This window comes from Hyperolius riggenbachi, chromosome 3 (assembly GCF_040937935.1).
Source record: "Hyperolius riggenbachi isolate aHypRig1 chromosome 3, aHypRig1.pri, whole genome shotgun sequence".
NCBI lineage: Eukaryota > Metazoa > Chordata > Amphibia > Anura > Hyperoliidae > Hyperolius > Hyperolius riggenbachi.
In genome coordinates, this window is record NC_090648.1 from 512,303,913 (window position 1) to 512,592,270 (window position 288,358).

At 46.6% G+C, this 288,358-nt stretch overlaps 5 protein-coding genes across 5 annotated transcripts in view; 3 read left to right on the forward strand and 2 right to left on the reverse strand.

The window, feature by feature from the left end:
* The first annotated feature begins 38,977 nt into the window (after positions 1-38,977).
* Positions 38,978-50,382, forward strand: LOC137564482 (ganglioside GM2 activator-like). Its single transcript, XM_068278390.1, has 4 exons — positions 38,978-39,315; positions 42,555-42,710; positions 45,049-45,231; positions 48,382-50,382. The coding sequence occupies exons 1-4, from the start codon at positions 39,217-39,219 to the stop codon at positions 48,550-48,552; spliced, it is 609 nt and encodes a 202-aa protein (XP_068134491.1). The 5' UTR covers positions 38,978-39,216; the 3' UTR covers positions 48,553-50,382.
* An 8,143-nt stretch (positions 50,383-58,525) lies between these two features.
* Positions 58,526-78,943, forward strand: LOC137564481 (ganglioside GM2 activator-like). The gene is made up of 4 exons (XM_068278389.1): positions 58,526-58,999; positions 61,036-61,188; positions 75,260-75,442; positions 77,260-78,943. The coding sequence occupies exons 1-4, from the start codon at positions 58,889-58,891 to the stop codon at positions 77,428-77,430; spliced, it is 618 nt and encodes a 205-aa protein (XP_068134490.1). The 5' UTR covers positions 58,526-58,888; the 3' UTR covers positions 77,431-78,943.
* A 16,931-nt stretch (positions 78,944-95,874) lies between these two features.
* LOC137564483 (proton-coupled amino acid transporter 1-like) lies at positions 95,875-227,222 on the forward strand. Its single transcript, XM_068278391.1, has 11 exons — positions 95,875-95,975; positions 122,919-123,057; positions 129,224-129,314; positions 138,637-138,725; positions 149,808-149,903; positions 153,553-153,637; positions 162,917-163,135; positions 166,048-166,146; positions 201,952-202,118; positions 203,512-203,681; positions 221,792-227,222. Exons 2-11 carry the CDS (start codon positions 122,924-122,926, stop codon positions 222,064-222,066), a joined length of 1,425 nt encoding a protein of 474 aa, XP_068134492.1. The 5' UTR covers positions 95,875-95,975; positions 122,919-122,923; the 3' UTR covers positions 222,067-227,222.
* A 28,574-nt stretch (positions 227,223-255,796) lies between these two features.
* LOC137562440 (melatonin receptor type 1A-like) lies at positions 255,797-274,197 on the reverse strand. Its single transcript, XM_068273785.1, has 2 exons — positions 274,026-274,197; positions 255,797-256,569 (listed from the first exon to the last, which is right to left on the reverse strand). Exons 1-2 carry the CDS (start codon positions 274,195-274,197, stop codon positions 255,797-255,799), a joined length of 945 nt encoding a protein of 314 aa, XP_068129886.1.
* Positions 274,198-286,750: 12,553 nt separating this feature from the next.
* FAT2 (FAT atypical cadherin 2) overlaps positions 286,751-288,358 on the reverse strand; it is a 208,769-nt gene continuing 207,161 nt past the window's right edge. The window contains exon 24 of the mRNA XM_068278392.1: positions 286,751-288,358. This exon is cut by the window's right edge and continues 1,647 nt beyond it. The gene's annotated coding sequence lies outside the window, so the exon portion shown is untranslated.

Here is a 288,358-nt window from a genome sequence, read left to right on the forward strand (position 1 = left end):
GGAGGGGGGGAGTGGGGGTCCCGCTCAGGGCCGTTTTGTGGGGCTGGAGGGGTCGCAGCATAAGGGGAATGCCATGGCCACACATCCCCACCTCAGGCTCTCCCCTCCGGCATCAATCAGTGTCTGTGCAGGTGGCGGGCAGCGGGCAGGAACTCATACATTCCTGCGTTCCACTGCAAACGTTCCTCGCTCTAGTGTCTGGCGCTACTTCCTGTACAACTAATAAGGTCGCTTGTTTTCTTTTTTTCATAATTTGCAATTATAAATGATTTAGTCAGTGTTTGCCTATTGTAACATCTTTCCTCTCCCTGATTTACATTCTGAAATGTATCACTGGAGGTGACATCTCTAGTCCTGCCAGGTGATCTGTACGGAATGTTTCTTTCTGAGAATGCCGAAGTCAGCAAAAATAATGCCTGGTCTCCCAGAATGCTCTGGGGTGGTGAATTCCGCATAGCTAAACAGCCTAGGCTAAGCATCACTGGGAGGGCGGGCCTACATACCAATATACAGCAGTGTATATATATATATATGAAGTGTTTCTGATGCTGAAACCACGAAAATTACCATAAAAGTGGGTGTCCTGAATAATGTACTGCATTCTGCTATATGTCACTGCAGGGCCTCCTTACTGCATTCTGCTATATGTCACTGCAGGGCCTCTTTACTGCATCCTGCTATATGTCACTACAGGGCCTCTTTACTGCATTCTACTATATGTCACTACAGGACCTCTTTACTGCATTCTGCTATATGTCACTACAGGGCCTCTTTACTGCATTCTGCTATATGTCACTGCAGGGCCTCCTTACTGCATTCTGCTATATGTCACTGCAGGGCCTCTTTACTGCATCCTGCTATATGTCACTGCAGGGCCTCCTTACTGCATTCTGCTATATGTCACTGCAGGGCCTCTTTACTGCATTCTGCTATATGTCACTACAGGGCCTCTTTACTGCATTCTGCTATATGTCACTACAGGGCCTCTTTACTGCATTCTGCTATATGTCACTACAAGGCCTCTTTACTGCACTCTGCTATATGTCACTACAGGGCCTCTTTACTGCATTCTGCTATATGTCACTACAGGGCCTCTTTACTGCATTCTGCTATATGTCACTACAGGGCCTCTTTACTGCATTCTGCTATATGTCACTATAGGGCCTCTTTACTGCATTCTGCTATATGTCACTACAGGGCCTCTTTTCTGCATTCTGCTATATGTCACTACACGGCCTTTTTTCTGCATTCTGCTATATGTCACTACAGGGCCTCCTTACTGCATTCTGCTATATGTCACTAAAGGGCCTCTTTTCTGCATTCTGCTATATGTCACTAAAGGGCCTCTTTTCTGCATTCTGCTATATGTCACTACAGGGCCTCTTTACTGCATTCTGCTATATGTCACTACAGGGCCTCTTTTCTGCATTCTGCTATATGTAACTACAGGGCCTCTTTTCTGCATTCTGCTATATGTCACTACAGGGCCTCTTTACTGCATTCTGCTATATGTCACTAAAGGGCCTCTTTTCTGCATTCTGCTATATGTCACTACAGGGCCTCTTTACTGCATTCTGCTATATGTCACTACAGGGCCTCTTTACTGCATTCTACTATATGTGACTACAGGGCCTCTTTACTGCATTCTGCTATATGTCACTACGGGCCTCTTTACTGCATTATACTTTGTGTCACTACAGCACCTCTTTACTGCATTCTGATATATGTCACTACAGGGCCTCTTTACTGCATTCTACTATATGCCACTACAGGGCCTCTTTACTGCATTCTACTATTGTCACTACAGGGCCTCTTTACTGCATTCTGCTATATGTCACTACAGTTCCTCTTTACTGCATTCTGCTATATGTCACTACAGGGCCTCTTTACTGCATTCTACTATATGTGACTACAGGGCCTCTTTACTGCATTCTGCTATATGTCACTACGGGCCTCTTTACTGCATTATACTTTGTGTCACTACAGGACCTCTTTACTGCATTCTGCTATATGTCACTACAGGGCCTCTTTACTGCATTCTACTATATGCCACTACAGGGCCTCTTTACTGCATTCTACTATTGTCACTACAGGGCCTCTTTACTGCATTCTGCTATATGTCACTACAGGGCCTCTTTACTGCATTCTGCTATATGTCACTACAGGGCCTCTTTACTGCATTCTACTATATGTCATTACAGGGCCTCTTTACTGCATTCTGCTATATGTCACTACAGGGCCTCTTTACTGCATTCTGCTATATGTCACTACAGGGCCTCTTTACTGCATTCTGCTATATGTCACTACAGGGCCTCTTTACTGCATTCTGCTATATGTCACTACAGGGCCTCTTTACTGCATTCTGCTATATGTCACTACAGGGCCTCTTTACTGCATTATACTATATGTCACTACAGGGCCTCTTTACTGCATTCTACTATATGTCATTACAGGGCCTCTTTACTGCACTCTGCTATATGTCCCTACAGGGCCTTGTTACTGCATTCTGCTACATGTCACTACAGGACCTCTTTACTGCATTCTACTATATGCCACTACAGGGCCTCTTTACTGCATTCTACTATATGCCACTACAGGGCCTCTTTACTGCATTCTACTATTGTCACTACAGGGCCTCTTTACTGCATTCTGCTATATGTCACTACAGGGCCTCTTTACTGCATTCTGCTATATGTCACTACAGGGCCTCTTTACTGCATTCTACTATATGTGACTACAGGGCCTCTTTACTGCATTCTGCTATATGTCACTACGGGCCTCTTTACTGCATTATACTTTGTGTCACTACAGGACCTCTTTACTGCATTCTGCTATATGTCACTACAGGGCCTCTTTACTGCATTCTACTATATGCCACTACAGGGCCTCTTTACTGCATTCTACTATTGTCACTACAGGGCCTCTTTACTGCATTCTGCTATATGTCACTACAGGGCCTCTTTACTGCATTCTGCTATATGTCACTACAGGGCCTCTTTACTGCATTCTACTATATGTCATTACAGGGCCTCTTTACTGCATTCTGCTATATGTCACTACAGGGCCTCTTTACTGCATTCTGCTATATGTCACTACAGGGCCTCTTTACTGCATTCTGCTATATGTCACTACAGGGCCTCTTTACTGCATTCTGCTATATGTCACTACAGGGCCTCTTTACTGCATTCTGCTATATGTCACTACAGGGCCTCTTTACTGCATTATACTATATGTCACTACAGGGCCTCTTTACTGCATTCTACTATATGTCATTACAGGGCCTCTTTACTGCACTCTGCTATATGTCCCTACAGGGCCTTGTTACTGCATTCTGCTACATGTCACTACAGGACCTCTTTACTGCATTCTACTATATGCCACTACAGGGCCTCTTTACTGCATTCTACTATATGCCACTACAGGGCCTCTTTACTGCATTCTACTATTGTCACTACAGGGCCTCTTTACTGCATTCTGCTATATGTCACTACAGGGCCTCTTTACTGCATTCTGCTATATGTCACTACAGGGCCTCTTTACTGCATTCTACTATATGTGACTACAGGGCCTCTTTACTGCATTCTGCTATATGTCACTACGGGCCTCTTTACTGCATTATACTTTGTGTCACTACAGGACCTCTTTACTGCATTCTGCTATATGTCACTACAGGGCCTCTTTACTGCATTCTACTATATGCCACTACAGGGCCTCTTTACTGCATTCTACTATTGTCACTACAGGGCCTCTTTACTGCATTCTGCTATATGTCACTACAGGGCCTCTTTACTGCATTCTGCTATATGTCACTACGGGGCCTCTTTACTGCATTCTACTATATGTCATTACAGGGCCTCTTTACTGCATTCTGCTATATGTCACTACAGGGCCTCTTTACTGCATTCTGCTATATGTCACTACAGGGCCTCTTTACTGCATTCTGCTATATGTCACTACAGGGCCTCTTTACTGCATTCTGCTATATGTCACTACAGGGCCTCTTTACTGCATTCTGCTATATGTCACTACAGGGCCTCTTTACTGCATTCTGCTATATGTCACTACTGGGCCTCTTTACTGCATTCTACTATATGTCACTACAGGGCCTCTTTACTGCATTCTGCTATATGCCACTACAGGGCCTCTTTACTGCATTATGCTATATGTCACTACAGGGCCTCTTTACTGCATTCTACTATATGTCATTACAGGGCCTCTTTACTGCATTATACTATATGTCACTACAGGGCCTCTTTACTGCATTCTACTATATGTCATTACAGGGCCTCTTTACTGCACTCTGCTACATGTCACTACAGGGCCTCTTTACTGCATTCTGCTATATGTCACTACAGGGCCTCTTTACTGCATTCTGCTATATGCCACTACAGGGCCTCTTTACTGCATTCTGCTATATATCACTACAGGGCCTCTTTTCTGCATTCTGCTATATGTCACTACAGGGCCTCTTTACTGCATTCTGCTATATGTCACTACAGGGCCTCTTTACTGCATTCTGCTATATGTCACTACAGGGCCTCTTTACTGCATTCTGCTATATGTCACTACAGGGCCTCTTTACTGCATTCTGCTATATGTCACTACAGGGCCTCTTTACTGCATTCTGCTATATGCCACTACAGGGCCTCTTTACTGCATTCTGCTATATATCACTACAGGGCCTCTTTTCTGCATTCTGCTATATGTCACTACAGGGCCTCTTTACTGCATTCTGCTATATGTCACTACAGGGCCTCTTTACTGCATTCTGCTATATGTCACTACAGGGCCTCTTTACTGCATTCTGCTATATGCCACTACAGGGCCTCTTTACTGCATTATGCTATATGTCACTACAGGGCCTCTTTACTGCATTCTACTATATGTCATTACAGGGCCTCTTTACTGCATTATACTATATGTCACTACAGGGCCTCTTTACTGCATTCTACTATATGTCATTACAGGGCCTCTTTACTGCACTCTGCTACATGTCACTACAGGGCCTCTTTACTGCATTCTGCTATATGTCACTACAGGGCCTCTTTACTGCATTCTGCTATATGCCACTACAGGGCCTCTTTACTGCATTCTGCTATATATCACTACAGGGCCTCTTTTCTGCATTCTGCTATATGTCACTACAGGGCCTCTTTACTGCATTCTGCTACATGTCACTACAGGGCCTCTTTACTGCATTCTACTATATGTCACTACAGGGCCTCTTTACTGCATTCTGCTATATATCACTACAGGGCCTCTTTACTGCATTCTGCTATATATCACTACAGGGCCTCTTTACTGCATTCTGCTATATGCCACTACAGGACCTCTTTACTGCATTCTACTATATGCCACTACAGGGCCTCTTTACTGCATTCTACTATATGTCACTACAGGGCCTCTTTACTGCATTCTGCTATATGTCACTACAGGGCCTCTTTACTGCATTCTGCTATATGTCACTACAGGGCCTCTTTACTGCATTCTGCTATATGTCACTACAGGGCCTCTTTACTGCATTCTACTATATGTCACTACAGGGCCTCTTTACTGCATTCTGCTATATGTCACTACAGGGCCTCTTTACTGCATTCTGCTATATGTCACTACAGGGCCTCTTTACTGCATTCTGCTATATGTCACTACGGGGCCTCTTTACTGCATTCTGCTATATGTCACTACAGGGCCTCTTTACTGCATTCTACTATATGTCACTACAGGGCCTCTTTACTGCATTCTGCTATATGTCACTACAGGGCCTCTTTACTGCATTCTACTATATGTCACTACAGGGCCTCTTTACTGCATTCTGCTATATGTCACTACAGGGCCTCTTTACTGCATTCTGCTATATGTCACTACAGGGCCTCTTTACTGCATTCTGCTATATGTCACTACGGGGCCTCTTTACTGCATTCTGCTATATGTCACTACAGGGCCTCTTTACTGCATTCTGCTATATGTCACTACAGGGCCTCTTTAATATAATGTGAATTGCTGCAACCCTTTTCCCATTTATTTTCTTCTGTAAAGGTAAACATAGTGCCAGGGCCGGTTCTAGTAACAGTGGGGCCCCAGGGCAAAATTAGCCCAGGGGCCCCCCAACAGACACCCATGACCAACAAGCGGCATTAGGGGCCCTTTGTTCCAGTCATATTTCCCTCCTGGGTCCCTGAGCTGGCTGCTGACCCGCCCAACTTATCTGAGCACCCTGTTGCCACTGCAGAGTCTATGGCAGTGTAGTGTAGAGTGACCAGATTTTTGTGGGTCCAACCTGGGACGGGGAGGGGGGCGAAAAGTGGGGAGGACTGAGGAGCGTGCAGTGGCGAAGACCGGGGGAGGGGGGAAGGCGCGAAAAATGGGCGTGGCCATGACATTGTGTGGGCGGAGCTAACGTAATGATGTAACAGCGAGGCATAAGAAAGCAGTGTTTACGCCATGATGTGGACAAACGAGACTTTGCATCATGGGTGTGCAGAAACTGTGTGATGCTAATAGTATACCGTAACCACAAAGCAGCAAACATAGCCATCTATGACCATGCAGTAACAGTTACCCCGGACACCAGAAAATAAACGCAATAGGCAACATGTCAGCACAAAATAACCGCAATGCGGGCAACATGTCAGTATAAAATAAATGCAATGCGGGCAAACATGTCAGTATAAAATAAATGCAATGCGGGCAAACATGTCAGTACAAAATAAACACAATGCGGGCAAACATGTTAGTACAAAATAAACGCAATGCGGGGAAACATGTCAGTACAAAATAAACGCAATGCGGGCAACATGTCAGTACAAAATTAACGCAATGCGGGCAAACATTTCACTAGACAATAAACGCAATGTGGGCAAACATTTCACCAGACAATAAACGCAATGCGGACAAACATTTCACCAGACAATAAACGCAATGCGGGCAAACATGTCACCAGACAATAAACGAAATGCGGGCTAACATGTCAGTACAATATAAACGCAATGCGGGCAACATGTCAGTACAAAATAAACGCAATGCGGGCAACATGTCAGTACAAAATAAACGCAATGCGGGCAACATGTCAGTACAAAATAAACGCAATGCGGGCAAACATTTCACCAGACAAGAAACGCAATGCGAGCAAACATTTCACCAGAAAAGAAACGCAATGCGGGCAAACATGTCACCAGAAAAGAAACGCAATGCGGGCAAACATTTCACTAGACAATAAACGCAATGTGGGCAAACATTTCACCAGACAATAAACGCAATGCGGACAAACATTTCACCAGACAATAAACGCAATGCGGGCAAACATGTCACCAGACAATAAACGAAATGCGGGCTAACATGTCAGTACAATATAAACGCAATGCGGGCAACATGTCAGTACAAAATAAACGCAATGCGGGCAACATGTCAGTACAAAATAAACGCAATGCGGGCAACATGTCAGTACAAAATAAACGCAATGCGGGCAACATGTCAGTACAAAATAAACGCAATGCGGGCAAACATTTCACCAGACAAGAAACGCAATGCGAGCAAACATTTCACCAGAAAAGAAACGCAATGCGGGCAAACATGTCACCAGAAAAGAAACGCAATGCGGGTAAACATTTCACCAGACAAGAAACGCAATGCAGGCAAACATTTCACCAGAAAAGAAACGCAATGCGGGTAAACATTTCACCAGAAAAGAAACGCAATGCGGGCAAACATTTCACCAGAAAAGAAACGCACTGCGGGCAAACATTTCACCAGAAAAGAAACGCACTGCGGGCAAACATTTCACCAGAAAAGAAACGTAATGCAGGCAAACATTTCACCAGACAAGAAACGCACTGCGGGCAAACATTTCACCAGACAAGAAACGCACTGTGGGCAAACATTTCACCAGAAAAAAAACGCACTGCGGGCAAACATTTCACCAGACAAGAAACGTAATGTGGGCAAACCTTTCACCAGACAAGAAACACAATGCGGGCAAAGTTCATCTGGAAAACAAGCATTTACTCACCTGGCAGAAGTCTCCTCTGGCGCGCTGCTCCGTGCCGGGACCGCCCTGTTCCTCCTGCTCTGGTCTCCCGTGCTGACAGGGCTACGGCAAGATGGCGCCCGAAGCCCTGTACTGGAGACACAAATAGTCTCCAGTACAGGGCTTCGGCAGCCATCTTGCCGTAGCCCTGCTCGCCTGCCGGTGTCGGAACAGACACCGGAAGAGGAGGCTGGAGCGGGGCTGCGGGCAATGAACTGGCACAGCGTCTATAGACGCCGCTGCCAGTTCATGAGATAGAGTGGCCAGAGTCCCGAGGCCGGGACGTCCTGCTGCTGAAAGCGGGACGTTTCCCGGGACCTCATTAAGCCTGGGACAGCGGACCCCGAATCCGGGACGTGTCCCGGGCAATCCGGGACGTCTGGTCACTCAGTGTCTCACATGTCCACCAGTACAGGTGAGATGCTGCTCTGCCAAAGACTATGCAGAGGCCCCAGGGAGCAACAGATAAGATGGGGGGGGGGGACACCATGGGGGCCCCTACAGGTTCTGGGGCCCTGGGGCAATTGCCCCTTTTCCCTCTATGGTAGCGCCGGCCCTGCATAGTGCATTTTTCCTGAATTTCCGTTTGAGATTCTGTGTGCACTTGGCATGTAAACCACTTCAAAGCTCACGAACGCCACCTAGTGTTCATGATTGGAATGGCTCCAGAGAGGAGGACAGTTGACTTGGTGGAATGTGACCGGTAATAGAATGTCACAGAATACACAGATCTGAGCATTCCCGTAGAGTGACCGGGCGCTCAGCATAATGCTGGACAAACAGCTCTTCTTCACGCGTACGTAAATTTGGGCGCCATGGAAAATCGGGTGCAGGAACAATGCAGATGTAGATTATCCATAACCTTACTGATACTCTACTATCTAAAGTGTTCATTTTTGTTAGTAAATATTGTAATTGCTGCCGACATTTTACTATAAGTAAACCTAACCCTACTCTCACACAGATTCCTCCCCCTGATGCCTAAGCCTAACCCCTCCTGGTGGTGCCTAACCCTAAGACCCCTCCACCCCCCAGGGGGTTCCTAACCTTACACCTAAACCTAACACCCCATCCCTCCCCCCCCCCCCCCCCCAGCTGCACAAAAAAACATCAAAAAAATAAATACCGGGGTGCCTGGCGCCCAAATTTCTATTGGCGCCAACTTATATTTTTAATTAAAGGGGTTCTTTAACCTTTAAAAAAAAGTTTCACTTACCTGGGGCTTCTACCTGCCCCCTGCAGATGTCCTCAAGGATCCTCATGTCCCCGGAGGCCAGAGCCAGTCACTTTTCCTTTCTTCGTCTAACTAGACGAACGCCACTATGGCAGCACGGCCTTGTTCTCCCTCCCGCTCGCGTCGCCGGGAGCTTCCTGCGCAGGCACAGTGGTGTTCGTCTGGTTAGATGACGGAAGGGAGAATAACCCGCTCCGGGGGACATGAGGATCGTTGAGGACCCTGGCAAGCCCGTTGATAAGGCCTTGTTGTGCCCGCGCACTAGCATGGAGCTGAATGGGCTCACACAAACACAAGCCAGAACTGATGATGAACGCGCAGTGCTATGAATGCCCTTCTTGTCCTGAGCTGTGCATGGTCACCCAGCAGTGCTCTATACCTGGAGCTGGTGGACCAGCTTTCCTGCCTCTGACTACATCTCTAGTGGTGATTTACCCTGTACTGGGGTTACCATAGTGACCAGTAGGGATGGTCATAAATGCAGATTTCCGATTCTGCAGAAATTCCTATTTCCGCCAATGCCAATTACTGATTCTGCGGATTTCCAATTGGTTCCTGATTTCTGAGTTGTGCTTTTTTGGGTTTTGATTGGTCCAATGCTTCCAAGTTCTCTGATTGGGCTAAAATTACTGCGTTATGGTAACGCCTAATAAATCAGATTTCCGAGTTTGGATTTTCGATTTCCGAGAAGGGGTGTTTTTTTAGTCATTTTTTGCATTCTCTGATTGGCCAAATACTTCTGAGTTGTCTCTGCATTCTCAATGCTTCTGAGTTCTGTGATTGGGGTAAAATTACAGAATTTCGGTGATGCGGTATTTTGTGCAGAAATCCAATTTCCGTTTTCTAATTTCTAAGTTCAGATCGGAAATGCGGAGATTTCAGTTCTGCGAAATCCGAATGTGCGCCCCTAGTGATCAGGAATTAGATTGGCGCTCCCTAGGGCTGTTTCTTGGGCAGTGCGGGCGCAGACCGGCAAGTAGAAGAAGGGGGGGCGCAGGCAGAAGGACATAACCGCTAGAGAGCTGGTGATGTGTGGTGCAGCCAAATGGAAGAACAAAGATTACCAGCGCGATCACCTTCCCTGACTCCTCCTGGGCTGCCTGCGTCAGACATCAAGTCATCATCACGTCACCACCGCGTGATGACACCTGATGTCCTGTAGCGGTACTGCAGGCTGTCACCACCGCGTGATGACACTTGGTGTCCTGTAGCGGTACTGCAGGCTGTCACCGCCGTGTGATGACACCTGGTGTCCTGTAGTGGTACTGCAGGCTGTTACCACTGCGTGATGACACCTGATGTCCTGTAGCAGTACTGCAGGCTGTCACCATGGCGTGATGACACCTGATGTCCTGTAGCGGTACTGCAGGCTGTCACCACCGCGTGATGACACCTGATGTCCTGTAGCGGTACTGCGGGCTGTCACCACCGCATGATGACACCTGATGTCCTGCAGCGGTACTGCAGGCTGTCACCACCGCGTGATGACACCTGATGTCCTGTAGCGGTACTGCAGGCTGTCACCACCGCGTGATGACACCTGATGTCCTGTAGCGGTACTGCAGGCTGTCACCTCCGCGTGATGACACCTGGTGTCCTGTAGCGGTACTGCAGGCTGTCACCACCGCGTGATGACACCTGATGTCCTGTAGCGGTACTGCAGGCTGTCACCACCGCGTGATGACACCTGATGTCCTGTAGCGGTATTGCAGGCTGTCACCACCGCGTGATGACACCTGGTGTCCTGTATCAGTACTGCAGGCTGTCACCACCGCATGATGACACCTGATGTCCTGTAGCGGTACTGCAGGCTGTCACCACCGCATGATGACACCTGATGTCCTGTAGCGGTACTGCAGGCTGTCACCACCGCGTGATGACACCTGGTGTCCTGTAGCGGTACTGCAGGCTGTCACCACAGTATGATGACACCTGATGTCCTGTAGCGGTACTGCAGGCTGTCACCACCGCATGGTGACACCTGATGTCCTGTAGCGGTACTGCAGGCTGTCACCACTGCGTGATGACACCTGATGTCCTGTAGCGGTACTGCAGGCTGTCACCACCGCTTGATGACACCTGGTGTCCTGTAGCGGTACTGCAGGCTGTCACCACCACGTGATGACACCTGATGTCCTGTAGCGGTACTGCAGGCTGTCACCAACGCATGATGACACCTGATGTCCTGTAGCGGTACTGCGGGCTGTCACCACCGCGTGATGACCCCTGATGTCCTGTAGTGGTACTGCAGGCTGTCACCACCACGTGATGACACCTGATGTCCTGTAGCGGTTCTGCAGGCTTTCACCACCACGTGATGACACCTGGTGTCCTGTAGCAGTACTGCAGGCTGTCACCACCGCGTGATGACACCTGGTGTCCTGTAGCAGTACTGCAGGCTGTCACCCCCTGCGTGATGACACCTGCTGTCCTGTAGCGGTACTGCACCACCATGTGATGACACCTGATGTCCTGTAGCGGTACTGCAGGCTGTCACCAACGCGTGATGACACCTGGTGTCCTGTAGCAGTACTGCAGGCTGTCACCACTGTGTGATGACACCTGATGTCCTGTAGCGGTACTGCAGGCTGTCACCACCGCGTGATGACACCTGGTGTCCTGTAGTGGTACTGCAGACTGTCACCACCGCGTGATGACACCTGATGTCCTGTAGTGGTACTGCAGGCTGTCACCACCACGTGATGACACCTGATGTCCTGTAGCGGTTCCGCAGGCTTTCACCACAGCGTGATGACACCTGATGTCCTGTAGCGGTACTGCAGACTGTCACCACCGCGTGATGACACCTGATGTCCTGTAGCGGTACTGCAGGCTGTCACCACCGCGTGATGACACCTGATGTCCTGCAGCGGTACTGCAGGCTGTCACCACCGCGTGATGACACCTGATGTCCTGTAGTGGTACTGCAGGCTGTCACCACCGTGTGATGACACCTGATGTCCTATAGTGGTACTGCAGGCTGTCACCACCGCGTGATGACACCTGATGTGCTGTAGCGGTACTGCAGACTGTCACCACCACGTGATGACACCTGATGTCCTGTAGCGGTACTGCAGGCTGTCACCACCACGTGATGACACCTGGTGTCCTGTAGCGGTACTGCAGACTGTCACCACCGCGTGATGACACCTGATGTCCTGTAGCGGTACTGCAGACTGTCACCACCGCGTGATGACACCTGATGTGCTGTAGTGGTACTGCAGACTGTCACCACCGCGTGATGACACCTGATGTCCTGTAGCGGTACTGCAGGCTGTCACCACCACGTGATGACACCTGATGTCCTGTAGCGGTACTGCAGGCTGTCACCACTGAGTGATGACACCTGATGTCCTGTAGCGGTACTGCAGGCTGTCACCACCGCGTGATGACACCTGGTGTCCTGTAGCGGTACTGCAGGCTGTCACCACCACGTGATGACACCTGATGTCCTGTAGCGGTACTGTGGGCTGTCACCAACGCATGATGACACCTGATGTCCTGTAGCGGTACTGCGGGCTGTCACCACCGCGTGATGACCCCTGATGTCCTGTAGTGGTACTGCAGGCTGTCACCACCACGTGATGACACCTGATGTCCTGTAGCGGTTCTGCAGGCTTTCACCACCACGTGATGACACCTGGTGTCCTGTAGCAGTACTGCAGGCTGTCACCACCGCGTGATGACACCTGGTGTCCTGTAGCAGTACTGCAGGCTGTCACCCCCTGCGTGATGACACCTGATGTCCTGTAGCGGTACTGCACCACCATGTGATGACACCTGATGGCCTGTAGCGGTACTGCAGGCTGTCACCGCCGTGTGATGACACCTGTTGTCCTGTAGTGGTACTGCAGGCTGTCACCGCCGCGTGATGACACCTGGTGTCCTGTAGCAGTACTGCAGGCTGTCACCCCCTGCGTGATGACACCTGATGTCCTGTAGCGGTACTGCACCACCATGTGATGACACCTGATGTCCTGTAGCGGTACTGCAGGCTGTCACCGCCGTGTGATGACACCTGTTGTCCTGTAGTGGTACTGCAGGCTGTCACCGCCGCGTGATGACACCTGATGTCCTGTAGCGGTACTGCAGGCTGTCACCACCGCGTGATGACACCTGGTGTCCTGTAGCGGTACTGCAGACTGTCACCACCGCGTGATGACACCTGATGTCCTGTAGTGGTACTGCAGGCTGTCACCACCACGTGATGACACCTGATGTCCTGTAGCGGTTCCGCAGGCTTTCACCACAGCGTGATGACACCTGATGTCCTGTAGCGGTACTGCAGACTGTCACCACCGCGTGATGACACCTGATGTCCTGTAGCGGTACTGCAGGCTGTCACAACCGCGTGATGACACCTGATGTCCTGCAGCGGTACTGCAGGCTGTCACCACCGCGTGATGACACCTGATGTCCTGTAGCGGTACTGCAGGCTGTCACCACCGTGTGATGACACCTGATGTCCTGTAGTGGTACTGCAGGTTGTCACCACCGCGTGATGACACCTGATGTGCTGTAGCGGTACTGCAGGCTGTCACCAGTGGTGCTCAGCAGAGCTCGAATATTCGAGTAGCTCGAATATTCGAGCTCTTATTCAGCTATTCGAGCTCGGTATTCGAGCTCCGAATAGCTGGAGCTATTCGAATGGGCTATTCGAGTGAACTCGAATAGCCCATTCACTATTCGCGCTATTCGAGCTAACAGCGCTATTCGAGCTCGAATACCGAGCTCGAATAGCGTCATAGCCCAGATTGATGTCCTTAGAGCCAATCAGAGGGCTCCCAGGCCCTCTGACGGCAGCCAATCACAGAGGGGGACCCTGGCCAGCCCCTACCCTATAAATAGCGGCCGCCATGTTCCGTTTCTCCGTCCTTGCCTGACTTTGCACAGAGAGAGATCTGCTCCTTTGTGCGTTGGCTTAGCAAGAGCTTTATTGTGGTCAATCACGTAGCGTTTTTGCTCACATACACCTCCTATATACACCTATATTGTTGTTAGTTAGATAGACATTGTATTTTAGTTAGTAGCTTTTGTGTTACATAGAGAGAGACAGCTGCTGCAGGCTTACAGCTTTAGGCCTCAGGGCCTGCCTGTGTGGGCAGCTGTTCTCTCCTGTCCTCTGTTTATTTCTCATCTATACCAGTATTTCTGCTGTCCTTTACTACTGATTGATTGTATTTTGTATTGTAGTTATATACTGTAACTGTACTAGGACACTCACTGTCACTGTTCATAGGCTAGCTCCTGCGTGTGCGTGCACTCACTGTCTGTGTACACACACTCTATTTCCTTGTGATTACTACTGATTATTGTAACTGCTAGTTGTACTTCCTGACTGTTACTACTTACTTACTGTAGTAGGGACACTCACTCAGTCACTGTTCATAGGCTAGCTCCTGCGCGTGTTTGCGCGTGCGTGCACTCACTGTCTGTAGTGTACACACACTCTATTTCCTTGTGATTACTACTGATTATTGTAACTGCTAGTTGTACTTCCTGACTGTTACTACTTACTTACTGTACTAGGGACACTCACTCAGTCACTGTTCATAGGCTAGCTCCTGCGCGTGTTTGCGCGTGCGTGCACTCACTGTCTGTAGTGTACACACACTCTATTTCCTTGTGATTACTACTGATTTTTGTAACTGCTAGTTGTACTTCCTGACTGTTACTACTTACTTACTGTACTAGACACTCACTCAGTCACTGTTCATAGGCTAGCTCCTGCGCGTGTTTGCGCGTGCGTGCACTCACTGTCTGTAGTGTACACACACTCTATTTCCTTGTGATTACTACTTATTATTGTAACTTCTAGTTGTACTTCCTGACTGTTACTACTTACTTACTGTACTAGGGACACTCACTCAGTCTCTGTTCATAGGCTAAGGCTAGCTCCTGCGCGTGTTTGCGCGTGCGTGCACTCACTGTCTGTAGTGTACACACACTCTATTTCCTTGTGATTACTACTGATTATTGTAACTGCTAGTTGTACTTCCTGACTGTTACTACTTACTTACTGTACTACACACTCACTCAGTCACTGTTCATAGGCTAGCTCCTGCGCGTGTTTGCGCGTGCGTGCACTCACTGTCTGTAGTGTACACACACTCTATTTCCTTGTGATTACTACTGATTATTGTAACTGCTAGTTGTACTTCCTGACTGTTACTACTTACTTACTGTACTAGGGACACTCACTCAGTCTCTGTTCATAGGCTAGCTCCTGCGCGTGTTTGCGCGTGCGTGCACTCACTGTCTGTAGTGTACACACACTCTATTTCCTTGTGATTACTACTGATTATTGTAACTGCTAGTTGTACTTCCTGACTGTTACTACTTACTTACTGTACTAGACACTCACTCAGTCACTGTTCATAGGCTAGCTCCTGCGCGTGTGTGCGCGTGCGTGCACTCACTGTCTGTAGTGTACACACACTCTATTTCCTTGTGATTACTACTGATTATTGTAACTGCTAGTTGTACTTCCTGACTGTTACTACTTACTTACTGTACTAGACACTCACTCAGTCACTGTTCATAGGCTAGCTCCTGCGCGTGTTTGCGCGTGCGTGCACTCACTGTCTGTAGTGTACACACACTCTATTTCCTTGTGATTACTACTGATTATTGTAACTGCTAGTTGTACTTCCTGACTGTTACTACTTACTTACTGTACTAGACACTCACTCAGTCACTGTTCATAGGCTAGCTCCTGCGCGTGTTTGCGCGTGCGTGCACTCACTGTCTGTAGTGTACACACACTGTATTTCCTTGTGATTACTACTGATTATTGTAACTGCTAGTTGTACTTCCTGACTGTTACTACTTACTTACTGTACTAGGGACACTCACTCAGTCACTGTTCATAGGCTAGCTCCTGCGCGTGTTTGCGCGTGCGTGCACTCACTGTCTGTAGTGTACACACACTGTATTTCCTTGTGATTACTACTGATTATTGTAACTGCTAGTTGTACTTCCTGACTGTTACTACTTACTTACTGTACTAGACACTCACTCAGTCACCTCGCCCACCAACCCACTCCATTAAAGTACCCCACTTTTCACCCGCCCTTTTAAAAAACTTTTGTGTTTACGCCCAAAACATCGAAGATGTCTGGAAGTGGCAGCCAGCGCGGTTTGGGCAAGGGGAAGGGCAGCAAGGGAATCAGGAGGAGAGGGAGCAGCAATGTGGCAAGCCGCGGGCGCGGCCGCGCCACCATGCACAGTTCCGCAGCAGCAGCAGCAGCAGCGTCAGTGGCTAACATTCCTCCTATAGCCACTGGCCGTGGACGCCTTGGGCGCCGCCCAGCAGGAGCATCTGCAACTCACGCTGCAGAGACACAGCAGCAGCAGCGTGTAGCACCTGCTCCGATTTTCCTCCAGCCGGGTCGGAAACGTCCCATTGAGGAAAAGGATGCAGACACTGTGGTGCAACTGATGACGGAGGATGAGCAGCCCGCCATCAGCTCTGCATCCGAGGCCTCCACCCTCACCACCACCACCACCACCCCTGTTCGCAGCAGCCGCCCAGCAGGGCCTGGGGAGGAGGCCAGTTCACCGTCAGTCGCCGACCTGTCACTCAGCAGTCTTTTTACCCCAGGCACCATCAGGGTATTGTCTGCTGTTGTTGGCGATTTTGAGGAGGAGATGCTGATGGGCACTTTGGGGGAGGAGGGATTGGACAGCAAGACTGTGGCGACAGTCAAGCAGCCCATCCATGCATCAGGAGAGGAGTTTGGGGGGTCATCATCCCAGCAGGACATGTTTCAGGAGGGGGAGGATGATGATGACATGGTGACAGACAGAGACTGGGTACCACCAGCTCCAGGGGATGTCGTCATCAGCAGCTCTGAGGAGGAGGAGGATGCGCTTGTGGGCCTTGCAAGGAGGCGCATCATTGCAAGCATTGGCAGCAGTAGGCAGGTCCCATAGCCTGCTGGTGTCTCAGGCTCAGCAGCAGCAGCATCTGCCAGTACCACCACCAGCCGCACCCAAGCCCCCCCCCCAACCACCACAGGGAGACAGGCAGCAGCGGTTCCATGCCGTAGGGGGTTGTTTTTGTCACCAATCTGGCGATTTTTTACCATGACCACAGTGTACAGCAAGTACGCCACTTGCAACCACTGTCAGCGGAAGTTGAGCAGAGGTGCAGACCCCTTAAAGTTCAGCACCAGCTCGCTCATCAACCACCTTGCTGCGAAACATTTCCACCAGCATGAGGAGTTCCAGAGGCTGAAGGCATCTGGTGCTGGCAGTGGCACCACACCCATCACTGCACAGCCTTCAGCAGCAGCAGCAGCAGCAACAGCAGCCACCCGCCCTCCTGCTCCTCCAGCAGCACCAGCAGGAGTGTGGAAACGCACTGCTCCTCCCCCCTCTGCAACTCCTGCCGCCGACACTGAGGCCTGTTCTGGCAGCCAGTCCTCAGTGGCCTCCTCTGCTGTGTCTGCTGATTCCCATGCCAGCAAAAAGCTTTTGTGTTACATAGAGAGAGACAGCTGCTGCAGGCTTACAGCTTTAGGCCTCAGGGCCTGCCTGTGTGGGCAGCTGTTCTCTCCTGTCCTCTGTTTATTTCTCATCTATACCAGTATTTCTGCTGTCCTTTACTACTGATTGATTGTATTTTGTATTGTAGTTATATACTGTAACTGTACTAGGACACTCACTGTCACTGTTCATAGGCTAGCTCCTGCGTGTGCGTGCACTCACTGTCTGTGTACACACACACTATTTCCTTGTAATTACTACTGATTATTGTAACTGCTAGTTGTACTTCCTGACTGTTACTACTTACTTACTGTAGTAGGGACACTCACTCAGTCACTGTTCATAGGCTAGCTCCTGCGCGTGTTTGCGCGTGCGTGCACTCACTGTCTGTAGTGTGCACACACTCTATTTCCTTGTGATTACTACTGATTATTGTAACTGCTAGTTGTACTTCCTGACTGTTACTACTTACTTACTGTACTAGGGACACTCACTCAGTCACTGTTCATAGGCTAGCTCCTGCGCGTGTTTGCGCGTGCGTGCACTCACTGTCTGTAGTGTACACACACTCTATTTCCTTGTGATTACTACTGATTATTGTAACTGCTAGTTGTACTTCCTGACTGTTACTACTTACTTACTGTACTAGACACTCACTCAGTCACTGTTCATAGGCTAGCTCCTGCGCGTGTTTGCGCGTGCGTGCACTCACTGTCTGTAGTGTACACACACTCTATTTCCTTGTGATTACTACTTATTATTGTAACTTCTAGTTGTACTTCCTGACTGTTACTACTTACTTACTGTACTAGGGACACTCACTCAGTCTCTGTTCATAGGCTAGCTCCTGCGTGTGTTTGCGCGTGCGTGCACTCACTGTCTGTAGTGTACACACACTCTATTTCCTTGTGATTACTACTGATTATTGTAACTGCTAGTTGTACTTCCTGACTGTTACTACTTACTTACTGTACTACACACTCACTCAGTCACTGTTCATAGGCTAGCTCCTGCACGTGTTTGCGCGTGCGTGCACTCACTGTCTGTAGTGTACACACACTCTATTTCCTTGTGATTACTACTGATTATTGTAACTGCTAGTTGTACTTCCTGACTGTTACTACTTACTTACTGTAGTAGGGACACTCACTCAGTCACTGTTCATAGGCTAGCTCCTGCGCGTGTTTGCGCGTGCGTGCACTCACTGTCTGTAGTGTACACACACTCTATTTCCTTGTGATTACTACTGATTATTGTAACTGCTAGTTGTACTTCCTGACTGTTACTACTTACTTACTGTACTAGACACTCACTCAGTCACTGTTCATAGGCTAGCTCCTGCGCGTGTTTGCGCGTGCGTGCACTTACTGTCTGTAGTGTACACACACTCTATTTCCTTGTGATTACTACTGATTATTGTAACTGCTAGTTGTACTTCCTGACTGTTACTACTTACTTACTGTACTAGGGACACTCACTCAGTCACTGTTCATAGGCTAGCTCCTGCGCGTGTTTGCGCGTGCGTGCACTCACTGTCTGTAGTGTACACACACTCTATTTCCTTGTGATTACTACTTATTATTGTAACTTCTAGTTGTACTTCCTGACTGTTACTACTTACTTACTGTACTAGGGACACTCACTCAGTCTCTGTTCATAGGCTAGCTCCTGCGCGTGTTTGCGCGTGCGTGCACTCACTGTCTGTAGTGTACACACACTCTATTTCCTTGTGATTACTACTGATTATTGTAACTGCTAGTTGTACTTCCTGACTGTTACTACTTACTTACTGTACTAGACACTCACTCAGTCACTGTTCATAGGCTAGCTCCTGCGCGTGTTTGCGCGTGCGTGCACTCACTGTCTGTAGTGTACACACACTCTATTTCCTTGTGATTACTACTGATTATTGTAACTGCTAGTTGTACTTCCTGACTGTTACTACTTACTTACTGTACTAGGGACACTCACTCACTCTCTGTTCATAGGCCAGCTCCTGCGCGTGTTTGCGCGTGCGTGCACTCACTGTCTGTAGTGCACACACACTCTATTTCCTTGTGATTACTACTGATTATTGTAACTGCTAGTTGTACTTCCTGACTGTTACTACTTACTTACTGTACTAGACACTCACTCAGTCACCTCGCCCACCAACCCACTCCATTAAAGTACCCCACTTTTCACCCGCCCTTTTAAAAAACGTTTGTGTTTACGCCCAAAACATCGAAGATGTCTGGAAGTGGCAGCCAGCGCGGTTTGGGCAAGGGGAAGGGCAGCAAGGGAATCAGGAGGAGAGGGAGCAGCATTGTGGCAAGCCGCGGGCGCGGCCGCGCCACCATGCACAGTTCCGCAGCAGCAGCAGCAGCGTCAGTGGCTAACATTCCTCCTATAGCCACTGGCCGTGGACGCCTTGGGCGCCGCCCAGCAGGAGCATCTGCAACTCACGCTGCAGAGACACAGCAGCAGCAGCGTGTAGCACCTGCTTCGATTTTCCTCCAGCCGGGTCGGAAACGTCCCATTGAGGAAAAGGATGCAGACACTGTGGTGCAACTGATGACGGAGGATGAGCAGCCCGCCATCAGCTCTGCATCCGAGGCCTCCACCCTCACCACCACCACCACCACCCCTGTTCGCAGCAGCCGCCCAGCAGGGCCTGGGGAGGAGGCCAGTTCACCGTCAGTCGCCGACCTGTCACTCAGCAGTCTTTTTACCCCAGGCACCATCAGGGTATTGTCTGCTGTTGTTGGCGATTTTGAGGAGGAGATGCTGATGGGCACTTTGGGGGAGGAGGGATTGGACAGCAAGACTGTGGCGACAGTCAAACAGCCCATCCATGCATCAGGAGAGGAGTTTGGGGGGTCATCATCCCAGCAGGACATGTTTCAGGAGGGGGAGGATGATGATGACATGGTGACAGACAGAGACTGGGTGCCACCAGCTCCAGGGGATGTCGTCATCAGCAGCTCTGAGGAGGAGGAGGATGCGCTTGTGGGCCTTGCAAGGAGGCGCATCATTGCAAGCATTGGCAGCAGTAGGCAGGTCCCATAGCCTGCTGGTGTCTCAGGCTCAGCAGCAGCAGCAGCAGCATCTGCCAGTACCACCACCAGCCGCACCCAAGCCCCCCCCCCAACCACCACAGGGAGACAGGCAGCAGCGGTTCCATGCCGTAGGGGGTTGTTTTTGTCACCAATCTGGCGATTTTTCACCATAACCACAGTGTACAGCAAGTACGCCACTTGCAACCACTGTCAGCGGAAGTTGAGCAGAGGTGCAGACCCCTTAAAGTTCAGCACCAGCTCGCTCATCAACCACCTTGCTGCGAAACATTTCCACCAGCATGAGGAGTTCCAGAGGCTGAAGGCATCTGGTGCTGGCAGTGGCACCACACCCATCACTGCACAGCCTTCAGCAGCAGCAGCAGCAGCAGCAACAGCAGCCACCCGCCCTCCTGCTCCTCCAGCAGCACCAGCAGGAGTGTGGAAACGCACTGCTCCTCCCCCCTCTGCAACTCCTGCCGCCGACACTGAGGCCTGTTCTGGCAGCCAGTCCTCAGTGGCCTCCTCTGCTGTGTCTGCTGATTCCCATGCCAGCAAAAGGCCACGCCAGAGCCTTTTGAGCGAGTCCTTCCAGGGGGTGGTTAGGGCTCTGCCTCCCAGCAGCCGTCGCGTGCGGCAGCTGAACGGCTTGCTGGCACGGGCCATGTGCTCCCAACTCCTGCCGTACACGCTCGTGCAGGAGGGGAACGACATGCGTGCGCTGCTTGCTTGTGCAGCCCCAGACTGGCAGCTCCCCAGCAGACACTTCTTCGCCCGCAAGGCCATTCCTGCACTGCACCGCTTTGTGATGGCCAATGTGGAGCGAGGGCTGGAGCACGCGGTTGGTGAAAGGGTCCACGTCACCATGGACTCCTGGAGCAGCCGCTTCGGGACAGGCCGCTACCTGTCCTTCACTGTCCACTGGGTCAGCTTGGTGGAAGGGGGTGAGGATGGGAGAGCAGCAGCGGGCACAGCAGCAGCAGCAACACAGTGGGTGGTGCCACCCCGCAGGGTCAGGGGAACTGCAGCAGGTTCCTCCGATCCTCTGCCATCCTCCGGCACACCTGGCCAAACCCCCCGCCTCAGCAGCAGCGTGAAGGCTCGCCACTGCCAAGCGCTGCTGCAGTTGGTCAGCCTTGGGAAGACCAAGCTGACGGCAACCCATGTGTTGGCCAAACTCCAGGAGCAGGAGAGGATTTGGCTGACCCCCAGAGGCCTCAGAGTCGGAGAGGTGGTGGCCGACAATGGGGCCAATCTGGTTGCCGCAATAGACAGGGGAAACCTGACCCACATCCCCTGTCTTGCCCACGTGCTGAACCTGGTGGTGCAGAAGTTCTTGCGCACCTACCAGGGGATGGGCAAACTGCTGGAAACGGCAAGGAACGTTGTGCGTCACTTCCGGCGCTCGGCTGCAGCCTGTGCGAGCCTGGAAGACGTGCAAAAGGAGCTGGAGCTGCCACGCCATTGGCTGATCCTTGACGTTCCGACTCGCTGGAACTCCACCCTGGCGATGTTGGAGCGTCTGGTTGAACAGAAGCACGCTGTCAACCAGTACCTTGCCCTGGCCACTGTTTCCGCCGCTCAGAGAAGGGACAAGACCAGCAACATCCCGTCCATCGTCCCCGATGATGACTGGAGGCACATGCAGCAGGTGTGCTTAGTGCTGGCTCCCTTTCTGCAGGCCACTAACATGGTGAGCAGGGACCATGCTATGGTCTGCGAGTGGGTGCCCCTGGTTTGTCTGCTGAACAGGGCCCTCGATGCTTTGCTGGAACAGGGAGCGGCAGCCTTGGACCAGCAGGAGCAGCAAGCAGCTGCACAGTCCACCTCTGAGGGGGAGGAGGAGGAGGACTTGGTGGAGGTCCCTGACCTTGCTGCTGATGAGGGGGATCAGCACAGCGCAGCTGAGTTGGTGCGGGGGTGGAGAGAAGATGAGGCTGAGGAGGCAGAGGAGGAGGATGAGGACAGCACTGCCATCGATGTGCCAGCACACGTGGCCCGCCTCTTCCCAATGGCAGCGCACATGCTGACGTGCCTGCGCAAGGACCCCAGGGTGATCCAGATGAAGCAGAGGGAGGACATCTGGATCAGCATGATGTTGGACCCACGCCTCAAGGGGAAGTTGAGCCAGTTCCTGCCGCCTGCAGGAGGAGACCCAGCGCAACAAATAAGGAGCTTGCAGCAGGCCCTTGTTGAGCGCTTGGAGGAAGCCTTCCTCCAGCCTTCCACCCCCACTGTCCAGCCAGCACAGAGGCAGCAGCAGGTGCCTGCATCCAGCAGCAAGCGCCCCACAGACCTGCTGTCTCTCAGCAACGAGCTCTACAGGACTGTAGAGGCTCCGGCAGCAGTGACTAGAGAGGAGGTGCATGCAGCAGCATCCTCCTCCGGTCACAGCCAGCGCCTGACCCACATGGTGGCTGACTACATGGGGTCCTACAGCGGGCTTGACAGCGATGCCCCTGTTGATCCCATGGAGTATTGGGTCAAGCGCCTGGAGATCTGGAGCGAGCTGGCGCAGTACGCCCTGGAAGTGCTGTCCTGTCCCCCTTCCAGCGTGCTGTCCGAGCGCTGCTTCAGTGCAGCTGGTGGCGTGGTCACCGAGAAACGCTCACGTCTGTCTCACAAGTCTGTGGACAGACTGACGTTTCTCAAGATGAACCAGGCGTGGGTGGAAGGCGAGTTCCTGGCCCCTGTTGTCGGCGAGAGGGGGACATGAACTGGCTGCCGGAACTTAGAACCATCGTTAATGTGCCTTACCACCCTTTACCACCTCCTGGCTCCTGCTCACTAAGCCAGCCTGGTTCACTTTGACTATTACGTCGCCTGCAGCCACACATTTTACACCTACAGTGGGCTGCTGTGTACTGCCCTTCTGCTGTCTGTCTGTGTTTCCCACTGCCAGGGTACACAGAATTACCTTCTGCTGCCACTCTGCCACCAGCTATTACGTCAAACAATAGCTGCTCACATAATTACTCCTCCATTCCTCCTGCTGCTGCTGCTGTCTGTCTGTGTTTCCCACTGCCAGGGTACACAGATTTACCTTCTGCTGCCACTCTGCTACCAGCTATTACGTCAAAAAATAGCTATATCTGTGTAATTGGTTGTAAAACCAAAACTACAAAACCATAAAAAAAAAAAATAGGTTTAATTTTTCAGAGGTGCCCGGGTTGAAAACTGTGTTGTCCCAGTTGTGTATTGGACACGATGTGGGCTGCACGACCGCTGTCTGGGACCTCCTGTTGTGTTTATTTACAGCCCTGGTATCACCGCTAGGTACCAGGGCTATTATGTCACGCTGCCTGCCTGCTGCCACACTCACACTACTCCTCCATTCCTCCTGCTGCTGCTGTCTGTCTGTGTTTCCCACTGCCAGGGTACACAGAATTACATTCTGCTGCCACTCTGCCACCAGCTATTACGTCAAACAATAGCTGCTCACATTACTCCTCCATTCCTCCTGCTGCTGCTGCTGTCGGTCTGTGTTTCCCACTGCCAGGGTACACAGAATTACATTCTGCTGCCACTCTGCCACCAGCTATTACGTCAAACAATAGCTATATATCTGTGTAATTTGTTTTACAAACAAAACCAAAAAACCATAAAAAAAAGGTTTAATTTTTCAGAGGTGCCCGGGTTGAAAACTGTGTTGTCCCAGTTGTGTATTGGACACGATGTGGGCTGCACGACCACTGTCTGGGACCTCCTGTTGTGTTTATTTACAGCCCTGGTATCACCGCTAGGTACCAGGGCTATTATGTCACGCTGCCTGCCTGCTGCCACACTCACACTACTCCTCCATTCCTCCTGCTGCTGCTGTCTGTCTGTGTTTCCCACTGCCAGGGTACACAGAATTACCTTCTGCTGCCACTCTGCCACCAGCTATTACGTCAAACAATAGCTGCTCACATAATTACTCCTCCATTCCTCCTGCTGCTGCTGCTGTCTGTCTGTGTTTCCCACTGCCAGGGTACACAGATTTACCTTCTGCTGCCACTCTGCTACCAGCTATTACGTCAAAAAATAGCTATATCTGTGTAATTGGTTGTAAAACCAAAACTACAAAACTATAAAAAAAAAAAATAGGTTTAATTTTTCAGAGGTGCCTAGGTTGAAAACTGTGTTGTCCCAGTTGTGTATTGGACACGATGTGGGCTGCACGACCGCTGTCTGGGACCTCCTGTTGTGTTTATTTACAGCCCTGGTATCACCGCTAGGTACCAGGGCTATTATGTCACGCTGCCTGCCTGCTGCCACACTTACACTACTCCTCCATTCCTCCTGCTGCTGCTGTCTGTCTGTGTTTCCCACTGCCAGGGTACACAGAATTACCTTCTGCTGCCACTCTGCCACCAGCTATTACGTCAAACAATAGCTGCTCACATAATTACTCCTCCATTCCTCCTGCTGCTGCTGCTGTCGGTCTGTGTTTCCCACTGCCAGGGTACACAGATTTACCTTCTGCTGCCACTCTGCTACCAGCTATTACGTCAAAAAATAGCTATATCTGTGTAATTGGTTGTAAAACCAAAACTACAAAACCATAAAAAAAAAAAATAGGTTTAATTTTTCAGAGGTGCCCGGGTTGAAAACTGTGTTGTCCCAGTTGTGTATTGGACACGATGTGGGCTGCACGACCGCTGTCTGGGACCTCCTGCCTGCTGTGTTTATTTACAGCCCTGGTATCACCGCTAGGTACCAGGGCTATTATGTCACGCTTCCTACCTGCTGCCACACTCACACTACTCCTCCATTCCTCCTGCTGATGCTGCTGTCTGTCTGTGTTTCCCACTGCCAGGGTACACAGAATTACATTCTGCTGCCACTCTGCCACCAGCTATTACGTCAAACAATAGCTGCTCACATTACTCCTCCATTCCTCCTGCTGCTGCTGCTGTCGGTCTGTGTTTCCCACTGCCAGGGTACACAGAATTACATTCTGCTGCCACTCTGCCACCAGCTATTAAGTCAAACAATAGCTATATATCTGTGTAATTTGTTTTACAAACAAAACCAAAAAACCATAAAAAAAAAAAGGTTTAATTTTTCAGAGGTGCCCGGGTTGAAAACTGTGTTGTCCCAGTTGTGTATTGGACACGATGTGGGCTGCACGACCGCTGTCTGGGACCTCCTGCCTGCTGTGTTTATTTACAGCCCTGGTATCACCGCTAGGTACCAGGGCTATTATGTCACGCTGCCTGCCTCATTGACTGCCTGCTGCCACACACTCATCCTCCTCCCCCTGCTGCTGAATTTACCTCCTGCTGTCTGTGTGTTTCCACTGCCAGGGAGCACATACAATGGCGCTTCCAACATGCGTGCGCCACCAGCTATTTGTTACGCTCAAAAATAGCTGCATTTCTTTAAAAAAAAATATAAAAGAGAAATAAGTGAAGAAGAAGAAGACGATATAGAAAAAGAAGGAGAAGAAGAAGAAGAAGAAGAAGAAGAAGAAGAAGAAGAAGAAGAAGGAGAAGAAGAAGAAGATGAAGAAGAAGAAGATGAAGAAGAAGAAGATGAAGAAGAAGAAGATGAAGAAGATGAAGAAGATGAAGAAGATGAAGAAGATGAAGAAGAAGATGAAGATGAAGAAGATGAAGAAGATGAAGATGAAGAAGATGAAGAAGATGAAGATGAAGAAGATGAAGAAGAAGAAGATGAAGATGAAGATGAAGAAGAAGAAGATGAAGAAGAAGATGATGATGAAGAAGAAGATGAAGAAGGTGAAGAAGAAGAAGAAGACAATATAGAAGAAGAAGAAGAAGATATAGAAGAAGATATAGAAGAAGAAGATATAGAAGAAGATATAGAAGAAGAAGATATAGAAGAAGAAGAAGAAGAAGATATAGAAGATAAAGAAGAAGAAGAAGAAGAAGAAGAAGAAGTATATACAGTACTGAACAAAATTCTGGACACAACTTCTCTTTCCACCTTTTTTTTTTTAAAGGAACATCCCCACATAATCACTTGCTGTTGTTACTTGGAAAAAAAGATGTTTCTTGCATCATTCACCCTCAAAACAAGTGTTGGAAGCTATTTAAGGCCCATTCGAATAGTCAGCTCGAATAATGAGCTCGAATACCGACTCGAATAGTGAGCTCGAAGTCCGAGGTCGAATCGAATAGTAAAAAATATTCGACTCGAATATTCGACTGAATTCGAATAATTTACTATTCGAATTCGACCAAACTCGAATAATAAAAAGGGGTATCCGAGCACCACTGGCTGTCACCACCACGTGATGACACCTGGTGTCCTGTAGCGGTACTGCAGACTGTCACCACCGCATGATGACACCTGATGTCCTGTAGCGGTACTGCAGACTGTCACCACCGCGTGATGATACCTGATGTCCTGTAGCAGTACTGCAGGCTGTCACCCCCCGTGTGATGACACCTGGTGTCCTGTAGCGGTACTGCAGGCTGTCACCGCCGCGTGATGACACCTGATGTCCTGTAGCGGTACTGCAGGCTGTCACCACCGCGTGATGACACCTGATGTCCTGTAGCAGTACTGCAGGCTGTCACCCCCCGTGTGATGACACCTGATGTCCTGTAGCGGTACTGCAGGCTGTCAGTGCGCGGTATCCATGGAGGAGTCGGCTTTCCGGGCTCTCTTCCCCTCTGTGTTCTCCTGGTCCCTGCTTCCTCCTGGATGAGCGGCTGGTCACTAGTAAGTGGGCAGATCTACTTGTGACCTGTGGCTGTGTGACTGTCCCTAAAGAGTAAGGGCTCCCGAGTCCACGGGGGTGGGGGGAAGGGGGTGCAATTTTTACACTCTTGCCCTGGGTGCAATTTAGCCTAGAAACTGCCCTGGCGCTCCCAAGTAGACAGACTCATTCTGCAAGGTGAATCTGATGAAAGATATCTATAAGAATGTCGCCCAGCATTCCTCCAGGTAGGCAGATGCTGCATGAGGCCTTGTAGGGATGGAGATTTGCAGATCTTTTCTCCTGGTTTGTGTTGTGAATACAAGGCAAGCCTCCACCATTTGGCTGGGCCCGATTGGCCTGCTGCCTTTATTGCATATGGGGAGGGGGAAGAAAAACTTTTTTTCTTTTTTCTTTCTTAGTTTTTTTTTCTTTTCTATACTCGTATGTATTATTTTTGTGTGTGTATTTTTTAGAGTGTATGAGTTGTCAGCACCCTGTTCTATAGTGTAGATTTATGTATGGTGATTATTAGGGAGTAATAGCTTGCTGGTTAGTCTGTACCTCTCGGTGTTTCAAGTCCTACCCCATAGAGCACATTAATCCATACCATGCACTGATGAGGATCAACCAATCTGAAACAGTCTGTATGCATGTTGGATTATTATGGCTCTGTGCAAATTAACAAGCTGACACATTATTGCATTCCAGCGGTTCTGGAGGTGTGGTTAACTTACAGGGACACCAAAGGATGATTTGCATATTCAGCAGTGTTGCATTGTGGGAGACATCATATACTCACTCCAATCTGAATAATCGCAAATACTGTCTGTTTTATGAAGACAAATCTCTGTTTTGCATAACTTAGTAACAGAATCATGCTGACATATGAACTCACCAGAGGTGGTCAGTGGGAAAGGGGGTGGAAATTTTTGAGATATTTTTGTAGCAGTTTAGAAGTGTATTGTTGTATTGATTGTAAATGTGTCTATCACAGCTGTGTCTATTTACTGTGGACAAACTTTTTCTGTTTCAATATTTGTATTAAAAATTTTCATTAAAGAGAAGTTTTAACAAGCAAGATTGCAGTTTTAGTGCAAATCATCAAACAGAGAGATACGAAGGGTAATAACAAAGGGAACAAGTATAATTACAGTAGGGGGTTGGGTAGTCTTGCCATTAGCTTCATACATATTATTGCATTGCGTTGTAGCATCAGACGAATCCAGAATTAAGTACCACTGATATCTCAGGATGCCTATTAGCTCTTGATGGGCCAGAGCCTAGTTTATATTTGTAAAAAAGTAAGACTGGCCCATAAATAAAGAAAAGTCAAGGAAATGAGAAGGGGCAGGGAAAAAGAAAGAAGAAAGGAAGAAAAGAAGGAAAAAATAAGAAAGTCCGATCATCCATTGGGGCCTATAGTCAGTCTTCAACAGTTATCTGTTCAGGGTAAACCAATAAACAATCTCCAGGGATCCCATATTTTAGAAAACTGTTTGACCTTGTCTTCGAGCTGAATAGCCATCCGCTCTTGAATCAAAAAGGCTGTTACCCTATTTTTAACTTCTTCAAAAGACACAAATTGTGTCCTCCTGGCTTTAGCAATCGTCTGAGAGGCTGCTACAAAGATAAAGTGAGCTAGAATGTTCTGAGTTTTAGTAAGAGAATCTACTTTATGATGCAATAAAGCTGACCAGAGATCCCTGGAGATTGTTTTACCAAAAAATGAAGATAGGAGCCTGAAGACCCTGCCCCAGAATCTAGATAACATGGGGCATGACCAAAAAGTGTGTAACATGTCTCCTTTAGCCCCACATCCCCGGAAACACTTATCTGAGTTTGGTGTGGCTAAGTGTGAGAACCAGGTGGGAACCCAGTACCACCTGAATAGGACCTTAGATGCCGATTCAGCCATCATTAGGTTGAGAGTTTAGGAACAGTAGCCCATACTTTACCCCATTCCTCTTTAGTTTAGTTTTCAAATCAGATTCCCATCTTGTCACATAATTATAACGGAAGATTGGGATGGGTCATTAAGTAGAGCATACCTGTATAGTTCGGATATTATACCTTTTGAAAAAGGATTTTTGGCACAGAGGAGTTCAAAACCAGTAAGAGGAAGAAGGAATTGTGTTTGAGCTGGAAAGAGGGTCTGCAACCAATGTCTCAATTGTCTCAAATGTACTGAAACCATTCTCCAGGGGAGATTTGATATTTTGCTTGGAGATCTTCCCACGTTAAGATCCCCACTCCTCCTACTAAAGATTGTACTTGTTCTAGGCCTTTATCTCTCCACCATTTAAAAGCTAAGTGGGTTTTCATACCCTGGGGAAAATTTGGGATTATTTATAAATGGTTATATGTTTTGCTAATGACATCATTTTGTACAAAATAAAGAATGTAAAAACATAAAAACAAACATATATTATTTTAATCAAGGAATTTGTAAACGTATAAACACAAAAGTTGCTACTGTATTTTACAGACAGCTAAGAAAACATTTTATCTGGGACAGGGGCTTTAACCAATCCTGAAGCAAAAATAAACACCAGATAATGAATTGTATGTGTAGCATGGATAACAAATAGAACATTAGTAGCAAAGAAGAGAGTCTCATATTGTTTCCAGTACAGGAAGAGTTAAGCAATTTCAGTTGTTAGCTATGCAAAAGAGCTTCTCTGAGCTATTCCAACTAACGTGGGTTGAATACAGTGCTGTTTTACTGAGGCACTTAAAGTGAACCAGAGACGAAGCACCCTCATGTATTTTACCATATATGTCAGTGGGGACATTAGAGAAAACACCTACCCTGCTCTCTGTTTCATCCTTCACTGCTCAGCCTGCTTCTAATCAGCCCTGATAAAATCCCTGACTGAGTATTCAGTCTGGCTTTGCTCAGGAATAATTATAGCTGAGTCATTATAGCAGAGCCAGAAGGGGGCAGGCTTGGGCTTGAAAAGACATCAGAGAAGACAGACTCAGCTATAATGATTCCGGGACAAAGCCAGACTGAATGCTCAGTGGGGGATTTTATCTGGGCTGATAAGAAGCAGGCTGAGCAGTGAAGGATGAAACAGAGAGCAGGGTAGGTGTTGTCTCTAATGTTCCCACTGATATATATGGTAAAATACATGAGGGTGCTTCGTCTCTGGTTCACGTTAAACAGCCAAGAAACAGTGAGAGACAGCTTGAGATAAGGTTTTACTGCAGGAAAGCTCAAAGGATCATTATTTCTGCTTTGTTTTATAGCTTAAAAGACAGACTGTGGTTTTCAATATGCAACTGTGACACAATGATGCAATGTTATAAAAAAAAGCAGTGTAACTGAAAATACAAAATATGAGACTCTTTTCTTTGCTACTAATGTTCCATTCATTATCCACTCTACACATACAATTCATGATATCATACGTTTTTTCGTTTAAGGTTTGCTTTAATTCTCTATAAAATACATAGCTCCCAGCTTCCCATGTATGGAATTAGCTGAGAAGTGCTTTATTCCCTCATTATGTTGGCCGGCATGTACGGTGACTTGACTTTGTCCTCTGTGTAATGAGTATTGGAAAGTAATCCCGGTTCTCTTATCATCTCTACAGACCTGGTTTATTTTGCTTGGATCTGTCTCCGCGTTTAATAGTTTGTTTACCTTGAATAGAGATTATGCGTGTGAGTTTTCGCCAGAGGTTCAGAACTTTCTGTTGTCTTTAAGCTATGCTAATATTTTGGTATAAAAGTTTCCAGCAGATGGAAAATGTTAAATGTGAAGTGTGCAGATCTGGGGAATGCACAATGGAAATGTCCTTCTTCTGAATACGTGTTCACAGGGCCGGCTTTAGACTTTTTGCTGCCTGAGGCAAACCTGTCGCCCCCCCAATAGGTAGCCTGGAGAGGGTAGCAGCCAGGAAGGGGTAGCAGCAGACACTGGGGGTCAGACGCTTGTCCTTCAGGAAGTGACGCGGCAGGCGGTGGAACGCAACTAAGGAAGTAGGTACTTCCTTCCCCGCTTTCTGCTAGCTGATTCAAATTTAACTAAGATAGCTGGATGGGGGGGGGGGGGGGTAAGGCGGACAGGTGAGGCCCAGGTGAGAGGGGGTGTCTGACTCTCCTCCCCATGACTGTGCCCACTGCTAACCCTTCCTGGCTGCTACCACCTCCAGCTTGGCGGCACCCCCACCCACGGCCAGGCAGGCAGCACCCCCCACTTCCGCCACCCTGCCTCATGGGTGGCCCGGGGTTGCATGTTCAGTACACCAGCGGCAGCTGTAATGCCATTGCTTCTTGGCTTTCTGTCTCTGTAGTGGAGAGTTTAGTTGCCCAGATTCAGTGGCGATGAGCACAAACTTTGCACAGATGTAATTTTGCATCGAAATTCACAATTACATTGCAAAATGGTAATGAAAAAATAATTCATAAATTCATAATTCATTTTGTCTGTAATTGTATTCATTCCTAATTTTGCGTACATTTTTGTGTAATTTTTGAGTAATTCTGTGCCGACTTTAGCGGTTAATACCAAAGCCCCCCCATACATGATATTGCCGCCTAAATTGATACATATGTTAAGGAGAATAGTGGGTATAAGTAAAAAATTTTTTTTAAATTTTTCAAAAAGACCTTGTAGTGTTTGAGAAAGTCAATTTTAGAAATTCAAAGAAAGGTGTTTTTTAACCATAATTTTTCTGAGTTTAAAAACCATTTTTCTTTGCATTTTTAAAATCAATTTTCTTAAAAAACCTACAAGGTAATTTGCCGCAAACGTTAACGAATCGGCGAACCGACATAGACTTCAATGGGCAGGCAAATTCTAAAACCTAGAGGGAGTGTTTCTGGCATCAAAAGTGAGGGAAAAGTTGTTTCAAGGGGCCTAACACCTGGACTGTGGCATGCCGGAGGGGGATCCATGCCAAAAGTCCCACCAAAAAGTACCGAGTTGACCCAGAGTCAGGCCCAGTGCACACCGAGCGGTTTTTGGAGCGATCCGCCGGCCGCATCCGCCTCTAAAAACGCTTGTCTAATGTATTGCAATGGGATGGTGCACACCGGCGGTTTGCGTTTTTTGTCAAGCCGCAAACGCGCCTCCTGCTGCGCGTTTGCGGTTTTCGGAAGCGTTTCGTCCTCAATGTAAAGTATAGGAAAAACGCAAACCGCTCTGAAAAACGCTAGTTCAGAGCGGTTTGCCAGGCATTTTTGTTACAGTAGCTGTTCAGTAACAGCTTTTACTGTAACAATATGTGTAATCTGCTACACAAAAACGCATGCAAAACCGCTAGGTGTGTTTAGAAAACCTCTCTAAACATACCTAGAATCGCTCTGAAATCAGCTCCCAAAACCGCTAGCGTATTGCGGATCTGCTAGCGGTTTTGGTGTGCACTGGGCCTCAGGCCTGGAACACACCAGAGGAGTTTTTCTGAGCGTTTTGAGTTTTTAAATCTGCTGCTAATGTTATCCTATGTGTCTGTGCACACTGGAGCAATGAGGTTTTGTAAAAAACCCCATAGCATTACATTGGGAAGAGCTTTTGAAACCTCTAAAAGCTCTTCCCAATGTAATGCTATGGGGTTTTTTACAAAACCTCATTGCTCCAGTGTGCACAGACACATAGGATAACATTAGCAGCAGATTTAAAAACTCAAAACGCTCAGAAAAACTCCTCTGGTGTGTTTCAGGCCTTAATCTCTAAAGGGCAGAAATCACATTACATTTCTAAATTTATGGAATAAAGTGCTTTAAAACATCCGGCCTTTGTACACGGCGATAAGGTAGTGTAAGGGTTAGACTGTAAAGGTTAGACTGTCAGACGAAATGCCGCGTTTAACGCACCGCAAAGAGCTTTACTGATAACGTCAGGTGAGCGAATTATTGTTTTACTAGTTGACACCTGCAGGACGTAAATGTTAGTTCTCTCAGCATCAATCTTTGTGTAGTGGTGTGTAGCAGTCGCCGTGCTTGTGCGCACATTCGTGGGTGTGCAGGTGATTGCAGTTTTCCAGCCTTTATGATCGGGTTGAGGTAGTCCAGTGATGTTGTGGAGTCCCCATATCAGAGGAGGATGAGGATGATCCGGCAAGGTTCCTAGCAGAAGCGGCAGAAGATGGGGTGTGCTGCTGTGCAAGCCTGTCAACTACTTCTGTGGCATTTTGTGAGTTGAAGGTGCGTGGCCTCTGAAAACTGGGCAATATACTAGGGCCACAGGAAATCACAGCTGCACGGCCCCTACGACCCCGGCAGTGTGGCCTGTCATTTTTTTTTAAATATTACAATAAAAAAAAACCTCTGCCAGGGAGGAACTGATTGTCACTTCCTACTGGGGCTGCCTTGAAGAAGCGACGTTTATCAGCGAATCGTGGCGGTGTTCACGCTGGTGGCCCACTCTCCTCTCTCATCTCCCTACTGGTAAGCGCGCACTTACACTTGTTTGGCGGTTTTACCGCCCTGATTATTTAATTGCAGTGCTATCCTTCTCCTCCTTTGCTTGTGCGCTTTCTTATTTCCGGCAGTATCCGGTCCTTCACTCCTCCGGGCACTTTCATTCCTATTCTCTCCAGCGTGCACGGTCACTTGTTCCTTAGATCTCGCTCACTTACACATCCTTGTACCTCCAGCAATTGCCACTTATTTATTTTCTGCACCCCAGGGTAGGAGTTGTGTGTGTGATTTGGATGTATTATCTGCAATACTGTATGAGATATATTTGAAGAGACTCTGTAACAAAATGTTCAGCCTTATTCTGGCCTATAAATTCCTATACCTGTTCTAATGTGGTCTGGATTACTGCAGCCTTTTCTAGTTGCACTGTCTCTGTAATATATCTAATCTTCTTTTCTTTGTCAAGCTTTGTCGACCTAGGGAGGAATGTGTTGCCTCTGCTGTGATAGGGAGAAGTTATGCACGCCTCCTCCATTGAGAACAGCCTCATAATGCGACACTGCTGTAGCGATTTGCCAATCGCTGGCGATGGTTAAACTGAGCGCAGGCGCTCACAGTGTGAACTATCTCTAAGACTTGGACGCTGATGAACCATGAAATAATCTGCTGCTGTTATATTTCCCTGCCTCGGTGCTTAGCTGTAACTGCCACGCAGACAGTCTAGTGCTTCCGACGTTACCTCAGACTTGCTAGAAGGCAGAAATACGCCACACAGCGAGTTTACCATCCCATGACCTTCATCTGACTACCCTGATACCAGGATTGAGTTACACTGCCCTGGGCCTCTCTTGCCTCTGCCTCGGTGCTTAGCTGTAACTGCCACACAGACAGTCTAGTGCTCTGACGTTACATCAGACTTGCTAGAAGGCAAAAATACTTCACACAGCGAGTTTACCATCCTATGCCCTTCATCTGACTGTCCAGATACCAGGATTGAGTTACACTCGCCTGGGCCTCTTGCCCATCGATATAAGACAGCCAAGATAAATCTATAGCACCCAGCAGGGCAAGAGAGACCAGCATGTAATCCTGCTGCACGCTGCGCGACCTTCACAAGGCCTAAACACTCATGTTACATAAGATGTGTGGCAAATGGTTTTTCCAGCTTTAGAACTTGGCCAGAGTGCAATCAAGGCCAGGGGCGTAACCAGGACCTGGCGGGGGCCCTGAAAAACTGAGACAGCCGCAGAACAGGATCATCCACCGGGCAACCTAGGCAGATGCCTGAGGCCTAGAGGGTGTCAAGGGGTCCACCTGCTACCTTCTTTGACCTCTCTTCACTTCAGCTTGTCAAAAGGATCACAAGAGGGCCCCAAATCTACTACCTTGCCTAGGCCCCCCCAGTGATCAGGCTATTTTCTACAAATTAGGCCACTGTTGCTTTAACCCCCGTGGCGGTATGAAAAATTCAAAGAACGGGATTTCCTGGAGGGCTTCCCCCGTCGCCATGGCGACGGGTCGGAATGACGTCACCGACGTCAGCGACGTCGGGACGTCATTGGGAGACCCGATCCACCCCTTGGCACTGCCTGGCACTGATTGGCCAGGCAGCGCTCGGGGTCTGGGGGGGGGGGGGGGCGCGCGCCGCACCGGATAGCGGCGATCGGGCGCGCGGCGGCGGCGATCGGGGTGCTGGCGCAGCTAGCAAAGTGCTAGCTGCATCCAGCAAAAAAAAAATTAAGTAAATCGGCCCAGCAGGGCCTGAGCGGCACCCTCCGGCGGCTTACCCCGTGTCACACACGGGGTTACCGCTAATGAGGTTAAGGGCTAACTGCAGGGCTGTACAACTCAGCACACAAGTGACTTCCCCCCCCCCCCCCTTTTCTGCCCACTAACACTGACTTTCTGTTGGTGGGCTGTGATCCCCACCGCCATGTTTATTTTTTTTTATTTATGTTTATTTTTTAAATAAATTGCATAATTTTTAATTTTTGGAGCAGGCCCTCCCTCCCCCACCAGAGGATCGCTCTGTCCCCCCCAGGGGGGACAGCCGTGTCACATGGTTGTCCCCAGTACAGCGCTGCCATAGATCACAGCGCTGTACAGTGTAAGTAGATGGAGGTTAGCCTTCTAACAGTCTCTGAGCGGCGATCGCCACTGGGAGACGGATGACAGAGCGGAGCTCCATCATTCAGGCGGAGATGTGCGCGCATCAGCATACGCGATCTCCTGCAAAACCCCACCCCAGGACTTCACCCCAATGGCGGCTCCCGTCTCTGCAGGTCATGTGATGTGCTTCCGGAGCTGCAAGGAGTTACACTGTACGTCATGTGTAACTCCTTGTGGCTCCCGTCTCTGCAGGTCATGTGATGTGCTTCCGGAGCTGCAAGGAGTTACACTGTACGTCACGTGTAACTCCTTGCGGCTCCCGTCTCTGCAGGTCATGTGATGTGTCTCTGCAGGTCATGTGACGTGCTTCCGGAGCTGCAAGGAGTTACACTGTACGTCACGTGTAACTCCTTGCGGCTCCCGTCTCTGCAGGTCATGTGATGTGTCTCTGCAGGTCATGTGACGTGCTTCAGGTGCTGCAAGGAGTTACACTGTACGTCACGTGTAACTCCTTGCGGCTCCCGTCTCTGCAGGTCATGTGATGTGTCTCTGCAGGTCATGTGATGTGCTTCCGGAGCTGCAAGGAGTTACATTGTATAGCATGGCAAAAGAGGAATGACGAGGACCTGTCAATCGCTTTGCTGACAGGTAGTATAATATAATGCTGCTTCTGCTGCAATGCTCTGCCTACGGGCCCCCTTAGTCCGCGGGGGATATTGTTACGCCCCTGATAAAGGCATCTTTGACAGTTTACTTAAGTAGACCCCAATGTGGATGGAGTAGTAAGCAGTAGCACTCATGTATAAGGGACAGAAAAGTGGTGGTGTACAAAGACCTGCGCCCCCAGCTACCTAGCTTGGCACAAACGTTGTGGCTCTGTCATGCAATTGTGGTGTGTTTTGCTTTTGCGATTTGTTCTGGAAAACAAAAATGAGTGGGGTAATTGCCAAATCATGGGACAAATTCCATTTCAGCATTGGTCATTTTGGCGCAGGGTAGAGCCAAAAACTGGCTCACCCTGCTCCTGCACAAACTCCGGGCCGTGCTAATTACCCCCCCCCCGCTTTGTAGCTACGCTGGGGGGAGACACATAGTTCAGGGCTACTGCTGGCAGCCAAATTTATCCTTTTTTTTTTACTAACTTTTGAAGCAGTGGCTGGGCACTCTGGGCACCCGACTCAGGCGTGCAGCACTGCGTCAAATTCAGCCGAATTTGATTGCGCTCGAGAGAAAATTGCACCCTAAGCGGATCGCACTGATGGGAACAGTCGCAACGGCTTCCATTAATTTATCTGCGCCCAGCGCAAAATGCCAGCAGTGGAAAAGGGTTCTTTACTGAAACATGTTAAACAATACAGCTGTGTACTGCGACAGACAAACTGTCATTTCTCAAGCTGTGCAGCCTCAATACTGCATTTTAAAGCACAGTAACTCCCTATATATTTGAAAGAACTAGCATATTCCTTGTAGCATTGGACCTACATAGTTACAATGACATATTGAGATTCTGTATGTTTGATATTGTCACCGACTGATCCACTGACAGCACCATATATCATCTGTCTGTGACATGCGCTATGTTTACTTGTGAAAAGGAAACGATTTCTCATGTAAAAGGGGGTATCAGCCTTCCCTCTCCAAAGGCAGAGCTGGAACAAGATCCTCCAGGACCCAAGTCTGAGACACCAAAGTGCACCCCTTAGACTAAGAGCCCCCCCCTCTTAATCTCTAGTTATCTCTCTTGCAGTCACTGCCATGCATTCCCTTTTCTTATTTCTTTCTGCTTCAAACACAATAGGGGAATGATAGCTGAGTGAGTTGTGCGCCCCTCATACACTGCGCCCTGAGGCTGGAGCCTCTCTTGCCTCTGCCTCGGCCCAGCTCTGTGTCCCCCCTACACTGCGCCCTGAGGCTGGAGCCTCTCTTGCCTCTGCCTCGGCTGGGTCCTGCTGCTGTAAGTATCTGGGTTTAATTTTTTGAGGGGTTTACATTTACTTTATTGCTCTATGGGCTTAGATCAGGGGTCTCAAACTCGCAGCCCGCGGGCCATTTGCGGCCCTCGATACAGTATTTTCTGGCCCTTGCCGGGAAAACCTTCCTTATACTTCGCCTCTGTGCTCCCATATAATCCGCCGCATCCGCATCCCCGCCGCATCCATCTCACTGAAGTGAACTATTTTGCCTATTTAAATTTAACTTACAGTTCGCTTCAGTGGTCCAATACGAATGATCCGCCGCGTCCCCGCCTCTAAACGAGGGCTGCAGAGCCCCCAAATCGCCCGGGGGGCAATCCGCCGACATTTCCTGGAAGGGGCAGAGCCCCTCCTGACGTCAATCGCCGCCTCTGCCCGCCCCTCTCTGTGAAGGAAGAGTGCGAGGGGTGGGCAGAGGCGGCGATGCGCCGCGATTGACGTCAGGAGGGGAAGAGCTGAAGCTGAAAGCTCTGCCCCTTCCAGGAAATGCCGGCGGATTGCCGCCCGGGCGATTTGGGGGCTCTGCAGCCCTCGTTTAGAGGCGGGGACGCGGTGGATCACTCGTATGGGACCACTGAAGCGAACTGTAAGTTAAATTTAAATAGGAAAAAAAGATCGCTTCAGTGAGAATGTGATTTTGAATAAAAATCAATGCAAGGGGTGTCATGTTCAGAAGAACTGTTGATGATCTTCACTCAATGTTCTATTCATGTTCTGGACACTTCATGTTCATAAGAAATAATTAAAACTGTTAATATGTTCATAAGAAATAATTAAAACTGTTAATAATGACATTTGAGCACTTTTTTTTGTGAAATCCCTTATGCGGCCCAGCCTCATCCTGACTTTGCTTCCTGCGGCCCCCAGGTAAATTGAGTTTGAGACCCCTGGCTTAGATAGTCATCTTTACAAGTTAGTCAGAAGTGAATGAGTGGTAAATATTGCTCTGGTCCTGAAATGGTTATTTAAAATGCGAGTTGAGAGGCGGATTTACTGAAATACAGCAATATGTGCATTTCCATTTTGCACCAGCAGAGGGCAGCCTAGTCCTCCATAGGCGCAGTATATACAGGTGGATGCTGCAGCTGCAGGAAAGAGATGTCATTGGTCGGTCACACTGGCAGCCGGGCAGGCTGGGATGATAATATCATTTGTATAGTGTGATTGCATTCTTTATTTTTATATTTTGGCTTCCATCCTATCAGTGGTTGTTTACCTGCTGCTGATCAGCCCTGGCATTCATCCCTGCCTGTTTATATATATAGGGAGCAGGAGAGGCAGATGGGTGAAGCCTTTCTGTAGGTTGTAAGCTGAGTCTCCTCTGAGCATCCACCATGGCCAGGCTCTCTCTGTGTTTCCTGCTCGCCTTTGTGGCTATGGCCCATTTCACTGCGGCCTTCTCTGTGGCCTGGAGACCCTGGGAGTTCTCTACGGTGAGTGCTGACATATGGGGGAGGGGGGGGGGGGTTACATGACAGATCTAGTATGAATTACCGCCTTGGTGTGCTTTAAGACCACACTAACACAAAACGCAATCGCCTAGCGTTTGTGATTATGATTTTGCATTGCGATTTTGCCATGATTGCACCTTGAATTTTCGCTTTTCAGTGAGTGAGAATCGCATCACGATTGTCAGGAAAATGTTACATGCATCGTATTTACAATTAGTGCAAAGGCCCCGTTCACACTAGGAAATTGAATCGCACAACGCAATCACAATCTCCTAATGTTTGAGATCACGATTTTGCATTGCGATGTTCCACAATTTTGCTGATTGATTGCGCTTTGTGATTCTCATGTGTTTGCGAAAGGTGCAAATCGCAATCACTACGCAAGTGTTGCATTGTGAGTAACCCTATAGGATTTCTTGTGTCACAGTGCTTTGCTGATCGCCGGCGATCAGCGAGGGGCGCAAAATGCGGCTGGAAAGCACACGAGTGTAAATGAGGCCTGACTCACAGCAAGACGGTAGATAAAAGCGCAATCGCCCACAGCAACCTCTAGCGTTTCTTTTTCCTATAAGTTAAAGTGAAACTGTACTGTAACCAAAATAACATCATGAATAAAAATGGCTGATTTTTTTTTTTTTTTTTTACAATATTCATTTATAAATTATACTTTCTGAAATGTAGAGCAGGCGGCAACATCTGTAGTACTGGCAGGTGGTCTCTGCGGAATGTTTGTTTAAAGGGGAACTGAAGTAAGAGGTATACGGAGGCTGCCATATTTATTTCCTTTTAATCGATACCAGTTGCCTGGCAGCCCTGCTGGTCTATTTCTCTGCAGTAGTATCTGAATAACACCAGAAACAAGCATGCAGCTAGTCTTGTCAGATCTGACTTTAAAGTCTGGAACACCTGATCTGCTGCATGCTTGTTCAGGGGCTATGGCTAATAGTATTAGAGGCAGAGGATCAGCAGGGCTGCCAGGCAACTGGTATTGCTTAATAGGAAATAAATATGGCAGCCTCCGTATACCTCTTACTTCAGTTCCCCTTTAATGAGAGTTCAAAAGCCAGTACAAAAGCTTAGCTGGTCTCCAAGAATTTGTATGTTTTTTGACTATGGACTCTGTAATGTGCTGCAGAAGATGTCAGTGCTATATAAATACATAATAATAATATGGTAGGACATTAGGCTATGACTATGGTAGGATTAGATTGTGAGCTCCTCTGAGGACAGTCAGTGACATGACTATGTACTCTGTAATGTGCTGCAGAAGATGTCAGTGCTATATAAATACATAATAATAATATGGTAGGACATTACACTATGACTATGATAGGATTAGAGTGTGAGCTCCTCTGAGGGCAGTTAGTGACATGACTATGTACTCTGTAATGTGCTGCAGAAGATGTCAGTGCTATATAAATACATAATAATAATATGGTAGGACATGAGACTATGACTATGGTAGGATTAGATTGTGAGCTCCTCTGAGGACAGTCAGTGACATGACCATGTACTCGGTACAGTGCTGCAGGAGATGTCAGTGCTATATAAATACATAATAATAATAAGGCAGGACATTAGGACTATGACTATGTTAGGGATTAGAGTGTGAGCTCCTCTGAGGACAGTCAGTGACATGACTATGTACTCTGTAATGTGCTGCAGAAGATGTCAGTGCTATAAAAATACATAATAATAATATGGTAGGACATTAGACTATGACTATGGTAGGATTAGATTGAGAGCTCCTCTGAGGACAGTCAGTGACATGACTATGTACTCTGTAATGTGCTGCAGAAGATGTCAGTGCTATATAAATACATAATAATAATAATATGGGAGGACATTAGACTATGACTAAGGTAGGATTAGAGTGTGAGCTCCTCTGAGGACAGTCAGTGACATGACTATATACTCTGTAATGTACTGCAGAAGATGTCAGTGCTATATAAATACATAATAATAATATGGTAGGACATTAGACTATGACTATGGTAGGATTAGATTGTGAGCCCCTCTGAGGACAGTCAGTGACATGACTATGTACTCTGTACAGTGCTGCAGAAGATGTTAGTGCTATATAAATACATAATAATAATATGGTAGGACATTAGACTATGACTATGGTAGGATTAGATTGTGAGCTCCTCTGAGGACAGTCAGTGACATGACGATGTACTCTGTAATGTGCTGCAGAAGATGTCAGTGCTATATAAATACATAATAATAATATGGTAGGACATTAGACTATGACTATGGTAGGATTAGAGTGTGAGCTCCTCTGAGGACAGTCAGTGACATGACTATGTACTCTGTAATGTGCTGCAGAAGATGTCAGTGCTATATAAATACATAATAATAATATGGTAGGACATTAGCCTATGACTATGGTAGGATTAGAGTGTGAGCTCCTCTGAGGACAGTCAGTGACATGACTATGTACTCTGTAATGTGCTGCAGAAGATGTCAGTGCTATATAAATACATAATAATAATATGGTAGGACATTACACTATGACTATGGTAGGATTAGAGTGTGAGCTCCTCTGAGGACAGTCAGTGACATGACTATGTACTCTGTAATGTGCTGCAGAAGATGTCAGTGCTATATAAATACATAATAATAATAATAATATGGTAGGACATTAGACTATGACTATGGTAGGATTATAGAGTGAGCTCCCCTGAGGACAGTCAGTGACATGACTATGTACTCTGTAATGTGCTGCAGAAGATGTTAGTGCTATATAAATACATAATAATAATATGGTAGGACATTAGACTATGACTATGGTAGGATTAGAGTGTGAGCTCCTCTGAGGACAGTCAGTGACATGACTATGTACTCTGTAATGTGCTGCAGAAGATGTCAGTGCTATATAAATACATAATAATAATAATATGGTAGGACATTAGACTATGACTATGGTAGGATTAGATTGTGAGCTCCTCTGAGGACAGTCAGTGACATGACTATGTACTCTGTAATGTGCTGCAGAAGATGTCAGTGCTATATAAATACATAATAATAATATGGGAGGACATTAGACTATGACTATGACAGGATTAGAGTGTGAGCTCCTCTGAGGACAGTCAGTGACATGACTATGTACAGCAGAGTCCCCCTCTTGCTGATTTCCTCTATGTGTCCTCCATACATGAGCCCCTGTGTATTGCTTATCATTGGATTATATGTTATTGATTCTTCCTCTCTTATTACAGCAACTGAAAAGCATCACCTGGGAGAACTGCGATTCCGGCAAACTTCCCGGTACAATCAAGAGTCTGTCCATCACCCCCGACCCCGTGACCATGCCGGGAGACGTGACCGTGTCTGTGGTGCTGAACACCGAGGTCCCTCTGAGCGCGCCCCTGCAGGTGAGACACCTTTTGCCACTCGCATTACCGCTGATCGGAAATCTGTCTAAAGGTGGCCATACACGATACAATCAGAACCCTTGATCCTTGAAATTGGGCCCCCTACCCCCCCCCCCCCCCCACACACCCTCGTTTCCCGGTCAGAGCCCCTTTCTTTCTAAGAACAGCTTTCCTTCTCCCGTACATGTGTTATGGCTGCCTGTGTTTTTGGCTCAGGATATTGCTGAAGTTACTTTTTTGAAAATATCTCTTCTTATTCCCTCTCTGTCCTCTTTTCACTAAGCTACGTGTCCCCTACATACATAAGTTAAGTAGCCATGTTCCCCAGATAACAGAATAAATTTGATATGAGGTCCGAGTGACCGGAGTAGGCATGGCAGTGCAGCACAGGGACAAGCATGGCGCCCATGGTATGAGCCATGCCAGTACCCCTCTAGATACGTCTCTGTCTCTGGTTCACTTTAATGGAGCAGAGTGTTCTGTACACACAGACAGGCATCCGGTATAACAAGGTAGAACTCTTTACTGAAGTAAAAAGGCAGAGATAAAGCATACACCACTATCAGGAAATGCAGCTTACATAGAACAGAGAGAAACACGGAATGAAGACAGGAAATCACAATACCATAGAGATCATCATCACATTTTACAGACAGTGACATCTTGTGTTGTTGTACTGTACTGCAGTTTAGGTAGAAATCTCGTTGATACCGTCCACGGACGGTTGCGGGGCCGCAGACGCAGACGTGAAGAAAATGTGATCGCACTCGATTCTCTGCATCGATAGCGGTTCAGATCAATAGAGTCTGGATTGGTTGTGTAGGGGCTACCTGTAGCAACCTGGAGTTTCTCTTCCTCCCAGCTGTCACGGAACGGCCGGAAGGAACGTCGGCGAATCTGGCCGATTCGCCGTCGACTTTCCGATGTCTTGGTCGGATTTGCCAGTCATTACAGCAAGCAGAACTGACAGTCCTGTTTTTTTTTTAAACTACAACTTTTTTTTCTCCCCTGCCTAACTTAACTGCAGGATGGCTGTTTTGATATGCTAATGAGCAGGAACAAACCCTAGCTTTCAGGAAGCTAATCCCAGCACGGGGCTATTCAAAACCTGCTTTCCCCCCAGACTGGCCGGAGCCATATAGACAGAATAAGAAAGCATGGAGTTTAGGATTTTGAGCATGTTTAAGCAATACCGTTCAGGTGAGAAATGTGAAAGTTATATCATTCTGCTGGTCCGGATCTTGTAAGTATTTTGATATTAAATTGGGGCCACTGGCATAACCAAAACTCGGGGGATTCCACTGTTTTTTAACTGGGCATGCAAACATGCCCAAGTTTGGTATCATATGAACTGGCCTAGTCTGAGAAATATGAATATGTGATGGTCATGTGTGTGCGGAAAGCGTAAGCCGAGATATGACAGATGTCATATTTGGTGAGCTCCCCTCCAGGGAGCTCACCGCCCCTGTCCAACACCTGGGCTGTACTTGAGGCTCCACCCAAAGAGGGGCATTGTTCAAAAGTGGTTGCGATGGACTCCTCCCGCAGTCCTCCACATTCCATCTGTATGAGAGCTGTCTGGTGCTAGCCAGAGGACACATGGCTAGCGGCCATCTTGATCGGCCATCTTGTCTGAACTGAAACAAAGGACATTTTCCATTTTGCTTGGATTTTAAATTGAGCTGAAACAAAGGACTTTACCAAGGAACTTTGATTCTTCCCACTAAAGGACATCTTTCCAGGAACTAAGTATTTTTTATCTCTTTCTTTTATTTTTCATACTGACTATTAATGTTTCAATAATTGTTGATTTTAATAATTGTCTGTATATATTAATTATTTATATTGCTGTGAATAAAAGACTTTATCAAAGTCATTCACTGTTCCGCTACCCTGCTTATCAGCACACACAGAAATGATCCCGGGTCTCTGAAGAGACGCTACTACTATTGTTTATATCTAGACAGAATAGAGTGTGTTTAACCGTTTTTATTCGCAGGACTAGTCAGTCAGTCGGGTCCACTGGCCCATACCAGTGGTGGTGGCAGTAATACCCAGAAATCGTGTGTAAGTTGTATTTCCGTAACCTCACAGGCTCCCTTCTGGTCGGGCTGCTGCCCAAGTTCCGTCGATTTCCGTGCATCGAGTGCGACCACAGCTTGCATGATTGGTGTGCTGAAACCGATTGGAAGGCAGTTTGCGGTCTGACCACAAGGGCTCCTGTGACACCCCCCCCCCCCCCCCCCCATAGTGCTGATCCTGAAAACCCACCCTAAGCAGTACACAAACATCATGAAGCACTGTAACTGTAACACTGCTTTGTCTTTCTGAAACCCAGATCAAGATCACCGCAGAGAAGGAGCTGTTTGGCGAGTGGCTCGCCGTGCCTTGTATCGATAAGTTCGGCAGCTGTACCTACAATGACGTCTGCGATCTGCTGGACGCTTTCTTCAAACCTGGACAGCAATGCCCCGGACCCCTGAAAGCCTACGGCCTGCCCTGCCACTGTCCTTTCAGAGCTGTGAGTCACTCAGATCAATATATCTCTATATCTAATCAGATGCCAATTATACTGAGTTGAGGCAAATGTTATGCAATTTTTATTCAAATTTGTGCAGCAAGGAAAATGACTCAATTGCAGCATTTCGGTATTATAAGCATCTGGTTGACAGCCCAGAGTAAAATTAGCCATAAATTAGTTTTCTCCTATGTTGCTGTCACTTACAGTAGGAAATCTGACAGAAGTGACAGGTTTTGGACTAGTCCATCTCTTCATGGGGGATTCTCAGCAAGGCTTTTATTCTTTTTAAAAATATTCCCTAAAAAGGATTTAAACAATGATGCTGGCACAGTTTTTGGCAGTTGGACAGAGCAAGGGCCCGTTTCCGCTAGCAGTCTCTAGCGCTTGCGCTAAACGCTAGCGATCGCAATTTAGCAAGTCCCAATCTTTTTTCTGCGATTGCGATTTTGCTATGCAATGTTTTGCATAGCAAAATTGCGGTAAAAATCGTTTCACAGCGCGATTGCGCTTTGGTAGAAATTGAATTGCGGTAGTGGAAAATACCTACCTCGATTCCTATGTTATTTAGCAAACCCTCGCGATTTAAAAATTGCTAGCAATTTGCGATTTTGCGATTCAGCATCGCAATCGCCGCAAGTGGAAAAGGGCCCCAGCTGCCATTCACTAAGTGCTTTTGAAAATAAATAAATCCCTGAGAATCCCCCATGAAGAGATGGACTAGTCGCTTCTGTCAGATTTCTACTACCTACTGTAAGTGATAGCAACGAAGAAGAAAAGTAATTTATGCATTTTACTCAGGAAAAAACATACTTCTTATTTGTATATGTTTGCACATATTTAAAATTTTATAATTTTTCACCATAGTGCCTCTTTAATTAAACACATTTTCAGTAAATAAAATATATATATTTACATAGATTTATACTTGAGTCTTGAAAGAGGGAAAAATGAGGAGGAAAGAGGGACTGGGCTCCCAAAGAGGGACTTTCACTCTGAAGCAGGGACACTTGGAAGTTATGGCCACCATCAGAACATACAGTATACAAAATGTGGGAGTTTCCTGCAAAGTAGACTTCGGATCTCCTCTGATGGGCCCTTCACCAGAGGCCCAGTACTGATGTTCCACGTGTATCCCCATGCGGGCAGCCCTGGGTGGGACAAAACAACACAGGACATCTGAGGGTAAACAACCAGAAATATGACGGAAGGATGTTTGTTACAGAGGCATGCGACTTTTTATCTTATCTTAAGTTATAGGTTCTTATTTTATGGCTCATTTTAGCCATATGTTTTCTTGATAGTGGGATGTTGACTGACTTATAATCGTTTTACAGTATTTAGATGACATCATCACGTTTGTTCCTCGTTCCCTGAAGCTGTTTGCTGCAGTTAATATGTGGTTACGTGTGATCGCTGCCAAGAGCCACCGCAGAGCATTCGTTTTGTTTTATATAGGGTGTTGTTTTATGTTAATTCAGCTGTGATTAATAGCCACAGAGATAAGTAAGCTGCGGTGTAATGCTTTTATGACAGAGTAAAGCAAAATGACAGTCTGGGCATCACTTGAAATAGAAACGTGTTTCCTTATTCTGTATTTCCCATACAGTTATCCTACTATCTTTAGTACCAGAGTTATGTCATCTGTGTAAAAATCACAAGTCCCCCAGCTCATAGCGCAGCACTGCAGGGAGAAGCCATTTCATAAATATATTATATTCAGTACGTTTAAGAGGCCCTGTAGTGACATACAATACTGTAGAATGCAGTCCATTTATCAGCATACCCACTTTTATGGTCATTTTTCTGGTTTCAGCATCAGAATCTATATATTACTGTATATTGGCATGTAGACCCACCCTCCCAATGATGTCACAGGCTAGGCTGATTAGCTATGTGGAATTCACAGCTATTAAATGATACTTTATTTAGTTTTATAACACTTGATTATTGATAGTTGTCCTTTGAAGAACGTTATAAAGCCTCGTAGCCATGAGCCGATATTTGCGCTGATGTTTCCCGATGTCAGGGAACATCGTTTACCATAATCATATTAAATCATGTTGTCCCCCTGCGGTGATTGCGTGTCGTTATGCGACGGACGCGGCAGATCGGTTCTTTCAAGATTCCCGATGACTCCGCGTAAAGTACCATGATTGCTGACTCCCCGTTTGCTCCCGTCAAGTAGTTGCGTGACGTCAGAAGCAGGAAGGGGGGAGAGCGCTGGACCAATCGGGTGGTGAGTACATAGCTGAAGTTTACAAACTGTAGAAGTCTTGACAGATTCACTTTGAAAGTGTAAAATCACCTGTGTCTACTGATCTCCAGGGAGCAGCTAAGAAGTAATCTGCCTGTCCTCCCTGTGAGGTGCTGATTTATATCTCTGTACAGCGCTGTGAGGTAGACCAGGAGGCCTCCAACAGAGAATCATGGAATAATGTCCATGACGCTGAACCTGTTGCTCACCTGTCTACCTCACAGCATCAGGACAACAGATGGAAGAGTAGGTGGCACAGATGGAGTTAAAGACTACCCCCCCTGCACCCAGATTTGCTAATTGCCACCTCACAGGTAGGAAGTAGGATTGACTCCTCCTGTGGCTGGAATATAATGTTTTCGAAGACGGAACATTTCCATTCTCAGATTTCCCCAAATTTTTGCTGCATGTTAATAAAGTTTACATGTGTGTAATTTATTATGTATGACCGGGGCGTAACTACCTTGTGCCAGGCCCACACCGCAGAGATCTTTCGGCTGCCCCCCCCCCCCCCCCCCAAATCACAGTATTTGGCAACCCTCCCTCACGGAGGACCCGCTCCTGTACAAAATGCAGAGCAGCAGAGAGTACCTCCTTCCGGGAGCGGGACAGGTCCTCTTCAGTGCAGCCAAGCATCCTAGTGCTCCAGCCTCTGCCTGTCTTTAGACGCAAGCCGCATAGTGATTGGCTGTATGGCGCTTTTGCACTGAAGAGGGGTCAAGAGGACCTGATCCACCGCCGGTAGGAGGTAATGTATAACGCTCTGCATTATGTACATAAGACGTCCCACCCTAGGCTCCACCTCCTCCCCACCCATGAGGGCAAGGTTCACGCCCCTGTCTATGACCAATCAAAGTATCCTCATTAAATCTTCTTTTTGTATTTCTGTCTTCCAGGGATCCTACACTCTCCCCAGCACCGAGTTCACTCTCCCCAACCTGTCCCTTCCCTCATGGCTGGAAGAGGGCAACTACAGGGTCTCCGGAGTCCTCACCCACAACAATGAGGAAATCGGGTGCGCCAAGTTCTCTTTCTCCCTGGCCACTACCTCCTCCTGGTGGTGGTAAGAGGAACTTCTGCTGAAGAACACACCTCTGATCCCTCCTTTAATTTGATGACCCTTTTATCTCACCTTTGACAATAAAAGACTTCCTCCTTTCAGATGTGTGTGGACAGGAGAACCGGACTGGTCTTACTGATTCATTAAACTGTTTAACGCTTTCTACATCATTTAATGACGGTTATTTATAGTAGAGAGGTCCAGATGAACACCAGTCATAGATTAATAATAAATGTGTACAGTGGACCATAAATGTATTATTACGGTAGCTTTATTCTTTCAATGAACACAATGATTTTACCCAGCATTCCAAGCTCACGCCAACACGGGCGCCCAGGACATACAATGCCTGCTCCTTGCAAAGGTTGTTGTACCTTCCGCTAATGAATAATGAAATGACACTTAAAACCAAAGGCCTGGCAGAAACACAAAAACATAGAAGATAGTAGAGTATATATCAGAGCAGGATCATCTATAAGGCAACCTAGGCAACTTCCTTGGGCCTAGTGGCCTTCAAGGGACCCAGCCACCACTTTTTTTTACTATCCTCCCTGCCTCAGCTTACCAAAAAGACTAGCGGAAGCATAGGTTAGCACCTTGCCTTGGGCCCCATTTCATTTTGATCCTTTTCTGATATGAGTATAAGAAGAGTAGTGGGTTGTTCCTCACGACCCAGAGCTCAGTAACTCCGCCAACAGACTATTGCTGGGACTGACAGCATGCAATAGCTCTAAAGCCCCACCCTATTCCCAGCATGAAGCAGATGCAGGTCTTGCGTTTTGGCTGCATACACAGATTTGTTTCCTAGATACCATTATTTGAATGGACGAAACACAGAAACTGTGATCAGATTATTATTCAAGCAATATAGACATGGGGCTGCCTTGCTACAGCTGAAGCGTATTGTAATAGTAATAGGAAGTTGTCAATGTACAATAGGATGTTTTTGTTATTCTGGCATGGACTCAGGCTTTAAAGCAAATTTGAAGTAATTTAAAACGTTAAAATAAATCATTTGATAGTTAAAGAAATAAGTGCTGCTCTTACTGCTGCTTGTTGTCTTCAGGGCCCTTCCTGTTCTCGAACACAGTGAATCCAGCGCAGGAGACTCGGGCGCACAGGGAGGAACTTCGGCGCTGTCAGAAGACAGAGCTGAAGTTACTTTTAAAACACAATAATTCGTCCGGCAGCAATTGCTGGAAGCCAAATTATTTCATTCCCCTCCATCCATGGCGGCCTGGAGGGGGAATAGTAATTAACACAGCTGGGACTTGTGCAGCAGCAGGACCATTCATGTATCGGCCGTATCCTGCGCCCCAGTATCCCGTGCCGATTCCTCTCGTACGCCCTTTTCTGGCCTCATTTTTATTCAAGGTGTCACGGACGTTCACTGGGGCTGTGAAGAGGCGCATTTGAACTAAGCATGCGCAGTGGGAGGAGACCCTTGTTCCCGGCTTCTCTCCTTTGTACACAAGCGCTTCCTTTCCTGGGCTTGCGTGTTTTGGGGCTTACACATGCCCAGTGTCTATGTGATCGTGCGTGGCTTTGGGTGCTTTGGGCCAACAGTATTCAGTCAGATACTAAAATAGAGCAAAATGTGAAATAGGAGGAACTCTGAAGGCAACGGCAAGCATTAAATGGTTTACTGCCAAGCACTTTTTCCCAATATTTATTTTGAATTGACTTCAGTTGTACCTTAAATGTCAGCTTAAGGTATTACGGTGCGTCAGGATCTCTGTAGCTCTAAAGCCCTCCTTAATTTTGATTTATGACTTTGATCGAATGTGCCTGAAAACAATTAGCTGCTGTATGGCAATCAATAAACTTCAGATCAGTTGTGGACAGTCTGTCATTGTAAAGCATGAATGGGAGCGGTGACAGCTTGTTGCTCGGCTTGTGTGATTTTGTGATGGTCAGAGTACAACAAAACTCAGAAAAGCAAATCTCTGTCATTTATCAACCCACTTTTGCAGAATTCTCCTGAGAGCATGGTCCATCTACAGTCCTACACTGTAACTACAAGTCACGGCCCTCCAGCAAAACATTGATGCCCCCCCCCAATGTTACCACCCCTTCCCTTGCCTCCCCCTGGTGACCCTCACAGCCTGGAGGCCCATCTCACAAGGGTCATAAAACAAGAGTGGCCATTGTGATCTTTACACCCGTAATTTGTACACAAAACACCTGATCTGAAGTATAGTCCCCTGTATCGGAGGAAGGGAAGGTTAGTAGTTGGTCTGCCCCCCTCTAGTTACACCCCGGTCCCTAGGGTTTGACGGTCAGGGTCAGGTGGATTGGAAGTTCTATAAAGACAGTTTGATCTGGCCATACATTATGAGATCTGGCAATGATGCCCTCTCCATGAAGTGTAACTCTAGCCTTAGGACAACCACTATTATTCCACGGATCTTGATGAGTGTTTGGCAATGCATGGCAGGTTAGTACAATATATGGAGAATCCAGTGGCCAGTGCGGGACCCTTGGTGATGAATGTAAGAAGCAGACAGAGCTGGAAACATGGGAGCATAGTTCCATCACCTTTGGAGTGCCTACAGACATCCAATGATCACTGTCCATCCTGGCAGGTTAGAAAATGCTCATCTGTCTAAACGAGCAATGCGTAACAAAATCCTATTTATGTTTATTCCTGTCTCTTTCCGCATGGGAAAGATCTGAATCTTGTCAGGATAGTAAGTTAGGAAGGTCCTCCAAGGTGGAGATGCATACAGCAGTACAAACCTGAAGTTGTCTACAAAGAATCTACACTACTTGGCCTAAAATAAATCTTCTGCTTCATGGTGGGCCTTAATCTGAACATAATGAAACTGCCAACCAGAGTGTCCTCCCCAGCTGATCTGGGATCCTAAAGGGGTGCAAAGATTGGGAAACCAAAATTGGGAAGAGTCTGTTTAAGGCTTTGGCTGGGTTCTTCTGTCTAGGGATTTGGCTGGGTTCTTCTGTCTAGGGCTTTGGCTGGGTTCTTCTGTCTAGGGATTTGGCTGGGTTCTTCTGTCTAGGGATTTGGCTGGGTTCTTCTGTCTAGGGATTTGGATGGGTTATTCTGTCTAGGGCTTTGGATGGGTTATTCTGTCTAAGGCTTTGTCTGGGTTCTTCTGTCTAGGGATTTGGCTGGGTTCTTCTGTCTAGGGCTTTGGCTGGGTTCTTCTGTCTAGGGCTTTGGCTGGGTTATTCTGTCTAAGGCTTTGGCTGGGTACTTCTGTCTAAGGCTTTGGCTGGGGTTTTCTGTCTTGAGCTTTGTCTGGGTTCTTCTGTCTAGGGCTTTGGCTGGGTACTTCTGTCTAGGGCTTTGGCTGGGTTCTTCTGTCTAGGGCTTTGGCTGGGTTCTTCTGTCTAGGGATTTGGATGGGTTATTCTGTCTAAGGCTTTGGCTGGGTTTTTCTGTCTAGGGCTTTGGCTGGGTTCTTCTGTCTAGGGCTTTGGGTGGGTTCTTCTGTCTAGGGATTTGGCTGGGTACTTCTGTCTAGGGATTTGGCTGGGTTCTTCTGTCTAGGGCTTTGGCTGGGTTCTTCTGTCTAGGGCTTTGGGTGGGTTCTTCTGTCTAGGGATTTGGCTGGGTACTTCTGTCTAGGGATTTGGCTGGGTTCTTCTGTCTAAGGCTTTGGCTGGGTTCTTCTGTCTAGGGCTTTGCCCGGGTTCTTCTGTCTAGGGAATTGGCTGGGTTCTTCTGTCTAGGGCTTTGGCTGGGTTCTTCTGTCTAGGGCTTTGGATGGGTTATTCTGTCTAAGGCTTTGACTGGGTTCTTCTGTCTAGGGCTTTGGCTGGGTTCTTCTGTCTAGGAATTTGACTGGGTTCTTCTGTCTAGGGCTTTGGCTGGGTTCTTCTGTCTAAGGCTTTGGCTGGGTTCTTCTGTCTAGGGCTTTGGCTGGGTTCTTCTGTCTAGGGCTTTGGCTGGATTCTTCTGTCTAGGGCTTTGGCTGGGTTCTTCTGTCTAGGGATTTGGCTGGGTTCTTCTGTCTAAGGCTTTGGCTGGGTTCTTCTGTCTAAGGCTTTGGGCTGGGTTCTTCTGTCTAGGGCTTTGGCTGGGTTCTTCTGTCTAGGGCTTTGGGTGGGTTCTTCTGTCTAGGGATTTGGCTGGGTTCTTCTGTCTAAGGCTTTGGCTGGGTTCTTCTGTCTAGGGCTTTGGCTGGGTTCTTCTGTCTAAGGCTTTGGCTGGGTTCTTCTGTCTAGGGCTTTGGCTGGGTTCTTCTGTCTAGGGCTTTGGCTGGGTTCTTCTGTCTAGGGATTTGGCTGGGTTCTTCTGTCTAAGGCTTTGGGCTGGGTTCTTCTGTCTAAGGCTTTGGCTGGGTTCTTCTGTCTAGGGATTTGGCTGGGTTCTTCTGTCTAAGGCTTTGGGCTGGGTTCTTCTGTCTAGGGCTTTGGCTGGGTTCTTCTGTCTATTGCTTTGGCTGGGTTCTTCTGTCTAGGGCTTTGACTGGGTTCTTCTGTCTAGGGCTTTGGCTGGGTTCTTCTGTCTAGGGCTTTGACTGGGTTCTTCTGTCTAGGGCTTTACCCGGGTTCTTCTGTCTAAGGCTTTGGCTGGGTTCTTCTGTCTAGGGCTTTGGCTGGGTTCTTCTGTCTAGGGCTTTGGCTGGGTTCTTCTGTCTAGGGATTTGGCTGGGTTCTTCTGTCTAGGGCTTTGGCTGGGTTCTTCTGTCTAGGGCTTTGACTGGGTTCTTCTGTCTAGGGCTTTACCCGGGTTCTTCTGTCTAGGGCTTTGGCTAGGTTCTTCTGTCTAGGGCTTTGGCTGGGTTCTTCTGTCTAGGGCTTTGGCTGGGTTCTTCTGTCTAGGGCTTTGGCTGGGTTCTTCTGTCTAGGGCTTTGGCTGGGTTCTTCTGTCTAGGGCTTTGGCTGGGTTCTTCTGTCTAGAACTTTGGCTGGGTTCTTCTGTCTAGGGCTTTGACTGGGTTCTTCTGTCTAGGGATTTGGCTGGGTTCTTCTGTCTAGGGATTTGGCTGGGTTCTTCTGTCTAGGGCTTTGGCTGGGTTTTTCTGTCTAGGGCTTTGGCTGGGTTCTTCTGTCTAGAACTTTGGCTAGGTTCTTCTGTCTAGGGCTTTGACTAGGTCCACACTATACTACACCACAGCCATGTCCTGGAGGCTCATAGTGGATCCAATGGACAATCCACGGTGACCATGCCAGTTTTTACCACTGTATTAGTGGAAACCTCATGCAGGACATAACTTTGTGTTCTGACACCTCAGCACAAACAATGGATCATGGGCCAACGCACGTGTCCATGTTACAGAGAATCTTAGTTGACCTACCACTCAATACGTCCTCATTCTTTTCGTGGCCATTAGCGTCAAAACCGACACAAAGGAAATGTTTTTGTTGATGGAACTCCTCACCAACCTACCATAGTCCCACATGCCACTTAGCATATCCTTCAATTCAGCACCTGTAGGTGAAACATACTGTTGTCTGTTCCGTAATCATGGAGGCCGAATATATGAAACTAGACTTATTAACAGGATTCACAAGCTCTCTACGTAAAACTGTAGCTTTTCTCCATTTCTCCAGCCAGGCAGAAAACTGGAACAAACTATCCACAACAGTCTAGATAATGTAATGCAGGGACACAAATAAAACAGTGCCATCTACAAGACAGATGTATGAAAACCACATATAAATGTGTTGTATGCATTGGTTCCCAGTCTGTGGTGTGCCCGCCCCTGAGGAACTTCTGATGGGTTCATGTCTGCTTGTCACATTAGTTCATTATAACAAGTTTTGAGGTTTAAAATATAATATAGCATATCTAAAGAAAACTGGAAAGCCAAGTTTGATTATTAGTAAATATTTGTAAGATTGTACAGGGCCGTGCTGAGGCAGAGGCAAGAGAGGCTCCAGCCTCAGGGCGCAGTGTAGCAAGGAATGCAGGGCCGGGCCGAGGTGGAGGCGAGAGAGGCTCCAGCCTCAGGGCACAGTGTAGGAGGGGGCACAGGGCCGGGCAAGGCAGAGGCAAGAGAGGCTCCAGCCTCAGGGTGCAGTGTAGGAGGGGGTGCAAGGCCGAGGCAGAGGTGACAGAGGCTCCACCCTCAGGTCGCAGTGTAGGAGGGGGCAGGGCTGGGCCGAGGCAGAGGCGATAGAGGCTCCAGCCTCAGGGCACAGTGCCTGGCTTGAACCTGACTACGCTTCTGTATTGGATTACCTGTTATTGACCTGGCTTGAACCTGACTACGCTTCTGTATTGGATTACCTGTTACCGACCCGGCTTGAACCTAACCATGCTTCTGTATTGGATACTCTGTTACCGACCCGGCTTGTTGAAAGCTATTCGCATGAATGCTGCCTACATTGACCCTGGCCTGATTGACCTTGCAACCTACATAAGCCAAACTGCAGAAGTTATTTAACTGCAAAACAGTGAATGGATTTAATGTAACACTGTCAAGGTTAGGGTTAGGCACCACTGGGGGGGTCTTAGGGTTAGGCACCACCAGGGAGTACTTCGGGTTAGACACCACCAGGGGTTGCTTAGGGTTAGGCACCATCAGGGGGGTCTTAGGGTTAGGCACCATCAGGGGGGGTCTTAGGGTTAGGCACCACCAGGGGGGTGCTTAGGGTTAGGCACCTCCAGGGAGGTGGTTAGGGATAGGCACCACCAGGGGGGTGCTTAGGGTTAGGCACCACCAAGGGGGTGGTTAGGGTTAGGCACCACCAGGGGGATCTTAGGGTTAGGCACCACCAGGGGGGTCTTAGGCCTAGGCACCACCAGGGGGGTGGTTATGGTTAGGCACCAAAAGGGGGCTAGTTAGGAGGGGGGGGCGGAGGTGGCGGCGCGCAAAGCCACAAATGGGGGGCTGTGCCGAAACATGGGTGTGGCCATGACATTCTATGGGCAGAGCTAACGTAATAATCTAACAGCGAGGCATAAGAAAGCAGTGTTTACGCCATGATGTGGGGGCACCTATACCCTGCTACCCTATACTGGGGCACCTATACCTGGCTACCTATACTGGGGCACCTATACCTGGCTACCTATACTGGGGGCACTTATGTATGGCTACCTATACATGGGCACCTATGCCTGGTTACCTATACTGGGGGCACCTATACCTGGCTATCTATACCGCGGGAACCTATACCTAGATACCTCTACTTGGGACAGCTATAACTGGCTATTTATACTGAGGGCTAAATACCACATCGCAGACAACGTTCACGAGTCTGGGGGGGGGGGGTGTCAGACGCACAATTTCTATACTATCGGCCTGGGTACAATTTAGCCTAGAAGCTGCCCTGGTCCTGGCGGTGCTGATTACTATTCCCCCTTCGGGCCGCTATTGACTCAGGGGAAATACGTAATTCGGCTTCCAGTTGTTGCTGGCTGGCGAATGGCGCTGTTTTTATAGTCATTTGGGCTCTGTTTTATATATAGCCATTATTGACATTATGACCTACGGTGGGGACTTTTTTTCCTCTCTCGTCTCTATACACCAGCGGTTCTGTACGAGAGCCAGCCGGGGTTCAGGGGCAAGAAGAGGTAATTTTCATATTCATGAGTGATGCATCATGGGAAACCACAGTTGCTCACTTAAAGTACCCCGGAACTGAGAAGGGGTTTGATTAATAAAGGTGCCGTTTGGTGAATGGTGGTGCTCAGTTCCCGGCAGACGCGCTCTCAGTACGCGTTCTCAGTACGCGCCCCGCCGCTGTAAACAATAACCACGTGTGCAAATGGCGTGTCAGCAGCTCTGCTGACACGCTGTCTGTGGATTGGTCACTTTGGATTCCTTTAGTTCTGATTGGTTAAGTGCAAGTATAAATGAAAGGTGAGCGCCCTCAGTTATCGCCCGTGATAGCCTATGCTGGGCTTGTTGCTGAGATTGCGCTCACACCAAGTGCTTGTCTTGCTGAGGACTTTTGCCTGTCTCTTGACTAAGCTTCTTCTACATTGGATTACCTGTTACCGACCCAGCTTGAACCTGACTACGCTTCTGTATTGGATTACCTGTTACCAACCCGGCTTGAACCTGACTACGCTTCTGTATTGGATTACCTGTTACCGACCCGGCTTGAACCTAACCATGCTTCTGTATTGAATACTCTGTTACTGACCCGGCTTGTTGAAAGCTATTCGCATGAATGCTGCCTGCATTGACCCTGGCCTGATTGACCTTGCAACCTACATAAGCCAAACTGCAGAAGTTATTTAACTGCAAAACAGTGAATGGATTTAATGTAACACTGTCAAGGTTAGGGTTAGGCACTACCAGGGGAGATTTAGGGTTAGGCACCACCAGGGAGGTCTTAGGGTTAGACACCACCAGGGGTTGCTTAGGGTTAGGCACCTCCAGGGGGGTGGTTAGGGTTAGGCACCACCAGGGAGGTCTTAGGGTTAGGCACCACCAGGGGGGTGCTTAGGGTTAGGCACCACCAGGGGGGTGCTTAGGGTTAGGCACCTCCAGGGGGGTGGTTAGGGTTAGACACCACCAAGGGGTGCTTAGGGTTAGGCACCTCCAGGGGGGTGGTTAGGGTTAGGCACCTCCAGGGGGGTGGTTAGGGTTAGGCACCACCAAGGGGGTGCTTAGGGTTAGGCACCACCAGGGGGGTGCTTAGGGTTAGGCACCACCAGGGGGGTGGTTAGGGATAGGCACCTCCAGGGGGGTGGTTAGGGATAGGCACCTCCAGGGGGGTGGTTAGGGATAGGCACCACCAGGGGGGTGGTTAGGGTTAGGCACCACCAGGGGGGTGGTTCGGGTTAGGCACCACCAGGGGGGTCTTAGGGTTAGGCACCACCAGGGGGGTCTTAGGGTTAGGCACCACCAGGGGGATCTTAGGGTTAGGCACCACCAGGGGGGTGGTTATGGTTAGGCACCAAAATGGGGGTAGTTAGGAGGGGGGGGCGGAGGTGGCGGCGCGCAAAGCCACAAATGGGGGGCTGTGCCGAAAAATGGGAGTGGCCATTACATTCTATGGGCGCATTGCGGGCTACATTTCAGCACAAAATAAACGCATTGCGGGCAACATTTCAGCACAAAATAAACGCATTGCGGGCAACATGTCGGCACAAAATAAACGCATTGCGGGCAACATTTCATCACAAAATAAACGCATTGCGGGCAACATTTCAGCACAAAATAAACTCAATGGGGGCAAACATGTCAACACAAAATAAACGCAATGTGGGCACATTTCACCTGGAAAAAAAAGCATTTACTCACCTGCCAGAAGTTCCCTCATGCAGCCGGCCTCTGGTGTGTGTGCAGCTCCCCCGGACGATCCTCCTCCTGCAGTCTCCCGCGCCGACAGGCAGAGCAGGGCTACGGAAAGATGGCGTCCGGAGGCGGAGCCCTGTACTGGAGACACAAATAGTCTCCAGTACAGGGCTCCGCCTCCGGACGCCATCTTCCCGTAGCCCTGCTCTGCCTGTGCCTGCCGGAGGACAATGCAGGTTGCTGGAGCGGGGCTGCGGGGAATGAACTAGCACAGCGTCTATGAGACACTGCGGCTAGTTCATGTACGGTGACCAGAGACCCGAGGCCGGGACGTCCCGCTGCAGAAAGCGGGACGTTTCCCGGGACCTCATGCAGCCTGGGACAGCGCCCCCCGAAGGCGGGATGCGTCCCGGGTAAAGCGGGACATATGGTCACCGTACCTTAGGGTTAGAGATAGGTACAGAGAGGGTTCTGTATGTTAACGCTAAATAACGATAAGGCTTTAACGCTAAATAACAATAAGGCTTTAACGTTAAATAGCGATAATTGACAAACGGATTAGCGGCAACACCGTGCGCCATTATTCGCAGGCGCCATTTTCAGATGGATCTGACCAGGTAAGCCTGACAGGTACAAGAGTATTTTAAAGCTGAATTAACTCTAATACCTTCAATTTAAGAAGGCAAAATTATATTCAAAGTTCTTACACTGTTTTGCAGTACATCTACATTATTCTGATTTTCCACCAGCAGAGGGCAGCATAGCACCTCTTTCTTCTGTTGTCAGTCCCACAATCCTCCTGGCTAATGTGACAACACTGGCTCTTCTCTTCTGCACCAGTGTCATGTGACTGGCTTCAGCTGCAGGGCAGGGATGAGGCATTACTATTCATGCAGAACTGTGTGACTTCCTGCTCTGCTGCTGTGGCTGCTGCTCCTGTGACCTCTGCAGTGTTTGGTATAGAGGTGTCCTGGCTCTCTATAGACCAATCTCCATCCTCTGCTCTGTTCCTGTGTCTGATGCAGAGACTGCTGCTTCTGTGACTGCTGCAGGGAAGTCCAGGCTCTTTATAGACCCATCTCCATCCTCTGTGCTGTCTCTGTGACTGCTGCTCCTGTCGCTGCTGCTCCTGTGACTGCAGACCGATCTCCATCCTCTGCGCTGACTCCCTGACCGCACGCCATGCTGCAGATGTGGTCGTACGCCTTCCTGGCATGCCTCACCCTGGGGCACGTCAGCCTGGGGACCGCTACAGGAGTCGTCATCAACCGGGCGCCAGTGAGGGTCCTCGGGGTAAGACACAGCGCTATTCCAGCCAGGGGTTCTGGGTAATAACCATAGATATGGGGAGGAGCAGCCAGCAGTGTGTTGGGGTCACTCTGGCATGAGTTCAGTGACCTGCAATAGACCCAGAGAGCTGCTTCTCTCTCCTGTCTCTCTCTTCTCTCCCCCCAACAATTTCTGTATTTATCCCCCCCCCCCCCCTTCTCTCCCTCCTGCTCCTCTCTGTGTCTCTCTACCCTCCTGCCCCCCCCCCCCCCCTCCATCCTGTATTTGTGTCTATTTGTCTATTTTACCCCCCCCCCCCCCCCCCCCTTCTGTCTCCACTACCCCCCTATCTCTCTCTCCTCATCCCCCTTTCTCTCCCCCCCCCCCCCCCCTTCTCTCTCCAGCAGATTTGATCAAAGTGATATGAGAATTATAACTACTGATTGAGATGCTGTATTAACGTTTACTAACAAATGCATGTATGGCAGGATCAGCCTTTCAGAGTCACGTCCTTCCACAGATCACCTGAATTGAACTGGTTTGATTTGACGAATTGTTTGTCTTATGAAGGCTTTTAAAGGTGCTTCAACATCAGACGATTTTATGGGCAGAACGACCAAGAGACCGATCTCTCTGATTGAATCTGCTGCCGGCCCATACACCACAGGCTGATTGCTGATCAATTTCAGCATGAAATCTGTCGGGAATCGGCCTTGTGTCGCTGCATCTGCCCCCAGCGCTGTCCCCTGTCGGTATCTGCCGCTGGCCCCGGGCTCTGTCCTCATACACGCATCCCACGGATACGCCGGCAACCACGTGGGGCGCATGTATGTGGACAGAGTTAGCAGCGTACACTGATAGGTAAAGTATACTGCACAGGGCACCAGCGGGCACATTTCACACAGGGGGGGGGGGGGGGGCAGCGATGGGGGTTCTGCTGCATTTTTCACTCATCTCGATATTGCACGGGTATGCGGTGGTAACAGATATCGCTGTGCATCTGATTGAGCATGTCAGCCCTACATCTTATAGCATGTCCAATCGATACATGCAACCAATTTCGGCCCATAATAAGGTGCATCATTAATCGGGCATGCACTGGGCGGCAGCGATTTTACAATCGAATCGGATGGTCGATCAGCCAGCGAGTTGCCTGATGTATGTCCACCATAACTGCAGTCACACAATGATTTCTGGCCAAGGGAGCGAGACCAAGGAGGCGTGCAGTAATCCCTAACTGGCTCAGTTGAGGACTTTACCGGGCTGAATGTGGTAGACCAACACCGAGGGAGCCTACATACCTCATGGGGCTGGAGGAAGGTGAGTATAAATCCTTTTATTTATTTATCTCAGGTACACAATAGAGGAAACCCAAAGTCAATAAAAAAGCGCCTCATTGTCACTTTTATCACCAGACATGGTCAGTGTGATGTCAGTAAGTCTGTCTTGCATGCATATTGTATGTAGCTCCGCTTTATACTTCCTGCTGATTGTTATTTATGGCAATTATAAGCTGCAAACAATTTGTAAGCAAACTGGAGTTATCACCATCTCAGTGTCCATCGCTAATAATGAGCGGTCTGATGTACGTCTGATCCAAGATGGCCGACTATCGGTATGTCGAACCTGCAGTCATCGTTTGTCAGCAGACTTATTGCTCCTTCACAAACTCCTTCAATAAGTCTTCATCCACTACCAACCACCTCTCAGTGGGAGTCCCCCAAGGCTCGGTCCGTGGCCCCCTACTGTTCTCCCTATACACAACCTCCATTGGCAATCTCCTCTATGGGTTTTAACATCACCCAGCCCTATGCACGCCTCCAGGACTTCTCAAGAGCTGCTCCAACACTGTCTGTAACCTTAACTAATGTCCAGTGCTGTGTAATATGTTAGCGCTTTATAAATACAATAAATAAATAGACTGTGGATTACATTAATCTGTTTTTTCTAAACAGGCGTCAGATCTCATCAGGCTATTTGTATTTCGGAACTGTATTTTCTAATGATTACTCCAGATGCGATTTGTCTGATATCTTCTCTCTGCTCCCCCCGCTGTACAGGTGAATGGTTTCTCCTGGAGTAACTGTGGCGCGGAAACGCTGCCTGGCAAAATCCAGGCACTCACTATTCTTCCCGACCCCCTGGTGATACCGGGAGAAATGACAACGTCTGTCATCCTCAACACCACCGTTGGCCTGACCTCCCCTGTCAAAGTAAGTACTTCATAACCCAGCAGTGGACTGCAGTAGGTGCTCACGTTCGAGACAGGAATTTTGTGTTGACCTGAGGAAGCAGGCCAAGACATGTGAAACGCGTTGTCTACAGTGCAGGAATAGATATTGCTTTTTTCATTAAATAATGGTTTGTCCTTCTGAGAAGGTAATAAATGACGCTTCTCATATATACAACTTCTAGCAGTATTGTAACGATTGGTGTCAGCACGCAGAGAGAATCTGATTATTGGCGATCTGCAGTATCACCAAGAATGCAGATATATACCCGATTATTGATGATCTGCAGTATCACCGATAATCAGATATATTGCTAACCTCTGGACACCTATGTATGTGAGAGTGTTTGGTGTAACAGTAACAACTCTGAGTAAAGACCACCAGAGGAGCTGGCGGCCTATACTCCTGAGGAATTCACCCCTGACGGTGCGTGATATTCCTGTAGCCTGTGGACCCCTGGGCGAGGGACCAAGGCTGGGTTGCAGGAAGCCCTGCTGCTAATATGCAAGGTTTTGCCCTGAACTGGGCTAAAGTAACACAGTAATAGCACAATCCTAGTCTGGGGTGTGAGGTCCGTAGTCACAACACCTTGGAACTAGTCTGGAGCATAACATAAATGATAATACAATTCCCTAGTCTTGGGTGTGAGTTCCGTGATCATCAACACCCTGGAACTAGTCTGGAATATAACACAAAGACAATACAGTTCCCTAGTCTTGGGTGTGAGTTCCGTGATCATCAACACCCTGGAACTATGCTAGAGAATACACAGAAGATACATAGTATTCCTAGTCTGGGGTGTGAGGGCCTTGATCTCAACACCCTGGAACTGGTCTAACAAATAATACAATTCAATTAGTACTTTAACCAGCCTGGCGGTATGGACGAGCTCAGCTCGTCCATCACCGCCGGAGGCTGCCGCTCAGGCCCTGCTGGGCCGATTTTCATCAAATAAAGTGCAGCACACGCAGCCGGCACTTTGCCAGCCGCGTGTGCTGCCTGATCGCGAGCAGCGGCGAAAGAGGGTCCCCCCAGCCACCTGAGCCCAGCGTAGCCGGAACAAAAAGTTCCGGCCAGCGCTAAGGGCTGGATCGGAGGCGGCTGACGTCAGGACGTCGGCTGACGTCCATGACGTCACTCCGCTCGTCGCTATGGCGACGATCTAAGCAAAACAAGGAAGGCCGCTCATTGCGGCCTTCCTTGTTTATTCTGGGCGCCGGAGGCGATCGGAAGAACGCCTCCGGAGCGCCCTCTAGTGGGCTTTCATGCAGCCAACTTTCAGTTGGCTGCATGAAATAGTTTTTTTTTTATTTAAAAAAAACCCTCCCGCAGCTGCCCTGGCGATCTTAATAGAACGCCAGGGTGGTTAAGCTATCAACAGAATCTGGCTAAGTGTGAATTCCCAGGTCTACCTAGTTCAAACACTCTGTAAGGATCTGACTATGGTCTGAGTGCCTTCACGCAAGTGTTAGCAATGGCAGACAACCAGCAACTGACAAGCAAGCAGAATATATAGTTGCTGAACTCTGCCGCCCCGCCCGAGCCATTCAGCCAATCATGAGTCCTGCAGGAATCAGCTGATCTTCCGGATCAGCTGACACTTCCCCTGCTGGTATAACGGTCCTGAGTTCAGGCGCGCGCGCGTAGCTCTCCATCTGCCTATGTGCACTAACAGACCCAGCCACACCAAGCGCACGCCGCTGCATGCAAACCGCCGCGTTGGACGCGGAAACAGCCGCTTCGCTGTCAGAACATGCGGCGGCCTTTCCGCATTCCACCATACTACCAGACGCGTGTCTATGCGTGCAAACCGCCGCGCTGGACGCGGAGTCAGCCGCCTTGCTCTTGGCACATGCGGTGGCTTTTCCGCGTTTTCTCACAAGTATCTTATCATCAAGGGCGCCTCCACCAGTGGTTTTTAGCATAGTCCATTCCCCACAGGGTTTCATAATCAAAAGGACTTTTAGTCTTCAGAACTAATCCAGGAGAGCGACCGACCAGCGTCTGTGACAGATCAGGGACCCTGAGCGGGGCCGGCTATATTCCCACAGGCTCAGACGATGGCTCTGTAACAGTTGCGGAATTATCTCCGTGGTCAGCACACAGCATGTACGCTGACACTGTGGAAACCCTCCACAAGCGCTTGGATAAGGGAACCCAGCTTTGGTGCAAATGCACCTGTAGAGAGAAATTCCAACCAGCAGATGGAGCTGTGGAGTACAGAGGAACACGGTCTCTGTACAACCACAGATGCCAGATGGAGATTGCACAAAGTGAAGCAATACAGGGCAAGATAGCCTCTCAAGAGAGAGTGAGCACAAAGACAGAATGTATGTATGTCCACCAATCTTGTCGCCACCTAGTGACGGTTGACATACAACAGCGAAGACCAAAGTGAGAAAGCAATCGCAAGAATGGCGATTGCTAACAGAGATACAAGACGGAGTAAAGACAGACCATAGAATGAATAAAGACAGAACCAATTAGCAAACTGCAATCCAACACGAAGGAACTGACAGGACTAGCTAAACACGGTCACCACACGTTAAGCGCAATAGCGACAAAGCGTGTTCAAGGCACGGTTGCCGCACGTTAAGTGCAACAGCGACAAAGCGTACCAACCCTAACTAACTATTGAACACAGAACAAAAAGACAAACAGATGGCGAGAACGCTTTGCTAATCGGTTGCCTAACACCAGACAACAGCAAGCGTTCACACCAGACAAAAGCTCTGGCCCACACTCCAGGAACATAGGTCAGAAGGATCTACCGCCTCTACCGCTAAGGCGAATGCAATCCAAACAGACAGACAGATGGAGCAACCAGTAGCAACCGCTGCTCTGGCTTACACTCCAAGACAGAGTACAGAAGGATCCACCGCCTCTACCGCTAGGGCGAATGTGATCTAGACAGACAGAGCGATTCACTATCAGCCGCCGTTGGAGAAAGTGCAATCGCAACAGATAAGACAAGACAGGACTAGGCGATACAGGTAATAAACAACCTGACTGCCCTAGAAGGAATGCTAAGTGGACTCCCAAGGAAAAACTACTCTAAGGGCCCTTTTCCACTAGCAATCGCAATCACAAATCACAAACGCCAGTGATTGCGATTGCGATTTTTCATTAATTCTGTTATGCGATTGCGATTTGTGATTTTCATTTGCATTGCATTATCATTGTAAAAATCGCTCCAGCAAGCGATTGCGATTTGCGATTAGCGATTTCCAAATCGAATCACTGTAGTGGAAAATACTTCTCGTGATTTCTATGATAAAGTAACAACTCTAGCGATTTAAAAATCACTAGCGATTTGCGATTTTGCGATTCAGCAATCACAATCGCTCTAGTGGAAAAGGGCCCTAAGACAATATTTAGCAAACAATAGCAAAGGGGCTGAAACTCAAGGTAAGTCCAGCAGAACCAAACCTTTATGACCAGCAGGGAATTCTGGGAGGAAATGGCATTTATACTGCAAGCCTTCAAGAGAGGCAGAGCTATCAATAACCAAATGAGTGAATGCAAATCCCTCACCAGAACAGCAAGTCTGAAACTTGCAGAGTAAAAACAGGTCTCCTTTCCAGGGACCTGCAGCATACAGACCTGAAAAATGGTCAAACAGCTGCTTGCCTGTGCAGACAGCAGAACAGATCATTACAGGCTCCCTACTGTTCCCCCTATACACATCCTCCATTGGCGAGGTTATCTCCTCCATGCGTTTTAACATCATCCAGTCCCATGCACGCCTCCAGGACTTCTCAAGAGCTGCATCAACACTATGGAACACCATTGTTCTCCAGGTGTCTCTCATTTACAGACACTTGGAGGTTACGGGTAGCCATAGTTGGAGGTTTTTTCCAGTATTATTATCATCTCTCTGACCATCTGTGGTAACTGCACTGGATAATTAGCGGTTGGGTGAAGTTTACCGATCTCTTAAGCTAAGTACTCACCTTGCAATGCAGGGAGATGGATCCAGCGACGTCTCAATGACGTCGAGCGCACCGCCGATCCATCTTCTGGCCAGCGGGTATTCGCAACGTTACACGACGGTTGTGACAAGACTTTAAGCAATCATAGTACTTTGTGTGGGAGACATCGGGGATCTTAATGATCCGATCGACCGTGATGGTTGTTATTGCCGTGTGACGCTAAGCAACATTTGTGTGATCGAGCGCCTGTAACCACGTTGTGAAATCGCATAAACAACCACTCGTCGCTCAAAAAATATCACCGGTTGTTGGAAAAATCGCAAAGTGGGTAGGGCCTTTAGCTGGTTATGCCACGTGCCTGCAGACAAGACTATTGTACCCTCATCCAATCATGCTCTGTGCTGCTGGGAACATTATTATTGTTTAGTATTTATATAGCGCCGACATCTTCCGCAGCGCTGTACAGAGTATATTGTCTTTCATTTGTCTGTCCCTCAGAGGGGCTCACAATCTAATCCCTCCCATAGTCCTATGTCTATGGATATATCATGTAGTGTATGTATCATAGTCTAGGGACAATTTAAGGGGAAGCCAATTCACTTATCTGTATGTTTTTGGGATGTGGGAGGAAAACATAGTGCCCATAGGAAACCCACACAGACACGGGGAGAGCATACAAACTCCTTGCAGATAGTGCCCTGGCTGAGATTTGAGCTGGGAATTCAGCGCTGCAAGGCGAGAGCGCTAACCACTACGCCACAGTGCTGCCCAATGCTAATTATGTGTCCTTGTTTTCCACTCCTGTCTCGGGTAGAGTTAGAGGAACGACCTTAAAAAATAAGAAATGCAGTAAAACCTGTTCATAGGTTCTGTTTACGTACAAACATGTCAGCTGATCGCTGCTGGCCGGGAATGTTACCAGCCGGTTACTGCTGGGGGGCGGAGTATTTATCACCAGGTGATCCATCTATCAGCTATATGAGCCATATCGCATTTGTCTTCTGAAATGTACCCCCCACTGGGTGTGCGATTCAGACACCACTGCAGCCAGAAAGATCAGCAGGATGCCAGGCAATTGGCATTGTTTAAAGGGAACCGGTATAAAAAAGTGCCCCAAATGGATACTCACCTCAATAGAGGTATACATAGCTCCCAACTGTCCCTCTTTTTCGGAAGGACAGTCCCTCTTTGGGAACCCAATCCCCCTGTCCATCTTTCTTCCTCACGTGTCCCTCTTTCAGGACTGATGTACAGAATTGTGTGTATATATGTATTTTTCTACTGAAAAAAATGACCACTATAGCAAAAATCATAAAATGTAAAATACATGTAAAAACATAAATAAGTTGTATGTTTCTTCCAGAGTAAAATGAGCCATAAATTAATTTTCTCCTATGTTGCTGTCTGACAGAACCAACAGATTTTGAACTAGTCCATATCTTCATGGGGCATTCTCAGCAAGGCTCTTATTCTTTATAAAGGCATTCCCTGAAAAGGATTTATACAATGATGCTGGCCAGCCTCACTGCTTGCTGCACGCTTTTTTTGGCAGTTGGACAGAGCAACTGCCATTAGCCAAGGGCTTTTGAAACTAAAAAAAAAAAAAATCACGAGAATCCCCCATGAGGAGATGGGCTAGTCCAAAACCTGTCAGTTCTGTCAGATTTCTACTACCCACTGTAAGTAACTGCAGCATAGGAGAAAACTAATTTATGGCTCATTTTACTGAAAAGAAACACACTTCTTATTTGTATGTGTTTACATGCATTTTAAATTTTAAGATTTTCACGATAGTGGTTCTTTAACTGACGCTAAACTTTATTCCCATCAGTTAAATTTATATTTTTCTTATTTTGAAATTTAAAAATTATGAAAAACTAATGATGATAGAAAGGACCAGCGTGGGTTGAATGATAAAACTACATCTTTTGATTCCGAATTCTTTGTGATAAGCATGGTGAGGGGTGTGGCAGGGGCGCGGTTAGTGGTGTGGCAGGGGTGTGGCTTAAAGTGTCCCACTTTCTTATCCCAACAAGTTGGGAGGTAAGCAGGGCCGGCCCTAGACTTTTTGCCGCCTGAGGCAAATTTTGAAAAAATTATTGCTGCCGAGCTGGAGGGGTAGCGGGCAGGACGGGGGTATTGGGCCTAGCGGCTGGGAGGGGGGTCGGACCCCCCCTCCCTCGCCTGGGTCCCCCGATCTGCGCTCCCCTCCAGCCTTAAATGCGCCGCCCACTGTATTGTAAGTGGATGGCCGTGGCGTTGCAGGAAGTGACATCAGTGGAGCGCACGCTGGATCGAGCAAGGAAGAGGTGAGTCCTCCCCGCCCGTGCCTCTTACGCATAGCGGCTGCTTCTGATCTATTTAAGGCTGGAGGGGAGCGCAGATCGGGGGACCCAGGCGAGGGAGGGGGGTTCCGACCCCCCTCCCCGCCGCTAGGCCCAATACCCCCGTCCTGCCCGCTACCCCTCCAGCTCGGCGGCCGGCTCCCCGCACCCACCGACGGGCAGATGCCGCCCCTAGAAATGTGCCGCCTGAGGCAAAAGTTTCACCCCGCCTCATGAGCGGGCCGGCCCTGGAGGTAAGTCTTCCCCTCCTCCACCGGGCCATTCCAGCGTTGTGTCCTGCCAAAAAACATTGACAAGCCCTTGTCAATGGCTTTTTCTGCCTATCCAGATCAGTAGTACTGCACAGGTGCAGTGCGCCTAAGTTCCCGGGGGTCACAGCATCCAGGAAGGGAGTGGCTTCCGAGGTCTTAACGTCTTGACAAAAATTAGAGTCATGGATTTGCTTTAAAGCAGTAGAAAAAAACACACATATAAGTAGATAAATATTTGATCTACTTACATAACACATGTATTGTACTGTCCACGTTTTGATTTCAGTGAATGTTATTTAGTAAATGACGAGAATTCTGTTCCTGGTGGGGGCCATGTCTTTTGCCCACAGTTTAGGCTAAATCCTGATGTCATTTCTGCCCTTTACTTTTTTTCTTTTCTCCTCCTATCGCTGAGTCACCTCAGCCTTGCTTGTAAACACAAGTGAGCAAGGGATCGTGTTTAGGTACACACCATAGAATTTTCTGTTCGATTTTCTCTTAGAGTTACCTGCCAGATAGCTTTTTCCCATGTTATAGGTAAATCTAACAGAAGAATCTAACAGAAAATTGTATGGTGTGTACCTAGCATCAGATAAGCAGCTAGGCAGGGAAATAAATGGAAGAGAAGGAATATATTCTAGATAAAAAGAACCCCCAGCATGCAATGCTTTGGCACTGACTACTAAAGGGCCAGTGTTCCTTAAGTATATGATAACTCCAAACCATAACAGCAGAAAAAGTTTTGCAAGTTTTGAATGCAGGATTAGCATCTTTATCACGTAATACACTCAGACCAGTTGCTGCTGAAATTTGATTTTTATGGTGACAATACCGCTTTAAGAGGAGATGGAAGATGATTAGTGCACGGTTATTCTCCCAGCCGTGGTGAAATGAGGAAGAGGAATGGAGAATGGGCATATAAGCGTTTCCTGGTGTGTGGTTTCCCCTCGGTGCTAGTGGGTGATTCTGTTATAGTGCATTTCCTGTATCAGTCACATGTCATCTGCGCGGTCTCTAAGGGCCAGTTTCCACACAGCGCCGGCCTGCGTCTTGCGAGACGTGTTGGAGGCACAGCCGTGATGCGAGACACATCTGTATTCGTGCCGTGCGCGGCTTTATGGATTCAGATGCGTGTTGCAAAGAAATGCAGCATGCCATCCAAGTTTTGCCCTCCAGTTTTTCCAGATGTTTCTGACTGAAGTGTGACAAGATTAGCTGCATGCTTGTTTCAGGGTGTGTGAGTCAGACACTACTGCTGCCAGAGAGATCAGCAGGGCTGCCAGGCAACTGGTATTGTTAAAGGAAATATTGTAAATATGTCAGCCTTCAGGCGTGCTTTACGCTCCTCAAGGCCTGGATTTACATCACAGGAGCCTACAGGCACAGATGTCCTGACACCCTAGACTCCGCCCTCCATGCATGCAGGCCCGGATTTACATCACAGGAGCCTACAGGCACAGATGTCCTGGCACCTTAGACTTCGCCCTCCACGGACCTACAAACACCCGCCAAACCACACTGCAAGTGTGCTGACTGTCCCCGCTGTCACCTTTCCATTACCCGTCATAGGTAGCTACAGGTGCCCTTTAGTATTAGGTAGAGATGTGGCGAACGGATCCCGAACCGTTCGCTGGCGAACATCTCTAAATCCATGGGGGTTTTACTACTTCCAGGTCGCTCTGACCCGGAGTAGTACGCCTGCGCTACCCGGCGAACCGGGTCCTCGATCGCGCTCCTGTTGCCGGGCACATTCTGCGCATGTGCGTGACGTCATGAGTGACATCACGCTCATGCGCAGAGAGTCCCCGGCAACAGGAGCGCGATCTAGGACGCGCTCCGCCGGGCAGCGCAGGCGTACTACTCCGGGTCATTGCGACCCGGAAGTAGTAAGAGGCCCAGAGAGGTTCGCCAGGCGAACGGTTCGGCCCATCACTAGTATTAGGTAGCCAGAGAAACTATCAGTATTAAGCAGCTGGAGGTGTCAGTGACTGAAGGGAGATCTTGTTAGTGCAATGCAGAGAGCTGGGCAAGTAACCTCTTATTTACACTCTCATTAGGACTCTACATAGGGAGGAAGGGAGGAGCTCAGAGAGGAGAGTGAGCTGCCTTTCTATCATCAGGCGCCTGCAGACGCATGCTTACACTGCCTTATGGTAAATCCGGCTCTGCGCTCGTCAAAGTTATCAGAAGCAGATGTCTTGCTGATTATTGATCAGACTTTATGGTAATATCTACACAAACAGCACTATTCCAGTGCAGGTTCTCACTCACTCCTCTACATAACAATTACTTTATTGCTGTCTTTGTTACAGTTAGCGAGATCCTTTCACTTCCTGTAGCCAGTGATGTCACAGGAAGTGGGGCGGAGGGGTTCCAGCAGAGACCAGACAGAGAACATATTTCCTAGCTGAACTTGATGGACGGATGTTTTTTTTTTCAACCAAGCTATCTGTAACTGTGACCTAGACAGCTGTCCCCGCACTTCCCATTTCTACAACTGACACGGTTTGCCCAGCGTTGTCTGATTATTCTGCTTGCTCAGATGTCATGTGAGTGGCACACAGCGCTCTGACTAAGCTGCTATTACCAGCGTCTCCCCTTCGCTTCCTCAGCAAGCAGGGGCATGTTTTCTGACTAAAGTCTTGTAAATTATCCAGCTGAACAGATACGGAAATGTTTGGTTTGTAGGGAGGTTGAAAAAGTTCAAAGCGGACCTGAACTCTTGCCCAGGAGAGAAGGAGAAAACAGAGCAATCCACCTTGTGTGTGTTTATAGAGAACAGCCTGTCTAATTCTCCCTTCTCAGCAAGTTGCCTGTTTCCGCGGATCAGTAAGAGATTGTGCCTGGTGGCTGCAATGTAAAAGGAACAAAAGGGGCTTACCAGCTACAAACAACCCACATTATAAGGTTGTATATATTGCTTTTGAATGGTAGAAAGCACAGACCACAGTCCTCCGGGGATCCACACGATCTCCAGTCCCTCAATCCAAGCGGGTATAGAATCCCGAAGGTTAACGTTTATTTAACTACTTTCGCCTTTTGGACATATCTGCTACGTCCAAAAGGCTGCTGATGCGCGCTCCCGCGGCCGATCGTGCGCGCTCCCGTGCCGCTGCCCATTAGCCCGGAGATCAATGAATGGGAACACAATTCCTATTCATTGATCTAAGTGCCGTTAGAAAGACCGACAGCTTCTATTAGAAGCCGCGACCTTTCTAAAGGGAAAAAAAAGTTTCCAGTGTAATATCAGATAGTGCAGCCCGGAAGCAGCCTTCCTCACTGAGTATCACGCATGCTGGTTCCGGGGCTGGAGGTGTAATGTGAGAATGGGCAGCCCGGAAGCAGCCTTCCTCACTGAGTATCACGCATGCTCAGTGGGAAGTTAGATATTATTTTGCTGAAATATCTGTGCTTTCGCACCACGTACACTCCCGAAATTTTCAGTGTAGGGAGGGGACCCCCCGATGTAGCTCTGTGCCGAATTGCAGCCACCGAGCCCCGCTGGTTCCCGAGACTGATTACAGGATACCTATCTCAGGACCTAGCGGGGCTCGGGGGCTGCAATTCGGCAAAGAGCTAGATCGGGGGCTCCCCTCCCTACACTGAAAATTTCAGGAGTGTACGTGGTGCGAAAGCGGAGATATTTAGGATAGTTTATGTGGCAGCTCAATTAAATGGGACGCAGGCTCCTACTGCGCATGCGGGGCTGCACAACGTGCGGGGCTGCACTATGTGACATTACACCGGCCTCCCTATACTTCCTGGAAGCGAGAGCGCTCGCTTACAGGAAGGGAAAAAAATGACTGAGGCCATCTTGTGGCCAAATAATAAAACTACATCTACATAAATTGTTTAAATAAGGTCACACACTATTACATGTAAAATTGACTGTTTACCTCCCTCACTAAAAAAATACCTAAATAAATGGTTTAACAAAAAAAAAAAAAAATTAAAAAAACAAACAAACATAAATAGTTACCTAAGGGTCTGAACTTTTTAATATGCATGTCAAGAGGGTATATTACTAAAAAAAATTAAATTATAAGCTTGTAAATAGCGAAGGACTCAAAACTGAAAAAAATGCACCTTTATTTCTGAATAAAATATTGGCGCCATACATTGTGATAGGGACATAATTTAAAGAGACTCTGAAGCAAGAATAAATCTCGCTTCAAAGCTCATAGTTAGCAGGGGCACGTGTGCCCCTGCTAAAACGCCGCTATCCTGCGGCTAAACAGGGGTCCCTTCACCCCCACCTGCAAAATCAACGACCAACTTGGTCGTAAATTTTGCTCTTCCTGGAGGCAGGGCTAACGGCTGCAGCCCTGCCTCACAGCGCGTCTATCAGATGGGCATCGCCGCCTCTCCCCCGCCCCTCTCAGTGAAGGAAGACTGAGAGGGGCGGGGGAGAGGCGGAGGTACACGTCTGATAGACGGGCATGAGGCAGGGCTGCGGCGGTTAGCCCTGCCCCAATGCGGAAGCGCTCCCCGGCTGTACGGAGGGGATTTGGGGGATCAGGGACCCCAGTTAAGCCGCGGGATAGCGGCGGTTTAGCAGGGGCACACATGCCCCTGCTATCTATGAGGTCTGAAGCGAGATTTATTCTCGCTTCAGACTCTCTTTAAATGGTGTAATAACAGGGACAAATGTGAAAATAAAATATGTGGGTTTTAATTATGGTAGCTTGTATTATTTTAAAGCTATACTGGCCGAAAACTGAGAAATAATGATTTTTTTTAAAAAAAAATTTGTAATATTCCCATTAAAATGCATTTAGAAGAAAATAATTCTTAGCAATACTGTATGTACCACCCAAAGAAAGCTTAACTGGTGGCGGAAAAAACAAGATATAGATTAATTCATTGTGATTAGTAGTAGTTATTGGCGAATGAATGGGAGGTGAAAATAGCTCGGATGCATAAGGTGAAAAATAACGGTTTAAATCCCAGCCAGGGCACTATCTGCACAGAGTTTGTATGTTCTCCCCGAGTCTGTGTGGGTTTCCTCCGGGCACTCATGTTTCCTCCCACATCCCAAAAACATACAGATAAGTTCATTGGCTTCCTCCTGAATTGGCCCTAGACTACGATACATACACTACACGATACATACATAGACATAGGACTATGGTAGGGATTAGATTGTGATGTACACTTAGCGTCAGTGTGCTATTCAGGAAATAAATACTGTATGAAGTAGAAATAATATGAGTTTATTTGTAGTGTAAGTATATTTGTGTAGGCAAATAATTGATGCACTAAACATTTGCATTGCTTGTCACTCATAGGTCTAGTTAATATCACAGGTTTCTCCCCCTTCTACACGAAACTAACGCTTAATGTACACAGGAAACCGCAGCCCAGAGAAACGAGAAGTGCTCTGTGTCTGTCAGAGAACATACAGTATATAATGAGTGACATAAGCTGGAAGAGGTTATATATATGCCAGGGCTGTGGAGTCGGTACAAAAATCCACCGACTCCGACTCCTCAGTTTAGGATTCCACCGACCTCGACTCCGACTCCTCTAATTTGTATATTACAATCTTGCTGATTGAAAGTATGTAACATGAAATTCGTCTCTTAACTGCCAACGCTTAGGAATTTTAAAAGACAACTGAAGTGAGAAGGATATGGAGACTGCCATATTTATTCCCTTTAGTCATAGACTAAAACTAGTCCTTGGTAAGAGTACTTGTAAAAGGTACAGACCAGAACAAAGAACATCTATCAGGCCCTAGGCAATGTAACTGTGGGTACATGTAAGAGTGATGTGCAGGTACTCTGCAGGGGAATGAGGTGATTCTTCCTCTATTACACATTCTTCATGCACAATCTGAACCAGGTTTATGGGTGACAGACAACACCTCTCTGTTCAATGTGCACAACATTCTCAGTGGATTCCCTGCAGCTCTGTGGGGAGAGCATATGTATAGTATAGTACTACTGTGTAACAAAGTAAACCTGAGACAGATAAAATTAAAGTGTTATACATACCTGGGTCTTCCTCCAGCCCCCTTCAGGCTAATCAGTCCCTCGCTGTCCTCCTCCGCCACCTGGATCTTCTGCTATGAGTCCAGGTACTTGAGCCAGTCTGGTGTAGTGCGCATGCACACACGCCGCCACCGGGAGCGTACTACACCTGTGCAGCACTATTGCGCAGGTGCAGAATGTTCCTGGCTGTGGGAGCGGCATGAGGCCAGACTGCACTGACTGGCTGAATTACCAGGACTCATAGCAGAAGATCCAGGTGGTGGAGGGGGACAGCGAGGGACTGATTAGCCTGAAGGCGGCTGGAAGAAGCCCCAGGTATGTATAAAACTTTTCTTTTCATCCTTCTCAGGTACCATTTAATTCGTAGTCACCAAACCAAATTTTAACAACATATCAAATTATTTGATTTCATGAGCAAAGTGCATACATTTGCATAAATCAGCATCAATGCAGAATTATTTCCATCTCATTGACCATCTCTATTAGTGACACAGCTACACATCAGGCTTTATACTTACAGCCAGGGGCGTAGCAATAGCCATAGCAACCATAGCGTTGCTATGGGGCCCGCCTGAGCCCTACTGTCACAGGGGGCCCGCAGCAGGATACCCCGCTAGGTTCTGTAGGGGTGGCAGCATGAGGGGAGAGCTTGGTGGCAGGTCGGCAGGGAGGGGGTGCATGTTTGCACTTTCTGATGAAGGGGACCCTCCGTGGCCCCGAAACATAACTTGTGCTAACACCTGCACTGTGGAATAAAACGCCTTGCAATACTATGTTGGTGTGCTACTCTACCTTGGACTTATTCTCAAGTCGAGGTCAGTCGGCGCAGTCCAGCCATGTGCGTTCCGCCATTGCGCTCCAGTGAGCGGTACTGCACAGGCGCAGAATGCTCCCAGCCACGCGAGCATGACAGGGGCGCTTGCACGGCCGGACCGCACATGTGCCGTATGCCCTAGACCAGAGGACTTACCGGGACGAATTGCTGAAGATTCAGGGAGCGATTTTCCTGGAGGGGGCTGGAGGAAGCCCCAAGTATGTATCATTTTTCCCCCAACTGCCCATCTCAGGTGCACTTTAATGGTCCCACACCAATATCCTCTCGACACTTGATTGAAGATCGCCCACACATGACTCCCCACACCGCCGGCACTTGCTACACTTTAGTAGCCCCTGCAAAGTATCTTTACCTGAGCTTTCAACTTCACTGCCAGCGGCTAACTTCTTGCAAAATAAATAAGTGATCCATCAATTCAAATTTACCTTTTTATTTTCTGCTGCCCAGCTTGGCGAGAATCCAGTGTACATACGGCTATATTTACCCTTTAAGGGTTGAAGTGAACAACATCACAAGGAACAGAGGTGCACTTGAGCCGCTGATTAGAGACACAAGTGATCACAGGGATCGTCCTAATGGACACTTGAAGTGAACTACCAAGCTTTCATTGTGAAGATGATGAAAGGTCATGCAGTACAGGGAGAATTGTTTTATGTGTCAGAATCTCGTTTTATCGGTTGTTTCTGTTCTCTGGCAGATCGCGGTCACCGCACAGAAGGAGATGGTGGGCAAGTGGCTGACGATTCCCTGCTTGGACGGCTTTGGAAGCTGTACCTACGATGACTTCTGTGACAATCTGGACCAGATGATTCTGCCCGGGTTGCCATGCCCAGAGCCCCTGCGCAGCTACGGGATACCCTGCCATTGCCCCTTCCAGCCAGTAAGTGCTGTCCGCCTGTATTGTACTGTTTCCCAGGCTTATTCTGCTCCCGATTGTTAGGCCGGCTTTAGACTGTATATTACCGCATTAGTATGTGTTAATCCCCTTCTGGCCGGGATCCAGACAGGAAGTGACGCTCGCTTGCAGTCACTTCCTGTTTTAGAGATGCGGAAGTGTGTAGGCAAAATACGCTTCCGCATCGCCATAGACTTACATGACTTCTGGTGCGCCACAGGTCGTCGCAGAGGTTGCGCGGTAACGTTGGTTTGGTCCACGCAGTAAATCAGCGACTTCCGGTGCACCACTCTGCACCGCATGCTGTAAGCACCCATAGGCTTTCATTAGCATAGCGGTGAGCTGCGGTAAGATGACCCAATGCACCAGTGTGAAAGGGCCCTGAAAGTTTAAAGGATACCCGAAGTGACATGTGACATGATGAGATAGACATGTGTATGTACAGTGCCTAGCACACAAATAACTATGCTGTGTTCCTTTTTTTCTTTCTCTGTCTGAAAGAGTTAAATATCAGGTATGTAAGTGGCTGACTCAGGAAGTGACTACAGTGTGACCCTGATAAGAAATCCCCCCCCTTTTTTTTAACCTCTTTCTTGCTGTCAGAAGCCATTGTCTGCTAGGATAGTGTTTTATAGTTGGGATTTCTTATTCGGGAGGGTCACACTGTAGTCACTTCCTGTCTGAGTCAGGACTGAGTCAGCCACTTACATACCTGATATTTAACTCTTTCAGGCAGAGAAAGAAAAAAAGGAGCACGGCCTAGTTATCTGTGTGCTAGGCACTGTACATACACATGTCTATCTCATCATGTCACATGTCACCTCGGGTATCCTTTAAAGTGAACCAGAGGGGGGAAAAAAATCTAATACCTAAGAATAGGGAAACGTTTGGATCCTGTACAGACAAGACACAGAACTGGCGGACTCAAAGCACCAGAGCTGAAGCCACTAGGGAGAGTTCTATAGGTAGTTGCAGTGTTAGGAAGTCTTGCCTATAAACTCCTTACTGAATAGGTGTAGATCAACCGATCAGAATACCAGAACAGAGCAACCAATCAGGATACTAGAATACAGCAACCAATGAGAATACTAGAATAGAGCAACCAATCAGAATACTATAATACAGCAACCAATCAGAATACCAGAATAGAGCAGCCAATCAGGATACTAGAATACAGCAACCAATCAGAATACCAGAATACAGCAACCAATCAGAATACTATAATACAGCAACCAATCTGAATACTAGAATACAGCAACCAATCTGAATACTAGAATACAGCAACCAATCAGGATACTAGAATACAGCAACCAATCAGGATACTAGAATACAGCAACCAATCAGGATACTAGAATACAGCAACCAATCAGGATACTAGAATACAGCAACCAATCAGAATACTAGAATACAGCAACCAATCAGAATACTAGAATAGAGCAACCAATCTGAATACTAGAATACAGCAACCAATCAGAATACTAGAATACAGCAACCAATCAGAATACTAGAATAGAGCAACCAATCAGAATACTAGAATACAGCAACCAATCAGAATACCAGAATAGAGCAACCAATCAGGATACTAGAATACAGCAACCAATCAGGATACTAGAATACAGCAACCAATCAAAATACTCGTTTAACAGCTAAAACTGATTTGTTGATGCAGGAATCTGCTCCATTTTTATCCAGTTTCTTCTGTATCGCCATTGTGCCTCATATGAAATATGAACACATTCTCTCTCTCTCTCTTTGTGTGTTGAGTTTCCTCTCTAGTAGCTGATGATTATTTTTTATTTCAGGGGACTTATTATCTCCCTGTGTCCCAGTTCTACATCCCGAGCCTGTCGCTCCCGTATTGGTTCACGGATGGAAATTACCGCCTCACCATCGTTGTGAGCAGCGGAGGCCAGGAAGTCGGGTGTGGTGAGATCACCTTCTCTTTAGTCGCGTCTTTGTCCCAGTGGCTGTAAGCGGAGGTGGAAGATGGCGGAAGCTTGATTCAGGATCGCCCTCCCAGCAACGAGAATCATCTACTGGCCTAAACATCAAACAGTGCAAAGAGCGGCAGGGAAACCGTCTATAGTGTTCCTGCCATTGTTGGCCAGTAAGCAGGATTTTTATAGGTAAATAACAATAAGCTTAGGGAAAAATCCGAAGACATAACAGCGACAGTTGTTTAGGTGACGCCTCTAATGACTAACGGTCCAAGATTTCTCTCCATTTCTTTCTCTCTTAGGCAAATAAGCATACTTATCTAATAAAAGTAGATTTCTCAGCTGTGACCTCTTCTCCTGGAGTGTCGGCAGGACCGGTGCTACCAGAGGGGTAACCTGGGCAATTGCCCCAATACTATGGTGCCCCCGACACCCCCTCCCCACACAGGTCTCCCCCTGACTTGCGCTTCCGGGGCCCCTGCAAAGTTTGTGTCAGCATAGCCACTCCAGAGCACTGCTCCAGTAGTCCGTCACCTGTCTCTCTTTTTCATTACCACTGGCCGCATCTTCTCAGTGACTCTGTGCATGTCATTATAGAATGAGAAGACACGCCCCTGGGAGGATGAAGGCGGGGCATGGACTAATTGAGCAGCACCTCAGCGGGGATAGGCGAGTTGCTAAACTGCCAAAAACTTTCCAGGAGCCCTGAGGAGCACAAGAAATGGGGGGAACGTGGGGGGGAGGGCGGCAGCAGCCAGCTCGGGGTCAGTTTGGGGAGGGTCAGGGGGGCTCCCAGGTTACTGTTTCTCCCGGGAAATTGCTGAGATGTCTACACTCAGGTGACGGTGTATGTAGACCACCCCTCTCCCCTTGTTACTAAGGTTCAAGATGTGGGCAGAATGCCCCTACCACCCATGTGACTACGACCCCGCCCTTCAGGCTGTAAGGGGAAAGTACCAATGTATGAGCGTTTGAGTCCACATGGGTGACACCAAGAGAGGACCCGCTGTGTCCTTTGGGACCCTGAAGGAATAAGAATAGGTGTGGGGTAATAATAGTTCAGGGATGAATAGATACCCCTTAATAAAAGCAGTGAGTCAACTGGTCAAACTTTTCTTTATACAACACAAACAAATGATGATGTCTGATCGGTAACTTTGAGCTATTGCACTTTGAGCTGTTTTACTGCATGAACCGGTTCTGTGTCGGGATCTATGTTGGCCTTTAGAAGCCTTGAAAGCAAACTGTGATTTTTTTATAACTTCTTCTTAACAAGCCCTTCAGCAGTCCTCGACTAACCTCTCACATGACTAGCAGAAGTATCTGCTGACTGAGCGCCACATTTCACAGCTTGTTACAGGAGAGCGTTCCTTGACTTACCGCTTGCTAATCGATGCATAAACAGTCAGCATGCTTTGATAGAAGGTACCGAGAGTCCATCTGCTGCGCACATCCCAACCCTGCCAGGAAGGAGAGAAGCACTCTTGTGTTTTACTGACTACTAAACTTTTTGTGTGCTAATAAAGTATTTCAATAATAAAAAATAAAACTATGCTCTATGTTTATTCTTTGGTCTTGGCATGAGTTTTAGGTTTGGTTCCCACTTGCAGCGGATGCAAAACTTTCACAGTAAGCGCATCCACTGAGCGCATGCGCTTCGCTCTGTCACATATCTGCACCATCCATTTTTGCATCCGCATCACCCATCCGTTTGTTTCCATATGATTGCTGATAGTTATGTGTCCCCCGGTACCACCACTGCTGACACTTCCACTCAGTCCTTCCCAAAGCCGGTAAGCAATCGACGGAAGCATGGGGATCTGTTCCCTGGGACCGAGCGGAAGAGTCGGCAGCAGCGGAATCGGGGGAATAACGAGTATTTGCATGATGGCGGCGAACAATCTAGTGAGAATGGACACTGTTCTCATAGGCATTCATTGCGTAACTTTCCACAACCGTTCCAGAAAAATACGGCAAGTTTAGACTCTGTTCCCTTTCTGTGCCTCTTAGGGCCCTTTTCCACTAGCGTTCGCGCTAAATGCTAGCGATTGCGATTCAGCAAAATCCAAAATTTACTAGCGATTTCCCGACGTTTGCGACCGCGATTTTGCTATGCGATGCATAGCAAAATCGCGGCAAAAATCGCTCCGTGGTGCGATCGCGATTTAGTAAAAAACGAATCGCGGTAGTGTAAATTACCTACCGCGATTCCTATGTTATTTAGCAAACCGTAGTGATTTTAAAATCGCTAGCGATTTGTGATTTTGCGATTTAGCAATCGCAAACACTAGTGGAAAAGGGCCCTTATTGCTTTTTTTTTTTTTTCAATTACAAAAACATATTTTTCTCCCCAAGATGGCACTGACCTCTTTTCTTCCGGGTCATCTCTCAGTGTTTGTGCCATGCATGAGCAGTGCAGGGGTCTGAGCATGCACATCTTTTTCCTCCATACATGATCTTTGTACTACGCACAGGCACAGGCCGCCATTGCACCTGTATCTTGCAGCTGTTCTTATACATGGATGAGAGCACAGCCACAAGGTGGGCTCAGTAAGGCGACAGGGTCTCAGCGAGCAACGCTGGGCTCAGTAAGGCCGCAAGGAACAACAGGGTCCCGGCAAGCTGCGGTGGGCTCAGTAAGGACCGGAGATCCCCTACATAGGTAAATATCTGACTTGTGTTTTTTCCCCACGTTAGCCTTCATTAAATAGCTACTTGTTTAGTCTGACGTTTATAAACATTTCCCTCTATAGCGCATTCCACATTGCTACTGTGTATATATCTGAGGTATATTTATGGGCTTTGAGTCCTGTTGGAGGAAAGCACTTTACAAATATTATTTTTTTGTTTATTTGCTAATTACCCCTATGGTAACATCACAGCAAGAACCGCTTATAACATAATTATCAATTTCTTAGAACTCCATATTTGTGTATAAATTATTTTCAATCATTCCATTATGCTTTTAATGAACTACAAATACTTATCTGGGTTTATTTGAAGCAGTGGTCCTCAAACTAAGGCTCGTGGGCCTAATGCGGCCCCCCGAGGCTTTTTTACCGCCCCCCCCCCCACACACACAAAATGAATTACTTATAGATGCGGTCACCTACATCTTTAAATATTGGTGGTCCGCATATAGAATAGCAGTGCTGGCTCCACCCATCCACATGGAAGCCAGAAAAGCAGTAATTCGCTGGTTTCCAATCAAATTCCACATCAGGTGACGCTGCTGTCCAATTGCACTGCAGGTTGTCACCTGGGTATGCTTCACTGACTGGCCCGCAAAGACTTCTACATCATTTTATGTATACTCCGGCCCCCCAGCAGTCTGAAGTATGTTGACCCGGCCCTCCACCCAAAACGTTTGAGGACCCCTGATCACTTTTTAATCCCAAAATGCTTTATATTACATTAACTGAATTCTGGTACCCTCTAAAAGATTCAAGCACTTTATTGGCATTATGTAACACAACAAAATTACTTTTCATGACAGACCCAAAGTGCATATAGGGAACATAGTGTATAGTGCATATAGGGTAGAAATAGAGGAATTACACAAGTATGCCAGGTATTTGAAATATTTAAACAATTAGTACACAGTGTTAATTATTTCAGAGAGGATTCAGAGTTTAACAAGTTTATGGCAGATGGGAAAAAAATGGTTTTCAGTCTGTGTGTATGCGGATTGATCTAAAGCGTTTACCTGATGGGAGGAGCTCATACAAGGCATTTCCCGGCATTTGCAGGGTGAGTGTTGTCCTTGATAATGTTTTTGGCCCTTCTCATACAGCGAGTCTTATACAAGAGCTCCAATGATGGTAGCTCAGTGCCGATAGTGGCTTCTGCTGTTTTAACAACTCGCTGCAGGGCTTCTCTAGTAGCCTTCGTGCAGCTGCTGTACCAGGCCGTCATGCAATTGGTCAGAACGCTTTCTATAGTGCATCTGTAGAAAATAACCAGCAGCTTCTGTGGAAGGTTAGCGCTCCTTAGTTTTCTCAGAAAGTAGAGGCGTTGTTGTGCTTTGCCAGTTACAGCTAAAGCATTGTCAGCCCGGGACAGCTTCTCTGCGATGGTGACTCCCAAAAATGTACAGCTGGAAACTCTCTCCACAGCCTCTGCAACCCAAGTGCCTCCAGTACCCCCCAAAACCTAACCCAAGTACCTCCAGTACCCCTTAAACCCAAGTGCCTCCATTACCCCCTAAATCCAACCCATGTGTTTCAAGTATCCCCTAAACTCAACCCATGTGCCTCCAGTACCCCCTAAACCCAACCCAAGTGCCTCCAGTACCTCCTAAACCCAACCCATGTACCTCTAATACCCCCTAAACCCAACCCAAGTGCCTCCAGTACCCCCTAAACCCAACCCATGTATCTCCAGTACCCCCTAAACCCAACCCAAGTGCCTCCAGTACCCTCTTAACCCAACCCAAGTGCCTACAAGGTGTACGGACACCACATGTTGAGAACCTAGATCCTAGTGAATTAGGATTTTTGCTTCATTTACATTTTTCTTCATACTAATAATATATGAAGGAATAAAAATATAGAAAGTTATTAATCATGAACGTTCATGAAAACCTGTGTTAAATTTATAGGGGTTGATTCACTATAACAAATAGCATGTGTAGCGTTAACATGCCCTATCAGAGTTAACGTGCCTTTTCAAAGTTAAAGTGCCTTATCAGAGTAGCATAGCAAGCACTAGAAACGTATGCCTGCTAATTGGCAATGACGAGAGCTTCACTCATCCTGCTCTGAGCACCTGCGGGTCCAATCACTTTAAAGGACATTATCCCCGCACTTTGATTGGCCCAATAGGCTGCCTGTCGTGTTTCCTGTCACATGACAAGCAGCCTATTGGGCCAATCAAATAATGTCCTTTAAAGTGATTGGAGCCGCAGGGGCTCAGGGCAGGACGAGTGGAGCTCCCGTTATTACCAATTAGCAGGAATAAGTTCTTAGCGCTCGCTATGCTACTCTGATAACTAACTCTGATAAGGCATGTTAACTCTAATAAGGCATGTTAACTCTGATAAGGCACGCTATTTGTTATAGTGAATCGACCCCCACAGAGCCTTGGACTTGCTCAAAGCTTTTTCAAGCTCCTTGGACAATGGCTCTATGATGTGTAGTATGAGGAAGTGGTTACCAAGGCACCTGGGAGAACCACAAGAATTTTTTGAGCCTGGCTAAATAAACTCATTCTTCATGTATCACTTCCAGCACATCAGGCAACCTAAAAATCCAGAACTTGTGTTGTGTTGGGTGATATGTGGTGTCTCCAAATTTGACTCTCAAGAGTGCGATTTGGACCTCCAAAATGTGCTGGTATGGAAGGCCAACCATGACCCCACCACCACATCATACCGGAGCTCTGCACCAGAGAAGAGGTAAGGATTGCTCCGCACACATTGGGGTTGATGCACAAAGCTGCAGTAATATCGCTGTACGAAGCCAACGCATAACATTATTACTGTTTCTACTGCCAGCAGGTTACCGCGAGTTAAGCTATTAGTGTGATTGTACTCGAGTGTAGAAGTTAGTAACTCCGTTAACATACCGCAGGAGTACTCAGGATCCAATCATCTTCAGAAGTACTCGGGAACACAATTACTTCCACAGGATGCTCGAGGAGTGCATAAGAAGTGTTTGACCTGCAGGTGGAAACATTTTGTGGGGAGACGAGGAAATAGACAGGAATCGGATTTTAAGCCTTCCCTCTGAATAGTTGAGTAACTTTTTTTCTGTCGCCGTAAGTATTCTGCGCATGCGGGGTTTTAAAAAGAATGAACACGTGATCGCGCCTGGGATGCTGACGGCTGTGCATGCAAAGCTGCGTACGACTCCCGGTGAAGTCGTGCGCTACTGGAGTTGGCATCGGGAGATCAGAGGGGACCTAGATAACACCAAAGGACCTCATGGGCTACAGAGGGGCTGGAGGAAGCCCCAGGTAAGTTCAAATACCATTTTTATCCACTGTTCAAGGTCCCTTTAACCATCACTAAGTACATGTATAAAAGAGACCTTTACTACTGGGACTTATTTTAACAAACGTTTATAAAGATGAATACCTCCCTCACAACGCAGGAAGATGGATCCCAGCTATGACGAGCGTTCCCTGATCCATCTTCCTGCCGGCGGGTATATGCGAAGTCGCCTGACGGCAGCCAATTGGCGCGAATGAGAGTTCAAGTGCACTTCAGTGTTCAAGTGGGGGGGGGGGCGCACTTTGGTGTCTCAGCCTTGGCTGCTGGAGGACCTTGTCCCGGCTCTGGCTGTAGTCAGTCAGACTGCACAGAATGATAACTCAGGCCAAGAGACGATCTGCCAAATCATATGACCAACCCCCATGTCTGCCAAACTCTGGAGGAATTCTGTGAAAGAGCTGATCAAATAATGACTGAATCTCTCAAAGGCTGTGTTTTGCTCGCACTTTAGATACAAACAATTATTAACCCTCTGCACGGCAGACACACAGCAAGCTGGGACACTACTAGCCATAAGAACAACTGGGTTGCAAATCCTATTCTGATGCAGATATAGAGGATATTAGCTTCTTAAATGACTTGCATGCAACAGCATTCTGTACTAGGCCCTTTGACCAGCATGTAGGTTCCCTCTGCAGAAATGGGCTGCCAATCAGAAATGTGGATTTCACACAATAGATCACATCTGCAAAAAAAAATAAAAAATAAAAAAAATGTTAACTAAAGGGAAACCAAGGTGAGAGGGATATGGAGGCTGCCATATTAATTTCCTTTTAACCATTTCAGCCCGCGGGGATTTTTCACCTTTTGCATCAGAGCAATTTTTACCTCCCATTAATTCGCCAATAACTTTATCACTACTTATCGCAATTTTTTGATCTATATCTTGTTTTTTCCGCCACTAATTAGGCTTTCTTTGGTAAGAATTATTTTCTTATAAGTGCATTTTAACAGGAATATTAAGAAAAAAATTGAAAAAAATCATTATTTCTCAGTTTTCAGCCATTATAGCTTTAAAATAATACATGCTACCATGATTAAAACCTATGTATTGTATTGTATTTGCCCATTTGTCTCGGTAATGACACCATTTAAATTATGTCCCTATCACAGTGTAGTATGGCGCCAATATTTTATTTGGAAATAAAGGTGCATTTTTTCAGTTTTGCGTCCATCACTATTTACAAGCTTATAATTTAAAAATGTTCCTAGTATACCCCGTTCAAATGCATATTTAAAAAATTCAGATCCTTAGGTAACTATTTATGTTTTTTTTCTTAATTGGATTTTTTTTCCCATTAAAAATGTTTGGGTGTTGGGAAATAAACAGTTAATTTTAAGTGTTATAATGTGTGTAAATTGCCTTGAAAAATGTATGTAGATGTAGTTTTACTATGTGGCCACAAGATGGCCACATTGAGTTTTTTTTTTTTTTTTTAATGTCCTCCTTGCTTCCCGGAAGCATAAGGAAAACGGAAAACTTTTTTTTTTTTAGAAAGACTTCGGCCTCTGATAAGAGACCGTTGGTTTTTCTGCTGGGGACTTAGATCGGTGAACGGGTACCATGTTCCCGTTCACTGATCTGAGGGCTACCAGGGAACAGCACAGGGGGGCGCCCGCGATCGTGCGCGGGAGCGCACCGAAGAGCGCCACTGCAGCAGAGCAGCCGCCTGGACGTGATGATCACGCCCGGGCGGCTGAAATGGTTAAACAATATAAGTTGCCTGGCTGTCCTGCTGATCCTCTGCCTCTAATACTTTTACCCATAGACGCTAAACAAGCATGCAGCACATCAGGTACTCTGACTCAGCTGACTCAGGTATTACTAGATTAGCCATATGCTTGTTCCAGGGTTTTGACTCAGACACTGACAATGTGAATGGGAGCGATTTTTTAACAAGCGCTCAGCAAGCGCTAATCAAACGCAAGCGTTCACAAAAGCGCTTATAGTGTGGACCCGGGCTTAAGGATACAAAAAAAGTTTCACTTACTTGGGGCTTTCCCCAGCCCCCTGCAGACATCCTGTGCCTGCACCGTCTCAAACTGATCCACTGATCCCCCGCAGGCAGCTAGTTTCAATCTCGTCAACTGACCAGTGGCCGGTCAGTGCGCATGCACGGCTCTGGCTGTGCGCTGTAACATCTGAGACTATGGAGGCTGCGGATGCGCAGGCTATACCCGCAGCCGCCTTTTATCCCTGTCCACAGGCCTCATCTGTCCCGGCGGCGTCCAGCACGCCGGGAACGGCATTGTCTCTGGCTCATAGGGTCTCTGTATCGCGCGGGGGCGCGCACAGAGACAGGACCTTTATGCTGGAAGAAGGCGCGTCAGCTGACCTGCCGGTCGGCTGGCGTCAGGAGTGACTCGCGCCCCTCGGATTGGCTGATTGCTAAGGGGCGTGGCGCTGGGCTCTCCTCGGCTTTTTAAGCCTTCACAGATCATTGGCAACTGGTCTGCTGTTGCGAATACACTCGTGTTAGCGCTCAGACCTAGTGAGGTTCCAGTTGATGATAGATGTATATGCAGTGTTTGCAATATACATCTATCTATAGTTGGTTATTATTACATTGTATTCTGATAACCTGTGTATGATTCTGGCTACTCTCTGACCTTGCTATTGCCAAAATATTCTGTACTTCTGCCTTTCTGACTTAGTTGCTGAACCTCTGCCTGATATTTACTACTCTCTCGCCTGCCGATTTTGTACTATCTATACCTGTCTGCCTGTTATCGAACCTAGTCTGTCTGACTACTCTACTCACCAGTAGGCCCTAGCCACTGGTGAGGTGCTCTTTGCTATTAGAACATACCAGCCCCTCTGGTGAGGTCCAGACTTACTTGCATAGCTCCAGTGACTGATAGTACCTTGTCAGCTCCTCTGGAAAGGTCTAATTAAACTATTCAGTCATTTGTGCTGTTAGTACCTTACCAGCTCCTCTGGTAAGGTTTAGCCAAACTTCTTTGATTCTCTCATTGTTAGTACTTTGCCAGCTCCTCTGGTAAAGGTCTATTGTTACTTGTGTTGGTAGACCCTCCAGCTTCACTGGAGGAGTCTATACTGTTGCACCAAATACCACACTTTGCTCTCTGCTAGCTATACTGGTATTATTGGTGATACTGCAGATCACCACATAATCAGGTATAGCGTCTGTATTATTGGTGATTCTGCAGATCACAAATAATCAGACGTCTGAGTTGCAGCACCCAATCGTTACATGCGCATACTCGATAGCTCTCCTGCGGCCATGGCTGTCTTGTTGCGTAGACGCACTGCCGAAATTGAAACTAGCTGCATGCGGGGTACCGAAGGATCAGTTTGAGACAGCGTGGGGACAGGACATCTGCAGGGGGCTGGTAGATGCCCCAGGTAAGTGAAACTTTTTTTTATCTTTCAATTAAGGTTCCCTTTAAAAGGGAACCTTAACTCTAAAAAAAAAAAAACGAGTTTCACTTACCTGGGGCATCCACCAGCCCCCTGCAGCCGTCCCGTGCCCCCGCAGTCACTCATGGCTCCTCCGGTCCCCCGCCGCCAGCTGGTTTCGTTTTTGCTGACTTGGAGTATCTTTGCCGCCACGCGTACCTTTGCACGCATTCCTGCTGCAAAACTTCTGCAACGTGTAAAAATGTACGTGTTAATGTCCGCGATAGCGTCCTGCACCAGCGGGAATGCATGCAAAGGTACGTGTGGCGGCCGGCCGACTCCGAGTCGACAAAAAGAATACTAGCTGGCGGTGGGGGACCAGAGGAGCCGTGAGTGACTGCGGGGGCACAGGATGGCTGCAGGGGGGTGGTAGCTGACAGCGGGGGACCGGAGGAGCCATGAGTGACAGCGAGGGCACAGGACGGCTGCAAGGGCTGGTCGCTGGCGGCAGGGGACCAGAGGAGCCGTGAGTGACTGCGGGGGCACAGGATGGCTGCAGGGGGGTGGTAGCTGACAGCGGGGGACCGGAGGAGCCGTGAGTGACTGCGGGGGCACAGGACGGCTACAGGGGGCTGGTAGCTGACAGCGGGGGACCGGAGGAGCCGTGAGTGATTGCGGGGGCACGGGATGGCTGCAGGGGGCTGGTAGCTGACAGCGGGGGACCGGAGGAGCCGTGAGTGATTGCAGGGGCACAGGATGGCTGCAGGGGGCTGGTAGCTGACAGCGGGGGACCGGAGGAGCCGTGAGTGACTGCGGGGGCACAGGACAGCTACAGGGGGCTGGTAGCTGACAGCGGGGGACCGGAGGAGCCGTGAGTGATTGCGGGGGCACAGGATGGCTGCAGGGGGCTGGTAGCTGACAGCGGGGGACCGGAGGAGCCGTGAGTGACTGCGAGGGCACAGGACAGCTGCAGGGGGCTGGTAGCTGACAGCGGGGGACCGGAGGAGCCGTGAGTGATTGCGGGGGCACAGGATGGCTGCAGGGGGCTGGTAGCTGACAGCGGGGGACCGGAGGAGCCGTGAGTGACTGCGGGGGTCATAGGACAGCTGCAGGGGGCTGGTAGCTGACAGCGGGGGACCGGAGGAGCCGTGAGTGATTGCGGGGGCACAGGATGGCTGCAGGGGGCTGGTAGCTGACAGCGGGGGACCGGAGGAGCCGTGAGTGATTGCGGGGGCACAGGATGGCTGCAGGGGGCTGGTAGCTGACAGCGGGGGACCGGAGGAGCCGTGAGTGACTGCGGGGGCACAGGACAGCTACAGGGGGCTGGTAGCTGACAGCGGGGGACCGGAGGAGCCGTGAGTGATTGCGGGGGCACAGGATGGCTGCAGGGGGCTGGTAGCTGACAGCGGGGGACCGGAGGAGCCGTGAGTGACTGCGGGGGCACAGGACAGCTACAGGGGGCTGGTAGCTGACAGCGAGGGACCGGAGGAGCCGTGAGTGATTGCGGGGGCACAGGACAGCTACAGGGGGCTGGTAGCTGACAGCGAGGGACCGGAGGAGCCGTGAGTGATTGCGGGGGCACAGGACAGCTACAGGGGGCTGGTAGCTGACAGCGGGGGACCGGAGGAGCCGTGAGTGACTGCGGGGGCACAGGACAGCTACAGGGGGCTGGTAGCTGACAGCGAGGGACCGGAGGAGCCGTGAGTGATTGCGGGGGCACAGGACAGCTACAGGGGGCTGGTAGCTGACAGCGAGGGACTGGAGGAGCCGTGAGTGACTGCGGGGGCATAGGACAGCTGCAGGGGGCTGGTAGCTGACAGCGGGGGACCGGAGGAGCCGTGAGTGATTGCGGGGGCACAGGATGGCTGCAGGGGGCTGGTAGCTGACAGCGGGGGACCGGAGGAGCCGTGAGTGACTGCGGGGGCACAGGACAGCTACAGGGGGCTGGTAGCTGGCGGCAGGGGACCGGAGGAGCCGTGAGTGATTGCGGGGGCACAGGATGGCTGCAGGGGGCTGGTAGCTGGTGGCAGGGGACCGGAGGAGCCGTGAGTGACTGCCGGGGCACAGGACGGTTGCAGGGGGCTGGTAGCTGGTGGCGGGGGACCGGAGGAGCCGTGAGTGACTACGAGGGCACAGGGTGGCTGCATGGGGCTGGTAGAAGCAGAATTAGCTGGTGGCGGGGGACTGGAGCAGCAGTGAGTGACTACGAGGGCACAGGATGGCTGCAGGGGGCTGGTAGATTCCCCAGGTAAATGAAACTCATTTTTTTGAGAGTTAAGGTTCCCTTTAAAACCTGTATTATCAGTGAGCAATTTTTCATCACTCACAGCGGATCTGCACAGCAATTTTTACATTTTTTGCGCTTTTTAAGCGCCTCCCAGCACTTACCTGCGCTCTGCAATTTTTATAAAGCGCTTTTCTAATCGCTTTTGCAGAGCAATTCTGTTTTTTCACTTCCTGAGGTTAGTCAGTCAGTCTTTCGGCCGCTAATGAATAAATACAATGTATTTATTCATCAAAGTGCTCGGGAAATCGCTATACAAAGCGTTTTTTCAAGCGCTTTGCGATTTCCTTATACCAGTCATTCTATCTAGGGAAATCGCCCCCAAAATGGTACAGGCGGCACTTTGCTGAGCGGATCGGAATCGACCCGCTCAGGTGTGAACTCTCTCATAGGGAATCATTGCACAAGCGTTTTTAGGGCGATTTTGAAAATCGATGGCACTTAAAAAAAGGTGAAAACTCCCTTAGTGTGAACAAGCCTTTCCTGAATTATGCCCTCAGTTTTTTTTCTCATAGCCAGTGTCCCAGATTTGCAGGGTGTGAGAGACCCCTGCTGGAAAGTTCTTGCTATCACACATAGATGTGGAGCAGTTTCTTCTCTTGACAGACAGATAACATTTCACTGTCTGCATGCATTTACTATGTTCTAGTCATGTTTTTTTTTCTATACATACCAAAAACATCTAGAGATGTACATTGTTCTCCTGTATGCTATGTGACTAGTGACTATTGTGAGCCCCTCTGAGGACAGTCAGTGACATGACTATGTACTCTGTAAAGTGCTGCAGGAGATGTCAGTGCTATATAAATACATAATAATAATATGGTAGGACATTAGACTATGACTATGGTAGGATTAGATTGTGAGCTCCTCTGAGGACAGTCAGTGACATGGCTATGTACTCTGTAAAGTGCTGCAGGAGATATCAGTGCTATATAAATACATAATAATAATATGGTAGGATATTAGACTATGACTATGGTAGGATTAGATTGTGAGCCCCTCTGAGGACAGTCAGTGACATGACTATGTACTCTGTAAAGTGCTGCAGAAGATGTCAGTGCAATATAAATACAGAATAATAATATAGTAGGACATTAGACTATGACTATGGTAGGATTAGATTGTGAGCTCCTCTGAGGACAGTCAGTGACATGACTGTGTACTCTGTAAAGTGCTGCAGAAGATGTCAGTGCTATATAAATACATAATAATAATATGGTAGGACATTAGACTATGACTATGGTAGGATTAGACTGTGAGCCCCTCTGAGGACAGTCAGTGACATGACTATGTACTCTGTAATGTGCTGCAGAAGATGTCAGTGCAGTGGCTGGAAAGTGTAATGGTTAAGGGCTCTGCCTCTGACACAGGAGACCAGGGTTCAAGTCTCAGCTCTGCCTGTTCAGTAAGCCAGCACCTATTCAGTAAGGAGTTTCTTGGGCAAGTCTCCTTAACACTGCTACTGCCTACTGAGTGCGCTCTAGTGGCTGCCTCGCAAGCGCTTTGAGTCCGATAGGAGAAAGGCGCTATACAAATACTGCAAATACTGCAATAAATACATAATAATAATATGGTAGGACATTAGACTATGACTATGGTAGGATTAGATTGTGAGCTCCTCTGAGGACAGTCAGTGACATGGCTATGTACTCTGTAAAGTGCTGCAGAAGATGTCAGTGCTATATAAATACATAATAATAATATGGTAGGACATTAGACTATGACTCTGGTAGGATTAGATTGTGAGCTCCTCTGAGGACAGTCAGTGACATGGCTATGTACTCTGTAAAGTGCTGCAGAAGATGTCAGTGCTATATAAATACATAATAATAATATGGTAGGACATTAGACTATGACTATGGTAGGATTAGATTGGGAGCTTCTCTGAGGACAGTCAGTGACATGACTATGTACTCTGTAAAGTGCTGCAGAAGATGTCAGTGCTATATAAATACATAATAATAATATGGTAGGACATTACACTATGACTATGGTAGGATTAGAGTGTGAGCTCCTCTGAAGACAGTCAGTGACATGACTATGTACTCTGTAATGTGCTGCAGAATATCTCAGTGCTATATAAATACATAATAATAATAATATGATAGGACATTAGACTATGACTATGGTAGGATTAGATTGTGAGCTCCTCTGAGGACAGTCAGTGACATGACTATGTACTCTGTAATGTGCTGCAGAAGATGTCAGTGCTATATTAATACATAATAATATGGTAGATCATTAGGCTATGACTATGGTAGGATTAGATAGTGAGCTCCTCTGAGGAGAGTCAGTGACATGACTATGTACTCTGTAATGTGCTGCAGAAGATGTCAGTGCTGTATAAATACATAATAATATGATAGGACATTAGGCTATGACTATGGTAGGATTAGATTGTGAGTTCCTCTGAGGACAGTCAGTGACATGACTATGTAATCTGTAAAGCGCTGCAGAAGATGTCACTGCTATATAAATACATACTAATAATATGGTAGGACATTAGGCTATGATTATGATAGGATTAGATTGTGAGCTCCTCTGAGGACAGTCAGTGACATGACTATGTACTCTGTAAAGTGCTGCAGAAGATGTCAGTGCTATAAATACGTAAACCTGACGAAGGGTGCAAGGCCAAAAGCTTGTTTATTCTTATTCATTTGTAGTTAGCCAATAAATGGTATCATCCTGATTTAAAACTTCTTGCTTTTACTGATGGCTAACACGGTACAATACCCTACTGCTACTACTATGCTATAAATACATAATAATAATTATGAAGGGGAACAGTAAGGGGCCAAGGACCAAGCCTTTGGTAATGGTAAGAGGTGGTGGTTGGGGGTGAATGAGGACTTATTGAAGGAGTTTGTGAAGGAGCAATAAGTCTGCTGACAAACGATGACTGCAAGTTCGGCATACCGATAGTCGGCCATCTTGGATCAGACATACATCAGACCTCTCATTAGCGATGGCCAATGAGATGGTGAGAACTTTGCACACAAATTGTATGCAACTTATAATTGGGTCAATAACCATCAGCAGGAAGTGTAAAGCGGAGCTACATGCAATATGCATGCAAGGCATACTTACTGACATCACACTGACCATCACTGGTGATAAAAGTGAAAATGACCATAAAGAGTGATTCTGGGTACCGGTTCAGTAAAAATCACTTCATTCATTTGTCTTCCAAAACCAGCAAAGAACAGCACTAAGGGCTCATTCACACCCAGGGCGGTTTCGCCTTTTTTTGAAGCGCCAGCGATTTTCCAAATTGCCCTAAAATCGCTGGTGCAATGAATCCTTATGGGACACTTCATATCTGAGCGTTTCATCAGCTTTCTGCTGAGCATAGCGCTGCCTGTACCATTTTTATGGCAATTCTGCTACAATGTAAGGTACAGGAAAAGCGCAAAACGCTCACAAAACCGCTTTATGCGGCAATTGCATTTGCGCTTTTTGTTCCGCGGCTATTTAAATGTGAAGTGTTTAGGTAAGGGGTTCTTTAAATCTGGCCAAAACTAGCTAAAAATTGGAAATTGCCCCCCCCCCAATTTTTTTTTACAAAATGCCTGCCTAAAAATGCAGCGTGCAAACGGAAGGCGCTAAAAACGCGCACAAAATCGCCAAACGCTGCCGTCAGTGGGTTTAATTTTAGATATGAACAAAGCCTAAGGCCCCGTTCACACCTAAAATCGCAAAACGCTAGCGATTACCGCTAGCGTTTTGCGGGAGTGACTTCTCCGTGCCAAAAAATTGTGTGTGTGTGTGGGGGGGGGCTTCGGGGCACCGGAAATGGGTGTGGTCATGACATTGTATGGGCGGAGCTAGCATAATGATGTAACAGCGAGGCATAAGAGAGCAGTGTTTACGCCATGATGTGGTCAAACGAGGATTCGCATCATGGGTGTGCAGAAACTGTGTGATGCTAATAGTATACCGTAACCCCAAAGCAGCAAGCATAGCCAACTATGGCCTCGATTCATAAAAATGTGTTCGGTGAAGTAAATCAGTGCAGGGAAACTCCGCGCTCGGTATTTCTGACTCCAAGGTGGGCATTCATAAAATGTTGCTAGTTGTGATAGCAGAGCGGAGATTTCCCGCTGTATGCTGGTGGTAAGCTGTCGGTAGGCTTGCGGAAACACAGGAGCTGGCTGAGTTCCTCCATGCGCTGCTCTCTCTGCTGCTGCTTGAGAGGTCTGTCCCATTGACTTACATGTACTCCGCACGCTTTTCGCTACATCCGAGCAAGCGGTATTTCCCCTCCGCATACCGCTTGCTCTAATTTTTATGAATGGACATTTTGTTACATTTCCGCTTAGAATCGCCGCATAAGGCGGTGATTTATCACTCTGCTCAGGAATGTCAGCTCCGCATGCGGAAACAGCCTTTATGAATACACATTTTGTTCAGTGTTCGGTAAAGTCGGCTGTTTTCAGCATTTCCGCATACGGGAATGCTTTATGAATCGAGGCCATTGACCAATAAATGCAGCAACAGTTACCCCAGACACCAGAAAATAAACGCAATGGCCAACATGTCAGCACAAAATAAACACAATGGGCAACATGGCAGCACAAAATAAACGCAATGGGCAACATGTCAGCACAAAATAAACACAATGTGGGCAGGGCCGGGCCGAAGCATAGGCTGGAGAGGCTCCAGCCTCAGGGCGCAGTGTAGGAGGGGGCGCACAATTCATTCAGCTGTCATTCCTAATTGTGTTTGAAGCAGAAAGAAATAAGAAAAGTAGATACATGGAAGTGACTACAAGCCAGAAAACTAGAGATTAAGGTGTTGGGGGCCCTGGGGTGCCTCTTAGTCTAATAGCAATCAGTGTGTGACGGCTGGGGTGGAGGGATGGAGGGGCGCACTTTGGTGTCTCAGCCTTGGGTGCTGGAGGACCTTGTCCCGGCTCTGAATGTGGGCAACATGTCAGCACAAATTAAACGCAATGTGGGCAACATGTCAGCACAAAATAAACGCAATGGGCAACATGTCAGCACAAAATAAACGCAAATTGGGCAACATGTCAGCACAAAATAAACGCAATGGGCAACATGTCAGCACAAAATAAATGCAATGTGAGCAACATTTCAGCACAAAATAAACGCAATGTGAGCAACATGTCAGCACAAAATAAACCTAATGTGAGCAACATTTCAGCACAAAATAAATGCAATGTGTGCAACATGTCAGCACAAAATAAACGCAATGTGAGCAACATTTCAGCACAAAATAAACGCAATGTGAGCAACATTTCAACACAAAATAAACGCAATGTGAGCAACATGTCAGCACAAAATAAACCTAATGTGAGCAACAGTTCAGCACAAAGTAAACGCAATGGGGGCAACATGTCAGCACAAAATAAACACAATGGGGGCAACATGTCAGCACAAAATAAACGCAATGTGGGCAACATTTCAGCACAAAATAAACGCAATGGGGGCAACATTTCAGCACCAAGTAAACGCAATGTGAGCAACATGTCAGCACAAAATAAACGCAATGTGAGCAACATTTCAGCACAAAGTAAAAGCAATGTGAGCAACATTTCAGCACAAAATAAACGCAATGGGGGCAACATTTCAGCACCAAGTAAACGCAATGTGAGCAACATGTCAGCACAAAATAAACGCAATGTGAGCAACATTTCAGCACAAAGTAAACGCAATGGGCAACATGTCAGCAGAAAATAAACGTAATGGGGGCAAACATGTCAGCACAAAATCAACGCAATGGGCAACATGTCAGCACAAAATCAACGTAATGGGGGCAAACATGTCAGCACAAAATAAACGCAATGGGCAACATGTCAGCACAAAATAAACGCAATGGAGGCAACATGTCAGCACAAAATAAACGCAATGGGGGCAACATGTCAGTACAAAATAAACGCAATGGGGCAAACATGTCAGCACAAAATAAACGCAATGTGAGCAACATTTCAGTACAAAATAAACGCATTGTGGGCAACATTTCACCTGGAAAAAAAAGCATTTACTCACCTGACAGAAGTCTCCGGCCTCTGGCGCGCAACTTCCAGGACCATCTTGCTCCTGCACTGCAGTCTCCCGCGCTGACAGGCAGAGCAGGGCTAAGGTAAGATGGCGCCCGAAGCCCTGTACTGGAGACACCAATAGTCTCCAATACAGGGCTTTCGTCAGCCATCTTCCTGTAGCCCTGCTCTGCCTGCCAGAGACTATGCAGGCTGGAGCGGGGCTGCGGGCAATGAACTGGCGCAGCGTCTATCAGCCGCCGCGGCCAGTTCATTCAGTACAGTGACCAGAGTCCCGAGGCCGGGACGTCCTGCAGCTAAAAGCAGGACGTTTCCCGGGACCTTATGCAGCCTGGGACAGCGGACCCGGAATGCGGGACGCGTCCCGGGTAATGTGGGAGGTATGGTCACCGTGCCTAAAGGTCAACGGAATTGAGAAGAATATGGAAGCTGGCATATTTGTTTTCTTTTAAAGCGGACCTGAACTCAGAACTTCCTCTCTGCTTTAAAAGATAAGCAACAGCATAATAACCTTTAAAGAAAAACATTTCTTTGTTACAGCTGATAGAAATCCTGCAATAAATCTGCAGTGTCTACTTCCTGCTTTCATGGAAGCAGACATAGGGTTAACATTCTGTGTTTTACATATTAGCTGCTCTGCTGAGGCATAGACATGGGTAATATGATACATGGACATTTTACTATGGAAGGAAGAAGCTCCTGCGCTGCTGAATGTGAAGGGAAAGCGGAGTCACCTCAGTGTTCGCGGAACAATAAAGTTTTGGATTTGAATTAAAAAATAGAAAAAAAAGTCTCCCCCGGCGGTTGTCATGGCGACGATCAGCTGACAGGTGGGTCACGTGACGTGACGGGAGAGCGCTGCAGATGGATGGAGCTGAGTGAAGCGACCAGAGGAGAGCAGGAAGTGTCCGGGGAAGAGGTGAGAGGGGCGGCCGGGGGTCCCTGCAGGGAGGGGGGAGTCTGGTGGTCCTGGAGGGGGCGGGGCCTGGCTGATAGTGCTGCTGCTGTGTATAGAGATTATAGGGTGATTATTGCAGCTCAGGCAGCAGGTAGAGATCAGCCTCACAGGGACACTCCCATAAATACTCTGCTCAGGAATATTACCACCTTATTATTCCATTCATAGACCACCTGCATCTTCTGCAGCCCTGTACTATGTATAGCATCATACAGCAAGGGGGAGCAATGCAACACACTGTACAGACTCTGCTCAGGAATATCATTATAGCTTCATTTACTGCTAACAGCTTCTGGGGCGGCTATTACCACCTTATTATTCTATTCATAGACCACCTGCATCTTCTGCAGCCCTGTACTATGTATAGCATCATACAGCAAGGGGGAGCAATGCAACACACTGTACATACTGTGCTCAGGAGTATCATTATAGCTTCATTTACTGCTAACAGCTTCTGGGGCGGCTATTACCACCTTATTACTCCATTTATAGAGCACCTGCATCTGCTGCAGCCCTGTACTATGTATAACATCATACTGCAGCCCTGTACTATGTATAACATCATACAGCAAGGGGGAGCAATGCACACACTGTACAGACTCTGCTCAGGAATATCATTATAGCTTCATTTACTGCTAACAGCTTCTGAGGCGGCTATTACCACCTTATTATTCTATTTATAGACCACCTGCATCTTCTGCAGCCCTGTACTATGTATAACATCATACACCAAGGGGGAGCAATGCAACACACTGTACATACTGTGCTCAGGAGTGTCATTATAGCTTCATGTACTGCTAACAGCTTCTGGGGCGGCTATTACCACCTTATTATTCTATTCATAGACCACCTGCATCTTCTGCAGCCCTGTACTATGTATAGCATCATACAGCAAGGGGGAGCAATGCAACACACTGTACATACTGTGCTCAGGAGTATCATTATAGCTTCATTTACTGCTAACAGCTTCTGGGGCGGCTATTACCACCTTATTACTCCATTTATAGAGCACCTGCATCTGCTGCAGCCCTGTACTATGTATAACATCATACTGCAGCCCTGTACTATGTATAACATCATACAGCAAGGGGGAGCAATGCACACACTGTACATACTGTGCTCAGGAGAATCATTATAGCTTCATTTACTGCTAACAGCTTCTGAGGCGGCTATTACCACCTTATTATTCTATTTATAGACCACCTGCATCTTCTGCAGCCCTGTACTATGTATAACATCATACACCAAGGGGGAGCAATGCAACACACTGTACATACTGTGCTCAGGAGTGTCATTATAGCTTCATGTACTGCTAACAGCTTCTGAGGCGGCTATTACCACCTTATTATTCCATTTATAGAGTGCCTGCATCTTCTGCAGCCCTGTACTATGTATAACATCATACACCAAGGGGGAGCAATGCAACACACTGTACATACTGTGCTCAGGAGTATCATTAGAGCTTCATGTACTGCTAACAGCTTCTGAGGCGGCTATTACCACCTTATTATTCCATTTATAGAGTGCCTGCATCTTCTGCAGCCCTGTACTATGTATAACATCATACACCAAGGGGGAGCAATGCAACACACTGTACATACTGTGCTCAGGAGTATCATTATAGCTTCATTTACTGCTAACAGCTTCTGGGGCGGCTATTACCACCTTATTATTCCATTTATAGACCACCTGCATCTTCTGCAGCCCTGTACTATGTATAACATCATACAGCAAGGAGGAGCAATGCAACACACTGTACAATCAGGACAACCAGTGACTTAACTACCGATACATATAATTCATGTGTAGTTGTAAAGGAGAACTGAAGTGAGAGGTATATGGAGGCTGCCATATTTATTTCATTTTAAGCAATACCAGTTGCCTGGCTGCCCTGCGGATGTATTTGGCTGAAGAAGTGTCTGAATCTCACCAAAAACAAGCATGCAGCTAAGCTTTTCAGTTCTGTCAAAATTTTCAGAAACTCCTGATCTGCTGCATGCTTGTTCAGGGGCTATGGCTAATAGTATTAGAGGCAGAGGATCAGCAGGGTTGCCAAGCAACTGGCATTGCTTAAATGAAAATAATTATTGCAGCCTCCATATCCCTCTCACTTCGGGCTCACTTTAAAGTGAACCAGAGAGGAAGCACCCTCGTGTGTGTTACCATATAGATCAGCGGGAACATTAGAGAAAACACCTACCCTGCTCTCTGCTTCATCCTTCACTGCTCAGCCTGCCTGTTATCAGCCCTGATAAAATCCCCTACTGAGCACTCAGTCTGGCTTTGCTCAGAAATCATTATAGCTGAGTCATTATAGCAGAGCCAGAAGGGGGCAGGCTTGGGCTTGAAAAGACATCAGAGAAGACAAACTCAGCTATAATGATTCCTGAGCAAAGCCAGACTGAATGCTCAGTGGGGGATTTTATCAGGGCTGCTAACAGGCAGGCTGAGCAGTGAATGATGAAACGGAGAGCAGGGTAGGTGTTTTCTCTAATGTTCCCGCTGATATATATATGGTAAAATACATGAGGGTGATTCGTCTCTGGTGCATCATCACCTTTATGAAGTGTACTGTTGTGTATAGTTGTTTGACATGGATGTGTTTGCCTCTATCATACGATCCCTCACCCAGTGAGCTGACGCTCGGGGCTGGCACTGGTTCCGCTATATTTCCTCTCACTGATAAGGAGAGTGTATTTGCTGAGTGTGTGTCTGAGTAATCCATGAGTCAGGGTTGCGGTAATGAGGGATTATCTTCCTCTGCTCGGTGACTTCCCGGCTGCACAGTCTTGTTTTCTTTGTATCGCTGCTTCAGTTCTCTTTTCTTGGTTAGTATTCACTTCAGAGGTCTGGCGTTGTGCAATCCCAGCACAGATGTGTACCGTGGATTCCAATCACTACATTGATCTGAGATTTAGGCTGCTTTCACAGTGGGAGGTTACAGGCGCACGTTAGTGCAGCCTGTAACACAGCCTAACTCACAGCAATGTAAAATCAATGGGCTGTTCACAGTGCCCACGTTGCTTTACAGGGTAACGCTGCACGTTCTGGGAAAGTGCAGCATGTTATATGCAGCTTTAGCCGCATTAGTGCACATGCTCAGTAATGTTTTTTTTATATATATGCTGCCGGAGGGGAGGTGGGGAAAGTCCGCTAATGTAGCCAGGCACATGGCTACTTAATATTCACTGTCTTCCTGGAGCGGCCGCTGATTGGCTGGCGGGACCATGTGATGCGGTATTGGAACACTCCGCATTACGTGGTCCCGCCAGCCAATCAGCGCCACGGAGACCACGTGATCTGAACGATCACGTGGTCTCCTCAGTCTGTACTGCGCAGTGCGCACCAAGAGCTGCATAACGCGGCTCACTCTGGCGTCCTCCTCCAACACCACCAGGCGTTGCGTTAGGGGCACGTTATGCGACCATAACGTCCCCTAAAACGCAACGTCCTGGTGGGAAAGAGGCCTTACTGCTTGCTGCTAATCTGAAAGAGTATCAAATACAATTACAGAACACTCGGGGATAAGAATCAAATACGTATTCCCTAACGGGACAGGCCCCTTAACGTGTAAAACGTAACTTTTGTTCGTTAATATTAAAATACATATGTAATTATGAGTACGGCACATACATAAACGGACAGACTGTGTCAGTATCAATACATCGACCTATATCTCACTATAAATAGTGGTCATATGTTTCACATGGACCGTGTCTATAGGTACTCACAGCGCAAACACTAATGGTGTGTACACACTTTGAAAGATAAATGAAAGATCACAGACCAATCTTACCCCCTTCCATGTAGTATGAGAGCCACACCTACACAGTCTATTCTATGGAGCTGCACTCCCCATCAGACAGAAATCTTACCCCCTTCCATGTAGTATGAGAGCCACACCTACACAGTCTATTCTATGGAGCTGCACTCCCCATCAGACAGAAATCTTACCACCCTTCATGTAGTATGAGAGCCACACCTACACAGTCTATTCTATGGAGCTGCACTCCCCATCAGACAGAAATCTTACCCCCTTCCATGTAGTATGAGAGCCACACCTACACAGTCTATTCTATGGAGCTGCACTCCCCATCAGACAGAAATCTTACCCCCTTCCATGTAGTATGAGAGCCACACCTACACAGTCTATTCTATGGAGCTGCACTCCCCAACAGACAGAAATCTTACCCCCTTCCATGTAGTATGAGAGCCACACCTACACAGTCTATTCTATGGAGCTGAACTCCCCATCAGACAGAAATCTTACCCCCTTCCATGTAGTATGAGAGCCACACCTACACAGTCTATTCTATGGAGCTGCACTCCCCATCAGACAGAAATCTTACCCCCTTCCATGTAGTATGAGAGCCACACCTACACAGTCTATTCTATGGAGCTGCACTCCCCATCAGACAGAAATCTTACCCCCTTCCATGTAGTATGAGAGCCACACCTACACAGTCTATTCTATGGAGCTGAACTCCCCATCAGACAGAAATCTTACCCCCTTCCATGTAGTATGAGAGCCACACCTACACAGTCTATTCTATGGAGCTGCACTCCCCATCAGACAGAAATCTTACCCCCTTCCATGTAGTATGAGAGCCACACCTACACAGTCTATTCTATGGAGCTGCACTCCCCATCAGACAGAAATCTTACCCCCTCCATGTAGTATGAGAGCCATACCTACACAGTCTATTCTATGGAGCTGCACTCCCCATCAGACAGAAATCTTACCCCCCCTTCCATGTAGTATGAGAGCCACACCTACACAGTCTATTCTATGGAGCTGCACTCCCCATCAGACAGAAATCTTACCCCCTTCCATGTAGTATGAGAGCCACACCTACACAGTCTATTCTATGGAGCTGCACTCCCCATCAGACAGAAATCTTACCCCCTCCATGTAGTATGAGAGCCATACCTACACAGTCTATTCTATGGAGCTGCACTCCCCATCAGACAGAAATCTTACCCCCCCTTCCATGTAGTATGAGAGCCACACCTACACAGTCTATTCTATGGAGCTGCACTCCCCATCAGACAGAAATCTTACCCCCTCCATGTAGTATGAGAGCCATACCTACACAGTCTATTCTATGGAGCTGCACTCCCCATCAGACAGAAATCTTACCCCCTTCCATGTAGTATGAGAGCCACACCTACACAGTCTATTCTATGGAGCTGCACTCCCCATCAGACAGAAATCTTACCCCCTCCATGTAGTATGAGAGCCATACCTACACAGTCTATTCTATGGAGCTGCACTCCCCATCAGACAGAAATCTTACCCCCTTCCATGTAGTATGAGAGCCACACCTACACAGTCTATTCTATGGAGCTGCACTCCCCATCAGACAGAAATCTTACCCCCTTCCATGTAGTATGAGAGCCACACCTACAGTCTATTCTATGGAGCTGCACTCTCCATCAGACAGAAATCTTACCCCCTTCCATGTAGTATGAGAGCCATACTCTACACAGTCTATTCTATGGAGCTGCACTCCCCATCAGACAGAAATCTTACCCCCTTCCATGTAGTATGAGAGCCATACCTACACAGTCTATTCTATGGAGCTGCACTCCCCATCAGACAGAAATCTTACCCCCTTCCATGTAGTATGAGAGCCACACCTACACAGTCTATTCTATGGAGCTGCACTCCCCATCAGACAGAAATCTTACCCCCTTCCATGTAGTATGAGAGCCACACCTACAGTCTATTCTATGGAGCTGCACTCTCCATCAGACAGAAATCTTACCCCCTTCCATGTAGTATGAGAGCCATACTCTACACAGTCTATTCTATGGAGCTGCACTCCCCATCAGACAGAAATCTTACCCCCTTCCATGTAGTATGAGAGCCACACCTACACAGTCTATTCTATGGAGCTGCACTCCCCATCAGACAGAAATCTTAACCCCCTTCCATGTAGTATGAGAGCCACACCTACACAGTCTATTCTATGGAGCTGCACTCCCCATCAGACAGAGATCTTACCCCCTTCCATGTAGTATGAGAGCCACACCTACAGTCTATTCTATGGAGCTGCACTCCCCATCAGACAGAAATCTTACCCCCTTCCATGTAGTATGAGAGCCACACCTACACAGTCTATTCTATGGAGCTGCACTCCCCATCAGACAGAAATCTTATCCCCTTCCATGTAGTATGAGAGCCACACCTACACAGTCTATTCTATGGAGCTGCACTCCCCATCAGACAGAAATCTTACCCCCTTCCATGTAGTATGAGAGCCACACCTACACAGTCTATTCTATGGAGCTGCACTCCCCATCAGACAGAAATCTTACCCCCTTCCATGTAGTATGAGAGCCACACCTACACAGTATTCTATGGAGCTGCACTCCCCATCAGACAGAAATCTTACCCCCTTCCATGTAGTATGAGAGCCATACCTACACAGTCTATTCTATGGAGCTGCACTCCCCATCAGACAGAAAGCTTACCCCCTTCCATGTAGTATGAGAGCCACACCTACACAGTCTATTCTATGGAGCTGCACTCCCCATCAGACAGAAATCTTACCCCCTTCCATGTAGTATGAGAGCCATACTCTACACAGTCTATTCTATGGAGCTGCACTCCCCATCAGACAGAAATCTTACCCCCTTCCATGTAGTATGAGAGCCACACCTACACAGTCTATTCTATGGAGCTGCACTCCCCATCAGACAGAAATCTTACCCCTTTCCATGTAGTATGAGAGCCACACCTACACAGTCTATTCTATGGAGCTGCACTCCCCATCAGACAGAAATCTTACCCCCTTCCATGTAGTATGAGAGCCACACCTACACAGTCTATTCTATGGAGCTGCACTCCCCATCAGACAGAAATCTTACCCCCTTCCATGTAGTATGAGAGCCACACCTACACAGTCTATTCTATGGAGCTGCACTCCCCATCAGACAGAAATCTTACCCCCTTCCATGTAGTATGAGAGCCACACCTACACAGTCTATTCTATGGAGCTGAACTCCCCATCAGACAGAAATCTTACCCCCTTCCATGTAGTATGAGAGCTATACTCTACACAGTCTATTCTATGGAGCTGATCTCCCCATCAGATAGAGATCTTACCCCCTTCCATGTAGTATGAGAGCCACACCTACACAGTCTATTCTATGGAGCTGCACTCCCCATCAGACAGAGATCTTACCCCCTTCCATGTAGTATGAGAGCCACACCTACACAGTCTATTCTATGGAGCTGCACTCCCCATCAGACAGAAATCTTACCCCCTTCCATGTAGTATGAGAGCCACACCTACACAGTCTATTCTATGGAGCTGCACTCCCCATCAGACAGAAATCTTACCCCCTTCCATGTAGTATGAGAGCCACACCTACACAGTCTATTCTATGGAGCTGCACTCCCCATCAGACAGAAATCTTACCCCCTTCCATGTAATATGAGAGCCACACCTACACAGTCTATTCTATGGAGCTGCACTCCCCATCAGACAGAAATCTTACCCCCTTCCATGTAGTATGAGAGCCACACCTACACAGTCTATTCTATGGAGCTGCACTCCCCATCAGACAATAATCTTACCACCCTCCATGTAGTATGAGAGCCATACCTACACAGTCTATTCTATGGAGCTGCACTCCCCATCAGACAGAAATCTTACCCCCTTCCATGTAGTATGAGAGTCATACCTACACAGTCTATTCTATGGAGCTGAACTCCCCATCAGACAGAAATCTTACCCCCTTCCATGTAGTATGAGAGCCATACCTACACAGTCTATTCTATGGAGCTGCACTCCCCATCAGACAGAGATCTTACCCCCTTCCATGTAGTATGAGAGCCACACCTACACAGTCTATTCTATGGAGCTGCACTCCCCATCAGACAGAAATCTTACCCCCTTCCATGTAGTATGAGAGTCATACCTACACAGTCTATTCTATGGAGCTGCACTCCCCATCAGACAGAAATCTTACCCCCTTCCATGTAGTATGAGAGCCACACCTACACAGTCTATTCTATGGAGCTGAACTCCCCATCAGATAGAGATCTTACCCCCTTCCATGTAGTATGAGAGCCACACCTACACAGTCTATTCTATGGAGCTGAACTCCCCATCAGACAGAAATCTTACCCCCTTCCATGTAGTATGAGAGCTACACCTACACAGTCTATTCTATGGCGCTGCGCTCCCCATCAGACAGAAATCTTACCCCCTTCCATGTAGTATGAGAGCCATACTCTACACAGTCTATTCTATGGAGCTGATCTCCCCATCAGATAGAGATCTTACCCCCTTCGATGTAGTATGAGAGCCACACCTACACAGTCTATTCTATGGAGCTGAACTCCACATCAGACAGAGATCTTACCCCCTTCCATGTAGTATGAGAGCCACACCTACACAGTCTATTCTATGGAGCTGCACTCCCCATCAGACAGAAATCTTACCCCCTTCCATGTAGTATGAGAGCCTCACCTACACAGTCTATTCTATGGAGCTGCACTCCCCATCAGACAGAAATCTTACCCCCTTCCATGTAGTATGAGAGCCACACCTACACAGCCTATTCTATGGAGCTGCACTCCCCATCAGACAGAAATCTTACCCCCTTCCATGTAGTATGAGAGCCACACCTACACAGTCTATTCTATGGAGCTGCACTCCCCATCAGACAGAAATCTTACCCCCTTCCATGTAGTATAAGAGTCACACCTACACAGTCTATTCTATGGAGCTGCACTCCCCATCAGACAGAAATCTTACCCCCTTCCATGTAGTATGAGAGCCACACCTACACAGTCTATTCTATGGAGCTGCACTCCCCATCAGACAGAAATCTTACCCCCTTCCATGTAGTATGAGAGCCACACCTACACAGTCTATTCTATGGAGCTGCACTCCCCATCAGACAGAGATCTTACCCCCTTCCATGTAGTATGAGAGCCACACCTACACAGTCTATTCTATGGAGCTGAACTCCCCATCAGACAGAAATCTTACCCCCTTCCATGTAGTATGAGAGCCACACCTACACAGTCTATTCTATAGAGCTGCACTCTCCATCAGACAGAAATCTTACCCCCTTCCATGTAGCATGAGAGCCACACCTTCACAGTCTATTCTATGGAGCTGCACTCCCCATCAGACAGAAATCTTACCCCCTTCCATGTAGCATGAGAGCCACACCTTCACAGTCTATTCTATGGAGCTGCACTCCCCATCAGACAGAGATCTTACCCCCTTCCATGTAGTATGAGAGCCACACCTACACAGTCTATTCTATGGAGCTGCACTCCCCATCAGACAGAAATCTTACCCCCTTCCATGTAGTATGAGAGCCATACCTTCACAGTCTATTCTATGGAGCTGCACTCCCCATCAGACAGAGATCTTACCCCCTTCCATGTAGTATGAGAGTCACACCTACACAGTCTATTCTATAGAGCTGCACTCCCCCATCAGACAGACATCTTACCCCCTTCCATGTAGTATGAGAGCCACACCTTCACAGTCTATTCTATGGAGCTGCACTCCCCATCAGACAGAAATCTTACCCCCTTCCATGTAGTATGAGAGCCACACCTTCACAGTCTATTCTATGGAGCTGCACTCCCCATCAGACAGAAATCTTACCCCCTTCCATGTAGTATGAGAGCCACACCTACACAGTCTATTCTATGGAGCTGCACTCCCCATCAGACAGAAATCTTACCCCCTTCCATGTAGTATGAGAGCCACACCTACACAGTCTATTCTATGGAGCTGCACTCCCCATAAGATAGAGATCTTACCCCCTTCCATGTAGTATGAGAGCCATACCTACACAGTCTATTCTATGGAGCTGATCTCCCCATCAGACAGAAATCTTACCCCCTTCCATGTAGTATGAGAGCCACACCTACAGTCTATTCTATGGAGCTGCACTCCCAATCAGATAGAAATCTTACCCCCTTCCATGTAGTATGAGAGCCACACCTACACAGTCTATTCTATGGAGCTGCACTCCCCATCAGACAGAAATCTTACCCCCTTCCATGTAGTATGAGAGCCACACACCTACACAGTCTATTCTATGGAGCTGCACTCCCCATCAGACAGAAATCTTACCCCCTTCCATGTAGTATGAGAGCCATACCTTCACAGTCTATTCTATGGAGCTGCACTCCCCATCAGACAGAAATCTTACACCCTTCCATGTAGTATGAGAGCCACACCTACACAGTCTATTCTATGGAGCTGCACTCCCCATCAGACAGAAATATTACCCCCTTCCATGTAGTATGAGAGCCACACCTACACAGTCTATTCTATGGAGCTGCACTCCCCATCAGACAGAAATCTTACCACCCTCCATGTAGTATGAGAGCCACACCTACACAGTCTATTCTATGGAGCTGCACTCCCCATCAGACAGAAATCTTACCCCCTTCCATGTAGTATGAGAGCCACACCTACACAGTCTATTCTATGGAGCTGCACTCCCCATCAGACAGAAATCTTACCCCCTTCCATGTAGTATGAGAGCCACACCTACACAGTCTATTCTATGGAGCTGCACTCCCCATCAGACAGAAATCTTACCCCCTTCCATGTAGTATGAGAGCCTCACCTACACAGTCTATTCTATGGAGCTGCACTCCCCATCAGACAGAAATCTTACCCCCTTCCATGTAGTATGAGAGCCACACCTACACAGCCTATTCTATGGAGCTGCACTCCCCATCAGACAGAAATCTTACCCCCTTCCATGTAGTATGAGAGCCACACCTACACAGCCTATTCTATGGAGCTGCACTCCCCATCAGACAGAGATCTTACCCCCTTCCATGTAGTATGAGAGTCACACCTACACAGTCTATTCTATGGAGCTGCACTCCCCATCAGACAGAAATCTTACCCCCTTCCATGTAGTATGAGAGCCACACCTACACAGTCTATTCTATGGAGCTGCACTCCCCATCAGACAGAAATCTTACCCCCTTCCATGTAGTATGAGAGTCACACCTACACAGTATATTCTATGGAGCTGCACTCCCCATCAGACAGAAATCTTACCCCCTTCCATGTAGTATGAGAGCCACACCTACACAGTCTATTCTATGGAGCTGCACTCTCCATCAGACAGAAATCTTACCCCCTTCCATGTAGCATGAGAGCCACACCTTCACAGTCTATTCTATGGAGCTGCACTCCCCATCAGACAGAAATCTTACCCCCTTCCATGTAGCATGAGAGCCACACCTTCACAGTCTATTCTATGGAGCTGCACTCCCCATCAGACAGAGATCTTACCCCCTTCCATGTAGTATGAGAGCCACACCTACACAGTCTATTCTATGGAGCTGCACTCCCCATCAGACAGAGATCTTACCCCCTTCCATGTAGTATGAGAGCCATACCTTCACAGTCTATTCTATGGAGCTGCACTCCCCATCAGACAGAGATCTTACCCCCTTCCATGTAGTATGAGAGCCACACCTACACAGTCTATTCTATAGAGCTGCACTCCCCCATCAGACAGACATCTTACCCCCTTCCATGTAGTATGAGAGCCACACCTTCACAGTCTATTCTATGGAGCTGCACTCCCCATCAGACAGAAATCTTACCCCCTTCCATGTAGTATGAGAGCCACACCTACACAGTCTATTCTATGGAGCTGCACTCCCCATCAGACAGAAATCTTACCCCCTTCCATGTAGTATGAGAGCCACACCTACACAGTCTATTCTATGGAGCTGCACTCCCCATAAGATAGAGATCTTACCCCCTTCCATGTAGTATGAGAGCCATACCTACACAGTCTATTCTATGGAGCTGATCTCCCCATCAGACAGAAATCTTACCCCCTTCCATGTAGTATGAGAGCCACACCTACAGTCTATTCTATGGAGCTGCACTCCCAATCAGATAGAAATCTTACCCCCTTCCATGTAGTATGAGAGCCACACCTACACAGTCTATTCTATGGAGCTGCACTCCCCATCAGACAGAAATCTTACCCCCTTCCATGTAGTATGAGAGCCACACACCTACACAGTCTATTCTATGGAGCTGCACTCCCCATCAGACAGAAATCTTACCCCCTTCCATGTAGTATGAGAGCCACACCTACACAGTCTATTCTATGGAGCTGCACTCCCCATCAGACAGAAATCTTACCCCCTTCCATGTAGTATGAGAGCCACACCTACACAGTCTATTCTATGGAGCTGCACTCCCCATCAGACAGAAATCTTACCCCCTTCCATGTAGTATGAGAGCCACACCTACACAGTCTATTCTATGGAGCTGCACTCCCCATCAGACAGAAATCTTACCCCCTTCCATGTAGTATGAGAGCCACACCTACACAGTCTATTCTATGGAGCTGCACTCCCCATCAGACAGAAATCTTACCCCCTTCCATGTAGTATGAGAGCCACACCTACACAGTCTATTCTATGGAGCTGCACTCCCCATCAGACAGAAATCTTACCCCCTTCCATGTAGTATGAGAGCCACACCTACACAGTCTATTCTATGGAGCTGCACTCCCCATCAGACAGAAATCTTACCCCCTTCCATGTAGTATGAGAGCCACACCTACACAGTCTATTCTATGGAGCTGCACTCCCCATCAGACAGAAATCTTACCCCCTTCCATGTAGTATGAGAGCCACACCTACACAGTCTATTCTATGGAGCTGCACTCCCCATCAGACAGAAATCTTACCCCCTTCCATGTAGTATGAGAGCCACACCTACACAGTCTATTCTATGGAGCTGCACTCCCCATCAGACAGAAATCTTACCCCCTTCCATGTAGTATGAGAGCCACACCTACACAGTCTATTCTATGGAGCTGCACTCCCCATCAGACAGAAATCTTACCCCCTTCCATGTAGTATGAGAGCCACACCTACACAGTCTATTCTATGGAGCTGAACTCCCCATCAGACAGAAATCTTACCCCCTTCCATGTAGTATGAGAGCCACACCTACACAGTCTATTCTATGGAGCTGCACTCCCCATCAGACAGAAATCTTACCCCCTTCCATGTAGTATGAGAGCCACACCTACACAGTCTATTCTATGGAGCTGCACTCCCCATCAGACAGAAATCTTACCCCCTTCCATGTAGTATGAGAGCCACACCTACACAGTCTATTCTATGGAGCTGCACTCCCCATCAGACAGAAATCTTACCCCCTTCCATGTAGTATGAGAGCCACACCTACACAGTCTATTCTATGGAGCTGCACTCCCCATCAGACAGAAATCTTACCCCCTTCCATGTAGTATGAGAGCCACACCTACACAGTCTATTCTATGGAGCTGCACTCCCCATCAGACAGAAATCTTACCCCCTTCCATGTAGTATGAGAGCCACACCTACACAGTCTATTCTATGGAGCTGCACTCCCCATCAGACAGAAATCTTACCCCCTTCCATGTAGTATGAGAGCCACACCTACACAGTCTATTCTATGGAGCTGCACTCCCCATCAGACAGAAATCTTACCCCCTTCCATGTAGTATGAGAGCCACACCTACACAGTCTATTCTATGGAGCTGAACTCCCCATCAGACAGAGATCTTACCCCCCTCCATGTAGTATGAGAGCCACACCTACACAGTCTATTCTATGGAGCTGCACTCTCCATCAGACAGAAATCTTACCCCCTTCCATGTAGTATGAGAGCCACACCTACACAGTCTATTCTTTGGAGCTGCACTCCCCATCAGACAGAAATCTTACCCCCTTCCATGTAGTATGAGAGCCACACCTACACAGTCTATTCTATGGAGCTGCACTCCCCATCAGACAGAAATCTTACCCCCCTCCATGTAGTATGAGAGCCACACCTACACAGTCTATTCTATGGAGCTGCACTCTCCATCAGACAGAAATCTTACCCCCTTCCATGTAGTATGAGAGCCACACCTACACAGTCTATTCTATAGAGCTGCACTCTCCATCAGACAGAAATCTTACCCCCTTCCATGTAGTATGAGAGCCACACCTACACAGTCTATTCTATGGAGCTGCACTCCCCATCAGACAGAAATCTTACCCCCTTCCATGTAGTATGAGAGCCACACCTACACAGTCTATTCTATGGAGCTGAACTCCCCATCAGACAGAAATCTTACCCCCTTCCATGTAGTATGAGAGCCACACCTACACAGTCTATTCTATGGAGCTGAACTCCCCATCAGACAGAAATCTTACCCCCTTCCATGTAGTATGAGAGCCACACCTACACAGTCTATTCTATGGAGCTGAACTCCCCATCAGACAGAAATCTTACCCCCTTCCATGTAGTATGAGAGCCACACCTACACAGTCTATTCTATGGAGCTGCACTCCCCATCAGACAGAAATCTTACCCCCTTCCATGTAGTATGAGAGCCACACCTACACAGTCTATTCTATGGAGCTGAACTCCCCATCAGACAGAAATCTTACCCCCTTCCATGTAGTATGAGAGCCACACCTACACAGTCTATTCTATGGAGCTGCACTCCCCATCAGACAGAAATCTTACCCCCTTCCATGTAGTATGAGAGCCACACCTACACAGTCTATTCTATGGAGCTGAACTCCCCATCAGACAGAAATCTTACCCCCTTCCATGTAGTATGAGAGCCACACCTACACAGTCTATTCTATAGAGCTGCACTCTCCATCAGACAGAAATCTTACCCCCTTCCATGTAGTATGAGAGCCACACCTACACAGTCTATTCTATGGAGCTGCACTCCCCATCAGACAGAAATCTTACCCCCTTCCATGTAGTATGAGAGCCACACCTACACAGTCTATTCTATGGAGCTGAACTCCTCATCAGACAGAAATCTTACCCCCCTTTCATGTAGTATGAGAGCCATACCTACACAGTCTATTCTATGGAGCTGCACTCCTCATCAGACAGAAATCTTACCCCCTTCCATGTAGTATGAGAGCCGCACATACACAGTCTATTCTATGGAGCTGCACTCCCTATCAGACAGAAATCTTACCCCCTTCCATGTAGTATGAGAGTCACACCTACACAGTCTATTCTATGGAGCTGCACTCCACATCAGACAGAAATCTTACCCCCATTCCATGTAGTATGAGAGCCACACCTACACAGTCTATTCTATGGAGCTGCACTCCCCATCAGACAGAAATCTTACCCCCTTCCATGTAGTATGAGAGCCACACCTACACAGTCTATTCTATGGAGCTGCACTCCCCATCAGACAGAAATCTTACCCCCTTCCATGTAGTATGAGAGCCACACCTACACAGTCTATTCTATAGAGCTGCACTCTCCATCAGACAGAAATCTTACCCCCTTCCATGTAGTATGAGAGCCACACCTACACAGTCTATTCTATAGAGCTGCACTCTCCATCAGACAGAAATCTTACCCCCTTCCATGTAGTATGAGAGCCACACCTACACAGTCTATTCTATGGAGCTGCACTCCCCATCAGACAGAAATCTTACCCCCTTCCATGTAGTATGAGAGCCACACCTACACAGACTATTCTATGGAGCTGCACTCCCCATCAGACAGAAATCTTACCCCCTTCCATGTAGTATGAGAGCCACACCTACACAGTCTATTCTATGGAGCTGCACTCCCCATCAGACAGAAATCTTACCCCCTTCCATGTAGTATGAGAGCCACACCTACACAGTCTATTCTATGGAGCTGCACTCCCCATCAGACAGAAATCTTACCCCCTTCCATGTAGCATGAGAGCCCCACCTACACAGTCTATTCTATGGAGCTGCACTCCCCATCAGACAGAAATCTTACCCCCTTCCATGTAGCATGAGAGCCACACCTACACAGTCTATTCTATGGAGCTGCACTCCCCATCAGACAGAAATCTTACCCCCTTCCATGTAGCATGAGAGCCACACCTACACAGTCTATTCTATGGAGCTGCACTCCCCATCAGACAGAAATCTTACCCCCTTCCATGTAGCATGAGAGCCACACCTACACAGTCTATTCTATGGAGCTGCACTCCCCATCAGACAGAAATCTTACCCCCTTCCATGTAGCATGAGAGCCACACCTACACAGTCTATTCTATGGAGCTGAACTCCCCATCAGACAGAAATCTTACCCCCTTCCATGTAGTATGAGAGCCACACCTACACAGTCTATTCTATGGAGCTGAACTCCCCATCAGACAGAAATCTTACCCCCTTCCATGTAGTATGAGAGCCACACCTACACAGTCTATTCTATGGAGCTGCACTCCCCATCAGACAGAAATCTTACCCCCTTCCATGTAGTATGAGAGCCACACCTACACAGTCTATTCTATGGAGCTGCACTCCCCATCAGACAGAAATCTTACCCCCTTCCATGTAGTATGAGAGCCACACCTACACAGTCTATTCTATGGAGCTGCACTCCCCATCATACAGAAATCTTACCCCCTTCCATGTAGTATGAGAGCCACACCTACACAGTCTATTCTATGGAGCTGCACTCCCCATCAGACAGAAATCTTACCCCCTTCCATGTAGTATGAGAGCCATACTCTACACAGTCTATTCTATGGAGCTGCACTCCCTATCAGACAGAAATCTTACCCCCATTCCATGTAGTATGAGAGCCATACTCTACACAGTCTATTCTATGGAGCTGAACTCCTCATCAGACAGAAATCTTACCCCCTTCCATGTAGTATGAGAGCCATACCTACACAGTCTATTCTATGGAGCTGCACTCCCCATCAGACAGAAATCTTACCCCCTTCCATGTAGTATGAGAGCCACACCTACACAGTCTATTCTATGGAGCTGCACTCCCCATCAGACAGAAATCTTACCCCCTTCCATGTAGTATGAGAGCCATACCTACACAGTCTATTCTATGGAGCTGCACTCCCCATCAGACAGAAATCTTACCCCCTTCCATGTAGTATGAGAGCCACACCTACACAGTCTATTCTATGGAGCTGCACTCCCCATCAGACAGAAATCTTACCCCCTTCCATGTAGTATGAGAGCCACACCTACACAGTCTATTCTATGGAGCTGCACTCCCCCTCAGACAGAAATCTTACCCCCTTCCATGTAGTATGAGAGCCACACCTACACAGTCTATTCTATGGAGCTGCACTCCCCCTCAGACAGACATCTTACCCCCTTCCATGTAGTATGAGAGCCACACCTACACAGTCTATTCTATGGAGCTGCACTCCCCATCAGACAGAAATCTTACCCCCTTCCATGTAGTATGAGAGCCATACCTACACAGTCTATTCTATGGAGCTGCACTCCCCATCAGACAGAAATCTTACCCCCTTTCCATGTAGTATCAGAGCCACACCTACACAGTCTATTCTATGGAGCTGATCTCCCCATCAGACAGAAATCTTACCCCCTTCCATGTAGTATCAGAGCCACACTCTACACAGTCTATTCTATGGAGCTGCACTCCCCATCAGACAGAAATCTTACCCCCTTCCATGTAGTATGAGAGCCATACCTACACAGTCTATTCTATGGAGCTGAACTCCCCATCAGACAGAAATCTTACCCCCTTCCATGTAGTATGAGAGCCATACCTACACAGTCTATTCTATGGAGCTGAACTCTCCATCAGATAGAAATCTTTGCAAGATGATGTACACACAGATGCTGTACACATGCAACAGATCAGTATCTGCAAAAGATCCGTCCCTGCAAAATGCATTCATAGTCTATGATATCTGCAGATCATCATACACACCTTGTTTAACAGACTTCATCTGCATATCTGACAATCATCTGCAGATCTGAAGATCCAACCTGGTGGATGTGATCTGCAGATGAATGTCAGTTAAACAAGGTGTGTATGAGGATCTGCAGATCTCAGACTATAAATGCATTTTGCAGGAACGGATCTTTTGCAGGAACTGATCTTTTGAATGTGTACAGCATCTGTGTGTGCAGCATCTTGCCAAGATTTCTGTCTGATGGGGAGTCCAGCTCCATAGAATAGACTGTGTAGGTGTGGCTCTCATACTACATGGAAGGGGGTAAGATTTCTGTCGGATGGGGAATGCAGCTCCATAGAATAGACTGTGTAGGTGTGGCTCTCATACTACATGGAAGGGGGTAAGATTTCTGTCTGATGGGGAATGCAGCTCCATAGAATAGACTGTGTAGGTATGGCTCTCATACTACATGGAAGGGGGTAAGATTTCTGTCTGATGGGGAGTTCAGCTCCATAGAATAGACTGTGTAGGTATGGCTCTCATACTACATGGAAGGGGGTAAGATTTCTGTCTGATGGGGAGTTCAGCTCCATAGAATAGACTGTGTACAGTATGGCTCTCATACTACATGGAAGGGGGTAAGATTTCTGTCTGATGGGGAGTTCATCTCCATAGAATAGACTGTGTAGGTGTGGCTCTCATACTACATGGAAGGGAGTAAGATTTCTGTCTGATGGGGAGTTCAGCTCCATAGAATAGACTGTGTAGGTATGGCTCTCATACTACATGGAAGGGGGTAAGATTTCTGTCTGATGGGGAGTTCAGCTCCATAGAATAGACTGTGTAGAGTATGGCTCTCATACTACATGGAAGGGGGTAAGATTTCTGTCTGATGTGGAGTTCAGCTCCATAGAATAGACTGTGTAGGTGTGGCTCTCATACTACATGGAAGGGGGTAAGATTTCTGTCTGATGGGGAGTGCAGCTCCATAGAATAGACTGTGTAGGTGTGGCTCTCATACTACATGGAAGGGGGTAAGATTTCTGTCTGATGGGGAGTTCAGCTCCATAGAATAGACTGTGTAGGTGTGGCTCTCATACTACATGGAAGGGGGTAAGATTTCTGTCTGATGGGGAGTGCAGCTCCATAGAATAGACTGTGTAGGTATGGCTCTCATACTACATGGAAGGGGGTAAGATTTCTGTCTGATGGGGAGTGCAGCTCCATAGAATAGACTGTGTAGGTGTGGCTCTGATACTACATGGAAGGGGGTAAGATTTCTCTCTGATGGGGAGTTCAGCTCCATAGAATAGACTGTGTAGGTGTGGCTCTCATACTACATGGAAGGGGGTAAGATTTCTGTCTGATGGGGAGTGCAGCTCCATAGAATAGACTGTGTAGGTGTGGCTCTCATACTACATGGAAGGGGGTAAGATTTCTGTCTGATGGGGAGTTCAGCTCCATAGAATAGACTGTGTAGGTGTGGCTCTCATACTACATGGAAGGGGGTAAGATTTCTGTCTGATGGGGAGTGCAGCTCCATAGAATAGACTGTGTAGGTGTGGCTTTCATACTACATGGAAGGGGGTAAGATTTCTGTCTGATGGGGAGTGCAGCTCCATAGAATAGACTGTGTAGGTGTGGCTCTCATACTACATGGAAGGGGGTAAGATTTCTGTCTGATGGGGAGTGCAGCTCCATAGAATAGACTGTGTAGGTGTGGCTCTCATACTACATGGAAGGGGGTAAGATTCCTGTCTGATGGGGAGTGCAGCTCCATAGAATAGACTGTGTAGGTGTGGCTCTCATACTACATGGAAGGGGGTAAGATTTCTGTCTGATGGGGAGTTCAGCTCCATAGAATAGACTGTGTAGGTGTGGCTCTCATACTACATGGAAGGGGGTAAGATTTCTGTCTGATGGGGAGTGCAGCTCCATAGAATAGACTGTGTAGGTGTGGCTCTCATACTACATGTGAGGGGGTAAGATTTCTGTCTGATGGGGAGTGCAGCTCCATAGAATAGACTGTGTAGGTGTGGCTCTCATACTACATGGAAGGGGGTAAGATTTCTGTCTGATGGGGAGTGCAGCTCCATAGAATAGACTGTGTAGGTGTGGCTCTCATACTACATGGAAGGGGGTAAGATTTCTGTCTGATGGGGAGTGCAGCTCCATAGAATAGACTGTGTAGGTGTGGCTCTCATACTACATGGAAGGGGGTAAGATTTCTGTCTGATGGGGAGTGCAGCTCCATAGAATAGACTGTGTAGGTGTGGCTCTCATACTACATGGAAGGGGGTAAGATTTCTGTCTGATGGGGAGTCCAGCTCCATAGAATAGACTGTGTAGGTGTGGCTCTCATACTACATGTGAGGGGGTAAGATTTCTGTCTGATGGGGAGTCCAGCTCCATAGAATAGACTGTGTAGGTGTGGCTCTCATACTACATGGAAGGGGGTAAGATTTCTGTCTGATGGGGAGTGCAGCTCCATAGAATAGACTGTAGGTGTGGCTCTCATACTACATGGAAGGGGGTAAGATCTCTGTCTGATGGGGAGTGCAGCTCCATAGAATAGACTGTGTAGGTGTGGCTCTCATACTACATGTGAGGGGGTAAGATTTCTGTCTGATGGGGAGTCCAGCTCCATAGAATAGACTGTGTAGGTGTGGCTCTCATACTACATGGAAGGGGGTAACATTTCTGTCTGATGGGGAGTGCAGCTCCATAGAATAGACTGTGTAGGTGTGGCTCTCATACTACATGGAAGGGGGTAAGATTTCTGTCTGATGGGGAGTGCAGCTCCATAGAATAGACTGTGTAGGTGTGGCTCTCATACTACATGGAAGGGGGTAAGATTTCTGTCTGATGGGGAGTGCAGCTCCATAGAATAGACTGTGTAGGTGTGGCTCTCATACTACATGTGAGGGGGTAAGATTTCTGTCTGATGGGGAGTCCAGCTCCATAGAATAGACTGTGTAGGTGTGGCTCTCATACTACATGGAAGGGGGTAAGATTTCTGTCTGATGGGGAGTGCAGCTCCATAGAATAAACTGTGTAGGTGTGGCTCTCATACTACATGGAAGGGGGTAAGATTTCTGTCTGATGGGGAGTGCAGCTCCATAGAATAGACTGTGTAGGTGTGGCTCTCATACTACATGGAAGGGGGTAAGATCTCTGTCTGATGGGGAGTGCAGCTCCATAGAATAGACTGTGTAGGTGTGGCTCTCATACTACATGGAAGGGGGTAAGATTTCTGTCTGATGGGGAGTGCAGCTCCATAGAATAGACTGTGTAGGTGTGGCTCTCATACTACATGGAAGGGGGTAAGATTTCTGTCTGATGGGGAGTGCAGCTCCATAGAATAGACTGTGTAGGTGTGGCTCTCATACTACATGGAAGGGGGTAAGATTTCTATCTGATGGGGAGTTCAGCTCCATAGAATAGACTGTGTAGGTGTGGCTCTCATACTACATGGAAGGGGGTAAGATTTCTGTCTGATGGGGAGTGCAGCTCCATAGAATAGACTGTGTAGGTGTGGCTCTCATACTACATGGAAGGGGGTAAAATTGGTCTGATATCTTTCACTTATCTTTCAAGTGTGTACACACCATAACCCGAGGGTAGGTCTGTCTGGTGTTCAAGTATCCAGCGCATATAAGGTTCATGTTTGCAAAAGTGCTCCCATATCTGACATAAATAAGTGGACAGTTTGGGGGTTGCTGAAACATGTTGAGCTGATTGCATGTAGTACACTGGGTGTATGTATTAACCCCCAAACTGTCCGCTAAAGAGCAGGACTGTCACCCAGGCCTAAATGGCCTGGGGCGATTCCTAATTCCATGTGTATTTGCACCTAGGACTATTAACTAAGTAGCAGGACTAGCTGCTACGTACCTGTTCTATGTCTCTTCCTTGCACTTGCACTACTATGTTTCAAGGCCTATATCTGTTCTTCAACGCATTTTTGTATTGCCAGTTATGTTTTGATGTTGTTCTTGCACTATGCTCTGTGCCAGTGATAGCTAACCTTGGCACTCCAGCTGTGACAAAACTACAAATCCCATCATGCCTCTGCCTCCCCGAGTTATGCTTAGAGCTGTCAGAGTATTGCAATGCCTCATGGGACTTGTAGTTCCACCACAGTTGGATTGCCAAGGTTAGCCATCACTGCTCTATGCCAATGTGTACCACAAACATTTCCTGGTGTGGCAACTGCCGCACTTGGCGAAATAAATATGATTCTGTTTCTACATATGTATTTTAATATTAACAAATAAAAGTTAAGTTTTACACGTTAGGGGCCTTACCCGTTAGGGAATACATATTTGAATCTGAAGGAATAACCTGATGGGGCCTTTATGTAGCGAGGCTATTAGAGAAGATTGCCATATTTCATTAGGTTACAGTACATATACACTATGCTAATCCACCTATGGGCACTAGCATGGCAGGTAACCGATGAGATAAACATGTACAGCTAGTATCATTCCATGTTTACTTTGTATTTATCTCTTTTTCATTGCCAAGGTTAATGAAACCAGTGCTTTATTTTTCCATTTGGGGATGGTGGACCTCAGGGGCAGATCCCTGTTAAATAGTGGTTATAACACTTCTGTGTAGCTGTGCAAACACTGCTGATAGCAGGACAGTGATTTAAAGGGCACCTAAAGTGAGAAGAATATCAGTTGCCTGGCAGCCCTGCTGGTCTATGTGGCTGCATTAGTGTCTGAATCACACCAGAAACGAGCATGCAGCTAATCTTGTCAGATCTGACAGTAATGTCAGAAATACCTGATCTGTTGTATGCTTGTTCAGGGGTTGTGGCTAAAAGTATTAGAGGCAGAAGATCGGCAGGACAGCCAGGCAACTGGTTTTGCTTAAAAGGAAATAAATATGGCAGCCTCCATATCCCTCTCACTTTAGGGTCCCCTTAAAGAGACTCTCTAACAAAATTTTCAGCCTTATTTCTTCTATCCCATGAGTTCCTATACCTGTTGTAATGTGCTCTGTCTTACTGCAGCCTTTCCTAGTTGCACAGTGGCTGTATTATCTCTGTTTTTTAATCTAATCGTCTTTCCTTTGTCAGCTTTGTCAGGCTCGGGCACTCAGGCAGGAATGTGCTGCTCTGCTTGTGATAGGATAGAAGCTATACACACCCTCTCCACACCCCCTGCAGGCTCTGTGTGAGTCACAGACTGTGCTCCTCTCAGCCTATCACACTCTAATTAGCAGCCATGTCTTTTGTTTGTAAACACTGTCTAAAACTGTCAATTACAAGCCAGGATTGCAGCAGGGAGAGGCAGAGACAGCACAGAGGGGTCCAGGGGAACATAATGAATAGAATGGCATGCTTTTTATTGTAAGAATTTTACAGTACAGATTCTCTTTAAAGAGAATCCACACGTGGTAATGGTGAGTGCCGGGGTGACGTGGGAAGCCTCGTTTTAGGTAAGTGCCTCTCTTTTCTAGACAGTGTTAGAACTTATGAGCCGCTATAGTGATTCTGTGTCACTGTCCTGACTCCTCCCCCTTCTACAACCACATGTGCCGTGTCCATGGCATTTTGTACCCTCCCGCATAGCGTGTAAAGCATGAATACTGATTCTACTCCATTCCCCTCCAAACAAGATGGATGATTATAAAATGTCCTATTTGCACTAATTCATGCAAAAATAGTACATTTTGAAGGAAGTGGTTAACACAGGACTCAACTTACAAATTCAATTTACAAACAATCTCCATGTACAGAACTTGTTTGTAAGTCGGGGCCGCCTGTGTTTAAGTAACCTGATATATTATTAAAGGGATACAGTGTAGGGGGGGGGGGGGGGTCGGGGGAAAATGAGTTGAACTTTCCCGGGGCTTCTAATGGTCCCCCGCAGACATCCTGTGCAGCCACTCACCGATGCTCCGGCCCCGCCTCCGGTTCACTTCTGGGATTTCCGACTTTAAAGTCCATACACTTAACCACTGCACCTGCGTTGCCGTGTCCTTGCTGTCGCTGATGTCACCGGGAGCGTACTGCGCAGGAATAGTATGGTCTGTGCCTGCGCAGTGCGCTCCTGGTGACATCAGCGGGAGCGAGGACATGGCAACGCAGGCGCAGTGGTTAAGTGTATGGTCTGAAATTCCAGAAGTGAGCCGGAGCATCGGTGAGTGGCTGCGCAGGCACAGGACGTCTGCGGGGGACCATTAGAAGCCCCGGGTAAGTTCAACTCATTCCCCCCTACAGTAGTCCTTTAAGGCACAACTAATCTAGAATCAAACTCTGCAAATTCTCAAAGCAATCTTGCTGATTCTCTTTGCTGTCCTTGCTTTCAGCTGTGCACAAGTCCATGCAGACTGAAGACTATTAGTCAGCACTTTCTTGGGAACAGATTGTGGTTGTACAGTTACTTCCTGTGAATTACAAGTTTGACCCCCCCCCCCCCCCCTTCCATGTGAGATGTTAACGTTGCAAGGGTTATTGCACAGATTATTTAAGTTTTTTTTGTTTTGTTTTTTAACCTTGAGTTGATGTGCAGAGACAGCTACAGCCTTGTCCCAGGATTGCAGAGAATACGATGCATGTTGAGGGTATAAGTGAGTTTGTTGATTACCGTTGGTGGTTACTTCAGCTTGCAATGCCTCCTGCTCTGTGCGTAACCGTGCAGGATTTTGAGATTTACTGGGGATGTTACTGAGCAGGTAAAAACATATACTTGTGGGTGCCTGAATTCATCCTGGTATGGGACTAAACCATTTAATATGCAGAAAAAAAACATAGAAACATAACCTAGACTGTATCGTATACAAGTGGGGTACACTGTGCTCTGCTCTTCCAGGCGTTTGTTTCGTAGCGGGGCCCGGAGATCTTAAGAAGCACCAGGAAACCTCATCTCAATTCAAATCGATAAACTGCAGAAGATGCCAGTGCTATATAAATACACTATCTCCATGAACGAAGCACACAGCTACACAAAAATCAATACTTTTCCTATTCTGGCAGAGCATTTCCTAAAAAAGAAAATTAAAAAAGTCAATCTTTGTTCTCCTACATTTCAAATACAGAAATGCTGAACGAACGCTGGAAATCGTCCAACTTTTTACCAGCGTTTGTTTTTGGCAGCCAGATTCTTGGCATGCAAGCGTCAGGCTGGGAGCCTCGTTCAATGAATCCTAAATATAGAATCCACAGTAGAGGAAGGAAAATACCCAAGATTTGAGCTCATTAAGTGCAGATGGAGTTTTTATTGAAGTGTGATTACTGAAATGCAGAACGGTTTTGGCAGCAGCAGCCCTTCAGAGATTTATTAACACACCGCAGGATAATGACACACTGCAGAAGAAAATAGACAGCTTGGGGTGAAGTTGAATCTTCAGACAGGAAGAGGCGGGCCACTTAGGGGAGGGTTATGGGAGTGAACATCACGGTAAGCCCACCTCTTCCTGTCTGAAAATTTGGCTTTAGCTGAAAATCATATTTTGCAAGGAGAGATTATGAGGGAAGGAGGACAGGGACGGACAACACACAGAGGTAGGAGGAGCCAGCATGAATACACCTCTGCACTAGCTTCATTAGCTTTGCCTCGGGTCAGGTATACTTGAATTGATGTCTTTTCTTAGCTGTCATGTCTTTGCTTTCTGTCTTGATGTTTATCTGATAGTGGTGTGGTTAAAAATTGTAATTTGCTTAAAGGGACTCTGTAACAAAAATGTCATTGTGTTTTCTACCATCCTACAGGTTCCTAAACCTATTATAATGTGCTCTGGCTTACTGCAGCACTTTATACTATCACCATCTCTGTAATAAATCAGCTTATCTTTCCCCTGTCGGACTTGTCATCCTGTGTCTGGAAGGCTGCCAACTCTTCAGTGTGATCTGCTATGCATGCCCCCTCTATGCACACTCCCCTGTGTGTGTGTGTTATTTACATTAGCCAGCTTTTCTCTGCTCTTATCTTTTACAAGCTGGATAAATCCTCTGTTCACATACTGATGAGTCACATACTGCAGAATTACAGACAACCAGGCAGAGCTGTCTGCAAGAGTAAACAAACAATCAGCTTGTAACTCTTCAGTGAGCTGCAGGGGGAAAGAAACACACAAATGATCTCTTGAGATTCAAAAGGAAGGCTGTATACAGCCTGATTGTGTATGGATGTATTTTCTATGTGTGGACATACTGTACATCAACCTACTTCCTGTTTTGGTGGCCATTTTGTTTGTTTACAAACAAACTTTTTAAAACTATTTTTGATTACTTTTAATGCGGCGGGGAGCGGCGAAATTGTGACAGAGGGTAATAGATGTCCCCTAACGCACTGGTATGTTTACTTTTGTGTGATTTTAACAATACAGATTCTCTTTAAAGTGAACCTAAAGCTAACTTCTAGATAGATACTTACCTATGTAGGGGGAAGCCTCTGTATACTATAGGGCCTTCCCAATCCTCAGTTCGCCCCGTCACCCCTGGGCTATCCCCCGTCTGTTTTTTTGACCTGCTAGGTTGAATACCTCTTTGGCACTTCTCGGGTAGCCTATGGAAGTATTCCGGTTCCCAACATACATAGGTAAGTATCTAATCTGAAGAGTTTTTCCTTTACTGCAGGTTTGCTTTTAAGAACTTTTGGAATTTGCTTTAAAGTGCACCTTAAAGGGGAACTGAAGTAAGAGGTATACGGAGGCTGCCATATTTATTTCCTTTTAATCAATACCAGTTGCCTGGCAGCCCTGCTGGTCTATTTCTCTGCAGTAGTATCTGAATAACACCAGAAACAAGCATGCAACTAGTCTTGTCAGATCTTACTTTAAAGTCTGAAACACCTGATCTGCTGCATGCTTGTTCAGGGGCTATGGCTAACAGTATTAGAGGCAGAGGATCAGCAGGGCTGCCAAGCAACTGGTATTGCTTAAAAGGAAATAAACATGGCAGCCTCCATATACCTCTCTTTTCAGTTCCCCTTTAACTGAGAGGGATATGGATGTTTCCTTTTAAACAATACCAGTTGCCTGGAAGCCCCGCTGATCTCTTTGGCTGCAGTAGTGGCTAAATCACACACCTGACCTTAGACACTACTGCAGCCAAAGAGATCGGCAAAACTGCCAGGCAACCGGTATTGTTTAAAAGGAAATAAATATGGCAGCCTCCAGATCCCTCTCACTTCTGGTATACTTTAAGATTCCAGTAATTCATGGTTATTCCTACTCCTTCAGGTACCATGTCCACCACCAGGCTGAGGGACGACTCCTACAATGACTACAGCTCCACAGACTCCACACCCAGCGATGAAGACCCCCCGAGAATCTCCAGCCAGTATGAGCGAGTGGGGGAGCACGGGAGCAGCAGCACAACGTGAGTACTGGCCACGCCTCCTGCGTATGTTCTGTGCAGGGTTACAGAAGGGACATTAACCACTTTATCCATGAGTCAGTATATCTACATCCTCTGTGACTACATCTAAGCCCCGAGTCAGTATATATACGTAACGTCTTGTAGCAGAAGCAGTGCTGTGCAGGATTGGGCTTGCTCCTGTGCACATTTCTGGCACTATCTGATGCAGCACTTAGGCCCGGTTCACATTAGCGTTCCAGGTCCGGCTTCCCCGGAACGCTCCGTACACAGCGGATGGTGAATGGATACATTGTTAATCAATGTATCCATTCACACTCGTGCGACCGTCCGGATCCGATCCGGGAACGCAGCTCCGGGACGATCTGGCTTTTTTCCAACATGCGCTATTTTTCAGTCCGTCCCGGTGCGGCTGCGGACCCGGGCCGGATCCTGACCCGAACAGGCGGCCCATGCGGTGCAATGAGAAACGGATGTTTCTCATCACACTGGCAATAGGACCGGATGCTTTCAGCACCGGTCCTATGCCACTTGGGGGGGCCCGGACTACACGCCGGTATCCCCCATGCTTGCGGTGCCTTTCCGGCACTGCAATGTATCTAGTTCCGGCTACTTTATTGTAGCCGGAACTGATAAATTCCGGATCCGCAACTTGTGGTTTTCGGGGGCCACCGCAGAGACCCGTACGGTCTCTTTGCGGCCCCCGGACATTTGCGGACTCGAACCGCAAGTGTGAACGGGGCCTAATTGGTGAATGGGAATATATGTTTCCTGAGCTAATGAGATTGATTTTTACCATTAAAAATACTTTTATTTTCTCAGTTCATAGTGAAAAATACACACTGTAGCATTATTTCAGAATCAAATATCTTCACCATAAATTGTGACAGGAACATAATCTAAGTTTTGTGATAAGCAGTAAGAATAGCCAAACAAAATTTGTGTCTTATCTACAATAATTATTTTTAAGCTGGAATTGGTAAAAACTTAGAAATATGTTTTTTCTTCCTCAGGGCAATACGAGGCTGTGTCTGAGCTATGGATCTCTGTTTCAGAGCGCCAACTGAAACCTTGTGCTGCCTGTACTTTGGGTTCTGCATATAATGCAAATAATGCAAATACAGCAAACTTATGACAACTGAAGTGAGAGAGATGTGGAGGCTGCCATATTTATTTCCTCTTAAACAATACCAGTTGCCTGGCTGTCCTGCTGATCCTCTGCCTCTAATACATTTAGCCATAGCCCCTGAACAAGCATGCAGCAGATCAGGTCATTGATCTGAGAAGATTAGCTGCATGCTTGTTTCTGGTGTGATTCAGACACTACTGCAGCCAGAGAGATCAGCAGGGTGGTGTTTTTTTTATAAGGAGATAAATATGGTAGCCTCCATATACCTCTGACTGTCCTCTAACCACTTAAAGCGGAACTGTAGATAGAAAATAAACACATTGTTTCACTCACCTGGGGGTTCCCCAAGCCACCAGCAGCTGTCCTGTCCTGCGCCGGTCTTGCCCGAGCCTCCGTTCTCCCGCCGCCAGCTACTTTCGGTTTTGCTGCCGGGCCACTGCGCCTGCACGGCTCTGGCCACGTGTATCCTTTCTTCGCGATCCCCGCTATTGCAGAGGGGAACGCGAAGAAAGGATACGCTTGGCAGGGCTGCGCTGGCATTGACTTACAAGTCGAGGGACGGAGCGGCGGCGGGAGAACGGAGGCTCGGGCAAGACCGGCACGGGACAGGACAGCTGCTGGGGGCTTGGGGAAGCCCCAGGTAAGTGAAACAATGTGCTTATTAGAGATGGGAAGTTCGGATCTTTTCAATGATCCGGATGATTCGAATCGGATCATTGAAAAGATCCGGATCTTTGATCCGAATCTCGGATCATTTTTTACTACCGAAGCATTCGGGGTGAAATGACTAGCAGGACAGGTCTTTCCCTGCTGTGGACAGGAGAAGGGGGTGGACACACAGAGAGAAGGGGAGAAGATGGACAGAGGGCAAGGAGTGGGCAGAGAAGGGAGGAGGGACGAGCAGAGAGCAGAAATGTTTGTTTGCACACAATACCCACATGGTGCAGTCATGCTTTACATGTATTTCACCTATATGCTAATCTGTATACTTTGACTGCAAACGTCGCACAGTGAAGGAAAGCATTCCCAGAAGATAAGTGCAGCTGTTTAGTGCCGAGTGCAGGAGGATCATATTACGCTGCAATCACAGTGCCTGCAAAGTTACTGAGCTGTGCTGAGCCAAAAGCTTCCAATGTGATCACTGGGCACAACTACGGAACAGACAGCCTATAATGAGAAGCACGTTATAGCCAGTATGTGTGCTCTACACATATCTGGCAGTGGCACCCATGTCCCCTCTCTCTCATCTACCTGCTGTCCCTGCAAGGCTGCCTCCCATCCAACAGAGCGATCCATCTCAGCTCTGCTTCCAGGACCCCGCTGCCCGCTGAGAGGGGGCGTGTCGCTTCTGGCCCCGCCCCTTTTGCGATCCGAATCGTTCATTTTGATGATTCGGATGATCGACTCATAAAATAGATTCGGATCAAAGATCCGAATCGTTCATGATCCGGACAACACTAGTGCTTATTTTCTATCTACAGTTCCGCTTTAAGTGCCAGCGGTCTCTGCCCTCTTAACCAGCTGAGCGGTCTGGACGAGCTCAGCTCGTCCAACACCGCCAGCGGCTGCCGCTCAGGCCCTGCTGGGCCGATTTTTATGAAATAAAAAGCAGCACACGCAGCCGGCACTTTGCCAGCCGCGTGTGCTGCCTGATCGCCGCCGCTCTGCGGCGATTCGCCGCGAGCAGCGGCGAAAGAGGGTCCCCCCAGCCGCCTGAGCCCAGCGTAGCCGGAACAAAAAGTTCCGGCCAGCGCTAAGGGCTGGATCGGAGGCGGCTGACGTCAGGACGTCGGCTGACGTCGATGACGTCACTCCGCTCGTCGCTATGGCGACGATATAAGCAAAACAAGGAAGGCCGCTCATTGCGGCCTTCCTTGTTTATTCTGGGCGCCGGAGGCGATCGGAAGAACGCCTCCGGAGCGCCCTCTAGTGGGCTTTCATGCAGCCAACTTTCAGTTGGCTGCATGAAATAGTTTTTTTTTTATTTAAAAAAAACCCTCCCGCAGCCACCCTGGCGATTTAATCAGAACGCCAGGGTGGTTAAGGACCAGAGACCGCTGGTCCAGAAACGGCGGAATCCCGAAGATTGCCGCACATATCCGCCATCACCGCCATACATCGGGAACCTGGGCCACCCACTCTGCCGTCTCTATGACGGCGGAGTCATGTGAGCCGGTAAGGAGCCGCTTTCATTGGTTCCTGACCCTGTCTATCAATGCAAGCCAATGGGACCTCCTGACCCGCTCGCATGGCTCTGCCGTCATAGAGACGACAGGGCGAATGAGCTGCGGCGGGGATTCAGCGGCGAGATCAGGAGCAACAAAAACGTTGAATGCGCGCAGAGGCGATGCATTGAAATATACGCCATGGCAGCCAGATAGCCATCAAAACAGGGCGTAAATTTGAACTACTAAGGTCCTTAAAGAGAACCTGTGACCAAGAATTGAACTTCCTCCCAATCAGTAGCTGATACCCCCTTTCCCATGAGAAATCTATTCCTTTTCACAAACGGATCATCAGGGGGCGCTGTATGACTGATATTGTGGTGAGACCCCTCCCACAGTGTGATGTCAGGACCATGGTCCTGGCAGTTTCCTGTCTGTGAACCTCGTTGCATTGTGGGAAATAGCTGTTTAGAGCTGTTTCCAGCTGCCAAAAAAAGCATAGCAGCATCTCCTCCCAGTGACATCACCGGCCAGCAATAAAAATGTCACCATGTGATAAATGTCAGAATGTAAATCAGGGAGAGGAAAGACTTTACAACGGGCAAACACTGACCAAATCATTTATACGTAATTACTGTAAAAATGAAGCATTTTTTTAATTACATTATTTTCACTGGAGTTCCTCTTTAAGTAGTTAAAGTAAACCTGAGATGATGGAAAGAGAATTTTTGCTGATCTGGGGTTTCCTCCAGGTCCCCTGTAGTCCTCCTGCTCCCTCGACGTCCTTTTAGTCCCCTCCGTAATGCTGCTGTGAAGTCCCAGATCCAGCTGGGATGCGGGCCGCTGCGTATGTACTATTCCAGGCCATGTGCCGCCTCCATCGCTCTCCTGCAGCCAGAAGCGTTCTGCACAAGCGCAGTTACTCTGTGCACGGCCAGAAGCATGCATACACAGTAGTTTGCGCCTAAGCCGAGGAGCAGACAGTATTGGGGCTGAATGGGGTGCCACGGAGGCATCCGGGAATGACACGGGGGGGGGGGGGAGGGTTTTACAAGACTACAGGCAGATGGAAGAGGCCCCAGGTAAGTATGATTCCTTTTGCTGCCTTTATCACAGGTACACTTTAAAGCACACCTGTAGCGAGAATACACTCATTAAATTCGTAGCCCCTCGGATGGAGATGTAATTTGCGGTCTGGCAACCTCCGGATCCCCAAATTACTCTTATGCTCCCCAGATGAGAATGTGTTGGTTTCCATCCTTCTGAGTTCTCCCGGGAAGCCCAGGTCATGTGATGGGGTATTTGTGTATTCAGTGCTAAACCTTTCTATAGGAGGAAGCTGGTGTAATATAAGGTTTGGAAATCCCCAGCGTTGTCTTCTCACAGGTTTCAGCTTTCAGTCTCCTCTCCCCTAAAGCGGATCATGCGAGAGTCAGAGGAGGAGGTTCCTGTACAACGGGTTACGCCAGCGCCAGCTACCTGGGACATTCCTATATCTCACTAATATTATAAATGGGAAAGTTTGGATGTTTGTTACTCGATCACGTAACAATGGCTGAACGGATGTGAATGACATTTGGCACACACATAGTACATTACCTGGAATAAAGTATAGGGTACTTTTTATCCTCCTAACCAAAAAGGGGACAGAGACAAATACAAATTTCACCAGGAAAATGTAAACGGCAGCCATTAATGGCAGTGTTCTCAAACTTTGCCCAAATGGTCACTGGGTGACTGAGCTTAATATTCAGGGAAGTGGGTGGAGCCTATAATAGCCAATCAAAATTCACCTGTTGATTTAAGGGGAATATCTAATTGCTGCCATTCTTACACTGTTATTCTCAAACCTGGTACAAACAAAATATTGATGCCAAAGACCACAAAGCTCACAAACTTGGTCATTGAGTAATTGTGTGTTAGGGTTAGAAAAAGTGGACGGAGCCGACACCAGCCAAATACATACCCGGGCAATGCCTGCTGCACAGAGGAAGATGGCTCACGCAAGTGCAGGAGCACGGACTCAATCAGGCTCTGCTTTTTCCGCCAAAGCCCGAGGGGGTCTGTGCTGCAGTGCGGAGGGGACAGCGCTGGAACTGGCTACTGGGAGGGGACGGGGAAAGCTTGTGGAGGACCCTCTTCCCTGGTGGAGTAACCCTTTATGGCACTTTTTTTCCCTACAGTTTTCCTTTAAGTTCAACAAACTTTATTATGCACCCTGGGCAGCACAGAGGCGTAGTGGTTAGCACTCATGTCTTCCAGCGCTGGATTCCCAGTTCATATCCCAGCCAGGGCACTATCTGCACGGAGTTTATATGTTCTCCCCGTGTCTGTGTGGGTTTCCCCCAGACACTCAGATTTCCTCCCATGTCCAAAAAACATGCAGGTAAGTTAATTGGCTTTTTTTTTTTTTTTTACAATTCCTCTTTAGGCCCACTGTTGTGTCAGAAGTGGCTCAAATGCCAAGCATTGTGTTGCAGCAAAAGACAACCCTATTGTCCATGAAGCTGCAACGCAAATTATCTGCTTCTTTAATTACCCCCTGAATCTGTTTAATGCTGAGATTTAATTTCCTGTATGATCGACGGGTGATCGGACAGGACGTTGTAGCGTGTGTACATATCCAAACTGCTCCCAATCAATAGTGGGATTTATAATCCGATAACTTCACAAAATCGATTCCTTTCTCGATAAAAAACAGATCGGACATGTCAGAAATCAACTTCTGATTCCCGTTTATCGGACAGGAAATTGCATCATGTGTTCCAAGCATAATAGGTGAACTGTACAATATCTGTATAATATAACCGTATATTTTATCTGTATAATATTTCTTAAAGCTAAACGGATATCGTTTCTTTGTTCTCTCTTTCAGATGGTTCCAGACATTGGTACACTTACTGAAAGGGAATATTGGCACCGGGCTGCTCGGGCTGCCCCTGGCTGTGAAGAATGCTGGGATTGTGGTATGACACACATATAAACCTACATTTACATCCGCCAGCTAACTAACCCATCCCATATTCACTGAGACAATGGGAGCAAATACCGCCTTGTATTCTTGTCTTATGTCAATGTAATTCATTCATTTTATTTAACATTAGAAGCATGTATGGGTCATAACCAGATTTTCACTGCCCATTCATTTCCCTTTGACTTGCATAGACAAAGATCTACCCCCCCGGAGATTTTTAAAGAGAAACCATAACCAAGAATAGAACTCCATCCCTATCAGTAGCTGATACCCCCTTTCCCATGAGAAATCTATTCCTTTTCTCAAATGGATCATCAGGGGGCGCTGTATGGCTGATATTGGGGTGAAACCCCTCCCAGAGTGTGATGTCAGGACCATGGTGCTGACATCACACTGTGGAAACCTTGTTGCATTGTGAGAAGTAACAGCTGTTTACAACTGCCAAAAAAGCAAGCAGCATCTCCTTCCAGTGACATCACCTGCCAGCAGTGAAAATGACACCATGTGATAAATGTCAGAATGTGAATCAGGGAGAGGAAAGATTTTACAATGGGCAAACACTGACTAAATCATTTATACATAGTTTTTGTAAACATTAAGCATTTTTTTTTATTACATTATTTTCACTGGAGTTCCTCTTTAAGTAGTTAAAAGAGAAAGATAACAGACAAATATTGAAACTGTGCAGAAGTGGTGTAAAACATAAATGTACCAACGACAAATACAGACCCCATCAAACTGTACTGAGGGCAGTTTTAGGAGACAATGGGGCAAAGAACTCTGACCTCCTGCTTACAATTGGGCAGCTCGGTGGCGGAGTGGAAACATTCTCACGTTGCAGTGCGGAGTCCCTGGTTAGAATCCAGTCAGGGCACTATATGCACAGCGTATGCATGTTCTCCCTACGTCTGCGTGTTTCCTCTGGCCCTAGGCTATAATGGACAATAGTAGAGGTTGAATTGTTTGCTTCTCTGAGTGACATAACTATGTACTCTGTAATGTGCTGCAGGAGATGTCAGTGCTATATAAATACATAATAATAATATGGTAGGACATTAGACTATGACTATGGTAGGATTAGATTGTGAGCTCCTCTGAGGACAGTCAGTGACATGACTATGTACTCTGTAATGTGCTGCAGAAGATGTCAGTGCTATATACATAATAATAATAATATGGTAGGACATTAGACTATGACTATGGTAGGATTAGATTGTGAGCTCCTCTGAGGACAGTCAGTGACATGACTATGTACTCTGTAATGTGCTGCAGAAGATGACAGTGCTATATAAATACATAATAATAGTATGGTAGGACATTAGACTATGACTATGGTAGGATTAGAGTATGTGCTCCTCTGAGGACAGGCAGTGACATGACTATGTACTCTGTAATGTGCTGCAGAAGATGTCAGTGCTATATAAATACATAATAATAATATGGTAGGACATTAGACTATGACTATGGTAGGATTAGAGTGTGAGCTCCTCTGAGGACAGGCAGTGACATGACTATGTACTCTGTAATGTGCTGCAGAAGGTGTCAGTGCTATATAAATACATAATAATAGTATGGTAGGACATTAGACTATGACTATGGTAGGATTAGATTGTGAGCCCCTCTGAGGACAGTCAGTGACATAACTATGTACTCTGTAATGTGCTGCAGATGTCAGTGCTATATAAATACATAATAATAATATGGTAGGACATTATACTATGACTATAGTAGGATTAGATTGTGAGCTCCTCTGAGGACAGTCAGTGACATGACTATGTACTCTGTAAGGTGCTGCAGGAGATGTCAGTGCTATATAAATACATAATAATAATATGGTAGGACATTAGACTATGACTATGGTAGGATTAGATTGTGAGCTCCTCTGAGGAGAGTCAGTGACATGACCATGTACTCTGTAATGTGCTGCAGGAGATGTCAGTGCTATATAAATACATAATAATAATATGGTAGGACATTAGACTATGACTATGGTAGGATTAGAGTGTGAGCTCCTCTGAGGACAGTCAGTGACATGACTATGTACTCTGTAATGTGCTGCAGAAGATGTCAGTGCTATATAAATACATAATAATAATATGGTAGGACATTAGACTATGCCTATGGTAGGATTAGAGTGTGAGCTCCTCTGAGGACAGTCAGTGACATGACTATGTACTCTGTAATGTGCTGCAGAAGATGTCAGTGCTATATAAATACATAATAATAATATGGTAGGACATTAGACTATGACTATGGTAGGATTAGAGTGTGAGCTCCTCTGAGGACAGTCAGTGACATGACTATGTACTCTGTAATGTGCTGCAGGAGATGTCAGTGCTATATAAATACATAATAATAATATGGTAGGACATTAGACTATGACTATGGTAGGATTAGAGTGAGAGCTCCTCTGAGGACAGTCAGTGACATGACTATGTGCTCTGTAATGTGCTGCAGAAGATGTCAGTGCTATATAAATACATAATAATAATATGGTAGGACATTACACTATGACTATGGTAGGATTAGATTGTGAGCTCCTCTGAGGACAGTCAGTGACATGACTGTGTACTCTGTAATGTGCTGCAGGAGATGTCAGTGCTATATAAATACATAATAATAATATGGTGGGACATTAGACTATGACTATGGTAGGATTAGAGTGTGAGCTCCTCTGAGGACAGTCAGTGACATGACTATGTACTCTGTAATGTGCTGCAGGAGATGTCAGTGCTATATAAATACTAAATTCTAGTAATAAAGCTTGGGAGAAGAAAGCAGTGGCAGGGGTGACGTCATTAGAGACTGCAGACAAAGCACTGGGAGTCCCGCCTGTCCTCCGCTTTTTAAATGAATACATTTTGTCTATTCCTGGAAAAAGTGAGCAAATCTAGGCGACCTACTTTAAAACTGACAGCTAAACCGGGAACAAAGGTCCACCTACTTTACTCATTAGTATCTAAATATTCTACTCTATCAATCCAGAATTTCATCTTATTTCAAAGCTGAAGGTTTATCAAAGGGAAAAATGATAAGAAATAAAAAAATATATATACTGTGTGTGTGTGTTTTTATGTTAAAACCAACCTTAAAGAGAAACTCCAACCAAGAATTTAACTTTATCTCAATCAGTAGCTGATACGCCCTTTTACATGAGAAATCTATTGCAATTCACAAACCGACCATCAGGGGGCGCTGTAGGACTGATATTGTGGTGAAACCCCTCCCATAAGAAACTCTGAGTACCGAGGTACTTCCGGCAGTTTCCTGTCTGTGAACCCTGTTGCCTTGTGGGAAATAGCTGTTTACAGCTGTTTCCAACTGTCAAAAAATCAAGCAGCAGCTACATCACCTGCCAGCAGTAAAAATGTCACCATGTGATAAATGTCAGAATGTAAATTGTGGATTTAAAATATTTTACAATGAGCAAACACTGACTAAATCATTTATACATAATTATTGTAAAAATGAAGCCCTTTTTTTTATTACATTATTTTCACTGGAGTTCCTCTTTAAAGGAATCATCAGGCAAAAACAGTAAAATCAGCTTTATTCACCTGGGGCTTTCTCCAGCCCCTTGCAGCCGACTGTCCCACGCTGTCACCTCCGCTTCCCGCCGATGTCCCGGTCTCTGCGCACGGTGCGGAGGCCGACCCCCGAGGTCATCCATACTTTGCCTGCATGAAGCGCGCTGTCAATCATGGCCAAGGGGTCCGCGGCGTACAGCGCAGAGATGGTGTGCAGTAGTTCTGCGTCTGCACAGTACGCCGCGGTCCACGTGGCCATGATTGACAGCGCGCTTCATGCAGGCGCAGTAAATACCTCGGCATCTGTACTGTGCGGGGAGCGGAGCGGTCAGTGTGGGACAGTCGGCTGCAAGGGGCTGGAGAAAGCCCCAGGTGAGGAAAGCCGATTTTACCGTTTTTGACTGATGTTTCCTTTAACCCAAACGTGAGTTAGTCTCGGATGGCGGGCCTAACAGGTGCCCGGGGTTCACGCGGGTGTCGGGAGCCAGCATCTACCACAGAGCGTATATGAACGACGGTAAACGCCAGCGTTATCAACAGAAGCAGGGGTTGATCCCTTTATTATTCAGTTTGCTATAAAGTTTGCCACACACAATACAATAAAATAACGATTTTACAGCAATTTAATAAAAACAATCGGTAGTCCCGAAAAATATAAAGGTTTTTTTCTTTTTTTTTTATAATTAGGGAAAAAATTGACCGCGTGTGTGGTACATTGGTCCGATAAACCTTGGCTTAAAAAGAAATTAAAAAATTGTATCGTGTGTGGCCACCTTTAGAATTTGTCTCGTTTTTTTTCTTTTGTTTATTTGGGCTTTTAAATATTACCGTACTTATTTTCTGTTTAATAGCAACCAGTAAAAATGCTTCTAAACTTGCTAGATCACTTGACTGTAAACTGTCCACGTTTGGCTATCTTTAGATTTACTAAGGTGAGCCTAATGCTGGGAATACGGGTAACGTTCAATTCTCAGCGAAATCTATTAGCCAATTCGATTCTCCTATCTTCTGCTCTTTTTTTTATCTTTTTTTCCATTCACTTGTATGAGAAATCGAGCGGAACAGAACCGAGTGGAGAATCGGTCAGGTCGGAATTTTTATCATTGAAGGCCTCTATCGAAATGATTCTCCTCAAAAAACATAACGTGTATTCCCAGCCTAAAGGTAGCCACACACAATACAATAAGATGTAGAGGAAAGAGGCGACCAGGAGTAATAAAATGTTTTAAAAACAAATGAAATGAAAAAGGCGAGGTGGCTTACCTTAAGGAAGACAAACTCACTTAATAGAGGCATTTTTATTGCACTGGCAACACGTTTTGTGGGTACGTGCCCACCTCCTCAGGCCAAATAGCAGTGCCAAGCAATACTAGTAGCCGCAATTTAAAGAGACTCTGAAGTCTCCTGAAAACGATCTTTTTATTAAAAAAAAAAAAATGTGCTTGACATCTTTGCCCTAACTAAACTGCTGCATCCCAGCCGCAGTGAATTATCTAAATTCCCCCCCCCCCCCCCCCCAAACTCCCTAGGGGGCAATCCGGGCAGCGCTTCCGTGAGAGGCAGAGCTATGAGCCGCAGCTCTGCCTCCATGCCCGTCTGTCAGCCCGGATCGCTGCCTCTCCCCCGCCCCTCGGTCTTCCTTCACTGAGAGGGGCGGGGGAGAGGTGGAGATCCGCCGCTGATAGACGGGCATGGAGGCAGAGCTGCGGCTCATAGCTCTGCCTCCTAGAGCAGCAAAATCCACGTCCAAGAAAGTAATGGATTTTGCAGGGGAGAGGGAGGTGGGATTTAGATAGTGTACAGCAGCTGGGATGCGGCAGTTTAGTTAGGGCAAAGTTGTTAAGCACATTTTTTTAATAAAAAGATCGTTTTTCAGGAGACTTCAGAGTCTCTTTAATAAAAACAATCTGTTGTACAGAAAAATTGAAAGATGTCTTTTTGTTTTTGTGGGTTTTTTTTTTTTTGTTTGTTTGTTTTTTTTATACCTTCGAAACATCTGATCGAATTTTCCATTTATTTATTTGTTTTTGCTCATTTTTGTTCAAATTGAATGATGTAGGGTAGATTGTCAATTTCTTAGTGCATAGACCCAAGCAATTTTTTTTCAGTTTTCAATATTTTTTTTTTTCAATTGAGGAGCCTTGAACACGCACGTGTGTGCGTGTGCTATGAGTATATACCGGTATGTGTGTGTGTGTGTGTGTGTGTGTGTGTGTGTGTGTGCGCGCGCGCTGTGTGTGCTATGAGTATATGTGTGTGTGTACAGTGCGTGCGTGCGTGTGTGCGCGCACTGCGTGTTATATGTGTGTGTGTGTGCGCGCGCTGTGTGTGTTATGAGTATGTGTGTGTATGTGTGTGTACAGTGCGTGTGTGTGTGCGCGCGCGCTGTGTGTGTTATGAGTATATATGTGTGTGTACAGTGTGTGTGTGTGCGCGCGCTGTGTGTGCTATGAGTATATGTGTGTGTGTACAGTGCGTGCGTGCGTGTGTGCGCGCACTGCGTGTTATATGTGTGTGTGTGTGCGCGCGCTGTGTGTGTTATGAGTATGTGTGTATGTGTGTGTACAGTGCGTGTGTGTGTGCGCGCGCGCTGTGTGTGTTATGAGTATATATGTGTGTGTACAGTGTGTGCGCGCGCTGTGTGTGTTATGAGTATGTGAGTGTGTGTGTGTGTGTGTGTGGGGGGGGTACATTGGTTGGATTTTCTCAAATGTTACAATCAATCATAAGGATTTAGTGTAATTCTTGAATTACATTTTTTTTTTTTTTAATTAATAAAAAATTGTTCTTTTTGTCACATTGTCACAGGCTGAGGGCTGGAGATGCTATCAGATTGCCTGTGTGTAAATTCAGTCGCCTCCCTCCTCCCCTCTGCCTCTGAAATCAGTGGCTAGTAATCTCCTCCTCCTGCCCAGACTGAGCTCCCATAAGCCCTTGCTACAGGGCCAAGGCACAAAAGGAGCTGGGGGCGAGGCTTGTTTAGGATATAGATATAGATAGATTAGAGTATTAAAACAAAACAAAAAAGGTATTTGGCTTGAAGAATGCCCTATAAAAACTATATGAAAGGAACACAATTATGCAATGAGTAATAGTTTTTATCTTGCATCCACTTTAAGCAATACCAGTTGCCTTGATGGTCCTGATGATCCTCTGCCTTTAATACTTTCAGCCACAACCCCTGAACAAGCATGCAGCATATCAGGTGTTTCTGACATTGTCAGATCTGACTGGATTAGCTGCACGCTTGTTCCTGGTGTGATTCAGACACTACTGCAGCCAAATAGATCAGCAGGACTGCCAGGTAACTGGTATTGTTTATGAGGAAATAAATATGGCAGCCTCTGTATCCCTCTCACTTCAGGTTCCCTTTATGTTGAGGTACTGAAATAAATGGACTTTTGCACGATATTCTTGTTTTTCGGGAGTCACCTGCAGCTTATGTTAGCTTATACCCCACAAGACCTGGAGAGGATGTAGGATACACTTTCCTGGAATATAGCGGTGTACAGAGTCGGCTTCACTCTTCCCCTGAGCTGCAGATAATATTCCCTTTCATTTGCAGAGTGGCTCTGTGCCGGCTTCGCTGGGAAGGGAGAAGGCTTTCTAGGTCTGTCGCTCTGCTTTGATGACAAATGATGCTATCTTCTTATAATTTACCAACATAATACCCCCGCCAGCTATTCATCATCAGAAAACAGACTCGTTGTGCGTACATGTTGCTAGGCTACAAGGCCCAGATCATAGCGAACTGCAGAACTACAGATCCGCTTCTCTCAACTTCCTCTCTGCTCTAAAATATGAGCAACAGCATAGTAATCTTCAAAGAAAATCATTTCTTTGTTACAGCTGATACAACTCCTGCAATAAATCTGCAGTGTGTCTACGGCTCCAAGCACACTGCAAATCCGTTTTCCGATTCCGTTTCCGATTCCGTTTCCGATTTTCCTTGAATACATTCAACAGAAAAACGGATCAAAAAACGCAGCATGCAGTTAAGATTAAAAATCTGAAAAAGCGGAATCGGAATCTGAAATGCATGCAGTGTGCAAGAGGCCTACTTCCTGCTTTCATGGAAGGGGACATAGGCGTAACATCCTGTGTTTACAAATTAACCTGCCCTGCCCAGGCAGCCGAGAGCTTAAAGCGGTATAAAACTCTGACATAATATTCAATAAAAACATGCATTCCTACTTTTTATATGCCATACGGTTATCATATTTGCTTTTGTGCATAAGTATTATTATTCATTTAGAAATTACAAGTTCCCAAAAGTACAGTTTTTGCTTTCAAAGCTGACTTTGCATTTTATTCATAACTGGTTTTATTCATTATGTAGTGAAGGCAGAAATGCTTTGAGTCTCTGTCTGTGTCCAGGAGCTTCTGCACAGTCAGAGAATGTCACATTCCTCACTTGATACAATTAAGTAAACACAAGATAACATTATCTCCACTTCGGATGCGTCCAGCTTTCCCTGCACTGAACTTTTAAGTCCTGTGTGTAACCCTTTGATTGCTGGTCTAGTAAAAAAAAATGCTGGTTGTATGCAATATGTTGTAAATAATTTTTTTAGAGCAAAGCAGAAATGCTGGGTTTCATTCCGCTTTAACGGATCCATTCTAAATGGACAGATGTGAATGGTTTATATGGCTTGGCATGGGATCTCTTTGCATCTGTTCGGAAACCACTCTGTTTCGTTCCGCTAAAAGGAACGTTTTTATTGCCAGTGTGAATGCGCTCACAGTATGGAACAGACACATCGGCGAGCTCTATGTAGCATCAGGACTGAAGATTAGTGATGTTAGCTACAAGTACTCCTAAGCAAAATTTAAATTGGGTAGCGCTGCCTGCGGCAGAGGAGGGGCTAACCTACCTATGCCGCCACCTATAGCCGATGCAGACCACGTAACTCCACTACTTCCTTCTTCAAGCCCGGAAGTAGCGGTGTTGCGTGGACCGCAAGGGGAACTCATAGGCAGGGCCGAATTTGTACTCTTTGCCGAACAAGGCCACTGTCATCAGCCGGCCTTCTTCAGTATAGGTAACGAGATGACCCCTCCCCCTTCCCTCCGGTATAGATAGCCTGATGACCCCTCCCACCTTCCCTCTAGTATAGGTAGCGAGATGACCCCTCCCACCTTCCCTCTAGTATAGGTTGCCAGATGACCCCTCCCACCTTCCCTCTAGTATAGGTTGCCAGATGACCCCTCCCACCTTCCCTCTAGTATAGGTTGCCAGATGACCCCTCCCACCTTCCCTCTAGTATAGGTAGCCTGATGACTCCTCCCCCTTCCCTCTAGTATAGGTAGCCTGATGACCCCTCCCCCTTCCCTCTAGTTTAGGTAACCAGATGACCTCTCCCCCTTCCCTCTAGTATAGGTAACCAGATGACCTCTCCCCCTTCCCTCTAGTATAGGTAGCCAGATGGCCCCTCCCCCTCCCTCTAGTATAGGTAGCCAGATGGCCCCTCCCCCCTCCCTTTAGTATAGGTAGCCAGATGACCCCTCCCCCCTTCCCTCTAGTATAGGTAGCCAGATGGCCCATCCGCCTCCCTCTAGTATAGGTAGCCAGATGACCCCTCCCCCTTCCCTCTAGTATAGGTAGCCTGATGACTCCCCCCTTCCCTCTAGTATAGGTAGCCAGATGACCCCTCCCCCTTGACCTAAATCCGGCCCTGCTCATAGGTAACATCACTACTGTACATACATGTTTCTCTTTATATTACATGTGACTTCAGAGTCTTTTCACTGGAACACTGCCTAATATATTGTGTTTTCCTCTTTCAGGTGGGTCCCCTCAGTCTGGTGGTGATGGGGATTATTGCCGTGCATTGCATGGACCTCCTGGTAAAGTGCGCCAATCACATCTGCCAGAGGTGAGAGATCTCAACATACAGATAAGTCGTTCAGCTTCTCCCTAAACTGGCCCCAGACTAAGATGGACATGTGACTGTGGGAGGGACTAGATTGTGAGCCACTCTAAAGGTGGTCACACACCATACAATGTTCTAAATATCTGTTCAGTTAGCGATCACGTTTCCTGACTGATTGTAACAATTCAAACATCTGACTAATGTACCACACACCTACATTCAATTTTTCCCCAATGAATAAAGTAATTGAAAGCTCAGCAAAAATTGATTTGAAATGTACATCAAGTAATTGACAATCCATCACACACCATACAACTCTTGATGAAGTTGGTCTAAACTCTCCAACATATCCAATCTCCAAAAATCTAAAAAAAAAAATATGGGAAATTTCGTAGGATTTATCGATCGAAAACAAAATTACTTATTTTTCGGGAAAACCGATCAAATTGGTGAAATATTGGATCTTTTAGTTGTATGGTGTGTGGCCACCCTAAGAGTGGCCACACATATAACATTTTTTCCCATTGATATCTGTCTGATTCAATCACTGATCGAATCTGCTAGAAATCGATGCCCAATTTGGTCAAAATAGATTATGTAAGGAGTTGCTCAATTGGCAGTGGGTCAGGGGCACAGCATTTGATCACAGGACATCCGACATGCAGTTTTGGCAGCAGAGCTTAAGCTCATCTATCCGCTGGACACAGGAAGTAGAGCCCAGCAGCCATGGAGAGAAGACACAGGAAGTAGTGCCCAACAGCTATGGAGAGAAGACGCAGGAAGTGGTGCCCAGCAGCTACGGAGAGAAGACGCAGGAAGTGGTGCCCAGCAGCCATGGAGAGAAGACACAGTAAGTAGTGCTCAGCAGCTATAGAGAGAAGACACGGGAAGTAGTGCTCAGCAGCCATGGAGAGAAGACACAGGAAGTAGTGCCCAGCAGCTATGGAGAGAAGACGCAGGAAGTAGTGCCCAGCAGCTATGGAGAGAAGACACAGGAAGTAGTGCCCAGCAGCTATGGAGAGAAGACACGGGAAGTAGTGCCCAGCAGCTATGGAGAGAAGACACAGGAAGTAGTGCCCAGCAGCTATAGAGAGAAGACACAGGAAGTAGAGCCCAGCAGCTATGGAGAGAAGTCACAGGAAGTAGTGCCCAGCAGCCATGGCGAGAAGACACAGGAAGTAGTGCCCAGCAGCTATGGAGAGAAGACGCAGGAAGTGGTGCCCAGCAGCTACGGAGAGAAGACGCAGGAAGTGGTGCCCAGCAGCCATGGAGAGAAGACACAGTAAGTAGTGCTCAGCAGCTATAGAGAGAAGACACGGGAAGTAGTGCCCAGCAGCCATGGAGAGAAGACACAGTAAGAAGTGCTCAGCAGCCATGGAGAGAAGACACAGGAAGTAGTGCCCAGCAGCTATGGAGAGAAGACGCAGGAAGTAGTGCCCAGCAGCTATGGAGAGAAGACACAGGAAGTAGTGCCCAGCAGCTATGGAGAGAAGACACGGGAAGTAGTGCCCAGCAGCTATGGAGAGAAGACACAGGAAGTAGTGCCCAGCAGCTATAGAGAGAAGACACAGGAAGTAGAGCCCAGCAGCTATGGAGAGAAGACACAGGAAGTAGTGCCCAGCAGCTATGGAGAGAAGACACAGGAAGTAGTGCCCAGCAGCCATGGAGAGAAGACACAGGAAGTAGAGCCCAGCAGCTATGGAGAGAAAACACAGGAAGTAGTGCCCAGCAGCTATGGAGAGAAGACACAGGAAGTAGAGCCCAGCAGCTATGGAGAGAAGACACAGGAAGTAGTGCCCAGCAGCTATGGAGAGAAGACACAGGAAGTAGTGCCCAGCAGCCATGGAGAGAAGACACAGGAAGTAGAGCCCAGCAGCTATGGAGAGAAAACACAGGAAGTAGTGCCCAGCAGCTATGGAGAGAAGACACAGGAAGTAGTGCCCAGCAGCCATGGAGAGAAGACACAGGAAGTAGAGCCCAGCAGCTATGGAGAGAAGATGCAGGAAGTAGTGCCCAGCAGCTATGGAGAGAAGACACAGGAAGTAGTGCCTAGCAGCTATGGAGAGAAGACGCAGGAAGTAGTGCCCAGCAGCCATGGAGAGAAGACGCAGGAAGTAGTGCCCAGCAGCCATGGAGAGAAGACACAGGAAGTAGTGCCCAGCAGCCATGGAGAGAAGACACAGGAAGTAGTGCCCAGCAGCGATGGAGAGAAGACACAGGAAGTAGTGCCCAGCAGCTATGGAGAGAAGACACAGGAAGTAGTGCCCAGCAGCTATGGAGAGAAGACGCAGGAAGTAGAGCCCAGCAGCTATGGAGAGAAGACGCAGGAAGTAGTGCCCATCAGCCATGGAGAGAAGACACAGGAAGTAGTGCCTAGCAGCTATGGAGAGAGGACACAGGAAGTAGTGCCCAGCAGCTATGGAGAGAGGACGCAGGAAGTGGTGCCCAGCAGCCATGGAGAGAAGATGCAAGAAGTAGTGCCCAGCAGCTATGGAGAGAAGACACAGGAAGTAGTGCCCAGCAGCCATGGAGAGAAGACACAGGAAGTAGTGCCCAGCAGCTATGAAAAGAAGACACAGGAAGTAGTGCCCAGCAGCCATAGAGAGAAGACACAGGAAGTAGTGCCCAGCAGCCATGGAGAGAAGACACAGGAAGTAGTGCCCAGCAGCCATGGAGAGAAGACACAGGAAGTAGTGCCCAGCAGCTATGAAGAGAAGACACAGGAAGTAGTGCCCAGCAGCCATGGAGAGAAGATACAGGAAGTAGTGCCCAGCAGCCATGGAGAGAAGACACAGGAAGTAGTGCCCAGCAGCCATAGAGAGAAGACACAGGAAGTAGTGCCCAGCAGCTATGAAGAGAAGACACAGGAAGTAGTGCCCAGCAGCCATGGAGAGAAGACACAGGAAGGAGTGCCCAGCAGCCATGGAGAGAAGATACAGGAAGTAGTGCCCAGCAGCCATGGAGAGAAGACACAGGAAGTAGTGCCCAGCAGCCATGGAGAGAAGACACAGGAAGTAGTGCCCAGCAGCCATGGAGAGAAGATACAGGAAGTAGTGCCCAGCAGCCATGGAGAGAAGATACAGGAAGTAGTGCTCAGCAGCCGTGGAGAGAAGACACAGGAAGTAGTGCCCAGCAGCCATGGAGAGAAGACGCAGGAAGTAGTGCCCAGCAGCCATGGAGAGAAGACGCAGGAAGTAGTGCCCAGCAGCCATAGAGAGAAGACACAGGAAGTAGTGCCCAGCAGCTATGGAGATAATACCTGTCAGTGGACAGGCGAGTGTAAGCTCTGCCAACACTGCATGGCCCAGGATGGTTGGGGGGGGGGGGGGGATATAGATGGGGGGAACTAGCAGGTGGTGGCAACTCCACAGATAGTCAATGGATTTTGACTATGGATGAAATCTATTGTAAGTCTGTCTGTGTACAGTGTGTGGAAGGATTTCATGCCTCGTAGATAGTTGTTGGACCATCCCAACAGCATTTTCAGCTTCCGGGAGCACACTAGTAACGGTCATCTGGTTTCCTGATGAGATGCAGAGATGTAGCAGCTGAAGGACCCCTCCAGTGTCACACAGGCACAGCAGTGGACAGCCTCTGTACGCAGACGAGCTGAAGTACCCCTCCAGTGTCACACAGGCACAGCAGTAGACAGCCTCTGCACGCAGACTAGCTGAAGTACCCCTCCAGTGTCACACAGGCACAGCAGTGGACAGCCTCTGCACGCAGACTACCTGAAGTACCCCTCCAGTGTCACACAGGCACAGCAGTGGAGAGCCTCTGCATGCAGAGGAGTTGAAGGACCCCTCCAGTGTCGCACAGCAGAGGTTCTGTGTTACACTGAAGAGACTTCCATCAGCTCCTCTGTGTGCATAGGCTGTCCGCTGCTGTGCCTGTGTGACACTGGAGGGGTCCTTCACCTGCGAAAGCAGGTAAGGACGTCTGATGCAGACTGTCATGTTACTCAAAATAAATCACTGCTGTTGTTATGTTAACTATTATCCTTTACTCTTCCTGCTACTAGCTTTTTTTTCTTCAGGATCAATAATTTTTTGTTTTATTTTTTTACACATTTCACAATAGTGGGCCTTTAAATTGGGCACCAGCTCTGGCTGATAGAATATCATTAACATTACCAATATTGTATCTGCTGCCCTTACCTACCCCTAACACTAACCTCCACTCTATCTACACCCGACACTTAACAACCCTCTACCTACTACCTCCCCCCCCCCCCCCAACCCCCATGTTAATAGTGCTTCCCCAGGACCCCTGCAGAGTATTGGTGGTGGTGAAATGTGCCCCCGTCTGTGTCCTTCCATCTTTATCCTCACTGGCGCCCGTACTCTGTGACCCTGTGGCATGTATGTATTCTTGTAACATGATGCCGGTATGAATGGGCACCAGCAAGGATGCTCCAGACGCTGCCGCCCCTGGTTCTGACGCTGCCGCCCCTGGTTCTGACGCTGCCGCCCCTGGTTCTGACGCTGCCGCCCCTGGTTCTGACGCTGCCGCCCCTGATTCTGACGCTGCCGCCCCTGGTTCTGACGCTGCCGCCCCTGGTTCTGACGCTGCCGCCCCTGGTTCTGACGCTGCCGCCCCTGGTTCTGACGCTGCCGCCCCTGGTTCTGACGCTGCCGCCCCTGGTTCTGACGCTGCCGCCCCTGGTTCTGACGCTGCCGCCCCTGGTTCTGACGCTGCCGCCCCTGGTTCTGACGCTGCCGCCCCTGGTTCTGACGCTGCCGCCCCTGGTTCTGACGCTGCCGCCCCTGGTTCTGGCGCTGCCGCCCCTGGTTCTGGCGCTGCCGCCCCTGGTTCTGGCGCTGCCGCCCCTGGTTCTGACGCTGCCGCCCCTGGTTCTGGCGCTGCCGCCCCTGGTTCTGGCGCTGCCGCCCCTGGTTCTGGCGCTGCCGCCCCTGGTTCTGGCGCTGCCGCCCCTGGTTCTGGCGCTGCCGCCCCTGGTTCTGGCGCTGCCGCCCCTGGTTCTGGCGCTGCCGCCCCTGGTTCTGACGCTGCCGCCCCTGGTTCTGGCGCTGGCGCTGCCGCCCCGGTTCTGACGCTGCCGCCCCCCCGTTTTAGCCGCTGCCTGTGTGTCATACATATCCCCTGGTTCAGAGGATGCCCCTGGTTCGGTATATTGTTTCCTGGTTCTCGTCCTTTAAACTTACATGCATCTTATGGAGTGGAAAATACGTCCTGTCCTATATACTGTATTGTATACTGTACGTTGCTGCCACCTGCTGGTGGTCATGCAAACCGCCTTCAAAAAAATCATTTTGCTGTCATGTCAATCTCAGAGGAATCAAAATAAATATTTATTTACTATCTGCATCGAAGTTACCGGGCTTTCCCATTCAATGATCTAAAAATCAATAAAAAACAAAAAACAAATCACCTTCATATTGGTCTTTTCTCAGAGTGTCTTTAATATCCTGCAGAGGCTAGCCTCTATCCTGAATAGAATAAAAAATCATCTGGAGGGTGAGCTACAATTTTTAGATACTATAATTTCACATATTTAGTTTTTAAGACTCTTTCCTGGGTCATATTCACTCATGGAGTTTCTGCGAAGTAGTGACTGTGTGCCCACTGTTTGTTTGTTTTTTTTTTTTTTGCAGCTTCTGTATTAATTTACTTGTAGGTATTTATATAGCACTGTTCTGCAGCACATTACAGAGTACATAGTCATGTCACTGACTGTCCTCAGAGGAGCTCACAATCTATTCCTACCATAGTCATAGTCTCATGTCCTACCATATTATTATTATGTATTTATATAGCACTGACATCTCCTGCAGCACATTACAGAGTACATAGTCATGTCACTGACTGTCCTCAGAGGCGCTCACACTCTAATCCTACCATAGTCATGGTATAATGTCTTACCATATTATTATTATTATTATGTATTTATATAGCACTGACATCTTCTGCAGCACATTACAGAGTACATAGTCATGTCACTGACTGCCCTCAGAGGAGCTCACAATCTAATCCTACCATAGTCATAGTCTAATGTCCTACCATATTATTATTATGTATGTATATAGCACTGACATCTTCTGCAGCACATTAGAGAGTACATAGTCATGTCACTGACTGTCCTCAGAGGAGCTCACACTCTAATCCTGTCATAGTCTAATGTCCTCCCATATTATTATTATGTATTTATACAGCACTGACATCTCCTGCAGCACATTACAGAGTACATAGTCATGTCACTGACTGTCCTCAGAGGAGCTCACACTCTAATCCTACCATAGTCATAGTCTAATGTCCTACCATATTATTATTATGTATTTATATAGCACTGACATCTCCTGCAGCACTGTACCGAGTACATGGTCATGTCACTGACTGTCCTCAGAGGAGCTCACAATCTATTCCTACCATAGTCATAGTCTCATGTCCTACCATATTATTATTATGTATTTATATAGCACTGACATCTCCTGCAGCACATTACAGAGTACATAGTCATGTCACTGACTGTCCTCAGAGGAGCTCACAATCTAATCCTACCATAGTCATAGTCTAATGTCCTACCATATTATTATTATGTATTTATATAGCACTGACATCTTCTGCAGCACATTAGAGAGTACATAGTCATGTCACTGACTGTCCTCAGAGGAGCTCACAATCTATTCCTACCATAGTCATAGTCTCATGTCCTACCATATTATTATTATGTATTTATATAGCACTGACATCTCCTGCAGCACATTACAGAGTACATAGTCATGTCACTGACTGTCCTCAGAGGCGCTCACACTCTAATCCTACCATAGTCATGGTATAATGTCTTACCATATTATTATTATTATTATGTATTTATATAGCACTGACATCTTCTGCAGCACATTACAGAGTACATAGTCATGTCACTGACTGCCCTCAGAGGAGCTCACAATCTAATCCTACCATAGTCATAGTCTAATGTCCTACCATATTATTATTATGTATGTATATAGCACTGACATCTTCTGCAGCACATTACACAGTACATATTCATGTCACTGACTGTCCTCAGAGGAGCTCACACTCTAATCCTACCACAGTCATAGTCTAATGTCCTACCATATTATTATTATGTATTTATATAGCACTGACATCTCCTGCAGCACATTACATACAGAGTACATATTCATGTCACTGACTGCCCTCAGAGGAGCTCACACTCTAATCTCTACCATAGCCATAGTCTAATGTCCTACCATATTATTATTATGTATTTATATAGCACTGACACCTCCTGCAGCACTGTACAGAGTACATAGTCATGTCACTGACTGCCCTCAGAGGAGCTAACACTCTAATCCTACCATAGTCATAGTGTAATGTCATACCATATTATTATTATGTATTTATATAGCACTGACATCTTCTGCAGCACATTACAGAGTACATAGTCATGTCACTGACTGCCCTCAGAGGAGCTAACACTCTAATCCTACCATAGTCATAGTGTAATGTCATACCATATTATTATTATGTATTTATATAGCACTGACATCTTCTGCAGCACATTACAGAGTACATAGTCATGTCACTGACTGTCCTCAGAGGAGCTCACAATCTAATCCTACCATAGCCATAGTCTAATGTCCTACCATATTATTATTATGTATTTATATAGCACTGACATCTCCTGCAGCACTGTACAGAGTACATAGTCATGTCACTGACTGTCCTCAGAGGAGCTCACAATCTAATCCTACCATAGTCATAGTCTAATGTCCTCCCATATTATTATTATGTATTTATATAGCACTGACATCTTCTGCAGCACATTACAGAGTACATAGTCATGTCACTGACTGCCCTCAGAGGAGCTAACACTCTAATCCTACCATAGTCATAGTGTAATGTCATACCATATTATTATTATGTATTTATATAGCACTGACATCTTCTGCAGCACATTACAGAGTACATAGTCATGTCACTGACTGTCCTCAGAGGAGCTCACAATCTAATCCTACCATAGCCATAGTCTAATGTCCTACCATATTATTATTATGTATTTATATAGCACTGACATCTCCTGCAGCACTGTACAGAGTACATAGTCATGCCACTGACTGTCTTCAGAGGAGCTCACACTCTAATCCTACCATAGTACTTGTCTAATGTCCTACCATATTATTATTATGTATTTATATAGCACTGAAATCTTCTGCAGCATTTTACAGAGTACATAGTCATGTCACTGACTGTCCTCGGAGCTCACAATCTAATCCTGTCATAGTCTAATGTCCTACCATATTATTATTATGTATTTACAGTGGTGTGAAAAACTATTTGCCCCCTTCCTGATTTCTTATTCTTTTGCATGTTTGTCACACTTAAATGTTTCTGCTCATCAGAAACCGTTAACTATTAGTCAAAGATAACATAATTGAACACAAAATGCAGTTTTAAATGATGGTTTTTATTATTTAGTGAGAAAAAAAACTCAAAACCTACATGGCCCTGTGTGAAAAAGAAATTGCCCCCTGAACCTAATAACTGGTTGGGCCACCCTTAGCAGCAATAACTGCAATCAAGCGTTTGCGATAACTTGCAACGAGTCTTTTACAGCGCTCTGGAGGAATTTTGGCCCACTCATCTTTGCAGAATTGTTGGAATTCAGCTTTATTTGAGGGTTTTCTAGCATGAACCGCCTTTTTAACCACTTTACCCCCGCCCGTACGGATTTCTCCGTCCGTTTTTCCATCCTTTAACCCCCAGGGACGGAGAAATCCGTACTTTGCGCACTCCCGCCGCTGTCCGCGCTCCCGCTCGTAAACACGCCGCCCGCCGCTAGTAAACACGCCGCCGCCCGCTCGCCCGGAGATCAATGAACGGGAAAATCCATTCCCGTTCGTTGATCTTAGCCCTGCAATGATCCGCTGCTCTCCGATGGGCAGCGAGATCATTGTGAAACGATACAAACTTACCCAGCCTCCAAGTACTTCCTCCAAGCTTCCGGAAGGACGCTTGGAGGTCGCATTAAAGCAAAAAGTTACTGTGGCCATCTTGTGGCCAAATAGTAAACTACACCCTACACATTTTTTACATACAAATAAATTACTTTTACACAAAAAATTAACTCATTACCTCCCACACTCCCAATTTATTTATTTTTTTGTAATAAAAAAAAAAATTAAAAAATGTACAATAAAAAAAAATAGTTACCTTAGGGACTGAACTTTTTAAATATTTATGTCAGGAGGGTACAACACTGTTACTTTATAAACTATGGGCTTGTGATTAGGGATGGACGCAAAACTGAAAAAAATGCACCTTTATTTCCAAATAAAATATTGGCGCCAAACATTGTGATAGGGACATAATTTAAATGGTTTTATAACCGGGACAAAAGGGCAAATACATTTCGTGGGTTTTAATTACAGTAGCATGCATTATTTAAAAACTATAATGGCCGAAAACTGAAAAATAATTAATTTTTTTCCCACATTTTTCCTATTTTCCCATTAAAACACATTTAGAATAAAATAATTCTTGGCATAATGTCCCACCTAAAGAAAGCCTAATTGGTGGTGGAAAAAACAAGATATAGATCGTTTAATTGTGATAAGTAATGATAAAGTTATAGACGAATGAATGGAAGGAGCGCTGAAAGGTGAAAATTGCTCTGGTGGTCAGGGGGTAAACCCCCTCAGTGGTGAAGTGGTTAAGGTCATGCCACAACATCTCAATAGGATTCAGGTCAGGACTTTGACTAGGCCACTTCAAAGTCTTCATTTTGTTTTTCTTCAGCCATTCAAAGGTCGATTTGCTGGTGTCTTTTGGGTCATTGTCCTGCTGCAGCACCCAAGATCGCTTCAGCTTGAGTTGACGAACAGATGGCCGGACATTCTCCTTCAGGATTTTTTGGTAGACAGTAGAATTCATGGTTCCATCTATCACAGCAAGCCTTCCAGGTCCTGAAGCAGCAAAACAACCCCAGACCATCACACTACCGCCACCATATTTTACTGTTGGTAGGATGTTCTTTTGCTGAAATGCTGTGTTACTTCTACGCCAGATGTAACGGGACACGCACCTTCCAAAAAGTTCACCTTTTGTCTCGTCGGTCCACAAGGTATTTTCCCAAAAGTCTTGGCAATCATTGAGATGTTTTTTTAGCAAAATTGAGACGAGCCTTAATGTTCTTTTTGCTTTAAAAGTGGTTTGCGCCTTGGATATCTGCCATGCAGACCCTTTTTGCCCAGTCTCTTTCTTATGGTGCAGTCGTGAACACTGACCTTAATTGAGGCAAGTGAGGCCTGCAGTTCTTTAGATGTTGTCCTGGGGCCTTTTGTGGCCTCTCGGATGAGTTTTCTCTGCGCTCTTGGGGTAATTTTGGTTGGCCGGCCTCTCCTGGGAAGGTTCATCACTGTTCCATGTTTTTGCCATTTGTGGATAATGGCTTTCACTGTGGTTCGCTGGAGTCCCAAAGCTTTAGAAATGGCTTTATAACCTTTACCAGACTGATAGATCTCAATTACAGTACTTTTGTTCTCATTTGTTCCTGAATTTCTTTGGATCTTGGCATGATGTCTAGCTTTTGAGGTGCTTTTGGTCTACTTCTCTGTGTCAGATAGCTCCTATTTAAGTGATTTCTTGATTGAAACAGGTGTGGCAGTAATCAGGCCTGGGGGTGACTACAGAAAGTGAACTCAGGTGTGATAAACCACAGTTAAGTTATTTTTTTAACAAGGGGGGCAATCACTTTTTCACACAGGGCCATGTAGATTTGGAGGTTTTTTTTTCTCACTAAATAATAAAAACCATCATTTAAAACTGCATTTTGTGTTCAGTTGTGTTATCTTTGACTAATAGTTAACGGTTTTTGATGAGCAGAAACATTTTAGTGTGACAAACATGGAAAAGAATAAGAAATCAGGAAGGGGGCAAATAGTTTTTCACACCACTGTATATAGCGCTGACATCTTCTGCAGCACTGTACAGCGTACATAGTCATGTCACTGACTGTCCTCAGAGAAGCTCAGAATTCATGTGTCAGTGTTATTAAATCCTTAGTCTGCTGGTTTGTTTTCTTGTATTACTGACCTGTTATGTTTTGTCCCCTCCCTGTAGGAGTCAGCGCCCGTTTGTGGACTATGGAGATGCGGTGATGTTTGGGATGGAGTCCTCCCCCAGCCATTGGCTGAGAACGCACTCTGTATGGGGGAGGTACTGTAGCATTTCATTGTTGTCACTTGATAATCCAATGATTGGTTCTGAGTGACGTGAAAGCAGATTTGTTTGGTTGGCAGCCGTTCAAAGATGCAACAAGCAGCACAAGAGACCGCCAATGATCGGCCAGTCTCACCACTTCCATTCAGCATGAGGGGCAGCATATTCTAAATGCTATGATCAGATTGTGTATAAAGTCCCGTACTAATCTCGTGATTTTACCGATGGTTTCCCGACGTCAGGTGATTTTTTTTTTTTTTTTTTGATTTTTTTTTTTTGATTGATGAGCGGTTGTTTACGCGATCTCGCAATGTGAGTAAAACCGCACAATCACGCGAACGTCACTCAGCGTTCCGCAGCGATAGCGACCGTCGCGGCTGATTGGATCTCTAAGATCCCCGATAACTCCCACGCAACGTCTCGTGATTGCTTGAAGTCTCGTCGCGCCCGTCGTGTAACATCGCGCACACCCGCCGGCCAGAAGATGGATCGGGGGAGCGCTTGTCGTCAGGGAGACGGCGCTGGATCCATCTCCCCGCATCATGAGGTAAGTACTTTTCTTAAAGAGAACCTGAACGGGAAATAAAGTCAGAATAACCATACACAGGCCATACTTGCCTCCTGTGTAATCTTCTCCTCAATCTCTTTCTCCTCTCCCGCGTCCTGGTCAGCACACTGTTACACTGTAATATCGCCCACTTGAGCCATAGTGGTTAAAGAAAAACAAGCATGCAGCTAATCCAGTTACACTTCAATCAGAAATGCCTGATCTGCTGCATGCTTGTCCAGGGATAATATTTATTTCCTTTTAAGCAATACTAGTTACCTGGATGTCCTGCTGATCCTCTGCCTCTAATACTTTAAGCCATAGCCCCTGAACAAGCATGCAGCAGATCAGGTGTTTCTGACACAAATCTGACAAGATTAGCTGCATGCTTGTTTCTGGGGTGATTCAGACACTTTAGCAGCCAAAGAGATCAGCAGGACTGCCAGGCAACTGGTATTGTTTACCAGGAAATAAATATGGCAGCCTCGGTATCCCTCTCACTTACTACAGGTGTGTTTGAACATGTACTTGTAGGCAAACATAATGGAAAAAATTATATACTTGCTTTATAAAGAGAGAAGCCTCGGGATCCTCTTGATGCCTCCTGTGTTCTCCCAGAGATCACTGCTGCACATGGACCTCTGGAACAACTCCGACAAAAGCTGTATGAGCACAGCCATATTGCGGCTGCGTGAGTACGGCCGTGCCTGTGCAGTTAGCCAGAGCCGCTAGACTACAGTGTGCTCCGTGCTGCACAGGCAGGCAGGCGTGGGTGCTGCGCAGGCAGGCGTGGGTGTTGCGCAGGCAGGCGTGCGTGAGTGCTGCGCAGGCAGGCGTGCTGGGCGTGCATGGGTGCTGCACAGGCGGGCGTGCGTGGGTGCTGCGCGTGCATGCGTTCATGTGTGGGTGCTGCACAGGCGTGTGTGGGTGCTGCACAGGCGTGTGTGGGTGCTGCACAGGCGTGTGTGGGTGCTGCACAGGCGTGGGTGGGTGCTGCACTGGCGTACGTACGTGGTTGCTGCACAGGCGGGCGTGGGTGCTGCACAGGCAGGCGTGCGTGGGTGTTGCGCAGGCCGGCGTGGGTGCTACACAGCCATGCTCATAGACAGTGCAGAGGGCAGTCAATGGCCTCAATTCACTAAGCGTCTCTCCTGTCTTTAATAACGTTTCTAGAGTTATCACCATGTAAAGTGAAAGATGACCGGCACTTCTATTCAATAGCGTTATCACCATGGTGACGAGGCATGTAGCATTCAGGAAACATTTTACCTCAGGCAAACCTAAAGTTATCTCTTCTGTCTTTAAGTTAACTCTTCAATCCTTAAAATATCTCCAGAGTTAAAGACAGGCTGTTTATTAACTGTGTGTGAAAATAACTACAGAGGAAGTAACTTAAGGAATGGTGAGATAAGATAACTCTCTCACTGTGTGGAGGTAAGTTTTCTCTTGCCTTATTATCTCCAGCATGATATTAGTGAATTGAGGCCTATATCTTCAGAAGGGTCCCGGACAGCAGCGATAGTGTCCAGGACACAGGAAGCCTCTGGGGGATTCCAAGCCTTCCCTCTCCATAGGTATGTACTGTATTTTTTTGGACTATAAGACGCTCCTGACCATAAGACGCACCCAGGTTTAGAGGACAAGAACCAGGGGAAAATATATAGTAAACCTGGATCCATGGTGAAGGGGCATCTTGTGGATTAGGCCCCCTTTGTAACTCATGCCTCCTTGTACCTCTTGTGTCTCCTTATGTTTCCTCTGCCCTCCTTGTGTCCTACTCTGTCCTCCTCTATGCCCCTTTGTGTCCCCCTTGTATCCTCCTCTATGCGCCCTTGAGTCCTCTTCTATGCCCCTTTGTGTCTCCCTTGTGTCCTCTATGCCCCTTTGTGTCCTCCTTGTGTCCTCCTCTATGCCCCTTTTGTGTCCTCCTTGTATCCTCCTCTATGCCCCTTTGTGTCCCCCATGTGTCCTCTGCTATGCCCCTTTGTGTCCCCCTTGTGTCCTCTATGCCCCTTTGTGTCCCCTGTGTCATCCTCTATGCCCCTTTGTGTCTCCCTTGTGTCATCCTCTATGCCCCTTTGTGTCTCCCTTGTGTCCTCCTCTATGCCCCTTTGTGTCCTCCTTGTATCCTCCTCTATGCCCCTTTGTGTCCTCCTTGTATCCTCCTCTATGCCCCTTTGTGTCCCCCATGTGTCCTCTGCTATGCCCCTTTGTGTCCCCCTTGTGTCCTCTATGCCCCTTTGTGTCCCCTGTGTCATCCTCTATGCCCCTTTGTGTCTCCCTTGTGTCATCCTCTATGCCCCTTTGTGTCTCCCTTGTGTCCTCCTCTATGCCCCTTTGTGTCCTCCTTGTATCCTCCTCTATGCCCCTTTGTGTCCTCCTTGTATCCTCCTCTATGCCCCTTTGTGTCCCCCTTCTGTCCTCCTCTATGCCCCTTTGTGTCCCCTTGTGTCCTCCTCTATGCCCCTTTGTGTCCCCCATGTGTCCTCCTCTATGCCCCTTTGTGCCCCCCTTGTGTCCTCCTCTATGCCCCTTTGTGTCCCCCTTGTGTCCTCCTCTATGCCCCTTTGTGTCCCCCATGTGTCCTCCTCTATGCCCCTTTGTGTCCTCCTGTATCCTCCTCTATGCCCCTTTGTGTCCCCCATGTGTCCTCCTCTATGCCCCTTTGTGTCCTCCTCTATGCCCCTTTGTGTCCCCCATGTGTCCTCCTCTATGCCCCTTTGTGTCCCCCATGTGTCCTCCTCTATGCCCCTTTGTGTCCTCCTCTATGCCCCTTTGTGTCCCCCATGTGTCCTCCTCTATGCCCCTTTGTTTCCCCGTGTCCTCTGTTTGTCCCCCTGTGTCCTCCTCTGCATGGGCACAGTACAGGGAGTCCCCGGCATTGCGGCAGGTTGGAGGTTGGTATTGGCAGCGTTCACAAGTCAGGAACTCCCTGCATTTGGACTGGAAGACACAGTGACTTTTTTTCCCCACTTTTAGGGAAGAAAAAGGGACTCTTATAGTCCAAAAAATACAGTATATCTTTTTTTACATTCGGTTTGCCTTGGTTTAGCTTCAACTGTAATTGTAATTATATTTTTCTCTGTTTTCTTCTCCCAGGAGAATGGTCGGGTTCTTCCTCATTCTGACCCAGCTGGGATTCTGCTGTGTTTACTTTGTCTTCCTGGCTGACAATGTTAAACAGGTGAATATTACTGGGATTTCCCCATTGGGGAGCCCCCACCCCTTCATGTCTTGCTGCGGATGACCTCACAGGAAGTGGGGAAAAATCTGCAATGGGGGGTCCACTGAAAAAAAAAAGTGCACTTCACTATAAAGGACATTTGAAGAACAGTCCTTACTTCCTGTCACTGGTGTTATATTTGGTTGAACTTGATCAGTAACTGAAACTCTTTGATGGAAGACCCCCCAAAATATTAAATCCTAAAAGTCAAGCAACTTCTTGCCTCTCTATAATTGGCTGAAAGACGCGGAAGTAAATAGCTTGTCAGGTCGAAACTATCAAAGGCAAGTAGAAGGTCGGCTTAAAGGACTTCCGAGGCCAAAATCCGGGCCCAAAACATAAAAAAAGTTAGCTACCTTCATGGCTTTGTAAGGCACGGAGGACGCCGTCCGCGCCCTCCGTGCCGTTCCGCCTGGTCCCCTCTGGTGAATAGCCCCCCGAAAGGCTGCGACCCCACGGTCCGGGTCGGCATCTTTTGCCCCTATAAAGATGGCCGCCGGAGCTGGGGGGTTGGCCCTAGAGCTGCGCAGCCGCAGGCGGAACGGCACGGAGGGCGCGGACGGCGTCCTCCGTGCCTTACAAAGCCATGAAGGTAGCTAACTTTTTTTATGTTTTGGGCCCGGATTTTGGCCTCGGAAGTCCTTTAAGGATTTTCTAAAGCAATGAAGTCTTCTAGCGGCTTAAAGAGGTATTCTTTACCAAAACTATAAAATTTCAGTAACTAACTACTTAAGTGCATAAAAGAACATTTAAAAGCATTCCTAAGTATCCCCTGTGTGTAAAAACATTTATTTTCACTGCAAAGAGCAGTACAGGCTTGCTTATCTCTGGCTAATCGGCAAATACAACCATTGCTGGCCAGAAGACACTCTCTGCCTGTGTCTTCACTCTGCTCCCCTCCCCCTGCTGAATAGATCAATCGCTCCGGCACCAGCTGAGTCACTTCAGCAGAAAGGAAGGAGGAGGAGGGGCAGAGTAAAGACACAGGCAGAGAGATATTCTTGCCGGCAATTATTACATGTGCTGATTAGTCAGAGATAAGCAAGCCTCTATTGTAAATAAACTTTTTTACACACGGGATGCTTGGAAATGCTTTCAAATGATCTTTTATGTACCTAAGAGTAGTTACTGAAATTTTTAGTTTGGGAGTGTAATCCCACTTTAACCTCTTCCCAAAGACAAAACCTTGAGTACAGTGATTGCACCGGAAAGGGGAGGGGGCACCGGAAGGGGGAGGGAGCACGTTGCCAGGACAAGTGAGCAAACAAATCTAAGTTGTCCTGCTTGTTGTATAAATTAAATTGCTAGGATTGTGTCAGTGGTACCTCACAAAGGGGGCTAAAAGCAGAGGCACCTCTTACATAACAGTGGCGTGGATCATTAGCACCACTTGCCCAGGAAGTGAGGGGGAGGAGCTACACTGGCACATGGCATCGGATTTCTGATGTCTGTGGCCACAAACAGTGCCCAGCCTTGGGGTTGAGTCTGTCATGCCTTTTTCTGGAGCCTGCATACATTATGTGCGCTCTTGCTGCCACCTTGTGGAGAAAGAGGTTGTCTCAAGTTGTAAATATATTCTTGAACTAACAGTTCTCCGACAATGCTCTTTAAAAAATGCGTAAGGACTGGCATGAAAGTGATATGGAAATCGTACGGTGCAGTCACTGTTATCGCCCCGTGTACAGGCCACTGCCGTCGCTCTATAAGGTATAGCCTCTGATCCTTCCAGAGTTTACTGAATCAGGCTCTTTAGGGACCTATTTAGAATATTTTTAATTTGATTTCTAAAGTAAAGGTTTCAATCCTTAAGTTAATGACTGAATCCTAAACTTAAAGACAGGATGTTATATTACAGAGAGGAATGCAACTGATAACGGCTGTAAAGTGTGTGAGGAGTTATCACCTAGCAGCAGCTGTTGTTAAGTGGAGCGTTAAAGTGGCCACACATTATAGACTTGGCTGATTAGCCATCAGATTCGATCATTATTATTGAATCTGATGAAAATCGGTGCTACCAAGAACATGCCTGATCAACGATTTAACCAATTTCGGCTAAAAATTGGTCAAACTGTCGATCGGGCATGTTCTTGGCAGTACCAATTTTCATCAGATGCAATAACGATTGAATCTGATCATTAGATTCGATCATTGGCGGCACAGATTTTTGTCAGATTCGATAATTGTCGAATCTGATTATCCATTGGCCACCAAGTCTAATGATGTATGGTCACCTTAAAGAGAATCTGTATTGTTAAAATCGCACAAAAGTAAACATACCAGTGCGTTAGGGGACATCTCCTATTACCCTCTGTCACAATTTCGCTGCTCCCCGCCGCGTTAAAAGTGGTTAAAAACAGTTTTAAAAAGTTTGTTTATAAACAAACAAAATGGCCACCAAAACAGGAAGTAGGTTGATGTACAGTATGTCCACACATAGAAAATACATCCATACACAATCAGGCTGTATACAGCCTTCCTTTTTAATCTCAAGAGATCACTTGTGTGTTTCTTTCCCCCTGCAGCTATCTTCCACTGAAGTGTCAGGCTGTTTCTTCCTGCAGAGTGCAGACAGCTCTGCCTGTATGTAATTCCTCAGTATGTGAAAGCCCAGCCAGCTCAGAGGAGGATTTATCCAGCTTGTACAAGATAATAGAGCAGAGAGAAGCTGCCCTAATCTAAATAATACATAGGCAGTGTGCAGAAAGGGGCCTGGAGGGGGGAGATGCATCACAGAACCACAACACTGAAGAACTTGGCAGCCTTCCAGACACAGGCTGACAAGTCTGACAAGAGAGAGATAAGTTGATTTATTACAGAGATGGTGATAGTAGAATGTGCTGCAGTTAGCCAGAACACATTAGAATAGATTTTGGAACTTGTAGGATGGAAGAAAACCGGATGAAATTTTTGTTACGGAGTCTCTTTAACACTCGTAAACTTACCACACATCGATCAGTATTTTATTTTCCTTATTATCACTAGCATGATCGTAGTGAACTGTGGCCAATTGTCTGAGAAATTGATACCGTAATTGTGGCAATGCAGTTATAGATTCATTAATGACTACACTTATTGGCCAAAATATTAAATCTTATTAAACATTAATGAGAACCTGAACTGAAAATAAAAAGTAAAAATAACCATACACAGGTCCTACTTACCTTCATTGTAGTCTACTCCTCAATCTCTTTCTCCTCTCCTGCAACCTGTTTGTCCACTGTGATCAATGGAATTCTCCGTCCTCCATGTTAAAAATGTCCATTACGCCATAACCGCTTCCTGGTCAGCCCACTGTTGCACTGTAATATTATCACCCACTTGTGCCATAGGGAAACATGGGCATTACCTTGCACATTCAGTTGTAACTGACAGCAGCTGATACATAATTGACAGCAACTGGTATATTTCACTTCTGACAAAATATTGTCAGAAATGGATGAGATCACTGTAAGAAGAAAATGGTGAGCTTCTGAGAGGAACTGATGGTGAGGTTAGTATGTAATACTCATTTACAGCTACGTCATGTGTTTATTTTAAATAATTTTACACACTTCAGGTTCCCTTTAAGGCTGAAGCTAAAATAATAAATCTCGTGTTAAAAGCTTCTACCGGCCCCCTGCAGCTCTCATGTCCTGCGCCGTCCTACGATCCTCCGTTCCCCGCCACCAGTCCCGGCCTAACGCGGCATCTCATCCAACAGCGGGCGTGTGTGCTCGCTCCTGCGCGTGTCATCAGAAGCTTACTGCGCAGGTGTAGTACAAGAAAACTTCGTACTGTGCAGTAAGCTCCAGATGATGCGAGCATTATTTGTCTTGTTAGACGAATAATTGCCTGGTGCCGGCGGCGGGAACGGTTGATTGGAGGAGGACAGCGTGGGACATACAGGGGGCTGATAGAAGCCCCTCGCAAGTGTCAGATTTTATTTTCAACCTCCCCCTAGAGAACCCCTTTAAGGTGAACCCGAAGTGAGAGGGATCTGACGAGATTAGCTGAATGCTTGTTTCTGGTGACCCTACTGCAGCCAAATAGATCAGCAGGAGTACCAGGCAACTAGTATTGTTTAACAGGAAATAAATGTGGCAGCCTCCATATCTCTCCCACCTCAGGTTCACTTTAAATTTCCCATCATAATAGAGCACATTAATAGCTGGTAAAATTGTGTACATGAGGTAGTTTATAGGGTGAAATGTTTTATCTGTATTATTAAATCTATAAGAGGTCATCCAAGGTCCCCATCCGGCAACATATACAACAGTCTGGTTCCCAAAGAGGGAATGGGGATAACATACCTAATGTGTAAGCTGACCAAATATCATAAGCAGCCACATAACTTTGCTGTCAACAATCCGCTGGGTATAATTATTTCTGTATAGTGAGTCCACTATGTCGCTGATAAGCGGGAAAATTCTGAGCGGTTTAGTGACCACTTCCTCGGAGGATCCGCAAACATTATGGAAATGTGGCGCTGAGAAAAGCTAAGAGTTCAGGTTATAGAAAACAGAGAGGGGAAGGGGGAGCGAAAGCTAAGAGGTGGGGGTGGGGTAGGTAAGGGAAGAGAGGCGGAGTAAAAGAGAGGAGGAGCAATCAATAAGAGTGCAAAATAACTTTTTTTTTTATTTTTTTTTAAATGTAAAATTGTCTCCTGGTAGAAAACTCAGGAGAAAAAACAGGCACATTTGCAATTCAATTTTTCTCTTGAGTTTTCTCACGAGTTATGTTTTCACTTGTCATAAAATGCCAGCAAGCAAGCAAGAAAATATTCAGCATAATTTTGATAGCACTTTTTAACCAACTTTAGGTACTCCTCCAATTGTGAAATGCTTAAAGTGGATCCGAGATAAACTTTTATTCATTGCATAATTGTGTTCCTATCATATAGTTTATAGGGCATTCCTCAAGCCAAATACTTTTTTTTGTTTTAATACTCTAATTCCCTATAAACTACACAAGCCACGCCCACAGCTCCTTTTGTGCCTTGTCACTGTAGTAAGGGCTTATGGGAGCTCAGTCTGGGCAGGAGGAGGAGGAGGTTACTAGCCAGAGATTTCAGAGGCAGAGGGGAGGAGAGGGGAGTGAATTTACACACAGGCAAGCTGATAGCATCTCCAGCCCTCAGCCTGTGACAATGTGACAAACAGAACATGGCTGCCCTCATTGTATCACAGGAATAAATAATCATAAACTGTTGAAGCTGTTTGCAGCTAGATTTGCTGTGTAAACTATCTAAACTTTAGATAAGATATATAGACCAGTTACTTGTTATAGTTAGTTTTTCATCTCGGATTCGCATTAAAAAAATTATCTTAAAGGGACTCGGAGATTAAACTAAGAAAAGATTTTATACGTACCTGGGGCTTCCTCCAGCCCCATCCACCTGGATCGCTCCCACGCCGCCATCCTCCGCTTCCTGTAGCCGCGAGAACCGGGTCCCGTCACTGACATCATCGGAGCCAGCCTACGCAGGAGGAGTGCGCCCTCTACGTATCTCTCCTGCAGCTGCTGGTGAGATACGCAAACAGCGCACTTTTCTTACGCTAGACTGGATCTGACTGACGGAAGTGCGGGGACCCGGTATCAGAGCTGCGGGCAGCGGAGGACGGAGGCGTTAGAGCGATCCAGGCGGATGGGGCTGGAGGAAGCCCCAGGTATGTATGACATCTTTTCTTAGTTTCATCTCTGGTTTACTTTGAAGAGAGAATATGATAATTATCTCTTAGGAGATAAGTCAGAAGAAAAAGTGAATTGCATATGGGCCCCGGTGTCCTAAGCAGGCCCAGAAATGGTCTGCACACAACAAAAATACAATGAAATTTTAACCAGGGATTGATTGTCCTTTAAAGCGGAACTGTAGATACAAAATAAACACATTGTTTCACTTACCTGTGGCTTCCCCAAGCCCCCAGCAGCCGTCCTGTCCCGCGCCGCCTCTCGACGAGTCTCCGTTCTCCCGCCGCCAGCTACTTTCGGTGTCGCCGCCGGGTCACTGCGCCTGCGCGGCTCTGGCCACGCGTATCCTTTCTTCACGTCTCCCGCTATTGCAGAGGGGAACGCGAAGAAAGGATACGCTTGGCAGGGCTGCTCTGGCCTCGACTTACAAGTCGAGGGACGGAGCGGCGGCGGGAGAACGGCGGCTCGGGCAGGACCAGCGCGGGACAGGACGGCTGCTGGGGGCTTGGGGAAGCCCCAGGTAAGAGAAACAATGTGTTTATTTTGTATCTACAGTTCCGCTTTAACTTTCTTACTTTCCTATTAGTTTTTCCCTCTCGTCTTTGCCCTCTTTTTTCCCCCCTTCTTTCTCTCCTTCTTAACCCAGAAGTGAACTTCATCCCAATCAGTAGCTGATACCCCCTTTCCCATGAGAAATTGTTTCCTTTTCTGCAATAGGTCATCAGGGGGCTCTGCATGGCTGATATTGTGGTGAAACCCCTCCCACAGTGTGATGTCATGGCCATGGTCCTGACAGTTAGCTGTCTGTGAGCCTTGCTGCATTGTGGGAAATAACAGCTTTTTTTTCCAACTGCCAAGCAAGCAGTATCTCCCTCTGTGCATAGAACTCTCAGTAACAAACATTCCGTGCAGATCCCCTGCCAGCAGTAAAAATGTCACCATGTGATAAATGTCAGAATGTAAATCAGGGAGAGGAAAGATTTTAAAATGGGCAAACACTGACTAAAGCTATAAATTAATATTGTTAAAAAACAAAACAAACTATTTTATGTTATTTTAACTACAGTTCCTCTTTAAGAGTTGCTTGTTTTTGTTTGTTGTTTTGTTTGTTTTCTTGCCTCTACCATGCACTGTACCATCTGCAGTAATACCATTATAATGTCTACCATGCACTGTAACATCTGCAGTAATACCATTATAATGTCTACCATGCACTGTAACATCTGCAGTAATACAATTATAATGTCTACCATGCACTGTAGCATTTGCAGTAATACCATTATAATGTCTACCATGCACTGTAACATTTGCAGTAATACCATTATAATGTCTACCATGCACTGTAACATCTGCAGTAATACCATTATAATGTCTACCATGCACTGTAACATCTGCAGTAATACCATTATAATGTGTACCATGCACTGTAGCATTTGCAGTAATACCATTATAATGTCTACCATGCACTGTAGCATTTGCAGTAATACCATTATAATGTCTACCATGCACTGTAGCATCTGCAGTAATACCATTATAATGTCTACCATGCACTGTACCATCTGCAGTAATACCATTATAATGTCTACCATGCACTGTAACATCTGCAGTAATACCATTATAATGTCTACCATGCACTGTAGCATTTGCAGTAATACCATTATAATGTCTACCATGCACTGTAGCATTTGCAGTAATACCATTATAATGTCTACCATGCACTGTAACATCTGCAGTAATACCATTATAATGTCTACCATGCACTGTAACATCTGCAGTAATACCATTATAATGTCTACCATGCACTGTAACATCTGCAGTAATACCATTATAATGTCTACCATGCACTGTAACATCTGCAGTAATACCATTATAATGTCTACCATGCACTGTAGCATTTGCAGTAATACCATTATAATGTCTACCATGCACTGTAGCATCTGCAGTAATACCATTATAATGTCTACCATGCACTGTAACATATGCAGTAATACCATTATAATGTCTACCATGCACTGTAACATCTGCAGTAATACCATTATAATGTCTACCATGCACTGTAGCATCTGCAGTAATACCATTATAATATCTACCATGCACTGTAACATCTGCAGTAATACCATTATAATGTCTACCATGCACTGTAACATATGCAGTAATACCATTATAATGTCTACCATGCACTGTAGCATTTGCAGTAATACCATTATAATGTCTACCATGCACTGTAACATCTGCAGTAATACCATTATAATGTCTACCATGCACTGTAACATCTGCAGTAATACCATTATAATGTCTACCATGCACTGTAACATATGCAGTAATACCATTATAATGTCTACCATGCACTGTAGCATTTGCAGTAATACCATTATAATGTCTACCATGCACTGTAACATCTGCAGTAATACCATTATAATGTCTACCATGCACTGTAACATCTGCAGTAATACCATTATAATGTCTACCATGCACTGTAACATCTGCAGTAATACCATTATAATGTCTACCATGCACTGTAGCATTTGCAGTAATACCATTATAATGTCTACCATGCACTGTAACATCTGCAGTAATACCATTATAATGTCTACCATGCACTGTAACATCTGCAGTAATACCATTATAATGTCTACCATGCACTGTAGCATCTGCAGTAATACCATTATAATGTCTACCATGCACTGTAACATCTGCAGTAATACCATTATAACGTCTACCATGCACTGTAACATCTGCAGTAATACCATTATAATGTCTACCATGCACTGTAGCATCTGCAGTAATACCATTATAATGTCTACCATGCACTGTAACATCTGCAGTAATACCATTATAACGTCTACCATGCACTGTAACATCTGCAGTAATACCATTATAACGTCTACCATGCACTGTAACATCTGCAGTAATACCATTATAATGTCTACCATGCACTGTAGCATCTGCAGTAATACCATTATAATGTCTACCATGCACTGTAACATCTGCAGTAATACCATTATAACGTCTACCATGCACTGTAACATCTGCAGTAATACCATTATAACGTCTACCATGCACTGTAGCATTTGCAGTAATACCATTATAATGTCTACCATGCACTGTAGCATTTGCAGTAATACCATTATAATGTCTACCATGCACTGTAACATCTGCAGTAATACCATTATAATGTCTACCATGCACTGTAACATATGCAGTAATACCATTATAATGTCTACCATGCACTGTAACATCTGCAGTAATACCATTATAATGTCTACCATGCACTGTAACATCTGCAGTAATACCATTATAATGTCTACCATGCACTGTAACATATGCAGTAATACCATTATAATGTCTACCATGCACTGTAACATCTGCAGTAATACCATTATAATGTCTACCATGCACTGTAACATCTGCAGTAATACCATTATAATGTCTACCATGCACTGTAACATCTGCAGTAATACCATTATAATGTCTACCATGCACTGTAACATATGCAGTAATACCATTATAATGTCTACCATGCACTGTAACATATGCAGTAATACCATTATAATGTGTTCCTTTCTCTTGTAGGTGGTAGAAGCTGCTAACGGCACCACCAATGATTGCAGTTCCAATAGGACGGTGGTGCTGAAAGCCAGTATGGACTCCAGATTGTACATCCTCTCCTTCCTGCCCTTCCTCATCCTGCTGGTCTTCATCACCAACCTGCGCTATCTCTCCTTCTTCTCACTATTCGCCAACCTGGCCATGCTGGGGAGCGTCGTCATGATCTTCCAGTACATCGGACGGGTGAGTGCTGCAACCGGTCTCCATACTTCAGTGCAATGCCACACTGCTCCACACGTATGCTAAATCCCACACTGCTCCACACGTATGCTAGATCCCACACTGCTCCATGCTTCAGTGCAATCTCACACTTCTCCACGCGTATGCTGAGCCCCCGCACTTCTCCACGCGTATGCTGAGCCCCACACTTCTCCACGCGTATGCTGAGCCCCCGCACTTCTCCACGCGTATGCTGAGCCCCACACTTCTCCACGCGTATGCTGAGCCCCACACTTCTCCACGCGTATGCTGAGCCCCACACTTCTCCACGCGTATGCTGAGCCCCCGCACTTCTCCACGCGTATGCTGAGCCCCCGCACTTCTCCACGCGTATGCTGAGCCCCCGCACTTCTCCACGCGTATGCTGAGCCCCCGCACTTCTCCACGCGTATGCTGAGCCCCCGCACTTCTCCACGCGTATGCTGAGCCCCCGCACTTCTCCACGCGTATGCTGAGCCCCCGCACTTCTCCACGCGTATGCTGAGCCCCACACTTCTCCACGCGTATGCTGAGCCCCCGCACTTCTCCACGCGTATGCTGAGCCCCACACTTCTCCACGCGTATGCTGAGCCCCACACTTCTCCACGCGTATGCTGAGCCCCCACACTTCTCCACGCGTATGCTGAGCCCCACACTTCTCCACGCGTATGCTGAGCCCCCGCACTTCTCCACGCGTATGCTGAGCCCCCACACTTCTCCACGCGTATGCTGAGCCCCACACTTCTCCACGCGTATGCTGAGCCCCCACACTTCTCCACGCGTATGCTGAGCCCCACACTTCTCCACGCGTATGCTGAGCCCCCGCACTTCTCCACGCGTATGCTGAGCCCCCACACTTCTCCACGCGTATGCTGAGCCCCACACTTCTCCACGCGTATGCTGAGCCCCCGCACTTCTCCACGCGTATGCTGAGCCCCCGCACTTCTCCACGCGTATGCTGAGCCCCCGCACTTCTCCACGCGTATGCTGAGCCCCCGCACTTCTCCACGCGTATGCTGAGCCCCCGCACTTCTCCACGCGTATGCTGAGCCCCCGCACTTCTCCACGCGTATGCTGAGCCCCACACTTCTCCACGCGTATGCTGAGCCCCACACTTCTCCACGCGTATGCTGAGCCCCCACACTTCTCCACGCGTATGCTGAGCCCCACACTTCTCCACGCGTATGCTGAGCCCCCGCACTTCTCCACGCGTATGCTGAGCCCCCGCACTTCTCCACGCGTATGCTGAGCCCCCGCACTTCTCCACGCGTATGCTGAGCCCCACACTTCTCCACGCGTATGCTGAGCCCCACACTTCTCCACGCGTATGCTGAGCCCCACACTTCTCCACGCGTATGCTGAGCCCCCGCACTTCTCCACGCGTATGCTGAGCCCCCGCACTTCTCCACGCGTATGCTGAGCCCCCGCACTTCTCCACGCGTATGCTGAGCCCCACACTTCTCCACGCGTATGCTGAGCCCCACACTTCTCCACGCGTATGCTGAGCCCCCACACTTCTCCACGCGTATGCTGAGCCCCACACTTCTCCACGCGTATGCTGAGCCCCCGCACTTCTCCACGCGTATGCTGAGCCCCCGCACTTCTCCACGCGTATGCTGAGCCCCCGCACTTCTCCACGCGTATGCTGAGCCCCACACTTCTCCACGCGTATGCTGAGCCCCCGCACTTCTCCACGCGTATGCTGAGCCCCCGCACTTCTCCACGCGTATGCTGAGCCCCCGCACTTCTCCACGCGTATGCTGAGCCCCCGCACTTCTCCACGCGTATGCTGAGCCCCACACTTCTCCACGCGTATGCTGAGCCCCACACTTCTCCACGCGTATGCTGAGCCCCACACTTCTCCACGCGTATGCTGAGCCCCACACTTCTCCACGCGTATGCTGAGCCCCACACTTCTCCACGCGTATGCTGAGCCCCACACTTCTCCACGCGTATGCTGAGCCCCCGCACTTCTCCACGCGTATGCTGAGCCCCCGCACTTCTCCACGCGTATGCTGAGCCCCCGCACTTCTCCACGCGTATGCTGAGCCCCCGCACTTCTCCACGCGTATGCTGAGCCCCCGCACTTCTCCACGCGTATGCTGAGCCCCCGCACTTCTCCACGCGTATGCTGAGCCCCACACTTCTCCACGCGTATGCTGAGCCCCCGCACTTCTCCACGCGTATGCTGAGCCCCACACTTCTCCACGCGTATGCTGAGCCCCCGCACTTCTCCACGCGTATGCTGAGCCCCACACTTCTCCACGCGTATGCTGAGCCCCACACTTCTCCACGCGTATGCGGAGCCCCCGCACTTTCTCCAGCCCCCTGTACTCTTTGTGCTCCCTTGCTGCCCTCCCGGGGGGCGGCTCAGTACGTCTGCAATCTCCCCCAGTGAAAGGCTCCATTCGGCCCAGTCCTGCGTATGCGAGGCCCGGCCGTGCACACACCTTATCATGCTCTTGTCTCTAGGGGTGCTCTGCGTCTGCGCAGGAGGTGCAGAATGCTCCCAGCAGTGCTGCCCGACTGGAGCTTATGAACAGGGTAGATTGCAGAGGAACGCAGCCGAGGGCGTACATGGGACTGGAGAAAGCCCAAATAAATATCAATTCTTTTCTCCTTTCGTCTCTGGTTCTCTTTAAGACTCTCTCTAATGAAGCTCACTTGTAATTAGCCTCGTTAGGGATGAGGTCATGGATTTCCTCCTTAATGAGGGATGACCATTCCTCTGCATTGTATGCGGATCTGAGCCGCTGTCTGCATCGTTATCAGTGGATTGGTTTTTTCTGTTTCCGTCTCGGAGGCAGAAAGTCCGACAGCCCCCCAGCGGCTTCTGTCAGCCCCGAGTCATGCAATCCTGCTTTATAAGTCTGTGTAGTAATTCCTGCTTCTTCTAGGATATGCCGGACCCCACTCATCTCGCCTACTCTGCCGGCTGGAGGACCTACCCGCTTTTCTTCGGAACCGCCATCTTTGCCTTCGAAGGCATTGGAGTGGTAAGTGACGTTATCATAGCATATCGGGCAGCACGGTGGCGAAGTGGTTAGCGCTCTCCCCTTGCAGCGCTGGGTCCTCGGTTTGAATTCCATCCAGGACACTGTCTGCATGGAGTCTGTATGCTCTACCTGTGTCTGTGTGGGTTTCCTCCGGGCACTCCAATTTCCTCCCACATCCCCAAAACATACAGATAATTTAATTGGCTTCCCCCTGAATTGGGCCTAGACTATGATCCTTACTCCACATGATATAAACATAGGACTATGGCAGGGATTAGATTGTGAGCCCCTCTGAGGGACAGTTAGTGACAAGACAATATACTCTGTACAGCGCTGCGGAAGATGTCGGCGCTATATAAATACTAAATAATAATAATCATAGCAACCCTGAAGTGACAATAAACTCATAAGAGAAACAATTGTTTCATAGTCCTAATGCTGAATAGGATTTTCCTGGAATCCCACAGATTTATTTTATATTTAACCATTTAGCAACCAATGTATTTATTTATAGTTTGGAGTACTGGAGAGAGGCACCCCAAACGTGGCTTGACAGATAGATAGAACAGTACTTTATTTGGCCTGAGGAAGTGGACTGGGTCTTGTTGCCTGTGCTTGTGTATTACTATCACATTTCTTTTTCTAAAGTGATTTGTCATCTGAGGTAAGCCACCTCTTCTTTTTTTTTTCAAATTTTATTGTTTTTAAAGTGGTTTATACACCAACTGGGCGCCTCTTCACCTCCTAATGTATTTAGAGGCTTGCAAGTGCTTCAGGCTAATTTCATTTTAGCACATTCTTTTATTTCTTACTTGTTAAATTTCCTTGCTTCGAATTAGTCCAGCTGTAATGTGTATTTATGGCCACTTGTCACTAGGGGGCAGTGTGAGACCATAACAGAGGACTTCTGCCTTCAGTTTCTTCTGCTAGAGAGAGATCAAAGTATTCCAGGAATTTACAGCACAATGAGTTCTGCCGACTGAGGTCCCAACCAATGCACTCATCTTAAATGAGATCACTCTATTGAAGCTGCTGAGGGGTTTAAAGCTTACATTTTCATTGTTTCAGGGGAAGTATGACCGGTTTAATGTTTTAAATCCTCTAGCTTGACCTGTTGACCCCTTTTGTCCTTTTCTCTGCCAGGCAGGAGTTTATGGCCTGTAATGAGTTATCAGTTAGGAGGGACAGAAAGCATTCAATTACCTTCGCTTCTGAATGCTGTCTGCCATCTTCCGCAGTGCCTGGGTATGTCCTATAATGATGGACTACATCTCCCAGCATGCACTGTGGCAGCCGGGGCCGGGAGTGTCGGCAAACTGACGCTCCTATCGAGCATTTCTTGTTGGGAAACTGCCGCAATTTGGAACAGGCTAGGTGATTAAAGCAACACATGTTCACTTTGAACTGCAGCTAAACGGGATTTCCCTCTTCTTAGGTAAGTATCTGTTCAATTGTTTTTTTACAGGTTTCTATTGACTTTAAAGAGCATTTTTCCAGAGACAGAATAACATATTTATACATACCTGGGGCTTCCTCCAGCCCCATCAGCCTGCATCACTCCCACGCCGCCTTTCTCCGCTGCCTCTGTCCGCCGTTACTGGGTCCCGTCATTTCGGCCAGTAGAGTCAATTGACGCAAGCGCAGTGTGCTCCCTCCTTACTGCGCAGGCGCACGCGTACAGAGCCGGAGGGAGCCCCTGTCCATGCGGAACAATGGCCGCGTCTGGCGGAAGTGACAGGACCCGGTACCGGCGGATAGAGGCAGTGGAGGATGGCGGCGTGGGAGCGATCGAGGCTTATGGGGCTGGAGGAAGCCTCAGGTATGTATAACATTTTTCTTTCATTTTTAAAATACGTTTGTCTCTGGTTCCCTTTAATGATAAGCAGGCATATTAAAACGTCCTGCTAGAGCCTCTTAACGACTCCAGGACATTTTTATAAGTTAAGTAGCGCTGCTGCCACTGTGTGCGTTTGTTCTAGCGTGCATGCATGTGAGATCAGTGGGGAAAAAAAACACCCCACAAAAAAATACACCTTTATTTCCAAATACTATATTGTCACCATACTTTGTACTAGGGACATAATTAAAATCTTCTGATAACCAGGGCAAATAGGCAGATGAAATGTGTGGGTTTTATGTACCGTAGCAGTGTTTTATATTAACCACTTTACCCCCACCCGTACGAATTTCTCCGTCCCTTTTTCCATCCTTTAACCCCCAGGGACGGAGAAATCCGTACTTTCCGCGCTCCCGCCGCTGCCTGCGCTCCCGCTCGCTCTAGCGCGCATTCCCGTGGGTAAACACGCCGCCGGCCGCTCGCCCGGGGATCAATGAACGGGAAAATCCATTCCCGTTCGTTGATCTAAGCCCCGCAATGATCCGCTGCTTTTCCGCTAAGCAGCGAGATCATTGTGAAAAAAAAAAAAAACTTACCCAGCCTCCTTGTACTTCCTCCAAGCGTACGGAAGGACGCTTGGAGGTCGCATTAAACAAAAAGTTACTGGTGCTATCTTGTGGCCAAATAGTAAAACTACACCCTAAACATTTTTCACATACAAATGAATTAGTTATACACAAAAAATTAACTCATTACCTCCCACACTCCCCATTTTTTTTTTTTTTTTTTTTTTTTTGTAATAAAATTTTTTTTTAAAAAATTTACAATTAAAAAAAATACATAAATAGTTACCTTAGGGACTGAACTTTTTAAATATTTATTTCCAAATAAAATATTGGCACCAAACATTGTGATAGGGACATAATTTAAACCCTTTTAAATACATAAAAAATAAAGTAATTACTGAAAACAAATATCAACCCCAAAAAGCCTAATTGGTGGTGAAAAAAACAAGATATAGATCGTTTCATTGTGATTAGTAGTGATTAAGCTATTGGCAAATGAAAGGGATGAGCACTGAAAGGTGAAAATCGCTCTTGTCCGTTAGGGTAAAAACCGCCTTTGGGGTGAAGTGGTTATAAGCTACGCAGGTAAAGCTACATGCACATGCATGATTCAAGTTGGCTGAGCCGGCGGATAAGGCCCCATCATCTGGTAATAAGGCGTGTGTGTGTACAGTAGCCCCTGGCCGCCCCCTGCAAGTTCCCATTGACTTTAACCTACCTGTTATCTGGATTGCCTGTAATCAGTTCCATATTTGCACCATTTGATTGGTCGCAGCGGTACCAGTAGAAATCTTGATGCCGCTTTTTATATTGGCTTGCATGTTTCCCTGGTGTCCAGGATGGTGATTGTCTTGTGAGATCTTCATTAAGCATTCTTTGCTCCGGGGACCCCAGGATTCCACACCAGAGGAATTCCTGGGATCCGCATTGTCACGTGCAGAGATGTGTATCTCGGCTGTGCCTGTTCATGTTGCGCCTGTGGCTCAGCTGGGAGTACAGTATGTGAGATTGAATTACCGCTGCTGGCCGGAGGAGAGGTTACTCACATCAGTGTCCCTGTATAAGCTGATAATTGCAGATTTCACCGCTGAGAATGGCAAGCTTGTGTTACTGTCATGTTGCGTTTTTACCTCTGTAAAGCCTGAAGGTAATAAATGTAAGATGTGGCATTCTCTTTACCGCTGCGTTGTCTTCCGTTATCCCGCTGATGTCTCCGGTGTGATTGCCCCTGTACCTCCTCTATGCTACCCCGTGCCTCCAGCGCCCCCCTCTGTATCCCCTCTCTACCGCTGCGTTGTCTTCTGTTATCCGCTGATGTCTCCAGTGTGATTGCCCCTGTACCTCCTCTATGCTACCCCGTGCCTCCAGTGCCCCCCTCTGTATCACCTCTCTACCGCTGCCTTGTCTTCAGTTATCCCGCTGATGTCTCCGGTATGATGGTCAATCTGTCAGCAAATCTCAAAGCAAAACTGGACTATTTTATAAAAGGAAAACTGCCTCAATTATATGCAGGCAAAGGCTAAACTGATACTGATGTATTTGTTGGCAAACTGTCAACCCTCTGGTGTCTTTTTTAGATATGGTTGGGGTTAAACGTGGTGATCATAGAATAGTAGTACAGGTAGTCCCCGGTTAACGAACGAGATAAGGATCATAGGTTCCTCCTTACACTACAGCAGCGATTGTTATGGGTGCATCAAACACCAAGCTAAACCTGACAAATCTGGCTTTGAAAATTTGACCTAATTGTCTTAATCACAAGACATACAACCGGGGAGCCGCCGGGTTTCAAGCCCTCTCATTGTTTGGAGAGCACACATCGGCACCCTGGAGGGGGAGGCTGGGAGTTGCAGATGACCCCCCCCCCCCCAAGCGTGGCCAGCGCTGGGGAGGGCCGTCCTCACCCACCTCCCAAAATGTAAAAACAGGCACTTACCTTTACGTCCATTACATTCTGCTACATGAGCACGACTTGGGAGCAACACATGGGAAAGGAGTGAAGCATGGGTCACCCTGAGCTTTAGAGCTCAGGGCTGGCTAACATACAATACTCCGGGGGGGGGGGGGGGGGGGGGAGGGGGGGAGGACAGGCGCAGACAACTCACTCCAGGACTCATACCGCCGGAGCAAGGCATCCACCACCTGCCTCCAAAGGGGAAAGATAAGCACGGCGCTGGCCACGCTTGGAGGGGGTCGCCTGCACCTCCCAGCCTCCCCCTCCGGGGTGCCGCTGTGGTTCCCAGGCAGTGAGAGAGCCTGCCCCCCCCCCCCCCCCCCTGGTTGTATGGGGGCATTGGGGAGCCTCCCAGTGGCGCTCCTGGATAGGGCTAATGTAGCATGAACTAATTCCCGCAGGGCGACCACTTTGCGGTATTAGTTTTAGAGCCTGCATAGTTTGCATGCGAAAGCAAATGCATATTTGCATGAGCAATGTCTCGTGATTAGCCAATTAGGCCAACTTTGCAAAGCCAAATTTATCAGGTTTAACTTGGTGTTTGATGCACACATTAAATTCTTTGTGTAGTGATAGGTTCGTCCTTAACCTGAATCTGTCCATAAGTTGGAACACTGTGCCATCTCTGTACCTTGTACTTCCTCTGTGCCTCTGTCACCTCTGTTCCCCTGTGCCTCCTGTGAAATCTATCTGATGGTCGAATCTGCTGCAAATCTATAAGTGTATGGCCACCTTAATCCTAACCATTAACAAGGATAGGGCAGGGGGAGATACTGGGCTGCAGTGCTTACCGCCAGGGCCGGCCCGCCCATGAGGCGGGGTGAAACTTTTGCCTCAGGCGGCACTTCTGGAGGGGCGGCAGCCGCCCGTCTGTGTGTGTGGGGGGCCGCCCGAGCTGGAGGGGATAGCGGGCAGGAAGGGGGTATTGGGCCTAGCGGCGGGGAGGGGGGTCGGACCCCCCCCTCCCTCGCCTGGGTCCCCCGTCCTCCGCTCCCCTCCAGCTTTAGAAGTGAGGTCGCTGGCTGCAGCTATATTGTAAGAGGCAACGGGCGGGGAGGACTCACCTCTTCCTCGTTCCAGCCCGAGCCTGCGCTCCACTGACGTCACTTCCTGCTACGCCGCAGGAAGTGATGTCAGTGGAGCGCAGGCTCGGGCTGGAACGAGGAAGAGGTGATTGATCCCCGCCCGTTGCCTCTTACAATATAGCTGCAGCCAGCGACCTCACTTCTAAAGCTGGAGGGGAGCGGAGGACGGGGGACCCAGGCGAGGGAGGGGGGGTCCGACCCCCCTCCCCGCCGCTAGGCCCAATACCCCCTTCCTGCCCGCTATCCCCTCCAGCTCGGGCGGCCCCCCCCCCACACACACACGGCTTGGGGGGGGGGGGGGGGGCGGCGATTTTTTTTTAATTTTGCCTCAGGCGGCAAAAAGGCTAGGGCCGGGCCTGCTTACCGCTGAGGCGGAGCGGATAATGGCTGCTCTTGGCAGCCTGGAGGAGTTATTAGCTGCAATACTGTATGCAGTGCAGACATTACCCCCTCCTGGTCCCCAAGTGCAGCCATTAACTTTGCTCTGTACACTTATACTTGCGTCTATATAGAAAAATCCCAGCTTAAAGGGAACCTAAACTGAGGAGGATATGGATTTTTCCTTCTAAAATAATACTAGTTGCCTGACTCTCCTGCTGATCCTGTGTCTCTAATACTTTCAGCCACAGCCCCTGAACAAGCATGCAGCAGATCATGTGCTCTGACTGGAGTCAGACTGGATTAGCTGTATGCTTATTTCAGGCGTGTGATTCAGCCACTACTGCAGCCACAGGGATCAGCAACACTGCCAGGCCACTGGTATTGTTTAAAAGGAAACTTCCATATCCCTCTCAGTTTAGGTGCACTTTAAAGATTTCAGCAAGGCTTGGTGTACAGAGGCGCCAGAGTAGAATAAAAACGTTTAAAAACCGTCTAAAAGAGGGGGATGTTCAGGTGGACTTACCTCCCTCAAAAATATAAAACTCAATTGAGTCACAATATATCAATACAAAAATATTTTATTGAACTCCACTTAGTGCAACGCGTTTCGCAGGTGTGGTCCTGCTTCATCAGGCAAACAGGAGTATAACTATAAAACAAACAGAAATATATACAAACATAATGACCCATATAAATAGCTTAAAATAAAGGCGCAGTTTAAAAACATAAGAAGACATGATAAAATTGTAACATTTTTGGTCGCAGTGTAGTAAAAACTCGCTCTGTCTAAAAATTGCATCTAATTGATCATAAAATATGCAAAAGAATCCAAAGTGTACACAAAAGTTAATAAATATCCATAGTTGTCAATTGATATGCTAAAGTTCATCAGCTTACAGATTAAAGGATAGTCAGTTTAGTAAGTATAACATATAGTACTATTTTATGGCCCTAGAGCTTACTTGCAAGAAGAATTACTAACAGTCTAAACTGATATAATAAAATTCAGCACCTCAGCAAGAGTGACTTACCTCAATGGGTCTAGATGCAGAAGTGAGCGCCTCTGTGTAGATGTGCGAGGGGGCTCTGCTTATATAGGGAGTGTGGTTGCACTAATTGATCCTAATGCACCAATCAAAATCTGCCATGTCAGCAAGGCGTGCCAATTTGGGTGCACCTGGAAGTGGTCATGAGGCTGGAACGCACACATGGACATCAAGGCAGCATGGTGGTATAGTGGTTAGCTCTCTCGCCTTGCAAGTGCTGGGTACCTGGTTTGAATCCCAGCCAAGTCAACATCTGCAAGCTTTTTTTATATATATTATATTAAGTCTCATTAATTATAGTAGTATAAGAACTCTGCGAGTGGGCAGTATCTATGTAAGGATTAGTCACTGGTATTCGTTGTTAAAAAATAATAATAATAAAAAAAAAAAAAAAAAAAAACAATTATATATATATATTGAATGAAAAAAGATGTCATATTGCATTATTTGTGAGACTGCTAGTAAACTAATAGATCAGAAGAGACTATATATTGTTAACACCAGTTTTTGTGGTGATCAGGTAACAGTGTCACCATCTAGTGGTGAAAGTATATATGATAGCCCAGGTTATGGGAAATACTGCTACAGGACCCTTATCTAGTGAAAACTATTCCCAAGAATCCCACATTAACCTTTAGGAGAGCCCCCAATCTCCGAAACCTACTGGCCCCAAGTAGATTAAAGAACCCTCCTTCCAACACCCCAGGACAATCTACCAATCCCTCACGCCCAGGATCTTATACCTGCAAAAAGCCCCGTTGCCAAGCTTGCACCTTCATTACACAAACAGACACTTTCCAATCATTCACAACCAATACCCAGTACACAATAAAACAGACTATCACATGCGAAACAAGGAATGTAATTTATTTAATTTCATGCCCGTGTAAGTTACAATATATCGGACGTACTACCCAGACCACCAGGAGCCGCATTGGGCAACACAAGAGAAATATAATCAACAACTATGCACTGCACAGCGTGTCTCGCCACTTTGGTACCCATCACCTCAAAAACCCCCACTTGTTCACGATCACCCTAATAGAAGCCCTACCCACTAATATCACCAATGCTTTTGAGATTTTGCGGCATAGGGAGATGTACTGGATCCAGATTCTGAAGACCTTAGTACCTATGGGGTTAAATGAGGTTCTTGAGAAAATCTTCTGATCCAACCCCCCATCTAATTCTATAAAATACCTGATTTTTAGTACTCACAATTTTATACTGTTTTAATGGTCCTCTCTTTTACTTTATGATCTTATCTTCTCCCATTTAATCTGTTTAATAATATTTTATATAATTTTATAATTGCCATTTTAACTTGTGTTTGATTCTTATGTTGCTTGTATAAAATTCAGAGCTTTTAGTATCACTTTTATCCAGCATTGTACATAACCTGGGCTATCATATATACTTTCACCACTAGATGGTGACACTGTTACCTGATCACCACAAAAACTGGTGTTAACAATATATAGTCTCTTCTGATCTATTAGTTTACTAGCAGTCTCACAAATAATGCAATATGACATCTTTTTTCATTCAATATATATATATAATTGTTTTTTTTTTTTTTTTTTTTTATTATTATTATTTTTTAACAACGAATACCAGTGACTAATCCTTACATAGATACTGCCCACTCGCAGAGTTCTTATACTACTATAATTAATGAGACTTAATATAATATATATAAAAAAAGCTTGCAGATGTTGACTTGGCTGGGATTCAAACCAGGTACCCAGCACTTGCAAGGCGAGAGAGCTAACCACTATACCACCATGCTGCCTTGATGTCCATGTGTGTGTTCCAGCCTCATGACCACTTCCAGGTGCACCCAAATTGGCACGCCTTGCTGACATGGCAGATTTTGATTGGTGCATTAGGATCAATTAGTGCAACCACACTCCCTATATAAGCAGAGCCCCCTCGCACATCTACACAGAGGCGCTCACTTCTGCATCTAGACCCATTGAGGTAAGTCACTCTTACTGAGGTGCTGAATTTTATTATATCAGTTTAGACTGTTAGTAATTCTTCTTGCAAGTAAGCTCTAGGGCCATAAAATAGTACTATATGTTATACTTACTAAACTGACTATCCTTTAATCTGTAAGCTGATGAACTTTAGCATATCAATTGACAACTATGGATATTTATTAACTTTTGTGTACACTTTGGATTCTTTTGCATATTTTATGATCAATTAGATGCAATTTTTAGACAGAGCGAGTTTTTACTACACTGCGACCAAAAATGTTACAATTTTATCATGTCTTCTTATGTTTTTAAACTGCGCCTTTATTTTAAGCTATTTATATGGGTCATGATGTTTGTATATATTTCTGTTTGTTTTATAGTTATACTCCTGTTTGCCTGATGAAGCAGGACCACACCTGCGAAACGCGTTGCACTAAGTGGAGTTCAATAAAATATTTTTGTATTGATATATTGTGACTCAATTGAGTTTTATATTTTTGAGGGAGGTAAGTCCACCTGAACATCCCCCTCTTTTAGACGGTTTTTAAACGTTTTTATTCTACTCTGGCGCCTCTGTACACCAAGCCTTGCTGAAATCTTGAGTCCACCCTCGGTGGAGGGGTGCTACCCCATTTCCTATCTACAGAGAGCGACATCTTAAAAACCTGAGTGGGGTCAGGTTCTAATACTCCCCACCTGCACTTGAAGTGGTTGCCTATGGGTAACCCATGTTTGTGAGTATATCTAAATATTTTGCTTTTAACCACAACCAACTTAACAATACTACACCATATCGGGCTCTCGATTTCTCTTTGTTCTTCCAAGCACTTTAAAGAGAACCCGAGGTGGGTTTGAAGAATATTATCTGCATACAGAGGCTGGATCTGCCTATACAGCCCAGCCTCTGTTGCTATCCCAAACCCCCCTATGGTCCCCCTGCACTCTGCAATCCCTCATAAATCACAGCCGTGCTGCTGACAAACAGCTTGTCAGAGCTGGCTGTGTTTATCTCTATAGTGTCAGTCTGCTGCTCTCCCTGCCTCCTGCAGAACTCCAGTCCCCGCCTGCATCCCTTCCCTCCCTGCTGATTGGAGGGAAGAGATGGGGGCAGGGACCGGAGCTATGCAGGAGGCGGGGGAGCAGCTGAGACTGACACTACAGATGTAAACACAGCCTCACAGCACGGCTGTGATTTATGAGGGATTGCAGAGTGCAGGGGGACCTTAGTGGGGTTTGGGATAGCAACAGAGGCTGGGCTGTATAGGCAGATCCAGCCTCTGTATGCAGATAACATTCTTTAAACACACCTCAGGTTCTCTTTAAGAATGTCACATTTTGGGGTTGACATATTTGAGTATATTTGGATAAGTAATCACCCAAATATCCCACATGTAGCCAGCTTGCAGTGTAAGCAGGATTGTCTGTGATTTGGCTGTATATAGCCCTTCCTAGCCCCCCAGACTGTATTCACCCATCATTATCACTCAGCCTTCCCCTTACAGAATGTCGCTACGTTACGCTGGGGAAATAATAATCTGTAGTAATATTTACCCTGCATCTCCCTCTATGTGACTAGACAATTACAAGAAAAATGACTTCCTATTCAGACAGGAACAATGATTCCTATAGTTGCTTATAATGTATATATGCCCCCCAACAGCGGCCACCCCCTCCCCCCCGCCACAGCAAGGTGCAGTGTGGGTAATTATGTGCGTACCATGCATATTACCTTACAGTTAAACCTTTAATTTTGCTGTCTTCCGCGTGTAAACCCCACATTACATGTAAAGTAATCAGATTGGCGCTCTCTTTTTATGTAGGGCTATCAGTTACAGAATTATCTTCCTAATTGGCTGGACAACAAAAAGCAGTGTGAAGGGAAATTGCTGGATAAACTGCATGCGTATTACTATATAAAAGGCAATTATCTGACCTGCAGGGCCCTGGCTGCTGAGGATCGTGGGAAAGGCTCTGCTGCAGTTGGTACAATTCATTCTGTTGGCCGATTTTACGGTGTGGCGTACGGTGAGACTCGCCAATCTGTTACGTTAAAAGGGGTTGCCTAACCGACTTACTGCAGGTCAGCCAAAGGACCTGTGTCTGTAATTGTATTTAGAAACCAAGCGCTCAGATGCATTTATGTGCAAATATATGTAGAGCTGCAAGGCAGTGTCTTTTACTCTGTGTCCTCCTTTTCTTCATTCTTTTAGTTTCTTTGTAACTATATATACTTTGACTTTCCGACTCTTCATGACCATATGTATGTGTTTGTCAATCACGGCCTCTTTCAGCTGTTGCATAGGCATGTTCACAGTTTCCCGTATGCCGTCTATCCATCTTAGCCTCTGCCATCCTCTTCTTTTTTTTCCTCAATTTTTCCAATCTCAAAGGCTTTCCTTAAAGTGGTCTGAAACTCAGCATTTTTTTCTTTGCTGTTATACGTTCCATACAGCCTTAAACCTACTAGCACAAAAAAAAAAGTCGCAACACCGCATTCAAACAGTTAAACGCAGCACTTTGCTCTGCTGTGGAAAGGTCCTGCAGCTTATGATCCACATCCAAAGAGGAGATAACATTGTTGCGTACGTGAGAAATCACTGCCAGGAGACTTGGGCGCAGGATACAGCTGATATACGGCTTATCCTGCTGCTGCACAAGTCCCGGGGGCGCGGTAATTACTATTCCCCCTCCAGTAATGTAAGAATGAACAGAGGCGCCAGCAGGATAAAAGGTTCTAAAAGCCATAAGATCCCTCAGGAGGAGGTGGTGGACTCGCCTTCCCGAAGCAGACAAGATACCTTCAGTTTTATGACAACAGGTTTATTAATATGCTCCAAAACAAACAGTGCAACGCGTTTCACGGGTATGTTCCCGCTTCCTCAGGCAATAAACAGATAGGAGTACACAGTATAGTCTCAAGGTCACAAATAGCGCCTCTGATTCCCTCTCCAGACCCCGTGGATGGCGAGGAATGATGTGATTAGTCTTCCATCTATTGCTGGTGGCCGAATTACAGTGTTTTAAAATGTTGACTTTCAGTGATTTTGATCACCTGACATCTAACTGCTAAACCGTAACCAGCACAACTGCCATCTGGGCACACACTACTCTAATCCAGTGCCACTTGCCTATGGAGTTCCACAGGGTTCTGTACTATCACCATTACTCTTTGCAGCCTATATGCTCCCACTGGGCAAAATAATCCAGAACTATGGCCTAGGATACCATTGTTATGCAGATGACACACAACTGTATCTGTCCTTCAAGCCTGGCACCCAAGACCCATCAGCATCCATAAATGCGTGTCTAGTGGATTTACAAAATTGGATGAACACCAGCTGGCTGAGGCTGAACTCTGACAAAACAGAGGTGTTGGTGGTAGGTGGTCCACACATGATGGATAAAGTTCAAAACGCTCACCACCTCAAACTAGCAATTGGGGGAGATACTGTACAGTATAAAGACTCTGTGCGAAACCTTGGGGTGATCCTGGATGGAAATCTAAAACTCAGACAGCAGGTATCAGCTGTCGTCAAGTCTTCCTTCTTCCATCTAAGAAATATAGCGAAAATCAAACACCTTATCCCAGCTGAAGACCTACCTGCCCTGGTTCACGCATTTGTATCCTCCCACCTAGACTACTGCAACACCCTGTTCATCGGATCTACAGATAAGGTTCTGCGCCCCTTACAGCTAGTACAGAATGCTGCAGCCAGACTCCTAGCCAATGCCCCCCGCAGCTCACACATCACCCCAGTACTGCAAACTCTTCACTGGTTGCCAGTAAAATGGAGAATCAATTTTAAGATCTGCCTGCTGACATTCAAGGCTCTACACCACATGGGACCCAAATACATAGCGGATCTATTGGAACTTTATGCCCCTCCACGCACCCTCCGCTCTGCCAACAAGATGAAGCTGGTTATTCCCAGGATACACTTAACATTTGGTGCTCGGGCCTTTTCCTATGCAGCCCCTACTCTATGGAACTCACTTCCACAATCAGTACGAGAGGCTCCTTCTCTGGACAGCTTTAAAAAAAGGCTAAAAACTCACCTCTTTTCCCGAGCCTTTGAGACTGCATAATGCAGGGTCACAGCGCTTTGAGTCCCCAGGGAGAAAAGCGCTATATAAATATTATTGTTATTGTTATTGTTACTATTTGCCTGCATCATTGTTTTACTTCAGCTTACATCTGGAAATATGCCTGAAGAAGGGGACTAGATCTCAGAAAGCTTGCATCATTTAACTCTATCAGTTAGCCATTAAAAGGTATTACTTTTACAAGATTTTGTTTGTGTGTGTGTGCGTGCGTGCGTGCGTGTGTCGCGATCACGGCTTGACCGATTTGAATGAAACTTGGTATACAGATCCCTTACTACCTGGGATGATATGTTCTGGGGGTCTCGTGCCCCCCCTGCACACGTGGGCGGAGCTACAAACAGCAAATCAGATTTCACCCATTCAAGTCAATGGAAAAGGCTGCCATTCTCACAGTAATCAAGCCAGAGTCCCCACACTTGGCACAGTTGGTCACTTGGGGACCGAGGTTACAAATCCAGGAAAAGTGGGCGGAGCATAAAACAGCCAATCAAATTTCAGCCGTTCATTTTAAATGGGAAAATGTAAACTGCAGCCATTCTTAGACTGTTAATGGCAGGGTTCTCAAACTTGCCACAGTTGGTCACTGGGTAAATGCGATTAAGATTCAAGAAAATGGTTGGAGCCTACAACAGCCAATCAAAATTCACCTATTGATTTTCAAGGGGAATATTTAAACTGCTGCTATTCATACACTTTTAATGGCAGAGGCTTCAAACCTACTACAGTCTGTCATTGGGTGACTGGGGTCCAAATTCACTAAAGGGGCGGGGCCACAAACAGCCAATCAGATTTCCTTGGTGGATAAACTGCTTCCATTCACACATTTTTTTATGCCAGGAACCTGAAAGCTCACAAACTTGGTCATTGAGTGACTGTGTGTCAAGGTTACAAATAGTGGGAGGAGCCAAAACGACTTTTACTGGGAAAATGTAAACTACAGCCATTCTTACACCGTTAATGGCAGGGTTCTCAAACGTTGCACAGTTGGTCATTGAATAACTGAGATTAAGATTTTGGAAGGTGGGTGGAGCCTACAACAGCCAATAAAAATTCACCTTTTGATTTTCAAAGGGAATATTTCATCTGCTACCATTCTCTTATACTGTTAAAAGTAGATGCCTCAAACCTGGTACAGTTAGTCACTGGGTGACTAGGGTCCAAATTCAGAAAGGGGGCAGAGCCACAAACAGCCATATTTGTTTATTTTTCAATGGGAATATACAAAGTATTGATACCAAGGACCCCAAAGCTGATAAACTTGATAATTGAGTGACTGTATGTCAAGGTTTGAAAAAGTGGGTAGTGCCAAAAACTAAATTTTTAACATGGCAGGGTTCCTAAACTTCACACAATTGGCCACTGGGTGACTGGGATGAATATTCAGAAATGTGGGTGGAGCCTACAACAGCCAATCAAAATGTACCTATTGATGTTCAAGGGGAATATTCACATTGCTACCATCCTTACATTGTTAGTGGCAGAGGTCTCAAACCTGATACAGTCAGTCATTGGGTGACTGGGGTCCAAATTCACTAAAGGGGTGGAGCCACAAACAGCCAATCAGATTTGTTAGATTGATTTCAGCCATTCTGTTATTGGCAGGGTTCTAAAACGTGACACAGTTGGCCACTGGGTGACTGGGACTAATATTCAGAAAAGTGGGTGGAGCCTACAGTAGCCAATCAAAATTCACCTTTTGATTTTCAAGGGGAATATTTACATTGCTGCCATTCATGCACTCTTAATGGCAGAGGCCTAAAATCTGCTACAGTCAGTCACTGGGAGACTGGGGTTTAAATTCTAAAGGGAGCGGGCCAAAAACAGCCAATCAGATTTGTTTAATTTTAATGGTAAAATGCAACTTATTGATGCCAAGGACCCAAAGCTCATAAAGTTGGCCATTGAGTGACTGTATGTCAAGATTAGAAATAGTGGGCGGAGCCAAAAACAACTAACTTTTTACATGGGAAAATGTAAACTGCAGCTATTCTTACACTTTTAATGGCAGGGTTCTCAAACTTCCCACAGTTGGTCACTGGGTGACTAGGATTAATATTCGGAAAAGTAGGTGGAGCCTACAAGAGCCAATCAAAATTCACCTATTGATTTTCAAGGGGAATATTGAAACTGCAGCCATTCTCACACTGTTAATAGCAGAGGCCTCAAACTTGCAACAGTCGGTCGTTAAGTGTCTGGAGTTCAAATTCATTAAAGGGGTGGAGCCAAAAACAGCCAGATTTCTTTGCTGTATAAACTGCTTCCATTAGCACAATTTTGATGCCAGAAACACAAGAGCTCACAAACTTGGTCATTGAGTAGTGACTGTGTGTCCAGGTTACAAAAAGTGGGTGGAGTTAAAAACAGATTTTTCTGGGAAATTGTAAACTGCAGCCCTTCTTCACTGTTAATGGCAGGGTTCTCAAACTTAGCATAGCTGGTTACTGGGTGACTGGGATTAATATTCAGAAAAGTGGGTGGAGCCTAAAAATGCCAATCAAAAATCACATGTCACTTTTCAAGGAGAATATTAAAATTGCTGTCATTCTTGCACTGTTAATGGCACAAGTCTTAAACCTGGTACAGTTGGTCATTGGGTCACTGAGGTTCAAATTCAGAAAAGTGGACAGAGCCACAAACAGTGAATCAGATTTGTTTCATTTCATGGAAAAATACAAATGATTGATGCCAAGGACCCCAAAACTCACAAACTTGGGCATTGAGTAGTGACTGTGTGTCCAGGTTACAAAAAGTTGGTGGAGCCAAAACGACTTTTACTGGGAAAATGTAAACTACAGCCTTTCTTACACTGTTTATGGCAGGGTTCCCAAACTTTGCCCAGATGGTCACTGAGTGACTGAGATTAATATTCAGGGAAGTGGGTGGAGCCTATAATAGCCAATCAAAATTCACCTGTTGATTTTCAAGTGGAATATTTAAATTGCTGCCATTTTTACACTGTTAATAGCAGATGCCTCAAACCTGCTACAGTTGGTCATTGGGTGACTGGGGTTCAAATGCTGGAGAGGGGGTGAAGCCACAAACAGCCAATCTAATTTGTTTAATTTCTATGGGAATATACAAATTATTGATGCCAAGGACCCCAAAGCTCACAAACTTGGTCATTGAGTGTTTGTGCGTTAGGGTTAGAAAGTGGGCGGAGCCAACACCAGTCAAATACATATCCGGGCAACGCCGGGTCATCAGTGGGTGGAGACAAATACAAATTTCACTGGGAAAATGTAAACTGCAGCCATTCTTACACTGTTTTAAACTTTGCACAGTTGGTCACTGGGTGACTGGGATTAACATTCAGAAAAGTGGGTGGAGCCTACAAAAGTGAATCAAACTTCACCTATTCCTTTTCAAGGGGAATATTTAATTGCTGCCATTCTTGCACTGTTAAGGGCACAGGCCTCAAACCTGGTACAGTTGGTTATTGGGTCACTGGGGTTCAAATTCAGAAATGGGGTGGAGCCACAAACAGCCAATCAGATTTGTTTCATTTCAATGTGAATTATTGATGCCAAAGACACCAAAGCTCACAAACTTGGTCATTGAGTAAATTGTGTGTTAGGGTTAGAAAAAGTGGGCGGAGCCAACACCAACCAAATACATACCCAGGCAACGCCGGGCAATCAGCTAGTATATAATAAAAAGCAGCTTGAATAGAATGTAGTGGCAGCTTTTAGAGCAGATAAACTGTACTCTGGGAACTTGTAATTTGTACAGACAATAATAACTGTGCACAAAAGCAAATATGGTAACTATGGGTAAAAAGTAAGAAAACACATTTTTATTGAATGTTATGTCAGAGTTTCAGACCACTTTAAATAATCCAAACTTCTTATTATGTTACTAAAGTCTTTGAGTTTTAATAGTAGTATCAGTCCTTTTATTGCTGTATGTAGTGACTGGTTGGATCTTCTGGTAGTCCATGGGACTCTCAGTAGCTTTCTCCACACCCACAATTCAAAAGCATTATTTATGGTCCAACTTTCACAGCTATATGCTACTAACGGGAATATCACGGCTCTAACTATCCTGATCTTTGTTGGTAAAGTGACATCTCTATCCTTTAGTATCTTATCCAAACTTATTTTTCCTTCTAAGCAATAAGCATTTCTTAATCTCATGGCAGCAGTCGCCATCTTCAGAGATCTTCCATCCCAAGAATATGAAATCTGTTACTTCAACTTTTTACCCATCTATTTGCAGATGGTTCATTGGAGCAGATGACATGACTATAGTTCCATTGGTATTAAGCAGTAGACCAGCTTTGGCACTTTCTTGTTTGACATTCATGACCAACTTCAATTCTTCTTCAGTTTCAGCCACCAGAGTGGTATCATCAGCATATCTCAGATTGTTAATATTCCTATTTTAATTCCAGTATGTGACTCATCCAAACCAGCTTTCCACATTTCATGATATAGCTCATTACTTTATTGAGATACACAAGCCCCTTCACCACGGCAAGGTAACAACCCAGAGGAGGACTCCGTGTCCTGCTTTACTAGCGTTTCTCAGTCTAATGTCGGTAGTAACTTGCTGTCTTGCTCTAGTCAGTATGAGCTCCTCCTTGGGACATGTTTAGCAACTTGTCATCCTGCAATGAGCGTTCTACATTGTGGTGGTTTATTTGTGCTCTCAGTTACACAGTGGGCTGGCTTATCGTAATCCGTAAGAGCAGTGGCATAGCAATAGAGGGTGCAGAGGTTGTGACTGTACTGGGTGGGCCTCCCGGGGCCCTCCCTCAACCAAAGCATTCACTCTCTATTGGTCCTGTGCTGGTAAAAATCACTTCTATTGATGTTTTGAATAGCAGCAATCCTTAAAGCAGTAGGATTAGCCATACTATGCCAGGGAAAAAAACACATAAGTAGATAAATACTTGATCTACTTACATAACAGATGTATTACTCTACTTTTTGATTTCAGTGAATGTTATATAGTAAATGAAGAGAATTCTGTTCCTTTTGCCCACAGTTTAGGCTAAATACTGATGTCATATCTGCCCTTTACTTTTTTTTCTTTTCTCCTCCAATCGCTGAGTCACCTCAGCCTTGCTTGTAAACACAAGTGAGCAGAGGATCATGTTTCAGCTAGGCAGCTAGTCAGGGAAATAAATGGAAGAGGAGGAATATATTATAGATAAAAAGACCCCTCAGCATGCAACTGTTTGGCAATGGCACTTAAAGGGCCAGTGCTCCTAAAGTATGTAATAACTCCAAACCTTAACAGCAGAAAAAGTTTTGAATACAGGATTAGCATCTTTATCACTTAACCACTTCAGCCTAACTGGACGAAATTTCTCGTCCAGTTAGTCTGCGCGCGCTCCCGAGGCGATAGGGACATAATATAAATGGTGCAATAAGCAGGACAAATTGGCAAATAAAGTATATGGGTTTTAATTATGGTAGCATGTATGAATTTCAAACTATAATGGCCAAAAGCTGAGAAATAATTATTTTTTTTCCATTTCTTTCTTAATATTCCTGTTAAAATTGATTTAGAATAAATTAATTTTCAGCAAAATGTATCACCCACAGAAAGCCTAATTGGTGGCGGAAAAAACAAGATATAGAATGGGAGGTGAAAGTTGTTCGGATGCAAAAAAAAATTTCAACCCTGTGGGCTGAAGTGGTTAATATACACTCAGACAGTTGCTGTTGAAATTTGATTTTTATGGTGACAATCCCGCTTTAATAAGCTGTTCCCAATCCCCTTCTTGCACCTCTGACACTGTGGTTGTCCTTGGCAGGTTTTGGTGTGCCGAATCAATTATGTATAGAGTGTTTGGAGGGCCGCAATTAAAAACTTGCACCAGGGCCCATAACTCCCTAGCTACGCCACTGTCTCTGTGCTATAAGGCCTAGGTTCTCAACGTGTGGAACGCGTACCCTAGGGGGTACTTCTGATGGTTCCAGGGGGTACTCGGGCTTGATATACTTCACCAAGAATAACAAATTTAGCGTTTTAGAAAATGATAGATCTTATTTAAATAACGCCAAATTAGTATTTTAGTTAATTAAAAGCTATAGTAAATGCTTGGAAATTGTTTAGAACCAATTATCATGCAGTATGATCAAATATATATTTGTCAAGGGGTACTTGTGATAATGTTTACTATGCCAGGGGGTACTTGGTGAGTACAGGGTTTTACAAGGGGTACATACTAATAAAATGTTGAGAAACACTGCTATAAGGCAATGGCTACAGATTTGAGCTGTGCCCAACAGGAAACAGGAAGTGTAATTTGAAAGGATTAGAAAAAAAAATATGCAAACCTCAGTTTTTTTTATAATAAAAATTGTGCATCTACATAGACATTCCTGTACTTACTTTAGACATGAAAAGCAGTTTGAAGAAAGTGTCCCTTTGAAAGAGAACCTATCACCATTGTTACAGTTTGTGAGATGCGAGTTCTGCATTATTTCGCAAAGAAATAACAGCATTATTTACATGCAGTCATTGGCTGTAGACGTCTCACTGAATGCTATATACCTGCGCTCCCTCCTTTAGAAGGACATCTCTATTCCAATCCTGTTTTCTATAGCTCATGATTGATGGCTGGTCTAATTTGTACAGCTGTGAGGAGTAGTTCAATCTATTCTGCTAATATTGGGTTCTTTTGAGTGGGAGAAAAAAATAAAAAACATGCATTGCTTTTGTAATGAGACGTGTGCTAAGATCTTGTAAATTGCATGTTTCCCGTGTAGCAGGGCGACGTTATTCCCCTGGGGTGTTCGTTATATTCGGAATTACAGACATCAGATTGTTAAATTATAGCCTTCTGTATATATATGCAAGCTATACAGGGTAATAGGACTGTCCTCGGTCAGCCCATGGGTGCCGTATTGCTAGCCTGACTTCACAGTTGTATGTAAAGCACAGTGTCCGCTTCTCAGGTTCAAGTATTCCTGCGTAATGAGCGAAGGGAAAACACCTGCTGTGCAAATAAAAATCCTCGCGTCTTATTAGCGATGCGTCCCGAATGAGTGTCTGAAGGCAACAGAAGCCCGGGAGACCTCAGTCCACCTGCATTACTGAACCTCCGCTCCTACACACATCAGAGAGAATCAAGGCTGGAATAATCCAATAATAAATATTAAAAGGCCGATATATGGAAAAGAAGTATTCTCATTACCAGGGCCGAATTGGTACTTTTTACCGCTCAAGGCTGCTATCACCAGCCGCCCCCTGGCAAACCGCAAACCCCCGCCACACACACTTGTATTGGTCCCAGTAATCAATGTACTGTATAATCTCATTCTAGTAAACGCTGAGTAACCAGGAAAACTGGTTTACTATATCAGAAGTTTCCTGTATCAGAAATTGTCCTATAAATTACCCAGCATGCCCTGGTACATTCTCTGCTGCACAGGAGCAGCTCTGTCCTCCCATTGGAGGAACAGTACAATCACTTGTCCTAGAAATATCCCAGCATGCCCTGGTACATTCTCTGCTGCACAGGAGCAGCTCTGTCCTCCCATTGTAGGTACAGTACAAGCACTTGTCCTAGGAATATCCCAGCATGCCCTGGTACATTCTCTGCTGCACAGGAGCAGCTCTGTCCTCCCATTGTAGGTACAGTACAAGCACTTGTCCTAGAAATATCCCAGCATGCCCTGGTACATTCTCTGCTGCACAGGAGCAGCTCTGTCCTCCCATTGTAGGTACAGTACAAGCACCTGTCCTAGAAATATCCCAGCATGCCCTGGTACATTCTCTGCTGCACAGGAGCAGCTCTGTCCTCCCATTGGAGGTACAGTACAAGCACTTGTCCTAGGAATATCCCAGCATGCCCTGGTACATTCTCTGCTGCACAGGAGCAGCTCTGTCCTCCCATTGGAGGTACAGTACAAGCACTTGTCCTAGGAATATCCCAGCATGCCCTGGTACATTCTCTGCTGCACAGGAGCAGCTCTGTCCTCCCATTGGAGGTACAGTACAAGCACTTGTCCTAGAAATATCCCAGCATGCCCCGGTACATTCTCTGCTGCACAGGAGCAGCTCTGTCCTCCCATTGGAGGTACAGTACAAGCACTTGTCCTAGGAATATCCCAGCATGCCCTGGTACATTCTCTGCTGCACAGGAGCAGCTCTGTCCTCCCATTGGAGGTACAGTACAAGCACTTGTCCTAGAAATATCCCAGCATGCCCCGGTACATTCTCTGCTGCACAGGAGCAGCTCTGTCCTCCCATTGGAGGTACAGTACAAGCACTTGTCCTAGAAATATCCCAGCATGCCCTGGTACATTCTCTGCTGCACAGGAGCAGCTCTGTCCTCCCATTGGAGGTACAGTACAAGCACTTGTCCTAGGAATATCCCAGCATGCCCTGGTACATTCTCTGCTGCACAGGAGCAGCTCTGTCCTCCCATTGGAGGTACAGTACAAGCACTTGTCCTAGGAATATCCCAGCATGCCCTGGTACATTCTCTGCTGCACAGGAGCAGCTCTGTCCTCCCATTGGAGGTACAGCACAAGCACTTGTCCTAGAAATATCCCAGCATGCCCTGGTGCATTCTCTGCTACACAGGAGCAGCTCTGTCCTCCCATTGGAGGTACAGCACAAGCACTTGTCCTAGAAATGGCCCAGCATGCCCTGGTGCATTCTCTGCTGCACAGGAGCAGCTCTGTCCTCCAATTGGAGGTACAGTACAAGCACTTGTCCTAGAAATATCCCAGCATGCCCTGGTGCATTCTCTGCTGCACAGGAGCAGCTCTGTCCTCCCATTGGAGGTACAGTACAAGCACTTGTCCTAGAAATATCCCATCATGCCCTGGTACATTCTCTGCTGCACAGGAGCAGCTGTGTCTTCCCATTGGAGGTGCAGTACAAGCACTTCTCCTAGAAATATCCCAGCATGCCCTGGTACATTCTCTGCTGCACAGGAGCAGCTCTGTCCTCCCATTGGAGGTACAGTACAAGCACTTGTCCTAGGAATATCCCAGCATGCCCTGGTACATTCTCTGCTGCACAGGAGCAGCTCTGTCCTCCCATTGGAGGTACAGTACAAGCACTTGTCCTAGGAATATCCCAGCATGCCCTGGTACATTCTCTGCTGCACAGGAGCAGCTCTGTCCTCCCATTGGAGGTACAGCACAAGCACTTGTCCTAGAAATATCCCAGCATGCCCTGGTGCATTCTCTGCTACACAGGAGCAGCTCTGTCCTCCCATTGGAGGTACAGCACAAGCACTTGTCCTAGAAATGGCCCAGCATGCCCTGGTGCATTCTCTGCTGCACAGGAGCAGCTCTGTCCTCCAATTGGAGGTACAGTACAAGCACTTGTCCTAGAAATATCCCAGCATGCCCTGGTGCATTCTCTGCTGCACAGGAGCAGCTCTGTCCTCCCATTGGAGGTACAGTACAAGCACTTGTCCTAGAAATATCCCAGCATGCCCTGGTGCATTCTCTGCTGCACAGGAGCAGCTCTGTCCTCCCATTGGAGGTACAGTACAAGCACTTGTCCTAGAAATGGCCCAGCATGCCCTGGTGAATTCTTTGCTGCACAGGAGCAGCTCTGTCCTGCCATTGGCGGTACAGTACAAGCACTTGTCCTAGAAATATCCCAGCATGCCCTGGTACATTCTCTGCTGCACAGGACCAGCTCTGTCCTCCCATTGGAGGTACAGTACAAGCACTTATCCTAGAAATGGCCCAGCATGCCCTGGTGCATTCTCTGCTGCACAGGAGCAGCTCTGTCCTCCCATTGGAGGTACAGTACAAGCACTTGTCCTAGAAATTTCCCAGCATGCCCTGGTACATTCTCTGCTGCACAGGAGCAGCTCTGTCCTCCCATTGGAGGTACAGTACAAGCACTTGTCCTAGTAATGGCCCAGCATGCCCTGGTGCATTCTCTGCTGCACAGGAGCAGCTGTGTCTTCCCATTGGAGGTGCAGTACAAGCACTTGTCCTAGAAATGGCCCAGCATGCCCTGGTGCATTCTCTGCTGCACAGGAGCAGCTCTGTCCTCCCATTGGAGGTACAGTACAAGCACTTGTCCTAGTAATGGCCCAGCATGCCCTGGTGCATTCTCTGCTGCACAGGAGCAGCTGTGTCTTCCCATTGGAGGTGCAGTACAAGCACTTGTCCTAGAAATGGCCCAGCATGCCCTGGTGCATTCTCTGCTGCACAGGAGCAGCTCTGTCCTCCCATTGGAGGTACAGTACAAGCACTTGTCCTAGAAATGGCCCAGCATGCCCTGGTACATTCTCTGCTGCACAGGAGCAGCTCTGTCCTCCCATTGGAGGTACAGTACAAGCACTTGTCCTAGAAATATCCCAGCATGCCCTGGTACATTCTCTGCTGCACAGGAGCAACTCTGCCCTCCCATTGGAGGTACAGTACAAGCACTTGTCCTAGAAATATCCCAGCATGCCCTGGTACATTCTCTGCTGCACAGGAGCAGCTCTGTCCTCCCATTGGAGGTACAGTATAAGCACTTGTCCTAGAAATGTCCCAGCATGCCCTGGTACATTCCCTGCTGCACAGCAGCAGCTCTGTCCTCCCATTGGAGGTACAGTACAAGCACTTGTCCGAGAAATATCCCAGCATGCCCTGGTACATTCTCTGCTGCACAGGAGCAGCTCTGTCCTCCCATTGGAGGTACAGTACAAGCACTTGTCCTAGAGATGGCCCAGCATGCCCTGGTACATTCCCTGCTGCACAGGAGCAGCTCTGTCCTCCCATTGGAGGTACAGTACAAGCACTTGTCCTAGAAATGGCCCAGCATGCCCTGGTGCATTCTCTGCTGCACAGGAGCAGCTCTGTCCTCCCATTGGAGGTACAGTACAAGCACTTGTCCTAGAAATATCCCAGCATGCCCTGGTGTATTCTCTGCTGCACAGGAGCAGCTCTGTCCTCCCATTGGAGGTACAGTACAAGCACTTGTCCTAGAAATGGCCCAGCATGCCCTGGTACATTCTCTGCTGCACAGGAGCAGCTCTGTCCTCCCATTGGAGGTGCAGTACAAGCTCTTGTCCTAGAAATATCCCAGCATGCCCTGGTACATTCTCTGCTGCACAGGAGCAGCTCTGTCCTCCCATTGGAGGTACAGTACAAGCACTTGTCCTAGAAATGGCCCAGCATGCTCTGGTGCATTCTCTGCTGCACAGGAGCAGCTCTGTCCTCCCATTGGAGGTGCAGTACAAGCACTTGTCCTAGAAATGGCCCAGCATGCCCTGGTACATTCTCTGCTGCACAGGAGCAACTCTGCCCTCCCATTGGAGGTACAGTACAAGCACTTGTCCTAGAAATATCCCAGCATGCCCTGGTACATTCTCTGCTGCACAGGAGCAGCTCTGTCCTCCCATTGGAGGTGCAGTACAAGCTCTTGTCCTAGAAATATCCCAGCATGCCCTGGTACATTCTCTGCTGCACAGGAGCAGCTCTGTCCTCCCATTGGAGGTACAGTACAAGCACTTGTCCTAGAAATGGCCCAGCATGCTCTGGTGCATTCTCTGCTGCACAGGAGCAGCTCTGTCCTCCCATTGGAGGTGCAGTACAAGCACTTGTCCTAGAAATGGCCCAGCATGCTCTGGTGCATTCTCTGCTGCACAGGAGCAGCTCTGTCCTCCCATTGGAGGTACAGTACAAGCACTTGTCCTAGAAATGGCCCAGCATGCCCTGGTACATTCTCTGCTGCACAGGAGCAGCTCTGTCCTCCCATTGGAGGTACAGTACAAGCACTTGTCCTAGAAATGGCCCAGCATGCTCTGGTGCATTCTCTGCTGCACAGGAGCAGCTCTGTCCTCCCATTTGAGGTACAGTACAAGCACTTGTCCTAGAAATGGCCCAGCATGCCCTGGTGCATTCTCTGCTGCACAGGAGCAGCTCTGTCCTCCCATTGGAGGTACAGTACAAGCACTTGTCCTAGAAATGGCCCAGCATGACCTGGTGCATTCTCTGCTGCACAGGAGCAGCTCTGTCCTCCTATTGGAGGTACAGTACAAGCACTTGTCCTAGAAATATCCCAGCATGCACTGGTACATTCTCTGCTGCACAGGAGCAGCTCTGTCCTCCCATTGGAGGTACAGTACAAGCACTTGTCCCAGAAATGGCCTAGCATGCCCTGGTGCATTCTCTGCTGCACAGGAGCAGCTCTGTCCTCCCATTGGAGGTACAGTACAAGCACTTGTCCTAGAAATGGCCCAGCATGCCCTGGTGCATTCTCTGCTGCACAGGAGCAGCTCTGTCCTCCCATTGGAGGTACAGTACAAGCACTTGTCCTAGAAATGGCCCAGCATGCCCTGGTGCATTCTCTGCTGCACAGGAGCAGCTCTGTCCTCCCATTGGAGGTACAGTACAAGCACTTGTCCTAGAAATATCCCAGCATGCCCTGGTACATTCTCTGCTGCACAGGAGCAGCTCTGTCCTCCCATTGGAGGTACAGTACAAGCACTTGTCCTAGAAATATCCCAGCATGCCCTGGTACATTCTCTGCTGCACAGGAGCAACTCTGCCCTCCCATTGGAGGTACAGTACAAGCACTTGTCCTAGAAATGGCCCAGCATGCTCTGGTGCATTCTCTGCTGCACAGGAGCAGCTCTGTCCTCCCATTGGAGGTACAGTACAAGCACTTGTCCTAGAAATGGCCCAGCATGCCCTGGTACATTCTCTGCTGCACAGGAGCAGCTCTGTCCTCCCATTGGAGGTACAGTACAAGCACTTGTCCTAGAAATGGCCCAGCATGCTCTGGTGCATTCTCTGCTGCACAGGAGCAGCTCTGTCCTCCCATTTGAGGTACAGTACAAGCACTTGTCCTAGAAATGGCCCAGCATGCCCTGGTGCATTCTCTGCTGCACAGGAGCAGCTCTGTCCTCCCATTGGAGGTACAGTACAAGCACTTGTCCTAGAAATGGCCCAGCATGCCCTGGTGCATTCTCTGCTGCACAGGAGCAGCTCTGTCCTCCTATTGGAGGTACAGTACAAGCACTTGTCCTAGAAATATCCCAGCATGCACTGGTACATTCTCTGCTGCACAGGAGCAGCTCTGTCCTCCCATTGGAGGTACAGTACAAGCACTTGTCCCAGAAATGGCCTAGCATGCCCTGGTGCATTCTCTGCTGCACAGGAGCAGCTCTGTCCTCCCATTGGAGGTACAGTACAAGCACTTGTCCTAGAAATGGCCCAGCATGCCCTGGTGCATTCTCTGCTGCACAGGAGCAGCTCTGTCCTCCCATTGGAGGTACAGTACAAGCACTTGTCCTAGAAATGGCCCAGCATGCCCTGGTGCATTCTCTGCTGCACAGGAGCAGCTCTGTCCTCCCATTGGAGGTACAGTACAAGCACTTGTCCTAGAAATATCCCAGCATGCCCTGGTACATTCTCTGCTGCACAGGAGCAGCTCTGTCCTCCCATTGGAGGTACAGTACAAGCACTTGTCCTAGAAATATCCCAGCATGCCCTGGTACATTCTCTGCTGCACAGGAGCAGCTCTGTCCTCCCATTGGAGGTACAGTACAAGCACTTGTCCTAGAAATGGCCCAGCATGCCCCGGTGCATTCTCTGCTGCACAGGAGCAGCTCTGTCCTCCCATTGGAGGTACAGTACAAGCACTTGTCCTAGAAATGGCCCAGCATGCCCTGGTGTAATCTCTGCTGCACAGGAGCAGCTCTGTCCTCCCATTGGAGGTACAGTACAAGCACTTGTCCTAGAAATATCCCAGCATGCACTGGTACATTCTCTGCTGCACAGGAGCAGCTCTGTCCTCCCATTGGAGGTGCAGTACAAGCACTTGTCCTAGAAATGGCCCAGCATGCCCTGGTGCATTCTCTGTTGCACAGGAGCAGCTCTGTCCTCCCATTGTAGGTACAGTACAAGCACTTGTCCTAGAAATATCCCAGCATGCCCTGGTACATTCTCTGCTGCACAGGAGCAGCTCTGTCCTCCCATTGGAGGTACAGTACAAGCACTTGTCCTAGAAATATCCCAGCATGCCCTGGTACATTCTCTGCTGCACAGGAGCAGCTCTGTCCTCCCATTGGAGGTACAGTACAAGCACTTGTCCTAGAAATATCCCAGCATGCACTGGTACATTCTCTGCTGCACAGGAGCAGCTCTGTCCTCCCATTGGGGTTACAGTACAAGCACTTGTCCTAGATATATCCCAGCATGCCCTGGTACATTCTCTGCTGCACAGGAGCAGCTCTGTCCTCCCATTGGAGGTACAGTACAAGCACTTGTCCTAGAAATATCCCAGCATGCCCTGGTACATTCTCTGCTGCACAGGAGCAGCTCTGTCCTCCCATTGGAGGTACAGTACAAGCACTTGTCCTAGAAATATCCCAGCATGCACTGGTACATTCTCTGCTGCACAGGAGCAGCTCTGTCCTCCCATTGGGGTTACAGTACAAGCACTTGTCCTAGAAATGGCCCAGCATGCCCTGCTACATTCTCTGCTGCACAGGAGCAGCTCTGAAATGACCCAAGGGAAGAGAGATCCCACAGTGTGTAGAATCCCATGGGAGGACTAAGACGATACTTTTATCAGTTATTGCAAAGAGGAAGTGGTACCGCTGCATCCTCTTTTGTTCATGTTCACATTATTGTATATTACTGTTCCTGCATATCCAGTATACTGTATACCATGCGGAAAGTTTGTTTGCTGCGTGTTCCAAAGTGACCAAAAACAACACTTGGTCTCCAATAATTCAGTGCCATGTAATCTGTTGGCGGTTTATAAATACAGTAAATAAAAACAATTAATAAATAAATGCTCTGGGGCAGAATGCTGTGACATCATCGCTTAGGCTACACATCACTGGGAAAGAGGGGCTACATACCAAATAATATATATTTTTTTATAATATTACTTTATAAATGACTTAGTCAGTGTTTGCCCATTGTAAAATCTATCCTCACCCCTATTAAGATTCTTAAAATTATGACAGGTGGTGACATCTTTTGTCCTGTCAGTTGAACTCTGTGAAATGTTTGTTTATCGGGAGTTCCAAAGCCATTATAAATATTACCTGGTATCCCAGAATGCTCTAGGAGTTAATTCTGCATAGCTAAACAGCTTATGCTAAGAGTCAATGGGAGGGTGGGGTTACACACCAATATACAGCAATATATAGATATAAGAGGTGTTTCTGATACTTAAACCAGAAAAATGACTGCACAAGTTGGTATCCCGAATAATTTACTGCATTGTACTCTGTCACTACAGGGCCTCTTTACTGCATTCTGCTATATGTCACTACAGGGCCTCTTTACTGCATTCTGCTATATGTCACTACAGGGCCTCTTTACTGCATTCTGCTATATGTCACTACAGGGCCTCTTTACTGCATTCTACTATATGCCACTACAGGGCCTCTTTACTGCATTCTGCTATATGTCACTACAGGGCCTCTTTACTGCATTCTGCTATATGTCACTACAGGGCCTCTTTACTGCATTCTGCTATATGTCACTACAGGGCCTCTTTACTGCATTCTACTATATGCCACTACAGGGCCTCTTTACTGCATTCTGCTATAAATCACAACAGGGCCTCTTTACTGCATCCTACTATATGTCACTACAGGGCCTCTTTACTGCATCCTACTATATGTCACTACAGGGCCTCTTTACTGCATTCTGCTATATGTCACTACAGGGCCTCTTTACTGCATTCTGCTATATGTCACTACAGGGCCTCTTTACTGCATTCTGCTGTATGTTACTACAGTGCCTCTTTACTGCATTCTGCTACATGTCACTACAGGGCCTCTTTACTGCATTCTGCTATATGTCACTACAGGGCCTCTTTACTGCATTCTGCTATATGTCACTACAGGGCCTCTTTACTGCATTCGCTATATGTCACTACAGGGCCTCTTTACTGCATTCCGCTATATGTTACTACAGGGCCTCTTTACTGCATTCTGCTATATGTCACTACAGGGCCTCTTTACTGCATTCTGCTATATGTCACTACAGGGCCTCTTTACTGCATTCTGCTATATGTCACTACAGGGCCTCTTTCCTGCATACATACAGATGTTACTACAGTGCCTCTTTACTGCATTCTGCTATATGTCACTACAGGGCCTCTTTCCTGCATTCTGCTATATGTCACTACAGGGCCTCTTTACTGCATTCTGCTATATGTCACTACAGGGCCTCTTTACTGCATTCTGATGTATGTCACTGCAGGGCCTCTTTACTGCATTCTCCTATATGTCACTACAGGGCCTCTTTACTGCATTCTGCTATAAATCACAACAGGGCCTCTTTACTGCATCCTACTATATGTCACTACAGGGCCTCTTTACTGCATCCTACTATATGTCACTACAGGGCCTCTTTACTGCATTCTGCTATATGTCACTACAGGGCCTCTTTACTGCATTCTGCTATATGTCACTACAGGGCCTCTTTACTGCATTCTGCTGTATGTTACTACAGTGCCTCTTTACTGCATTCTGCTATGTCACTACATGACCTCCTTTACTGCATTCTGCTATATGTCACTACAGGGCCTCTTTACTGCATTCTGCTATATGTCACTACAGGGCCTCTTTACTGCATTCTGCTATTTGTCACTACAGGGCCTCTTTACTGCATTCTGATATATGTCACTACAGGGCCTCTTTACTGCATGCTGCTATATATCACTACAGGGCCTCTTTACTGCATTCTGCTATACGTCACTACAGGGCCTCTTTACTGCATTCTGCTATATGTCACTACAGGGCCTCTTTACTGCATTCTGCTATATGTCACTACAGGGCCTCTTTACTGCATTCTGCTATTTGTCACTACAGGGCCTCTTTACTGCATTCTGCTGTATGTCCCTACAGGGCCTCTTTACTGCATTCTGCTATATGTCACTACAGGGCCTCTTTACTGCATTCTGCTATGTGTCACTACAGGGCCTCTTTACTGCATTCTGCCAAATGTCACTACAGGGCCTCTTTACTGCATGCTGCTATATGTCACTACAGGGCCTCTTTACTGCATTCTGCTATACGTCACTACAGGGCCTCTTTTCTGCATTCTGCTATATGTCACTACAGGACCTCTTTTCTGCATCCTGCTGTATGTCACTACAGGGCCTCTTTACTGCATTCTGCTATATGTGACTACAGGGCCTCTTTACTGCATTCTGCTATATGTGACTACAGGGCCTCTTTACTGCATTCTGCTATGTGTCACTACAGGGCCTCTTTACTGCATTCTGCTATATGTCACTACCGGGCCTCTTTACTGCATTCTGCTATATGTCACTACAGGACCTCTTTACTGCATTCTGCTATATGTCACTACAGGGCCTCTTTACTGCATTTTGCTACGTGTCACTACAGGGCCTCTTTACTGCATTCTGCTATATGTCACTACAGGGCCTCTTTACTGCATTCTGCTATATGTCACTACAGGGCCTCTTTACTGCATTCTGCTATATGTCACTACAGGGCCTCTTTACTGCATTCTGCTATATGTCACTACAGGGCTTCTTTACTGCATTCTGCTATATGTCACTACAGGGCCTCTTTACTGCATTCTGCTATGTGTCACTACAGGACCTCTTTACTGCATTCTGCTATATGTGACTACAGGGCCTCTTTACTGCATTCTGCTATATGTCACTACAGGGCCCCTTTACTGCATTCTGCTATATGTCACTACAGGACCTCCTTTACTGCATTCTGCTATATGTCACTACAGGGCCTCTTTACTGCATTCTGCCAAATGTCACTACAGGGCCTCTTTACTGCATGCTGCTATATGTCACTACAGGGCCTCTTTACTGCATTCTGCTATATGTGACTACAGGGCCTCTTTACTGCATTCTGCTATATGTCACTACAGGGCCTCTTTACTGCATTCTGTTATATGTCACTACAGGACCTCTTTACTGCATTCTGCTATATGTCACTACAGGGCCTCTTTACTGCATTCTGCTATATGTCACTACAGGGCCTCTTTACTGCATTCTGCTGTATGTTACTACAGTGCCTCTTTACTGCATTCTGCTATATGTCACTATAGGGCCTCTTTACTTCATTCTACTATATATCACTACAGGGCCTCTTTACTGCATGCTGCTATATGTCACTACAGGGCCTCTTTACTGCATTCTACTATATGTCACTACAGGGCCTCTTTACTGCATTCTACTATATGTCACTACAGGGCCTCTTTACTTCATTCTACTATATATCACTACAGGGCCTCTTTACTGCATTCTGCTATATGTCACTACAGGGCCTCTTTACAGCATTCTGCTATATGTCACCACAGGGCCTCTTTACTGCATTCTGCTATATGTCACTACAGGGCCTCTTTACTGCATTCTGCTATATGTCACTACAGGGCCTCTTTACTGCATTCTGCTATATGTCACTACAGGGCCTCTTTACTGCATTCTGCTGTATGTTACTACAGTGCCTCTTTACTGCATTCTGCTATATGTCACTACAGGGCCTCTTTACTTCATTCTACTATATATCACTACAGGGCCTCTTTACTGCATGCTGCTATATGTCACTACAGGGCCTCTTTACTGCATTCTACTATATGTCACTACAGGGCCTCTTTACTGCATTCTGCTAAATGTCACTACAGGGTCTCTTTACTGCATTCTGCTATATGTCACTACAGGGCCTCTTTACTACATTCTACTATAAGTCACTACAGGGCCTCTTTACTGCATTCTGCTATTTGTGACTACAGGGCCTCTTTACTGCATTCTGCTATATGTCACCACAGGGCCTCTTTACTGCATTCTGCTATATGTCACTACAGGGCCTCTTTACTGCATTCTGCTGTATGTTACTACAGTGCCTCTTTACTGCATTCTGCTATATGTCACTACAGGGCCTCTTTACTTCATTCTACTATATATCACTACAGGGCCTCTTTACTGCATTCTGCTATATGTGACTACAGGGCCTCTTTACTGCATTCTGCTGTATGTCACTACAGGGCCTCTTTACTGCATTCTGCTAAATGTCACTACAGGGTCTCTTTACTGCATTCTGCTATATGTCACTACAGGGCCTCTTTACAGCATTCTGCTATATGTCACCACAGGGCCTCTTTACTGCATTCTGCTATATGTCACCACAGGGCCTCTTTACTGCATTCTGCTATATGTCACTACAGGGCCTCTTTACTGCATTCTGCTATGTGTCACTACAGGGCCCCTTTACTGCATTCTGCTATATGTGACTACAGGGCCTCTTTACTGCATTCTGCTATATGTCACTACAGGGCCTCTTTACTGCATTCTGCTGTATGTCCCTACAGGGCCTCTTTACTGCATTCTGCTATATGTGACTACAGGGCCTCTTTACTGCATTCTACTATATGTCACTACAGGGCCTCTGTACTGCATTCTGCTATATGTCACTACAGGGCCCCTTTACTGCATTCTGCTATATGTCACTACAGGGCCTCTTTACTACATTCTGCTATATGTCACTACAGGACCTCTTTACTGCATCCTACTATATGTCACTACAGGGCCTCTTTACTACATTCTGCTATATGTCACTACAGGACCTCTTTACTGCATCCTACTATATGTCACTACAGGGCCTCTTTACTGCATCCTACTATATGTCACTACAGGGCCTCTTTACTGCATTCTGCTATATGTGACTACAGGGCCTCTTTACTGCATTCTACTATATGTCACTACAGGGCCTCTGTACTGCATTCTGCTATATGTCACTACAGGGCCCCTTTACTGCATTCTGCTATATGTCACTACAGGGCCTCTTTACTGCATTCTACTATATGTCACTACAGGGCCTCTTTACTGCATTCTGCTCTATGTCACTACAGGGCCTCTTTACTACATTCTGCTATATGTCACTACAGGACCTCTTTACTGCATCCTACTATATGTCCCTACAGGGCCTCTGTACTGCATTCTGCTATATGTCACTACAGGGCCTCTTTACTGCATTCTACTATATGTCACTACAGGGCCTCTTTACTGCATTCTGCTATATGTGACTACAGGGCCTCTTTACTGCATTCTGCTATATGTCACTACAGGGCCTCTTTACTGCATTCTACTATATGTCACTACAGGGCCTCTGTACTGCATTCTGCTATATGTCACTACAGGGCCTCTTTACTGCATTCTACTATATGTCACTACAGGGCCTCTTTAAGGTTAAATTAAGTACCCTGAGTAATATACTGTATTACATTGTACTTTATGTTCTTACAGGGCCTCTTTAATTTCTTTGGCTTGCTGGGTTAGTAGGAATTTGCTGAGTTAGACTTCTCATCGGATCGCAGATCCTCCCCTCTGGTATCGCTCGTGGGGACAAGACGCATGCTTCAGGGGTGTAAGACCTCCTAAGTGACCGGCATCTACTAATATATGACTATCTTCTCCCCATATCCTCCTGTCGCTCTTCGGGAGCGAGTAGAACGATTGCGCCGTCTCATACGTGAAATGTGGTCTGCTTCTTCTCAGCATATATACCCTTCAACAAATCGCTGATCCTTCTCAGGCAATGATTTCTCCTCAGCTGCGGCACTCCAACGGATAATGCCTTCAATTTGTAAGTTTGATCCCCGCAAAGGTTAATATCGCATCTGCTCCTTGTCTGCTCAGGATATTGAGAGCATTGATGTCAGATTATTGCAGATAATTCTGAGTGAAGTAGGCTAATGTACGAGATCACGAGATGAGACGTTCCTCATTGCTCACCCCTCGCTAGCACAAACCAAGGGTGCTCAAGGGCTTCTGGGAGGTCACTGTATGGGGCAATACGTGTCTAAGCGTATAGATGAACGACCTGTACAACCGAGCTAATTGCATGTTAATTACAGGACTCCTAAAACGACAAGGTCATTGGCCCTAAAGCATGGTATTGACAACTCATTTTTAAAACCTATCTGAGGGCTGAAGTTTCTCTGTAACTGCATTTTCTGAATTCTGTCACAGAATGTTTGGTATGCTATGTAGGAACTTAAAGAGGAACTCTAGTGAAAATAATGTAATGCAAAAAGTGCTTCATTTTTACAATAATTATGTATAAATGATTTAGTCAGTGTTTGCCCATTGGAAAATCTTTCCTCTCCCTGATTTACATTCTGACATTTATCACATGGTGACATTTTTACTGCTGGCAGGTGATGTCACTGGAAGGAGATGCTAATTGTTTTTTTTAGCAGCTGGAAACAGCTGTTATTTCCCACAATGCAACAGGGCTCCCACAGTGTGATGTCAGCACCATGGTCCTGACATCACACTGTGTGAAGGGGTTTCACCACAATATCAGCCATACAGCGCCCCCTGATGGTCTGTTTGAGAAAAGGAATGATTTCTCATGTAAAAGGTGGTATCAGCTACTGATTGGGATGAAGTTCAGTTCTTTAAAGCGGAACTGTAGTGACAATAACATAATGAATAAGATTGCTTATTTTTTACAATATTCATTTATAAATTATTTAGTCACTGTTGCCCATTGTAAAATCTTTCCTCTCCCTGATTTACATTCTGAAATTTATCACTGGTGGTGACATCTTTAGTTCTGCCAGGTGATCTGTACGGAATGTTCGTTTCTGAGAGTTCTATGCACAGAGGGAGATGCTGCTTGCTTGGCAGTTGGAAAAAGCTGTTTTATCCCCACAATGCACCGAGGTTCCCAGACAAGAAACTGTCAGGACCATGGTCATGACATCACACTGTGGGAAGGGTTCCACCACAATATCAGCCCTACAGACACCTCTGATGATCTATTAGAGAACAGGTAACGATTTCTCATGGGAAAGGGGGGATCAGCTACTGAATGGAATGAAGTTTAGTCCTGCGTTACAGTTCCTCATTAACTGTAAATCACATTTTATGCTCTAAAATAGTTCTACGGAAAGGAATGGCCAGAGGCAAAGCCATTCGATTCAATCATTTCATTGCATCTATCGAATACCGTATGTTCCAGTCTGCTTTGATGGATTGAACTGGGCCAATATCTGGTCGAATCAACCAATTTATTTTTTCAGACAATTTTTATTGAGCATTTGTAACAGTGCTCAGCCATCCGGCACAAGAACAGCAGCAAAAGTAATGTTAAGTCAAACAAGCGCCATATGTTGAGGAATATTCTGTATATGATTTACTGTATATACTCGAGTTTATGGGCCTGTTTCCACTACACGCAGATTGGATGCAGAAATACGGACTCCAATGAATGCCTATGGGCCTGTTTCCACCAATTTTTCTGATGCAGATTTTCCTATAGGCATTCATTGGAGTCAGTTTTTCAGCATCAGTTCTGCATCCAATCTGCATGTAGTGGATACAGGCCCTAAACCTAGAAATTTAGGTCTGATTCACTTCATTAAAGTATAGGGGGCGGACTTATACACGAGCCACAGGCAACACTGAGCACGCTGAGTAATGTGTGTACTAATAGTGACATTTCTCATTTGCAGCAATGTACCCTGTGGTAGGTGATACTTTGAGGAAAGGAAATGCCAAAAAAACACAGGTGTGAAAGTCCTGGCCACAACAATTACCAAGGAAAGTGGGGTGGGGGGGGGGGGGGTAAATACTGGGCTGCATAAAAGGGAGTGAATAACTGCAGCAGCACATGTGGGCCTGGAGGAAGTAGTTGCTGCAGTAAAGGGACAGGAAAAGATTATTGGCTGCTATACTGTATGTAGTAACCCATCTTGAGCCCCAAGTTCAGCCATTGACTTTGCTGGGTAGACTTATACTTGAGTCAATAAAAAAATACAGCTTGAGAGGGTTGAATACCGGAGTCGACTTATACACGAGGTCAACTTGTATTTGGGTATATACGGTAATCTTTAGGCATCACAATCTGAAGCCACTTCAGACTTTATTCCTCAGAGGTAATGCTGCCTTCACTCTCTTCTCTCCGACAGATTCTGCCCTTGGAGAATAAGATGAAGATCCCGCATCAGTTCCCGATTGTTTTGTATGTCGGGATGGGAATCGTCACAGCACTCTACATCGGCATGGGCACCCTCGGCTTCCTGCGTTTTGGGTCCTTCATACAGGCCAGCATAACCCTGAATCTGCCAAACTGCTGGTAAGTCAATCCTCCTACATCTCTGAAGGGAAAATAATCTTATATGAACAGCCTGATAATACAGCAAATTTTTCTGGTTGATTTGAAACCAGGCCATGTGTAAGCGTTGCTGTGCCTTTAACTACTTCACCACTAAGGGTTTTATTTCATGCTCCTCCCATTCATTCACCAATAACTTTATTTCTACTTATCATAAGCTAAATATATTTTTTTTTGCCGCAGATTAGGCTTTCTTTTAATGCCACTTTATTTTGCTAAGAGTTATTTTATTTATTTTATTTTATATGCATTTTAAAGGGAATAAGAAGGAAAAAATGATTGTTTCTTAGTTTTCAGCTATTATAGTTTTAAAATAAAATGTGCTACTATAGATAAAACCCTAGTAGGAAGTATGGTGACAATATTCTAGTTGGAAAGGAAGGTATTTTTTTCTGGTTTGTGTTTTACTGTTTTAAACTATGTCAATAATTTTAAGCCCTTATTTTCCTTAATAACAGTAATATACCCTTATGACATACATTAAGAAAATACAATTTATGTATTTTTAAATTTGTTCACATTTAAGTGATTTATTTTGGTAACTATGGGGAGCTAGGAAGAACTAATGGGAATATTTATTTTGTAATTTGTTAATATGTATTTTATGTATCTAAGATGTCTTTTTACGTTTTGTCCGCTAGATGTCTCCACACTATCTTGTGTACTGAACACTGTGTGTTTTAACTTTCATTTTTTGAATGACCACAGAAAGCAATCTTCCACTTAAAGCGGATCCGAGATGAAAAAAAACTATAACAAGTAATTTGTCTATATATCGTATCTAAAGTTTAGAATATGATTATTTATTCCTGTGATACAATGAGGGCAGCCATGTTCTGTTTGTCACATTGTCACAGGCTGAGGGCTGGAGATGCTATCAGCTTGCCTATGTGTAAATTCAGTCCCCTCTCCTCCTCCCTCCTCGCCTCTGCCTCTAGCTAGTAACCTCCTCCTCCTCCTGCCCAGACTGAGCTCCCATAAGCCCTTGCTACTATGGCTCAGCGTGCCAAGGCACTGGAGAAGCTGTGGGCGAGGCTTGTTTAGTTTATAGGGAATTAGAGTATTAAAACAAAACAACAAAGTATTTGGCTTGAGGAATGCCCTATAAACTATATGAAAGGAACACAATTATGCAATGAGTAAAAGTTTATCTCGGATCCACTTTAATGTCAGATTGTTCAGAGGGTCCCAGCACAGCGCAGGAGGGGAGGAGGGAGGTCAGGGACGCCTCTGGACTTTTCATAAGTATGTAAGGTTACAGGAACCATGTAAGAAAGTATAACGTGTCTGTACCTTTCCTCCTGGTGAAGCAGGAAGTGTCTTTCTTGTGACTGCTCTGATCTTTCTCCTGCAGGCTTTACCAGTCTGTGAAGCTGCTGTATTCCTTTGGGATCTTCATCACCTTTGCCCTTCAGTTCTATGTGGCTGCAGAAATTATCGTCCCCGCCGCCACCTACAGAGTGTCTGACCGCTGGGTGCTGCCCGTGGATCTGAGCGTGAGGACGGGGCTGGTCTGTATAACATGTAAGTACAGAGCGTGAGGGCGGGTCTAAGCATGAGGGCGGGGCTAGTCTGTATAACGTGAGGGTGGGGCCTGAGCATGAGGGCAGGCTGGTCTGTATAACATGTGAGGGCGGGGCCTGAGCGTGAGGACGGGGGCTGGTCTGTATAACGTGAGTACAGAGCGTGAGGGCGGGCCTGAGCATGAGGGTGGGGCTGGTCTGTAAGACACGTGTGTACAAAGCGTGAGGGCGGGGCCTGAGCGTGAGGACGGGGTTGGTCTGTATAACGTGAGTACAAAGCGTGAGGGTGGGGCCTGAGCGTGAGGATGGGGCTGGTCTGTATAACGTGAGTACAAAGCGTGAGGGTGGGTCCTGAGCGTGAGGGCAGGGCTGGTCTGTATAACATGTGAGTACAGAGCATGAGGGCAGGTCCTGAACATGAGGGCAGGGCTGGTCTGTATAACATGTGAGGGCGGGTCCTGAGTGTGAGGGGGCGGGGCTGGTCTGTATAATGTGAGTACAGAGCATGAGGGCGGGGCCTGAGTGTGAGGGTGGGGCTGGTCTGTATAACATGTGGGTGAAATTACCTATATCTTCCATGTATACTCAGAGGACTCCACGAATGGGCATTGTATTGAGTGTTGGGGCGGGGCTGGTCTGTGTAACATGAGAGCATACGGAGTGTCTGACCGCTGGGTGCTGCCAGTGGACCTCAGCGTGAGGGCGGGGCTGGTCTGCCTGCTGCCTGTACTGACCTCTGCCTGGATTTTGACGATACTCTGCCTGCCACCAGGCTTTTATTCTGACATATTTTGGTGATTTATGACTGAAGAATTGGAGACCTAAAATTCTTGAAAAAAAAGTACCGCTTTTGACTCATAATTTCAAGCAGAAATGCACCGGCAGGGAGGTCAATGTTGGTTGTTCTTAAAATGTCTTCTTGTTTCCAACTTTTTCTGCTGGAACATCTAGAAGGCTGTCAGACTCCTGTTACTGAATAAGTTGGGAAGATACTGTATATACTTTAGGTCTGATTAACTTAATTAAATATGGGGGTGGACTTATACACGAGTCATGGGCAACACTGAGCACACTGAGTAATGTGTGTATTATTAGTGACATTCCCAATTGCAGCATTTTACCCAGTGGTAAGTGACACTTTCAGGAAAGGAAATGCCAAAAAAACACAGGTCTGAAAGTCCTGGCCTCAAACATTAAAAAGGAAAGGGGCAGGGGGGAATACTGGGCTGCAGGAGGGGAGGAGTGAATATTTGCTACACTTGGGAGTCTGGAGGAGGTATTGGCTGCACTTAAAGAGAACCAGAGATGAAGCACCCTCATGTATTTTACCTTATAAATCAGTGGGAACATGACAGTAAACTCCTAATCTGCTCTTTGTTTCATTGTTCTCTGTTTAATCTGACTGTTAGCACCTCTGATAAGAATCCTCAATTGAGCACTCAGTCTAGCTTTGCTACGGAAAGATTATAGCTGAGTCTGTCTTCTGTGGTGTCTTTTCAAGCCCAAGCCTGCCCCTTTGTGGCTCTGCTATAATGATTCAGCTATAATTATTCCCTGCAAAGCCAGACTGATTGCTCAGTCTGGGATTCTTATCACAGCTGATAACAGACACTTTTAGCAGTGAGGATGAAACAGACAGCATGGTAAGTGTTTTCTCTAATGTTCTTACTGATACATATGGTAAAATACACAAGGGTGCGTCGTCTCTGGTTCCCTTTAAAGAGAACCTGAACTGAAAATAAAATGTCAAAATAACCATACACAGGTCATACTTACCTCCTGTGTAGTCTACTCCTCAATGTCTTTCTCCTCTCCTGCGTCTCATTTGTCCACTGTGATCAATGGTCATTACCCCCTAACAGCTTCCTGGTCAGCACATTCTTAAACTGTAATATCACCCACTTGAGCCATGGGGAAACATAGACATTACCTTCCACATTTCAGTTGTAACTGACAGCTGCTGATATATAACTGACAGCAACTGGTATATTTCAGTTCTGACAAAATATTGTCAGAACTGAAAGGGATCACTTTAAGAAGAAAATGGTGAGCTTCTGAGAGGAACTGACGGTGAGGTTAGTATGTAATATTCATTTGCAGGTACATCATGTGTTTATTTTAAATAATTTTACTCGCTTCAGGTTCCCTTTAAGGTACAGGAGGGGTTAATGACTGTAATACTGTATGCAGTGCAGTCATTAACCCCTCCTGAGCCCCAAGTGCAGCCATTAACTTTGCTGGGTAGACTTATACTTGAGTCAATACAAAATTCCAGCTTAAGAGGGTTGACTATTGGAGTCGACTTATACACAAGGTGGACTTGTATTCGAGTATGTACTGGTAATTAGGTAACCGGGTTAGTAAGTACAGAGAGAGGCCTACTCCTCTAACCCAGCTCAGTCACAGCATCTAAGCAGTCCTGCAAATCTGCAATCTCCTACCAAGTAAAAACACAACAGTTAACAGTTAAATAGGCCCTGTAGTGACATACAGCATAGGATGCAGTGAATTATTCCGAATGCCTACTTATATTTTTCCTGGTTTCAGCATCAGAAACCATTCCTGATGTCGTATATGGGTATGTAACCCCACCCCGAAACTGTGCAAAGCGCTGCAGGGAAATGGGGGTGCACTGCTATAGGCTGTAAGGTGATTCTCAGGGTTTTCAAAAGCAATTCCTGTACGGCAGTTGCTAAGTCTAACTGCCACAATAGTGTGCAAGCAAGAAGGGGGGGGGGGGCTGGAATCCTACTATTTTTGCAGTTAGATTAGCAACTGTCGTTCAGGAAATGCTTTTGAAAACCGACAACTTTGAGAATCCCCCATTAGGATACGGACTAGTCCAAAACCTGACAGTTCTGTCAGATTTAAAATGCTTACTTTTTTCATAGTGATCCTTTAAACCTGTAACAGTTATTAAATTTGCATGTAAGCTGTAACTGTTAGCGTCCCACTGACCATCTCTAACAAAGGAATATGTGCAGGAATCAGCCAAGGTTCGTTGCCCATAGCAAGTGTGGATATCACACGTTGGCCCATATGCAGATCACTTTTACTCCGGAGTTTTCCTCCAAGGCGATATTTTCACACCTTGCCAATAAAATGCCTCTTAAAGAGACCCTGTATCAAAAAAACTCCCCTGGGGGGTACTCACCTTGGGAGGGGGAAGCCTCAGGGTCCCAATGAGGCTTCCCCCTCCCCTGTAGCTGCGGGCAGTCCAGCACTGGCTCCCCTGAAGTGTCCTAGAATCCTGGCTCAACAAGCCTGACAAGCACTTATAAGCACTGATATAATTACCTTCCCGGCTCCAGGGCAGGCGCAGTATCGGCTCTCCGCTCGGAGATAGGCGGAAATAGCCGATCGCTGTCGGCCCGCTCTACTGCGCAGGAGACTTGCGCCTGCGCAGTAGAGCGGCCTGACAGCGATCAGCTATTTCCGCCTATCTCCGAGCGGAGAGCCGATACCGCACCTGCGCTTTACATCCTCGCTGTTCGGAGGGATGCAGAAAGACCCCTTATGGGACACAGGAGGATGGGGGAAGCCATGATAGGATCCGGAGGCTTCCCCTACCGAGGTGAGTTAACCTCCAGGGGAGGTTTTTTTAGTTACAGATTTTCTTTAAAGAGACTCCGTAACAAAAATTGCATCCTGTTTTTTATCATCCTACAAGTTCCAAAAGCTATTCTAATGTGTTCTGGCTTACTGCAGCACTTTGTACTATCACAGTCTCTGTAATAAATCAATGTATCTTTCCCCTGTCAGACTTGTCGGCCTGTGTCTGGAAGGCTGCCAAGTTCTTCAGTGTTGTGGTTCTGCTATGAACTCCTCCTTCCAGGCCCCTCTATGCACACTGCCTGTGTATTATTTAGATTAGTGCAGCTTCTCTCTGCTCTCGTATCTTTTACAAGCTGGATAAAGTGTCCTCTGAGCTGGCTGGGCATTCACATACTGAGGAAATTCAGACAAGGGCAAAGCTGTTTGCAGGAAGAAAAGAGCAGCCTGAAACTTCAGTGCATGAGAACTGCAGGGGGAAAGAAACACACAAATGATCTCTTGAGATTCAAAAGGAAGGGTGTATACAGCCTGCTTGTGTATGGATGTATTTTCTATGTGTGGACACACTGTACATCAACCTACTTCCTGTTTTGGTGGCCATTTTGTTTGTTTATAAACAAACTTTTTAAAACAGTTTTTAACCACTTTTAATGCGGCGAGGAGCGGCGAAATTGTGTCAGAGGGTAATAGGAGATGTCCCCTAACGCACTGGTATGTTTACTTTTGTGCGATTTTTAACAATACAGATTCTCTTTAAGCCATCAGCAAGCAAGAATATACTCAACATAATTCTGACAGTACCGTTCACCTACTTTTTGGCACTTTTGGTGCTACAATGACAAAAAAAAAGTGGCTAAGATAGCTAAAAAGCAATTCTAAAAAGAAGTTGAAAATGTGTCTCCTAGGAGAAAACCCCCGAGGGCTCTTGAAGATAAATTCCACTATTATTGAGTTCTCCTTTGCTTTCAGCTCGGCTCTATATGTTGGAAGGATTAAAGTGGAGCTGAACTCTTGCACAGGACAGAAGGAAAAAAAGAGAAATGTACCATGTATGTATTTAGAGAGTATATCGTTTGTCTAATTCCCTCCCATCTGTGACTAAGCACAACTCGCCCCAGCGAGTGAGAGAGACCTGGGGCCCCTGGGCTGTCATGTGGACCAGTGTTTGTGATTTTAAATTTCTTTTTTGCAGCTTCTAGGATGCGGTTGACAGGTAAGTGGTTAGGGAGGGGACCGTGTGGGAGATGTGCCTACATGGGGCATCCCTGTAAACGACGCAATTCACGATTGCATCCAACCGAAGCCTCCCACCTGAATGCTAATCTATGTAATTCCTGCTAGGTATGGTACAGCAGGCAAAGGGTGTATGACAGTGCACCTGATTGGCTGACAAGCGTCTGCTGGCCAGATAGAGGCAGGATATTGCTCTGACTGGGAGTTAATAATTAGGCTTGTTGCAGCTGTCATTTGATCTCTCAGCTGTGCCAGCTGACTGCCTCAGCAAAGCAGCTAATTAGTAAGCTCAGGATGTTAACCTTGTGTCTGCTTGAATTAAAGCAGGAAGTAGACACCCTGCAGATTTATTGCAGGATCTGTTTCTGCTGCACCAAGGAAATGTTTGTCTGTAAAGGTTATTATGCTGTTCCTTATCTTTTAGAGCAGAGAGGAAGTTCTGAGTTCAGGTCCACTTTAAGGACAAATATTATTTCTGCTTCATTACTTGTTTTTAGGTATATATATATATATATATATAAAACAGACGTTCCACAGTGTTTCTAGGAAACTGATAAGTTAGGTGACAGCTGCTATCCGACACGTGGCGACGACTGCCATGGCAGATCAGATCTGTAAGATCCCCAACGATTCCGGCTTAAAGTGAGGCGATCGTTAGACCTCCCATTTGCGCCCGTCATTTGCCGTCACCAGCAGGGCGGTGGATGGGGGAACGCTCGTCGCTGGGATCTATCTTCCTGTGTCGTTGGGTTAGTATTCAGCTTAAAGCGGAATCAAACCCTGCATTTCTTCTTTACTCTAAAAAATTTACAGCATATTATACGCAACCTACATTTTTTCTTTTACTAGAACAGGATTCAAAGGGTCGCACTCGGGACTTAAAAGTTCAGTGCAAAGAAATCTGGACACATCCGAAGTGTAGATAATGTTATCTTGTGTTTACTTAATTGTATCAAGTGAGGAATGTGACACCTTCTGACTGTGCAGAAGCTCCTGGACACAGACAGACACTCAAAGCATTTCTGCCTTCAATACATAATGAATAAAACCAGTTATGAATAAAATGCAAAGGCAGCTCTCAAAGCAAAAACTGTACTTTTGGGAACTTGTAATTTCTAAATGAATAATAATACTTATGTACAAATGAAAATATGATAACCGTATGGCATATAAAAAGTAGGAAAACGTGTTTTTATTGAATAATATGTCAGGGTTCTATACCGCCTTAACATGCTTTCATGTTGCATGATTAGCCAATGTTATGTGACAGGCCATTTCTATAGTGCTGACAGGAAGCTCTGGGCTATTAGATGGTTGACCTGGAGACAGTGAATGTACCATTTCCCAATCCCTCTGTCCATTAGTGTGAGTCGTCCTCCCACCTGCTGTATCTGCCCAGGCCTGCCACCTCCAGTGTGTCCTAATTTCCCCTGCTTTCTGGACATCTAGCTGAGCACCCACTGGAGCCGTCCGTGCAGACAGAGAACGTGATATTATTTGACAGGTCAGCAAGGGGGGGGGGGGGGGGGGGGGGGCAAATAAATATTTTACTTGCGTTTGTGCAGAACGAGAAACGCCAGACAATTGGCAAACTTGAGACATCGCTGCTGCGATCGTAGAGTCCTTATAGGCCGGTAACTATCGCATTGCCATAGCGCCACCTGGCATCTCAGCTACCATTTTGATCTCTCTATTTTGGTTATTCCAGTTTTGTTTACTGACTATAATTATTTGGGCACCACATAAAATCTTTATACTTTATTTCAGTTTGCAGCACATTAAAGGACACCTGAAGTTAGAGATATATATGGAGGCTGCCATATTTATTTCCTGTTAAACAATACCAGTTGCCTGGCAGTCCTGCTGATCTCTTTGGCTGCAGTAGTGTTTGAATCACACACCTGAAACAAGCATGCAGCTAATCCAGTCTGACTTCAATCAGAGCACCCGATCTGCTGCATGCTTGTTCAGGGGCTGTGGCTAAACGTATGGTTGCTCATTTATTGGTCAATTTTGCGGGCCAATTAACCTTACGATAATTTTATTGAAAAGGATGGGAATCGGTGCCTAACATGGCCAACCGGTCAATCTTGCAATCAGTTTCCGGCCAAAATCATTGGAATAGATGTATCTGGCATGGAGGAAATTCTCAGTCACAAGAGCTCAATCTGATGCGCGGCGGTAACAGTACTCCACTTCCTGTCGACTGCCCGACCCCCGGCCGATGTCCCCCTAGAGCAATGGTCCTCAAACTAAGGCCCACGGGCCGAATGTGGCCCCCTGAGGCTTTTTTACCGGCCCCCCACACACACAAAATGTATTACTTATAGATGCGGTCAGCTACATCTTTAAATATTGGTGGTCCACATATGGAATAGCCGTGCAGCACCCCCCATCCACATGGAAGCCAGAGAGCAGTAATTCTCTGGTTTCCAATCAAATTCCACATCTGGTGACACTGCTGTCCAATTGGACTGCAGGTTGTCACCTGGGGATGCTTCACTGTCTGGCCCGCAAAGACTTCTACATCATTTTATGTAGACTCCGCCCCCCAGCAGTCTGAAGTACGTTGACCCGGCCCTCCACCTAAAACGGCCCAGAATGACTGTTCAAGGTCCTTTTAACTTGGATTGTGTTTACTGTTTTCTCCTTTGCAGAAGTGTCTTTTTTTATATAAAAAAAAAAAACTACTTGCAGCGATTGGTTCGTGTTTGCGCTTTGAAATCGCTCTCTCATTCACTTGAATTAGAATCACAACGCAATCATTTGCTGCAATTTTGCCCTGTTTGGCATTTAAGTAAATGAGAGAACATTTTTCAAAAAGCAAGGGCTGGCCAAAACACTGCAAGTGGGTCCCAGGCCTAATGCTGGGAATACACGGTTTGTTTTGTAGGTGATTCGACGGTTCGATGAATAATTTCCGACATGTCTGATCTCCCTTTCCATTCTTTTGCCGCTCGATTTCTGATAAAAGTGAATGGAACAAGATAAGAAAAACGAGCGGAAGATAAGAGAATCGACTGCAGAATCGAGCGGCATCAACGATCGAGAGGAGAAACTCGCGTCAGAAACGAGCCGTGTATTCCCAGCATAAGGGTTACGCTGCTTGCTGATACTTGTAGTCCCTCAGTTCACTGGCCTTTAGATTGTCTGTGTGGCGATAAGCTGACCTAGATAGTCAGAGTGCTGGGTGGGCTGTTTCCCCTCTGCTGCTCTCTGCACTGTGAGAAGTCACAATGTGAGGAGGCCGGGACTGAGATAATAGCAGGGAAGTGTATGAAAGCTCTTCTGCTGATGCTATACAGTCCCAGAGGAAGATGTATGGAGTTAATGGAGAGGGCCTTTCATCTGCCTGAATGAGGACGGTAGAGTAATGCTCCTCACTATCCTCCATCTACTGTCCATCAGGTCACAAGGTGCCTGCGTCTTCTATATAGGTCCCCACCACCGGGAAAGTTATCCAGCCAGTATTGTGTACGGTGTTATAGATTACCCAGCAAGCTCATGGTGAACCACAACTCCCAGGAGAGTGTAAGGGGCTGAAAGAGAACAATAAGCCTCCTTACTCAAATGCTATGCAAAGCAGAAGTTTACCTTCTTTAACCCCCTTGGCGTTATGATTCTTTCCATATTTTAAGTTCTAAAAGCGGTGCAATTTTTTGCAACCTTTCAGACCCTAAAACCTGGAAAAAAACCATGCTGCCCGGGAGATCTGCAGCAGTTCTACAATCACTCACCTCCCTGGCTCCAGAGCTGCAGTTTTCCCTCCATCCTCTGGGTAGCGCTGCAACCCTAAAAAAGATTGCCGGTGATCTCACCAGGGGCAAGCAGAACCTCAGAGCAGAGGAAGAAGAATGGCGGCCGACGTCGGGATCCCCTGGGAGGTATGTAGAAACGCCCGATGCGCGCATCGCTCTGCATAGAGCAAAGTTCGGGATTACCGCTCTGAGCTGCGGTTTTCCGCCCCGACCCTAATTCGGAATTACCGCCAAGGAGGTTAAAAAGGAAGGTAGTTGTGATTATTCAGGTTGGAGTGAGTTTGTCTTCCACAATGCATCACTGCTGAATATGCAAATCATCCTTTGTTGTCCCTGTAAGCTAGCCACACCTCCAGATGATGTGGCAGCTTGTTAATATTACAGAGCCACAATAATCCAACATGCATACTGATTGGTTGATCCTCATCAGTGCATGGCATGGATTAATGTGGCTCTATGGAGTAGGACTTGCTCATGGTGAACCAGAACTCCCAGGAGTGTGTAAAGGGGCTGAAAATGGCCAAAAAGCCTCCTTACTAAAATACTATGCAAAACAGAAGTTTGTGTTTGGTGTATAATTACGGTATCTCTACTCTAAGTATATGGACAGCTTCCCAGATTAGCCTAAAGCTGGCCACTAACGGTCCAATTTCTAGCGAAAAATCGTTCGAGCGATCAGAAATTCTGATCGGATTTTTTGTAAATAATCTCCATTGGTGGACACAATCGATTATGAACGAGTGAAAAAAATGTCGCCCGAATGAATTTTCGTCGAACGAAAATTTGGATTTTCTTGGTGGTTGTGATAGATAGGAAGCAATGATTAGTTAGTTGATGGTGTAGTGAACGATTTTTCGTCCGATCAGAATTTCTGATCGCTCTAACGATTTTTCGCTAGAAATTGGACCGTTAGTGGCCAGCTTAAGTCTTTCCCTCCATCGCTCCATAAGGCAGAGTGTATATCAGATCTGATGGCTGTATTCACACCGGTGTTTCCCTGTCCTCCTCGCTGGCAGATGAGCAGCAAAGGAATGCTAGGAAAATGTGGGCGTGAGAGTTCAATGGCAGCGTTCAAACTAGCATCGGATATCCACTTCCAATTGACAGCATGTCCGCAGAGCTCTGCAGATCGCGTTCCACGTTCACATCACTCCAATACTTCCTGCTTCCAGGTTTGAAGAGGAAGTATTGGAGAGACAGAATGTGATGGAACGCGACGTGGAGCTCATCGGCTGTAGACAGTGACAAGGGTGACTTAAAGAGGAACTCCAGTGAAAATAAGAAAAACAAAAGTTTGCTTTCTTAGAACAGAAAGAATTTGCAATAATTCAGGGTGGAGTGAGCTTGAGATGTCTCCCAGTGCATCACTGCTGAATATATGCAAATTAACCATTATTACCCTTAGAAGCTAAACACGCCTCCAGAACCGCTGGAATGCAATGATGTGTCAGCTTGTTAATTTGTACAGAGCCATAATAATCCAACATGCATACAGACTGTTTCCGATTGTTTGATCCATGCACTGATGAGGATCAAACAATCCGAAACAGTCTGTATGCATGTTGGATTATTATGGCTCTGTACAAATAACAAGCTGACACATCATTGCATTCCAGCGGTTCTGGAGGTGTGTTTAGCTTCTAAGGGTAACAATGGTTAATTTGCATATATTCAGCAGTGATGCACTGGGAGACATCTTAGTAAGGGGGCTTTTAGGACCATTGTAGCCCCCTTACACACTCCAATGAGTTCTGGGTCACCATGAGCTTGCAGTGAAAATAATGTAATAAAAAAAAAAGTGCTTCACTTTTACAATAATGATGTATAAATTATTTAGTCAGTTTGCGCCCATTGTAAAATCTTTCCTCTCCCTGATTTACATTGTGACATTTATCACATGGTGATATTCTTACTGCTGGCAGGTGATATCACTGGAAGGAGATGCTGCTTGCTTTTTTGGCAGTTGGAAACAGCTGTAAACAGTTATTTCCCACAATGTAACAAGGTTCACAAATAGGAAACTGCCAGGACCATGGTCCTCAGAGTTTCTTGTGGGAGGCTGGTCACCACAATATCAGTCATACAGCGCCCCCTGATGATCCGTTTGAGAAAAGGAATAGATTTCTCATGTAAAAGGGGGTATCGGCTGCTGATTGGGAGGAAGTTCAATTTTTGGGATAGTTTCTCTTTAAGCCCCCCCAACACAGAAATGAAGGGAGCCCGGAGAGTGTAGTATGTACTGAAAATGGAGCAAGAGCAGGTAAACTGTTCTCAGCAACCAACCAAAAATGCACGTGAAGAACACGCGTCTCCACACGGGTTAGATGGACTCTCTTGAGTTGTGCTTGCTCTCATAAAGTAAACTTGTAAGAAAAAAAAAGTGCCCCTGGGAGGTACTTACCTGAGGAGGGGGACGCCTCTTATGCCTAATGAGGCTGCCCTTGTCGTCCTCAGACAGCCAGATCCAGTGCTGGCTTCCCTGAGCAGTCTCACACAATAATATGTACAAGAGTCATACACCATATTGGCGCACCGGTTGGACTCTAGTGGAAATAGACAAGTTTGATCGGGTTTGCTCTACTGCACAGGTGCAGAGAACTCGTGCCTGTACATTAGAGTGGACCCAATTTGGCTTGGCCATTTCCACTGGAGCCCGAGCAGAGAGCCACTACTGCGCATGTGTGCACACTGAGAAGCAGATCTTCAAGGGCAATGCTGGGTACCCTCTGAGGGGGAAAGAGAAACCTCTTTAGGACCCAGAAGGCTGAAGAAGACTGGGAAACCTCTTTAGGACCCAGAAGGCTGAAGAAAACTGGGAAACTTCTTTAGGACCCAGAAGGCTGAAGAAGACTGGGAAACCTCTTTAGGACCCAGAAGGCTTCTCCCTCCTGACGCAAATACCCCCAGGGACACTTTTTCTTACTTTAATTGAAAAAATGGGCAGCAGTGCAGTTGGAGGCCTTCCTCCGAGGGAGGAGTAGACCATATAAATATAACAGTGGACAGGGGCGCCAGCAGGATAAAAGGTTCTAAAAGGCTTAAAATCCCTCAGGAGGTGGTGGTGGACTCGACAGAGGCGCTATTTGTGACCTTGAGACTATACTGTGTACTCCTATCTGTTTATTGCCTGAGGAAGCGGGACCATACCCGTGAAACGCGTTGTACTGTTTGTTTTGGAGTATATTAATAAACCTGTTGTCATAAAACTGACGGTATCTTGTCTGCTTCGGGGAGGCGAGTCCACCACCTCCTCCTGAGGGATCTTATGGCTTTTAGAACCTTTTATCCTGCTGGCGCCTCTGTTCCCTCTTACATTACCAATATCCACCTCTGGTGGAGGGGCTGATCCCCACTGTTCCTTATCTACAGAGAGCGACTTTCAATCCTGAGTGAGGACAGGTCTAATCTCCTCACCTGACTATACAGTGGTTACCTAGGAGGTAACCCACGTTTGTAAGTATATACATTATATACTTTTCATTTCCAACCCCTTGTTTTGCATACTATACTATATTGGGCTCTCGGTATTTCTTTTGTCTTTCTCGTTACATCATAGATTATATAAATAGTGGAGAAAAGACTCCCAGGTATAATAAAACTGCTGTAAAAGTAATAAAATGGAAAAAAGGAGGCGACTTACTTTAGGGATAAGACAGAATTAATAAAAAAAAAGGTTTCTGCTTATTTGCACTCTGGCAACGTGTGTTGTAACTCCGAGGTGCTCAATGCTCGATTGTTCACACAGCAGGCACTGAAAACTGACCTAAGGAACCAGGAAGTGGGTTTTATACCCCTGCCAAATGCATTGAAGAGTGCAGAGAAAAATTTGTTAATGTTTTTTGTTAATTCTGTGTCATTATCCCTGAGGTAAGCCCAGGCTCCGATTTACATCACAGGAGCTTATAGGCACAGATGTCCTGTCACCCTAGACTCCACCCTCCATATACCTACAAACACCCTCCAGACTGCACAAGTGTGCTGGCTGTCCCAGAAGTCACTCCTCCCTTACTTCCCTTGCCCATCATAAGTAGCTACAGGTAGTATTAGGTAGCCAGAAGTACCCTCAGTATTAAGTATCTAGCGGTGCCCCCAAGTATTAGGTAGAGGAACCAGCTAGTGGTGCCCCCAGACTGAAGGGAGATCTTCCCAGTGGAATGCAGAGAGCAGGGTGAGTAACAGCTCATTTACACTCTCATCAGGACTAGCCTTGCTCTCCACAGATTAATCGCGAGAAACCACGGTGGTTACTCGTGATTCAAATTGGCTCTAATTACTGCAGCTTAGCGGCTAGATGCGACGGGGTTAATTACCCATAATGCCGCTCTCCGCCCAGTGTTTCAATGAGGATTGCAAGCGTCTATTGGAATCGTTGCAAGCCTCGCTATGGAAGAGGAAGTGCTCCATAGCGAGGCTTCCATTCGGACGCTTGCACCTCGTTGAAACACTGAGCGGAGAGCGGCATTATGGGTAATTAACCCCGCCGCATCTAGCCGCTTAGCTGCAGTAATTAGAGCTAATTTGAATCACGAGTAACCACCGTGGTTTCTCGTGATTAATCCGTGAAGAGCAAGGCTAATCAGGACTCTGCATAGGGAAGGAAGGAGGGAGGGGCTCGGGGAGGGGCGTGAGCTACCTTTCCATCATCAGGAGCCTGTAGGCACGTGCCTAGAGTGCCTTATGGTAATCCCGGCCCCAGGAAAACCAATTCCTTTTTCTCCTTTCATTGCTTTTAACGTAATTTTAACGTAATTTTAAATTTATGCAGATGACACACAACTGTATCTGTCCTTCAAGCCTGGCACCCAAGACCCATCAGCATCCATAAATGCGCGTCTAGTGAATTTACAAAATTGGATGAACACCAGCTGGCTGAGGCTGAACTCTGACAAAACAGAGGTGTTGGTGGTAGGTGGTCCACACATGATGGATAAAGTTCAAAACGCTCACCACCTCAAACTAGCAATTGGGGGAGATACTGTACAGTATAAAGACTGTGCGAAACCTTGGGGTGATCCTGGATGGAAATCTAAAACTCAAACAGCAGATATCAGCTGTCGTCAAGTCTTCCATCTAAGAAATATAGCGAAAATCAAACACCTTATCCCAGCTGAAGACCTACCTGTCCTGGTTCATGCATTTGTATCCTCCCGCCTAGACTACTGCAACGCCCTGTTCATCGGATCTACAGAAAAGGTTCTGCGCCCCTTACAGCTAGTACAGAATGCTGCAGCCAGACTCCTAGCCAATGCCCCCCGCAGCTCACACATCTCCCCAGTACTGCAATGCCCCCCGCAGCTCACACATCTCCCCAGTACTGCAATGCCCCCCGCAGCTCACACATCACCCCAGTACTGCAATGCCCCCCGCAGCTCACACATCACCCCAGTACTGCAATGCCCCCCGCAGCTCACACATCACCCCAGTACTGCAATGCCCCCGCAGCTCACACATCTCCCCAGTACTGCAATGCCCCCCGCAGCTCACACTTCTCCCCAGTACTGCAATGCCCCCCGCAGCTCACACATCTCCCCAGTACTGCAATGCCCCCCGCAGCTCACACATCACCCCAGTACTGCAATGCCCCCGCAGCTCACACATCTCCCCAGTACTGCAATGCCCCCCGCAGCTCACACATCTCCCCAGTACTGCAATGCCCCCCGCAGCTCACACTTCTCCCCAGTACTGCAATGCCCCCCGCAGCTCACACTTCTCCCCAGTACTGCAATGCCCCCCGCAGCTCACACATCACCCCAGTACTGCAATGCCCCCGCAGCTCACACATCTCCCCAGTACTGCAATGCCCCCCGCAGCTCACACATCTCCCCAGTACTGCAATGCCCCCTGCAGCTCACACATCACCCCAGTACTGCAAACTCTTCACTGGTTGCCAGTAAAATGGAGAATCCATTTTAAGATCTGCCTGCTGACATTCAAGGCTCTACACCACATGGGACCCAAATACATAGCGGATCTATTGGAACTTTATGCCCCTCCACGCACCCTCCGCTCTGCCAACAAGATGAAGCTGGTTATTCCCAGGATACACTTAACATTTGGTGCTCGGGCCTTTTCCTATGCAGCCCCTACTCTATGGAACTCACTTCCACAATCAGTACGAGAGGCTCCTTCTCTGGACAGCTTTAAAAAAAGGCTAAAAACTCACCTCTTTTCCCTAGCCTTTGAGACTGCATAATGCAGGGTCACAGCGCTTTGAGTCCCCAGGGAGAAAAGCGCTATATAAATGTTATTGTTATAACCTGGGCACTGTTTATACTTGGTTATAAGAGTTTATATTTACAGTTAGGAAATTTTTATCTAGCTGCAAGTTCAGATGGAAGATTTTGTATTTCTGACAACATGACAGCACAAGTCTTAGTTTTTGGCTAGTTTTATAGTGGAAGGATATCTTTTTTCCAGTAAATATTCTCCAGGTTTTGGTCTGTGAATGTGGTTGATAGTTTCCCTGCAGAAGGTCTGGACCATGAAGGACATCGGGCATATAGAATTACTATCTGATGTCCTCCTAGTTATTCACCATAGAAAGTGATTTCCACAATCCAGCCGACCTCTGAACTGCCACGTTTCACCTCACGATTTGACTCAATCCCATTATGAAGCCGTCAGAGTTGATGTGTAAATGACATGCGTCCTCCAGGAGCTGCTGGCTCTATAGTGTGCATCGTGTCTTGTCTAGAAGGGTCAATCCCTCTTATTTGTATTGCTTAATACACTTCAGTCTCTCTTCTTTACCATGTGGCGAAGGCTCATTCTTCTACGTAAACGTTATTAAGCAGAAGCTCCAGCCAAATTGTAGAAATTCCTTTGTAGGACATTTTGATAGTCACAAATTAGCTGTGACGTCATTGTGGTTTCTGTTCAGCTGTGTCGCTGATTATTTGATATATAATAGCTTAGCAAGGCACTAAAATTATACTCCTGGTGCTACCAATTTGGCTTTATAGTGGCATCAAAATGGACTAATAAGATTAATCTTATTTACTGTATTTTTTTGTACTATAAAACTCAGTTTTTCTCCCTCAAAAGTGGTGGAAAAAAATCACTGTATCTTATAGTCCAAATGCAGGGCGTTCCTGACTTGTGAATGCCTGCCAATATGAACCTCCAACCCGCCGCAATGTCAGGGACTCCCTGTACTGTGCCCATGCAGAGGAGGACACAGGGGGACAATGGAGGACACAAAGGGGCATAGAGGGGGACACAAAGGGGCGTATAGGAGGACACAAGGGGGACAGAGGAAAACACAGGGAGACACGAGAGGTACAAGGGGGGCATAATCCACAAGATGCACCTCACCATGGATGCACCGGGTTTAGTATATATTTTTCCCCCGGTTTTTGTCCGCTAAACCTAGATGTGTCTTATGGTCAGGAGCGTCTTATAGTTGGAAAAATACGGTACTTTGTAAAACTAAAGGGGAGATAATTGAGAGCACCTGATAGTGTAGTAGGTTTAGAAAGACAATCTCCAATGTTGCAATCAGTGAAATAATACTCACAAAGGTAGGTTACCACCAAGGTAACCACTGTGTAGGCAATTGGGGAGATTAGACCTGACCCCACTCGGGTTAAGATGCTGCTCTCCATAGATGTTGTAAACAACAAGAAGGGGGGTCAGTAACACCCTTCCACCAAAGGTGGACTAGTGGTAAACAAGCAGTTAGAAACAGAGGTGCCAAAATAGGGTAAAATATGCTAAAAACAGTTTAAAAATAGGAGGTAGTGGCGGACTTACCTCCCATGATATAGACTAAGAAAGTCAAGATTCAGCATAGATCAGACAAAGCTCCAAACGGGCAACGCATTTTCAGGCATTCACCTGCTTCATCAGGCATCAAAGTCAGGAATAGCCCCTCAGAGATCTCATGTAGCTTATGATAAAGATGGTGGGGGTGGCCTTGCGCTCGCTTTCCTGACCATGTGGCTAATCCCATCAGACTTCAGTCATTGCATCTGATCTGCATGCTTGTTCAGGGTCTATGGCCAAAAGGATTAGAGGCAGAGGATCAGCAGGACTGCCGGGCAATGTGCTTTGTTTAAAAGGAAATAAACTCCATATGTCTCTGGTCCTTGAAGGGTAGTTTCCTTCAAGGACGTGTGAGCTGAAAAAAAAATCTACTTACCTGGGGCTTCCTCCAGCCCCTGGCAGCCTTCCTGTGCCCTCGCCGCAGCTCTGTTGTCCCAGGATCGCCTCCATTGCAGATGCCGACCTGCACAACCTCACCAGGTTGGCATCTTCTGCGCTGCTCCCAATCGCGCTCACGTAGCCTGGAGCGTTCTGCAGAAGCGCAGAAGAACTGTGTCTGCACGGAACACTCCAGGTCACGTGATCGCGAGCTGCACAGTCGCGCTCTTGTGCAGGTGTAGAAGATGCTGACCTGGCGAGGTCGGCATCTGCACTGGAGGGGATCCCGGGACACCGGAGCTGCGGTGAGGGACATATCGGTTGCCAGGGGCTGGAGGAAGCCCCAGGTAACGAGATTTTGGGTTTGTTTTTTTCAGCCCACACCTGTCCTTTAAAAACCCTTTGGCATTTTTTGGTTTGTTTTTGAAAAAACATTTTCACGCCTTTAATCATAATTTGTGGAAAAATCCACCCTTCCCATTTGGTTTTTTTTTTGACCTTTCGATATGCAGGAGCTTTGCAATTGAAATTTGGTTGTAATTTTGCTATTCCGAAGTTTGACGATCTTGGTTGTGTAGCTGAGTTTCCAAAGTGACACTGAATAGCTGCTTGAGGGTGAATCTCTGCTCAGATTTTCTGATTGTCTTGCACATTTTTTTATTATTTAATAATATCAAGAAGATAATCCTGAAATTGGACACAAACCTAGACGTTGATGCGACTGTCTTCAGACATCTCCCGGTTACTGCATTAACTGATTAGCTGTTGATCTTGATTGAAGACACGTTCCTGCCCTTGTGGCCTCTCGTCTATGACAAGTCCAAGCAGTTATTGCTGCGTTCTGTCCATTAGATAGACGTAGGCTTTTCACTTGCCGTATACATTACCTGCTAAACCCTCTTCACTTGATTGCTTCCTGACTCCGGTGGGACATTTTCAGATTATGAGAAGGCTTCAACTAAAGACGTCATTTTAATCCTTTTTCGTTTAAAGTGGCCCCATAAGTTTGTTTACCGAACACGGCTGTTGTCCCCCAAACCCCACTCACATGCCTTTCCTATGCTCAAAATATGCTTGCCCATCCTTGCCCTACCAACCCCTTCTGTGTCTCACCACCACTGGTCCTACCAACCCTTTCTGTTTCTCCTCATCACTTGTCCTACCGAGCCCTTCTATACCTACCCACCACTGGTCTTTGAAGCCCATCTGTGTTGCCCCAGCATTGGCCCATCCGACCCTTTCTATGTCTCCCCACCACTGGTCCTACCAACCCCTTCTATGTCTCCTCACCACTCGTCCTACCAACCATTTATGGCGTCCTCAATCTTATTCCACTGGATAATAAAATCTGTACTGTAGACTGCATAGTTGCACATGAAAGTAAAAATGAATTAACCTTAACCATATTAATCTGTTTTCACAGGTATTCTGGCCATCCTCATCCCTCGCTTGGACATTGTCATTTCCCTGGTGGGATCTGTAAGCAGCAGTGCTCTGGCTCTCATCATCCCGCCTCTTCTAGAGATAGTCACCTACTACTCCGAGGGTCTCAGCCGCTGGATCATCGCCAAGGACATTGTAATCAGTGTGGTGGGATTCCTGGGTTTTGTGTTTGGAACATACGTGACCTTGTGGGAGCTGGTAGCACCAGAAGGTCCTCCGGGTCATATAAATAGCACTCTGTATGCGGTTCAGTGATGGTTCAGGTTTCACCACTAGGTACCTGTAGGTCCAGGGAAAACGCTGAGTGTGTCGGTTTATACATGTACTCTTACATCATGCTTCATGAATGTATTTCGTTCCTGTCTGCCAGATTTGAAGAAGTTTGAGTAAGATGTTGCCATGTAATAATGATTTTATGGTAGTCCTTTATTCTACATGAATTCTCCTTGGGAAGCATAGGATGGAATGGGTCTCTGGCAGATCTCTCATTCACATGGTCCTATCTCACTTCAGCTTCCTGTTTTAAGGTAAACAGGAAGCCGTAGTGAGTAGTAATCACATGTGTGTGACCAGCCATTCAGAAACCTTCAAATCGGTCACATGATGAAATGGATAATGTGCTTCTCCATAAATTCTCAAGGAGAAGAGAAGTATAAGAAACCTATCATCTCCATTCAGCACTTTTTGTTTATCTATATTTTTGCACATTGAGGGATACCCATGAAAATGCAACATCGGCAAGACAGTCAATATACTGTAATTTAACACGTGTCACCAACCTGGGTAAAATGACATCATGAAAAAAATCATAATAGGGGTTGTGTAAAATAAAATTCAAGGAGGACAGAGATGAAAAGTGGAGCCCCTCTGGTGAATTAGGTCTGGAAGCTGTTGGGGTGTAAATGCAGTTGAGGCATTATCTGTTTGATAAACTTGTATATAACTTCATCACTAGTTGGTACCTCCACCAAATATGGCCAATCAAAATGTAGGATTACTAGGGAAAGAAAAGTCCCAGGTCATAAGGTCTACGCGTTTGGGTGTTGCCAGCAGGCCCAGGCAAACTTTCACCTCTTTCTCAGCTATGAGAACCGTCCTCAACATCCAGTGCGATACCACTCCCAGGAACGATAAATGCAATCTGCTTTGACCACTATTGACCACTAGAGTTCAGTGTGAGCTCAAAGCACCTGCCTGTGTTAACTCTTTGAATGCAGAAAAATAAAAAGTGAACAGCCGTGTTCCCTGTATGCAAATGAGGCAACCAACAGCAAATGGAATACAGCCTCTGCTCTCCTCGCAGATCAGGGGCTTTTCATGCAACCCAACAAAACCTCACAGAGGGACATTTATCAAGATTGTCTGAGACAAAATATTAGTAGGTTTTTAGAAATCCGTGCAGAACTCTCTCAGACATCCTAAGAAATCACGAAATAGTGCAGATTGCTTCTAAACTGTTAATAGGAGTTAGGAAGGTCTCTCAGACAGTGCAGTGTGTGAGGGGAATTGCTGTTACTGAGGCAACCAACACATCTGCTGTCAGCAGGCTCTGAGGAGGAATTCAGCAGGGCGGAGGAGCCCTTCACAAATCATGCCTAGCCTGCACTGCTGCACTATCTGTAGAACTGCTATGAAGCACTTCTTAATCTGCAGCAGTTTAGGGATGGATTTGCACTTTTCTTAACTGTAGTGCAGCTCTAGAAATCCATGCTAAACTGCCGGTATTATGTAGGATTTGGGAAGATTCTTACTATCATGCAGAACAGTTCTTCTGCTGGTTAGAACAGTTTTAGAAGAAAAAACTGTCTGTAATACTCTTGATAAATCTGGCCCACAGTGACATCTATCGGCCAGTCTCATGTGAAGACTTCACTTTGGAAGCTTGTGAAATTCTTTGCTCTTGAGCTCAGATAACTGCAAATGTATTATCTGTTTGGTGCTTCATCTGGTACAACCTGTTCATCTACAGCTCAGTGTTATGTAAGATTCCTGTTTTGAAAGTTAAGTGCCAACTTACTCTGCAGTTAACGGTGGCATATATTTGTGTTAGATTTTCTTTTTTATTTGATTTTTCCGTGAGTGAAATCCTACGGGTATGGACGCCTGCCCCTTATTCTTGGGGCCGCACTTTATGCAGTATGAGCAGCACATCGCTGTTGGGGTGTGTTGACGTTTGCTGGTCACTATGGATTAATGCTCCTGTAGGGTGCGCTGTTGTCATCATGGTTTCTCAGGATGGGGAGAGCAGGTGGATTGGACCTAGTTCTATCCACCTGCATTCCTAAATGCATTAAATGTAGCAAAAGCGCAGCCCCCTTAGGGGAACCCTAATTGCAGCATGTAGGTGGCCACTGCCAGCTTCTGCTCGGGACCTGCTGGGCATGGCCCAAAACACAATGGGCCATTTCCTATTAACTTTATCTCCTAAGTCTTCTTCTAGGAGATACCGTTTCATCTTTATAAAGGGAACCTAAACTGAACTGTATACAATTAGTTTAACTTACCTAAGACTTCTTCCAGCCCCATGCAACTGTCTTGTATCCACACCATCACTGAGCGATCCTCCAGTCCCCTGCAGCTGTCCTGTGCCCACACAGTCACCGAACGATCCTCCAGTCCCCCACAGCTGCCCTGTGCCTGCGACCGTCACTGAACAATTCTTCAGTCCCCCGCAGCTGTCCTGTGCCCACACCATCACTGAGCGATCCTCCAGTCCCCGCAGCTGCCCTGTGCCCGCACCATCACTGAGCGATCCTCCAGTCCCCGCAGCTGCCCTGTGCCCGCACCATCACTGAACGATCCTCCAGTCCCCGCAGCTGCCCTGTGCCCACACCATCACTGAGCGATCCTCCAGTCCCCGCAGCTGCCCTGTGCCCGCACCATCACTGAACGATCCTCCAGTCCCCGCAGCTGCCCTGTGCCCACACCATCACTGAGCGATCCTCCAGTCCCCCGCAGCTACCCTGTGCCCGCACCATCACTGAACGATCCTCCAGTCCCCGCAGCTGCCCTGTGCCCACACCATCACTGAACGATCCTCCAGTCCCCCTGCAGCGGTCTTGTGTCCACACCATCACTGAGCGATCCTCCAGTCCCCCGCAGCTGTCCTGTGCCCACACCATCACTGAACGATCCTCCAGTCCCCGCAGCTGTCCTGTGCCCACACCATCACTGAACGATCCTCCAGTCCCCGCAGCTGTCCTGTGCCCACACCGTCACTGAACGATCCTCCAGTCCCCCGCAGCTGTCCAGTGCCCACACCATCACTGAACGATCCTCCAGTCCCCCGCAGCTGCCCTGTGCCCACACCATCACTGAACGATCCTCCAGTCCCCCTGCAGCGGTCTTGTGTCCACACCATCACTGAACGATCCTCCAGTCCCTGCAGCTGTCCTGTGCCCACACCATCACTGAGCGATCCTCCAGTCCCTGCAGCTGTCCTGTGCCCACACCATCACTGAGCGATCCTCCAGTCCCCTGCAGCTGTCCTGTGCCCACACCATCACTGAGCGATCCTCCAGTCCCCCGCAGCTGTCCAGTGCCCACACCCTTGCTGATCGATCCTCCAGTCCCCCGCAGCTGTCCTGTGCCCACACCATCACTGAGCGATCCTCCAGTCCCCCGCAGCTGTCCTGTGCCCACACCATCACTAAACAATCCTCCAGTCCCCCGCAACTGCCCTGTGCCCACACAATCACTAAACGATCCTCCAGTCCCCCGCAGCTGTCCTGTGCCCACACAATCACTGAACGATCCTCCAGTCCCCCGCAGCTGTCCTGTGCCTGCACCATCACTGAGCGATCCTCCAGTCCCCCGCAGCTGCCCTGTGCACACACCATCACTGAACGAATCTCCAGTCCCCGCAGCTGTCCTGTGCCCACACCGTCACTGAACGAATCTCCAGTCCCCGCAGCTGTCCTGTGCCCACACCGTCACTGAACGATCCTCCAGTCCCCGCAGCTGTCCTGTGCCCACACCATCACTGAACAATCCTCCAGTCCCCCGCAACTGCCCTGTGCCCACACAATCACTGAACGATCCTCCAGTCCCCCGCAGCTGTCCTGTGCCCACACCATCACTGAACAATCCTCCAGTCCCCCGCAGCTGTCCTGTGCCCACACAATCACTGAACGATCCTCCAGTCCCCCGTAGCTGTCCTGTGCCCACACCATCACTGAACAATCCTCCAGTCCCCCGCAACTGCCCTGTGCCCACACAATCACTGAACGATCCTCCAGTCCCCGCAGCTGTCCTGTGCCCACACCATCACTGAACAATCCTCCAGTCCCCCGCAACTGCCCTGTGCCCACACAATCACTGAACGATCCTCCAGTCCCCCGCAGCTGTCCTGTGCCCACACCATCACTGAACAATCCTCCAGTCCCCCGCAGCTGTCCTGTGCCCACACCATCACTGAACGATCCTCCAGTCCCCCGCAGCTGTCCTGTGCCCACACCATCACTGAGCGATCCTCCAGTCCCCCGCAGCTGTTTTGTGCCCACACCGTCACTGAACGATCCTCCAGTCCCCCGCATCACCCATTTTTCGGGCCGATGACTCGTCGAGTCAGCAGCCACTATGCATGTGTGGCCCTAGCCACGCACATCCTCGTTGTTTTCCTGTTATTGGGAGCATTCTGTGCATGCGCAGTGGAGGTTTCCATATACTGCGCATGCATGGACGGGTGCGTGATCAGAAGGCATGTGGTCCGGGGTAGTGCATCCAAACAAAATCGGGGTGCAGTGTGTCCGGAGGATCGTTCAGTGACGGCGCGGGCACAGGGTGGTTGTAGAGGGCCGGTAGAAGCCCCAGGTAACAAACTTTTTTTACAGTTAGGTTTAGGTTCACTTTAAAATAATTTTTCAGCGATCTGCAATTAAAAAAATACCAAAAAGTAGATGAAATGGTTCTGTCAAAACGGCAAAGCATTTTCTCACTTTAGGCTGGTGGCCTAAAATGCATTTTATTGATCAGGTGTAAAAATATCCCCTAGGAGAAAAAGTGAAGTCCCACGAGCGCTGTTTTCATCAGTGTGTTAACCGATCATAAGAGGTTTTATATCTGGTTGTTTACATTTTGCGTTAGATCAACACCTCTAAAGCACTTTTAATGCCCCTTAAATCCAGTGTTTGCATTTTGACTTCGGTGTATATCATGCTTCTTATTTGCTTAGCTGTGCATTTTTGTTTAGGAAAAAAAACATACACACACACTGCCCTATTAACCTGCATTTGATGTGCTTTCAGATGAAGTGTGCATTGGTTTATTAGATGATTGTGACCCAGTGGGGCAAGTCTAATGAAAGTTTAAAATCTCATACACACGAAATATCAACTGTTAGCACCAAAAAATTATTTAACATCTTCCAATCTCAAACATTCTGGTTTGTTAGTTAATAAAAAAAACAAAAACATACTGTCCATCAGTCTCTCGATGATATAAAAAAAGCGTGTTGTGATATCTGTCCGTTACCCCAGGCTTCAGAGTGAGTGCTGTACATCTACAAATGGTCACTGCGCCAGCTCCCCCTCCCCCTTCCTTTTCTGTAAATCCAGCTTACAGAGACTCTGTAACAAAGTTTTGAGCCCTATTTCTTCTATCCTATAAGTTCCTATAGCTGTTCTAATGTGCTCTGGCATACTGCAGCCTTTTCTAGTTGCACAGTGGCTGTATTATCTCTGTTATATGATCTAATCTTCTCTCCTCTGTGGGGTCTGTCGGGCTCAGGCAGTCAGGCTGGAATGTGTTTTGTTGCTTGTCATTGGCAGAAGCTATACACACCCTCTCCAGGCCCCCTGCAAACTCTGTATGACTCACACACTGAGGTACTCTCAGCCTATCACTTGCTATATCTTTTGTTTGTAAACACTGCATAAAACTGACAATTACAAGCCAGGTTTGCAGCAGGGAGTGGCAGAAACAGCACAGAGGGGCCCAGGAGAACATAATGAATAGAATGGTATGCTTTTTATTGTAAGAATTTTACAGTACAGAGTCTCTTTAATGTACCTACAAAGAACTACTTTTTTATTTTAGGTTACTATATGGAGTGCTGACTATTTAAAGAGGAACTTTAATGCAACTTTGAACTTCCCAATCAGCAACCGATACCCCCGTGAGAAATCTCTTCCTTTTCTCTAATAGTGCACCAGGGAGGTTTGTATGGCTGATATTGTGGTGAAATCCCTCCCACAGCGTGATGTCATGACCATAGCCCTGACAGTTTCCTGTGTGTGACCTTTGTTGCATTGTGGGAAGTAACTTTTGTTGCCAACTGCCAATCAACTAGTATCTTAGTAAAAAAAAAACACACACTCTTACCCTTTCACCCAATCACATTGTTAGTGAGTGTGTTTATCAATATGGGCAATTGGTGCAACTTCTCACTTTGGAATGTATTGATTTGTTTTTTATTTTCCCTACTACTGTCTTTCAGTAAAGTTCATCTTTAAGGAGGAACTTTAGGGAAAGATAGTATTAAGGGGGTAAAAAATATATGAATACATTGCAGAGCCAGAATTAAAAAAATAGATCAAGAAATGATTGATTCTCACTGTGTAATTCGTTCATGTTGCTTGATCTGCTGTCAGCCTGCGGGTAATCATATTTATTGCTGGCAGACATGAAAAAAAGAAAAACAGAGGAAGAGGGTGAGCGAGAAAGCGACTACTTGTTTGGCAGGTAAAAATAGCAGGAATCTGTCAGGGCCATAGTCATGACATCACACTGTAGGAGGGGTTTCAACACAATATTAGCCATACAGAGCCCCCTGATGATCTATTAGAGAAAAGGTAAAGATTTCTACTGGAAAGGGGGGGGGGGATCAGCTACTGACTGGGATGAAGTTCAACTCCTTTTTAAGGGTTGCAGAGCCTGCATAAATGAGGTGTCTACAGGGATCGCTGCTGTCCAGCCCTGAGGACCTTTTCATGGTGGAGGACCGTACAGCGTGATCTGCTGCCACACAGGTGCAGTGATAAATGGACTAAAGATCCACTTATGAGCAGTTTAAGGACTTGCAGAACTTGCTTTGATGCTTCGGTTGTGATGTCTGGTTTTTGACGCCGATACAAAAACCTTAAAAGTTTCAGTATTTGGGTGGAAGAACTCTGTAATTCTTCTGTACAGAAAAACATCATTTACATGAGGAAGCAATGCCTGAAGACCAACTGAAAATCACAGCTGTGTTTAGAACAAAGGGGGAGATCTCTCTACTGCCCATCGGAAGTGTGGGACCTTTCCGTCCCCCGTCCCACCTACAGAGGGAGACCTCTCTACTGCCCATCGGAAGCGCAGGAAGTGCGGACCCTTCTCTCCCCGTCCCACCAAGACAAGACAAGACAAATAACATTTATATCGCGTTTTTCTCCTGGCGGACTCAAAGCGCCAGAGCAGCAGCCACTAGAGCACACTCTATAGGCAGCAGCAGTGTTAGGAAGACTTGCCTAAAGTCTCCTACTGAGTAGGTGCTGGCTTACTGAACAGGCAGAGCCGAGATTTGAACCCAGGTCTCCTGCGTCAGAGGCAGAGCCCTTAACCATTACACCATCCAGCCACCTACAGAGGGAGATCTCTCTACTGCCAGTTGGAAGCACAGGAAGTGCGAACCCTTCTCTCCCCCGTCCCACCTACAGAGGGAGATCTCTCTACTGCTCATCGGAAGCACAGGAAGTAGGTCCCACCTACAGCGGGAAAAGTTCTTCAGCATATTTTTTTTTCTTGTTTGTTGAAGCATATGGATGTCTTGAAAAACCTTTGAATGTCTTATAAATGAACAGTTATGTATTTTTATTACCCATGTACCACGCCAGTCTCCTGGTGGCCGGTGGCCTCAGCTAGATTTAATTCCCTGGAAATTCATTCTTTTTTTTTTTTCATCTCATTCATTCTATACATGTGGTGTTTGGTATATAGAACAATGCCAAGTTTTGTGTTTTCAGTTGTTACTGTGGAAAAACTTGTGGTGCTTAGAGGAAACCTGAAGTGACAGTAATATGGAGGATGCCATTTTTATAAAAAAAAAAAAAAAAACTTGGGGGGTAAACTGTTAAATTGATCCTTTAGTACAGTCACTGACCAGGAATAACTGTTGCAGGTGTCGGACTCAAAACTGATCAGAATACCACGCAGGCAGGTAGTATTTTGTAAAATGGGACAGTAATGGTAGCCTCTGTTTTTTAATGGCAGGGTTCCTTTTAAAAAGTGCTGATTATAACTGGACATATGTTAATGTGCAGCGCCAGCCAGACAGGAGCAAAGCCACATCCATGACGATGGGAACTATGGCAACTGCCAAACGGTCTTGGAAGAAATGTAGCGTACATGTAGTTTTATGATCCGCCCACCTCTGCTGTATTCTGTGGCTACTCAGCACAAACATGGTGTAATTTTTCAAAGCCGGCAGCTCTTAAAGGACACACGAAGTGACATGTGACATGATGAGATAGACATGTGTATGTGCAGTGCCTAGCATACTAATAACTATGCTGTGTTCCTTTTTTCCTTTCTCTGCCTGAAAGAGTAAAAATTCAGTCCTGACTCAGACAGGAAGTGACTACAGTGTGACCCTCACTGATAAGAAAGTCCCCTTTTTATCTCTTTCTTGCTCTCAGAAGCCGTTTTCTGCTAGGAAGGGTTTTTATAGTTGGAATTTCTTATAAGTGAGGGTCACACTGTAGTCACTTCCTGTCAGGACTGAGTCAGCCACTTACATACCTGATATTTACCTCTTTCAGGCAGAGAAAGAAAAAAAGGAACACAGCCTAGATATTTGTGTGCTAGGCACTGTACATACACGTCTATCTCATCATGTCACATCACTTCAGGTATCCTTTAAGGCCACGTGTTGCTACCCAACATTCCCCCGGCTGGTTGGATGTACAATGTACATCATCACGTTGGGGACACTACCTGAAATATCTTACACTTTTGTAAAAACTGAAGTTCCGTCAGTTTATAGAGCAGATTTGTATTTGTACAGTGCCACGGAATATGTTGGCGCTTATTAATGAATAATAATAATGACAGCACGGCCAAATGTAGTTTCAAGCTGGTATGTGGGGCTGAGCGTCTGCCCGGAACTGTCCACCGGAAATGCACCTTCCACAATGGGGTATAATATTGTCAAACATTACTAATGTCTAATTCCTGGTGAGTAGACTCTTCTATGCGTTGTTAATATTTAAAGTGATTATTTTAAAGAACAAGTAAATATAAGTTATAAATTGATCTGTGTTAATGTGTAGTTTTTTTTGTAACGAAAAGTAAACAAAAAGTAAAAAAAAAACAAAAAAAAAAAACAGTGGAACCAACGGGTATATAAAATTCAGTTTTTTTTTTGACTATACGACTCACTTTTTCTCCCCCCCCCCCCCCCCCCCAAAAAAAAGAGGGGGGGGGAATTCACTGCGGGAGCTCCTGACTTGTGCCAATACAGTCCTCCAACCCACCGCAATGTCAGGGACTCCCTGTACTGTGCCCATGCAGAGGACACAGGGGGACAAGTGGAGGATACAAAGGGGCATAGAGGGGGAACCCAGGGAGACACAAGAGGAACAAAGGGGAATAATCCACAATATGCCCCTTCACCATGGATGCACCAGGTTTAGTATATTTTTTTTCCCCCCTGGTGTTTGTCCTCTAAACCTGGGTGCGTCTTATGGTCAGGAGCATCCTATAGTCCCAAAAATATGGTAGTTGAAAAACTTTTTGGGGGCAAATTTAACCTCTTGCCGACCGCGTCACGCCGATGGACATGGCAGCAGCCCCAGGACTGCCTAACGCCGATTGGAATAAGGTCCTTGGGACCTGTCTTGTAAGAGATCGCGCGTGCATCTCCGCTAGGAGACTGTTAGATGGCAAAACCGCTGTCTAATTAGCTTGTACAGGGCTGCGATCCACGGTGGCGCTGTCCCCCTGGGAGACAGTATAGTGATCAGCTGTCATACGCTGAGGCCTATGACAGCTGATCACGGGGATTGGCTGGCGGGGGGAGGGAGGGCTGGGGAATAAATGTTTAAAAAAAAAAGTCAAATTTACTTAGAAAATAATGAAATATATATATATATATATAAAAAAAATAAAGATTGGGGGAGCGATCAGACCCCACCAACAGAAGGCTCTGTTGGGGGGGGGGGGGAATCACTTGTGTGCTGTGTTGTGCGGCCCTGCAGCTTGGCCTTAAAGAGACACTGAAGCGAGAATAAATCTCGCTTCTTGTCTCATAGTCAGCAGGGGTACGCTATCCCGCGGCTAAACGAGGGTCCCTGACCCTCCAACCCCCCCCCCCCCTCCCCTGCAAAATCATCGACCAACTTGGCAGGGATGGTCGTAGTCAGCCAACTTCGCTACGCTGGGAATACGCGTAGTTTTACGCAATTACGCTTCGCCAAACTACGGCTTCGAAAACAAATATTCGCTTCGTATGCATTTCTTAAAATACGCAATTACGCGTAGTGTATGCGGATACTTATGCCCGTATGCAGAAAATTGTACGCATTAATTTCTTTAGAAATGCACACACTGGGAACCCTTCTATGCGTACATTCCCCTTTCCAATGCGTAAATTTGTATGCATACAATCGCATGCGGAGAATTAGACACGAGTAACGCATTCGTAGTTCACTACGCAATACACATGTTAACTACGCATAGTGGGCGTAAGCTACACGTAGCGGTACTTCGCTACGCGTAAATTCGTAAGCGTAGGTTTGAAAATTCGCCTATGAACTACGATGCGTAGATGCGAACTACGATGCGTAAATTCGCACTGGCGTAGTTTCTGCTCATCCCTGCAACTTGGTCGTAGATTTTGCTCTTCCTGGAGGCAGTGCTAATGGCTGCAGCCCTGCCCCACGCACGTCTATCAGACGCGCATCGCCGCCTCTCCCAGCGAAGGAAGACTGAGAGGGGCGGGCGAGAGGCAGCGATGACGCGCTGAGAGGCAGGGCTGCAACCGTTAGCCCTGCCTCCAGGAAGAGCAAAATCTACAACCAAGTTGGTCAATGATTTTGCAGGGGGGGGGGGGGGGGTTTGGGGGGTCAGGGACCCTCGTTTAGCCGCGGGATAGCGGTGGTTTAGCAGGGGCACACGTGCCCCTGCTGACTATGAGACAAGAAGCGAGATTTATTCTCACTTCAGACTCTCTTTAAAGCTGCAGTGGCCCTTTTTAAGAAAAAAGGCCTGGTCTATAGGGGGATTTAACACTGCAGTCCTCAAGTGGTTAAAGAGTAACTTTAACCAAGGATTGAACTTCATGTCAATAGCTGATACCTTCTTTCCCATGAGAAATCTATTCCTTTTCTCAAATAGATCATCAGGGGGTGCTATGTGGCTGCTATTGTGGTGAAACCCCTCCCACCGTGTGATGTCATGACCATGGTCCTGATAGTTAGTGATCTATGAACCTCGTTGCATTGTGGGAAATAACAGCTTTTTCCATCTGCCAAGCAAGCATTATCTCCCTCTGTGCATAGATGCTGCACCTGAATTGACAATCTGCACAAGTATGCCGAGCTCGAATAACGGGCAGATTACACACCTTGCCTTCAAAACAGGTACAGTAAAAAGAGGGCGTTAGCTTCAGCATAAGTTGTACACAAATTATCCCTCATTGACTCTGCCACGACGATGAGGGGCCCCCACGGAAGAGACATAACCACTGGTCTAATAGTGAAGATGCAAAATTTGAATGCAAAATTTGAATTGCTTGCTGTATCACCTGGCAAAACTAAAGATGTTGCCACATGTTTTTAAGGTCCAAAACGAGTCAGCACCGTCTTCAGTAGGAAATAGCTCTTTTATTGGTTAAAAAGCATGATGTCAAGGTGACAGATGCTTGACATCATGCTTTTTAACCAATAAAAGAGCTATTTCCTACTGAAGACGGTGCTGATTCGTTTTGGACCTTGACTATTGATTTGGTCTGATGTGCACAGACCATAGGAGTCACAGCACGTTTGAACTATATCTCTCCCATTGGTGCTTTACACTGTGCCACCTGTTTTTAAAACTTTTTGCAATGTGCTGCATTCTGCACAATTCAGCGCATTACAAAAAGTTTGTTTTTCCCTCCTGCTGTTGGGTCTTGATCGGCTGAATGCTGGGATAGTAAGTTTATGCAAATTACCAGACTGATCAATAATCTATCCAGACAATAGTCCACCCTCTGTGACTTGTGGCTGGGGAGCTCACGGTCATCAGCAGCAGTGCTGAAATAAATACAATTGGCAAACCTAAGAATTGCTGTGACAATGGGTGTTGGCAAAGTACATCGTTACAACTCTTCAGATCTACCAACATGTTTCACAGTTTGGCTCTAACTGAAAATCAGGTTTCCAGTGGAAAGAATGCTGGTTAGAAGGGGTGAAAATAACACCTCTGTGCAATAGCAACAAATCATTTTATTGTATCAACAAATCTTCAACAAGAGTAAAACAACCATGGTACTCAATACTCTCATCTAGGGTCCTAGAGCTGTTAGGAGCTGTAAATACTACTCCGACTCAGATGTGGTACAAGAGACATAAAAATGGGTTACCCGCTCTTCAAGAGAAACCGTAACCAAGAATTGAACTTCATCCCAATCAGTAGCTGATACCCCCTTTCCCATGAGAAATCTCTTCCTTTTCCCAAATGGATCATCAGGGGGCGCTGTATGGCTGATATTGTGGTGAAACCCCTCCCACAGTGTGATGTCAGGACCGTGGTCCTGACAGTTTCCTGTCTGTGAACCTCATTGCATTGTGGGAAATGGCTGCTTTCAGTTGTTTCCAACTGCCAAAAAAACAATCAGCATCTCCTTCCAGTGACATCACCTGCAAGCAGTAAAAATGTCACCATGTGGTAAATGTCAGAATGTAAATCAGGGAAAGGAAAGCTTTTACAATGGGCAAACACTGACTAAATCATTTATACATAATTACTGTAAAAAATGAAGCATTGTAATATAATATTATAATACATTTTCACTGGAGTTCCTTGTTAACCCGGTTTCGCCTCCTGGCATTGCCAGAGGTACTGATGATGATGCTGGGAGGTGAAACAGGTTGGGTTAAGAGCAGGCAATCAACTTTCAGTTTCACTGGCATTGTATGATCTACAGGAGAGAAGATGGCAGTGGTGAGAAGTGGACATTGGTCATAGTGGGAGTACTTTTTAGAGGACTACTTGTTGCCTATAACTTGTGGAGGAGGTTCTGAATCCATCATTGCTGCAATGCTTTATATGCCTATTTGACTGACTGGGATTCAGTTTAACTGTTGGTAACTAGATCTCTAAGATCTATTAGTACTGTGAATGGTAATATTATGGAAGCACCCTTGTAGTCGTGTTTAATATAACAAGTATGGCTATCGTGGTCTTCTCCATACAGAACAGGAAGGGCCCCAACATCAATCAAATCTGGAGGAGGGGATAGACTGTAGCTTTGGAGAGAAGGTGAGTTATTGGGACCCTCTACAGCCCTGGGCCCCACTGCAGTTGCAGGGCCAACTCCGCTATAGTTAGGCCTGTCAAGGTTAGTAATACCACTATCAGAAGGCCAAGTATAGTCAACATAATATAGCAAATTACCTATTTGAAGCCAATAGGCTGATGGTCCTGAGATGACCCCATATGGGCCATGTGATGACATCATCACATGCTTACACAAACGGGATACACGGTGGAACATGGGTCTCGGCAACGCCCAGAGGTTAGGGGAAGGCCGCTCAGATGCAGGCTTATTGTCCAATAGTTTGTTATGGGGATCCCTTTAATACACCGTCCTTGTTTTTACAGCCGGATGAAATTCTGAAGGACGAAATTGCAGCCATGTTTCTGTAACCATTCCGAACAGGACGTTATAGCATTACCAGATTATAGATTGAACTCTGAGCTCGTCCATTCATGCCTCCATATTATCATTTCGATACGCTCACATCTGAAGTGTCCCCAGGCACCGCCGTGTGCGTTGTCGTACGCGAAGGCCGTGCTGGAAGGCAACGCGGGGCTCCTACGAGAGTCCTCACTGAATTTTATCTGCATTTTGATGACCTCTGAAGCTACGAAGGTGACGGAGGTGGATTACATCAGGCAGAAATGTAGTGAAATGTATTCACGCTACACCCAGGAAATCTTCCTCTCGACTGATTGAATTGTGCCAGTCTCAGCTTTGTCTCAGATAATTCCATGGCTGCTGAAGACACCACATCGCTGGTTAATGATGAGCGCGGAAGTTTGACTTGAGGCGCCTGATGTAGCATAATAATAATATAATGACTCACTCACAGCCCGTTGGAGATGTCATTCTTCCTGCTCGATAATTGGCTGGTATAATATTCAATCACACTTGTTCATAATTTGTTTTTAACCTGAAGGTCGACATGCCAGGAGACTTGGTGGTGTAATTAGGACTCGAGAGGCAAACCCATATTGGTCATCATCACTAACCTCCCCCTCATCCTCCTCCTCAATCACCGCTGTACATAATCAATATATACGTAGCATGCTTCCCACTACAGAATCCTAATCACAATCAATGTTTATGTATTATTATATTATGCATGCTAGCAGCACACTTAAAGCAAACTGAACAGAAAATAAATGTATGAGATCAGAGCTCTGATTCACAAAACTGTCAATCTTACTGTAGTTTGATGAATCGGGGCCAGTGGCGGGACTAAGGAGGTTGGGGCCCCAGTGTGAGTTTTACATGGGGCCCCAAGCTCTCTCGATGTGAAGCCCCAAAACTTTGCAGCTGCAGTGTCCGAGAGGCGTATTTAGAGTAAGGAAATAGCTTGTTAACCCATTCGCGTTCCGTCTTTTTCACTTGAGCAATGTTCACCTCCCATTGATTAGCCTATAACTTTATCACTACTTATCACAATGAACTGATCTATATCTTGTTTTTTCCGCCACCAATTAGGCTTTCTTTGGGGGTTACATTTTGCTAAGAGCCACTTTACTGCAAATGCATTTTAACAGGAAGAATAAGAAAAAACTGAAAAAATTCATTATTTCTCAGTTTTCAGCCATTATAGTTTTAAAATAATACATGCCTCCATAATTAAAACTCACGTATTGTATTTGCCCATATGTCCCGGTTATTACACCGTTAAAATTACGTCCCTATCACAATGTATGGCGACAATATTTTATTTGGAAATAAAGGTGCATTTTTTCCGTTTTGCATCTATCACTATTTGCAAGTTTAAAGTAAAAAATATATAGAAATATTTCATCTTTACATTGATATTTAAAAAGTTTAGACCCTTAGGTAAATATTTACATGTTTGTTTGTTTTTTTATTGTAATGGTTTTTTTTTTTATATTAAACATTTTATTTGGGTATTTTTGGGAGGGCGGGATGTAAACCATAGTTTTTTAATGTAAATGTGTGTTGATTTTAATTTTTGTTACTTTTTGTTGTAGTTTTACTTTTTGGCCACAAGATGGCGGCCATGAGTTTGTTTACATGACGTAACACACGCTTAGAGTGACGCATCGGGGAGGGAACGGCCAGAAAAGGCGCAGCTTCCGAGAGAAGCTGTCGCTTTTTCAGTGGCGGAGAGGAATCAGTGATCGGGCACCATAGCCCGATACATTGATTCTGTGGCTACCGAATCCGCGGCCGGGAGTGCGCGTGCACGTGTGCGATCGGCCGCGGGAGCGCGCATGGTTCCTGGACGTAGTTTCTACGTCCAGGAACCAAAATAGGTTAAAGAGACTCTGTAACAATATTTTCAGCCTTATTTCTTCTATCCTATAAGTTCCTATACCTGTTCTAATGTGGTCTGGCTTACTGCAGCCTTTCCTAGTTGCACTGTCTCTGTAATATATCTAATCTTCCTTTCTTAGTCAAGCTTTGTCGGCCCAGAGAGGAATGGGCTGCCTCTGCTGTGATAGGGAGAAGTTATGCACGCCTCTTCCATGCCCCCTGCAGGCTCTACGTGTGTCCTTTGTTTATTAGTCACAGACAGGTCTCTGCTCACAGTTTTCTGAGTTTGTGAGGCTGAGGGGGGAAGGAGCTGCTGCCTGTCACATGCTAATCCCAGACTGGAGTGCAGATAATTCACAATTGGCCTCAATTCACTAAGCTTATCTCCTGTCTTTAATAACGTTTCTAGAGTTATCACCATGGTGATAAGGCATGTCGTATTCAGGAAACATTTTACCTCAGGCAAACCTAAAGTTAACTCTTCTGTCTTTAAGTTAGCTCTTCAATCCTTAAAATAACTCCACAGTTAAAGACAGGCTTTTTATTAACTGCGTGTGAAAATAACCACAGAGGAGGTAAATTAACTACAGAGGAGGTAACTTAAGGAATGAAGATATATATATATGTTATACACATATATACATATATACATACACATATATACATACATCACTTCCTGGTTAGCAGCCATGTTTTTTGTTTGTAAACACTGCCAAAAACTGGCGATTAAAAGCCAGGATCATGGCAGGAAGCGGCAAAGAGGGACCCAGGCGATCACAGTGACTCGATTGGTATGTTTTTTATTGTACAAATTGGACAGTACATATCCAGAGATAAACGATATCCAAAGATTTGTATATACCTGGGGCTTCCTCCAGCCCCATCCGCACGGATCGCTCCCACGCCGCCGTCCTCACGCTTCTCCCTCTTCAGCACTGCGTCGGCCAGTCTGAGCAAGTGTAGTGCGCTCCCTCCGTCTCTCTGCACCTGCGCTGTACTATTCTCTGCTGGAGAGAGCGCACTGCGCTTGTGCACACTGCTGGCCGTGGCTGGCTGAAGTTACGGGACCCGGTACAGAAGAGGGAGAAGACTGAGTATGTCGGCGTGGGAGCGATCAGTGCGGATGAGGCTGGAGGAAGCCCCAGGTATGTAAAAAACACAAAACTATGCTGTGTTCCTTTTTTTCTTTCTCTGCCTGAAAGAGGTTAATATTAGTTATGTAAGTGGCTGACTCAGTCCTGACTCAGACAGGAAGTGACTACAGTGTGACTCTCACTGATAAGAAATTCCAACTATAAAACACTTTCCTAGCAGAAAATGGCTTCTGAGAGCAAGAAAGAGATAAAAAGGGAAATTCCTTATCAGTGAGGGTCACACTGTAGTCACTTCCTGTCTGAGTCAGGATTGAGTCAGCCACTTACAGACCTGATATTTAACTCTCAGGGAGAGAGAGAAAAAAAAGGAGCAGGATGCGCCGTACTGTCACACCGGATGACACGAGGCGGCCGGCGTGATTACGTCACACATGTCTTATGCGGAAGAGAGAGCCCGACACTCGGGCCAGTGTCGCCTGGAGCCGCCCGCAAGCCGTCATTTCTGAGCGAAGGCCTAGGAGAGGAGCCAGGACGCCGTCGTGGGACCTCCCGACCTACACTGGGCTGCAGAAAGCTCAAGGGGAGTGCAATTTTCATTTTTTTTTTTTTTGAGCTCGGAGTCCTTTTAAAGGACCTTTATAATGAAAACATTTAAAATTTAAAATAAATGTAAAACACATACAAATAAGAAGTATATTTCTTGCAGAGTAAAATGAGCCATAAATGACTTTTCTCCTATGTTGCTATCACTTACAGTAGGTAGTAGAAATCTGACATTACCGACAGGTTTTGGACTAGTCCATCTCTGCATAGGGGACTCTCAGCACGGCCTTTATTCTTTATAAAGACATTCCCTGAAAAAGATTTATACAAAGATGCTGGCCAGCTTCCCTGCTCACCATACACTTTTTTTGGCGGTTGGACGGAGCAACTGCCATTCATTAAGTGCTTTTGAAAATAAAGAAAACCCTGAGAATCCCCCATGAGGAGATGAGCTGGTCTAAAACCTGTCGGTTCTGTCAGATTTGTATTACCTCCTGTAAATGACAGCAACGTAGGAGAAAAGTAATTTATGTCTCATTTTACTCCGGGAAAAATGTACTGTATTGTATATATTTACATGTACTTTAAATTTTACGATTTTCGCAATAGTGGTCCTTTAATGGCTCTGAGGGCCAGATTTGGCCCGTGGACCAGAGTTTGAAATGAGTGTACATGGAAGTGGTAAAAATGGCCAGATTGGATGTGTGTAGTAGGATTTCGTCTTTAACCACTTCAGGACTAGTGTTGATCGAACAGTGTTCGACACTGTTCGTTATTCCCCGAATATCGGGGTGTTCGGGTTCTGTTCGAGCTCATCCGAGCACCTCATGGTGCTCGGCCGAACAGCGGTGCGGGGGGGGGGCGATCGCCCAGCTGGAGAGGTAGCGGGCAGGAAGGGGGTATTGGGCCTAGCGGCGGGGAGGGGGGATGGACCCCCCCTCCCTCACTTGGGTCCCCCGACCTCCGCTCCCCTCCAGCTTTAAAAAGATAAGTAGCATCCACTACTATTAAGAGGTAACGGGCGGGGATCACTCACCTCTTCCGGTTCCAGCGTGCGTTCCACTGACGTCACTTCCTGCAATGCCGCCCACTGTATTGTAAGTGGATGGCGTTGCAGGAAGTGACGTCAGTGGAGCGCACGCTGGAACACGGAAGAGGTAAGTGATCCCCGCCCGTTACCTCTTAATAGTAGCGGATGCTACTTATCTTTTTAAGGCTGGAGGGGAGCGGAGGTCGGGGGACCCAAGTGAGGGAGGGGGGGATCCGACCCCCCTCCCCGCCGCTTTGCCCAAGGCCCCCCACGGCTCGGGTCCCCATAGACTTCAATAGGGTTCCGTGTTCGGCCGAATATGCCGAACATCTGGACGATGTTCGGCCGAGCCGACCCGAACCTGAACATCTGGGTGTTCGATCAACGCTATTCAGGACCCCAGGCTTACACCCCCGTAGTGACCAGACCATTTTTCAGAATATAGGGCTGCTAAACTGCAGCTCCGGGACTTGAAGCCAGTCAGAGTTAGATGGTCCTGGAGCTGCCGCCGCGGGTTACGCCCATCGGCGTGACTACGGTCATTAGATAGTTAATCATAGTTTTTTTTATTTTTTTTGTACTGAGAAATGAGAAAATGACATGGTGTACAGGTTTAGTGTATTATGTAGATACCATATATTTTATGGTGTACATTTAATATGTATGTAGTAGGAGCTCCAAGCACTGCACTGACTAGTTTTTGTTGCTGGACTTTATCTCTACCAACACTTAAAGAAAACCTGTACTGAAAATTAAAAGTCAAAATAACCGTACACAAGTCATACTTACCTGCTGTGTAGTCTATTCATCAATGTCTTTCTCCTCTCCCGTGTCCTGTTTGTCCACTGTGATCAATGGAATTCTCTGTCCTCCATTTTGAAAATGGCCATTACCCCATAACAGCTTCCTGGTCAGCACACTGTTAAACTGTAACATCGCCTACTTGAGCCATAGGGAAACATGGACACATCAGTTCTCCTCTCAGCTGTAACTGACAGCAACTGATATATAACTGACAGCAACTGATTTATTTCAGATCTGACAAAATATTGTCAGAACTGGAAGTGATTATTGTCAGAAGAAAATGGTGAGCTTCTGAGAGGAACTGATGGCAAGGTAACTATGTAATGTTCATTTGAAGTTACCTCATGTGTTTATTTTAAAAAATTTTACTCAGTACAGGTTCTCTTTAACTAAATGAATGATTTGATTTTAATTTGAGCTTGATCTCGGCAGCCTGTTGTCTGCAGCAGTTTCCCTCACCTTGCTCAGCGCTGTATAGCATCTATTGATCGACAACCTTCAGTAGAGCGACCTTGTAAATTGGATTGGGATTTAAGTGAATAATGCATTATTGTATATGAAGAATTGGTTCAGCGTCACTGTAAATAAAAATGGCCTCAGTGGGAGTAATTACAAGTGGGAGGTAACAGGTGGGCAGGTAGACTGACCAAGAGATTCAGCAGAATAGAGATTTTTCATTTCTTTGTTTACTCTTCTGAGTTCTTATTTGCTGCCTTTAGTACGAGAAAATAATGGAGACATGAAATGGTAAAAGGAAATGATAGCTTACAAACTGAGTTTCAATATATGAAGTATTATATGAAGTATGGGAAATTTCTGTAGCATAATTTTACATGTTGTAAAACAAGTTACAGCAGATGTATTGGAAAAATCAGATATAATACATAATTGAAACAGTTCTGGAAAGAGAAATAGGTCAAAATCGCCATTGACCATTGTGCAAGTCTGATGTGCAACTACAGGAAACTGTTGGTTGAAGCTATTGCTGCCGGAGGTTCAGCCAGTTATTAAAGAGACTCAGAGATGAGTCATCCTGGCGGTTTTTACTTACCCGGGGCTTCCTCCAGCCTCATTAGCATGGCTGTGTCCCTCGCTGTCCTCCTGCGATCACCCGTTCAGCCGCCGTCAACCCCCAGTACACGTCTCAGCCGGACTCATTCTGACTTACCGGGGCTCACCGCGGCTGAATGGAGGATTCTGTGAGAACTGCAGGAGGACGGTGAGGGACGCGTCCGTGCTTATGGGGCTGGAGGAAGCCCCGGGTAAGTAAAAAAAAAAAGAAGGCAGACTCATTTCTGAGTCCCTTTAAAGGATACCCGAACTGAAATGTGACATAATGAGATAGATATGTGTATGTACAGTGCCTAGCACACAAATAACTATGCTGGGTTCCTTTTTTTCCTTTCTCTTACTGAAAGAGTTAAATATCAGGTATGTAAGTGGCTGACTCAGTCCTGACTCAGACAGGAAGTGACTACAGTGTGACCCTCACTGATAAGAAATTTCCCTTTTTTTACCTCTTTCTTGCTGTCAGAAGCCATTTTCTGCTAGGAAAGTGTTTTATAGTTGGAATTTCTTATCTGTGAGGGGCACACTGTAGTCACTTCCTGTCTGAGTCAGGACTGAGTCAGCCACTTACATACCTGATATTTAACGGTTTCAGGCAGAGAAAGAAAAAAAGGAACACAGCATAGTTATTTGTGTGCTTGGCACTGTACATACACATGTCTATCTCATTATGCCACATGTCAGTTGGGGTACCCTTTAAATCCAAGGGTTCCCATACCTTTTCCAGCTGCACTGTGAATGCTTACATGGTGTGTTCCATAAAAACATGGAAACATTTCATTATTTGTGTGGTATTAGTTTAAGCAGACAGTGATTGTCTATTGTTGTGACTTGGATGAACCAGGCTTGCTCGGAAAGTACGCCAGTGCGAATCTACACATCGTAGTTCATAGACGAAGTTTAAAAACATTGCGTACGTATTTCCATGTAGTCGTAGTACCGCTATTCGAAGCTTCGCCCGCTACATGTAGTTGACATATGTATTGCGAATTCAACTACGCGTGTGGTAACTGCGTCTATACGGATCATTTCGCATGCGCAGAAATATTATTGCCCTTCTAAACGTACACAATTCCGCATTGGAAGGTGGAATGTACGCATATATTAGTTCACCCATCCGCATAGTTAGCGGATTATTGCGAAAATGTTTCTGCATAAGGGCATAAGCACCCGCATACACTACGCTTCATACTACGCAAAGCTTCCGTATTTTAACGCATAGTCTACGAAATGCAAACATAGAAAAGCTTCTGATTTCGTAGCCGTAGTTTGCGAAGCGTAATTGCGTAGAACTACACGTAGATCCAGCGTAGCGAAGTTGGCTGACTACGACCATCCCTGATCAGATCAGATTTTATGACCGGTTTTTGCAGAAATCCAGATAATACCAAAGGCTTCACATACTTTTTCTCGCTACTGTATATTATCCTGCTGTTTGAGCCTCTGTTCAGGCCACTTGCACACCGGCTAGTGGTGCGAGCAACATCGCCCCCACATGGCCAAGCGCCACACCGCCTCAATAAGGGCATATGCATAGCGCCGCCCATCGGCTACAAGTTTCTGTCCACTAGTGACAAAAGGAGAGAAACCGAGAGCCCAATATGGTGTAGTATGTTATGAAACAACGGAAAGGAGTTGTGACAAGTAAGTATTATACTCACAAACGTGGGTTACCTTCCAGGCAACCACTGTATAGGCAGGTGGGGAGATTAGACCTGTCCCCACTCAGGACTAAGAAGTCGCTCTCTGAAGGAAGAAAGAGGGTATGTCACCCTTCCACCCAGGGTGGGAATCTTGACTAAACGATGTACAGAGGCGCCAGTAGGATAAAAGATGTCTAAAAAGTTTAAAACATTCGGGTGGCGGCGGTGGACCAACCACTCAAAAATGGATTGAGGAACATACAATTTATTCACATACTCCAGAGGTGCCAAGCGTACACTGGACCTGCTCAAGTGTAATACTCCTACTGTTGAATGCCTGATGAAGCGGGATTGTGCCCGTGAAACGCGTTGCGATATTGTTCATTGGAGTATGTGAATAAATTGTATCCTACTGGCGCCTCTGTACATCGTTTTGTCCACTAGTGACGATCATAATCAGCAAAATTACGATTTCGCTAAATTTCGTGTATTTCCTCACAATTACGCCTATACGGAATTACGATTTGCAAATTGATTTCGTAGTTATTCGTAATTGCGTATACAAATTTGCGTAATTTTCGCTAAAATTTCGCTTAATTTTATGCCGACTTTGGAGGCTAATAGAAAGGCCCCCATACATGCTATTGACACCTATGTTAAAGAGAATCTGTATTATTAAAATCGCACAAAAGTAAACATACCAGTGCGTTAGGGGACATCTCCTATTACCCTCTGTCACAATTTCGCCGCTCCTCGCCGCATTAAAAGTGGTTAAAACAGTTTTAAAAAGTTTGTTTATAAACAAACAAAATGGCCACCAAAACAGGAAGTAGATTGATGTACAGTATGTCCACACATAGAAAATACATTCATACACAAGCAGGCTGTATACACCCTTCCTTTTGAATCTCAAGAGATCATTTGTGTGTTTCTTTCCCCCTGCAGCTATCTTCCACTGAAATGTCAGGCTGTTTCTTCCTGCAGAGTGCAGACAGCTCTGCCCATATGTAATTCCTCAGTATGTGAAAGCCCAGCCAGCTCAGAGGAGGATTTATCCAGCTTGTAAAAGATAAGAGAGAAGAGAGAAGCTGCCCTAATCTAAATAATACACAGGCAGTGTGCAGAGAGGGGCCTGGAGGGGGGGGGGGGGGGATGCATCACAGAACCACAACACTGAAGAACTTGGCAGCTTTCCAGACACAGGCTGACAAGTCTGACAAGAGAGAGATAAGTTGATTTATTACAGAGACTGTGATAGCAGAAAGTGCTGCAGTAAGCCAGAACACATTAGAATAGCTTTTGGAACTTGTAGGATGATAAAAAACAGGATGCAATTTTTGTTACGGAGTCTCTTTAAAGGGAATAGTCGGTACAAGGGAAAAAAAGAATTTTCCAAATAGACTGTATTGTTTTTGAGAAAATCGATTTAAAAAATGCAAAGAGAAAATGGTTTTTAAACTTGGAAAAATGACAGTTTAAAAACCATTTTTCTTTGCATTTTTAAAATCGATTTTCTCAAAAACTACAATGTCTTTTTCAAAGATTTTTTTTTTTTTGACTTAACGTATGTACCAATTTTGGTAGCATGTACGGGGGCTCTGCTATTAACTGCCAAAGTCGGCACAAAATTTCGCGAAATTACGCGAAAAATTATTGAAATGATGAAATACTACTATTACATATGAAATCAATTACGATTTTCCCTAAAATTTCACATTACGATTATGATGCGAAAATGCAAATTTCGACGTGAAATTTCGCACATGCGAAATGTTGGCCCATCACTACTGTCCACCCTTGGTTAAGGGGTGCATTCCTCTTTCTCGTCGTTCCCTGCCGTCTCACAAAGCTCCGCTCCATGATCAGCCTGCTAGCTGCGATCGCGGCTGGCAGGCTGTTAGTAAACGAAAGGGGAAAGAAATCCCCTTTGTTTACATCGGTACAGCGCTGCTATCTAGTGCAACGTTGTACAAGGGACACTCGGCTGTCCCTCAGAGTGGCTGGAGATCTAAGCCCTCTCATAGGCTGGTGCCTGTGAGAGGCGGAGAAGAGGACGGAACGCCATCCTAAGCAAATCAGGACAGGGAAGGGGGGTGGGAGGGAGAGGGAGGAAAGGAAAGCCACACTGTGTTAAGCCTAATAAAAACAAAATAGATAGATAGATTTAAACAATAAATACTATTGGCGCTGCTCTGGTGTGCTGTTTTTTGTGTCTTTTTTTTTTTTTTTTTACTAAAACTCCATGCAAAATGCAGTTCATCAGAAAAGCATATTATTTAGTGGGCTTTGTGCAAAATGAAATCACCATTTCTAAAAACCTCTTATGACTAACAAATATAGATTAAAAAAAAAGTTTTCCAATATACTGTACCCTTACATTAGCAGCTCCTCCCATCTCATCACAGCTCTCTGTCATGCTGCAAGTACTATACAGAACAGGAAAGCAGAGCCAGGAGGGGGCAGGCTTGGGCTTGAAAAGACATCAGAGAAGACAGACTCCGCTATAATGATTCCTGAGCAAAGCCAGACTGAATGCTCCGTCTGGGATTCTATCAGGGCTGATAACAAGCTGGCTGAGCAGTGAAGGATGAAACAGAGAGCAGGGTAGGTGTTTTCTCTAATGGTCCCACTGATCTATATGGTGAAATACATGAGGGTGTTTCATCTCTGGGACAATAAAAAGAGGTAAGATTCATTTGTGTGCTTAGTTGTATGGCTCTGCAGCAGCCTGACAAAGCTGCACAGCCCTGTGTTGGGAAAAATGGCCTGGTCACTGTAAGGCTGTGTTCCTGAAGTGGTTAAATATGCTCCGTCCCCCCAAATGTTAATGCCCCCCCATCCCCCTCCCGCTGCCCGTGCATGAAAATCTCTCACCTCTCCTCCAGCCACTCCTGCTTCCTCTCTTGCATCCCACGTGTATAGCACGTGGCACGTGTGTGGTGTCAGACACACACAGCATGCTATACGTGGCAGCCATGTGGGTTACGAATGGGGCAGCAGCAGCAGCAGCTTTACACTCATGGCATCTGGACATGTGGGGGGTAGATTAACATTTGTGGTGACAGCGGTGGGGTTTTTTGTTGCATTCATTGGTCGTCATGATATTGCATGTCATTACAGTCACGCACTGATTGGCCACGTCAGTCCGAGATTCTCCAGCTTGCTTGATTGATACATTGGACCAATTTTGTTTGTGGTCACTTGACACACCCCCTCTAAACATGGCTGCCAGAGGCTGTTATACAATACTAGGCATCCAGTTCACATTTCCCCCAGAGCTTGGTGGCTTCCACATATCTTAAAGACAACGTTTTTGCTAAATTAAGAACAGTAGAGAACAATATGTTTATGTAGTTTAAAGGTTTATTCATCTTTGGACACAGCAAAAGTTAACATTTTACAGCAGAACTTTAAAGTGTACCTGCATTGACAGACATTCTGGAAACGTGTTCATACTTTCCTCCTGATAAATTAGTTACATTATATTATTGATTTTGCTTCTGATATTTAACCACTTCCCAACCACATGTAAGAGTGTACATGGGTGCATTTTTACTTTTTGGCCACTGTAAACAATACACAGATGTCAGAACTATTAAGTGTTAACTGTTTACTTTCGATTTTGTTAAAGAAATACCGGCGTCTCGCTGACGTCGGCTTTCATTCATCTCAGGCACTGTGATCTGGTTTGGGAACAAGTTGTTCCCATTCACCGATAACTGAACGACGGGATTCCAATTATTCTTCTTATTATTATTATTTAGTATTTATTCCAATGGAATCAAATGGCAGTGGCACGGTGTTCTGAAACCTGCAAAGTAAATAAACAAATATATGTATCTACGCCCCTGGCGCTAAAGTGAAGTCCACAGGGGCATAGACACACGATGCAGCGGCCAGGAACTGGTTAATATATGTTTAGGCAGCACTCAGGGCCGGGCCGAGGCATAGGCTGGAGAGGCTCCAGCCTCAGGGCGCAGTGTAAGAGGGGGCACAGAATTCATTCAGCTGTCATTCCTAATTGTGTTTGAAGCAGAAAGAAATAAGAAAAGGGGATACATGGCAGTGACTGCAAGCAATGGCGGCGCCACACTGGGGCTTACCCAGGCTTCAGCCCCAGCTGGCAACTCATTAGCCCCTATTAAAGCCCCCCCGCCGCAGCCAAGAGAACTTCCGACCCGACCTGCACAAAATGAGCGGAGCCTGAGTGGGAGGAGGGCTTGGGCTGGCGCTGACTGGACAGTCACCACCCACCAGGGTACTACGTTGTGTGCTGGCGACTGGCGGGCGTGTCAACACGTGACAACGTCTGGCGTCACGTCTCCCCGCCCGCGCAGCAGCTAGTTGCCGCCGACAGGAGTGATACGGACAGCGGACACCGCACAGAACTGAAGGCTGGAGCCGAGTCAGCCAGCCAGAGCTCAGCAGCGCACAACAGCCGGACTCGGAACTCCTACGGCACGGCAGCTCAAGGTGGGTGGTCGTGGGTGTCCTGTTCCGGCTGTCATCGTCCTCCTGTCCACTTCAGCCAGCCCAATTACCAGGCCAGCACGGCACTACTACTAATTAGGCCTGACTCTGAGAGGGGGGTACAGCCTACCCACCCACCCCGCCCACCACCAGCCCTGAGGCCTCCCCACCACCGGCAAGGCCTGAGCTGTGCTGCGGCCCCCAGCCCACCACCACCAGTCAGGCCTTAGATGCCCTGGGGGGCCCCCAGCCTACCACCACCAGCCAGGCCTGAGCCCTTCCACCCAGCCCACCACCACCAGCTAGGCCTGAGGTGCCCTGGGGCCCCCAGCCCACCACCACCAGCCAGGCCTGAGCTGCCCTGGGGCCCCCAGCCCAACACCACCAGCCAGGCCTGAGCTGCCCTGGGGCCCCCAGCCCAACACCACCAGCCAGGCCTGAGCTGCCCTGGGGCCCCCAGCCCACCACCACCAGCCAGGCCTGAGCTGCCCTGGGGCCCCTAGACCACCAGCACCAGCCATGCAGGCCTTAGGCCTCCAGCCCACCACCGGTCAGGATTGAGGTGTCCTGGGGCCCCCAGCCCACCACCACCAGCCTGACTACATAAACTGGGGAAAGCTATACGCCTGGCTACATATACTGGGGACAGCTATACACCTGGTTACCTATGCTGGGGACACTGTCTGTCTGTCATTATGTGCATTTACTGGTGAAAAGTTGTCTCTTATGTGCATTTACTGGGGAAATGCTGTCTGTCATTACGTGCATTAACTGGTGAAAAGTTGTCTCTTATGTGCATTTACTGGGGAAATGCTGTCTGTCATTATGTGCATGAACTGGTGAAAAGTTGTCTTTTATGTGCATTTACTGGGGAAATGCTGTCCTGTCATTACGTGCATTAACTGGTGAAAAGTTGTCTCTTATGTGCATTTACTGGGGAAACGCTGTCTGTCATTATGTGCATTTACTGGTGAAAAGCTGACTCTTATGTGCATTTACTGGTGAAAGGCTCTCTGTCATTATGTGCGTTTACTTCATTTTTTATGTAACTACGTTAGCTGGTACAACTACATTAGTTAGCCCCGCCCACATGACGTCATGACCACGCCCAATTTTTCGCGGCACAAGTTACCCCCCCCCCCCCCCCCCCAAGCCCGGCCTGCCAGCCCTTGTGCCCCCTTTGAGCCCCCCCAAAAATCTGAAGCTGGAGCCGCCACTGACTGCAAGCCAGATAACTAGAGATTAAGGTGTTGGGGAGGTTGTGGGCCCTGTGGCCCTCTTAGTCTAATAGCAATCAGCGTGTGACGGCTGGGGTGGGAGGGATGGAGGGGCACACTTTGCTGTCTCAGCCTTGGGTGCTGGAGGACCTTGTCCCGGCTCTGGCAGCACTCACCATTGTTTACATGTTGTTGTCTGCAATAAAGATCCATTTTTTTGTACATCGCCCGAAGTACCTACTGTGCTGGTGCTGCCCTGTGCCCTGCACTCTGCTTCTGCTGGCCTGCTGCACTCTGCTCCTGTTGCTTTGCTCCTGCTCCACTCTGCTCCTGCTGCTCTGCTCCTGCTCCACTTTGCTCCTGCTGGACACTCCAAAAAGCCACTTGGAATATTTAGTTTAAATCATTGGTAGTCAAGGTTCCACCTACTCTATGAGCCCCTAATACAGCTCAGCTATGCAGAAACTGAGGACCAGCACCAACCATTCCAGCTGCTAAGGAAGACAACCAGACGGAAGCATACATTTGGTTTAAGGGTTTAGTGGAGAAGGTTAGGACAGTGATCTGCAAACTTGGCTCTCCAGCTGTTAAGGAACTACAAGTCCCACAATGTCCCCAGCTGGGAGGAGTGATCAGGACACGTGACAGTTGGAACTGTATCTCATGCTTTCTGTCACCTCCTTTCAACCAAAAAGATGGCTGCCCCCATGAAATCAAACATTTGCCTGTTCTTTTAAAACATGGTGGATAAGAGATTATATTACCTATCTATTAATTAACATAACGAATGTAACTTAATGACAGTATGTTTGTTTAGGCTGAAGTTCCCCTTTAAGAATAAATGTATGTACTGTATGTTGGGGGATACTTAGCGTTAGGTATAAGGAAGGAATGTAGGTTTGGTGCAGTTTAAAGGGGCACTATGGCAAAAAATTGTAAAATTTCAAATATGTGCAAACAGACAAATAAGTACGTTTTTTTCCAGAGTAAAATGAGCCATAATTTACTTTTCTCCTATGTTGCTGTCACTTACAAAAGGTACAGAAGTGACAGGTTTTGAACTAGTCCATCTCTTTATGGGGGATTCTCAGAGATTTATTTATTTTCAAAAGCACTCAGCGAATGACAGTTGCTCTGTCCAACTGCCAAAAAACTGTAGCGAGCAGGGAAGCTGGCCAGCATCATTGTTTAAATCCTTTTTATGGAATATCTTTATAAAGAATAGAAGTCTTGCTGAGAATCCCCTATGAAGAGATGGCCTAGTCCAAAACCTGTCACTTCTGTCAGATTTCTACTACCTACTGTAAGTGACAGCAACATAGGAGAAAAGTAATTTATGGCTCCTTTTACTCTGGAAAAAACATACTTCTTATTTGTCTATGTATGTTTGCACATATTTTACATTTTACGACTTTTAATTTTCAATTCAGGTTTGCTTTAAAGTGAACCTCCGGACTAAAAATCTACTCAGCAGCACTGAAAAGGCTTGGTGTTTCTTTAACAGTTTCACAGCATCGGAACTTTGTTTTTCTTACCAAAGCATCATTATTTTTAGCTGCATTTTTAGCTAAACTCCACCCATCAAAGAAAAAAAGCCCAGGCTTTTTTTCCCTGATGTTGTGCAGAGCATGATGGGATTTCCTATGTTGCTGTTCACGTTGCCTAGCAACTGGGAGAGGTGCTCAGGACACAGGACAGTTGGAACTGTGTCTCACGCTCCCTGTCACCTCCTTTCAACCAAAAAGATGGCTGCCCCCATGAAATCACAAATATTTGTCTGTTCTTTTAAAACAGAGCGGATAAGAGATTATATTACCTATCTCTTTTAATTAACATAACTAATGTAACTTAATGACAGTATGTTTGTTTAGGCTGAAGTTCCTCTTTAAGGTTAGGTGTCAGTTAGACATGTAGGTTGGGTTAGGCAATAGGGAGCATTTAGGTTTAGGGACTAGGAAGAAATGTACATTGGTGATGGTTAGGGTTAGGCATCGGTGAGGAATGTAAGTTGGGTGGAGTTTAAGCTTAAAGAGACACTGAAGCGAAAAAAAATATATGATATAATGAATTGGTTGTGTACTATAAATAATTACTAGAAGATTAGCAGCAAAGAAAATATCCTCATTTTTATTTTCAGGTATATAGTGTTTTTTCTAACATTGCATTATTCTCTAATATGTGCAGATTACACAACACTCAGCATTCAAAATGATTCTTTCAGAGCAGTCTGTGAACTAATGACCTCTCCTCTGGCAGAGGAAAAGTAAATAGGTAACTAATGCTGGGAATACACGGTTCGTTTTTGCCTTCGTTTAAACCTTCGTTTCGATTGTGCCTTTTGTCCTTTTCGATCCCGAAATAATCGGACATACGGTTAATATCACCACCCACGGTTTCGTTTTTTTTTTCGATTCTGATGGTTTCGTTTTTCCAATGATCGAAGGCTGCAAAGAAACGAAACGAAAATCCCTTTTTACAGGGACGGACTAGCATAAACGAACATATAATCGATCTGAACAGCCATCAAGCCTACCAATGGCTCGATTAGATGGATAAAGAGAGATAATATCAAACATGTTCGATCACTAGTCGTTCGTTTTTGGGGTCTATTAATCGAAACTATAATGAGATTATGACTATTTTCACATACGTTTTCAACACTCGATTCGTTTACCGAACGAATCGAAGGTTTAAACGAAGGCAAAAACGAACCGTGTATTCCCAGCATTACAGTTGAGATAATAAAAGTCAGAAAACAGCCCTCTCCACGACTTTGAAAGTCGTAGAGATAATGGCTTTTTTGTATAGAGATAACAACTGGAGTTTCTTAACTCTTTCTGTACTGGAAACAATTAGACTGATGTATCTGATCTTAATGTTTTATTTCTTAGCTGTACTACACATACAAATCATAATATCATAGTTTTTTTTTTTTTTCGCTTCAGTGTCTCTTAAAGAGAACCAGAGATGAAGCACCCTCTTGTATTTTACCTTATAAATCAGTGGGAACATGACAGTAAACACCTAATCTGCCCTTTGTTTCATTGTTCTCTGTGTAATCTGACTGTTATTACCTCTGATAAGAATCCCCGACTGAACAGTCAGGCTGCTCCATCTAGCTTTGCTACAGAAAGATTATAGCTAAGTCTGTCTTCTGTGGTGTTATTTCAAGCCCAAGCCTGCCCCCTTGTGGCTATGCTATAATGACTCAGCAATAATCATTCCCAGCAAAGCCAGATTTAATTGCTCAGTCTGGGATTCTTGTGACTGCTGTTAACAGACACTTTTAGCAGTGAGGAGGAAACAGAGAGCATGGTAAGTGTTTTCTCTAATGTTCTTACTGATATACATGGTAAAATACACAAGGGTGCTTCCTCTCTGGTTCCCTTTAAGTGTCAGGAAGGTTAGGGTTAGTCATCAGAGGAGGTGAAATGTAGGAGGGAGTTTAGGCATTAAGAAGCAGAACGGGTTTGTAAAGGGATGGCTAATCGATTGGGAGAAGCACCAAAAACCCACACAACACCTCTCATGTGAAATCTCTGTTCTTGCCAATGTGCCGGTACACATGAGAGTCGTTATTAGGCAATACAATTGAGGACTGGCAAGGCAATTCCACATTCTGCTTTCAAGAACAGTTTATCTGTGAAAAGCTGCGTCCACGAGTATCTGAATACATTCAAACAATGAGTAAATGCATACAAATGGGATGGTCACGTCTAGGAGTAGTCACGGAGAAGCATGTGATTTGTTTGATCAGCTGATAGATTGCAAAGCTGATAGATTTGCAAAGCTCTGATTTGCTGGGATCACTTCCTGCTTTACCACATGATTGTGACTACCAAATCAGAGACTTACATATCTATCACCTGACCAGACTGATCATCACATGCTTCTCCATGACTTCTCCTAGACATGCCTATCACTAAGCAGAGACTTACATATCTATCACCTGACCACACTGATCACATGCTTCTCCATGACTTCTCCTAGACATGACCATCACTAATCAGAGACTTACATATGTATCACCTGACCAAACTGATCACATGCTTCTCCATGACTTCTCCTAGGCATGACCATCACTAATCAGAGACTTACATATCTATCACCTGACCAGACTGATCACATGCTTCTCCATGACTTCTCCTAGACATGCCCACCACTAATCAGAGACTTACATATCTATTCCCTGACCAGACTGATCACATTCTTCTCCATGGCTTCTCCTAGACATGACTATTACTAATCAGAGACTTACATATGTATCACCTGACCAAACTGATCACATGCTTCTCCATGACTTATCCTAGACATGCCCTTCACTAATCAGAGACTTACATATCTATCACCTGACCACACTGATCACATGCTTCTCCATGGCTTCTCCTAGACATGCCCTTCACTAATCAGAGACTTACATATCTATCACCTGACCACACTGATCACATGCTTCTCCATGACTTCTCCTAGACACGACCATCACTAATCAGAGACTTACATATATATATCACCTGACCAGACTGATCACATGCTTCTCCATGACTTTTCCTAGACAGGACCATCACTAATCAGAGGCTTACATATCTATCACCTGACCAGACTGATCACATGCTTCTCCATGACTTCTCCTAGAGATAACCATCACTAATCAGAGACTTACATATCTATCACCTGACCAGACTGATCATCACATGCTTCTCCATGACTTCTCCTAGACACGACCATCACTAATCAGAGACTTACATATCTATTCCCTGACCAGAATGATCACATGCTTCTCCTAGACATGACTATTACTAATCAGAGACTTACATTTGTATCACCTGACCAAACTGATCACATGCTTCTCCATGACTTCTCCTAGACATGACCATCACTAATCAGAGACTTACATATCTATTCCCTGACCAGACTGATCACATGCTTCTCCATAGCTTCTCCTAGACATGCCCTTCACTAATCAGACACTTACATTTCCATCACAGGACCAGACTGATCACATGCTTCTCCATGACTTCTCCTAGACACGACCATCACTAATCAGAGACTTACATATCCATCACCTGACCACACTGATCACATGCTTCTCCATGACTTCTCCTAGACACGACCATCACTAATCAGAGACTTACATATCTATCACCTGACCACACTGATCACATGCTTCTCCATGACTTCTCCTAGACACGACCATCACTAATCAGAGACTTACATATCTATCACCTGGCCACACTGATCACATGCTTCTCCATGACTTCTCCTAGACACGACCATCACTAATCAGAGACTTACATATCTATCACCTGGCCACACTGATCACATGCTTCTCAGTGACTTCTCCTAGACACGACCATCACTAATCAGAGACTTACATATATATCACCTGACCAGACTGATCATCACATGCTTCTCCATGACTTCTCCTAGACATGAACATCACTAATCAGAGACTTACATATGTATCACCTGACCACACTGATCACATACTTCTCCATGACTTCTCCTAGGCATGGACATCACTAATCAGAGAATTACATTTCCATCACAGGACCAGACTGATCACATGCTTCTCCATGACTTCTCCTAGACATGACTATTACTAATCAGAGACTTATATACCCATCACCTGACCAGACTGGTCACATGCTTCTCCATGACTTCGCCTAGACACGACCATCACTAATCAGAGACTTACATATGTATCACCTGGTCACACTGATCACATGCCTCTCCGTGACTTCTCCTAGACATGACCATCACTAATCAGAGACTTACATATCTATCACCTGACCAGACTTATCACATGCTTCTCCATGACTTCTCCTAGACATGATCATCACTATTCAGAGACTTACATATCTATCACCGGACCACACTGATCACATGCTTCTCCATGACTTCTCCTAGACATGACCATCACTAATCAGAGACTTCCATACCCCTCACCTGACCACACTGATCGCATGCTTCTCCATGACTTCTCCTAGACACGACCATCACTAATCAGAGACTTACATATATATCACCTGACCAGACTGATCACATGCTTCTCCATGACTTCTCCTAGACACGACCATCACTAATCAGAGACTTACATATCTATCACCTGACCAGACTGATCACATGCTTCTCCATGACTTCTCCTAGACACGACCATCACTAATCAGAGACTTACATATCTATCACCTGACCACACTGATCACATGCTTCTCCATGACTTCTCCTAGACATGACCATCTCCACATACAAGATGTATGTAAATAAGGACTAACAGCTCAGGAACTGGTCTACAGAAAGGTATTGTACTGTCGTATCCGATTTCAGAAGCAAAATTAACATGATATAGTTATTTTACTGATGGGGGAAGGGTTTTTTTTTTAAGAAGTTGACCACATATCTTTGATCATTACAATTACACCTTAAGTCAGTTGGAAAATGCTCAGCATAATTTTTTTGTATTCCCGTCGGAAATTTTTGTTCAGAGCACCGTAGACCACAGCATTGAGGCAGCTGTTGAAATACGCCATGAAGTAGCTGGCTACGAATAACCAGCGTGGGATTGCGTCTGCTAGGGGTGGGTGGAAAGCCACCAAAAGTCCAATAATGTTCAGAGGTCCCCAGCACACGGCAAATAAAACGAAGACTATGAACATGGTGATAAAGCTGTGTATACTATGTGGCCAGGCGTGATCCTGAAGGTTTCTCGCCGGCTTGACCCTGTCATGGACAATAAGAACGGTGATCCATATCCGTAGGTAGCAGAAACTGACCACCGTGATTGGTAAAAAGAAGTGGATGAAGACGACAGCAATCGTGTATAAAGAACTGACGGACTGAGAAAACGTGCAGGAGAAGACACGAGGGTCGTAGCGCAGCGATCCCACGAACAGATTTGGCAAGATGGCTGCAAGAGCCAAGGTCCATACCAGTCCTATGTACAGCACGGTGCTGGTGTTGGAGAACACTCTGGAGTAGGAACCGCGGTGGCAGATGTAGCAGTAGCGGTTGACAGCGATTCCCGTAATGTTAAAGACTGAACTGATGACGCTGAGTCCCATGAAGAAGCCGCTCAGTTGGCAGTGGATGGGTCCCAATCTCCAGCCTCGGTTGAAGATGGCGAGCAAGACCAACGGGTAAGGGTAACATGCCACCAGCAGGTCTGCCACCGCCAGGCTGACCACAAATGTATTTCCTGCAAAAGAGAAGAAGTAATTACAGTAAACAAAATGTGCAGACATGATATTACTGAGGAGGAGGATTCTGTGCAAAGGCCCAGCAACCAGCAGAAAGTGGTTGGACTTGGTCTCTGATTGGTGGTGAAGTGAGAACAGGGAATTATTTCTTATCGGTTACTATCAGCTATTTTGCTTTGGAGTTTCCTCTCCGCTTTGCAGTGTCAGGGCTGGATTTCCAAAAAAAGGCCCACTGCCCCACCGCCTCGGCCCACTCTGCCCCACCGCCTCGGCCCACTCTGCCCCACCGCCTCGGCCCACTCTGCCCCACCGCCTCGGCCCACTCTGCCACACTGCCTCTGCCCACTCTGCCCCACCGCCTTGGCCCACTCTGCCCCACAGCCTCGCCAATATTATACATGTGAAAGTTTGGATGTTTGTTACTCGATCACGCAAAAATGGCTGAATGGATTTGAATGAAATTTGGCACACACATAGTACATTACCTGGAATAAAGTATAGGATACTTTTTATTCCCATAACCAAAAAGTGGGCGGAGACAAATACAAATTTCACTGGAAAATGTAAACTGCAGCCATTCTTACCCTGTTAATGTCAGGGTTCTCAAACTTTGCACAGTTGGTCACTGGGTGACGGATTAATATTCAGAAAAGTGGGTGGAGCCTACAAAGAGCCAATCAAAATTCACCTATTCATTTTCAAGGGGAATATTTAATTGCTGCCATTCTTGCACTGTTAATGGCACAAGCCTCAAACCTGCTACAGTTGGTTATTAGGTGACTGGGGTTCAAATTCAGAAAAGGGGTGGAGCCACACACAGCCAATCAGATTTGTTTCATTTCAATGCAAATTATTGATGCCAAAGGCCGCAAAGCTCACAAACTTGGTCATTGAGTAATTGTGTGTTAGGAAAAGTGGGAGCAGCCAACACCAGCCAAATACATGCCGGGGCAATGCCGGGTCATCAGCTAGTATGAAAAAAAGTGGTTTTATGAGATTGGAATAGTGCCAGACACTTTTCTCTTTGGGACCCATATGCAATTCACTTTTTCTCCTGAGTTATCGCCTAGGTGAACATTTACCGATTCTGGCTCCCTGAATCGGTATTTGTTTTTTTTCATTGTATTATTAGCAAGCACCTTTAGGCCTGGAACCCACTAGCGCGATTTTCGTTTAGGGAGCCATTCAAAGCGCTAGCGATTTTCCTAAACGCTCAGCTAATGGTAATGGATGGGCTAAATTCCACTGGAGCGATTACGATTACCAAAATCACAAACACAGGACATGCTGGATTTTCAGCGTTAGCGTTTCTGCAATGTAAAGTATATAAACGCTGGCATAATCGCTCATCAAAACCTGCACAGAGCGATTGTGCTAGCGTTTTTACATTACTGCACACTGTAACAAAATTAAAATGAATTGAAAGGACCAATCCGGTATTAAAAACGCTAATCGCTACACAACCACTGGCAAATTGATTACACTTTTTAAAATCGCTACCGAAAACGCTCATGAAATCGCTTACAAACCGCTCATACAAAACGCTAGCGATTGCGATTAGCGAAAGCGTTTTGTAGTGGGTTCCAGGCCTTAGTCATTTTTGTGTTTTGTTTACTTTGCTGTATTCAGTACTTTCTCTATTTGATTTTGTATTAAATAAGTTTGACAGTTTTTGCTAGAAATCTGTCCTATCAGAGCAGATACACAAATGCGTTTCTATTTTTGGAAGCATCGCACGGTTCATACTGCTTACCTGTGATATTCCCCGAAAGCTGAGTCTACCGGCCTTCAGAGAATGCCTGCCATATGTTGTATACGGCCGGTTCAGTGAACCGTACAGAGCGACTGGGAGAGGAGCGTGTAAGCGCTGTACAGCCAGCGGATATACATGCTGCCGCTGCACACAACGTATGAAATATTCAGCATTTCCAATGTTTATCAAGAGAACTTGTTCCAACCATGGAGGGTATTGTACCATTAAAGGGGCACTATGGCGAAAAAATGTAAAATGTAAAATATGTGCAAACATATACAAATAAGAAGTATGTTTTTTCCAGAGTAAAATGAGCCATAAATTACTTTTCTCCTATGTTGCTGTCACAGTAGGTAGTAGAATTCTGACAGAAGTGACAGGTTTTGGACTAGTCCATCTCTTCATGGGGGATTCTCAGGGATTTATTTATTTTCAAAAGCACTTAGTGAATGGCAGTTGCTCTGTCCAATTGCCCAAAAAAACTGTACAGGGAGGCTGGCCAGCATCATTGTTTACATCCATTTTTAGGGAATATCTTTATAAAGAATAAAAGCCTTGCTGAGAACCTCCTATGAAGAGATGGACTAGTCCAAAACCTGTCGCTTCTGTCAGATTTCTACTACCTACTGTAAGTGACAGCAACATAGGAGAAAAGTAATTTATTGCTCATTTTACTCTGGAAGAAACATTCTTCTTATTTGTCTACTAGCCGACCCGCGGCGTAGCATATGCCGCATAAGGGGGTAGCGGGCAGGAAGGGGGTATTGGGCACAGCGGCGGGGAGGGGGGGGGGGGGTCGGACCACCCCCCCTCCCTCACCTGCGTCCCCCATCTGCGCTCCCCCTCTAGCTTAAGTTCAGCAGCACCCGCCTCTATTAGAGGCAGCAGGCGGCGATGACTCACCTATTCAGCGTTCCAGTGTGCGTTCCACTGTCGTTACTTCCTGCAATGCCGCCCACTGTATTGTAAGTGGACGGCATTGCAGGAAGTGACGACAGTGGAACGCACGCTGGAACGCAGAACAGGTGAGTCATCCCCACCCGCTGCCTCTTATTAATAGTGGTGGCTGCTGCTGAACTTCAGCTAGAGGGGGAGCGCAGATGAGGGATCCAGGTGAGGGGGGGGTCCGACCCCCCTCCCCGCCACTGTTCCTAATACCCCCTTCCTGTCCGCTACCCCCTCCAGCTCGGCGGACCCCCTCCAGCTCGGCGGCAAGTCTAGGACCGCCCCTGGGGGCAGGGCACTACTTCTTCTTCTTGCTTGGACCGGCCCTTCTTCTGCTTAGACAGGCCCTGGGGGCAGGGCGCTACTTCTTCTTCTTGCTTGAAGGTTGAGGCACGTAGCCTATTACAGTGGTGTGAAAAACTATTTGCTCCTTCCTGATTTCTTATTCTTTTGCATGTTTGTCACACTTAAATGTTTCTGCTCATCAAAAACCGTTAACTATTAGTCAAAGATAACATAATTGAACACAAAATGCAGTTTTAAATGATGGTTTTTATTATTTAGTGAGAAAAAAAACTCCAAATCTACATGGCCCTGTGTGAAAAAGTGATTGCCCCCCTTGTTAAAAAATAACTTAACTGTGGTTTATCACACCTGAGTTAAATTTCTGTAGTCACCCCCAGGCCTGATTACTGCCACACCTGTTTCAATCAAGAAATCACTTAAATAGGAGCTATCTGACACAGAGAAGTAGACCAAAAGCACCTCAAAAGCTAGACATCATGCCAAGATCCAAAGAAATTCCGGAACAAATGAGAACAAAAGTACTGTAATTGAGATCTATCAGTCTGGTAGAGGTTATAAAGCCATTTCTAAAGCTTTGGGACTCCAGTGAACCACAGTGAGAGCCATTATCCACAAATGGCAAAAACATGGAACAGTGATGAACCTTCCCAGGAGTGGCTGGCCGACCAAAATTACCCCAAGAGCGCAGAGAAAACTCATCCGAAAGGCCACAAAAGACCCCAGGACAACATCTAAAGAACTGCAGGCCTCAATTGCCTCAATTAAGGTCATTGTTCATGACTCCACCATAAGAAAGAGACTGGGCAAAAACGGTCTGCATGGCAGATATCCAAGGCGCAAACCACTTTTAAGCAAAAAGAACATTAAGGCTCGTCTCAATTTTGCTAAAAAAACATCTCAATGATTGGCAAGACTTTTGGGAAAATACCTTGTGGAACGACGAGACAAAAGTTGAACTTTTTGGAAGGTGCGTGTCCCGTTACATCTGGCGTAGAAGTAACACAGCATTTCAGCAAAAGAACATCATACCAACAGTAAAATATGGTGGTGGTAGTGTGATGGTCTGGGGTTGTTTTGCTGCTTCAGGACCTGGAAGGCTTGCTGTGATAGATGGAACCATGAATTCTACTGTCTACCAAAAAATCCTGAAGGAGAATGTCCGGCCATCTGTTCGTCAACTCAAGCTGAAGCGATCTTGGGTGCTGCAGCAGGACAATGACCCAAAACACACCAGCAAATCCACCTCTGAATGGCTGAAGAAAAACAAAATGAAGACTTTGGAGTGGCCTAGTCAAAGTCCTGACCTGAATCCTATTGAGATGTTGTGGCATGACCTTAAAGGCGGTTCATGCTAGAAAACCCTCAAATAAAGCTGAATTACAACAATTCTGCAAAGATGAGTGGGCCAAAATTCCTCCAGAGCGCTGTAAAAGACTCGTTGCAAGTTATCGCAAACACTTGATTGCAGTTATTGCTGCTAAGGGTGGCCCAACCAGTTATTAGGTTCAGGGGGCAATTTCTTTTTCACACAGGGCCATGTAGGTTTTGAGTTATTTTTCTCACTAAATAATAAAAACCATCATTTAAAACTGCATTTTGTGTTCAATTATGTTATCTTTGACTAATAGTTAACGGTTTTTGATGAGCAGAAACATTTAAGTGTGACAAACATGCAAAAGAATAAGAAATCAGGAAGGGGGCAAATAGTTTTTCACACCACTGTATATATATATATATATATATATATATATATATAGATGTTAGCACATATGTTAAATTTTACAATTTTCCGCCATAGTGCCCCTTTAATGGGCTGCTTTAACTTGTTCACTACTGAGGGGTTATTTATGTACAAGAGCATATTTTATCTTTCAGCACTCTTCCCATTCATTTGCCAATAACTTTGTCACTACTTATCACAATGAAATGATCTATGTCTTGTTTTTTTTTGGGGGTCAACGATTAGACTTTCTTTGGGTGGTACATTTTGCTAAGAATTATCATATTCGAAATTATACTTTTAAAATAAAACCTGCTTTTGTGATTAAAACCCACACATTTTATTTGCCCATTTGTCCCAGTTATTACAACATTTAAAATATGTCCATAGTACAATGTATGGTGCCAATATTTTATTTGGAAATAAAGATGTATTTTTTCAGTTTTCTGCCCGTCACTAATTACAAGCCCTTATTTGCAAAAATAACAGTAATATACCCTAATGACATACATATTTAAAAAAAAAACGTTGAATCCCTAAGGTAACTATATGTGTATTTTTTTTTAAATGTCACTTTTTTATTTTTATTTTTTATTATATTATTATTTTATAGTATTTATATAGTGCTGACATCTTCCGCAGCACTGTACAGAGTATATTGTCTTGTCACTTAACTCTCCCTCAGAGGGGCTCACAATCTAATCCCTACCATAGTCATATGTCTATGTATGTTTTGTGCATGTATCATAGTCTAGGGCCACTTTAGGGGGACGCCAATTAACTTATCTGTATGTTTTTGGATTGTGGGAGGAAACTGTGAGGAAACCCACTATTGCGGCCCTCCTTGCCGCAATAGCAGCATAGGGGGCGATATACAGGCTGAGAACGCGAAGAATCATTCGCGTTCCCATGCCTGTCGGCCGGTGACGGCCAAACCGGAAGTGTTCGCCGGCGGGTCCTGGACCATCGGAGCGGGGCTGCGAGGGCACCGATCGGCTGCAGGGGGCTGAGGGAAGCCCCAGGTGAGTAAATCTCATTTTTTTCATTGACTTTAGGTTCACTTTAACTGTTGCTCCCCGGGGGCCTCTGAAGAGTCTTTGACAGAGCAGCGAACGGGGGGACCACGAGAGGAGCAGGAAGGCTTATGAGGACCCAGAGCCTTCCCTCTCCTTAGGTGAGTTTCTTTTTTTAAAATAATCCCTTTAGGGGCCTATTTACACCCCCTTTGCCGAATCTGCAGGGTTTATCTGCAGGTCTCCCTAGTGGCTGCCGTCTAGAACACACTGAGGTGCTCATCTGGACGACATGCAAGCCTGGTTCTTGTATGCAGCAATGTGACCCACGGGCTTCGGGCAATGGCGATTAGAGAGCAGCATCTGGCAAATGTATGCAGCGAAATCGGTATCGGAAATTTAGATTGTCATTTTTGGAAATCGGAAAGTCCACGAAATAGGAAATCTGCTTTTCTCACCATCCCTACCACCTGTTTTTTGTGGCTACACTTGTTATGGGAGTGAAGATCCTGATGGTCATACCTGTTGTATGACCCTTGTGAGATGGCCCCGCCCCCAGGCTGTGAGGGTCACCAGGGGAGGCAAGGGAAGGGGTGTGACTATTGGGGGGCCCCATCAGTCTTGCTGAGGGCCCCATGAGTTGTAATTACGCCCTGTATGTACCTCCTTTGGATGTTCAGATGTATGTAAGCTCAGCTGTGTATTCTAACTTCTAACATTGTCAGTCAATAGCAATAGAGTGTGAAGAAGGCTGAGTAGCCGAATGCTGCTCCTTTTCTTTTAAGTTGGCCAATAAATGGACTCAGGCCTGGAAACCAATAGGGCGTTTTTGGGATCACTGTCAAATCGCCGGCGATTCCCAAAAACGCTTTGCCAATGAAAGTGAGTGAGGGGAGGGGGGGGGGGACCCATTAGTGCTATTGTAATCAGTGGCATAACAATAGGGGCTGCAGCCTCTGCAACCCGTGGGCAGGGGGGGGGGGGGGGGGGCGCTCAGGGGCCGTTTTGGGAGGCAGGAGGGGTTGCAGCATGAGGGGAGAGCATGGCCACCTACATCCGCAGAGAGGTGGGGCCACCTACATTGGCAGGGAGGGGGGTCACTCCCCCTCCTCCCTCACCTCAGGCTCTCCCCTCAGCGCTCCCCCCTCCAGCATTGATAGGTGGCAGGCAGCAGCGGCAGGCAGGAACACAGGCATACCTCTATGCGTTCCACCACCGCAGGTTCCGCTCTCTGATGCTACTTCCTGTTCATCAGGAAGTAGAGTGGGGCACTTAGAGATCGGACTTCCGCGGTGAAACATAGAGTTATGCCTGTGTTTCGGCCCGCTGCTGCTGTCACCTATTTAATGCTGGAGGGGGGAGCGCTGAGGGGAGAGCCCAAGGTAAGGGAGGAGGGGGAGTGGCCTCCCTCCCCGCTGATGTAGGTGGCCCCACCTCCCCGCTGATGTAGGTGGCCATGCTCTTCCCTCATGCTGCGACCCCTTCTGCCCCCCAAAACAGACCTGAGCGGGTCCTAGGGGGGGAGGGGCCTTATCCAAATTTTCACAGGGGGGCACCCCCTCTAGTTACGCTCCTGATTACAATTAGGGGTAATCGCAATCGCAGGACATGCAGCATTTTAAGCGCTTTTGTTCTCAATGCAAAGTATATAAGTGCTGCAAAAATGCAATTTTGCAGCGCTTTGGGGGGCCGAGCAATTACACTTTTAATGAACTTTTTTACACTTTTCGCGTGTCTGTATTTCCTGATTCCGTCCGTAGCCCCACCCTCTAAAGGATGAGGTCACAGGCGCTTCTCTGATTGGTCATAGAGAAGCACCTATGACCTTACCAGACAGAAGTCGGACGCCTGGTAAGTATAATAAAGTTTACAAAAAAAAAACATGCGGATCGCTAACCGGAAGCGCTGTACAGTTGACTGCAAAGCGCATCCAAGTGTCAGGTAAGTGGGAGCGCACTCTTAGTGGGTTCCAGGCCTTATCCTGATTAAAAAACGTCCTGCTTTCTCTCTGGGCACGAGCACGGTTGTCTTTTATGACTTGTTAATCTCGGCGTGTGTAAGGATCCGCTCCTCTCGGCCGCAGTATGGTCTGAGGCGACGATTGAGGTAGAGTCAGCTAACACTTAGCAGGGGTTTATTTTAATAATATAAAATTATAGTTTGTGACCGTGCCTAGGATTGAACCCTGGTCTCCCACATCAGAGGTGGTGACCTTGACCACTGTGCTATGGTTAATACACTCAGAAAGCTTTGCTGGTCAGCATTGGGTGGGTCAGCTGACCTGTTGTGGTCATCTGTTTCAGCTGATCTCACTGTCAGCTGATTTATGCCTGCGTGTGATTGGCTGCTGTATGCATGTGGCCGGCCACTGATTGGTTGCATGTAGTATATAAGTCTGCTGAGTGCTTCCTGTCATTGCCCGTGATAGCGTTAGCTAGTCTATCTGCTGGGTGCGTGTATCCTGGTTGGAAAACTAATCTTTGTTGGATTACTTGGCTTTTTGACCTCTGCCTGATTTTGGACCTTCCTTGCTCGCTGCCTGAACTGACCCCGGAAACTCTCGACTACTCTCTTGCCTGCTCCTTCTGTACTGCGAATCTCGGATACCTGTGTTTGACCCCGGACTGTTATTGGACTCTGCTTTTGTTTCTTGTTTGGTGTTAGTGATCTATCTATACCCACCCTGCATTCAGCCTCAATATCTTGCGCCCTAAAGGCCTGGGTGTAACCGAAGTCAGGTAGGTGTTGTCTCTCACCTCCCGTTCAAGCGGGGACGCGCCACACAAGGTGAAGACGGCGGAGGTAGATTGGGACATTGAGGCTGATTCGTGGGTGGATAGGTTGCCAGGCCTTACAGCGTGATGCGGGACGAGCTCGGACAGCTGGGGTTGGCTCAGGATGACCCGTATTGTCGTGATGCTGGTTTCTCAGACATACGAAGTCTCCACAGGGATGATAATCTGAAAGTCAAACCGAACGCTGGAGAAAATCTTTGCCTTTGAAGCATTAATGTAACATCAGTGGAAGGTAAGGAAGCGTCTGAAGGCGCTGGAGGCAGACGTTCTCCATGTGTCTGTCCAATGATCGATTCACGGATCTCAGCGGCTAATGAATTGTAATCCTGCGTTCTCCTGGTGCCCCTCTGATTTAACATGACAAGTAGAACCAGGTCTGGTGCACGTTCTGTCAATGCCGATGTCGTGCATCAGCGGGACGGAGACTGAACATAATTGCTTTACTTATGCACGACATTCCTCCTGCAGCATCTCTCAGGTTTTCTATGGAATGATTAACTTACTGTAGAGGAGTTTTCTTCTGTCTTCCCTGCTCTGGGTAACTAAAATCTGCATTGTCTGATCTTTTTTTTTTTGGTGCCCTGGTCTTGCACTGAACTTCAGAAGGCTCTCCTCCTTTTGACCTGAGGAAGCTGGCCGAGTCCTGTGAAACGCCTTGTCTTTTTTAAACACGCTTGAATAAATCTGACCTGATTCTAAAACCCTTTTTTGTCTGGGTTGTGTCATCTGGAGAGGTAGGATACCTCATTTTTAAAGTCTGTATTACTTTCTATTATTTATATACATTCTGACAATTATATTTTGGGTGCCTCCACTCCTCATTATTGCTAACCTTGGCTCCAATTCGGCAAACAGTGTACAGACAGCGACTCTTAAAGTGAAGTTTAGTCATAGCAATATCTATTTAGAATACACACGATTTCCTTTCATTTATAGGAGTGAAGAAGACTGAAGATATCTTTTTGACTTATCAGTTCACTAAAATGCAGATAGTAAAGGTGGCCATGCAGAAGGCAATTCTTTGCGACTATCGACCTTTGAAATCAGTTCTAGACCATGTCCGCCCTGTTTATGAATTTGGGGCTGAAATCATTTGAAAGGATCCATCAGACCTGCTGGAAAATCTTGGTCACAAGAGCTTGTTTGATATCGTGACAACCAACGTACTCGACGGACTCCCGGCTGGGGTCCCCCTAAGTGTAAAAGTGCCTGTGTGCACGCCACCCCTGTGTCAGCCATCACCACTGACCACATTTTATTATTATTATTATTGATTTATAAAGCGCCAACATATTCTGTGGCGCTGTACAAAGTAAGAAACAAACATGAGGTACATAATACAGACAATGGTGTACACTAATATACAAGATGCATAATTAGTGACAAAATACAAAAACGATACAAAATACAGAATTGGTAATGACAGTGATAAAAGTAACATGATGAATAAAATGTATAATGATTTCCAAGAATCAAAAGGGGGAGAGAGCCCTGCCCTTGTGAGCTTACAATCTAAAGGGAACAGAGGGGGGAAACAAGAGGAGGGGTAGTTGTATATGACAAAATATATAGAGGCAGTGTGTTTTAGGATACCTAGTAGGAGTGCAGTTTATTTGGTCTTAGGACAAAGGGAAGCCCACTAAACTGTATGCTGTGTGCTGTGTGTGCTCACTGTAGAGATTAGTGAATCTGACCCCTTTGTGCCAAGTTTAGAGCCATCTACCGTACACAATAGCAGTACAGATGCTTGTTTAAAATGCAGAAAAAGGTAAAATCGGACGGTGAACGCATTCTGTGTTATAAATAGAATAGAAGACACTGTCAGTTGGAAAGCAACCGCAGCGCCCATGGACTGGGCCGCAAATGCAAAGTTTTGTCCTGCTGCATTTTTCCACAACCGTGTCATGATTGTGTCACCAGCGCTGCAAATCGTCTGTTCTCACTAGGCTGATCACAGCAGGGCTGTTTCTTGGCAGAACGCTCTGGACACAGACCGGTAAGTATAAGAAGGGGGGCGCAGGCAGAAGGACATAACCGCCAGGGAGCTGGTGACGGGCGGTGCAGCCATATAGAAGAAGAAAGAAGATTACCAGCGCGATCACCTTCCTTGACTCCTCTTGGGCTGCCTGCATCTGATGTCAAGTCATCATCACTTCACCACCGCGTGATGACACCTGATGTCCTGTAGCGGTACTGCAGGCTGTCACCACCGCGTGATGACACCTGATGTCCTGTAGCGGTACTGCAGGCTGTCACCACCGCGTGATGACACCTGATGTCCTGTAGCGGTACTGCAGACTGTCACCACCGCGTGATGACACCTGATGTCCTGTAGTGGTACTGCAGGCTGTCACCACCGCGTGATGACACCTGATGTCCTGTAGCTGTACTGCAGGCTGTCACCACCGCGTGATGACACCTGATGTCCTGTAGCAGTACTGCAGACTGTCACCACCGCGTGATGACACCTGATGTCCTGTAGCGGTACTGCAGACTGTCACCACTGCGTGATGACACCTGATGTCCTGTAGCGGTACTGCAGGCTGTCACCACTGCGTGATGACACCTGATGTCCTGTAACAGTACTGCAGGCTGTCACCACCGCGTGATGACACCTGCTGTCCTGTAGCGGTACTGCAGGCTGTCACCACCATGTGATGACACCTGATGTCCTGTAGCGGTACTGCAGGCTGTCACCACCGCGTGATGACACCTGATGTCCTGTAGCGGTACTGCAGGCTGTCACCACCGCGTGATGACACCTGATGTCCTGTAGCGGTACTGCAGACTGTCACCACCGCGTGATGACACCTGATGTCCTGTAGCGGTACTGCAGGCTGTCACCACCGCGTGATGACACCTGATGTCCTGTAGCTGTACTGCAGGCTGTCACCACCGCGTGATGACACCTGATGTCCTGTAGCAGTACTGCAGGCTGTCACCACCGCGTGATGACACCTGATGTCCTGTAGCGGTACTGCAGGCTGTCACCACCCGCGTGATGACACCTGATGTCCTGTAGCGGTACTGCAGGCTGTCACCACCGCGTGATGACACCTGATGTCCCGTAGCGGTACTGCAGGCTGTCACCACCGCGTGATGACACCTGATGTCCTGTAGCGGTACTGCAGGGTGTCAGTGTGCGGCGCCCATGGAGGAGTCGGCTTTCCGGGCTCTCTTTGCCCGTGTGTTTTCCTGGTCCTGGTCCCTGCTTCCTCCTGGCGGCTGGTCACTAGTAAGCAGGCAGATCTACTTGTGACCTGTTGCTGTGTGACTGTCCCTAAAGAGTAAGGGTTTGCAAGTCCACGGGGGGTGGGGGGCACAATTTTTACACCCTCGCCCCGGGTGCAATTTAGACTAGAAACTGCCCTGAATCACCGCATACAAAACGCTGACTCACCTTTCCGGTGAATGCAGTTCCACCGCCGCTGCCACCCGCTGTTCGGTCTGAAGCAGATCGGAGGGCAGCAGAAACATGGGACCTCCCATTGGGCTGCAAAAGAAACAAATAGGAATCCTGCTCCACCAGGGGAGTCTCATTGGTTCATGGTGGACCAATGAGAATCTTCCCTGTTGCTAGGTAGGACTTGTGTTAATTGTTTACAATCCATCAAGGATCTCCATGCTTCTGCCAGGCTCTGATCGGTTTAGGGAAAAGTGGTGGACAGTTGAGATGTCGCGAACAGCAAATGCGAACTTCCACAAATGTTTGCAAACAGGTGAATCTGGTGAACCGCGATAGACTTCAATGGGCAGGCGAATTTTACAACCTACAAAGACTGTTTCTGGACACAAAAGTGATGGAAAAGTTGTTTCAAGGGGTGTAACACCTGGACAGGGGAATGCCGGAGGGGGATCCATGCCAAGAGTCCCACCAAAAATTACAGAGTTGACGAAGAGTCAGGTTTTAATCCATAAATGGCAGAAATCACATTATGCGCAGCTCTGGGTGTCAGTGGGCTATAGAGTGTCTCACACAGAGAGATGCAATAGTACTATCAGAATCAGAGCCGGCCTTTGGGGGGGGGGGGGCGCAACTGGGGCAATCGCCCCAGGCCCTGCACTTGAAGGGGCCCCGCGCCACTTGCCCGCCCGCTGCCTCCCCCGGCCGCGTGCCCGTGCGGCCAGCTGGAGGAGAGAGCAGCGCAGAGAAGAGGGAGAGCTGTGAGCAGCGGTGGAGAAGGGGGCCATCTCCCCCCCTTCTCTCACCTTAAGGCTCTCCCTCCCTCGCTCGCTCTCCCCTCCGAACTAATGTGCGGGTGGCTGGCAGTGGGCGGAACTTACCTTCCATCTCGCGCCAGCGCCGGAAGTTCTGGTGCCGCTGCTCTGGTCTGGACCAGACCAGAGTAGCGGCAAATCCATCCCGCGCCGGCCCTGCATCGAGACGGAAGGTAAGTTCCGCCCGTTGCCTGCCAGCCACACGCACATTAGTTCGGAGGGGAGAGCGAGTGAGGGAGAGCCTTAAGGTGAGAGAAGGGGGGGAGATGGCCCCCTTCTCCACCGCTGCTCACAGCTCTCCCTCTTCTCTGAGCTGCTCTCTCCTCCAGCTGGGGCACACCTGGCTGCCTATTCTGGGACATATACCCCCTGGCTACATATACTGGGGACATATACACCTGCCTACATATACTGGGGACATATACACCTGCCTACATATACTGGGGACATATACACCTGCCTACATATACTGGGCATATATACCCCTGACTACATATACTGGCCACATATACCACTGGCTACATATACTGGGCACATATACCCCTGACTACATATACTGGGACATATACACCTGCCTACATATACTGGGCATATATACCCTTGGCTACATATACTGGGCATATATACCCCTGACTACATATACTGGGCACATATACCGCTGGCTACATATACTGGGCACATATACCCCTGACTACATATACTGGGACATATACCCCTGCCTACATATACTGGGCATATACCCCTGACTACATATACTGGGCACATATACCTCTGGTTACATATACTGGGCACATATACACCTGGCTACATATACTGGGCACATATACACCTGGCTACATATACTGGGCACATATACACCTGGCTACATATACTGGGCACATATACCCCTGACTACATATACTCGGGACATATACTGGGGACATATACACCTGCCTACATATACTGGGCACATATACCCCTGCCTACATATACTGGGCACATATACCCCTGGCTACATATACTGGGCACATATACCCCTGGCTACATATACTGGGACATATACCGCCTGGCTACATATACTGGGACATATACCGCCTGGCTACATATACTGGGGACATATACACCTGCCTACATATACTGGGGACATATACACCTGCCTACATATACTGGGCATATATACCCTTGGCTACATATACTGGGCATATATACCCCTGACTACATATACTGGGCACATATACCGCTGGCTACATATACTGGGCACATATACCCCTGACTACATATACTGGGACATATACCCCTGCCTACATATACTGGGCATATACCCCTGACTACATATACTGGGCACATATACCTCTGGTTACATATACTGGGCACATATACACCTGGCTACATATACTGGGCACATATACACCTGGCTACATATACTGGGCACATATACACCTGGCTACATATACTGGGCACATATACCCCTGACTATATATACTGGGCACATATACCCCTGGCTACATATACTGGGCACATATACCCCTGACTACATATACTCGGGACATATACTGGCGACATATACACCTGCCTACATATACTGGGCACATATACCCCTGCCTACATATACTGGGGACATATACCCCTGGGTACATATACTGGGCACATATACCCCTGGCTACATATACTGGGCACATATACCCCTGGCTACATATACTGGGGACATATACCCCTGACTACATATACTGGGCACATATACCCCTGGCTACCTGTTCTGGGGACATCTCTACCCCTGGCTACCAGTTCTGGGGACATCTATACCGCAGGCCACCTATTCTGGGGACATCTATTCCGCTGGCCACTTATTCTGGGGACACCTATAGACCTGGGGCTACCTATTTTTGGGGAAGCACTGCTGTCAGATTGAGTGTATTTTGGGGAACTGCTGCCAAGTGAGAGGTGTCTACCATATTAAGGGGCATTCTGCCTATTTATGTGAAATGCTGTCTATTTATGTGCATCATGACTGCTGAATTTGTCTTGTTGGGGGCCTCATGGTTACTGAATTTGTCTTGTTGGGGGCATCATAATTTGTTCGGGGCCTCAAGATCGCTGAATTTGTCTTGTTGGGGGCCTCATGATTGGTGAATTTGTCTTGTTGGGGGCCTCATGATTGGTGAATTTGTCTTGTTGGGGGCCTCATGATTGGTGAATTTGTCTTGTTGGGGGCCTCAAGATTGCTGAATATGTCTTGTTGGGGGCCTCATGATTGCTGAATTTGTCTTGTTGGGGGCCTCATGATTGGTGAATTTGTCTTGTTGGGGGCCTCATGATTGCTGAGTTGGTCATGTTGGGGGCCTCATGATTGCTGAATTTGCTGAATTTTGCAAGACAAAAGTTACTACAACAATGTGAATTTTGTGAAACGTGAACCTTAGAATTTCCAAATTAATTGAAGCATGAGCTCCCCCACCCCCACACTTAAAACCACCATGCAAATGTTTGTATTTATATTGGTTGGCTTAGTGGCCCTTACCTGACATAATTGTTTTCAAACAATAATAATAAGAAATACTGCATTAAAGGCGGACAAGCCCATGAATGTGGCGATACAGTAAATGGCCTACACTTATGGCTCTAGGCCCCGCATGTGACACTCGCCCCAGGCCCCGCATACTCTAAGGCCGCCTCTGATCAGAATACAGTGACATAATAATGCACTGGAGTGGTTCTGTTCCTGCTACTTAATGAGGCAACAGCAGTAGTGTGCACACAGCTCTGGATGTCAGTGGGCTGTGGAGTGTCACACACAACAACAACACATTAGACCGATGTACTAGCCCTCAAAAGGGCTGTTTGGGATGCTTTCACAGCAAGTGAGGAACAAGAACACAGGCCTAGCTAATGCTTTCCCTACCTATCTGCAGCAAGTCTGACTCTGCTCTCACTAACAGCCAGCAGCCAGCAGAGAATTTGGTGCGCGCGAAATGTCGCATAGAGTTTGACGCTGCTTTGCGCGCAGGACTTTGCTAAACTTATCTAAACTCATCACGCCTAAACTTATCGCACCTAAACTATTATCATGCCTAAACTGAGTTTAGGCGTGATAAGGGGCTTTTCACCAGCGTGGTGCAATGGTTATCACGCCTAAAGTCTTTTAGGCGTGATAACTGGGTTATCACCGCTTTGTGAATCGAGCCCATTGTCTCCATGTGAACTACTTGCTCGTATCTGCTTCATTGGCCAATCAGAAAAGAGTCTCTCTACCATGTTGGATAGTGTATTTATTTTACATTATGGAGAATGCAGCAAGAGGAATGAGACTCAGTCTTCCCTTTCTAACATAGGATCACCCTTGTTGGACAGAACATGGCCAGGAACTTAATAAGAGGACCATGGGTGATTAAACTACTAAGCCCTGCTGCCCAACCTAAAATTTCAGTTTTGATCAGGCTTCTCCTTAAAGGACACCTAAAGCGAGAGTGATATGGAGGCTGCCATTTTTTGTTTCCTTTTAAACAATACCAGTTGCCTGGCAACCCTGCTGATCTCTTTGGCTGCAGTAGTGTCTGAATCATTCACCTGAAACAAGCATGTAGAAAATCAAGTCATATTTGGGACAGAAACATCTAATCTGCATGCTTGTTCAGGGTCTATGGCTAAAAGGATCAGAGGTAGAGGATCCGCAGGACAGCCAGGCAATGTGCATTGTTTAAAAGGAAACAAACATGTCAGCCTCCATATCCTTCTCAGGTCAGGTGTGCCTTCAAGTGGAGCTGAACTCTCGCATAGGACTGAAGGAAAACAGAGAAATGCACCCTGTATGTACTTAGAGAGTTTAGACTGTCTAATTCCCCCTCATCTGTGTCTAATCACAGCTGTAATTTGATCTATTAGCTGTGTCAGCTGGCTGCCTCAACAGACAGTTAATTTGTAAACACAGGATGTTAACCCTATATCTGCTTCCATGAAAGCAGGAAGTAGACACACTGAAGATTTATTGCAGGATTTGTATCAGCGGTAACAAAGAAATGGTTTTTCTTTTAGGGCTTGTTCACACCTAGGGCGTTTCGCTTTTTTTTTAGCACCACCGATTTTTAAAAACGCCCTGAAATCGCTAGCGCAATAATTCCTTAAGGACAATTCATATCCGCGCTTTGCGTCCGCTTTCCGCTGCATGTACCATTTTCGGATCCATTTTGCTACAATGAAAAGTATAGGAAAAATGCAAAACCCTGACAAATCGCTTTATCCGGCGATTATCCGGTGTTTGTGTTTTTAAGAATAAATACATTCTTTTCCGGGTGAAAGAGTTCACTTCCTGACTGGTGTCAGGAAGTGAAAAAACGGGATCGCTCTGCATAAGCGCTTTGTACAAAATCGTATCACGCAGTGGAGCGCCGGGGGTGGGGGGGGGGATCGGGGCAAATCACTCACAAACGCTGGTGTTGGCGATTTCGATTTTAGATGTTGCTTATTGTTTAGAGCAGAGAGGAAGTTCTGAGTTCAGGTCCGGTGTAAACAGACTTAGCAGCAGTACTTCACAAAACTTTATAAATGATATAGTATCCACATTGTTTGTTTCTTCTGGACTTCCCGGACAGGTCATGTTCAGATTATGGCCTTTTATAAACGGTGGTGTTAAAAAAACTTACATTCTTTACACTTCGATAAATAATTTGTAGTAGTAATAATAATAATAATAATAATAATATGAACAATTCTAGTAAGAAGCATTGCTTACCTGCTTTGCGAAGGTTCTTGTTTCTGCAGATGGACGTGATGACCAGGAGGTTGCCCAAGATGTCCCCACTGATGGTGACGACCAGGATGGTGGTGAGGGTGCTGACCATCCAGGTGGGGTAGTCATCATTGTCATCCTCCGGACTGTGTGTCGGGGCCCCTTGGAGGGCCATGTGCATAGGGGCCCCTGGTTCCATGCTCCAGACCCCGCTGCTGCATGCTCTCACTCACTGGTGTGTTGTCTTTAGGGCTCTCGCATAGTGAATAGAATAGAGCAGGTGTCTTCTTCTCATCGAGCTGTCAGCAGGAGTAATACAACTCTCGCTGTGTGTGGCATACACCCCCCCCCCCCCCCCCCGCATCACACAGAGGGTGGGATCAGCCTGTATCCACTCAGCAGCTCTGGCTCCTTATGAATGAGATGCAGCAGCATCTCTCAGGTGTACAGAGGACCGGGGATAGTGCTGATGGCTGGTCCAGCGCTGCAGCATCCCATACTGACATATTCACACTGATGCCTAGAAATACAGGGGTTGGACAAAATAATGGAAACACCTAACATTTTGGCATCATAATCTTTGAACGTTTTAAGCAATCAAAACTTGACATATGTTATTCTTTTCATTTTTATTTTTGTTATTTGATATGTTTAATTAAAAGAATAGTTTTTTTTACAGATATTTAAACCAAAGTTGGTTATAATTTATAAAAATGGCAGATCTCTCAGACTTTCACAGAGGCCAAATTGTTGGTGCTCGTATGGCAGGCGCTACTGTAACAGAAACTGCCCGAATGCTTGGCATTTCAAGAGGTACTGTCTCACAAGTAATGACTGCCTTTGAAATAGAAGGAAAAATGTCCTCAGCAAAGCAGTTGTGGCTGAAAGTCGAAGTTGTCTGAGAGAGACTGTTGGACTCTAAATCGAATTATTAGAAAAGCTCGCAAGACCACAGCTCCTAAAATCACTGCAGAGCTGAATGAACACCTACAGAACCCAGTTTCCACAAAAACTGTTCGCCGGGAGCTGCACAAATCTGGATTCCACGGAAGAACTGCAATTAGATAACCTCTGCTCTCAAAGACAAATGTTTCAAAGCATTTAGAGTGGTGTAGAAACCACCAGAATTGGTCCCACGAAAAGTGAAAAAATGTGATTTTCTCTGACAAAGCATCGTTCACCTTATTTCCGACCTCCGGCCGAGTGTACGTTTGGAGACAGCCGAAAGAAGCATTTCATCCAGACTGCCTTCTCCCAACCGTAAAGCATGGCGGGGGTTCTGTGATGATCTGGGGTGCTATTTCTTGGAAATCCGCTGGCCCAATGATTTCCCTTCATGGAAGAATTAACAGCCGAGACTATTTAGGAATGTTGGGCGACCAAGTTCATCCTATGGTTCAAGAACTGTTTCCGGAGGGGAATGCCATCTTTCAAGATGATAATAACCCCAATCCATACAGCTAGAATGGTTAAAGAATGGCACAAGGAACATTCTAATGAAGTTGAGCATCTCATCCGGCCACCACAATCCCCAGACCTCAACATTACTGAGCATTTATGGCCGTTATTAGAGATTCATGTAAGAAGTCGATTTCCGCCGCCATCATCTCTATAAGAACTGGAGGGTGTTTTAACTGAAAAATGGGCTAAAATTCCTTTGGAAACAATCTACAATTTGTATGAATCAATACCTCAGAGAATTGAGGCTGTAATTGCTGCAAAAGGTGGACCTACACCATATTAAAATATATTTTATTGATTTTCAAGGCGTTTCCATTATTTTGTCCAACCCCTGTAAATCGCAGCCATATATCCTATGCATTATACATGATGAGAGAAACGTGTATGTACAGTACAAAACATAATAATAACCATCTTAGGAATCTTAGGCACCAATACTTATGACTGAACCACCACAGGATATTGACTTGAGGAAGCAGACAGAGACCGGTGAAACGCACATGGTTTGTTCTTCTGAGAAGGTAAGTAGCCACACTTCTTAGTTAGGTTATTGCATTTAGCTCATATCGCCAAGGGCGCCCCCACCATTGTTCGTTCTATTAAAGAGAACCCGAGGTGGGTTTTAAGAATGCTATTAGGACACAGAGGCTGGTTCTGCATACTATCACCAGCCTCTGTGTCTGTACTGTTCCCCCCCCCCCTCACCTGCGCTCTGCTGTCCCCCGAAAATAAAACCACTGTGCTAGCGACATGCAGCGTGTCACTAGCAGGCTGTTTACCTTAATGCTGCCTGTCACCGCAGCTTCCCCGGCCTCCTCTATATCACCGATCCCCGCCTGCGCCCCTTCACTCCCCGCCTCCGTAAGCTGATAGGAGGGAAGGGATGCAGGTGGGGGAGCGGCGCTATAGAGGAGGCCGGGGAGCGGCGGTGACAGGCAGCACAAAGGTAAACAGCCAGCTAGCGACACGCTGCATGTCACTAGCACGGCGGTTTATTTATGGGGGACAGCAGAGCGCAGGAAGGACTGCACAGAGAAATAAATGTGTGCATTAAACACCAAGTGAACACCTGACATAACTGGCTGAGCAAATTTGGCCTGATTGGCCATTCATGAGGCAATGCTCATGCAAATAAGCATTTGCTTTCACATGCCAACTAATGCAGGGTCCATTGAACCAATGCCGCAAAAAGCGGTTGCCCTGCGGGAATTAGTTCATGCTTCAGTAGCACTATCCAGGAGCGCCACGAGGAGGCTTCCCAATGCCCCCATACAACCGGGGGACCGCGGGGTCCCAGGCGCTCTCACTGCCTGGGAACCACAGCAGCACCCCGGAGGTGGAGGCTGGGTGGCGCAGGCGGCCCCCCCAAAGCGTGGCCAGCGCCGGGGAGAGCCATCCGCACCTTTCACCTCCCAATATTTAAAAACAGGCACTTACCTTAACGTCCATTGCGTTCTGCTGCTGAGCATAGCTTGGGTGCAACACATTTGAAAAGGAAAGGAATGAAGCATGGGTCGCACCGAGCTTTGGAGCTCAGGGCTGGCTCACACACAGCACTCCAAGGGGGGTGGAGGACAGGCACTGACAGCCCACTCCAGGGCTCACACTACCTAGAATGAGCCATATATAAATGCACACATTTATTTCTCTGTGCAGCTATGCTCAGCAGCAGAACGCAATGGACGTTAAGGTAAGTGCCTGTTTTTAAATATTGGGAGGTGAAAGGTGCGGATGGCTCTCCCTGGCGCTGGCCACGCTTGGGGGGGGGTCGCCTGCGCCGCCCGGCCTCCACCTCCGGGGTGCTGCTGTGGTTCCCAGGCAGTGAGAGCGCCTGGGACCCCGCGGTCCCCCGGTTGTATGGGGGCATTGGGAAGCCTCCTCGTGGCGCTCCTGGATAGTGCTGTATAGCATGAACTAATTCCCGCAGGGCAACCGCTTTGCGGCATTGGTTCAATGGACCCTGCATTAGTTGGCATGCGAAAGCAAATGCATATTTGCATGAGCATTGCCTCATGAATGGCCAATCAGGCCAAATTTGCTCAGCCAGTTATGTCAGGTGTTCACTTGGTGTTTAACGCACACATTTATTTCTCTGTGCAGTGAGAGCGCAGGAAGGGCCTGGGGGACACAGTACAGACACAGAGGCTGGTGATTGTATGCAGAACCAGCCTCTGTGTCCTAATAGCATTCTTCAAACCCACCTCGGGTTCTTTTTAATCGAACAAACACTGGTAAGGGCGCCCTTGACGATAGCTGACTGCAATAACGTAACTGAGAAGTGTAGCTACTTACCTTACCGGTTTTATTTATGGGGGACAGCCGAGAGCAGGGGGGCCTGGGGGGGAACAGTACAGACACAGAGGCTGGTGATAGTATGCAGAACCAGCCTCTGTGTCCTAATAGCTTTCTTAAAACCCACCTCGGGTTCTCTTTAATAACCAGGCTGTTTTACTCTGCTACTGGAAAGAGTAAAGCTGGGTACACACGGTACAAATTTCCGACAGATCGTCAGATCTACTAGATCATTTCTGACCGATCCGATCGGATTCCGATCGATTTTACGATCGATTTTGGGTACTTATGAACGCAAAATCGATCGGAACAATTTGGACATCTACACACAATGCAATATCTTATCAAATCACAGGTGACGGCCATGTTGGACTGGTGCGCACCATGGCGAGACTGCGGGCCATGGCGGTTTTCAAGCCCATATGGTCGCCGGGCTGAGGTAGCTCAATGATAGAACAACAGTGACTCAGTGTCCAGCTGATCGAATTTGGTCTGTCCACAATGAAGCAACGACCTTATTATCTTCTCTAGGGTCCGCTCTACTGTGCAGGTGCAGACGGCTCAGGCCTACACAGTAAAGCGGACCCCAATCGGGCTCGGTTATTTCCGACGGAGCCCTAACGGCAGGTATCTACTGCACCTGTTTGAAGCTCACAGTTGTCAATATTGTGATTGGCTATTTCCAGGGGTCTAGTCCTGGGATAAGAGGTGAGTGGACTGGCCTGGAAAACCCCCAAAATGGGCGTGGTCAGGCATAACGGCGTGGTCATGGGTGGGGCCAAATATACATGACCTTAGCAGTGATGTAAAAGGTCTGCCGAGGAAGTTTGAGCTCTGCCGTAGTGTATCCCCCAAAAATAGATGTAATCTGACAGCATTTCACCAAAAAGACACATAATCTGGTAGAAGTTCCTCCAAAATACAGATAATATGGAAGTGGTTCCCCCAAAATAGACAATGTGGCAGCAGCAGTTCCCCCAACATACACATAATTTGGAAGCAGTTCCTCAAAATACGCGAAACCTGGCAGCGGATCACCCAAAATACACGTAATGCCCAAAATAAAAAAAGTTCCCCTGGGGGGTCCTCACCTCAGTAGAGGGAAGCCTCTGGACTCTATTGAGGCTTCCCCCGTCCTCCTCGGTCCCACGGCGGTCTCGCTGCAGCCCCCGGAATGCACAGGCGACAATTGTCAGGCTGTGCAATATTTACCTTTTCTGGCTGTTGCGGCTCTCAGCACGGACATAGGCGAAAATAGCCGATCTCCGTCGGGTCTGCTCTACTGCGCAGGAGACTTGCAGAAGACTTGCGCCTGCTCAGTAGAGCGGCCCGACGGAGATCGGCTATTTTTGCCTATCTCCGTGCAGAGAGCCGATACTGCGCCTGGGCTGGAGCCAAAAGGTAAATATTTACATCGCCACCGCTCCGGGAGGATTTCCGCCGCCGCCGTGGGACCGAGGAGGACGGGGGAAGCCTCAATAGGATCCGGAGACTTCCCCCACCCGAGGTGAGGACCCCCCAGGGGAGGTTTTTTCATTACAGATTTTCTTTAAGAAAGGGCAAGATAAGCCTGGTTACCTTCCCTAAATCTCAGGGGGCTTGATTCGCAAAAGGGTGCTAACTTACTTAGCACGCCTAAAAGCCCCTTAGCACGCCTAAAGCCCTTTAGGATGCGCAAAATTTAACACTGCGTGGTGCGCGCGAAACATCGCACCGGATGCGACTAAACTTAGCCATTGCACAGGGTGCGCTCGAAACATCGCATGTTGTGACGTTTCAGGCGCACCCTGTGCGACGTTTTATGGGCACCCAGTGTGACGGTTTAGTCGCACCCGGTGTGACGTTTCGCACACACCGCGCAGAGCTAAACTTTGTGCGCGATCAATGAAAGCTTTTAGGCGTGCTAACTTAGCATCCTTTTGTGAACCGAGCCCCGAGTCTTTGCTATTTTAATATTAGACTTCTTTATTAGAACTGTAAAGCAATATTTCCCAATACTCAGGGGGGGAGGTGCAGGAAGAGCATTAAAAAAAAGGTAACGTTTATTTATAATATTTCATGTTTGTAATAAACAATTTATTTTAACTTTTTTTAAAACAAGTACAAGTACATAAAACAAATATCCTTAAAGGAGTCATCAGGCTATTTATCCTAACCCCGATCTACTTACCTGGGACTTCTTCCAGCCCCTTGCAGCTGACAAGTTCCATGCCGCAGCTCCCCTCTCTGCCGCCGGGCCGGGGGTCCTTGACAGTGTCTCGTCAGGCTGTCTTCTACTGCGCTTACAAAGTACAGTCCGGACAATGTGGACTTGATTGACGGCGGCGCTCGCGCAGTAGAGGACGACCTCGAGGCCGCCCTATGCACCGGCAGGGACCCTGGGCCAGTGGCTAAGAGAGCGGAGCTGCAGCATGATGGGACATGTCAGCTGCAAGGGGCTGGTCGAATCCCCAGGTAAGTATATCAGGGGGTAGGATAAATAGCCTGATGACTCCTTTAAAGAGGAACTCAAGTCAAAATAATGTAATAAAAAAAAGTGCGTCATTTTTACATTTATTATGTATAAATGATTTAGTCAGTGTTTGCCCACTAAGAAAATCTTTCCTCTCCCTGATTTACATTCTGACAATTATCACATGGTGACATTTTTACTGCTGGCAGGTGATGTCACTTGAAGGAGATGTGAGATCCTGCAAAGAGACCGGCACCACTCCAACGAGGTAGTATTCAAGCTCTTTTATTGCATAGAAAAGTGAGGCAGTACAATGACAGTCGCTGTTTCGGGCCTTGCCCTTTATCAAATTGTAGTAGCCATGAAACACACACATGTGCAATGTTCTTAAATAGCCAACACCCAGTAAAACCACCCACAGGTGTAACACAGGGCGGGGTTTCAGGTGGACCTGATGGGGAACATATCTGTATAACAGTACAAACTATGTAAAAGCATGTAGCCATTTACCTTAACACATCTCCACGTTCCAAAAACGCCGCTCCGCACCGCGGGCGCCTGCGCACAAAAGATGGTATGGCAAAGACGTACTGCCCCCTCAAGCATCACCCAAGATTGGCCTTTCAGAGCACGCCACAACGTATAGTGTAGAACGCGTTCCACACGTAACCACTGCGTTCCAAAAGCCGACATCCTGTCGGCAAACCGGAAATGATGTCATGAAGCCTTCAATAGAAGGCCGCGTTCCATGCGTAACCACCTGCGTTCCAAGTACAGACATCCTGTCGGCAAGCCGGACATGATGTCATAAAGCCCTCCTGTATAGTCATGGAAACACTACACAGCACAGCACAATAGTCATGGCAACGCTACACAACACTTAATAAAAAAGGCCAAGAGTTGTCACAGTTTAAATAGCCACACGCACAGGTATAGACAGGAAATACAAAATCACATAAGGCCATCAGTAAACACAGCTGATTAAAGGCCACATCAATACCATTATCATCCTGTGACCGGGTCTATCAAAATTAAACGCAGGGGGAGTAAAAAAAGAATTCACCAACCAACTAAAAAATAAAAAGCAGGAAGGAGATGCTGCATGGCTTTTGGCAGTTGGAAACAGCAGTAAACAGCTATTTCCCACAATGCAACAAGGTTCAGAGGGCCAGATTTATCAAGAGTGTCTGAGACAAAATATTAGTAGGTTTTTAGAAATCTGTGCAGAACTGTCTCAGACATCCTAAGAAATCACTAGATAGTGCAGATTCCTTCTTAAACTGTAAGGAATAGCAGGAGTTAGGAAGGACTCTCAGGCAGTGCAGTGTGTGAGGGGAATTGCTGTTGCTGGGGTATCCAACACACCTGCTGTCAGCAAGCTCTGAGTGAGGGGGGAGGAGCCCTTCACAAATCACATCTAGGGCCTGATTCACAAAGCGGTGCTAACAGTTAGCACGCTGGTGAAAAGCCCTTTATCATGCCTAAACTCAGTTTAGGCATGATAACTTTAGGTGTGATAAGTTTAGGCATGATAACTTTAGGCGTGATAAGTTTAGGTGTGATAAGTTTAGGCATGATAAGTTTAGGTGTGATAAGTTTAGGTGTGATAAGTTTAGGCATGATAAGTTTAGGCATGATAAGTTTAGGCATGATAAGTTTAGGTGTGATAAGTTTAGGCGTGATAAGTTTAGGTGTGATAAGTTTAGGCATGATAAGTTTAAGCACCAACTGGGATAGCACCGCAGTGCACAGCTGATCAAAAGTTTTGCGCTAGCAAAGTCTGGTGCACTTCGCATAGAGTTTAATGGCACTGCTTTGCGTGCGGGACTTTGTGCGTGATCTAAACTTATCATGCCTAAACTTATCATGCCTAAACTTATCACGCCTAAACTGGCTTTTCACCAGCGTGGTGCAATGGTTATCACGCCTAAAGTCTCTAACTGGGTTAGCACCGCTTTGTGAATCGAGCCCCTAGTCTGCACTATCTGTAGAACTGCTAATGAGCACTTCTTAATCTGCAGCAGTTAAGGAATGGATTTGCACTTTTCTTAACTGTAGTGTAGCTCTAGAAATCCACCCTAAACTGCCACTATTACATAGGCTTTGGGAAGTTTCTTACTATCATGCAGAACTGTTCTTCTGCTGGTTAAAACAGTTTTAGAAGAAAAAACTGTCGGTAATACTTTGATAAATCTGGCCCACAGACAGGAAACTGCCAGGAGTACCACGGTCCTCAGAGTTTCTTGTGGGAGGGGTTTCACCACAATATCAGTCATACAGCGCCCCCTGATGGTCTGTTTGTGAAAAGGAATAGATTTAATATCTCATTTAAAAGGGGGTATCAGCTACTGATTGGGATAAAGTTCAATTCTCTGTCGGAGTTTCTCTTTAAGTCCCTCTCCTCACCCCCACACAAACACGCAGCGAAGAAATCCCCCAAAACACAGATTTGGCATTCGTCGCATTCCCTGTTTACATCTGAAGAGAGTGCTGTAACTTGTCGTAACAACAAGTCTCTCATCCTCCCTGTCCTGACCTGCATTTATTTACATGATGTCAGTAAAGAAACAGCAGATGATGAATGTAGTTCCTGACATTCTGTGTCCTGATTACACAAAGCCAAGGCGAACACAGCCCCAAATCCCGCTCATTAAACAGATCACAGATGTCCGAAAATAACAGGGCGGAGCTACACCTGCCGACCGCTCCGCTCTTCAAACGCAAGAGTGACATAATAAAGTAAACTCAGATTACAGCAGGTGGCAGACACCTTCACATGCGAAAAATAAGAGGCAGTCCCTCTGAGGGGGTGGAGCTACAATGGCCGACCGCTTCGCACTTCAAACGCAAGAGTGACATAAGGGGCTTGATTCACAAAGCGGTGCAAAGTGTTAGCACCATGGTGAAAAGGGCCTTATCACGCCTAAAGTCACTTTAGGCATGATAAGAAGAAACTCGCGCGAAGTTGCCGCGCGTACGCGCGTAAGTGCGCGCGCAACACCCGCCGCTTCGCGCGAAGCTCCCATTAAGCCCTATGGGACTTTGCGCGCGCTCTCACGCGCGTATGCGCGAACGCGCTTACGCGCGGTAACTTCGCGCGAAGAGCAGGAAAAATCGGTGATAACTCAGTGGTGAAAAGGTCATCACGCCTAAAGTCTTTTAGGCGTGATAACTGGGTTATCACCGCTTTGTGAATCAGGCCCAAGGAGTAAACCCGGATTGCAGCAGGTGGACGACACCTTCACATGCCAACAATAACTCCCAACATCTGACACATAAGCTGAAAATTATGACATTTTGTTATCAAAACTTAAATCTTCCCGGTGTTGTGCTGTTTGTAAGGATCAGAGAATTTAACGTCTGTGAACTTTGTGAAAAGAAAAATAGAAACAGGTGTAGCCGCAATGATGTCACCATCTCAAATTCATGCCATTAAGTTACCTGATATGATATTGCTGAGCGCCAGATGGCACAGAAAGCACCCCCCCCCCCCCACACACACACATAAAGAGTAAAGAGGACCTGTAGTGATAATAACGTAATGAATAACATGGCTTTTTTTGTTCACTTATTTACATTATTTAGTCAGTGTTTGCCCATTGTAAATTCTTTCCTCACTCTGAATTACAGTCTGAAATTCATCACTGGTGGCGACATCATTAGTTGTCAGGTGCAGCTCTGCAGAATGTTTGTTTCTTAGAATCCTGAAGCCAGTAAAAATAGTTTCTGGTCTCCCAGAATACTCACTGATAAGAAATTCCCCTTTTTTATCTCTTTCCTGCTCTCAGAAGCCATTTTCTGCTAGGAAAGTGTTTTATAGTTGGAATTTCTTATCAGTGAGGGTCACACTGTAGTCACTTCCTGTCTGAGTCAGGACTGAGTCAGCCACTTACATACCTGATATTTAACTCTTTCAGGCAGAGAAAGAAAAAAAGGAACACAGCCTAGTTATTTGTGTGCTAGGCACTGTACATACACATGTCTATCTCATCATGTCACATGTCACTTCGGGTATCCTTTAAACAGCTGGTATAGCTGGTATGCATATATCCTATCCTATGTCTGCGATGCATTGCATGTGTATTTGCACTACTATGTTCAATGCCGTTTTTGTACTACTATTTTTCAATGCCTATGTCTGTTCCTCATTGCATGGGTATCTGCACCACTGTGTTTCAATGCTGATTTAATACTATGCTCAATGCCGATGTGTACCACAAACAATTCCGGGTGTGGCAACTGCCGCACTTGGCGAAATAAATCTGATTCTGATGAGCACTGTGGCTTACCTTGCCGTCCTTTTTAGCCCCTCCGTTCTGGCGCTAGCACTCCCAGTAATCTGGACAGTCGAGGTCTTCTGTGCATGCACTTCCCTGCCGCGGTGCCGTCCCCTGGAGACTTTGCTTTCCTGTTGCCCTAGGCCATGGCCTTTGCGGCCTTGCCTGAAATCTGGCCATGCTCCTCACTCATTTTCCAATATAACCTCAACAGCAGCTTCCACTCCGGACACAACCATCTTCTATCCTTATATAGAAACATCTCCTCACACTCTTATACACAGGACTTTTATGAGTCTCTCCTCCACTCTGGAATTATTTTCTTCTTCACACTAAAGCTAATCTGAAGTGAAAAAAATGAGATACTCACCACTGTAGAGGGAAGCCTCTGGACTCTCCACAGACATCCCCAATCCTCACTGAGCCCTCCTGCTTTTTGCTGAGATCTGTTCTTCTTTGTGGCTGCGCTCTCCTCGGTGTACATGCGTGGCTGCGCTCTCCTCTGTGTACATGCGTGGCTGCCCTCTCCTCGGTGTACATGCGTGGCTGCGGTTTCCTCGGTGTACATGCGTGGCTGCGCTCTCCTCGGTGTACATGCGTGGCTGCGCTCTCCTCGGTGTACATGCGTGGCTGCGCTCTCCTCGGTGTACATGCGTGGCTGCGCTCTCCTCGGTGTACATGCGTGGCTGCGCTCTCCTCGGTGTACATGCGTGGCTGCACTCTCCTCGGTGTACATGCGTGGCTGCCCTCTCCTCGGTGTACATGCGTGGCTGCCCTCTCCTCGGTGTACATGCGTGGCTGCCCTCTCCTCGGTGTACATGCGTGGCTGCCCTCTCCTCGGTGTACATGCGTGGCTGCCCTCTCCTCGGTGTACATGCGTGGCTGCCCTCTCCGCGGTGTACATGCGTGGCTGCGCTCTCCTCGGTGTACATGCGTGGCTGCGCTCTCCTCGGTGTACATGCGTGGCTGCGCTCTCCTCGGTGTACATGCGTGGCTGCGCTCTCCTCGGTGTACATGCGTGGCTGCGCTCTCCTCGGTGTACATGCGTGGCTGCGCTCTCCTCGGTGTACATGCGTGGCTGCGCTCTCCTCGGTGTACATGCGTGGCTGCCCTCTCCTCGGTGTACATGCGTGGCTGCACTCTCCTCGGTGTACATGCGTGGCTGCGCTCTCCTCGATGTACATGCGTGGCTGCGCTCTCCTCGGTGTACATGCGTGGCTGCGCTCTCCTCGGTGTACATGCGTGGCTGCCCTCTCCTCGGTGTACATGCGTGGCTGCACTCTCCTCGGTGTACATGCGTGGCTGCCCTCTCCTCGGTGTACATGTGTGGCTGCGCTCTCCTCGGTGTACATGCGTGGCTGCCCTCTCCTCGGTGTACATGCGTGGCTGCACAGTGAGGCTGGCAGTTGAGTTCACACCTGCTCGTTTGCAGGCAGCTGTTTATGCATGTAGCTAATAGCAAAGCACGGGCAGCTCCACGCTTATTGCGCAGGCAGGGACCATACTTTGCGCCTGCGAAGTGCAGTGGGAGCACCACATTCAACACTATTGTACGCAGGAATGGCGGGCATAAGATCGGCGGAAGCCTGTCTGGACTATCACTGAGGTAAGTATCTAACTTTTTGTTTCTCTCTTATACATAAAAAAATAAATTGCAAAACCTTTTCAAGCAAAGTCAAATTAAAGCGCTCTAACACCCAGCATTTCAACTTTGCTTTAATAGATTGCTTACAGCTTAAAAACTAGTATGGCAGAATTTTTATTTAAGCAGAAATTCACTGAATAGTTAAAACTTAGCATTTTAGTGCTGTATTCAGCTAGGATTCCGCTTCCGAGCTGAGATTTAGATACAAATGTATCATGTTTGGAATGTAAATAAACCTCTGCAAAGCCTGTCTGGGAAGCCCTCTGTGCTCTCTCAGAGAGACTTTTGTTTATTTACATTCCAAACATGATACATTTGTATCTAAAGCTCAGCTCAGAAGCGGAATCCTAGCTGAATACAGCACTAAAATGCTGAGTTTTAACTATTCAGAGAATTTCTGCTTAAAAAAAATTCTGGCATAATAGTTTTTAAGCTGTAAGCAATCTATTACAGCAAAGTTGAAATGGTGGGGGTTAGACCGCTTTAAAAAGCTGAGTAAAACACATATAAAGAAAGCTGGACTCCAAATGTACATGAAAACAGACCACAAAAATACAACGAAGTGATAAACTGATCTTAAAAACAAACACAAACGCGTAAATATCTTTAGTATTTATAAAAAAATTATACTTTATTGCTTTTTAAAAACTCCTTTATATATACAAAGAAGAACTATATTAAACATTTTAGGGGTTGAATAGGTCGTACTCCTTGCCCTTAGGGCGTGACAACACACATAATAATATACATACATACTGTACATACATACAAACACAACTGTGTTCTCATAGTCCTGTCATTTGCAATAAACGACCAAAACTCTCATTGGCACTGGCAGCATAATGGGGTGGGGTCACCAAATCGTATCTCATAAATATAAAACTCATGCTTAAACGCTCCCCTCGGGGCAACGTCAGAAAATGATGGCAAATTTTATTTGGGTACACAACGCCGGGAAGCTTTCTCACCGTTTACGCAAACTAGATAACCGTTGTAGCTGAAATAGGGAAAGCCTCATTACTTAGTGATGAGCAGAAATTACGCCTATGCGTAGTTACACATTGTAATTTACACATCTTAATCGTAATGCAAAATTTCAGGGAAAGGCGTAATTCATTTTGCATGTAATTGTAAACATTCGTAATTACGAATTAATTTATGCGTAATTTAGTGCCCAGTTTGGCAGTGAATATTGCTATTGCTACCAGAGTTGCTACATATGTTAAAGGAGAACTGTAGTGAGAGGTATATGGTATTGCTTAAAAGGAAATAAATATGGCAGCCTCCATATCCCTCCATATCCCTCTCACTACAGTTCTCCTTTAAGGAGAATAGTAGATACAAGGTAAAAAAAGAACTGTTCAAAAAGATCTTGAAGTTTTTGAGAAAATCGATTTTAAAAATACTTTAAAAAACATTTTTCTTTGCATTTTTAAAATTCGATTTTTTCAAAAACTACAAGGTCTTTTTTAAAAAATTGTTTTGACTTGTGCCCACCATTCTGCTTAACGTATGTAGCAATTTTGGTAGCAATGGCATGTTTGGGCGCTTTGCTATTCGCCGACAAAGTCGGCACGTAATTATGCGTACATTATGAGTAAATTGATGCCTAATTACGAATGATTAAACAGTCAATTGGGTTACGAATTTGTAATGAAATATAGGCGTAATTGCAAAAAATGTATGCGTAATTTTGCGTAATTGTAATTCGCTGATGACGCTCATCACTGCTCATCGTGTACTTATATGGCAGTCTGCTTTCTGCGCACGGAAATTGTACCGCAGTTTCGTGGATCAGGGCCCTTGTATTATCCGATGTCCCTCATCATTTATCGCGACTTGCCTGCTATTCAGTTATATTTCTCCATCGTTTTCTGACAGGAGATGTTTTCAGACCTTAACATCAAAATATTATATACCCATTTAGGACGGCAAGGCCCTGGAAGGATCAGAGACTTTTTTTTTTTCATTTGGCTCTTCAGTGATCACTGGGATTGGCTGACAGTGATCACCTGGTAAGGAGCCAATTAAACTGGCTCTTTACAGACAGGACGTTCCCGCCACTATTGCCGTTCTGTCACCGCTGCATGACAGCTGAGCTCTGTACCGCCTGACCCTGTGATCACTCTCAGCCAATCACAACGATCAAAACATCCTGAAGAGGTTAGACCATGAAAGTAATAAAAACTGCTAGGATCGGCTCCCTTGT

Excerpts from the sequence above, each read along its gene's own strand:
- LOC137562440 (XM_068273785.1), bottom strand. The coding sequence starts at position 274,197 with ATGGCCCTCCAAGGGGCCCCGACACACAGTCCGGAGGATGACAATGAT. Across the intron at positions 256,570-274,025 it reads CAAGAACCTTCGCAAAGCAG|GAAATACATTTGTGGTCAGC; the intron begins GTAAGCAATGCT and ends TCTCTTTTGCAG.
- LOC137564481 (XM_068278389.1), top strand. The coding sequence starts at position 58,889 with ATGCTGCAGATGTGGTCGTACGCCTTCCTGGCATGCCTCACCCTGGGG. Across the intron at positions 59,000-61,035 it reads CGCCAGTGAGGGTCCTCGGG|GTGAATGGTTTCTCCTGGAG; the intron begins GTAAGACACAGC and ends CCCGCTGTACAG. Across the intron at positions 61,189-75,259 it reads GCCTGACCTCCCCTGTCAAA|ATCGCGGTCACCGCACAGAA; the intron begins GTAAGTACTTCA and ends GTTCTCTGGCAG.
- LOC137564482 (XM_068278390.1), top strand. The coding sequence starts at position 39,217 with ATGGCCAGGCTCTCTCTGTGTTTCCTGCTCGCCTTTGTGGCTATGGCC. Across the intron at positions 39,316-42,554 it reads GACCCTGGGAGTTCTCTACG|CAACTGAAAAGCATCACCTG; the intron begins GTGAGTGCTGAC and ends CTCTTATTACAG. Across the intron at positions 45,232-48,381 it reads GCCACTGTCCTTTCAGAGCT|GGATCCTACACTCTCCCCAG; the intron begins GTGAGTCACTCA and ends TCTGTCTTCCAG.
- LOC137564483 (XM_068278391.1), top strand. The coding sequence starts at position 122,924 with ATGTCCACCACCAGGCTGAGGGACGACTCCTACAATGACTACAGCTCC. Across the intron at positions 123,058-129,223 it reads CACGGGAGCAGCAGCACAAC|ATGGTTCCAGACATTGGTAC; the intron begins GTGAGTACTGGC and ends TCTCTCTTTCAG. Across the intron at positions 153,638-162,916 it reads TGGCTGACAATGTTAAACAG|GTGGTAGAAGCTGCTAACGG; the intron begins GTGAATATTACT and ends TTTCTCTTGTAG.